Raw genomic sequence first — 286,726 nt, 5'->3', positions numbered from 1 at the left:
CAATATTTTCTTCTTTTTCTACAAAAAGGAGCCGATTTCTCCGATATGCAAGATTCTGGATGATTAACATTTAAAAAGTGTAAATGGATGAAGAAATTCACAATAAATTAACTTCTGTTGAACAACAAACCATTTAAAAAGTTTTAGAGCTACAAAAACAGATTAAAGCCAACAAACAAATATTTTAGATTCATAGGAATTGTTTGCACATAAACTGTAACTTGTGTATTGCTGTTTAAAATCTAAAAACAGTAGGAGAAAGAACAGGTGATTTTACTTATTGTTCAACAGTATATATGGCCTATTTACAGAAGATAAATGCAGATAGATGTCTCAGAGACTAATATTGAAAAGTGTGTAAAAGATCTCCAGAAAACTTTAACACCTTGGAAATAGAAGTTATTTTGGCAAGAAAAAATTCTGACCTGAATAACGATAACAGCTAACACAAGAACCATTTCATAATTTCAGAAAAATAATCTTGTTGCCACTGATAATCAAAATGATCTTAAAGGAAGCAACAACAAAAATCAATTTAAAAAGAATCAGTTTGTATGAAACCACGATTGGATTATGAAAACAACTTAACATTTACAGATTTGAATGATAAAATTAAATTGATGAAGGTATTACATGCACTAAATTTTATGATGGATTACACGCTGAAGTTGAAAATATAAAACACACAAAATTGGTCAGTATTATTGGTGTGGTGCATGGACGTGCTGATGCCATATATAAATACTGAAATGAATAAAGGTTTATATGTAACAAACGGTTACAGTTGATTAAGATCCATTAAATTAAAGGCATTTTAGTCGTCTGCACAGTGAAATTAGAAAAATAAAAATAAAAAGATTGAGATATTCAAAATTGTGCCAAACACAGAAATTCGCATAAAAATATTGCAATATGAAATAGATTGGATTGATTAAAAACAAGATAAATAAAAAATAGAAAAGAACTTTGATGATGGAACTAAACGATTCCTAAAATGTGTTTTGATTTTTTAGTTTTGTTTTGGGTTGAGTCAGGAACATCACAGAGTTGTATTGATTTATGTGAGAATTTTCAAAATGAAACTTTATAGGCTATCATGTGACTTTGTTTTATATGTGAAATGGTTATGCACCTAAAGTTGGGGTTGTAACACCCCATAAATTGGTTAAGAGTTATGGATTCATTTATGCTCAATCATATTTTGTTGAATGCAAGTTAAATACCATAGATGATGTCATTCACATCAATAAGTCAGATTAAACAAAAAATGTATGAGTGTGAATATTGAAGAGTTTGTTTGTTTATATTTTTAAAGCTGTTTTTCAAGCTAATATGTTGATTTGTTCATCTGGTTAGTTGTATAAACAATTGTTTTCTATTCAGTAGAGAATAGAATGGAATTTGAACCCAATTTGCAGTGGAAAAGGAACAGGTTCATACTATCTGGAAGAAGCAATAATTTTTTGTTTGAATTGGAAGAAAAAACCCACTGAGACAGATTGTAAATGAAAACTGGCAGGAGTACCAAAATATGTTACTCAAATACAATAAATGGCCATGGGAGCAGTCATGTATGGAGATGCAATAGGTGACATTACAGAAAGCAATTATCTATTCAAGTTATTTGGTTCTAATGGAGGTGATGGAGAAAGAATAATATACAAAAGAAAATCGTTTAGTGCTTGAGAAAAAAAAAAGGGAGGATACCAGGGAGAAATGTAACAGTTTAGCACAGTAATGGTAATGTAGAATAATAACATTATTCCTGACAAACAATAAAACATAGCATAAGGAGGACATAATACATAGAAGGTGAAATCCAAGATGTAAACTGGAAGATATTTGCTTACATTTTGATACATTTACCTTTGATTCATTTGTGTATTCTTTTAATATGTACAGAAATGGGATTGCTTGCATCATCAACAACATCACAGTGACATGATATAGGAACCAGTCGAACCTGACACTTAATTTTCCCATGATGAGCTTAATGGCATTTGATACTGTGTAAAAAGAGTGAAGTGATCCAAAATCGTTATCCAAATCTACAATAAAATAAAATAAATTTTACTCGGTGCAGATATTTCCAGTGTTAGAATGTAGTCCTTATAATGATGATGGAGGTGCACCAGAATCTCAGAATCCACTTCTAATCAGACTTCGGTCCATCCATATGGGGCTTTATGTACTTAGTGAATAACCATGACCATTCATATGCATTAGCCACGTGGTCATGTGAGATTATCTGTTAATCCTATATCCATCATTCGTTCACAATTATTATTTTTCAACTTGTCAAGAAAAATCTCAACAGTCCTTGACCAAATTCAAAATAAAGCATGTGGCTATTTTAATGATGCTGATCTGCCATCAAATATGACCTACTGTACATAAAATAGAAAGCTCTTTTAACGAGCTCTCAAAAACTGCTGAGCAGAATTTTAGAAAATCTGACAGAAGGCACCATAGAATAAACCACTTTAACATTTGCTTAACGATGCCAGTCTGACATCAAGTATGGCTTCCATTACTATAAATAGGAAAACTTTTCAACATTTCTTGAAAACAGCTTCACAGAATTTGACCAAATTTGACAGCAAGCACACGGGTGTGAAGAGCTTTCAAATTTGTTCCGATTTTGCCAATCCACTATTAAATATGGCCACATAACATCAGTGTTATCTTTCTTCGCAGAGTAGTCTCCAAGGGCACCTAGTGTATGAAAGTGTGAGAACACATGTATATAATGACTATCTTCAGAGTTTTGGTGGATATGTAAAGTAATGAGCATAATTTTGTCCAGTTGTTTCATTAAATCTTTCAAAGCCATCTATGTATTTGTATGGGAAAACAGGAACTTGGATTTCATGTTACCAAAATGTTTCAGTAATATGTAAATTTATCATGGCTTCAATATTTTGGTCAGCAGGTCTTATGAAAACCAATAACTATCTAAACATAGAACTCTCCTTCTTCCATCCTTCCTGTCAGCAGGTCTTATGAAAACCAATAACTATCTAAACATAGAACTCTCCTTCTTCCATCCTTCCTGTCAACTACAAAGTTCATTCTAAATGGAATATATGTAGTGTCCTTATTCGGTAGTATTTTTCTTCATCTTTGTCATATCATACGAACGTATTGATTATAAAGTTTGGTTGTTGCAGTGTATGCTTCTGGTTAAGTTATAACAAACACCAGTAGATGTTTTACTATTTTATTTTATTGAATTTATGTTGGAATTCACTTGACCTGGAACAAATCCAAAATTTATAAAATGTTTATTTTCTGGTGGCCATGCTTGTCGTCGCCGTACTAGCTAACTAGCCTTGCTAGAGTAGATATTAAGTTCCTTGGGGTGAGAATATGGGACCCTGGGTGGCTGAATGGTCTAAAACGCATGCTTTTACCAATCACTGCCATCTTGCCTATGTCCATGTAGGTTCAAGGCTTGGGCTTGGTCAGTGTGGGTGAGTTTAACTGGCCACCATGGATGGCCTATCATGTGCTGAAAAATGGCGTTAAAACTAAAACAACAACAAAAGCGTGGTAATTTATTGTGAAGATCGTACTGTTTTAAATTAACAGTGCTTGTGATGTTCTTGGTGCAAGTGTTTTTACCCGTTGAGATGATTTAGACATTTGCACTTGTGTTCACATATTCTCATTGCACGTTCAGTGCAAGAGTTGTCATGAAGCAGCATCCTCGTACACTCCCCAAACCAGGTGGTCACAATTTAGGAATTTTACAAGTGTACTTGATGCAGGAGTTGTTACAAAACAGACACGAGATGGTGGTGATTAAGTAATTTACAAATGATTAATGCATTATGGTGGCCCTACACGAGATGGTAATAATTTTGAACTCTACAAATGTAAATATTCATAGAGTAAAACAGTTTAGTAATTCGAGTTACATTATGGCACCCATTGTTATGTTGTTGTTGTTTGTTGTTGTCGGGTTTCATGCCATTTTTCAGCACACGATAGGCTATACATGGTGGCCAGTATTAATGGTGGAGGAAGAACCCAGGAAAACCCCAGGAAGAACCACCAACCCACGAGAAACTACCGGCAAGCTTTCTCACATACCCACATTTGCCAAATCCTAGACTTGAACCCACGCTGACAGAGGTGAGATGGCAGTGATCTGTAACAGAGAGCGCTTTAGACCACTCGGCCACTCTGGCCCCCCCTCCATTGTTATAATCATAATCTACGGAAACATGGATCCTTAGAAATCATAGGAAATAACCCAAAGAAGGCTTACAAGGATGTGCTTTTTTTATCTGTAAAAATACACACTTTACGGGAGTAAAGGAAAAAATGTCACTTAGGAAGCGAGACTTAAACTTGGAAATTTACTGGGGAGTCACATGTATTTATGTCACATTGAACATGCTTATGGGTTCAAGGTTCTCATTTTTTAAAATCTGGTATTGTCTATTAATACATGGTCAAAGGGGATATCACACATATCTAAAAATATGTTTCTTGTTTTTAAAACAGTGCTGAAATAATAATGCAAATATATTCCACCAAAATTGCATGGTCTAATTGGATTGCATCTAGATTCATTGGCTTTTGAAATTATCATTCCAATTTGATGATGATGATGATGATAATTATTATTATTATTATTATTATTATTATTATTATTATTATTATTATTATTGTAGACAGTTGGAAAGGTCATCTGTATGTAGATGATTTTCGTGGATTTTTCCATTGTTAGATACTTATCGAATTTATCGATAGATTTTAACGTTTTAGTTTAAGTGGGAAGCGATCTGTTTATTGCGCAATCATAAACGTGTAATGTCCGCATCGGAGCTTTCTACAAACCGTTGAGATAATGTTTTAAGTAAATCGTGGACGGGTTGATTTATTTTACCTTTCTTATAATAGCAAGTGGCAGTGTACAATTCTAACAAGGTTAGCGTTAGCTCTGGGTAGTAGGTTTCATCTCCATTACCTGTGATGATTTTAGCATTATTGATTACGCATCTAATCAAAAAGTGAAAGAACATGTCTGTTGATGAAACTGTATTGCTGCCACCAGTGGTTGTGGCAGTATTGAAAGAATCGGGTTATGACAAGTATACCGCAACCTGGACCCTTGGCGGCGATGGACAAGGAAGAACAATGCTTACACTAAAATGGGCTGGCAACAGTTCCGTCAGCAATCTCGGCACGGAAGTACGGGCCTTGCCAGCACCCGCCTCCATCACCACTAACAATACTGGCATTCAAACTGACGTTAAGAAAGGTGTGACAGTAGCTACGCAGACCCCAATGGAATGGGTGGTCATTGCAAACATTAAGACGGAGCCTGCATCCAAGTCTTCACACTCGGGAAGACACATATCACCAAAGAAAACGACCAGAAAACGAGAGGAACAAGCGAGCGATGTTTGTAATAAAGGGACACAGAATGATTCTTTGATGGGACCAGGACCTAATAAAGTAAGCAAATTTGATGGAAGATTTCCTTCAAAGCCATCCTCTTCCAGTGATGGAGGTCAGAGATTTCACCGAGACAAGATGCCACATTCGAAAACTAGGTCTAATGCAACCAGATTATCTTCATTTCCAGATGATAGATATATGGTGCAAAGCCATGAAGGAATACATTCTGAAAGGGGAAATAGTTACCCAGAAGACATTAATCACCGCAATGGTCCTATGAATGCATTTAATAAACGCATTGTTTGTGAAGAGAACTTAATTACGTACAATAAAAAGATTCTCACACATGCAGAAATTCCCGGTGTTCCTGAGAGCAAGAGTATAATTTATTTAAAATTGCATGACCACTATGGGGCAGCACCAAAAGTAGCAAATAGCCATCGAGCTACTGACTTTTACAATGAACTGTACACAGGTTTCAAGTATGGACCCGATGCTACAGAGTACAAGAGACTGTTGCCTTTACTTATTGACCATGCAAATAGCTATTTGTTACGTTTTGCCAGTGAGATGGGCATTGATGCTCTGCCATGTCCAGTTCCCTATTTGGATCTTGAGATGTCGGAGAAAACTGGTCTGTATGTTGACATTAAATTGTAACAAAGTGATGGACCAACATAGGTCAAATGAGCAGACATTGTTTTTCCAAACAGTGGATGAGGTTATGTGTGGACAATTGAGTGCTTGTATTGAGATGACAATGCTTTTAAATGAAAAAGCTGCATGAAATAATATGTAAAAATTTCTAACTGAAGAAAGTGTGTATTGTGTTGTTATGATCATTAGGTGTGGTTTGAGGAGAAAATCCACATACTCAGCACACTACAGAATTTTGCCCAGTGAAATTGTTCATTCATACTATGTGGAGTGAACTGTACTCGACCGTTATCTGTGAACAGCAGGTTTTCATTGCTTAATTTTATCCTTGGATGTAAAGAAGAGATAAGAGATGTTAAAATTTGAAAGTGTAGCAGAAAAAAATAATTATTTCTCACTTAAAGATGGTATAGTACCAAAAACAAAAAAAAGAGAAAATCCAGGAAAAAGCAGTGTTTTCATGCATTTACACTTTTTATTCCTGTTTTTTTAATGAAATTTTATATCCATTTCTGACACAATTTTCTTTCATATTCTCCTTTTTACAACCCTAGGGGAAACAATGATAGAGCCCGTAAAATGATACCATATTTATAAGGATAAAGCTATGAAAGTTATGGTCATATTACCAACATTGAAAGTAAAATAAAGTTAAAATGGTGTACTTTGTTACCACAAACAACAGCATCCTCTTTAATAAAGATATTTGTATTCATATATTAAACATATATTTTCATTTAAATTGAATTTAAATAAAGATAAAGGAATTAAAAAACTAGACAAACATTCCATACCAGTTTGCATTGCAGAAATGGAAAAGGCAGTGTACCAGCTGTTCGCATCTGGTAGAATAAAACTGTTATGGTCACAAATACACTTATATTCAAGAATTTAAATGCATGCTATGATTGCATTGTGGATTTATTCATTTCTGAAATAAATATTAACTTTCCCAGAATCATTATTTTTTAATTGGATGTGGTAGTTAGACTAGAAATGTAATGCACACACACACACACCCATGTACTTCCTGTTGCAATCTTTAAAAATTTGGGTAGGTGGGTAGTTTGTTTTAAACATTATATATATTATAATTAGTATATATAAAGTACTAAGCACTTAAAGTACTAGGCTAAACCAGGTCAGTTAGATGGTTAAATCAATTTCAGGATTTTATTTTAAAATTCTTTTTTTTCACCCCAGGGGAAAAAAGTGCTTGGTTTGACAGCAAAAAACATGGATGGTCATCAACTGGAAACACGCATATTTTGTTTATCTAATTGTTTTTTTTTTTTCTTTATTATTTCCTTGTCCACTATAATGAGGCCAGCTAAAAGTAGTATGTGGTTCTGGTTACCAGAATCACCCTATTTTTTCCTGCCAACTAACGTATTTTCTGAAGAGAAAAAAATTTAAAAGGTGTGTAACAATGATCAAAGTTAAATGCAGGATGCAAATCACACTTTTTTTTTTATAGTTTATGCTGCAGTTAAATCTGCCCGGACCAACCAAAAAAGAAACCAAAAAACCCCCAAAGGAAATGTTTTTACCAACCATGCTTTTTGTTTCAATGCAACTTGAAACACTTATTTTGTTATCTGGCCTTGCCATTTCTGCTCTTTTGGTCATGAGTATTTTAGGTGAAAAGGAAATTGTAGCAAACTGCATTCATGTTGATTTAAAATATACAGTGCTGGAAAAGTAAATATTTTTTACAGAAATTAATAAATCCTTGACCTGAGCACTTGTGATCATTATCAGCAGCTATGTGCAAGAACGGTGGGGATAACTCCAATGTGCTTTTGAAAATTAACATTGGATCTGGAGATAAAAACAGGTCTTGCATTAATTTATTCCCTGTTTTAAAGTGATAATGTCTCATATAGAATTATTGGTATATATGTCAAGTAAAACACCAAATCTTGCATATCTGGCATTATTTTTATTGTGAATTTTAATCTGAGTAAAGGCACGACAATATGTTTAAATTGCATTTTCTCCTCTTATTTGCTGAGTACACACTCTACACATAAATTGTTAGAAGTTGCAAATTTTTTACTATTTTAAAGATATTTTTGAAAATTTTAGCTGATGTGCATTGCCTGAAATTGAATTTTGAATGAAGTGGGTCACTTATGTAATCCAAACTGGAAGATGCATTGTCAGCATGACGGAAGTAGTACATATACTTAGAGACATTCATTCTAAACGATCAAAAATATGTTCAGCTATGAAGATATCTTAACCTTTTCACCAAAATGGGCACACAACAAATTCATTACTTTTCAAATGCTAGATATGTAATTTTAATAGGATTGATCACCAGCTTAGGATGTATAAACTTCTGAACTGCTACTTTGGAAATTTTCATTTCCAGCTTTCTCTGTCATAGATACAACCTAACCCATAGCCTCTTGACGAAGTGTTGTTAATTATAGTCTCAATGTTGAATTTACTACTCTGTTTTTAAGAACAAATGTGCATGAAATTGAAACACTGGGTAGGATCATGCATTTTGCATTTTTGATTCACCCAGATTGTGCTTCTGCTTGGAGTAAATCAAAGTGATGTGAATCATAATGCACAATAAAGAAAATTTACTCCATATTAAAGGAAAAAATTTGAATACATGTTTTAAATGTTTTTATTTATTTGTACACCTTGAATTTTTTTATTGTAAGGTATTATAAAAATGTTTCCATTTTTTATACATTTTGGTAAATTCCCCATTGTTGAAGGAAATACTGGTGATCTCCAAAAATCTGACATTTTGATAACCCATTATTTTTAGATTTCAATTTTTTGGACAGCTCCTGGTGTAATATCTTTGGGTTTATTAGGAAAACCCTAAAGTTAATATTCTTTTATCAAAATACCTTGAGCATAGCTGTTATCAGGCTTTCCTGTTGCAAGCATTCCATACTGCGATTTGAATTCCTTATTCTCTATAAAGCATTTCCCCTGACAATTTATTTTGGACACTCAGATCTGTATATTTACTATTACACACGTGTACCCATCTTCAGTAATAAATGCAACAGTGTATTTGCAGAAGAGTTTATCTTTTCTCATTTACATTTTCTGTCAATTATCGAGGATTATATATTATTTATCGGTGCCAAGCTAATCAAAATCAGATATTTCCATAAATTTGCTCATATTGTGTTTCCCATTAAAATGATTAAACTTGATAACCTTGCGATGCACTTGGTTCAGTCTAAAATCAACTCTAACAATCATTAATTGTTAATTTTCTTGTGTCTTGTTTGCTCAACAGGCTGTTCTTGCACTAAATATGAAAAATAAGGCTCATATGCTTGCAGATTCAATAGAAAAATCCTTCTGTTTATGCTTTTAAGCAAATACACTACTAAGGTAAATCAAAAAGAGGACCATGTCTTAAAAAATGGACGTCAATAATCAATATGTAACTTGTATCTGATTTGAAGGTAAACAGGAACAAATATAATATCACAAAGTCCACGTCACCTAGATTGTGTGCCATATGCATGTGTGCATGCGTGTATGTTTTCTTTTTCTGCAGATAATATTTATTATCCCTAAATTATCTGATAACCAGAAATGTTTGATTGTAAGGGTACCTTGGGATGGTTCCACGACTCAGTGGTCATCCTATTATGGGGATAATAAAAATTTTTAAAAAAGATAAGAAAAATAAGGCTCATTGGCACAGAAGGGCAAACTCTGCTGTATTTTCCATAAGTGTCATTAGGTTATTGTATGTAAATTAAATGGGAACTTGAATAAAAACTTCAATTTCATTATCTCCACCGCTCCGCTGGCCTAGTGGTTAGAGTGTCCTCCTGGGATGCAGGAGGTTGTGGGTTCAATCCCTGGCTGAGTCATACCAAAGACTTATAAAAATGGTACATACAGCTGCCTCGCTTGGCACTCAGCATTAAGAGGTTAGTGTTAGGACTAGTCAGCCTGGTGTCAGGATAATGTGACTGGGTGGGACATCATGCTACATGTCTGTGGCATGATGCCCCAGTGCTAGACATCACTTTAAACTGCCACACTGCAGACATTGTAGTGATATGACTGGAAAATTGTTAAAGCTACCCGGTACGTTAAAAAACCCTATCACACACATATACATTATCTGCATTAGAACAGACACATCTAAAGCACACGTTCATTTTATAAACATTTGTTAATTGCTCTGTGCGAACAAGGCCACATGGCCAGGATATCTTACTGCATTTAGTTGTTTCTCTTAATATCTAGCTCACTGTATGTGATCTTGTGCTACTCTGCATGTGATTATGTTACATTTATATGCTAAGAAAAATGCGAGTAGATGTGTAAGATTGTTGACACGGTTTTGTAGTGCTGCACCTGGCTTGGTAGATTCCATAAAATTGTCAGCTTGGTTCTGTAGAAACATCACAGTATCATGGTCGGGGCTTGGAAAGTGTTATCAGTTCAGTCTACATCAGTTAAAATTTGCATTGTAATGTTTGATACAATCGTATTTGAATAATTCTGTTTCCATTGTTTTTAAAAAATGGGAGTATGAAAGCAGGTGCTAATTAATCAAAAACTTGTATTAACGGTCTTGCACTTTGCTAAACAGCATGCAGTTAGATCAGCTTTTAAGTTTACTTTGTTTCTCTATTCTTTCATCTGTTGCTATTTTGTGTTCTTCATCTTTTCATTTCCTGTTATCTAAAAGAATGTAAGGATGATATTTTTAAAAAATAGTCCTTCAAAAATAATGGGCATCATTCATGCCTGCAGCTGAACATCCAGTTTGATGGAATATGGGTTAAGACTGTTTTGGCAGACACACAATTGATCATTGAATTCTGCTTCCAGTTCCAAAGTTCAGAGTATCCTCTACTAAAATAATCATGTCCTTGGTGGCTGCATTTAAGCATGATTGAAAAACCTATCAAGTACTTTTCTTATAAATTTAGAGGCAAAACCTTTTGTATCATAATGCACACATAACCAACAATTCTCATCTTAGGAATAAACATTCCAGACATCGCCACAATTGAAAAGTTGCAGCTTCCAGAGTAGGCATGGCTATGTACACTTGGAAAGTGCTTTAACTCAGGTCAGGAAAGGAAAAAGGGAGAATTCTAGGGAGAAAATTAGCATTAATATAATTTTAATTTTGGAAGGGTATAAAGATAGTGTTTGCTATGATAACAGAAAAATATATTTACGCAAACTGCAACAAAATGTTCCACAGTTTTTTGATTTGAAGGTAACAAAACTGGACATCTGTTTTATTTATAATGTATTGCTGAAAGAAAAATGCCTATTGTTAAGAGTATGTTTCTGTTGCTAGTGAAGAATTGATGTTGTCAAAAAGTATTGAACATATCCTTTTAAGAATTTAAGAAAAAACTACTTCATAAAAATATTTTTTTATTTATGTGTTTGGTTGGTTGCCATTTTTTTTACAGGTATAATATCTGGAACCAATTTACACTGTTCATTTTAAACAAGAAAATAAAGGTGCCTCATTTGGCATATCTTACATGTTACCACACATACAACTTTTACACATTTGGCTATTCCTGCTGGTATCTCAGTGCCTGACTTTTGGGGGGAAAAAACAAAAAACATTTAAGGTACTTGGTAATCTTATAAATTTAATCATATATTGTCCAGTCACCATGGAACTGACTGGTAGGGCTAATATCATAGGTGCCAAACCATATGTTAATACAACTGTAGCTTTGTTATCAAATTGTGTCAAATAAAGATGTGAAACCAAATTACATTTCAAAATTTGTACATTTTTAGTAATATCTAAAAACCCATGAAACAAGGATCTGTCTTGTGTTAAGTTAATTCCCTTTTCCAGGTGTTATTATTGACTCAAATTTCTAATATAGTGGTTCTCAGCTATTTTTTGATCGCAATCCTAAAAATAGTTTTTTCGATTTTCATGACATATTTCCACATTTCGATAAGTTTTGCCATGTTAAAAAATTCCTGGTGACCTTGGAGTTGGGATCCACTGTTATAATTTAATGAATTTAGTGGGCTTTTTTCTTCAAATCAGGCCTCAAATATTGTTTTTTGTGAGAGTGGAGGTCCAGGACTTTAAAAAAAAAAAGAAGACAGTCATCCACCCCACCCCCAAAAAATTAAATGGTTCCTGTGCAACCTGAATGGAAAGTAGATGAGTACATGTGTATTACTGATCTTTAAATAAATGTTAATAACAAAATGAGAACCTTGTTCACATCATATTAAATTTGAACCAGAACTCGTTACCAGCCTGTGAATCATTGAATTAACGAGATGTTCATAGATGCAAATTTGTTTATCAGTTTCAGAATCATTTTGCTCTAAATGAACGGTTACAACACTTTTCCATCAAGTAGAGAAAGTACTTCTCTGCCATTGGAGATATTGTGACATGGTCCATCTGTTTGAACATACATGTGTAATTTCCTAGAAGTCCATGCTAAATTTTATATCACTTCTGAAAAGTCATCAAATCCATGTAATGGTTTTTGGTAAAAATATGAAGTTGTGAATATCATTGTGAATCCACCCATAGAAAGAACCTTGAACTATGTTGTCCTTATTAACTTAATATTTGAGGCACAATTGATTCATAAGGCATTTGGGTTTTTATTTTGGAAGTGAATTAAATGCTAGGTCAAGATGGGGATTAACACTATTCTTTTTCCAGTAAGTGTATGGCTTCACATGGAATGTACACTAAGAAGTTTTATTTACAGCAATTTACTCTTCTAATTAAACCTAAACATATCCACCATTTTGACAGGGAATTTAGGTCTCAGCGCATGTAATTTGTAAGTTATGTTATGCTTGTAATGTAAACCTGTGGTGCAGTGTTTCAGCAGTGAACTTTCTACAGCAGAATATGGCTTTCATTTTTCACAGTGCTTGATTTAAGACCAGAATGCATAGCAAAATGTTCCAATCCTTTTAATACTGCTTCAGTAGAACAGTACAGACCATCTAGAGTTAATGTTATGTCATCCACAAGTATGGATATAAAATACTCCTGGATCAGATTGGCTGAGCTTGGCAGTTAGGATTATATCATCAATAACTAGGAAATGAACAAGATACTCTATATTAAGTATGCCTTTATCATCAGAGTTTTATCAGATTATAGTAAAATACTGACTTTATCTTGCTGGTATGTGTCTAATGTCCTAAATACAGTAGAACCTGTCTTGAAAGACCTCCCCTTATGGTTTTTCAGGACCAATAGTCTCTCATGACATAACAATGTATAACCAATATATCGGTGCAAGATCTGGTCTCTCATAACTGGTTCTACTATCTATAAAAAAATTTGTATTGAAGATATAAGTTGTTGTGATTTGTCGTGTTGGGCTCAAGACCATTATTTGCTTCTCAGACATGATTTATAAAATTGTTCACTTGTTTTGGTAGTTTTTCCGATTTGGTCATACATAGTAGTGTTAAACTAATATTTTACATAAAAACCATGTTGGAAAATACTTGGCATGTCTGACTTGTCCACATTTGATGCCGATTCCATGAACATGGATTTCAGTGTTGGCATATTTATTGTCATGGTTAATGTTTTTATGATGCATGATAACATTCGTGCCTCTGTAACGACTTTAAAATCAGCTGTACAGGAAGAGGAGAATGAATATTCATGTCCCTTTGAACTTCATTGCAACCACTAAGATGAGGTAATCTTGCAGCTGATTGTCAGACCTTGCTACAACTGTGGAGATCTTAATAATAGTTTGCAAGGGAAGTAACCTATGATCATATCTGTTGACATGCACAAGTTTTGTGTTATGGAGAGTTTTCTTCCCTAGAAAACATTTATAAATTAACAAAATTAATATAGGATACATACATTTTAATAAAAAAATGTTTGAGGAACTAATAAACCTCGGGGATTCAATAGATTTATCTTTAATTTGAAGCTGAAGAAAATATATAAAATAAAAATGCAAAACCCTTATGTTAATGAACAATAATAGATGCCTTTCTGTAGCAAACGAAGTCATGACTCCAGAACTTTCGACCTTATCACAAGGCCATCATCAAAGGAATTGCATGGGACTGGAGTCACATGATCAACTTAATGTTGATCACATTACATATATTTCTCTACAAAGGCAGATACTGCTCCGGTGGCCTAGTGGTTAGAGTGTCTGCCTCGGATGCGGGAGGTCGTGGGTTTGATCCCTGGTGTCAGAATAATGTGACTGGGTGGGACATCATGCTACATGTCTGTGGCATGATGCCCCAGTGCTAGACATAACTATAAACTGCCACACAGCAGACATCGTAGCAATGTGACTGAAAAATTGTTAAAGCTATGTTAAAAATCCAAATCACATCACATCACAAAGGCAGAAGTTCCAATCTGGAATCACAGTTCACCACTTCTACATGAAACAATATCACTACAGTCCTCTCTTCTATCACTTGTCAGGTGATTGCCAATACTAAAACCAGAAAGAAAATAAGAAAAAAATTATTGTAAATTTGAAAGCATCGTAGCATAAAAGGTTGTTTAAATAATGTAACTCTGACATCAAATATGACCACAGCATATCATTACTAGAAAAATAAAAAAAAGTCTTTCATTGACTTTTTTTTCTTTTTCAAAAACCATTCAACAGAATTTGATAACAATTTTGCAGACAGTATCTTGGGTTATGTTTTGGTCTATTAAATCAAAAATTGCTTAACCTTTAATTTGTTTCAGGTGTTAAAGAAAGAAAAAGATTTCATTTGAGAATTTGGATGAACCAAGGTCACCTAATACCAAGATTTCTTTGCAGAGACTAAAAATAGAAATACAGATTTTTTCTTTTAATTTGATAAAAAAATAAATTTTAAAATTTGTTTTTAAAAAGGTTTAAAAAATATTTGGAGAAAAAGTTAAATATTTTGCAAAATTAAAAAGTTATTTGAAAAAAATAAAAATTAACAACAGAATTTAAACAGTAAAATTTACAATTAGAACAAATTTTAACCATTTTAACACATTTGCAGTTTACACAAAAGGAAAAAGTTGAAAAAATAAATACTTTTAAAATCTGTTTGGAAATTATGCATTGAATTAAGAATTAAAATATATTGTGTAAATAAATTAACAAATTCAAACATTTTGTTTTTTAAAAGATCTTTTACAAGTAAAAAAGTGTACAAATTAAAACAAAATTAATTTAGAAATATACCCCATAATTAAAAATGTTAAAATTCTAAAAGAAATTTAAAAAATTTAAATAGCAAAACAGTTAGCAAAATTAATATTTTTTTGTAAAAATTTACACTATAAAAAGTATTAAAGTAATTGTAGCAAATTTAAAAATCAAAAAATACTTTAGAATTTGTAAAAATGTGCAAACAAAATTAAAATGTAAATATTTTTTTAAAAATTACAATTGTCAAAAAAAATTTAAATGTACAAATTTTAATGAAATTATTAACTTGTAACAAAAATTTACCAGAAAATATAAATAACAAAAAACTTTTTAAAACTACATTCAGGAATGACAAAGTTGCCTAAACTGTATAATTACAAAATTTTAAAATGGGATCCTTGTCTTTGATATTGTGGGCCCAGTGCGCTGTCTTCCTCTCTCATATTGTGGGCTCAGTGCTCTTTCTCTCTCTCGCTAACTTGGATGCAGGAGGGGAGGTGTGAGTTCAAATCCCAACCTAGTCTTGTCAAAGACTTGTAAAAATGGTACTAACAGCTGCCTTGTTTGGTGCTCAGCATTAGTAGGTTATTGTTTGGACTGGTCAGCCTAGTGACAGTATAATGTGACTGGATGGGACATGATGCAGCATGTTTGCTGCATGATGCCACGCTGCAGACATCAAAGCAACATGACTAAAATTGTATAAGTTATGTTAAAAATCTAAATCACACACTCTCTCTCTCTTTAGACACTTATTTTGGGAGTAATGGTAGTATTTATTTCCCCCCATTGGTCTTGCTGGACAGCATATATTTTTGAATTGTATTCTGCAAGTCTCGCCAGGGAAGTGTGATCTTTTGTTCTTCCATCTTCACCTGTTGAGAGAGTAAATGAACTGACCAATAGCATCATCTTATCGGTATGTCAAGTCTCTATACAATGCAAAAAAGGAGTACAGTCAAATGATAGTTAGGACACCATGATCAGATGTTTTCATGAAAACAACACAAATAACTCAATTCTGAGACGTGAGAGAAGCTGTGCAAGTGATTATGTTGCTTGTTAAATCACATTATACTGTATGTACATCAATTAATCTGCATGCATTACTGCCATGAAATAGTTAAGATAGTTCAGGAGTTAAAGAAAGCAACATTGTATGGTCCCAACAAAAGAAGAAGAAAAAATACATGTGTACCTGGATTAAGATAAAAGAAAAGCATACTCATACACTGTATATGGTCATGATTTAAAAATGGAGGGAATCGCAGAAGATGGATATTTGCTTGCATATTGTGGAGAAGCAGAAGTTTAAAAAGTTAAGAAGAAAACAACAGAGTATCCATGTTGGAGAAACAAACAAACATGAATTGGGAAGATTTTGTTTTAAAAACAGACTTTTCAAACAATCTATTAAAGCTTATTTATTTATTTGCTTGCTTGACACAAAATTATATTTTACATGTACATTGTTGGAATCTTCCAGATAATTCTGCATTGGATAAATAGAACAGTGGATGGAGAGAAAGTCAACACTGTACTGAGTACAAATTTTATTAAGTTGGTATTGATGGCATATATAAACTGCTTTTTTTAACATCAGGATTTACAACTGCGACCAAAAAATTGACAATGATATAATTCAAATTTTAATATCAGATAATTTGTATTGGATTCTCAAGCTTTTCATGGGTTTAGCAAGATTGTTGTACTTTATTTAAAAAAATAGGTTACAAGAACCTAAATATGGCATAATGTTTCTTGTACTTTTATTTCAAAAAAGGGGTTAATTTTCAGTTTAAAACATGAAAGTCAAACTGAATGGCAAAGCAAAACGTTCTCAGGTGTTTCACTGCACTGAATATAGTGCACTTCTGCAAAGGAAACGATGATGCATTGCATCACTGCAAATTGTCCTATAAGAATGACTGCTCCAGTGGCCTATGTGTTAGAGCATCTGCCTCTGTCGCAGGTTCAAACCCCAGCCGAGTCATGCCAAAGACTTATAAAAATAGTACTAAATGGTGCCTCGCTAGGTGCTCAGCATTGTGAGGTTAATGTTAGGACTGGTTGGCCTTGTTTCAGGATAATGTGACTGGGTGGAACGCGATGCTACATGTCTGCAGCATGATGTCCCAGTGCTAGATATCACTCTAAACTGTTACACTGCAGAAATCGTAGCGATATGAATGAAAAATTGTCTATTCTATGTTAAAAATCCAAATCACACACACTAACTATAAAAATGATGAATGTGGTTCAGATTAGGAGGTGAAATGTGTGGTTAACCTGTAAAGTCAAGCACCTTAGACCACTTGGGGTCACACGGGTTATTGGTAAACTATCATAGAATATTTGTATTGAACCAGTATTTTTTAACAAGTTGGTTAGTTTTGGATGTAAAAATTGTAATACATGTATTGACCTTTTAATAAACTTTGTAAAAACTTAAATGAGGAATAACATTTTGAGCTGAGTTTGTACCTATACTGAGAAATTTGTGAAAGCCGGGCTTGATGAATGCGAAATGATTGTACTTTTCAGAACTTTGCAACGCCACCAGCAGCAGTAAATGTAGGAGAGCTGACCTGGAAACGGGGGGATCTTTGCCATGCCAAATACTGGGAGGATAACCGGGTAAAAGCTGCTTCATGTAAACTATGTTAATATAATGTTTCCATTTTAAAGCCAAATAAATGGTACATGTAAACATTGTATGCTACATAAATTGGAAATATTGTCTACAGTAAAATTTTGTTGATTGTTTTGAATTTAAAAGGCAAAAGGCCTTTAATTTTTTTAATATGCTGATTAGAAAATGCTGTATGTATAGATCCACAAAATCTTCGACCCACAAAATTTATGTTAAAGCATACAGGAGTATTAATTGTACTGCAGCAGAATATATTTTTTTTCTTCATTTGTCTGCACTGCAAACCTTTGGCAAGAGATGGTGATCACTTTCTGACAGCAATGCAGTCTGTGATAATATTGGAAATGGTGCATTAAGCATTATAGTTATGGGACTTATCATTGGGGTAATGGAAATATCATTCCTTTACATGTAAATATAGTTTTCATTTTTGTCTAAAAGAAAGAAAGAGAGAACAATATATTGTTACATTCATCTGTTATTCGATCTATTGTTCTCTCATGAATTATATTTTATACATTTCAAACAATATTATGTAGCCAGTCAATATGGGTCATGCATTTTCAACACAAATAGAACTTTATGTGTGTCTATGTCTGTATGTGTGTGTGTATTCCAGAGTGACAATGTAGAATCTGCATAGTCATTACAAAAAACTATTTCAATCCCTCAATAGGTCTCATCATGTGATAGCGGCAGACAATAAGTCTGTCCCAATGATCTGCTATGGATTTCCCCACAAAAGGTTCTTTTTGGGGGGTGGGGCTAAACAAAGTATATTTACACTGTTCATATAACCCATCACAATGTTGCCACATTTGTGTCATGGTCTCATTAGTTTGGTGAAGGAATTTGCATTAGGGTAAATCAATTAAAGTTCATTAGTTTGTTTTGTTAAAACAGATGTCTGTTTCATTTTCCCTTCCACTTCATGGCTGCTAGCATTGGACAAGAGTCTTTTATATCAACATCACAAGATTCATTCTCATAAATTTACAAAGAGTGTCAGTCCTTGGACTGGACTGCTACATTGTTTTAATTTTGGCACAAATATCCATGTTCTTACTACATGCTTGACTCCAGAAGTGCCTGTAAATGTCCATCAAATTAATCACAATCTCGTACTGTCCTTTCATTAAAACTAGTTTTCTCAGTAATTCAGCTGCTGACAGTCCTCTGCATTCATGCGTGATATTTCCCAAAATTTTAAACTCTGAAGATATTTATGCTCTGAATCTGGGAAATTACTAATGATCATGAATTTTCTTGAGCAAGGGGCAACAATTTCAGTTGCATGGCTAGGGGTGTTCATTTTTCCAAAAAATGTCACAAAGAAAGTACAGCAAATACAGGATTGTTATAATTTATCCAGTGAAAGACAATAATAATTGTGTCTGTTTTTCAGTTTTATAATGCTGTGATAGAAGCTGTGGCCCCAGGATTACCAACATGTTTTGTGACCTTTACTGATTATGGCAACACTGAGGAGGTGCTTTTGTCAGACATCAGACCTTTGCCCAAGCAAAGTGTAAAGCAGGTATAAATTGCATTGCAGCTATCTTCAGTATATACTCGTTTATAAGTGAAGTCCACCTGCAAAGTGTACAGATCAGTGTTAACATAATGTACCAGCAGAGTTGGGTCAATGCAATTTGTTAGAAGTAATCAGTAAAACAAACAACTTAGACCCAGATTTCCCAGCACTATATGGTCTTTGCTTATTGGTGTTGGACTCGGCTTATAAGCGAGTATGTACGGTAAATGATTTTATGATATACCTTGTGGCTAATATGGGTGCTGAATCCATGTTTCTGTATGGTGCAACCAGAATGAACAATATAAGTGATTTCACTGATGTCTTCATGTTGATATATTTTTATATACAGAAATCAAACTTTTTAAAATACCAATTTGATGGAATTTCAATCACTACTCAGTGGCTATAATATATGGGAAAAGTAAAAGAACGTGTTATGTACCAGTAATAAATACAAACCAGATTAATGTTTTCATTCTGAGTTGGGTTGGAGGAAGGGGGGGGGAGGGGCTAATAATTTGATGTGGTTTATAAAGGTATCCAACATCACAGTCTTGATGTATCCCTGTGCGTTATCAAACTTGTTCTTTATAATTACTTGTAACAAAATGTGCATGTAGCTCTTGTGTTTTATTTCACCTTGTTATTATGCCAAATGAGCATAGTGACCTGCATCTGTCATTGTCTACATATTACTAGCCTGGGGACTATATTTCTGAACAGCTGCATCTGTCATTGTATACATATTACCAGCCTGGGGGTGATATTTCTGAACAGCAGCATCTGTCATTGTGTACATGTTACCAGCCTGGGGGCTATATTTCTGAACAGCAGCATCTGTCATTGTCTACATATTACCAGCCTCGGGGCGATATTTCTGAACAGCAGCATCTGTCATTGTCTACATATTACCAGCCTGGGGGTGATATTTCTGAACAGCAGCATCTGTCATTGTGTACATGTTACCAGCCTGGGGGCGATATTTCTGAACAGCTGTATCTGTCATTGTCTACATATTACCAGCCTGGGGGCGATATTTCTGAACAGCAGCATCTGTCATTGTGTACATGTTACCAGCCTGGGGGCTATATTGCTAAAGATTTCTTAATCAAACTTCATATCAGGGTCTGTAGGGGACCTTAAAGAACTAGAAAAACCTTGAAAAATGAATTTGTAACTTAAGGCCTTGAAAACACTTTGAAAATTCAGAATATTGTCATGGTCCTTGAAAATTCTGGATTTTCTTGAAACCAAAAGGAATTTATAAATAGTTTTAGTTTTACAGATTTAAGTAAAATGAAAAGGAAAAAAATTAAAACAAAATTATATCTTGCTGAGTTTGTGCCAGAATAGAAATTTCCACAACTGGCCACTGCGCAGTTGTACATTTAGAATTTCCAGTTGTACAAAGCCCATATGTAGCAGTGGTTTAAATTTGAATCATTTGCACGCTTTGAAATGGCTGGCTGCCGATTCCAATTTGGATTATGTGATCTTTCTCAGAGAGCTTTGCAAAATGCAAATTATGCCAGAAGGATATTGATTTGCATGCAGTGGAAGAGAGTGCTCTATGGTCACATGCAGGTGGGGAAAAAAATACCGAGCTGTTATTATGGCGGCTAATACAGCAAAACAGGAAGCCTTCAGCATGAAATCGTTTTTGATGAAATTATGTCTGTGAACACAGAGATTCAAGTTTTAAAATAGTAACTTTATATAGTTTTAATTATGAAGTTCAATCTGGTTCTGTTTTTTGATTGAGTGGAAATAAGAGACAATAATTACAATGAACATAATAAATCTAAAAATGTAGAATACAGCTAAGCTGAGAGAAATATTGATATATTTAATATGAAAATGTTTAAAATATCCATATACTCTTTTTAAATAAGTGATAATATAAAAAACGTGGGTGTGTGAAGAAGAAAGGCAGGTACTGAAAAAGACATTGACACAATGACAGCTGCTGCTGCTGACTTTGCATTGATTGCAGAGACCAGTTGAAAAATTTCCTTTATCATGACATCAAGTAGTTTGAGGAAAAGTATTAAGCACAAAATTACAGAACTTGGAGCTCTTGAAAAATAGCTTGATGACAAGCAACAAGAACTGAAAAATTCACTCTAAAATATTTTGGACTTTGTAAATAGTGTAGTGTATACAGTAAAATTAACGTAGTTCAGTGACTGTACATTATTCTAATGCCCAGATGTAGGAAGTTCAGTATTAATGGGAATGATATCAATGATCATAATCTTGACTTCATGTTTTTTTTTTTTTTTTTTAATTTGCGAGAAATGTAACTTGTATGAAGTAATAGTAACTATTAACTTGTGTTTGCATACAGTTTCATTGATGTATCCTTTCAATTAAATGTAAGAATGCACCTTGAAAACCATGATTTTAAACCTTGAAAAAAACTTGAAATTTTGAATGAAATATGCTACTAAACCCAGGCATTTAAACTATAATTGACTTTTGAAGAGTGATAAACTATAATTGACATCTGAAGAGTGTTAAACTATAATTGACATCTGTAGAGTGATAAACTATAATTGACATCTGAAGAGTGATAAACTATAATTGACATCTGAAGAGTGTTAAACTATAATTGACATCTGAAGAGTGATAAACTATAATTGGCATCTGAAGAGTGATAAACTATAATTGACATCTGAAGAGTGATAAACTATAATTGACATCTGAAGAGTGTTAAACTATAATTGACATCTGAAGAGTGATAAACTATAATTGACATCTGGAGAGTGATAAACTATAATTGACATCTGAAGAGTGATAAACTATAATTGACATCTGAAGAGTGATAAACTATAATTGACTTCTGAAGAGTGATAAACTATAATTGACATCTGAAGAGTGATAAACTATAATTGACATCTGAAGAGTGATAAACTATAATTGACATCTGAAGAGTGATAAACTATAATTGACATCTGAAGAGTGTTAAACTATAATTGACATCTGAAGAGTGTTAAACTATAATTGACATCTAAACTATAATTGACTTCTGAAGAGTGATAAACTATAATTGACATCTGAAGAGTGATAAACTATAATTGACATCTGAAGAGTGATAAACTATAATTGGCATCTGAAGAGTGATAAACTATAATTGACATCTGAAGAGTGATAAACTATAATTGACATCTGAAGAGTGTTAAACTATAATTGACATCTGAAGAGTGATAAACTATAATTGACATCTGAAGAGTGTTAAACTATAATTGACTTCTGAAGAGTGATAAACTATAATTGACATCTGAAGAGTGATAAACTATAATTGACATCTGAAGAGTGATAAACTATAATTGACATCTGAAGAGTGATAAACTATAATTGACATCTGAAGAGTGATAAACTATAATTGACATCTGAAGAGTGATAAACTATAATTGACATCTGAAGAGTGATAAACTATAATTGACTTCTGAAGAGTGATAAACTATAATTGACATCTGAAGAGTGATAAGCTATAATTGACATCTGAAGAGTGATAAACTATAATTGACATCTGAAGAGTGATAAACTATAATTGACATCTGAAGAGTGATAAACTATAATTGACATCTGAAGAGTGATAAACTATAATTGACATCTGAAGAGTGATAAACTATAATTGACATCTGAAGAGTGATAAACTATAATTGACATCTGAAGAGTGATAAACTATAATTGACATCTGAAGAGTGTTAAACTATAATTGACATCTGAAGAGTGTTAAACTATAATTGACTTCTGAAGAGTGATAAACTATAATTGACATCTGGAGAGTGATAAACTATAATTGACATCTGAAGAGTGTTTATGACATGCCATTTTGACTTATCAGCTGAGCTTGTTGTCACCCCAGAGACTGAATTTCTTTAAAGAATTTGATGAGTTCTAGTGGGATCAGTTGCATGTTAATGAGTTGACCTGGAATCTGATTGGCTGAATCTCTTTATCACTCCGTAGTCTCAGCATTCTTGAGTTCCAGATATGTTTAAGGATAAATAAGCATGCATGCCTCTCATTATTATGGGATGGACCTGTTGTCCAGCATCCCTTGATCCATTAGCACAAGTTTGTTATTGCTACTTGCCCTAAACAAACTTGGAGGATTGCCATGAAACTCTACACACATTTATCCCATGCTCTGGTTGGTCCACAGCAGCCAACTTGAAAATCTAGTTATTGCTTTTCTGAATGGATGGTCAGATCAACATGGGGTTTTCACTAAAAGACTTCTTATGATGTCTGGTTGTTCCAGAATGAATGTGGTGCTGAGTTGACATTCTTTATGGCCACCATATCAAAACCATCTTGAAAATCTTGTTATGGCTACTTCTCATGAACGGAAAGTCTTATTGACATGGTGTTTTTACCAGATGACTAATTATAATGTCTAGCTGCCACTACTTGAATATGGTATTAACCCAATTTCAGATATGATTGCCGCAGTGGAGAGCTTAAAAATATTGTTATTGCTATTTCTTCTGAATGGATAGTAGTATGAGCATGGGGGTTTTGACTAAAAGACCTCCAACAATGTTTAGTTGGTCCAAAATGAAAATGATGCTGATCTGATATCCAATATGATGGCCACAGCAGCAGTCTTAAAAGTTTTGTTATCTCTACTTCTTTTAAATGGAATATCAGAGTGACAGAAGATGTTTGCCAGAAGACATTTTATGAAATGATAATGGTGCTGGAGTGATGTCCATAGAGGACATCTTGAAAACCCTGAATAGATGGTCATATCAATATGGGTTTTCACTGAAAAGCTTCTCATGTCAGCTGGGTCCTACATGAAAATGGTGCCAGTCTGATGTCCATAGCAACCATCTTGAAAATTTAAAAAGTATTATTGACATTTGGTTCTCACCAGAAAATATCTTATGATGTCTAATTGGTCCTAAACAAAAATGTGGTCACCACTGCAGCCATCTTAAACACCTTGCTATCATTACTCTTCCAAACAGAAACTCATATCGGCATGGGGTTTCCACCAGAAAACCTTTTTTGATCCCTTGTTGATCCTAATTGATGTCTTGTTCTTTGTAAATGAAAATTCGGGCAACCAGTATGTATATCCACCACAGCAGCTACTTTACAAATCATGTTATTGCTGATTACTATCAGAGTTGGTTTCAAACTCAGCATTGAAAATGCAGAAATGGTCTTATCTTAGATTCCTGTAGTTCTTTTGGCCAGTAAAGCATTGGTACCTGAAAGATTTGTTTTTGTTTTTCTGGATTATGATAGATCTTGTGACCAGTTGGCTGCAGTTGGTCCAGTTATTTACCAACCTGTACCCAGAATAGTTCAAGTGATCATACATTTGAACAGCTTCTATGGACAAATTGTAAATATTACTAAATGGTTTACACAGTGATGTGTAAACTACACAAGTTTTGCATAGTAACATGGTCAGTTGCAGACACTTAATGATGGTGAGTAATATCAGTCTGTTGGTATGATGTGACCATGTGCTAGGTCATAAAACATCAAATTAATTAATTACAATTAGCAAGGAGCATCCTATTATGACGACCTTTTAAATTTTGAATGTCTCATCTATTATCACATATGGCTGCCATGAATGAAAATATGTTTGTTACAAACTAGACTTTGCTACTTATATACTGGTAAAACATTGCTGCTAATAGAGGGGCTCCCAGGTGGCAGTTTTATTGCATCAGGCACTCTTCTTTAAAGATCTCTTGCAACTCACTTCTTTCCTCATGAGTTTGAGTCTCCACTCAACCAGCATGGGTATGTGAGAAAGCTTGCCAGTAACTTCCTGTGAGTCAGTGATTCTTTCTTTCCAGGTCCTTCCTTCACGTAATATGCTGGTTGTCATGTATAGCTATTATGTGTTGGAAAGTGATGTTAACCCCAAAAAACAACAATAGCTGCTAATACAGTGGTATAAATTTGCTGCTAATATGATGGTGTAACTTTGCTGCTAATATACAATGAAATAACTTTGCTGCTAATATACAATGGAATAACTTTGCTGCTAATATACAATGGAATAACATTGCTGCTAATATATAACTTTACTGCTAATATACAGTGGAATAACTTTGCTGCTAATATACAATGGAATAACTTTGCTGCTAATATACAATGGAATAACTTTGCTGCTAATGCAATGGTATAACTTTGCTGCTAATATAATGGTATAACTTTGTTGCTAATATACAATGGAATAACTTTGCTGCTAATATATAACGTTACTGCTAATATACAGTGGAATAACTTTGCTGCTAATATACAATGGAATAACTTTGCTGCTAATACAATGGTATAACTTTGCTGCTAATATAATGGTATAACTTTGTTGCTAATATACAATGGAATAACTTTGCTGCTAATATTTGATGGTATAACTTTGCTGCTAATGTAATGGTAGAATGTTAATACAGCTCTCCCTCAATAGTTTGTGCAGGACAATGTCCAAAAACATAGACTATACTATAAAGGAGGGCATGAGTTACAGAAGGACCTCTGAAAAATGAATAAGCATATGCCATCCCTACTAAACATTGACTCAATGTATGATTGAGAAAACCATGGAGGGGGGTAGCAGTGCTGTTTAATGGCTGAATACTCATTTCGTAAACCTAGTTCTTAATATTTGTCAATAGGCAGATTTTTTCCAATTAAATTGTTTGCTTTTGGTATAATTTACCTTTATTTTCATGATAACCAATTTCTAAAAGATCATGAAAAACATAACTCTAAGAAGTTTTACACATGTACATGTGTGCCTCATTGTGTACCTGCAAAACATTGTCCCTTATATATTCTTTCTGCAAAACAAAACAAGATTCCTTTTGTTTAAAAAAGTAAACATTTGTTTAGTGAAAAAACTGTGAACATTGAAACACAATTTAAAAAAAAATATTAATGAATTATTGATGCTGTGCTTTCATTGCAAGTAATAGCGAAACTTCTGCTCATCCTTGAGCAAATCAAGTGGCAATCGACTGAGTGCCAATTCAGGAATTGTAAGATCACTACAAACTTTGGAACTTGCTTCTCCATAACGAACAGCATCAATCAAATAAAGATATGAATTCACTTTGTTCTCCTTTTGCTTGGTTGCATTGCTATTTATTATCATACATGTAAATGACTAGGATAATTTAAGGTAGTTTAATTGTTACTTACACAATAATATTTATAACAGTGTTTGAGTGGTCAATTGAAATGAGTTGACCTGACACACGACAGTGACCACTAGCTCTTATGCAGGTAGGATTTGCATGCCATTTAAATTTTCCTTTTTTTCCATTCCATCCTTGATTTGATTTGATACAAAAGATGAAATTAAAGTGATAATACAGAGCAGGTCTGCCTTTAATGGAGTGTAACAATACAACAAATACATCAGCAAATTAGAGATCAAAACACCATTGGCAGTTCATTGAATTCTCACAGAAACACCTACAGACATAGCTGTGACAGTAGATTGATATTTTTCATGTTTGAATACAAGAGGGTATGTCACATTTGTGATGATTGCTCTTAAACCAAATTCAAATATATGACTAAAAAGTAAATTTCACTTGACAAAACTTATTTCATTGTTATTTATTACTTGAAGTGTTGCCATCATTAGGCATTAGCAACATTTTCACTGATCAAAATTTTATCTAAGATTGTTATTTACAGAGTACTGAGAACTTTTTTGTAAAGAAAATGTAACAAAATATAGGACTTCATATTATAAGTTGAGACTTTCATGATGTTAATTCAAATTTCTGACTGCCTTTTTCAGCAGGAAAGCAAGCAGTATATTAGGGTCTCATTTTCCAGTTATGATCATGATTTTCTTCATGTTCAGCAAATAAGGATGAATTCTTTTGGCAATTTTGTGGGCAAAATGTGGGATCCAGTCTGCCTCCACATTATTGATGAGTTATCTGGACACAAGTTATAGAGGGAGCAGTACATAATGATTTTTTTTTATGCCCATCTCATATCAGCATGTAGTGTTACCATTTTTGTTAGGTCCCCATATGCCATGTCCCATCATGTTTATTGTAGATTTCTTTTTTGCTCAGTAGTCTTTAAAATATTTCATGCATTTAAAACCGAATTGGTTTAATGCTGTAGTGTAAGAAGACCCAGTTTTGATTTTCACCTTTCTCAGATGGAATTTACAACAGTCATATCCATCATTGGACTTGGTACTTGGTCTCAAATTTGTTTCTGCTCATTAACGTTTGAAGCTCTTCATGGAATGAAATCAAATTTAGAAGGAGGCTTTACATAAAGATGTATATGTGGGTAAAGTTTGATTTCCGTCCAAGTCTTTATGGCCACCTGTTTTACCCACAATTTCCACTCAATAATTTTTGAAGAACATGGATTGAAGCCAAATTTTTATGAGGCTTTATATTTAAAATGATTGTTTCTTTTTTAATGTTTTCTGGCAATCTTGTATGAGTTATAGCCCTTGCTGGAATTGGTATTTGCCCTTTAATTGCATCATAATGGCAGGGGATTGTGGACACATTTTTGGTCTGTTGTAATTATTGGCAACATTGATGATGTCATATGCATGAATAAGTCATCTATTTTCACATTCAGTAGAATCATCCCACATGGCTTTCTGACACTTGCTTGATTATAATTTTTGATGTCTGAAGGCTGATATTCTTTTTATATGCAGAAGCCAACTTTTTAAAGCACCATCATTTCCTTCAAAGGACTCATTTTTGTTTTTCTGGATTATGATACATCTTGTGACCTGCTGGCTGCAGTTGGTCCAATTATTTATCAACCTGCAGCCGTTCTCCCAGAATAGTTCATGTGATCACACAGCCATAAAAAAAACAGAGAGCATTGTTCCCTGACCCACTGGTTGAAACGTAATTAACTAGAAAACATTTATAAAAGTACTTGCTTGATTAAAATTTTAGAAAGCCACAGAAAAGTTAAGATATGTATATTTAATAATGAATCACATGGACTATAGTCAGATGTAAATATTAAATATCATTCTTACATTGCAGCCATTTGAAATTCAGGCACCACCCCCAGTCCCACCCGCACAGCAGCCTGCAGTCAGCTTACCTCAATACCAGACAGTAGTCCCACCTGCAATCTTTTTTACAGCCCCACCCCAGTACCAGCTCCAGCCAGTTGACGTTTCTGGGGGAACAATCAATAGTATGGAGTTCCGGCGGGGTGGGGGAGGAAATATTTACAACAGCAACCGGAAATCGGGCCGTCCGCCACTACAACTGTATCAGCCTCCTCCACAAAGAAAATGAATGGACTTGCTGATAGAGAATGAAATTAATATGTTATTAGTGAAAAGTTTTGTATTGTACAAATATCCAACAAATCATTAACCTGACAGGAACCATCTTTAGCTACCGATCACATCGAAAGGGTCAACAGTCTCAGCATCATCCCCTTAAATACTATATAGATCATGATTTTATCAGGCAGAATGGAGGTCTCTGTAGATGTTTAAGTGATAACTTATAAAATTGAAAGTCTTCCAAAGGTGTTGTTTTTGGTGGTGGGGGGCAGAAGTATGAAATGTCCAAGAGTACTTTGCATGAGATGTAGTCCACTGTAGGTTAACTTCTTTTCAGACAAAGCAATAACTTTGAACAACTAATATTAAGCGTCTTGCTGTTGGGTGCCTAAAACATGAACACTGCCAAACCTGATGGCCACAAACTGTAGGACCATGCTGGTATCACACAAATCTGTACTGTGAAGGATCGTATAACCTTATAGGACACACAGTACTAATGGTATGGAAAAATGGGAACCAGCCTGGAAATGGGTGAACCTAAAATAGAGTATATATGGGTTAGGCTGACCAGGAGTGATTAATAATGTAAGTTATGTTGTAGGAAAAAAAAATCTTTTGAGAGCTTATCCTAAGTGAAAAAACAATAGAGACATTGTTTTATTGATGGAATTTCAGTCCCTTAACAGTCTTGAGTTTGGAACACTCATTACTAAAATTAGCAGCTGACTCATTGGTGCGGAATTGAAAGCACATGTTTCAAACATTTGCAGGTCAAGAAAATGCCGCGGCTCATATCCTTTCCTCTGCACAGAAGCTGACATCCAGGTTTCATCTATACTGATAAATAAAGGTTTGATCATGAGCACTCAAAAATTAAAAGTTATTGAATTTTTAATATCATGATCTTTGCATAGGTTTGCTATGGGAACTGAATTAGTACCATGAGTCCTATAGAATAGAACTTTAAGATTCTAGGTATTGTAGGTTTAACTCCAACTAGTCTGCAATGTCAGCTATGAATTCTATGTCAATAAGAATGCCATCTTTTCAGGCACTATAAATATTTTCTTCTTTAAATACGTTACCCAATCATAATACCTTAGGAGTCTACTACTATCTCACAAATCCAGAGTGATCTACCCTTGACAGGGATTGGTGGCAAAACCCATGACTATCTAAGTTACTACTAATGCATGAGGTATGCTTTCAGCATGGATGTAACTGCAGGGAGGCTGGGAGGGTGTATGTATATTATGATTGGTTAAGTATTCCCCAGAACCATATTATACTAGAGAAAAAAATTGTTTCTTCTTTAAATACATTACCCAATCATAATACCTTAGGAGAATAGGTAAAAGGTGGAGGGTGTGTGTGTGATTTGGATTTTTTGCGTAGCTTTATAAATTTTTCAGCTATATCACTATGATGTCTGCAGTGTGGCAGTTTATAGTGATGTCTAGCACTGGGGCATCATGCTGCAGACATAGAGCATCATGTCTCACCCAGTCACATTATCCTCACACCAGGCTGACCAGTCCTAACACTAACCTCTTAATGCTGAGCACCAAGTGAGGCAGCTGTTATTACGATTGATATAAGTCTTTGGTACAACTTGGCTGGGGTTCAAACCTGTAACCACCCGCATCTGAGGCAGTCACTCTAAACTCAGGTCCCCTAAGGTATATGTGACAGAGTCTAGTTAACTCCACAGGAGAAGACTCCATCTGTCAGGGAACAGCTTGGAATGTTAAAATTTACTTGTAAGGTATTATGATTGTATAATTATTCATGAATAAACATATTTTACTAGAAACAAATTGTTTCTTTAAACAATATTGTATGCATTCTAAGTTTGCTGAGAGTTGTGGATGCTACTTTTATCAATATTTGTAATTTCAAACACATTAAATTAGAACAGCTGTTGTTTGCTTGAAGAAATAGAAAAATAATTTGATTCAGTACAGTGCCAGGTACTTGAGAAACAAAATCTGTGGCAATGTATGCTGCCAGTGTTCACTGCCTTGCACTTATATCTTGTGGAATAATATCAGAAAATTATGATCTCCTAAAACCTTAGGTCATATATTGTAGTTTCATTCGTTTTAATATCAGTCACTGGATAAAAGAGAACTTATGTCCATTGCAGTAAGAAGTTTCATTTGGAAATTAAAACTTTCCCCATAGATAAGGAACAACGTTTGCTTTAAAAGAAAGATAAATTGATAAATATGGTATGCAGAAACTGAAATTATTAAAATCATTTAATTAGATGTGGGAAATCATGTGAAGCTGCCCAATGAAAGCAGTGTTGTGCCTTTTAAATTTGAGATGGTTGGTCTTGTGCAAGTCCAAGAATTGATGCCCCATATTAGTTGTAGAACATCTTGTAAGAAGCATACTGAAAGTAGTACCGTCCATTGTATGTCAAGTAAAGATTGAGGTATGGATGGAAGATAGGACGGATGAATAGATGGATAGACAACAGAACTATTAACTGGGTGGTGGGGGCAGTTAAACAAAGATGAAGATGTGTCTCTGACTTAGTTATCTTGATTATGAAACAACAATTCTGTACAATAAGTTACATTTCAGATTATACATTGCAGTATCGGTCAAGAAAATCACCAGAATAGACAATTCCTTTTCCTGGATTCCACACCATAATAAATTTTATCAATAGATAATGCAAGATTTAAGTGGTGTTTAATCAATGAAGCAAAATTATTCTCTGTACTTTATCCCTTATTGTTAAATCGATGAAGCAAAATTATTCTCTGTACTTCGTCCCTTATGAGCATGGCAACTACCCATTGTTTGCATCTCAAGTCAGATTAAAAAAATTCAAGGTATAAAGGAATTTGTCTACTTCACTTTTTCAGAATATCTATCAATATTCAATAAAAACTTTTGTATATCTAGTTCTTTCTCTTTTAAGATACTTTTGTATATCTAGTTCTTTCTCTTTCAAATCTTAATTTTCCATTTCTTGTGAATCCATTAAACTACATTTTCCTCAATTAGTTTTTAATATTTTTTAAAATAACTTTCCTCTTCTTTTCTTATCTGCATTGCCCATTTTATGTCAAATAGCCCAACGTTCCTCTTCCACATACACCCAGTAAGATTTGACAGTCTGACACAAATTAATGGAAACTAAATGCACGTGGTGTTTATACTGATGTCTTGTATGCTTACCATTTTGGGTGAACTTTACATAGACCTGTAACACAGACTAAAATGCTTGACATCACAACATAACAACTAAATATTATATATGTTTACTAAATCATCTGAATTAAACATCTTACTCTCATCAATTTAAGAGTGAATTCAAACTGATTAGTCTGAGTTAACAGTTCACTTAAACTACTTTTGTCCAGATTTCTAGCATACATTAGTATAATGTAGAATAAGGTATGATACTAAATGGGGTCTAAAAATATGAACAGATGTAACAACATGCTGCCGTGAAAGCTATACAGAGTACACTACTACTCAGAGATGATAACGTGAAGCAAATACATCAGTTCTGTATTTAAGAAAGTATAATGTGGTCCGACAGCTGCAAAAGGTGGGAGTCATATTTTTATTCAGTTATCAGTGACGTATCATAGGTGTTGAAATGCTGATTCACGAAGACAAGCTCTCCAATGCATATAAAATCATGGATAAATATTGATGTAACTGGTAAATATTATTGCATAATTCAGTCTCAACTGTTCATTCATGTTAGGCCCATCGATTGGAATAAATACAGATCAAGAAAAAAGTAAACAACATGAAGTGTGCTAAACAGCAATATATGGATAATATTGATACACATCTTTCAGATTCAGTGTATAAAGATCCTAAATCCATGTGGAAAATTAAAAAATCATTTTTGAGAGACAAATCTTTCAAATTCTATCCCAAGAAATAATGTTTCTTTTTTACATTTATAATCAAAAAGTAAATGCTAACATATTAAATTCATTACCTCTAATTGAAGACCAAAAGATAGAAACAGTAATAGAAAATAAATCTTAATCATATAATCTCTTTTCTCCAAGTCTAAAAAAAACCTAAGACTGATCGTTGGTAGCTAACTTGTCAGCTTCCATCATTCTGAATACTGGACCTTAGCCACTGATGCCTGGGCATTAGTCACCAAGTAAAAAGAAATGCATCAAGTTCCAGGATCTAGTCACTAGGCAATGGACATTGGTTACTGGGTAACATGATTAGTACCCCTCCTATCACTGGTCACTGGTTATTGAGGATTGGGCTTCAGTCACCAGATAATGGGTCCACACATTAGTAATCAGATCGGGAAGTGGGTCTTAACCACAGGCCTGGTGAAAGGGATCAGGTTGATACCACCCCCCCTTTAATATTTCCATTCAATCTCTACAGGGAATCAGGCCTCAGACTCTTTGTTAATTTCAACTCTTGTAGGGCAGGGGGAATCAACTACATCTTCCTTCCATTCCACGTATGTCAAATGTGGGTCAGTGGCATAATTATAAGATGAGAGTATGTGATCCATTTTCTCACCAAGTTGATGGTCCCAGGTTTATACAGTAGAATGAGAGGATATGATCCATTTTCTTACCAAGTCAGTGATTCCAGTATACCAGGTTTATACAGTAGAATGAGAGGATGTGATCCATTTTCTCGCCAAGTTAATGATTCCAGTATACCAGGTTTATACAGTAGAATGAGAGGATGTGATCCATTTTCTCACCAAGTTAATGATTCCAGTATACCAGGTTTATACAGTAGAATGAGATGATGTGATCCATTTTCTCGCCAAGTTAATGATTCCAGTATACCAGATTTATACAGTAGAATGAGAGGATGTGTTATTTTTTAATGTAGTTATGAGCTAAATGCAAAAACCCAAGCCAGTAAAATGTGAAAAGTAGGTCACAATAGCTTGTGTTGAAATTTGGTATTAATAGATTTGCATACAAGCATCTACTTTGACGACTATGGCATGAACAATGCTTAAGACTGGATCCAAGTCAGAAAGCACAAAATATGGGTTCTAGTTATCTTTTTTGGCTAGGGTGTGTGATTAGGATTTTTAACATAGCTTTAACAAGTTTTCAGTCATATCGCTACGATATCTGCAGTGTGGCAGTTTCTAGTGATGTCTAGCACGGGCATCATGCTGCAGACATGTAGCATGATGTCCCACTCAGTCACATTATCCTGACACAAGGCTGACCAGTCCTAACACTAACCTCTTAATGCTGAGCACCTAGCAAGGTAGCTGTTAGTACCATTTTTGTAAGTCTTTGGTATGACTAGGCTGGGGTTCGAACCCACGACCTCCTGCTTTCGAGGTGGACGCTCACTCGTAATACTCACCAAGATGCATCAACTCACCATGTTTCATGATTTTAGGTATAATAGTACTTAGTGTGCAAAACACCAGAGTTAAACACAAAATGATTACTAAGAATGTACAGCCTCCTCCGCATGAGTTTGGTGCTATGATGCTGACCTCAGAAGAAAGAATGGTTACAATTCATTGGAGGTTTTATCTGTGCAGAAGCCATTGCTACCATATATACTCACAAGTCAAGTCCAACTGCAAAATGCACAGACCCAGATCTACCATTGCATTGTGTGCTGTTAGATTTGGGTCTGTGCAGTTAGGACTAATCAGTAGAATAAACAACATAAACCATGATCAGCTGGTGCATTATTCTATGGTATATCAGGGTCTTTGTTGTTGGCAGTTTGACTTGTAAGCAAGTATATATGGTATGTCAGAGGCTTACTTCTGCTCCATTCATAAAGTAAAATAAACCGAATGTTTTGAGGTTATAATCAGGTTCACAACGGCCCTTAATAAGACAAGAAATCAACATACTTCGTATATTCTTTTTTTCTTTGGCCCGTTGCATACTAACTTGCAGTGCAAGCACTGTGGGATTTACATGTACAACATTCTGAACGGTTCATACCAATACTTCTCAGGAAATTCAAGCACTTTTTAGAGACTTGTCAAGGACAAAAAACAAAAAAAAATTTCAAGCCTCATGTATAATCTCTGGAAGAATGTTGTAGGTGTGTACATATAGTCAGTCCACATAATTTCAGAATTGGGTATTTCATTCTTAACAACAACTCAGGAATTGTTTAACTAGCCGTGAGAGATGACACTCAAGTTTAATGGAGGTACAGGAAAGCAGGGTCATTATCTCATTGATATATCGGTCATGGAGGTAACAACCTCATTAGCCAGTTTCAAAATGTGTTTTTGAAGTTCAATCCAAAAATATTCTAAATTCATTTATATTATCAGTATGTCATTCTTTTCACGCTTTACACTCTTGTCACAGGACTCTTTTCCCTCACCAATCTAGCCAAGGTTACCGTAGCTTTGTAGGTTCCTGGTTATGCAGGTGGCGAGTAATTTATAAAGTGAAATGTATATTTTCAAAAGAATTATCAAATCACAGTGATCAAAATTTTTGTGCAAGTTCTACTGTATTCCTTCATGAAAGTGTTAAGTGAATACTGTGATCCTTTTTCTACTTTCTACAGGTCACCATTTTGAGACTTTTTGGACTTGCACTTCCCAAGTTTTCTAACGACTTTTGTTTATCAGCCATAATGGCAGATGAAAAACAGGATCAGTTCCTTTTTTTTAGAATGGAATGGTTTGAGTCTCAAACTAGATTAGATACTAAAGAGTCTGTATTAACTAGGTCACTGATCTCTCTTGGAAGTTATCTAACATAGCTAAGGCTAGTTCTTAGCTAGACCTAGCTACTAGGTCATTGTGATCTACTCATAGAATTTAAGAATTTGTGCAGTTTGGGTTGTATGATGTTTTGCAGAATGCCATCACACATACAGCAAGTTTGCATCTTGGAATGAACAAGACTGGTGCATCAAACAACTGCAATGTTTCACATGAAACATCACTACAAAATTATATAACGTCTTGATTATGTGTTGTGCATGAAAATCTGGTCACCAAAACCTACCTGTCCTGTTCAATTCAACATATTTTGTCACATATTTTGTATTTTTTTGCAAGGAGGGAATTATTTATTTATACTCAACACTGAAACAATTTTTGGGACATCTGATGCCAAATAACGAGGTGTCTTTTAAGAACCTCTTTCCTAAACTTTTTTTCTTCAATGAAATTCAGGGCAAACAAAATCAAAACAAACAGATGCAGATTTGTATCTTTTTTATATAAAATCACAGCTGCAATGAATATAGAAAACAAATGAACATTCTTGTATGATTCATGTTCAACAAATCTGAAACATAAAAATGATTTATGTCAAAGTGCAACAAAATTCAAACAGCAAACTTAATAAACACTGTCTATTGTTTGCATCATGTAGCAAAATGAAGTGAACTATACAGTACAGCTTTGTTTATCAAACCGGTAACTCCTTCAGGAGACAAAAAATATAAATAGATGAATATGAATTGTAGCAATGTCTGCCATTTATATAAGCTGGATCAACTACTAATTGCATAGACCCATATCTGGCATCACATGTTGGCAGACCTGGGTCAATACATTTCGTTATAACCAATTAGTATAACAGTATACATACAACTTTGCGTATCCAATGGGACTCTTTGGGGAGGCAAAAAGTAGAAATAGATACATAAATTTGAATTACAGCAGTATCTACCATCTATGCTCACATACAAGTCGGATCCAACTGCAAAACTCCAAGGTCCATATCTGCCTTCATATAATGTGATGGTAGATCTGGGTCTATGCAGTTTGGTAGGAATAATCAACAGAGCAAACAGACCCTGATCTGCAGGCACAAATTTGCCATTGCAACTCATAGTCTACGCATGCTGCTTGCAGTTGGACCCGACTTTTACTTGTTCATATATAGTATGCATTATGGAGATAACAGATGCGGTCAGCATTCAATGGAAGAGGGAGGTTCAACTATATTCATTATCCTTATTCAGTACCTTTCCAACTCATTTTCTTTTCATTTTTTTTTTGTAGACAGCAATCTTACCAAACAAAATTACTTGCACTAATTTGTAATTTCACAAATACTTTTAAAAAATCCAATGAATTTAAGTAATAAAGAAAATGGCAGACAGGACGAAATGATTGGATTTCAGATAGAAATTGAATGTTAATAATGGTAATTATAAAATGCGCATTCCTGTGGAGATCTGTATGGTTGGAATGAATATTTATGAAAATATATTTAAAGCTCTTGTGGTGAGAAAATTTTCAATATGAAAATTCTTCATGCCTTTCTTATGAATAGATTAAAAATCCATTACTCTTGTGAAATGTACTCCAACTGAATTCCTGAAATTGACAGTTAAAATTAATGAATAGTTTGACTGTCCAAAGTTACTGCATTAACCTCCCTCGACTAAAGCTCAGTTTGCCATCATTCTTGAACAAGCCAAAAATCACTAATGCATAAATGAATTGATTTCATGGCCATTTCAATTAAAAAGATGCTGTCAAAATTTATTTAAGCAGGAAACTAAACAAGAACTGTCTGTTAAACCAGAGTATAATCAACAATTACATAACTCACCTCCAGAAGCCATTGTAAACATTAATTAACATGCAGAAAATAAATTCATACTAATGATTAGAATATCCTGATAATGAAATGTTGACCCCTGTGATTGTGCATAAAAGATGAAGAAGTTTTATAGCTAATTAGAAGATACTATAATTAATTGTAAAATCAATGTTATTAAAATCTACTTCTGAAGTCAATATTATTGTCCTCTCCAAGAATCCTGATTTTACTGGGCCAAGATTACATGCTTTGGAGTGACAATCGATAACACTATTTGTAGCATTCTTCATGCATTAGTAGTTGTCTTGACCAGCTAATACAGCTGAGGCCTTACATGAAATGTACGCAATTCACTCGTCTAATTCCCACTCATTTACATGTGCAATAAGAATTCACCTGCTGAGAGTATATATATATATATATATATATATATTCGTGGGCTGAACACAAATACTGAACCAATATTAGTAAACTACAAAATGTAGGTCACAGTGACTATTGATTGTAAGGGTATTAACAGAGATTCACACAGTTGTCAAGTTATAATGTTCCAGCATAAACTGCATGGAAGAAATGACAAATATAACATTTTTAAAAAATGTCACTAAGCATGACATAGGGTCCTTTTTTGTAACAGGGTTCAGTATTGATCAAAATGCATACTCTTGCCAGGCTTCATGCTTCTAGGAAGGATTTAGGGATGCATGGATTGGGAAATGTTGCCAAGTCTAGGTACCTGGCCAGGCCAATTACTACTAGGTAGTGCAGAACCCAGCCAGGTACAGGTGGCCAGGCCATGTATTCATTATTCCCTTGAAGAATAGTATGCATATAGCAAGCCAAACATTCAAGTGGTCATGGGCTAAACAAACAAATACAAGCAGTCAATAAAAGGTTAAACAAGGTCATGATCAGCTTTGAACAGCTCCAGAGAAATGAACATCAAGCACAAAATTTAACCAAAGTCAGTAAGTATAACATATGGTCAGAACAGATTATTTCTGCAACTAAGTAGTGTTTGCTATGATGCATCCCCTCACCAAGTCTCACGAGGAGATAATGTACACTGCATGCAATAAACTTCTATGGTCATGGGCTAAAACTAAAATACTTAACCTCTGCAAATAAAACGTGAAATGTAGGTCACAATGACCTTTCCCATACCTGTGTTATACTAATATTTAATTCTAGCATGTACATTGCTTGAGAAAGAACCATGCAAATTAACACAAGCCAGTAAAATCTAGGAGTAATCTACTTTTGTAATTTGTGTGTAGTACTTACTGAAATGTTTATCCTCCAAAACTGCATGATTCCAGGTATCACAGTATATATGTAGGTTGCAAAATAAAAACACAAACATAACTCCAAAACAAAGGTATATGTGTCTGCTTTGGCCCTATAACTACAAATAAGCACAAAACTGAAATGCTTGTTCTAATGACAGGTGATTAAACAGGTTTACCTATCTGTAATCTACATACTAGTGTTAGGATTATTTACAATGCATAGTTTCTGTTGTATTCTTCTAATGTCACATAGCTAAAATAAAGAGTGCAATTGACAAAATGGGCACATATGGTAAACTGAACCTAAACCAGTAAAATCTGAAATGCATGTCACAGTGACTTTTTGCTTAAGGGTGTGGTAGTAAATGAGATGTATATCATCTAGTTTGATGACTACCAGAATAAACAGAGCTTGAGAAATAAACTTAGAATAAAAGGTAATTCAAGTCAGTCAGGTGTAATATACTACAAGTCAAAGTGACCTGCTTTTCTGATGAAGGAGTAATTATCAAAATAATTCACACAAAGTTTCATGATCCCATTTGTAAAAGTATTTATACATTGTGCTAAAAACCTGACCCAAGCACAAGAACTTTACCCAGCATGTACTATTCTGCATGTAGGCTCTATTAAACCTACTGCAAACTGTTCCCTAGTTCTTGGAAGGAAGCAAGCTTGAGATGCAGCGAGGCTGTACATATGCTTTTATACGTGCAGGTGCTGATGTTGTACAGTGGCTCTCCTTTACTTTGTAAAGGTGAGCCACAAATACATGGTACGCCCTTAAGACGAGCATAAGACTAGTTAGAAAGCACAATAATGGGCCAGTTACAAGACAAGACAATTATGGCACAGACTGGAGCAAGTTTTCCTTATGAGGAACTAATAATACAAACTCGGACAATGTCATAATTATTGATCCACACAACCTGCATACCAAATCATTTTCTAATTTTTTTTATATAAAAAAAACAAAACAAACATCTGTAAAGATCAGAGGAAGCCCACAGCTATCATGTTGTGTAAAAATTATAATGATGGAGGAAAAAAGATTTAGCTTACAATATAAGTTTGCTCCTCTGTTGTAATATCTATATTTTACCCTGTATTTGTTGATGTTATTCTGCATGGTACTGCAAGCTCCCTGTTACTGACAATTTAAATGACATGGTATGGAAGGTATGATCCAAAGTTCAACCAACTAAGTTACTGCAGCTCCATACAGATGGTTTAAAGGGCCAAAGTGAAAATAATATACATACAATCTGACAAGTTATTCCAGAGGTAATGCTATTTGCACTCATATTTACTATCAACATAATGTTCCAAATATATTCCCAAAATGATTGTGTCACAAGAGTGTTTATACTGACAAGCAAAGCATTTCTTGAAGAATTAATGACCATGATTTCCTGTCAAAATTATTTCAAGTACTATGGAGGAACAAAAGTCAAGGGAGATAAATGTTATAGGGTATAAAAATTTACCTAAATTTGAGTTGCCTTTATTTATTATACTTCGTTTATTATTTTTAGGTGGAGTATTCAATTTTGTTACTATTAAATATTTACTATATCTGGTTAGAAAGAAAGAAAAATAAAATAAAAAAAATGAATGGATACTATGCCATGAAGATGAAGGGATTTGAAATCCCTACATAACAAAACATGTCATGAAAGCTGCCAATGGACATAAAGATACACAGACAAAAGTACACTCTAAACACAAACTGCTCCCATTTGTGGGTACGAAAATGCATTTGTCGAGGAAGATATGAAATATTATTATATTATGTCAATACACCAATGTGGTTTTTTGAAACTATTTTAAGTCTTCACCTTGCAGACATAATGAATATTGAGAATGTACACATTTGCTTAGTATTAGAAATCTCCATTTTGCATAAAAGTTGGCCATCATAAGAAAATTTTAATCATTAACACAGAGGACTACATAAAATTGTCCCATCTAACTTCATATTTATTGAAAATAACATAAATTTTAATTATTTTAATTTTATAAATAAGATTTAACACAGATATGATTATTTTAAATGAAAATTATTGTGGTAGTGCATTTCCAAGTCAGATAAAGTACAGTCAGCTTTAATAATACAACTTTTCTACTTGAAATAACCATACAACAATCTCTCCTCTTATCACTACAACATAAATGAATACAATTGCAACTTTCCCTCATGCTGCCCTATTACTAGTGTAGTGATAAGAAAATGATGATGGGGGACTAAGACGTGTTTGGCAATTCAATTTAAGAGAGGTTAACTGCTGGATATGATTCTTTCATTATATCTGTGTTTCCAGTGGATCTGAATAGAGTAAGTGTACAAATAAATTAGGCAACGACTGTGTCAAAAATAAAAAGCCTGATTTTCTCCCTTTAGTTACTTTATTTTAACCTAACTGGCTTGGAGACACCACCTAATGAGTCAGTCATACAATTTGAAGCAAGCATCTGAACTGAGAGCTGACAAAGCAGTCTTGTCCACTTTTAGAGTGCAAAAAGACTTCCTTGAAGACCCCATCTACTGATAAAAAAAAATTTTTGTCATATCAATGAATCATGAGATAAAGTTTACTTATTTGGTGGACACATCATCTTTGTCCATACTAATATTTATGTTCAGGGCTAATGTTAAAAATACTAAGTCACACATCTTCTACACAAGTTTCTGTTCATTTGCAGCTCCAGGATATTAATATAGGTTTCAAGTTTGTACCCTGATACAAGTGGATTTAATGTCATTATTATACCATTCACAGAGAAGTCAGTGTGTTTCACAAAACACTCATTTTATCCAGTTCTAGAACATTGTGATAGAAAGTCAGTGATGAGCGTGTGTGTGTGTGTGTGTGTGTGTGTGTGATTTGGATTTTTAACATAGCTTTAACAATTTTTCAGTCATATCACTATGATGTCTGGAGTATGGCAGTTTATAGTGATATAGCATTATGTCCCACCCAGTCACATTATCCTGACACCAGGCTCACCAGTCCTAACATATACCTCTTAATGTTGAGCACCAAGCGAGGCAGCTGTTATTACAATTTTTATAGGTCTTTGGTATGCCTCAGCTGGGGTTTGAACCCGTGACCTCCCACATCTGAGGCAGATGTTCTCAGTCAGTGATGGAAGTCTTATGTCTAGCAGTGCACAATAACATAGAATATTAGTACATTATGGTATGAAGGTTGTAAATAAAATATCTGCAATATTAATTTATTATATTAATATAAAATAATATTTCATTTTTTCAAAGCAGTACTTATAAAACTCTTAATATTTTCATAAGTCAATGACAACGTTTTCCCACTTGACATACTTCCATCTGACTTGGCCTATTCCATAATGGTGAGTCTTTATCACTAAGTAGCTTCCATTATCTCAACACTAATGAATAAACACTTTGTTGATCCAAATCACTGACTGGCCTGGACTTTAAGCTAAAATGTAATTTTTTTTTATTAAGCATGGCCAAGTATGACCACATGGATCTGACGAAACTTTTTTTTGCATATCATTAGTCTATAAAATGCGTTCTGATTAAGCAAGTCATACCGGCAAGACAGGAAACCAAACCATATAAAATTTTAAACTGTTCTAATATTACACCAAAATATCAGTAAATGCAGCAACACTATTAAAAAATGTGCGACTTTCAAAGTTTTTAACACAAACATCAAAACTGTTCACGATGATAAACCAAGTTTTCTCACATTTGTATGTATGCATCTTCAGTGTAGAAGAATGATGTGAATATTTCTATTTTCCATCTCGTGACTACTCTCTTTCTTCTACTGTGATGACAGTACACAAGAACTCTCTGATTTCCATCACCATTTAGCATTCTTTTATAATAACTGAGGTAAACATTAATTGTAACAAGAATGTGCCGTGGATGAAGTTGGTAACCTACAAACAGGAACTTGTGCACTAATTTACCTCATAAAGATACAGATTTTGAAGTCAAGATTCAAGTAAAAAAAGGCTTTGTTGTAATTGTATTTTATGTTAAAATCCATCTTATTATATTATTATTATTCATGAAGTTAAATTTTAAAATGATGCTGTGTCAAAGACTATCATTTTGACTGTCTCATTTGTTCACAACAATAACAGTGATATTTTTTAACCTGTGCATATCTGTATCACTGCAAAAGCTACAGAGGGGGCCCCGAGTGGCCGAGTGGTCTAAAGCGTTCTTCGTTACGGATCACTGCCATCTCACCTCTGTCTACGTGGGTTCGAGTCTCGGATTCGGCTAATGTGGATATGTGAGAAAGCTTGCCAGTAGCTTCTCGTGGGTCGGTGGTTCTTCCCGGGTTCTTCCTCCACCATTAATACTGGCCGCCATGTATAGCCTTTCGTGTGCTGAAAAATGGCGTTAAACCCTACAACAACAACAACAGCAAAAGCTACAGATGCAATTTAGAATTTTCTTATAATTTTGTTAAGAACTCTATGAAATTCAAGTACCTGGCATATATTGTTAAAAAACTACCTTCCCTGGGTACCATGTATGTGTAAATGGAACAGCCCTTACCTCAATGGTTTCTACCACAGTTCACTTAACAATGATATGTGTTTAAATGTCATTGAAGGTTTTTCAGTGTAGATGTAACTTTTTATGCTTGATCTCTAGGTAAGGAAATTTTCAGCTGTTATTTTACTGTTTTCAAGGTGCATCAAAATAATGCTATTTATTACTTTGACTTTCTTCTTGTGCTCAGGAATGTGAGAAAAATACTTTCATTATGCATCTGTGCTGGAATAGAAATTCCATCCTCAAGATTTTGCATCAGATATCCAGTAAATCATCATGCCTGATGCACATTTATAAACCTAAGGTGAAATATTTCTGTTCTATACCAATCCATATGAAGGACTCTACCGTTCTGTTTAAAAAGGTAACACAAACAGGACAGGAACTCCTAGCAGTATATAAACTTTAGACCCAATGTAATACTATCCCAAAGTTCCAGTTGAATGTAGCCAGTGTTGAAGAAGATACGTGGCGTTCAAAATTTAATGCAAAACATCAACATATGATGGTTAAGCGGACAGGCAAGACAGGAAATCCTCCTAAATTATGGCATATACTGTAGTCCTATATTCTTAAAGTTTCATTTGAATGCAGCAAATGATATAGAAGATATGTGACTTTCAAAGACTTTGACACAAAACTTGAACATTGTAAATGACAATGATGACATCATTGCCACCAGAACAGTGAATACTGTATCTCACCATACTTAGGAAGGCAAGACAAAAATCACTAAAACTTTAACCTCAGACCCCTGTAGGTACAACCTACTGACAATTTTTACAGTCTGGTCATCATTATGAGTTGATCACAGGATAATGAAAATATACATATGATGGAAATCTCACTGAACCTATCTTGCAGAAAACAAGTACCATCTGCTTCATGTTGTTCATTTATTTTAATTATTTAATAGTCATTTAAATTCAGTAATAGATTGCAATATGATTTTTAATTTAATACCCACCCCAACTTACGTTTATGTTGAAGCAGGAGCTGACTCTAATGACATATTTGTAGATTATCAGATCAAGTCAACCCATCTTCATACAAATTACATACAAAGAAACAATTGCATAGATGCAATCTAAACTGATAGAATTGGGTAAGAAACAACCCTCAGCTGCGAATGAATCAAGATTCCATAAACAAGGAGTTCTGCTTATAGCAAAGTCACACAAACATACCATCCTATAAAGCTGCTATCTGCTGCCGATGACACAGGTGAAAAATTAGTCCTAGCATAACAGGGTACTAACTTCAGGCATGGAGCAACATTTTACCAGGATTTCAGTTGAAATGAGCACATTGATGAAGAATATGTATGATTCTTCAAAACCTTTAACTGCAAATCTTACTATTCCTGGCAACACCACCATTGCTATGACAAAGTCATATGTATGTCTTACCATCTCTCCTAAAGATAAAAACATTCTTGAAAACACATTATACTTAAACAATTTCAAGACAGGCAAACAGATGGAAGCAACTGGAAATTTGATTCGTCTAAGTAGAGCAGCATCTCCAACGTAAACTAAAACAATGTATCACAACTGAATGGTACTGAATTGCTCTCTTTTGTAGATTACTTCTGATATACATTTCTCCTCATTAGTTCTCCCATACCCCCCATACCAAAAAGAATACATGCTCATTCACAGGTATGAAATAGTTAGGTTGAATTGTTGTCTGAAAGTTCAATGATGAGGTCTGTCCTTTGGGTTTCTGATTTGGAAATCTGTTCAGCTAGGTCCTGAAATTTTTTCACATAGTCCATGGAACTTTCATTCATCATGCTCTGCAGAGTGGATTCAACCTGCTGGAAGAAAGAAAAGACATCTTTGGAACATCCTAGGCATATCCGGACAGAAGAATATGTACTGTATATACTCACAAGTACACTCCAAGAGTAAACTGCACAGACTCAGATCTGCCCTAACATTATCTACCAGCAGTCTGGGTGTATGCAATTTGTTAGAAAAATAGAGCAAACAATACAGACTATGATATGCTTGCATAGTACACAATTGCAGATCAGTGTCTGTGTTGTTTGCAGTTGGACTCAAGTATAAATGGCATATTTCCTGGGTTCTTCTTTTGATTCTGTACTTACAACCTATGGACTCTCAAAGTTGTTTCTTAAGTGTGGAGGTCATAAGCATTAATTTCTTACATTCATTATAATGGTTTTTACCTAACTGAAATAAATAAGGTTAAATACTTACAATATATGAAAATGATAGCAGTCACTTCAATAGGACTTTGTCAAACTCTAAACATTTTTAGACATAATGCCTACAGCCCAAGACTAAAATTCTGAAATAGGTTAAGTGAAGTAAAAAAGCTCTGCCAACCAGACTCCAGATCCTATCATTAAAATACCAAGACTGACACTCTAAAGGGCTTGTGTTTTAAGGATTGCTCTCGTACACCATCACACTCCTTAAATTGTTTCCAGGAGAGTGATCCATTGCTCTCCCCAATCTTATTTTTCATAATGATGATTTCCAGATGTTTTTGGAACAAACTTATCAATTTTTGCCCCAGATATCATGGCAGTTGCCTTTCACAAATTCTTAGATGTTTACAGGTTCTGCCATTTTCCAACATGATGTCATGTGCTGTAAAGGATGACGCACCGTAAACAACGATGTTGCAAATATTTGATAAGAGTAAATAACTCTTTTTTTTAAATACAAATCACAAGCCATGTAAATGAATTTTTAGGAATCCAAGGTAAATCCATTTCTTCTGTCTAGTTAAACCTTTGAACTGACAAGTATAAAAACCAAATGATATTGTTTACAAATTCCAATATCCCAAATACTAACTTTGATGAAATCTTTAACTATTGGCATCAATTTAAAATTATCCTCAGATACAAGCACAAACTGGGTTGATAAAGATCTACTCATATTTACATATTAAACTATATTTACATTCTACGGTCCTCCCTGGTATCCCATGACCTTGCATCAGATCACCTCTGCATTATATGCCATCTTGACTTATCAGTCCCTAACCCTCCACCTTTATCTGCTACTAAGAGAAACCTCCGTACGATAAATAGAACCAAATTAATGCACGACATCCAAGCTAACCTAACAACTTGGTTACCTCCTACTGCAGAACAACTCGATAACTGTCTGCGTTCATTACATGACAAACATGCCCCAGCTACCAAGTGCAGAGTATCAATTCAAAAGCGTTCTCCATGGTACACCGCTCCCTCGATAACTCGTGATCCCGCTTATAACGCGGTGTCTGTCTTGGCTCCCGATTTTTTCCAATGAAAATATATTTAAAATATCTTTAAAATATGCTAAACATGAAAAATTACGTTAAGAATTGATAAATTAAACCTTGATACATTGCTCGTTTTATCATCGAAAATGGTGATTAATGCCCGTAAAAATATAATCCATATTTTGAAATTTGCAAGTTCTAAATAAGAATTAATTTCAGAGATCTCGAAAACACTTAATTATGCGTATTTGGATGTCAATTTTTGATCTGGGACACAGAAAATCACTGAGGCGGGAGTTCTCCGTACGCATGTAATATGTGCGTGGGAAAATTCAAATATTTGCCGGTCCTGTTTCAGCCACCTGCTTTGTGGGAAAATGTGTTGATCAGTTAACTGTGCTAATATTTACAATGACAGAATTCAGTGACTGAAAGACTCTTTAATGTACATACATGTTGCCATTTTATAAGAGTACATAAAAAAAAGAACATGATGCAATAGCTAGGCGGCTAGCTCAAAGGCTTTGACTGGCGGCCGGGTGAGAAAATGTGCTGATATTTAGTGATTGAATTCAGAGGCAGAAAGACCCAGTTTTAAAATCCTAGCGAGACCTCTGTTTAAAGATATCATATATTATGTAAGTTTTTATGATAAATAGTTGTCAGTATACTGTAAATAAACAGTCTGGTGAAATAGCGATCAATGAAAATTTCTGGTAAATGCTAACAGGTGGCAACAGAGAATGAAATAAACACCAATTAAACGTCTTCCTGTGTGAAAGTTATGTTCTAATCCTTTAATTCCGTTTCAGTGTAAACATTATAATCACAACATATTCTGTTCATTGAAAACATGAAAAGAGTCAACTGACTGTCACATCGAAACCCGTGAATACTTCTGTGAGAACCTAATTACATGCCGGCTTTGTTTTGATCAACAACTTGGAGAAGTGTTTGTTGCATTAAAAAATCGATTACAAGAGACCTGGGGTGCTGGATTAAGGGTCTTGGAGCTGCCTTTGACGTAAAGCAAAACATTAACAGAGACAGCAACGATGATAGTGACTTCGAACGTTTCAGAGAAACTGATGTCATTAATGCCGAGGCTGTTTGGGAGAAATTCGTACAGACTCATGGTCCTGAGATGGGCGTTTCTCTTGATGATATGGAGGAGTGGATTTGTGCTGACAATGATTGCCCCACAGCTGAATACATGTCAGATGAAACAATAATTAATTCTATAACGAACAAATTTGCAGCAGAAGACGATTCTAACTGGAGTACCACAAGTGTTGAAAGTGATGCAGACGCAGATGGTGCACCACCTCCCCCCTCTGCACAGGAAGCAATCAAATATTTTGATATCGCCATAATGTGGCTGGAGACCCAAAATGTTGACTACGTAAAGCTCATGCAGTTGAGAAATCTGAAGGATTTTGCTCGGCGGCAGAGAAACCAAGGAGTAACACACACACAAAAAAATTAACTGATTTTTTTTCAAAAAAGTGAATTGATATTTGTCAAGCGTGGCACAAACGGCAAGTATTAACTTGTTCTAATTTACGTTGTTTTAAATTTGCAGACCAATTAAATATCTTAGTACTGAAGTACTGATTAACCCCTGTTTTTTTGTTTTCCATTTTACTTTTATCGCATTCAAATCTATCTATCATTCGATCGACACTGTTTCTCGAAAAGAGTCGATCTTTTGTATATAAAAAAACGTCTAATTTGGATCAAACAATAAAACTAGAATGTATCCAATTCAACATAAAAATTAGTGACGTAGTACACAATGTGTGAAGTGGTACACATGTTAAGCGAATGGAAACCACGTGGAATAATGTTTTTCATGATCGCCTCAATATACTGTAATTTATCCTGAAATTATGTTGCCCTATGAGGAAATAATAAATAAAGTACACCATCATGAAGAGATATTTATTCACAGTTAATCTCAGCACGATTATAAAGTGAGTATTTAACACTATAATCTGCCTACCCTCCCTCCTTATTTTTCCTTTATGTCGTCGATCACTTTATTGGATTTGGGCTTATTTTATAGGTCCCTCGATAACTCGCGCCTCACTTATAGTGCGGTCAATGTTTCAAGACCCCGATGTGCGTGAGTTATCGAGGCAGAGGTGTAAAGCAGTGTTAGCGACCAGCTTCGAACTGCTAAAAGAGACCGCCATAAAGCTGAGAGGCTCTGGCTTTCCACCAGACTCACTATTCATAAGCAAATCTATGAAGTCGCTAAGAAGAATGTCACAAATATAGTCCATGCAGCGAAATCAGCCCACTACACTACTAAGATCATGGAAAGTTCCAGCTGCAAAGAGCTCTTCGAGATTACTAACAAGCTAATGTCAAGGAACAAATCAACACCACTTTCAACTACCTTCTCTCCAGTCGACCTTCCGGACATGTTTGCAAATTTCTTCCATGACAAAGTACAAACCATTAGAGATAAGCTTGACACCACAATTTCAACTGACTTGTCGTCACCAAACAGTTGGGATACAGAATTTGAGCAGCAACCATTAGCAGCATTTGAACCTGTCTCTATGGATTTCGTACGTACAACCGTGATGAAGAGTGCACCAAAGTCATGTGAACTTGATCCAATTCCAGCATCACTGCTGCTTGAGTGCTTAGATCCAGTATTGCCTTCACTAACTGATGTTATTAATACCTCTCTCTCATTTGGGGAATTCCCATCATTTTTCAAAACTTGTCATTGTAAAGCTTCTGCTGAAGAAACCAACACTAGACCATAACGATTTAAAGAACTACTGCCCAGTTTCTAATCTTCCATTCATTTAAAAAATCTTAGAAAAGGTTGTTCTTTCCCAGCTTGTATCTCATCTAAATTCAAACAGTCTTTTTAGTGATGTACAATCTGCTTATCGCCCTTGCCACAGTACTGAAACTACTCTTATAAAAGTAGTTAATGACATTCTCTCTGCGTTGGATAGCGGAAAGATTACAGTCCTCACCCTCCTTGATTTGTCTGCAGTATTTGATACAATAGACCATGATATATTACTTCACTGTCTCCAGCATGTATTTGGCATTCATGATACAGCCTTACTGTGGTTCAAGTCCTACTTGGTCAACAGGACACAAATTGTATCTGCAAATGGAATACACTCCAGCCCAGTTGATCTATGTTGTGGTGTTCCACAGGGGTCTGTTCTTGGACCTGTTCTCTTCATTATGTACACTCAGTCGCTCTCAAGTGTCATAGATGATCATCCAGTGTCTCACCAATTGTATGCTGATGAAACCCAAATATACAAATCTAGCTACCCAACTGAAGTTGATGCTACCATCCAAGGTGTAGAGAGGTGCATTTCTGATGTGAAATCATGGATGACTTGTAACAAGCTGCAGATGAATGATGATAAAACTGAGGCCATTCTGATCACAACACAAAGACTTTCTCATTCACATCCTTTACCTCAAACAATAAATATCAGCAACGCCAACAATAAATTCACACAATCAGTATGCAACCTAGGTGTTACTCTGGACAGTACTCTCACATTGCACCAACATGTCATGAACATATGCAAGGCTGCATATCTTGAGCTGAGACGCATCAGCTCAATTCGCAAATATCTTTCAGTCGATGCCACTAAAACACTTGTGTGTTCATTAGTACTTTGAAGACTGGACTATTGTAACTCAATTCTGTCTGGTTCATCTTAATATCTACTCCAGAAACTTCAAAAAGTTCAAAACACAGTTGCTAGGATCATACTTAGAGTACCATGATCAGAGCACACCTCCCTGCTGCTCTGTACCCTACATTGGCTATCCATTCGATCCAGAATCAAACACAAAATTTGTTCTCTGTGCTACATTTCACTGTCGGACTCTAGACCATCATACCTATCTGACCTCACCCATGTGTACACACCAGCAAGATACTTACGCTCCTCTTCTGACAATTGTATACTTATTATTATTCCCACTATGAGAACAAAGTCATATGGACAGCGTTCTTTTGCATACCAGGGCCCAGCAACGTGGAATGAATTGCCCACTGAACTCAGACACAAAGACACAGTGATCACATTCAAGAGGGCTCTCAAAACTCACTTATTTCGACATCAAGAACAAACTTAAAGACCTAATAATGTTTCCTACCTGAAATATTCTGAGCATGTTTTTTTTTATATTTTTTAATGTTTTTCTAATTTTATGTTGTTTGTTTTCGTAATAATATTATTATGTTTCTTATCTTATAGGTGTTGTCTAATGTTGTAAAGCGCTTAGAGCTTCTAAAGATTAGGCGCTATACAAAGTCCTCATTATTATTATTTCTTTGTCTGACCCCACCCCCAATATGTTTCTGGTTGGCAAACCATCCCTGCATGTCACTGCCAGCCCTAGTTACCCCCTCCCAAGGTACCTCCCCCTTAACAAAAATACATTTTTCAAAATCATATATATATATATATATATATATATATATATATATATATATATATATAAAGATACCCTAATTTTAAAACCAGTGCAATAGGAAACACACCTACTTTTTTTCCTGGCCCAAAGCCTGGTTTAAAACTAAAAACCTGAGTCTACACCTTTGATAAGTATAATTATTGCTATTTTAAGTTTGCAAAACACTTAAATTTGGCGTAAAAAGAGTAATCTATATATTACATGCCAGAATTACAGCACATATGAAATAGATAATTTATTTTTGCTACTAATAACCAGTCTGCAGCTGGTCCAAAATTCTTGTCACAAAGGACAAAATCCATACGGATTTGAACCAGAATACAAACAGAAAATCTAATTAAAAATTATTTATATTCAGCACTCACATTAACTAGTCTACAAGTGTAACTTTTCGCTGAATGATCGTTAACAAGAATTCTGCAATGGATAATCATGTATTTCTTTCAAATGCTGTTTTACTCATTATTCTTCTTCTCAAGTTTGTAAAGGGGTACTGATTTGTCCTTTTTTCATGTTTGGAAAGATCCACCTGCACTAACATTATATGTCATATAACATATTCTTCTTACACCATAAAGCATTTCACTTAACATCATTTTCTTTAAAAGTATAGACGGGTCAGCTACCTAACTAGCTTATCAATATAATGAAACTGTGAGGCAAAGTTCATCTTTGAAGAAACCTGTTTTCTTAGAGTCAGATAAAGTTCCTATAAATAGCAAATCATTCAAGTATTCTTATGCAGCAGTCATCTTTTTAAGAATATTCTCAAATTTATATGAGTGGAATTAAAGAGATAATAACAAAATTGACAAAAACAACTTTTTATTGCTTTAGTTTTTAATGTACCAAACAAGCATAATCTATAAACAGGAAAGCATAAAACATAATTTGGTGAAAAAAAGTGTAATGATTACACCAAAAGTGTAATGGTTGGCATGCATGCCCAAGTAGTTCAGGAGGAACAGTGGTAATAAATATGATAACGGATGGTTGACTGACAAGAGTCCATTGCATAAGCTTTCTCAACTATGATAGGCAGAACCAAAAAGATGTCCCTCCTAATTCATGAACATGATATAGTTACATATCAGATTTTAATAAAGGTAACAATTTCAACCAATTAAGTGAAATTAAAGACGCACACAATGAACATACATAAAGTACATGTATTAGGACAGTGCATGAAAAACTCACCTCTAACTTTGTTCCTGTCATGGAGTCTCGCGAATTTTCACTGAACAGTGTGGCTGGTGGGAATGAACTGCTGGCATGTGAGATTGGCTGAAAATTCTGAGAATCTGTATCATTCTTCATGGGGGATTCCAGAAAACTTGTGAGAGAGAAATCTGTGGCCTGAAAAAAACAAAAAATGCAAAGAATAAAACCAACAAGAGCATCAGGAGGAAAATTTCTGTTGCAATCATGACTTATCAATAAGTAAGATTAGAGATTTAAGAAACCCTTTTCATCCTGAAACAGATTTTATCTCAAGTTTCAGAGTCTTCTTTTTGACAAGCTCATTCAAACCACAGCAATCTTATTATTATGAACATGTATAGAAAAAGAAATTCAGCATTTCAGATTACAGCAACTTCTTTCCTTAAGAAAAATATTGCTCCAAAACATCCTTCCAAGGAAGCTTACCATATACCTGCTTACAAGTTCAACTGGGGGTCCCGAGTGACCAAGTGGTCTAAAACGCTTACTGTTCTGGATCACTGCCATTTCACCTGTCTGCATGAGTTTGATTCTCAGGCTCAGCTAATGTGGGTATGTGAGAAAGCCTGCCAGTAGCTTCTCGTGGGTCGGGGCTCCGAGTGGCCGAGTGGTCTAAAGTGTTCACCGTTCCAGATCACTGCAATCTTACCTGTCTGCGTGAGTTCGAGTCCAAGGCTTGGCTAGCGTGGGTACATGGGAAAGCCTGCCAGTAACTTCTCATGGGAAGGTGGTTCTTCCCTGGGTTTTCCAGGGTTCTTCCTCCACCAGTTGTACTGGCCGCCATGTATAGCCTATCTTGTGCTGAAAAATGGCTTTAAACCGTACAACAACAACAACAACAACAACAACAAGTTCAATTACAAACTGCACAGACTCAAACCTGCTGTCACATTGAATCGAATATGATATCCAAATCCGAATCAAACATGGATGAACCAGTATCTGGATTTTATCACAAACAATCGTATTTCCAAAATGTGTACTTTTATTTTGTAAGTCCAGAATCTAAGGGTCATTTCTGTGAGATTTATGGCAAAATTATATGGGTTGGCAGGTCTGGCATAGATGCTCTCCCTTTAGTGCAACTATGATCAAAGGGAAAATGAGAAAAACATACAGGAAGATTGTCATTAAGTGGCTTTTATGACATCATCCAAAGACTGATTAAAAAAGGCCCATGATGTAACAAATGACCCTGACCTGATGAGCTCAGATTTTGATGAAAGAGAGATTAATGAGCTCTTTTAATAGTTTCAACAATCCACCTCAAGATGGAGGCTGCTGAAATAACAAAAGTACCTTTCAAAAGGTTAAAAGAATGGTTACCATCTTTATTCTTATCTTTTGGTTTGGACAGATGGAAATATAAAGCTCTAATTGTGCAAAAGGAGTCCATTCTTATCATCCCCGCACAGAACTGACTGAGAGTGGGGATTTCAATAGAAATGGAACTAATAAAAGTTACCTGCTTACCTGCCATTATTGCAGTGCTTTTCCCAACCCCAGTCCTAAGTCCAAGGTGAATAGTTTCTCCTCCAGTTAGCAACTGGAGGTCCAAAACTATACAAATGAAATATATGTAAGGTCTGGGGTAAAAAGATCTTAACACAAAAATTTGCACTATTTACCATCTACAAGCCAAAAAATTTAAATGATGAAAATTTTTGGGTGCCTAGAGAGACACTGGATGAAATCAAAGCAAAAGGACAATATTAAGAATGATGGAAGTTAACCAATATTTTATTTTAGACCTACAATTACTATTTGCAGGAACATTCATACTGCACTGGGGACTGGTGCCAGGTTTAAGTGTTTCTGTGTGTTTGTTTTGTAAGTTTAACGCCATTTTTCAGCAGATTATAGGCTATACATGGCAGTCAGGATATCTGGTTGCAAGAAAACCCAGGAAAATATCGGGAAGAATGTCAAACCATGAGTAGCTTTCTCACTTACCCACAACTGACCAAGCTGTGACCTGAATCCTTTCAGACACAAATCAGAAGTGGTGATCTGTAATGGCAAGCATCGTAGGACTTTTGGCCACCTGGGGCCCCATAGGGAAAGATATCACAATACAATAATAGCAGGTAATATATTACTGCTATTAAACTTAATTTTCTCATCTATTTTTCGGGGTGGGTCTGTTCCAGTCTGGTCTTATATGTCTATATTATTTTCTTCTATCCAGGTGTAGTGTTCCTTGGCACTGTGTTTATTAGTACAAATGACAGTTATTGACATCTGCAATCTATGAAGTGCAGACAATTAAAATTGCTATCTTGAGGAATTAACTAGTGCAACCAGAGTGATGCATTGGGTTCCTTTGATTACTGAGTGCAATTCTAGCTATGATACTTTAGTTCATGATGGATATTCATGGTATGACAATGAAAGGAGGCAACTAAAATATATATCAATGTGGTCATGTAGCCATATTTATACACCTTAACTTATTCTTCTAAACTTTAATACCAATATAGTTTAACCAAAGTCTATTCAATCAGATTACTGAATGCTCCGCTCTGTGATAAAAAACTTTAAAATGAAAATCATTGATCACAAATGACCTTTAAAATAGTGCCTAGGTACAAAACTGGGTCATGAAAAGAACATGTCTGGTTTAAGCAATAACAGTACAGGGTAAAATGAATTTTATTTAGCATGCATAGCTTTCATTTGAACATAACAGCACATGATATTCAATCCACTTTGTACTGGATCACACCTTTTGTGTGACCATGTCCAAAAATGTCCACAAACATTAACACTGATTTCACTGTATGTATTTCTTGAAGCATGTATATAAAAACCTTCCAAGGATTATGGTTGTTGTTGTTGTGGGGTTTAACACCATTTTTCAGCACACGATAGGCTATACATGGCGGCCAGGATTAATGGTGGAGGAAAAACCCAGGAAAAACCCGGAAAGAACCACCAACACACGAGAAGCTACTGGCAAGCTTTCTCACATACCCACAATGGCTGAATCCGAGACTCGAACCCACACCGACAGAGGTGAGATGGCAGTGATCCGTACTGGAGAGCGCTTTAGACCACTCTGCCACTCGGGGCCCCCCAAGGATTATGGATGTAGGAGGTTCTAAATAAAATAAATAACTGCCATTTAAAGGGATAAGTAACCATCAATTAAAAGAAATAATACCCATTAATTAAACAGTATTGCACACATACATGACCTGTACAACTCTGACTATAAAATTTTACTCCTGCATGAAAGCCTGTCTTTTATTAATTTTATCTGAATGTTTAAGATCCAACAACCATTAATATTAAAATCTATTATACAAATACCTGTGCTAAATCCAGGGTTCTTCCTCCACCAGTTATATTGGCCGCCATGTATAGCCTATCTTGTGCTGAAAAATGGCGTTAAACCCTAGAACAACAACAACAACAACAACAACCTGTGCTAAACACACACATACATATAAGCAACATTTCATGTCAACATGCAAGTTAATTGTCAGGTGCCATAACATAAGCAAAATGGAGTTAATGAGACAAACCTATAAAATACACTAAGCCTACGAGACACACCAAATTTCATCAGAATACGTTGAATGGGTTCATCGCAAATGTCTGGGTTCATGACAAATGTTAGTTACAAGCTACAATTCCTGAACAGGGTTCTTCCACCAAAATTTTTATTTTCAAATACAATTACAAATCTTGTTTTTTTCTTCAACAGACTGTGAAAGTGTGGACCCAGCCAAATTTACATATACATCTTATCTGATCTGCATCTCACTTTCTTAGTGATTTCACTGTCAGGAAACATATGCACAAACAGGTCTCCAATAATTGCACATCTATTAAAAGAATAATGTGCATAAACCACTTTTAGAGCCCAGAGAACATCTGCTCTTAGGGTGTCGTCAGTAGTGACATGCAGCTGATTCAAACTTTGACATGACGCAGGAAACAAAGCCAAAGAAGAGGTTAGATTGTGATAATGGCGCATATTCACTGACTTTTTTTATATATCAATATGTAGATATTGTCAAAAATGTACTCGGGTTTCGTTGCTGCATACCGTGTCACCTGAGGGTGGTATATTTTTTCGGCTCTAGTTATTTCAAAGTACTGAGCGAAACTCAGACCATGCTGCACATGCAAATTGCCTGCAGCGATAAACCTAAGTACCTAGCTGCACATATCTGTCACAGCTAGTATACATATAGAGCAAATTCTCTATAACCAAATTACATTACGACGAGTCTTGTCAGAAAGATTACCCCTTTACGGCAGCAAATCTCCATCTGTACAGGTAATGAAATTTAAGTATTCTTTATTACTATTCGTTTTTTATGACAGAAATGTTTCATACGTAAGATGTTTTAGAATTTATTCTAAATTCTAGAGAGAGTCAATACCTAGGTTATACAACGCCATATTAGAAATACTATAGTCTGGTTCGAGTTAGCTATTTGTTGTAACTGAACAGACAAATTGAATTTAATTATACGCTGTATGCATTAAACGATTAATCTAATGGGTAACGAATTCATGTGGGTGCATGCTCAACATATATCAATGCAGAAGTACTTAACCGTGTCATATGTACTACATTGTTTAGTTGTTATAATTTTAGCTGCCATTTACATGGTTTGATGTGGAGTCACAGAACTCTGTGTGGTTTCATGTGACGTATATGCTGTGTCTGGTGACGTTGGATCGGAAGAGTGTACTTGTTTTCTCGATGCGAAGGACCAGGGCTTTGCGACCATTGGGTCTGTGTTAAATGTGAGGGCTCTCGAGGGATCCTTCAACAGACTGAGAGGGGCGGACCATGCGTGGGCGCTTCTCTGGCCATTGACTAGAGCGAGTGGAACGGGAGTTACATCTTGGATGTCAAATAGGCGCCACGATAGTTATATGTATTATGTGCTCCATGTTGTTATTTTCACTACTGCTATCTGAGCAAATTTACATGCATTTCAATGTCGTTATATGAACGATACATTCAAATTCACATGCATTTCAATAACATTATATGAATGATACATTCAAATTCAAATGCACTTCACTATCGTTATATGAACAATACATTAAAATTTACATGCATTTCAATATTGTTATATGAACGATACATTAAAATTTACCTGCATTCCAATATCGTTATATGAACAATACATTCAAATTTACATGCATTTCAATATCGTTATATGAACGATACATTCAAGAATTTGTTTATATTGGGGTGTAGATCATATACTTTTATTTTGTTGATCCGTGATAGGACTTAATTCACGTTTGTTTGAAATTCCATTTGTTAAATGTTTGAGTTTTTTTCATTGAGTACTTGTTGTTGATAGTTCCATGTTAAGAACCTTATAATTTTCTATAATTTTCCTTATCTTTCTGTTTATAATGATGTCAGATTTTGTTAACATTTAATTGCGTTTATAAATAAATATCTTATTAACGCAGTTGCTTTGGGTGTCTTCCCTAATCCAATTGCAAACTGGCTTCATCTTGTGGAGGTCTAGTTTGAGTTGCAGGTGATGATGTTCATGCTGATGCCAATGCTGGATTTCTTTGACCAGATTTCATGTCTTGAAAAACGAAGGTACAGAGACACAGTTTGCTGCTCTATGCATGTTTCTCTTTTGCATCTCTGATTTCATGTGTGATGTCAAGGTGGACTCTCCCATGTTGGAAATGCTGATAAACTTTGAACACATTCCACCGAACGCTTTGAATTTCAAAAAAGTTACTTCTTCAAGCCATCCATGAAAACACATTATTGAACGATGTTTTATAGTTTGGAATTTTAAATCATTATAAAAAAGAAATTGAGGATGAAAGAATATTTAGTCTTGCCACTGCAGATGATACAAATCAAACTATGTGAATAAAAAAACCTCCAGTACCAAAAAAGTAAACTATGACTGTACATGCATACCAATGGTTAGGTATGTGTGTAAAAATCTTAGTAACCAGAATCAACCACGGCTACCAAAATAACAATCATGGCAAAATCATTCACTGCAAAAATTTTGTAGAAAAATAATGTATTTTCTCGAGAATTTTTTTTAGTTTAGCTTTTAATATCAAATTATGGGATATTCTATGACAAAAAGTAGTTTTCCTTAAAAATCAGGAGGGCACAGGAACCCTGCATGCAAATTAAGTTAATTGTCAAAAACCATAAATCTATCCAGAAAAGGAGTTGATGAGACAAAACCTATCAAAGACACATCTAGGTCAATGAAATCATTCATTTCTTTTAAATCAATAACATAACTGCCATACTGATGTAAATAACTTCCATACTGATAAATTTAACTGCAATGTCCCAGTCTGGAACTATCATGAACTAGATAACGAAAGTACAACAAAATACAGACCTGCCAACCCTGTAAAGTCCGTCTCAGTAAGGCAGGTGATTTTTTCTCCGTAAGACTGACCAGTTTTCAGTAAAGGTGAAAAAATATCAATAACTGCTATTGTAAGGCTGGAAAATGTAACTAAAAATTTGATGCAATGACGATAAACATTATGTTCAACTGAAAAAGTTTGTAAAGTACACGTATACTTTATTTACCACTAGTACAGTTGCACAAACTCTAGTTCCAAACCCTATGCAGCTCAATGGCTTGTTGCTTCTCTAAACTTGACATAATTCTTGGAAATTCTTTTCCATTTCACATGATGATAACAATCATACCTCCCGCCACGAGACATACTCAAATTGGCATGTGATGTCCAATAAATGTAAAATTGTGTCCTTTCCAGCTTTTATTCACAAGAATCTGAATACTCCTTTTTATTCTTCTGTGCCGATTATTAACACTTTTCTAGAAGCTTATTTTCCCTTTCATCTTAAACATGTATCGCTTTCTGGATGCCAACTGTAAAAATTCTATAATCAACAGTTTTGATCATGCAGATACTTTGCATGAACAAATAGGTGCAGTTTAAAGCCTCTGGGGTGCTGCTGTAAAGTTAGTCTGGTTCCCTGACTAATTTCACTAATTCTAAGATGTAACCCAGATCCAAATAAAACTTAGGATGAACCAATTATCCAAATTTTTCAGCAACAAAAGTTTCGTAATTTTTTCAAGTATGCTGTAAGTTCGGATTTTAAGGGTAATTTTCATAAGACGGCAAAATCGCAAGGGTTGGCAGGTCTGCAAAATATCTCTGAAATTATAAAACTTTCAAACTCACTTTGTAAGTCTGAATAGGTACATACCACATGGCTTCTTGCCAATTTTGACTAATGGGACTACAATATTGATGACACTGTAAGTGAAAAGTCATGTTGAAACGTCGGGTGATTTTCTGGTTTTAGCATGCATCAAGTTGTAGTATTCAATGTTCCATGACCTCACATTATTTCTGCCTGGGCACCATCATCTACTGCTATTATGCACTGCTGCAAATATTTCTTTCAAGAAAACACATTTCCAGAACTTGTGAAGATAAAGAAAAAGAATATTTACATCTGCACGTTACACTTACCACACCATTCAGCCATTGTGATTCAGGGCCAGGTGAACTCATCTTGAAAAGGGAACGTATTGGTGGACTTGAGGGTGGGGTAGACACCTGGTTATGACCAGAGTTACTTTGAAGTGGTGGAGTGGTCAGTCCTGTCTCAGATCCAACTGTAACTGGTCCTAACCCATTACATGATCCAATTTTAACTGGATCAATCAAGTCTTAAAAAGAAAAAATGAACATTATCATTTAAGAAATATGAACACCAGTACATAATATATAAAAATGCATGATTGGAATAAAACAAATATAAATGGTACTGACATGGACTCAGCAGTGATGAGAAGAAAAAGGTAAAGAAATTAGAGACATCTGTGGTAAATGGTAGAACATGCAGAAAGCAAGGTGTTCTGCAGTGGAACTGAAATGGTGTTATCTTCAGAATTAAGAAGAAATGGAATTCTTTTGTTTATTTATTATTATTTTTGACTGCATCTGTATTATAATGTACATTGGTTCCAAGGAAGTCATGTTTTTAGAGTAATATGGGGTATTATCAACACCATACCACAAAATGTATTCAGACATCTCTTTTTCAAATGTCACAATCACTCAACATGAAATATGTAAACACGTTATGATTGGTTGGCACTTATACATCAGAGTTGACTCCCCTTTCTCAAGGGAGACGCTGAATTTGTTCTGCTAACATTCTCATGGCTATTATCCACACACCTGAGCTATTGCTGACACACTGTTGGGCCATTACTGACACTATTTGTTTTCTTGTTCAATAAGTGAAACAAACCAGTTTATGAGGTCTGCTACTAAAATATGAAATTTATTTTGAACAATGATTTTACACTGTGTGTGAGAGCCTCTTGTGTGGAAGACAACTGTAATGAACAACAGCTTACTTTAATACATGGTTTACTAGCTTCTGTTTCTTTACAAAGGCAGAACTCACTATCTGAATCAGGCAATTCCCCACCATATTAAGTACAATCTCAGAAATCCTCCCCTCCACCGCCTGCCAAAGTGGGCAACCTACCAACTCGGGACATATCTCTCACTGAAGCTAGTGATTTCCCTTCATTGGGAAATCCCTTAGCCCATTCCTGGGAGCAGACTTGTTCCTTCAGAACAGAAGAATAAGTGGAAGGACCCTTTATCCAGACCCTGTAGGTCCAGAGACTTTCTGCAAAGTCCAAAAACTCACACAGGCCAAACAACAAATGGGGCAACTGTCCATGTATTCAAATACTGTGCATGCAATACAAGTGGTGTGAATGTCCAATGCTGCATTTTTATGCCAACATTTGACAACTTTGAGGCATTATTGAAGGCTGAAAGGGATATAAAAAAAATATAAAAAACAATGAACCAGACTAACAAATCGGAAGGAATTACTTACCCTGATAGCTGTTACCATTAGAAGTACAGCAACACATGCAATGTACCACAAATTCTCAAAATCAACAAAAAAGGACACTGCTATACAAAACATTGCAATCACTAGGGAGACAATAACAAATACCCCCCCCCCAGGATACAATTGACAGTAGAAATGCCAAAAGATGACTTAATTCATAAAGTGATGATGGACTCAGAAACATGTATAAAATGCACGAGTCCAAGGAAAGGAATTGTGTCATTCTGATGGTTGGAAATTGAATATAGTAAAAGACTGGGCTCATGTTGTGTCTTAATTCTAAATTTCTAATTACCCAGTGGAGGAGGGAATGATGTCCTTGGATTGGAGGCTAGCCCTAGGAAAAGTTATAACAGGTAGTGAGTTATTGCTATTTAAAGATTTAATAGCTATATATTTTTTACAGAAGGCAAATGTACAGCTCATAAAACATCAGTCTACTTAAATTTAGCTGGAAGGTGCAAAAAATGTATCCCAAGGAACTCTTGACATAAAATCATTTAACTTACCGCCAAACATATTGGAAGATGAAGTTTCAATGGAATAATCAATGAATTTATCCACATCTGCAGGAGCTGCAAGTTAAGATTAAACACAACTGAATGACATAAGATATATCAAATACACATGCAGAATAGCATGACAAAAAGATATCAAGTACATATACAGAACAGCATGACAGATATCATGTACACATACAGAATAGCATGACATAAAGATGTCACGTACATGTACAGAATAGCATGACAAAGATATCAAATGCCTGTACAGAATAGCACGACATAAAGATATCAAGTACACATACAGAATAGCATGACAGATATCATGTACACATACAGAACAGCATGACAGATATCATGTACACATACAGAATAACATGACATAAAGATGTCACGTACATCTACAGAATAGCATGACATTAAGAGATCAAGTATCTGTATAGAATATTATGAGATCAAGAGATCAAGTATATGTACAGAATACCATGACAAAGATATCAGGTATATTTGTATACAATAGCATGCATAAAGATATGTACAGAACAGCATGACATTAAGAGATCAAGTATCTGTATAGAATATTATGAGATCAAGAGATCAAGTATATGTACAGAATACCATGACAAAGATATCAGGTATATTTGTATACAATAGCATGCATAAAGATATGTACAGAATAGCATGACATCAACATATCAAATAAATGTGTACAGAATAGCATGGCATAAAGATATCAAATATATGTGTAAGAACCGCATGGCAGACTCAACAGATGCCAGATCTCTATATAAGAAGCATAGCTGTGCATCTGATGCAAAAACTGACTAAAACGAGTTCTTAACACAGTTAAATTACATATAACAAATGAAACTGAAGCATTTAGTCTTAAAGGTGACTGGCCATCTCTATTGTACAAAGGAGTGATATTATTAGTCATAAAAAACACATTTATTATGTATGCACACCATGTAAATGTCTATGTGATATATCTTACGATTGTGCTTTTGTACAGCAAATATGGTGCACTGTGTTGCATATGGATGTAACCAAAAGAGTGATGATGGGACAAAAGGTTTTTTCTTTTTCTGAAAGACTGTTTACCAGAAAAAAAGGGGATTGAAGCTATGGGATCAAATAGAGCGAGGGATGGTAAAATTGTACCATTTATGCCAAATTATAGTCAATTTGGCCCGGAGACAATTTGTCGCAACTCGAAAAACAATTCAGCCCAACTTAACAATAGTCTGAACAAGTTCTTTTTCTACATACAACAATTAGCTATTATGTAAGATATATATATACATACAAATAATACTATCATACAGGTTAGAGAATTTGAAATTCTATGGAGATTCAAACTTAGGTCCATGGGTAAACGACACCCATCACCTTGCCAGCACACACAAGCCCATATTAACTCACAACTAAGCACACATCACCAAAAACTGATGTTACTCAATTGGTGTTATATGCACTTGTGTGTAGCATACTCGCATGATGAACTAGAAATTAATTCTCATGTATCTACACAGTCACTCCGAATTCCTATGAAAGAAATCAAGGTGTATATATATATATATATATATATATATATATATATATATATATATATATATATATATGTATATAGATATATATATATATATATATATATATATATATATATATATATATATATATATATATATATATATATAGAATGGAACAGTTTTGAAAGGGACACAATCTAGTGTGTCGTGCATGCACATCGAGATAAAGCTGAACAGTAAATTAGTTTTCAATAGTTTAATCTAAATCTTCCCTATCCCTAGTTTATAGTGTTTTATATTTAGACAACAAGAAGCATGTACTTTGCCTTGTGGGGATAAATGTACATCATTTCCTGTTGGCGTCCTCTATAGGTGGGAAATCGTAGCTAAGGGGAAGTAACAGAGTTGTATACTTCTATTTCAAGTAACTAAATTATCATTTCTTTATACTTGATCATTTTTTCATTCTTTTTGTGAGAGTATAACTACTTTTAATAATGTAATGCAAATCTGATGTAAAAAGAAAAATGTTGGAGTATGGCCGGTGACCTTTAAGTGGACAGTGCACTGCTTCTCCCATAAGCAATGTCCATCTTTATGACTGTGCACTGGATCAACATATACTATGGCATGATGACGAGTTCCATATTAGTACCTTTTCACTGTGAGAACATACTCTCAAATACAGCCATACAATGAAATGCACATTGATCATGAATGATGAAGCTAAGAGAAATTACTCTGTTGAACCGAGTTTGTTAATGAGTTCGAAATGAACAAGAGTGGACCTCAGCCTTTCAAAACCAAAACAATCCGCTTCTTTCTTAAGCACAGTATGGGCCATCTACAAGGTATATTTACAAGAACTGAAACTGTTTTACAGAAACCATTTTTTTATACTGATAATCAGCTTGGCCTTTGACATTTTGATCTATTCATGCATTCTGTGATCAGCACCATAAGACTAAGGCCATATCTGAATTTGATTTGCTGTGTGTCTATTCATGCAGCGTGTGATCAGCACCACAAGATTAAGACCATATCTGAATTTGCTTTGCTCTGTCTATTCATGCAGTGTGTAATCAGCTCCACAAGACTAAGACCATATCTGAATTTGCTTTGCTCTGTCTATTTATGCAGTGTGTGATCAGCACCACAAGACTAAGACCATATCTGAATTTGCTTTGCTCTGTCTATTCATGCAGTGTGTGATCAGCTCCACAAGACTAAGACCATATCTGAATTTGCTTTGCTCTGTCTATTCATGCAGTGTGTGATCAGCACCACAAGACTAAGACCATATCTGAATTTGCTTTGCTGTGTCTATTCATGCAGTGTGTGATCAGCACCAGAAGACTAAGACCATATCTGAATTTGCTTTGCTGTGTCTATTCATGCAGTGTGTGATCAGCACCATAAGACTAAGACCATATCTGAATTTGCTTTGCTGTGTCTATTCATGCAGTGTGTGATAAGCACCATAAGACTAAGACCATATCTGAATTTGCTTTGCTGTGTCTATTCATGCAGTGTGTGATCAGCACCATAAGACTAAGACCATATCTGAATTTGCTTTGCTGTGTCTATTCATGCAGCGTGTAATCAGCACCACAAGACTAAGATCATATCTGAATTTGCTTTGCTGTGTCTATTCATGCAGCGTGTAATCAGCACCACAAGACTAAGACCATATCTGAATTTGCTTTGCTGTGTCTATTCATGCAGTATGTGATCAGCACCACAAGACTAAGACCATATCTGAATTTGCTTTGCTATTCATGCAGTGTGTGATCAGCACCACAAGGCTAAATCTGAATTCTCTTCATTAGGACTATTCATGCTGTATGTAACTGATTTTAAACATGATACTCTGTGTGTGTGCATATTTGAGATTTTTAATGCACCTTTAAAAAAAATTCAGCCATATTGCTACATTGTCTGCAGTGTGGCAGTTTACAGTGATGTCTAGCACTCATGCATCATGCGATATATGTAGCATTATGTCCCACCCAGTCATATTATCCTGTCACCAGGCCAACCAGTTCGTGCAGTTAACTCTTAATGCTGAGCGCCTGGGATTGCTGGGACATTATGGAAAACGGGGGAGAAACAAGTCACACAAAAAAGAAAGAAAAGTTGGAAAACCAGGGATGCTAGAAAGACTGCAATAAGTGTGCTTTCAAACTGGTGAAGTACTGTCATGTTCAAGATTACTGAAACTTTGTGTTGTTTCTTTAACCTAGTCTTTTTGTGTGCTTGGTAGCTTTACATTCAGTAACAATCATTCAAAACTGGGGCACCTTGTTTACCTAAATACATCAAACCATATTCATTACTAATCTAGTCCTGATTTCGGTCAGTGAAAGGTCTTTAGTGTTTATATTCATTAGAAAACATTACTTTTTCCATCTGTTTCTTTGCTTTAAAAATGGTGCTTGTGCAATGCAAAAATCACGTTAACATCTTGTGAAGTTAAAATGACTCAATATTTCTTGAATTTCATCAATGGAAATAATTCCATTCATGTGACACTGGTTCAACATTTTTATCAAAGAAATGCTATGCTAAGCTGACAACCTCACTACCCATTTTTCTTTAGTTTTGTTTTCAGTGGCATATTCTGAATGCTATTACAGGTAAATGCAATGTATGTAGCTACAAACAGCACACTTGCAGACCCAAATTACTGGTAGCCTTTATAGTGTATCAGCCACATGCAATGGCAGTCTGCATATAGAAGCAGTATTATGTTTAAAATCTTGCCCTAAACAACTGATGGATTTTATTTTTGGGGCTTTCTATGCATCTGAACATCTCGAAAATGACCATCACTTTCTGTACAATGACTGAATTTAACACTCTGATATGTTGGAAAGCTTTAATCAATGGTCTTTGCACATAATAATGGGTGGATGAGTGGTCTAAAGGGCTCGCCTTTACCGATCACTGTCATTTCATCTCTGTCCATGTGGGTTTGAGTCTCAGGCTTATCCAGTGTGGTTATGTGAGTAGCTTCCTGCGGAGTTGTTGGTTCTTACCAGGGTTTTCCTGGATTCTTCCTCCACCAATTATACTGACCACTATGTACAGCTTACTGTAAACTGAAAAATGGGGTCAAACCCAAAACAACATAACTAGGTAAATGCACTCACCTAATATGCAGTCATGATTGCCACATGGTCTGCTTTACATCACATGTTGTTGTTGTTGTTGTTGTGGGGTTTAACGCCATTTTTCAGCACATGATAGGCTATACATGGCGGCCAGTATTAATGGTGGAGGAAGAACCCAGGAAAACCCCGGAAAGAACCACCGACCCAAGAGAAGCTACTGGCAAGCTTTCTCACATACCCACATTGGCTGAATCCAAGACTCGAACCGGCGCAGACAGAGGTGAGATGGCAGTGATCCGTAACAGACAGCGCTTTAGACCACTCTGCCACTTGGGGCCCCCGCTTTACATCACATAGAGGTTTAACTAATGAATATTCAGAAATCCTGGTTTTATTTGTATATTATCAATTTATAGCTCTATTAGTTGGGCAGCAGATTTGGCAAATTTGCTATATGCTAAAGGCAATATTGACCTGACACCAAAACAGAAAGGAGGCCCTGAGTGGCTGAGTGGTCTAAAGCGCTCATCGCTCTGGATCATTGCCATCTCACCTCTGTGGGTTTGAGTCTCAGGCTCGGTTAATGTGGATACGTGAGAAAGCTTGCCAGTAGCTTCTCATGGGTTGATGGTTCTTCCCAGGGTTTTCCAGGGTTCTTCCTCCGCCAGTTATACTGGCTGCCATGTATAGCCTATCTTGTGCTGAAAAGCAACAACCAAAACAGATAGGCTTCTTCCTCATGTGAAGTGCAAGCCATCCACAAAGTTTGGTCCAGGTATGTTATGTAAAAAAAAAATTATTGTGCAGAAACTATTTGTTATTCTTTCAGTCACAATGACCTACACCTTTGACCATCATATCAACTGGATTTTTTCCTTACCTGAAGTGCAAACCATCTGCATAGTCTTATAAGTGTCAATTGTGGAAAACTTGAGTCATTACATGGAAACCATTTTTCTTCTTTCTGTCCCTAAGACCACTAGACCTTTTACCTATCTCAAGTGCAAGCCATCCAAAATGTTTAGTAACTGTAGATGGCGGAGAACTATAGTTATTATGTGGAAACCATTTGGTTTCTTTCAGTCCAATACAAGGCCAATGACCATGAACTTTGACCTCTTGACCCCTTTAATTGACAAATTATTTCATACAAGTGCAAGCTATTTACAAAGTCTGGTAAGTGTAAATGGCAGAAAATATACATTATAGTACAGAAACTAGTTTTCTTCTTCAGACACTGAACTTTGGTGATTCAATAAGGTTCTTAATTACACTAGGTATGTCATCTATCAAGTCTGATAACTACCGATGGTGGACAATATGAATTGTTGTGAGAAAAGGAAATTGGCAACAACAGATGATTGAATGGAAATACTTCATAAATAATATGCTTTGTCTTGTGGAAAGTATACAATGCTAGATTTTTGTTTTTAAAAGACATCTTCTCTTACTGCAACCAAAAAGATCCCAAAACTCTCTAAAAAATCCAAGGACATCTGTACAAACATTCAAACATGTAAACTAAACTCAATTTCAGAAGAAATGATAAATGGGACTAAATTCTTCTCAACGCAAAACCTTAAACCAAGTTTAATTTCAATGCATTGTCTTTCAAAAGTTTATGAACAGAAACAAAACTAAAGTGAAGAGCTCCAAGTCAAACAGGGGCCATAACTATGTACACACTAACAAAATCAGTTACAATCATTCTAACGTAGATTAAACTATTCCAACAAGTGCAACAACCTGTGCAAAAAGGATGTACTAAGAATCCAATTAAGAACCATGCCAAGATCTTAATCATATAAGCCCACACTTCAAATTGGATCAAAATAGGCTCTAAAATACAACCTCCAGAATGGCAACAAGCTCAACTAATCAGATGCAAGATCGTCTCAGTAGTATGCAAAGGATCTAACTAAATTTATTAACTAAAATGAAACCTCAATTATATAAGCAAATATTCCAAATCTGAAATCAGAAATATGACCTCCAGAGTGGCAACAAGATTAGTGAATCAAGTGCATGAATCTATCTTATTATCAAACTCATTCAAGGTTTGGTGATATAAACCCATATTCCAATTTTAATTGAAATCAGATCAGAAATATAGATGCCGGAGGGGTAACAAGCAATTGTTAATGAATGGACAATGCAAAATGAGTGACACATAATGGACACAGGGCCATTCCACAAACTCACGTAACTTTACTTAAAGGTGAGATAAAAATGGAATGCAAAAAAAAAAAAATGAAAAAAAAAAAAAAATGGAAACATCACATTTGTATCCACCAATATTTTTAAAGCATTAAATCTTACTCTCACCTCTGTCCACATGAGTTTGAGTCTTGGACTCAGCCAATGTGGGCATGTGAGAAAGCTTACCATTAACTTCCCATGAGTCGGTGGTTTTACCAGGGTTTTTCCCGGGTTCTTCCTCCAGCAGTTCTACTGGCCACCATATATGGCCTTTTGTGTGATGAAAAAACCCACAACAATATTAAGTCTTACTGATTTAAAGTGACTTCAGTTGAAATATAGTTCCTGCAGTCAGCTTTCTGAGAAAAGACAATATCCAATGTCAATGTCTTGTGTATTCTATTTAGAATGTCTGCAGCATATCTTTTATCAAATTATAATACTCGCTGACCACTTTTGGTTCGACAGTATTCTTGAACTTTCTCAGGTGAATCAGGGTGCTGTTTGATGAATTGCTTTTGAATAGAGCAAGTTAAGGTTTGCTTACTTAAAATTATATCTGGCCTGAAAACAGGAATAAAACCATGATCATAATGGCAAAATATAAGGTTACAAATAGGAGTTATTCTGGCATAAAAAGAACTGATCCCACTAGAATATCATGGTTAACACTTTATGCCACATCTGCAGATGTGACACAGGAATAAAAAGAACCTGATTCGACTAGACTGACATAGGAAAACTATATGCCACAACTACAGATATGACACAGGAAACACTATATGCCACATCTATGGATATGACAAAGGTAACACTTTATGTCACATCTATGGATATGACACATGGAAAACTATATGCCAGATCTATAAATTTGGTACAGGAATAAATATAGCTGATCCTAATATATGCCACATTCATAGATACCACAGAGGCATAAAAAGAATTTAAGTGGTATCCCAACAAAATGAATTACCTGCGGGTAGACTTGACATGGAAACATCTAACAATGATGAAATATTTGGTGGTGACACAGAGGACATGGTTGTTGATAGCCTTTGACAACTGGTTGCTGCAGTAGTAGTAATTGTAGCTGTTGTAATTACTGGCACTGTCACTGTAGAGGCAGACAGCAGGTCTATCTATAGAACAAAACCAGATAAAGTAAAGACATTTATCCATCTGACACAATAATATGTCTGTAGCAAGAAATCAAATATTTGTATGTAACAAAAGAAACACAGAAAGACATAGGTTAAGTTGTATTCTTACACTTTTATATACTGTTGGTCAATAAATCTTGGAGACATATTTTCAAGTTGGAGTCATTCTGTTAATTAAAAGGGGCAATATTTTCAAACATAACATCACTTCAAGACAGAGAGGTCTTGATGGTAGGATGATGTTTCTTGATCTGGCTTGTATTTAAAAAGTTTGATCTAAAATGCAAAAAGTACTGCTATCTAACTGATGGTGGATTGCAAATATGTACATATTCTTATAAGGCCTTGGTAACAGTATGTTCTATAAAAGTTATTTCAAGGTAGTAAACGGGGACTTGAGTGGCCGAGTGGTCTAAAGTGCTCTCCATTACGGAACACTGCCATCTCACCTCTCTCTGCATGGGTTTGAGTCTCGGATTCAGCCAATGTATGTGAGAAAGCTTGCCAGTAGCTTCTCGTGTGTTGGTGGTTCTTTCCTGGGTTCTTCCTCCACCATTAATACTGGCTGCCATGTATGGCCTATCGTGTGCTGAAAAGTGGCATCAAACCCCACAACAACAACAACATCAAGGTAGTAACATTGTTTTTCAAAGATAATTAAGAAGGTTTTTTTTCAATTTCTTTAATCATGGATATATTTCACTGAGGATAAGAATCATTTGTACAAGCTAAAATGTCTTTGTGTGATGACATGGTTTAAACAGCATTTAAGAGGTTTTTAACAGACTTTTTAAAAAGCTTTGAAGGACTTCTAAAAAATTTCAACATAAATCTTTTCTAATGAAAATTGATCTTTCTCAATATGTTGCTTTTGTTATGTATATTAAATCTATATTGTGTACCTGTCTTTTTTAATTATTATAAATTGTAAACAAGTTGTTTACTAGAAGTTGTTTTCAAGGGTTAGTGGAATTTTACATGGAAATGATTAGTTTTTCAGAACATTTTACTGCAATGCAGGTAAAGTGAAATATGTATAAACAGAGGTTTCATAAACAATTATTCATTCTGGTTTCATATCAGTCTTTGGGAATCCATTTGTTGCCAGTTTCTAGTTTGTGTCCAGATATTAACTGAGAACAATTATTTAAATTATTCACTGGAATTACAAACTGCACATTGACTTTTTGGACTAAATCACTACTTTGGGATTATTAAGAAATCATTCAAAGTGATTCCACATTGTATCATTATGGTACATCTGGGTGTTCAAGATCAACTGAACATTCCATACTTTTGGACATGCAAAAAGACAGGATTATTTGGGATTTAATTCATAATACTACTTCTCTTAAATTTTCACTTTGTAACCTAGTGAATAAATTTATTTGTTGACTTTATTAACCTGTTGGTTTCATTTGTATGTTATGTATTTTAAGATCTAGAGTTGTAGCACTTTGTTTATCACTGCATAAATATTTACAAAAGTAGAAAAACACATCACTACAGCAAAAGATGCTACTTTCTCTGGTAACTAACATTACATGTCTTTTGATACGTCTAATTTTATCCCATTTATATATTGATTTTGAAAATATGGTAAATAAAAAGGACACATTTTTATTCACTTTAAACTTGTTTTAAAAATGTATAATTTTTGGTAAAATTTAAGAGATTTTTCAACAAATGCAAGAACTTTTCAAGGAAAAATTCAAAAAGTTTTCAAGGCAACTCCTCAATTCAATTTTTTTTCTCAATGTTGTGCAAACCAGGCATGAAGCTCTGTCATATCAAGTTACAATTTGTAAATATGTTTATGGGAAGAATCAGTTAATATTATTTTGCAAGCATTTTTTAGTTTGGTCATCTTAGATGGATGTACAAGTCTGATGTGATGTGATGTGATTTGGATTTTTAATGCAGCTTTAACAATTGTTCAGTCATATCGCTACGATGTCTGCAATGTGGCAGTTTATAGTGATGTCTAGCTCATGCCACAGACATGTAGCATGATGTCCCACCCAGTCACATTATCCTGACACCAGGCCGACCAGTCCTAACACTAACCTGGTAATGCTGAGTGCTAAGTGAGGCAGCTGTTAGTACCATTTTTTTAAAGTCTTTGGTATGACTTGGCTGGGGATCGAACCCATGACCTTGTACAAGTCTGAAAGCAATTTATTGTAGAATCCTTTGGTCAAGCAACATTTGAGACGTAGCCACATGCTGGTGTTAGGTATGACAGCTGTTTTGATGATTCCCACATTCTGATCAGCCTGAATTAACTACCAAAATTCTTATGTTTGAGGGGTTTCTGTGCTCTTGCAATTGACAAAATGCAATATTTTCATAAAAACTTGAGCATAATGATTTCATTTCTAATGTTTAATTGCAATCATCTAGATCTACTTTTGAAAGCCAAGAATCGTTAATCAAACTTTTTAAAATTAAATTTACAACAGATGACTACTGCAACGGTGGCCTAGTGGTTACAGCATCCGTCTTAGATGTGGGAGGTCATGGCCTAGTGGTTACAGCATCTGTCTTAGATGTGGGAGGTCATGGCCTAGTGGTTACAGCATCTGTCTTAGATGTGGGAGGTCATGGCCTAGTGGTTACAACATCTGTCTTAGATGTGGGAGGTCATGGCCTAGTGGTTACAGCATCTGTCTTAGATGTGGGAGGTCATGGCCTAGTGGTTACAGCATCTGTCTTAGATGTGGGAGGTCATGGCCTAGTGGTTACAACATCTGTCTTAGATGTGGGAGGTCATGGCCTAGTGGTTACAGCATCTGTCTTAGATGTGGGAGGTCATGGGTTGCAGAAGTTACATCTGTCTTAGATGTGGGAGGTCATGGGTTGCAGAAGTAGCAATGTGATGAATGCCAGAATTACATGTTGAGCAAACATGTTTATACAGAATTATCTGTCTTAGCTTCATCAAGGGGTTTAGAAAATTTAAGCAAATGAAAACAATTCAACCAAAACCTGAATGCAAATTTTGTGACTGTGACCTTGATTCCATGGTCAAAATGGGTCATCTTGCATGTCACCAAATGATACATCTTAATTTTATAATCATATTTTGGAAACGCTTAATCACATGTATTTGGTCGCAATTTTTTCAGATCTGGGATGCAAAAATCACTTACACAGGAGTCCTCCATATGCATGCAATAGCTGGGCAGTAAATTCACTGGATTGCCAGACCAGTTTCATGCACCTGGGAAAATGTGTTGATCATGTGATCATATTAGCTGTGCTGATATCTACAATGACATAATTCAGTGGCTGAAAGGCCCTTCAGATGTACATATTTTCATTATAAGAGTACATCAAAGAACATGACCCAATAGCTGGGCAGCAAGTTCAAAGAATTCAACTTGCTGTTGGGTGGTTGGAAAATGTGCTGATATTTACAATGATTGAATTCCGAGGCAGGAAGACCTAGAGATATACATGTGGTCATTATAAGAGTAGATCAAGTGAACAATATTAGCTTATATTATCCTGTTCATTTCCAAGTGTAGCTGAATAAGTAGTGAATATGACCTTGAAATCAAGACTTAGACAAAATGACATTTGGAAATCTGGATACGTATTTTGGGGTTAAAGGGCAAATTGATGAAGATTGTAATGAGATTCAGAAGAGTGCTAAAGTTGCTAGAACTGATAGTTCAGATGGGACAGTAGCCAGATGTACAAAAGTGTGATGCCTAGCTTAGTGTTTGTTATGAAACCTTTCCATGAACTGACAAAATTCAATCTCACTCTGATGTACAAACATGAACTATATGTCAGTGGTGTAAAGAATTTGGAAAATTAAACTCATTGACAACCACTGGTTCTTTTCATCTGGACATTTAGCCACTTCAAGTATGATCAATATGCTTATCAGAGGGGACTGCAGCTTTTCCTAGTGGGACTACTATTTTTACAAAAATAGAACATTAAACAGTACACAACATCAAAGAATCATGTATTTTGTAAATATTCCTGAGGCCAAAGATTTTAAGTTGACAAAAAAACTTCAACTTGAAAAATATAGTTTTATTTTATTCACCAACATATTTAAATTCATTCTTTGTTTTGTAAAATGCTGATTAAATAAATTCTAGACATTTACCATAAATATTAAAAGCCTTTCTCCACAAGTAGTCAGCAAGACTGAAAAATAAAGTCCATCTAGATTGAAATCTTTCTTTGTGGAGTAAACTTTAAGAATTTCTCCATTCAAATACCTTCCAATCATAAGTAAATGTAGTCCATAAACCTTAAAGATTCCTAGAGACATGACTGCAAAGTACAAACTATTAAACATGGAGTGTGACAAGATATAAGTACCTGAGAAGGAATAGACAGAAGAGTCTGACTGCCTGCTGCCACACTATGGGGTGATAAACCCACGTCTGGTGACCCTAATGGATCCACTGCAAACACATATAAGGATAAGTAAGGAGTAAATATAACCAGATTCACTGTTAAGGCATCCAAATAGGCTATAATTTCATAATTTTAATTACAAATTTCAATATGTATATGTGGGCTATTTGCACATGCACTGAAATAGTTTTGAAGAACACATAGTTTCTTTTCATAGTACACCACTCCCTTGATAACTTACGCCCTGATAACTTGCGAACCCGCTTATAACGTGGTGTCAGGCATGGATCCCATTTTTTAAACCCGAAAATTCCCCAAAAATATATCCCTATTTGTTGAACTTGAAGAAAATCGCAATCAAAATTGGTAACGGAAACTTTGATGTATCGCTCGTTTTATCGTTGAAAACGGTAGATAGGACCTGCAAATTTTAATCAACACTATTAAACATCAAATTTAAAAATAGCTCATAAAATTGTTTAAATTTTCTTTCCAAACGACGTTCCTAGTACACCGCAATTAACGATATGTAAAAAAAAAATTGATAAATGAAAATGTCACTCACGCCGAGTGGAGGTAGTACTTTAATAAATAAATACAAATTAAATAACTTTTTTATCAACTGAAATTTGTGTTCCAGTTCCATCTTTTAGTTCCTTTTAAGTGTAATCATCATAAATGCAATGTGTTCTCTTGTAATTAAACATAAAATCCATCAATCTACCATAACAGCCATGTCTGCGAGTGTTTCTCTGAGAACCTAATTAAGTGCCGACTGTGTTTTGATAACTGACTTGTGGAAGTATCTGTTGTATTCTTGCACTGAATTAAAAGCTGGCTTCCTTTGTATTATCACGTTAATTATGTCTTTTGAATTTAAAAAAAGGAGGTGGAATAAAAGAAAAGTTAAAAGACACACAAATTGGACTAACTAAAAATCTAGCGGCCTCGGTCGTATGTCAGGTGAACTCACTTCATTTGATCAATCGAACACTGTAATAAACGTTATTGTGTATGTAACAGAAACTACCTTAAATTAACCGACTCTTTCATAACTGTGATCAAAGATAACAAGGCAGCCAAGCGAAATGAATACTTCATAAAATATAGAGCTTGATTTCACAGATACGGACCATTGTGGGTAAGCGACTTTCAGAGAATTCTTGAACTGGCATTTAGAGATATCCTCCGGGATGATAAGAAATTTCATTATTAATTCCACTGAAATCACGACATTAACATTGTACTAATTGAACAATAAAAAATTGGTGGTGTATCAACAGTTAGTTTAGTTCCCAAATTATGGATTACCTATTTGGCAAGATACTATTAAACACCACTACGTGAACCAGGCTCATCAAGAAAATAAAAAGCAGCGTCGTAATACACAGACTTTTTACGTACACGAGATGGATGTTCAAACCAGTTGGAACAATCTTTCATATGTTGAATATTTTGAGAAAAAATGTTATTTAAACAGAATAACGAACAACTTCATTATAAAAAAAGCGCATTATTAAAAATTATTATCGTGATTATAAAATGAGGATTCAGTCATTAAACAGCCCAGTTCCCTAACACCGCTCACCCCCTATGGTTTTCCCGATGTCAAAGCAATTTTTTTTTTCAATTTTTGGAGGTTCCTCGGTAACTCGCGCCTCGCTTATAATGCGGTCTATGTTTGTGGACCCGGTTGTGCATGAAATATTAAGGGAGAGGTGTATTTTGAATATTTATATGTAAATAATGTGCAATTCAACACACCTTGCAATTTTTATACTTTGATTCAAGAATAATACATATTTTCTACCAATGGAAAAGTCCATTATAATTTTAACAGTGCTTGTGTGCTTTTTAATTTCATCTAAATAAATTCTGAAATGTCATTGATGGGAAACAGAAGAATGTGGCACTGAATCACTACTGTTCATGCAGTTAAAAGAAACTTATAAACTTATCATTACCAACCAATGTGTTGGATAGTAAGAAAACAGCACACTTCCTCATTTAATCATTATAGGGCTTCCATGTGTTGAATAATTTATGCATAGAGAGCAATATGGGCATGGTCCAATCTGCCTGATGGGTCCTCACAATCTTAACTCTGACATTATAACCTGATAAACAACACGTTACTTCTGTAACCAAATGAACAATTAAGTATAAATTTGTTCCAAAATGTCAGTTTAGAACATCAGTTGTTATACTGAAATCAACTGTTTTAATTTGAATCATTGACCTTTAAACTGTCTAATCTTGCCACACTATTTTATTTCCTTCTCACATCATCAAGCTATCCTTAATATGTTGTGATGATGTGGTATGTAATGAAAATTGTTTGACAACATGTTTTGTACCGCTCTTTGTGTTAAAGCAACCTTGACCTTTGGAATCACCAAATCAATAGATTTCTTTCTTGCAAAATGACTAACTCATCAACCAAAAAACACGATACCAGGCTAAACTTAGTGGAAACCATTCTGTTCTCCATTTAATTCACTGTGACTTTCAACTCGGGCACTCAATCCCAAGGCACCAGTGTCTCTCAACAAGAAGTCATCCACAAAGTTTGGTCAGGGTACATGATCAACAATGCAAATTTGAAACCATTTTTCCTAGCACAAGTTTCTGTAACTTTGACCACTGATCTGTTTATACCACCAACACCCCACCCACCCACCCCTATGCAACAAAATCAATAGGTACTTTTTATACCTAAAGTACAAGTTATCCAAAACATTAGGTTCAGGTAAATGATAAAGACCTTAAGTCACTGTGTGGAAACTATTTTATTACTTTTAGTCACAATGACCTTGGTCTTTGACTTTGTGATAAAAGAACTACAGGAGACTTTAAAATAAAAAATGCAAACCTTACGAAAAGTTTAGTGAAGGCATATGTTTAGAAGAAAATTTGTTAAGTGCACCATCTATTTTTCAATCTTTGACTACCAAATCAATAAATTTATATCTTATTCCAAATGCAAGTCGCATATGAAAAAGACTGGTGAATGTATGTGCTCTATAAAAAAGTTACTGTTTGGAAACCATTTTTCTTCTTCAAGTCACAGTGACCTTGACAGATTACCTTTTACTCCCAAATACACAGGTGTTTTTCCACTTGTCCCCAGTTGTGAAAGGCATCTACAAACTTTGGTCAATGTAGAATTTTATTAATTTTATTTTGCCAAATGGAAATAAAAAATAAGCAGATGGACTAAAGCATGGCAGTAAGGGCAGTTGGACTAAAGCATGGCAGTAAGGGCAGTTGTATAAAAAGCACATCTGAATCAAGATGAATTCTCTGTACAAGATTTATCAACATAATTATCACCAAAATGGGCACATTTTTACCCTGTGTTTCGATATCACAAGTTACAGGATAATTCATAAAAAAGTTGCTTATCCAAGAGTTATCATTTACGCCATATTCAAGTTCTATAACTCTAGAAGAACTTCTTTGAACACCAAAAAAGACCAGTACACACATCTTCAGCTTTGTCACTCATGTCTTTTAAGTTACAACACTGTCCATGAAAAGATACACAAATGGCTGTATACACAATATATATGGGATGCACAGGCAAATGTACCTACAAGAAAGATATACATAGCCAACACTACATGCAGCTGCCATATCCATGGAGTGAGCAAATGAATATAAATAAATTTCTTTGTTTTACTATTATTTGAATTTAACTGAAGTTAACATTACACACCCTTAACTGATACTGTCTAATAAGAGCTACAAGAAATCTAACTGAAATTACCAACAGAGACACCTAATGGATACTGTAAATGTTGATTAGCTGCCATCTGCTCCACAGACTGGATGATACTTTGCCCTGAGGATGCTGTAATACTGCCTGTTGTAGTCAACCCCACCCTCATCGGATGTCCAATAAAGGTCTGATTTGGCTGAATGATTCCAGAAGGTATGTTGGTCCTGGTAACTGGATGACACTGACCTTGGTCTGAGACCAAGGGTAAAATTGTAACCATTTGACCTTTAGGCAGTATGGTTCTCTGCTGGAAGTTGTTTGGTCTTCTGGAAACACTTTTTAACCGCCTTGGACGCATGGGTTGTTTCTGTAAAAATGTAAAGATGAGAATTCCTTAATTTTTGTACAAATAAAGATTCTTTCATAGAAAAAACCCAAAACACACACACACACACATATATATATATATATATATATATATATATATATATATATATATATATATATATATATATATATAAATGCAATAAACTGACTATGAACAGTGCAAAACTAGTTCCTAACTAGCCAGAGCGCTTTTGACTCTTAGTCTTTTTCAAAGGAAAAATACAAAGATATTTATCTTCCAGCATCCGCAACAAGTCACAGTCATGTAAAGTTTTGTAAAAATCATAGTCATGTAAAGTTTTGCAAACACAAAGGCATTTTTGTTTCATTTGTTTGTCTTGTCTATGTTTTGTATTTGCCTTTGAAAAAGACTCATTAAGAGTCGAAAGTGCTCAGGCTAATTAGATACTAGTTTTGCACTGTTCATAGTCAGTTTATTGCATTTATCTTAACCCTTAAAGTTCTAGTCACAACATTAGTCATGCTGTCGGTCGATGTCTCGTAGTGGTTGTCAGGACTTAAGTCATTTTCCAGGTAAGCAACAATGTATGCATCCTATTACTTCAACTAGCCATGACTGCTTGTAAAACTTATGCATTTTAGTGAAGAAGTTTTACAAATACTTGCTTTTGAACAAGTGGTACTTGGAAAAAATTAAAATGGTTGACGCTGAATACGATGGTGATTTATTGCAACAAATGCTGGCCTCTGATAGTGATGATGATAATGATTTTGAAGGATTTGAGGATGAAATTATTGGAGCTGGCAAAGTGTTGATGGAAATACCCATGAGTGATTTTGAGCCAGGAATTGACATGGAACTGGAGTATGATGTACATGCTGGCTGGACAAAACAAGATGGCATGCCTGTCAACCCCGCATTCACTGGTAATTCAAAATAAATTAAATGTCGAGATGGCGAATACTGAACCTATCGACTATTTAGAACTTTTTTGATGATGAGTTATTGCATCTGATAGTAGATCAAACAAAACATGCAGATCAGAGAGTTCATGGGGCATACCTGAAGAAGAACAGTTGCATGAAACAGTGGCAGCCTGTCACACCTGAGCAGCTAAAACTCTTTTTTTGCATTGATTATAGCAATGGGTTTGGTACATAAATCTGATCTCGATTCCTACTGGGCTACTGATGATGTGATATCAACCCCATACTTAAGCAAACAAATGAGTATGGGATAGATTTCTAGCCATTCTAAGCAATTTACATATGGCAGACGAGAACAATCAAGGTGACCCTTTACACAAGATCTGCCCAATGATTGAAAAAAAAATTAAAGCATTTGCTGAGGTTTATTCTCCAGTTATGAACCTTAAAAAACAAACAACAATACAGATGAAATACAATCATAACATGTCATTTTACCTGTATTTGCACCTGAACATGCAAATATGTTAAACTTACACATGTACCTTGATGCTATCTTAAAGTTTACACATCCACCATCATTTTTCATACAGGGTTTGTGTATCTATTGTGTATATTTATTGAAATACATGCAATTTAAAAACTGTAGTTTTCTTTGTTTTTCTCTCAAACAATTCAGCACTGAAGTTAATCCTCTATAAAAAAAAAACCTGTAGTAGCTACCATAGACCCAAAAACTTCAAGGACATCTTAGTCAGGGTGAAGCGAATGCCAATCACTAATCAAAACCACCCTAGTAAATCTGGCCCCTGTGGAGAAAAAAGGTAAAAAACCTGTCAACACATGATAGAGACCAGGATATTTTCTAGCACAGTGACTAGAGAAATACAGTAAAACCTGTTATGAGAGACCGCCCCTTCTGCCAACCAAAAGCGGTCTCTCAAGACAGGTGGTCTCTCATAAGAGGTGTGTGAAAATGGACTGGTTTTCAGGGTCAATAGATAAATTGTTGAAAAATAAATAATACCCATACTCAATGTACATGTATCATATCCTTTATTCATAAATCTTGTTAAATATTGCATGCATATAATAAAATTTATATTTCAACATCACATTAATATATACAAAAAATGAACAGTTAGATATGATGTATATATCTTATTCTGTACACTTATTCACTTGTTTTTTAAGAAATCCATTATACTTCTTTGTTGACATGTTTTACTCAGCTGTTTGGTCTGAACATGTATCTCCATTTCTGAGCAAAGAAGCAAAATTTTGGGATCACCATGTTTTCAAGCATATTCTTTAATCTCTTTTAAATGTTCTCTGACTGTAGAATGTGAAATAACATGAGGCAGAATTTCACCAACAGATGACTCATTGTCACTATCACTGTCTGCAGTTGGAGAAGTACCAGAATTACCTCTCTGAAGAATATCCTTCTCCCAGTCAGGCCCTGGGAATACAATAGAAGTTTCTAGACTGTGATCCATATTGGCATATTCTTCCAATGTCATGCCATTGAGAAGAGGTTCCATTGATGGATGCACATCTTGTTCGCTCTCTTCACTCTCTGGCATTATGGCTTCAACACTTACAGAAAAGCCACACTTGGCAAAACACCTTTCAATGGTGTATGAAGACAGAGCATCCCACACAGACTTGATCCATAAAATGGCATCTAGAACAGTGACAGTCTTAGATATTTCAGTTGCTGTAGAGCACTCATCCGTTTTGGAAAGAATGTGTCGCAGCAGTTTCTTCCAATAATGAATTTTGACAGTCTGAATTATCCCTGCATCACAAGGCTGTAGTTAAGATGTTGTATTTGGGGGCTGAAAGACCAGTTTTACATTGCTAAACTGACAATCTGGGTGTGCACTGCAGTTGTCTACAATAATTAAAATGTTCCAATTTTTCCTTTTCATTTTATTGTTGACAGTTACAAGCCATTTACTAAAGATGTCTGATGTCATCCAAGCCTTTCTGTTGGATTCATAAGCAACACCCACAGATCTTAAATTAAATGACCTAAAACATCCTGGGTTGCGCGATTTGCCTATAATTAATGGGTCCAGTTTTTCTCCAGTTGCACTACATGCTAACAATAGTGTCAACCTCTCCTTTGCTTTTTTCCCTCCTTTGCGAACATCATCTTTCACCACTAGGGACCTGTCCTCTGTAAAAGAGTCCTGTTTCATCAGCATTAAAAATATCACATAGGTTATACCCTTCTGTGATGGTCGGTAGTCTTTTTTTCCAGTCATCAACTGTCTGTAAATTCACATCAGCTGATTCTCCACTGAACACACTTGCTGTGATATTGTATCTATTTTTGAAGCTCTCCAGCCATCCATTTGATGCAGCAAAGTCATCATAATTCAGTTCTGCTGAGACAATTATTGCCTTTCCCTGAATCAACTTTCCACTTACTGGTATGTTTTTACTCCTTGCAACACAAAACCACTCCCATACTTGCTCGTTCAGATCTCCGTAAATTGTCCGTCGTGCCGTGGCATATTTCCTCTGTGCTTGTGCACCTTTCTGCCATTCGTTTCTAATGGACTCCTTGTCTTTGATTACATTTTGAACTTGTGTTTTACTGACGCTTAGGCTGACTGCTATTTTGCGAGCGGTCTCCCCTTTTTCATTTCTTTCAATGACATCAATCCTTTCTTCCAGTGTTAAAATTTTTCTTTTTTTCAGCGGAGGTTCTGCCATTGTTATTAGTGTTGAGGTTATAAAGACTATCGGTTTTGATCAGGTTTTGGGGAAATGTGGAATAAATATATATTATGTACCAATGAATGAAACCAAAAGACATAATTAACTCATCAAGAAAGAATACATTTATTCTGAGACGAAGTTTAAATCAACAGCGTTACAGCTAGATAAACAAAGGTTGCGACCATCTGCACCCAGGTAAACAGATGGTGGCTTTGTGAAACACTAACAAAAGAAATAAAAAATAATTTTAAAAAAATCCGGAAATGATTCACACTTACTAGTATTAAAGACAATGAGCTCATTCACCCTCCAGGCATTATGGATTAACTGGAAGGACAAACGATGTACTCAAACCTACACTGAAGCCCTTTCAAACGATTTCTCACTGGGACATAAGGACTACCGGCGTTTTGTGAGTTTTCATAAAGATAAAGAAGAAATACAAACCTCTAAATTGACTGCGTATATCCATCATTACTCCCTTTGATGTTACTCTTACTGGCTATTCACATGACTTTGGCACTACAATAGCGGTTTTTGACATGTACTTTAGTCTGGTTTACTGCAGTTTACAAATGACACTGTACGCTGGAGTTGTAAATTTCACAAAACTGGTACTGTAGCAAGACAATTCTTTTTAAATAGAGCAATCTTTACTATTTTGGAGCAATCTTTACTATTTATGCAGTCTTTGTTACAAAGGATTAAATGATGGTTAGAGGTGTTTATCTCGATATATGGTTGTTCAACTGTAGTGTTATTTAATGTGCACTTTGTTTGCATACTACATTTATCCCAAGCTCTAGTGTTTACAAAGGATTAAGTTAAGGTCAGTGGTGTCAATGTGTTTATTTTTTTTGGCGATGCGGTCGTTCATAGCAGTGTCAAAATGCATATTTTGCCAAGAAATTGCGGTCACTGGTCGCGTTCAGCAGGTGGTCGTTCATAACAGAGCGTTTATATAGTAAAATCGATCCGTGCATTACGATTGTGGTCGGAAATGACAGGTGGTCGCTCATAGCAGAGGTTGCTCATGACAGGTTTTACTGTACTAAACGTACATGGTCCAAACAAAACGTGCAAAACAGAGAATGTCATTTATCTCATTACATGTACGATCTGTAGCCTTCAGTGTGTTGTAGAAATTGAAAAGATTCACAAAAGGATCAACCTTCAAAGGTATGATGGGATGACAAAGAAGCTGTACAGAAGCCCAGTCACAGAACACTTCTCCTCCCCATGCCACACTTTCAGTGATATAACACTTACTGCAATTGCTCACAACCCCAATTGGAGTTCCCAAACCAGGAAAGAAAAGGAATCTTACTGGATACTCCAATTTAGAACATTGAAACCAAGTGGTTTAAACCAAGAAGACTAGAAAAAGACCACCATGCGCAAATAAAATTATCTTTTGCAGCCGACACATTTTCTTTTAAATAATTCTCTAAATTTACTTAATAGCATTTGACTACTTCAAAAATGAAATATCTGGGATATAATTTGCACTTACATAAATTTCATAAAATAACTGATGTTGTTATGGCTCATCAATTTCTAGGTCAATATAAAAAATTTCCAGTAACAGCAACAAGAAGAAGATGAAACATAATAAAGTTAAAACGGTTGAATTCCTGTAGAAACATCTATGTAAAGTTGAGTCGAAAGTACTCAGGCTAGTTAGATACTAGTTTTGCACTGTTCGTTGTATTCTTATGTTATGTGTTTAGGCTCAAATAAACAGTAACACAAGAAAGCGTGAAAACAACAAGCTTTGAAAATTATATTAATTTATTTCCCTGGAAAAATACTGTAAAAATGAAGAAAAAACCTTATGGTTTCAAGAATCAAATCCAAAAATAATCCAAGAATAATCCACAAATAATATTTTATTAGTCCTAATTATTGAAATGTTCCAATGAATTCAAGTTTGAGTCCCGACGAAGACTCCAAGATGGAAGGCAATGACGTATGCTGTTACCTGTACTGTGTTGAAATCTACAGTTCTTTGTAGAAACACAATAATCAATCCTCTGGTTTTGAAAATCCAAAAAAAATTTTTAAGAAATGTCTTTGTTTAAGAATTCTGTATGAGCACAAAATATTTCCAGAAAAACAAATTCATCTTTTAGAATACAAAATATTCAAATAAAACTCAAAAACTAAAAAAATAAAACTCAATACTGGTCACGACAGAAGAACACAACTTGACATCAGGTGTTAAAAAGCCTCAAAACTCAGATCTCTCTCTAAACATTACTATTAATGCTAAGTATTCTGCAATTTTGGAAATGCCTAATTGTGAAATAGAGGATCACATGATCATGTTTACATATAAAAATCACGTAGCCCCTGTATGTCCTTGATAAGAACCAATCATTTTACTCCGAGAATAAAAGTTGATTACTTGACCCTCAAACAAGGCCAGGAACTAAGTAAAATTATAGAAACAGTGCTTCTATTATTAGATATTTATGGAAAGTTTCAAGTCAAACTGAATTTTCTGGAAAATATCAAATTTCTAGTAAACAAAATTACATTACATTGACATGTAAAGAAAAGAAAAAAAGATTCCAAAACCCACAAACAATCAAATCAAATCAAACACAAATTAAATCAAATATAAATTAAATCAAATATATGTAACAGTATATATGTTCCATTCAAATTCAATTAGCTATTATCTTGCTAATAAACTCACACCAACTTATAAAACACTACGTTTTCATAAATATGCTGTTTTCATAAATATGCTGGATGTGTCCAACGAGAGAAACTTTTGACCAATAATAAGAAAAGATAGACTGAGACAACTAGGCTGACAGATAAAAATAATAAATTGAGCAAGAAAAAGATGACAAAACACAGAATCCTTGATGTTTTAACCCACAATCATGTTCACACCCCTATCTGTTGCATCAAAAAACATTTGTTATGCCATGGAGATGACTGAAATCTAAACTTTCAAGTGATGAAATTTTAACATTATCGTTTTGTTTCTTGTTGCTGAATAAACATCCTCTACTGAACTTGATGGTCCAAAATTCTTGGTGGGGTGGAGGTATTCCTTTTTTCTTCTTCCAACACTTCTGTCTTCATCAATGATTTTTTTATACCTCAATCTTGTTCATCCTATTTATATTTCAAACTTGAATCTTTTTACTGAATAATACATTTTTAAAGATTAGCGATGTACATAGGATATGTTTTCAGAAGTTTTCATCATCAGAAAAATAATGCTTTTCTACAAGTATGGAACAAATATCACATTACACTGCTACTCTAGTGGAATAAATATCACATTACACTGTTACTGCCAGTTAATGTGATTGTTTTTGTTGTCGTTGTTATTACTGCTGCTTCTCTTTATGTCTCAACCTATAAAACCATATTAATTTTAACAGTCCATGTATTTTCATCTCTATATTATCAACCCAACCCAATCCCCAACCTTTACTGAACATGGGGGAGGGGAATGAATGATTCATCTAATTCATAGGGGAATAAATCATAATTAGCAAATACACCAGGTGAATATGTTGCCGAGTGAAAATGATGCCAAACTGAAAATAATGAACAGTGATCTTGACCTTAAAGATAAAACACCCAATGTGGGATCTGGCACACCTTCTAATCATGTTGTATAAATTTTTTAAGCTTTATTCTGTAATCTCACATACAGTGAAACCTTGCTATAACACAACAGCTGGGGTCAACAAAGTGCCACCATGTAATCTATCCCACAATATCAAGATTATGGGGAGAAGGTGGTGCAAACGAGGGTTTCACTTATGCACTACCCAACTTGTATTGATGCAGAAATACTTAAAACTGATTCTATATTTATTACTTACAGAATACTATGCATTTGGCATGTACATGTACAAGAGACTGATAGCAACTTATAATTGTAAATAGTACATATGTACTCACCAAATGAACTCATGATATCCACAATAGTAATTCTATCAAAAATGTGTACAAAAAAAGAATAATTTATAGGCATGTATGTTCCATTCAAATTCAATTAGCTATTATCTTGCTAATAAACTCACACCAATTTATAAAACACTTCATATTTTTTATAAATACACTGGCTGTGTCCATTGAGAGAAACTTTTGACCAATAATAAAATGTCCATATCTGATATTGGGAGTATCCAATAAAAAAAACTTACATTTAGGCTAACAGAAATAAATTAACTGACACTCGTCCAATCTCATAATGTACACAAGACAAACATAGCAACAGGTATGAAACTCCCTCAGAGATTCTCTGTAAATTAGGGTAGTATAAAGTGACCCCTAAACTAGCCTCAGTCAATTGTTTAAGTAACCATTCCACTTCATGGGTAAATAGTGATCTTCAAAAACCTATAAAATAAAGATGCAAGATAAATTGAAGTAAGCTCTATATGGTTTGAACCATGCTGATAATATGACTATTCACTAATGCAAAGTAAAACTAGGAGTAGCAAGTTTGCTTACAATACAAAATCCATCCACCCGTAAAACTTAAATGATTTGGTTCCAATCGGTGCCCAAGAACAGAAGTAGTACATGCAACTTTAAACAAAGCATTCACGAAAGACATATGGGGCAATATTTATATTTATGTAGTTAACTTTCAGAGGTGAGATGAAGGGTTATTGGCAGGGAGGCTACAATTATATGGTAACAATCAAATGCATTCCTGACTAATGACCAACAATAAATAATGAATTTTCCAGACCTCTGCAGTATATTCTTACAAAAAATATCTCATTCCATTTATTATGGGATAGACACTGGGAATAGTTTAATCTCTTTTTCAAAGAAATGATTCATTTTCAATCTATTTCAACAATGGCATTGTTTTGAGCACCAATGTGTTTGCTGGTTTACTGAGCATGCAGTTACTGTTGATTGTTTGATCTCGACTGAACAATCATTTACACAATGCAATCGGAAAAATCTGAGGAATTATTAGCTTTGACATTTACTAAATGAACAACTGTCACTCTTTGTAAGTGCTGATGTATTTAAAAAATAACAAGCTAACAATGAAGTGCAGTGATGGACAGATGACAGATTTGCAAAAAACATTCCCAGATAGGAACTTATCTTTATTTAAAAAAAGTAAAACCTTTATCTTCAAGAACAAAAAACATCTCACTAGATGAAATAATTAAGCTCACTTGGCAAAAAAAACTTTGCTAAAATTCAGAAATCAATCTGGACAAATTGGTCAGGAAGATGTAAAAAATTTGGAAGGCACATCAAGACTGCGTTATATCCAAATCTGTGTTATGAAGTGTGTTACAGCAGGCTTCACTGGCACTTCAGAGTTAAACAGAAGAAGTATAACGTAAAATTTTAAAAACTGTGCTGCAACAATGGCCTTGAAGAAGGATCCCAAATTAAGAAAATGATACAACTTCTAATGATGATGTACATGTATACCAAGTTTCATCCTTCATCTTAAAAGGCTTGAAGGTTACAATGCAAAAACAAGTGTCAACAATGGATGGACAAATGGATGGAAATGTGAATACTATGGCTTGTTGTGCAAACGGTGGAGGACAATAAAGCAGAAATTAAATAAAGAGAGGGAGAAAGTGATAGAGCTAAGACAAAAAGAAAAACAGACACACAGAGAAAAAGCTTACAGTGAATAACTTACAGTAAATTTGGGATTGATTTGCTGAACAAGCTGCTTGTCTGTCATAGTTTTGGAGAAGACTGCTCGCTGCTGCATTACAGAGGGACTAGAAATTGGGACTCTGAATACTGGATCATTCCAGACAGTGGAATTCTGAAATTTGTATGGAACAACTGTAACAAGCTGCATATATCTGCTGTAAATCAGAATATTTTATCACCATTATATCTCCACAAATTGCATATTATAACAAAAACTAAAAATTAGCTCATCAGCATTGCTTTTTGTACTAGTAATAATTAAATTGGGGCTCCAGTTATCTCTGTATTTCGAAACAAGAAGGTCAAGACCCAAGAACCTCAAGTTCAAAGAATGTTGCAGAATGAACTATCATACTTTTTAAATGATTTAGCCACAGTATAAAATTTAAAAAATCCATCAAGGAGTTTAAGAAATACAAGCACATAAATATACTTACACCACAACCATTACGAATATTTCCTATAACTGACCATGACCCCAGGGTCAAAGGAGCAAATGAACACATAGCACAATGGATTGTCTCATATTGATGATTAAAAAGCCAGTGATGGGTTTAGGAAATATAGCAACACATCAGGTTATTAGTGCCAATGCAGAAGGAGTAAAATGCCTTTCCCCCAGACACAATATGGTATATGACTCCAGCTGAACTGATGATTGGATTCAAAGCTGTAACCTTTTATTGGCAAGTCTGTATGGTAACCACCATGCCACAGGGTCCTTTCCTCCAGTAGTCACGGCTTACGACATGCAGAAGAGCATGTCACACCTATTCTGCCACATGGTCCTTTTCTACAGCAGTCACAGCTTACGACATGCAGAAGAGCATGTCACACCTATTCTGCCACATGGTTCTTTTCTCCAGCAGCCACTGCTTACGACATGCAGAAAAGCATGTCACACCTATTCTACATCTCTGAGCCCATAGGGGACAGAAACAACTTTAAACTAAACCTAAATCAAAATTGTTGATGACTGTACCCTTGATCCCAAGGTCAAAAGTAATAGTGAGTATGCTGTAGAATGAATTTTCTTAGTTTTATAATGACCATGGCATCTATGATGAAAATCAATCAAGTAATAGTGAGTATGCTGTAGAATAAATATTCTTAGTTTTATAATGACCCATGCCATCTATGATGAAAATCAATCAAGTAATCGTGAGTACGCTGTAGAATAAATATTCTTAGTTTTATAATGACCCATGCCATCTATGATGAAAAGCAATCAAGATGTTTAGGATATAGGTACAAATTAATAACATTAACAAATACCTCAACTGTTATCAACTATGCCAACATTACAAAAGTGACTGCTATGTCTCAATTTAAAATTCTGGCTTAAAAAAAAAAAAGAGTCCCTTGAAAAAATCTGCAACCCTTTAAAAGACTCTCTTTCTGGGATTATATAATTGCAGTATTGCTTTTGAAAATTTGCAGTCTTAAATACAATTTTTTTGGCAGGTGCATCAATGGCATAAAAAGTGGGTGTAAAATTATGACTTTGCATACATTTTAATTTTTTGGCAAGATTACAGAAGGCAAATGAGAGATATTTCCCGACTCTAAGGATCCCCAATATTTTGCTTCCAATCTTTAAATAGAATTCTCTTTATTATATATCTGCATACATTTGTAGTAAAATTTACATATACATATGGATAAATTATTAAACATTAAATCTGCTTGAACTAAAGATCGAGGTGACACTTACATCCTTATTGACGAGGACTGGTAAAGGTTTAGTCTGAGTACTGGCATCTTTGAGATTCTTTATAACTCCACTAACAGTCTTACATGTGGTTGGGCTCCTGCCAAGTCCTCTACACCCTCCTCGCTCTCTGGACTTTGTCCCTCCCATAGCCCCACAAACATGGCATGGGGAGTTAGCACTGGGAGTCTGAGAAATATAATGAAAACTGTTCTTTTTTTGTGTAATGACAATTATACAAATGGGTAACTGAAGGAAAAAACATGTTGAAATAAATAGCTTTAACTCATGTTAAATTTTATTAATCTAATATCTTCTGCATTTCACTTCATTTCTTCACCGGTAATGAGCTATCTAACCATTCACAAGTTGTCGTAATAAAATTTGGGTAGATTCTATTAATTCACAACTTGTGCTGCATATAAATTTTGTACATCAAGGCAATCTTGCTAATTGGTTTCTTAAGAGACTCCTGGTATAACCAACAACAAATAGCAAATATTTGAGGTGATGGAAGATGTAAAGTGCACAAGACAGAAAACATAACCACAAGGAAAGTATGCTTGCAAAGTACACTTGTGAAAGTAACCTACTTTCAAATTAACTATATTTCATCAGCATGATCCACAGCATAACCTGTACCAAAGAACTTTAGACACTATGAAGCAGGACATGTAAGTCACTAACCTGTTGTGGAACAAGAGGATTAATGATAACATGTTTACTGCTACAATCCAGAAATCTCCATATGTTGGGCAAATGACAATAGTAAAGAAATGCAAAGCTGAGAAAAACATTTGGAAATTTAAAATTTTATCGGCAAAGCAATTTTAAATGTTGCATTTAAGGTGAAACAAATGTCTATTGATTTTAAAATTAATCATATATGTGGCCAATTCCAATTTAAATTCTGTTTACCATACATATGCACATATTAGTCCAGTTCCACTGAAAAACAACAGAGGTGCATGGTATTACCAGTATACCAATTTACTGTGGTACATTTTCCTGGTTGTATGTATCACAGTACTTTTTCACTGTACCTGTGTATTGGTAGTTTCCATCAGTAAGGAATATACAGAAATTTCTGAGGAATCTAGTTATGATTTTAATTACACTAGCATCAAGTTTTCATTATTCATGACAAAAATAGTTCCAAAACATTTGATTTTACCATCACAAATTAAAGGTGAATATGACAAATTTTATTATGTGTATGACCCTTTAATCACATGTTTGACATGTGTCACATATGCCTATGCTGGTGCTAAATGGAATAATGTGAAATATAGGCCAAATCGAACTTTTGGAAAAAAAATTTGGAATAACAAAACACAAAAGAAACCCAAATTAAAACAGAAACACGTTTTATATTTTATTGGCATATGTGAATGCATTCCTTTTTAAGAACGTGAATCATCCCATTATTTTCAGGAGTGCACTCCTTTTCATTCTGAACTTGACGTAATTTCTCTTTTGATGAGAAAGTTTATTTTATGGTTATTTGCCCTCTCTGACATGACTTGCATGGGTGTTGGCACCCCACTAAAAATTCAACTGCTTTTTTATTATAACAATGGGATAGCTAGAAAACTGTCGGCTTTAGTATCGACGCTGCCTATTTTATTATCATTAGGCTCTCAACACAATGTCTTTCACATTATCAGCTTATAATGTAAATGTAATCATCCATCTTAAGTTACACTTTTTAGATTGCAACTTAAGCACAAATAACTGATTTTATTTTGAGTTAAAATATTTCCTTTTCTTTTATCTCAAAATAATAACTATCTTTTCCAAATAATATCGTGGACAAAATATGGTGTCATTTTGCTATACATCAGAACAAGATACTTTTTCCACGTATTGTAAAACAGAAATTAAACAAGCAAAAAATGTGCCTGGTACCTGCTTTTGAACAATAAATTCTTAGTCCCTGAATTAATTGTGGTATACCATGGTACATATCACAGTACATTCAGATATACCACAGTATACTGTGGTACAAAATTTGTGGTACCTGGCTCTAGTAAACATCAAAGACCTTAATCTAACATTGCATAACATGCCAACATGTTGTTCTGATTACTACTAATAAACTGCACTGACTCAGATCTGCCAGTGAATTATGTGATGACAGATCAGCCTTAAAGTTTGCAGATGGACAAGGCTTATATAGTACATGTATCTACTTTGAATTCATTTGTTTTGGTGGGTATCAATTTTAGTGGCTTTGAGAAAAACATTAAATTTGTTGGAACTTAAATTTGTCGATTGGGGACAAGGACCTCTTATTTTCACAAAATGACCGTTGATCATTTTGGTTTTATAATCCACAAAAACTGGCACTGTATATACTCATAAGTAAAGCCAAACTGCATACTGCACAGACCAATATCTGCTGCCAGATAATGCACCAGCTGATCTGGGTCTATGCAGTCTATTAAAGTAACATGTGAAACAAACAGCATAGACCGGATTTGATGACACATAATGCAGATCAGGGTCTATACTGCTTGCAGTTCAGCTTGACTTATAAGCGAGTACATACAGCACCCATTTAAAACTAGTGAATTCAGTGTTACATTTTCTAACTAAATTATCATGGCCATTTCATACCAAATGACACTGAATTTCATGCCTGTGGCATGGTCTATACTAAAGATATGAACCTGAGCCAACCTTCTAACCAAAACCATGGAAGCACTTAATAGTATTTGATTGGTGTTGGTGATTACAAACAAGGATGCGGTGATATTTACTCACAAAGATCCATCTCCTTACAAAGTTTAATGTGCTGTGGGGACAGCTATAGTTTTACACCTTTGTGTATTCATCCCACATCAAAACAACCTCAAGCCTCCATGGAACTGCTTGCCTTACAAACAAGGATACAGAAAAAGTAAATGCACATAAATTTATTCTAACACTGTGGCATATATTACCCTGTGAATCAATAAACTGCATTGTAATTCCTTTTCCAACTGCAATAAATAATGATTTGTTAATTAAGATGTGAAACAAAGCCAATTAATTATATACCTTGCTAAAGTCTGTGAATTCAATTGTAGCAAGGTTAACCAATCTACGGAGCATGTTGGTTAAATTTTTCAAAATATTGCACTCTTCCCCTGGGACAAGTCGTTTGTTGCACCATTCATACTCAAACCGAATGATGCCATCTTTCCCAAACAACATGTAAAGCTCAGCCACACTAATATTCTCTGCCATATTTTGGTTCCAACCATTTTTCATTATCTCTTCATAATACCTATCCCTGTCGTTTTGACTAGAATCAGTTGCTATAACGTTCCTGTCTTTCTCATTTGCAGAACAATCTGGTGATGCTTTTGGAACATTATCATCCGTTACATTCACAAAATCTTGATTGTCCATCACTGATTCCACTATACTGTTTCTAACTGAGGATGAAACAGATGGTACTGCTTCAATGGACAGAGGATTGTCAGGGAACATGGCATTTTCATCTTCATCCATTGCACTAACCTCACTTTTGAGTTCAGTTATAGAACTTGCTGCACAAGTAGGTGAACATGGTAGAGCAACACTGTCATGTATAATGGTAACACCATTTGTTACTGACTGCATCTTAGAATAAGGAATTGTGGATTCTGACAGATATTGTTCAATTTCAGCAGAAGTAGCATTTGACTTCAGACAGTCTACAGTAGATTTGACTACTGCTTTGTTTGGTATCACAGCCAAATCAGTAGCTGGTGGGGAATTCTCCAGACACGCAGTTTCTAGCTTGTCACCACATGTATTTCCTTTCTTACTTTTGGACGATGCAGGACCTGAAAAGTCAGAAAAGAGTTGTAAAAATTGGAAAATCCACAATTAAGAGTTCAGAGATTTTCCACCCCCACCCCTATCGGTGGGTTAAGTAAATCTAGCCAATGGAAATAAATGCTTGTGCTAAGGACAAGTCTTACAAAGTCTTGTCATCCTCCATTATTTGATATCTCTTTATATCAGAATCCTCCCCATGTCTGAGTGCAATAGGTAAATCTAGCCAATGTAAATGACACTTGAGATATGGATGAATCTTACCAAATCTCTGGCACAAATTTTCAACCCCAATGGCACATATGAGGAAGATACAATATCTCAAAGATTTACATTTTTACAAGCCACAAAAGGTCTGCATATGTCAAGCATGTAATATAGGCAGGAATGACATGAACATCATCTCATGTTCAGTATGTGTGTGTATGTGATTTGGATTTTTAATGCAGCTTTAACAATTTTCTAGTTATATCACTACAATGTCTAAAGTATGCCATTTTATAGTGATGTTTAGCACTGGGGCATGGTGCTGCAGACATGTAGCATGATGTCCCATCGAGTCACATATCCTAACACCAGGCTTACCAGTGCTGAGTGCCAAGCGAGGCAGCTCCTAGTGCATTTTTATAAGTCTTTGGTATGATTTGGCCAGAGTTCGAACCCACGGCCTCCCACATCTGAGGCAGATGCTCTAACCACTTAGATGACCGAGAGACAGAGAGAGAAGGAAGAAACACAAGAATATTTATTACCTCCCCTTGAACCTGCTATGTTGTTGTTGTTGTTGTAGGGTTTAACGCCATTTTTCAGCACACAATAGGCTATACATGGCGGCCAGTATTAATGGTGGAGGAAGAACCCGGGAAAACCCTGGAGAGAACCACCGACCCACGAGAGGCTACTGGCAAGCTTTCTCACATACCCACATTGGCTGAATCCGAGACTCGAACCCATGCAGACAGAGGTGAGATGGCTGTGATCCTTAATGGACAGCGCTTTAGACCACTTGGCCACTCGGGGCCCCTGAACCTGCTATGTATCTACCATATATCAAATGTACTTCAGTTTAAGCTTGAGCAAAAACCAACAGTGATGATGCTCACATTTATGGCAATGGTTTGGAGGGTTTCATTTCAATGTGATCAAGTAAAATTTCTGAAAGAAATGTAATTTACTTTATATTTATCTATTTTGTTCAATACATTATGCGATCATATTAACATTAGAAATATAGATAAGAAAAGGAAATTAAAGACACATCCAGAATCAGCCTTTCACCTTCAAGCAGCAATATGATTGCATCCTCAAAAAAAACAGATGAACACTGATACTAACATGAATCCAGCACATTTGGGTAAGCAGCGGGCTGTCTGTTCAAATTTCTTTCAATGTTGTCAGCTGCGTATTATGAAAACAATCATTTCAAGGTTTCCTTTGTTTTTGTATCTTCATCCATACTGGATGGCATATCAAAATCAATTGTTCAAAACTGAAAAGCCATATCCCAAGATGCTGTGTCAAAGTAGGTCAGATCTGTTGGGGGAGGTGAGTTTGGATCACATTGTGTAATTATTTTTCTACCATTAATAATGGCAGCCAAATTGGATTGCAGAAAAGCACAATCTGAATAAATCTGACATGCATTCAAGCTATGACACTGTCACATTATTATCAAAGTCTGTTTATTGATTTTTTTTAAGGTTTTCCTTATTTTAGTAACAGCAGCTATATCTGATGGCAGATTAGCGTCATATGCATCAATTTAAGATGCAAGAATAATTTCTGTAGAATTTAGTCATATTTGCTAAGTGGTTTCTGAAAAGTTGTTTATATGATTTTCCAATTTAGTGATGGCAGCCATATTTGATGGCAAGTCTGCATTCTTTCTCTCTTTTAAAGACATTGCCAGAATGGTTTCTGTCCAATCTGGTAAATTTCTGCTGAGCAGTTTCTGATAAGTCATTTTAGCAATGCCAGCTCCATTTGATGGTGGACTGGTATCATTTGTACAATTCTGAAAGCCATTTATTATGGATACTTTTTGTAAAGTTTAGTCAAATTCTGTTAAACAGCTGTCAGAAACGTTTTTCTATGTTTATCAACAGTGTTCACAATTGATGGCAGATCGGCATCGTTTGTATAAAACCAAAGACCCTCAGTTCCTGGACACAGACAAATTTGCTCAATTCTATAAACTGCTTTTCGTTAAGAAGTTGGGTTATTCTCTTTTTTACTACATAGGAAAAGTGACAAAAGTTGATGACAGATTAGCATCAACTTTAAAAGTGTGAATGCCCTCTAGGTCAGAATGCTTCCTGTCAACTTGTTTAAAGATTTTATTATTTGTAGAATGAATTGCAACATTTAATGGCAGAACATCTTTTGTATAAATTTGAAAGCGTATCATGCCAGGATGCTTCTATCAAGTTTGATCAAATTCCATGCAGTCTTTCTATCAAGGATGATCAAATTCCATACAGTCTTTCTATCAAGTTTGATCAAATTCCATAGTCTTTCTATCAAGCTTGATCAAATTCCAGTCTTTTTATCAAGTTTGATCAAATTCCATGCAGTCTTTCTATCAAGTATGATCAAATTCCAAAGTCTTTCTATCAAGTTTGATCAAGTTCCATAGTCTTTCTATCAAGCTTGATCAAATTCCAGTCTTTCTATCAAGTTTGATCAAACTCCATGCAGTCTTTCTATCAAGTATGACTAAATTCCATACAGTCTTTCTATCAAGTTTGATCAAGTTCCATAGTCTTTCTATCAAGCTTGATCAAATTCCAGTCTTTCTATCAAATTTGATCAAATTCCCTATAGTTTTTCTATCAAGTTTGATCAAATTCCCTAGTCTTTCTATCAAATTTGATCAAATTCCATAGTCTTTCCATCAAGTTTGATCAAATTCCATATAGTCTTTCTATCAAGTTTGATCAATTCTATTCAGTGCTTTGTGCAAGTCATTTAAAGGTTCTTCAATTTTTAAGTTGTTGTTGTTGTTGTTGTTGTTGTGGGGTTTAACGCCATTTTTCAGCACGATAGGCTATACATGGCGGCCAGTATTAATGGTGGAGGAAGAACCCGGAAAAACCCGGAAAGAACCACCGACCCACGAGAAGCTACTGGCAGGCTTTCTCACATGCCCACATTGGCTGAATCTTAGACTCGAACCGCCGCAGACAGAGGTGAGATGGCAGTGATCCGTAACGAAGAGCGCTTTAGACCACTCGGCCACTCGGGGCCCCTTTTTAAGTAATTATGGTCATATTTGTTGGTGGATTGGCACCATTTATATAAACCTGAAAGGCTTTCATGCCAGAATTCTTTTGTCCAGTACTGTCTAATCTAAAAGCCTGTCATCCAACAATACTTTCTTCCAAATTTGGTTCTGAGAAAATTAAAATAGCAATTACTTATGTACTCATGACATGGGACCAGGTGGGATAATAAAGCAATTAGTTTAAAAGAAAGTAGAGTTTATTTATTTATTTATTTTTATTAAATATTTATTAAATCCTTATCAAAAGTTTGGATCTATTAGTAATTTGATTATTATTACAATGAATTTCTACTTTTCCTATCAATTTTTATTTCCCATTTGAAGCTGAATATATATGCCTAGTGCTTCCTATAAATTTCAAAAAGTAAACAGTAAATTAGGTGCCAAGGTCATCTCCTTAAATTCACTTGACTAGGTTTGAAGGGAATCCTATTGCAATGTCAGAAAAGTACCTAACGGTTCTGCCCAGTCAAAAGGGCACATGCATTCATTTTCGTAGTCATAAGGACACATAATGCATGCTCTGTATGGCCAGAAAAGAAACTGAAATGTGCTTTGCCAGGTCAGAAGGTATCTGAAGCTCAATTTATTGTGTTAAAAGGGCACCTCAAACCAAGACATTAATAGCAGCAAACACTAGAATGTTCAGTTTGAAGATTTTAAATGGGGGCGGAGTGGGGTAGAAGAAACTTGCCTCTCATTTCCTCATCATGATATAGCCAGTTATGTGCTGAAAGTGCCCATAACCCAACCCATCCCAAATCTTTAAATTTTGGGATGTAAAATATTCATCAGTCTTAAAGAGCTGAAAGTTAAGTTTGAGTTTCTCCATTGCATCTACTGTTATGGAGGTGAAAATGGTGGAAAAGAGTGTAGGTTTCTTCATCTGTCTTACTTACTTTGCATTGTCATTGTCTCAATGAAGGAGTTAAGAGAAAAATTCATCTTGGGTTCTTCAGCTGCCTCCATTGTAATGGGGGTTATAACGGTGGCCCTGTGAGGGAACACTCTCAGCTCCTTAATTGGGTCCTCCTTAACATCCATCTTGTCCTTCTGAGGTCAGGTTAAGGTAATCAATAACATGGGGATCAGAGATGTGAAAATCCAATGTCTGACTTGTGAAATTCATTCTATCAAAATTAAATAATTTCAAAACAACACAATATACTGCAAAATGAGCTGCAATTTACACCAGTAATTACCTCTTGTTGACAGTAGTTGCATGATTCATAGTCTTGCGGTTTTTATTTAAGGCCCTATCAAGGATTTTCAAAGTTTTCATGTAAAAATTTTGTTACACAAAACTAATATTCTCCATTTATTACTTTACCGCTACACACATAAATGGGTACAAAGGTAGAGAAAAATATATATGCAATTTGAATTTCTTCAAGTTTCACTTTTTTGCATCAGACTCAGCAAATCATGTTATTATTTTATGCTTTTCACTTTCACACGTGACTTCAAAGTACTTTTTCCAATATGGTTTGGGGGAGGGGGTTTCCAAAACAGCATTCTTCTTTGTTAACTATTGACGTCCCAGCTCTGTCTGTTCATTTAAAATAAAAGAAGAAAAAAAGAAACTCTGCAACAGCAGTTAAAGGTCAGGTAGATATATGATCAATGCCATGTCCTAATGTACCCAAGTCAGACAATTTTCCACGTGACATTATAAACCTTGCAAACTGACTGCCATCTAGCCACAAGAATGCATTTGCAACCTTGCTTGAAAATTTGTTGCCTGATAATTTGATATGACCCAAGCATGATGCTGGAGAATCTGAGTGCTGTCCCCTGTGCTTTAACAACAGCAGTAATACACTGAAATCATGGACCAACAAGTTGAGATCACTGAACCACAATCGCAGGGGTCACAGGGGAGCTACCTGGTGGAGCTGTAATTTTGACATCTTGCCTAAAAGAGAGTTTCCAGACTTTCAAGCTGAAGAACATGGATGTCTCAGGTGGATTACATGTTGTTCATGGCAACAATGATGTATTGATGTCTTATGAAGTTTATGCATCCTTGAAGTACTACAAAAACAGGCTGCATGTCAATAATAAACAAACAAATAAAAGTTATCTACCAAAGTCTATACAACACGATATACACTAGCAATGTATTCATCAAATACAGATGTAACAGCATTGCCTGAAATGACCTAAACATGAAATTTAAAGGCAGGACAGACTGATGTATAGGGTAACAGTCGTGGTGGGGCATACAAAAGCACACAAGGATACAAGTTTTAATCTATGTGGTTGCCATTTCTTTTCTAAATAAGATATCACAGATCCAAGCCTCCTCTTGGTTTTGAGGACAATGCGTAGTCGTGGGTTCTGAGCCAAGTCCTGAACCTGCGCCCAAGCCATGTTAGTCTTGGGAAGAAGTTCAATTTGGACTGAGTCTGGCACTTTAGCTGTCTGGTCCTTCCTGGGCTCTAAAAAATAATGGGAATTACATTATATCTTGTACATATATGGGCTCTAAAAAATAAAGGGAATTACATTATATTGTGTAAATATGCGTTTACTCTCATTCCTGATTTTATCAAAAATGTCAAAGCAAAAAATTACATCTTCCTAGAATTTTTCTGGCTTGATTGGGAATAGGGCTGTGGTCCATCATTTTAGGAAACATCTGATCAGTTGGAAATAAAAAGTTGATGCTTAAATTGTTGAGATTATAAATTCTCTATTATTTCAAAACATTTAACACCTACGATGACTCCTACTATGCATAATAATCAAGTCCCTACTTCATCTAACCAGAAAAAGGAAAATCAATACCTTTCTACTTCAGGTATACCTTATTAACATTAGGAAAAGGATCTTACTGAGAACAGTGTTTACTGATATATTCCCCACATCAATTTGAATATTGCTTGCCCTCTTTTCTTATTCTCACAGCTATAAGAGGGCTATTCATTATTTTATTGGTATAAAATATACAATGGAAGAATGAACTGGAAATGAAACCATGAAACGTATTCCTGAACACAAATACCCAGCAAAACTTAACTGCAAGACAGTCTGAATGACAAAGGTAGCTCTATATGCCCCTTAGTTGGGGGAGGGGGGGCATAACAAGTATTCCTGATAAAATTCAGGTTACAATTCTGTGATCATCACAGGTCCCATTATTAATACAGTTAAGCTTGCTATGGTAACCACATAAATATAAAAACCACACATATATAAAGGTAGTGTTATAAATCCTATTATGCACAAATCCATACACATTTACCAGCATATAAAGACCAGATACAGCAGAATTCATAAATAATAAATTCTTAAAATCGTTTACATTATTTTCTGAGACAAAATATTAGTTAATACAATGGCTTTATATTAAATGAGAATAAAGATATCGATAACAAGTCAGAAGACTGGATTTTCCCTTTAACCATTTCTTCCTACATCATTCTCAATCATTCCACCAATGTTCATCAAACTGATAAACTGCCAGAACCAAGATTACTAGGTCCACTTGCAAGCACAGATATTCTGTAATACTGATTCTTTCTCGTTTATCACTTTATTCTGAGAAATTATTCAAAGAATATTTTCAGCTGATTACAGCATATTAAAACTGTCCAAGTATCTAAGTATTGGGGTATCACATCACCTCAGTTTCACAAGCAAAACATATGTAATTATGTAACAGTCTCCATGAGATTATCTACAAACATATAAATAACTGACAGCCAGTGGTAGATGCCTAAAGTTTGGGTATTCATCCATTCCTTCAGAGGGTTGTGGAACACACACACACACACACACATTTCTGCTATGTTTTTTTTGGGTAATAAAATGACTTCCCTTGAAAAAATGCTTAAAATGTCAAAATTACCTTCCAAATTATGCAGTCTTTTGAGTGCCTGGCACACTGGGGTCCTGATTCTAAAATGATGAAACCAAATTTCAGAGTAAAATATATTTCTCTGCAATATTTATATGAACATAATACATTTGGATTTCATCCACCAACCTACAGATTAGAAAAGATATTTGCCATGTCTTTTGGCTTGTTTCAGCAACAGGAGTGCTAAAAAGTCATCAACTAGCCAAGGTGGAAGTCAGACAAGACTGGCCTTTCTTTGGACTAAAGAACTTGTACCAGATCCTGTCAATCTGTAAACTAATACTGGAGGAGAAGTGCATTCTATTCCATGGGTGGGACTGCATGGAGAGCTTGTCTTTATTACAATCAGGTAAGTGACTCTTTCTTCAAATACATTACCCGATCATAATAAATTAAAAGAACAGGTATGAGAAGGAAAGAGTTACATTCCCTTACCCCAGTGTCAACCCTGTATCCAGTCTATGTGAAGAGGAGGAGATAGTTACATTCATTTACTCCAAAGTTGGCCCTGTATCCAGTCTATGTGATGAGGAGGAGATAGTTACATTCATTTACTCCAAAGTTGGCCCTGTATCCAGTCTATGTGAAGAGGAAGACGTAGTTACATTCACTTACTCCAAAGTTGGCCCTGTATCCAGTCTATGTGAAGAGGAAGACGTAGTTACATTCACTTACTCCAAAGTTGGCCCTGTATCCAGTCTGTGTAAAGCATCTTTTGAGTTGTAAGATAAGCTAGGGTTAGCATAATGCATGGATGCAGTTTGGAGAAAAAATGTTCACCCCATTGAATACAGTACAATAATAAGAAGCTGCTGAAAATAATTGTGCTACTGATGTTGATCAGACCGAACCCTTTGAAATGAAAGGTCTCTGCGAAAAAAAGTAGAGCCTGTCATCTCTGACCTTCATTACATGGCTTGGATTATGAGCTCAAATACTATGCTAGTGGTGACTGACCTAACCTCATAAGCCAATATGCATATCATCTGATAACTCAATGTATCCAGGTTGTCAGATCCTGTGCTGAAACATCCCTTCCTTCTTTGTATGGTAAGAATAAGCAATATCACCCTCTTCTGATTGGCTCAGTTTGCTTTAGGTACAAAAAAAGATCCCTAATGCGATTCTGTAGATGCCAGTTACAGAAAGTTTTGTGACAGGAGTAAGAGCCTGCCCTTTCCAATCACAAGTGAAACCAACACATCATGGGATAACCGCAAAGAGTTTTGATCAAGAAACAATACATGGACGTCACTACTGGCACAAAATTCTTCATTTCCCCTCATAGACTTTCAAAGTGGTGGGTTTTCCTGCCCAGACAATTTTGTCTACCAATGAGAACCAATTCCTTCTAAGGACTGTTCCATTTCAAACATACATGGGACCCAGGGAAGGCACTTTTAAAGTGGGGTACTAACCCCTTGATGCAATTCAGAATTTTCTTATTATCTGAATATGAATTCTGTTAAATCAAAGAACAGCTGGCATATATTTTTTTTAAACTGCCTCCCCATGGTATCATTTATGTTTAAATGGAACAACCCTAAGGTGTTTAATATGGGCCAGGTTCAGCATTTATGAGATCAGGTGGAAGACCTGCATTTAGTTGCATGACTTGGTGAGATGGTAGGGTTTTTCTGGAAATCTCTACTGCTAAATTTAACAGTATATGATTATTTTCTACATGAGGGGAGCAATCAGTATTGGATGGCACTCTGATTCATTGACAGGAAAAAGCATGTGCATTAATGTTGATAGTCTGGAACTGGTGCTGAGTGTCAATAGGAAAGGGGTGCTGCCATAATTGGTACTTGGTCATGATGGTGCTGGGACCAGTGACAGTCCCCAAAACTGTGTCTGGTACCTGGTATTTCACTGACGCTGGTGCTAGTTATACAAGGCATCTTAGTCTGAGTCAAGACTGAAACAGGCTTGTCTAGATGCTGAACTGGGAAAAATAGTGGTTAGAGTGTCCGCCTCTGATGTGGGAGGTCATGGGGTTCGATCCCCAGCCGAGTCATACCAAAGTCTTATAAAAATGGTACTAAAAGCTACCTTGCTTAGCACTCAGCATTAAAGTTTAGTGTTAGGATCAGTCCGCCTGGTGTCAGGATAATGTGACTGGGTGGGACATCATGTTACATGTCTACGGCATGATGCCACAGAGCTAGACATCACTATGAACTGCCACACTGCAGACATTGTAGTGATATGACTGAAAAATTGTTAAAGCTACGTTAAAATCCAAATCACACACACACAAGATCACTGAACTTGGTTCCAGAACTCAAAGATACAAGTCAAAGCTCTGCTGGAACTGGTGTGGTCTGTCAACATCTTCAGGGGCCCAGAGTGGCCGAGTGGTCTAAAGCGCTCTCCGTTACGGATCACTGCCATCTCACCTCTGTCTGCGTAGGTTCGAGTCTCGGATTCGGCCAATGTGGGTATGTGAGAAAGCTTGCCAGTAGCTTCTCGAGGGTCGGTGGTTCTTTCCGGGGATTTCCTGGGTTCTTCCTCTGCCATTAATACTGGCCGCCATGTATAGCCTATCTTGTGCTGAAAAATGGCGTTAAACCCTACAACAACAACAACAACAACAACTGTCAACATCTTCAAAATTTCCAGTGCTACCTTTGGAAAGATCACTTTACCCAATATCAGGGTGTGCATGCATTGCTAGTATGTCTACCACCAGTCAAGAAGGGCAATCGTAACAAGTCCTGGCCCCAAACGTAAAGCCACGAAGACTAATTCCGTCTACAGCAAGGAGGACAATGGCAAGGTCGGCCCTGTGTGCATGATGGCCTGGATCGCTAAATTTTATACTGAATGGACTAGGATTTTGTTTTCAGAGATTCAACAGCAAGGAAGTTGCAGCACCAGCAGCAATACAGGGGGTATCTGCATCCATAATTGTTAATGCTTAGCACTCTCATTTCCCCAATTTCGTATTTAAATGAATACGTACTATAGACCCTGGACTAGAATTCAACATGTTTATCATATCATGAGGTGTCAAATATTCATTGGCAATGAGGACTGATAAAGAAACATAACTGAATATACTTAACTGGAGAGAAAACTCCAAAGAATTGCTGAACTGATAATAACACACAAAACAATTTGGTCTTAGTGAGATTTCAAGAAAAAGTATGCTTTCTGTTTTTAGTTATAGTAACTGATGAAATGAATGGATTTGGTGCCACTTTTTCTAATCAATGGAAGAGCATTCTTGTTCAAGCAAATGTCTTTTTCACACTTCTGTTGCTAAATAGCCAAAAGACATGACAATTGTCTTTATTAGTTATGGATGGCTGGATTTGCAAGGTAGTGCACATATTCATAATAAATTATGATAATGAAATGTATTTGTGATGAAAAGGTAAAAAAAATATAATAGGCAATTCCCTGCCCATCAGTGTTCAGTGTTATGGAAAAAATGTTTCATGGAGAGGGTGTAATTTTTAGCATCTGTGCTAGCATTCTATTCCCTAATTGATCAGTAAATGAATCATCAATTTAAAAATAAAGGCTATCAGACAACCAGAACTATCTGATTCAACTAAATTACACATCTCATAGTGCTGTAATGTTTCAGTGTCACAGCATGACCATGCAGCATCTAATCAGCTGGGTTTTTAAAGGACACTAGGATCATATGGGCTTGGAACTTTTGTTCAAATGCATCAAAGTGGAAATTTTGGTCGATCATAGTCAGATTAATTAAAATCATATGTTCATAGCAAGTTTCTTTACTAATATACAGCATCTTCTACACAATTTCTTACCAACAGGTGCTTCATTAACAACAAACTTGCATGGAAATATATGTACAAGAGATTTATCTCAGTTATAGAACATTCCTTTCTAAATAATTAAAGAAATAAAACTAGGATTGAAGGAAACACACATATACAAACACATATAAATGAAATTATATGATGGTACCTTAAGTTCTTTCCTTGCACTTTTACTGTTGTGTATCTGAAAAGCAAACAAAGTTTTCATGAAAATCAAACTTTACAGATGAGTACCATAAAATCTGTCCAGAACTATGGTTCAAAGAAATGTGAAAAGCTACTTCAATCACATACCAGAACACCTCATTATGATATATGTGGATACCAAAATCCTTAAGATGTATGCTTATAATTCAAGTTCTGATCTAGCACTGACTCAATTTGGGTCCCCTCAAATTCATTAGAGTGCACTAGAACTAACAGTTCCTCATCCTGTCTCCAATCATATAGTACCAGCATTTGCATGTCAGATCATTAACAGCTGGATATATCCATCGAATGTGCCATTTAATCTTTGAAATGTCTGAAGAGTCATAAAAACACAATGATGCAAGCAGAAGTTGATCATTTGATAGTGACTGTTTGTGTCAAACATCAAAACATGGAGCAAGAGTCTAAGCCTGAGCTTAGTCAACTGAAGGCTTGTCATTTCTCAGCCTCAGATAAAACCAAATATCAACTAGGTTCAAGATGAGTTTGTTAGGTACAGAATTAATAATAGTCAGGGCTCCAATCTGCAAGTAAATTACTCTGAATTTTGACCAAAAGTTCTAATTGTTGAGTCAATTTTGCAGATCAGTCACCAAAAAGTGATACAAGCAACAAAAAAAAAAAAGGATTCTGTTGTTGCTTGCAGTTTACTTATCAAACATTTACCATTACAAAAACTACAAAGGAGAGCACTTCTCACACATCCTACTGAAGAACCAATGCTGATATTTCATTTACATTTCATATTTCTTTACATTTTGAGTAGTGTAATAAATTTGGTACAGATGTTTAGTTCAGGTATTTTACTTTCATGTCTATCCAAAGTTGGCTTAGTTTCATACCTTTAAGGAATGCCGGACAATTTTCCCATGCTGCCCCTTGACATAGCCATGATCACATGCCTACTTACTGTATTTACCAATAATGTTGGGACACCATTAACAATTAGGGACACCATAATTTTAAAAGTAATTTTTGGTGCACATTGTTCATGGAAAACATCATTCGAGTCATAAATTGTGGGACAGATTTAAATCATTCAAAAAATTATGTCTGAAAATGCACACAAACTGAAATTTTATTTAAAAAAATATAAAACTGTGTACTTGAGATAAAACTCTTCAATCCACTGCAGTATTATCTCATCAACAAAACCATTCTCCTGCATATGTACGATCCATTCTTTCGGTGCATGAACATTTTTTTATAGCTTTCTCATACAGTGAAAAAAATTGTTAGAGGCAACACATCACCTGAAGTGTAAACTGCAAAGACTGAAGTCAGTCTTGGTCAAATCTACACAAGTCTTGCTAATTCTCACACTTTTGACCCCCATCTTATCATCAGTCCATCCAGGAATGCGATCAAAGTACATTAAAATTTAAACCATGTTAATGGTCATATTATCAATGAAATCATCTGCTTCTCTTCTAACCTTCATGAATTCATCAAATGATTTTAATTTCTCCAAATCTTCTGCGTGATGCTGGGTCACTGATGTCCATGCATGAAGCACAATATTGTGTCACTTATAAATTTGTTCCATTGTTTCAATTTATTTTCAAAATTCACTTGAAAACTGGTGAAAAGAAACCAAAGTTAGCTTCCATATCTTGGCCATCTTTGTATATCCAAAAAAATGTCTATTTTAAAAAAATTTGCACACTTAAAAAAGAAACCAGTCGGATTTTGATGTCTGCATACTTTGCAATAAAATAACTTTGTATTGATATCCTTTAAAAAAAAAGTAACCAAGGTCAGCTTCTGAGGTCAGATTGCTTTGTAATTAAAAAAAAAAACAACTTTGTCTTTGATGTCCTGTCGGTAAGTTATTTTGCATCTTGTCATGAGTGAATGACAGTTGTCTTCAAGAAGAAAAATTATTATTTTATCCTGTCCCAATATATACGGTAAATACAGTAATATGCAGTACAACACACTGAATGGAATACTGCCCTCTCATTGGTCAAACAAAGTTACTAGCTGTGCCAACTGATTACCTTATTTTCAGTCAACCAATAAGGGTACAGTATTCCATTCAGTGGCCAGGGTTTTCATCTAGTAAAGTAAGGCGTTTTTTAAACACTATTTTTTAAATATGGCATTCAAGCAGCAAGTTTCTTTACAATCATTTGGTTTTGAAGGTGGTAGTAGCAAATAGAACAAAACACAATAACTGAGACTTTATGAGAATTTAATAAAATTTATAGTGTTTTGTTCTTGTCCACTATTTTTTCATAATTGGCAACAAATGTTTGCAAATGGCAACTTTATTTTTAAGTTGGTAGCCATTCTGTGACCAATACATTAGGCCTACTTGGAGCCATGATAGGCCAAAAGGGAATTTGTCTGCCACTACTGAAGTACCTATTGCACTGCAGGGAAGCAAACATTCCAGGTACAGGAAGGATGCCAACCACAATAATATTTTTAGAAAACATGACAACTGTGTATTTGTTGTTTGTTTCTTCCTGTGACAAGGTGAGAAGGATGTTGGCCCACTTTTCTGCTTGACCAATGGAAATTAAAAATAAAATAAGGCTACTCACTTTAAGTACAACATTTCCTAGCAAAGATTCAGATTTCTATTATAAAATATTGAAAATAAAATATGCTAAGCAAGTTCCTGAAAATCATAAATCATTCCTAACTCATTCGGCCCCAGAGGTTTTTGTCGTTTTTGCCTGAAATGTGCGTAGGAAAGACATGTGGGGGGCTATTTCTGGATACATCGTAATACATCAGCTTTCAACAGATTTTCCATGAGACTAATGCCTAGTTGTATTAGAAACATCATTTTCCATTGGCTAATTTGCTTGCACATGAGCAGAAGGGTAAAAGTTGGATTTTTTAAAAATTTTTTTTTTGTGTTGCTTAATGGACCCATCATTTTTGTATGGAGACTGCAATTTATTCCAAATGCCCACCTTATCTTAGTTTTTGCAAAGGTTCACTTGTCTGTGTGCAGTTAAGACCGGTATGCCTTAGATCTGAGGCCAAAAGGTCTAAAATCCAGACCCAAAATCGCATTCCGATCTCGAGCGAATTTTGGGTGAAAAAAACCCAGGTCCAAAAAATGAGGTTTTTCTCTCTGTATTTTGTAGTGCAACTAGAACTTCCAGATTATTTGATACCATTTTAGAGCTATATCTGTCTGCTTTTTTTTAATACCACCCACGTTGGTGTATCTTAAATAACCTTGATGCTGCAGAGCTTGGAAGTAGGGTACAGCCTCATCACACCTACAGACGGGATCGGGGCCGAATCGGTTAAGTGGAAATATATGTATTTTTAAGCAGATTTCTGAAAACCATAAATCATGGTAACTGTAAATACAATTTTTGTATTTATGGCATAAATTTGTTTAAATAACAAACAAATAATTTATGACTCAATAAGCAAAGATACGGATCCTTGAATTTTCAATTTCCATTAATTGTACTGTATATAACCAGTAGAACTAACAATGTTAAATTCAACTACAAATCTAGGTAATTTGATCAAAAAGGTGTTTATTTATGCATCATTTGCATTTAAAATACATTCAGAATTTTGCTTACATTCATCACACGATCACATTTGGCTATCATCTTGTTTTTCATTCAGTCTCAAAAAATGCATTATGATTTTATGTGTATTGCTCCCATTCATTGTTTCTATTATTTTTTGTTTGTTTGTTTGGGACAAACTAGAAATGCACTTACTGAGCATATGGTTTTTCTGCTTTGAGAGTGTTAAAGGTACAGAACTACTGATTCTGTACCTAAAATATTACCACAAATGCAATAATGCAAAATAGCTTAAAATTATTGTCAGCACTTTTGTTCCTTTTTTTAATTCATTCAAACAGGGTTCTACAAATACAACCACTGACCAATGGTGGTTGTTTTTTCTACCTTGATAAGATTAATGTTGATGTCAAGGCTTGTAAGGGGTGACAAACTTGTTATTTCAAATCAAACAATCTGATTTCTGGATTATATTGCAAAAGGACATTTGACTTAAAATATATGTTAAAGTCCATTAATGACATACATTTGCACTTCAATCCACATTCATTTTATCACTCAACATTCAGCATTTGTGCCATTTTTTCTTATAAATGCCATCATCATTTAAACCAAATTCACTCGGCATTTTGTTTGCATTCATTCTTCATTCAATCTGCATTCATTTAAAGTTTTTTTGATAATATCACCAATTTCTAGGTACATATATCTTGTTTATATCTTCATGTACTGAAACTGAAAACATCAAATATAATTTGCATGCTATGTATATTTGACTTACCCTGTATATACAAGACTGTTAAGTTTCTGCCAGTTCTTGTCTTGCATACCTGAAAAATTATTGGAATCCTTTTAAAACTACTGAAGCAAATTAACATTCTTTACATTTAAAACAAAGTTGTCTCGGTAAAAAGTGTACGATTAAATTGCAGGAATCCATCAATATATTACTCTAGGTGGGTAAAAAAACCGCTCATGTACAAATTAACAGCTGAGCCTGCAAGTGAATGATTTATTTACACGATATGTTGGTATAGTTACTAACATTTTACTAGTTTGTCACCATTCAAAATGCTGCAAGGCATATGTGTGTCTTTATCAATCAACATATACAGTATTATGCATAAAAATTATATGCATAACAAAAACATTTGATTCTTTCAGAAACCCCATTTCCAAGCCAATTAACTTTCTTCGCTAAACACTATCTCTGTTTACAATTTCCAACCTATAAACATTTCAAGCTGAATATAATAGATAGCAGATCATTAGCATCAATAATTGATATATGTAGTGGCCATGAACTTTTCAATTTTCTGACACAGGAAATTAAAAATGTTTGGGAAGGTGGTGATGCATCTGTAACTGACACCTTCAGCTGATCCTGATTGTCAATTTCACAGAACTCGGTCCATATGTACATGAGCAAAGGACAGCATATGTGTTCTGATATTGGAAACACCTGCAAATGAGCATTTTGAGTTATAAATAATTGAATACACGTTATTTAAATTACCTAAATGTTTTATTTATTGCAACTTAGAGTGCTATGACCATAATATGAGTATCATTACAGGATAATCGAAGCCAGTCCAGTGCTTAATAGACCTCTGTGAAGGCACTTGTAGAGCATGGTTGAATCTTAAGATTACGGACTGACAAGTCTCAATGAACTTGACCTTTGTTCAATGTATGCAATCTTGAAGTAAACTGAATGTGCAGAAACTGCTTTCTCATTAGACATACTAAGATCATGACCTTTCAAGCACGAAACTATAGGTTTCCTTCTTTGAATGTTAAGCAATTTTTGGCTTCACCGCCCATAGACCAGAACTTATAGGATGACCCATTGTTTGCTTGCCTTCCATCCATTCATTAGCACAAGTTTGCTATTACTCATCGTTATCAATTTCTTAGAAGATTAACATAAATTTTACATATATTCCATCATCCCAATGTCTAGTTGGTCCTGAATTAAAATGGTGTTGACACAGTTGCCATTATGAAAATCTTGTTATCACTACTCTTCCTCAACAGATGGAGGTGTCAACATGGGGTTTTCATGAAAAGTAATGTCTAGTTGATCCTAAATGATAATGGTGCTATATGACCTCAGATATTGCTATCATGATGTCAATCTTGGAAATCTCACCTTTCTTCTCGAAAATTCCCTCAAAACTTAAAAGTCACTCAAGCATGCAACAGAAAGTCAAACTGACCTAGTTTTGCTATGATGGAGTTACTATGGTGGATCTACATACCATATTTATTATTATTAATTAGGATTCGCAATATTTTTAGGATATAATAAATAAACAGATGAATATAAATGTCATTAAAGTATGAAAATTCAAATTTACCTGCTCTTGGAATCTTACTTCTGTCAAAATGTTACCTACTAATTTTCATGTACAAGTGAAATTGGGTCCAAGATATTGAGGATGCAATGACATGAGCAAATAAAAGTTTTTAAAAAAATCACTTATGTATGCAAATTAGGTCACGTAAACCTATCTTTGATGTGGCCAAATTACTCTCCTCCAACTATACATATTTAAATTTTGTGTTGATGAAACAGACTTATAGGTTACTGCATTTGTATGGGAAAATATGAGATGGAATACTGCACGACCTTGGGAGTGCAGTATATACATCTGAAAAAATGAGTTTCCCATACAAATGCAATAACCTTTTTATTATATGCTCATTTTCTTATTCTACCTCAGGCTTAATTATATAAACAAAATACACTATAAGACACAAGGTAAATGAATGCATGCCGTATTCCAAAATAAATACACAAGCACAGATTCATCATTACACAACAACATTATTGATGCGCACATAATTACGCCCAGATAAATTTGAACTTAGTAGCGTGCTCGATATAACTTTCAAAAGAAAATGGCATGACTAGGTTAAAATTGAAATTTGCAGTCATATTGTGAATGAATGCGCATTGCAACAACTTTTCCATTTGATCTGGAATGAATAGATTTTGGTATTTTTGTTTTGATTCTACGAAAATTTGTGATTTGCGACTGGATTCATCTGTGCAAATTGTACATGATATACATCGGACTGAAGCAGCGTGGGAGAAGCGTGTTCACATCTGGAAGTGTTTGTTGTGTCATTGACTATTTGAAATCATAATGTGGGAAAAGTGTTTCAACTGCAATTACCAAAAAGATGCTATTGAATATAATGTCTATTTCATTTTGAGTGCAGTAAGGAAGATGTAATTGCACTTGGAATATAGTCGAAATTACAGTACAATTTCGAAATGTGTAATCAAGCTTGAGAACTCATGACATGGCTCATGTAATTCGGATTTGCAGAACTAATAGAGTACATTTTGAGGAAATTCTGGATGTAAAACTGTAAGTACATTCTTTTGCCATTCTAATTACCAGCTAAAGGAGACAGTTCATGTCTTTATAGCTTGCATGTTATTTGTAGGTACCAAGCAATTTTATGAAATCTGATGTCTGTCGCAAAATCTGAAACAATGTATAAAAAAGTTAACGTGGAATGAAGCAAAGCAGCTAGTATGTTGCAGTCCACGAAACATCTGCTTTAGTTCATTCAGAAACAAATTTAATCAACCAAAACGTATTGCGTTTCTATGCAAATGTACATGATTTGTTTACAAAGTAGTTCCTAATACGCTACTGGGCACACGTCCTGTGCGTGGGTGCAATATCGTAAAATATTGAATGATTCTGATAATGTAAAGTTAATAGAGAAAAAATGAGCATATAATAATCCATGATATTGGACGTTTAATGAAGTATTCACATAAAACATGCAGTTGACATCTCAGTGACCTAGTTTTGATATGTAGTGTTACTGTTGTCAAGATGCGCCTACATACAAATTTACATAAGTGAAAGTGAAATAGGGTGGACAATTTTTAGACTAAGAAATAAATAAAAACCACCTAAAAAACCCAGCTGAAGATACAAGTCACTCAAATGTGCAAATTTGGCCCAGATTATCTGCATACCAATTTTCATGAGTGTAGGTGAAATAGAGTCCAAGATATTGGATGTGTAATGAACAGCTCAAAATACAACAAAAAAATCACTCATATGCAAAGTAGGTCAGTAAGTATGCCAGTAAGCAGGTTTTGGTATGGCTAAGCAAATCTTGAGATGCACTGACGTACTAATTTCATGACAGCAGATTAAACTGGTTCAAGATATTGTGGGGGGAAACAAAATATTGGAAGGGTAAAAAATGAACACACAAAGAAATGTACAAACAACACTGGCAAAAATACAAAGTAATGAATCTAAACTCTATCAAAACATGTCAACAACACACAAAAAAAAGACCACTGACAATCTTGGTATGAAGTCACCAAAATGGGAAGGGAAAAAAAAATCAGGTTATTTTCAAACAAATGGATAAAGCCAACATGTTGCAATCCTGTAATAATAAATTTTGGTCTATACTTTTGAATGTTTGATTAGCAAACCTCTGAAAATTGGTACAACGGGTTTGTTGTTGTTGTTGTAGGGTTTAACGCCATTTTTCAGCACACGATAGGCTATACATGGCGGCCAGTATTAATGGTGGAGGAAGAACCCGGAAAAACCCCGGAAAGAACCACCGACCCACGAGAAGCTACTGGCAAGCTTTCTCACATACCTACATTGGCTGAATCCGAGACTCGAACCTACGCAGACAGAGGTGAGATGGCAGTGATCCGTAACGGAGAGCGCTTTAGACCACTCGGCCACTCGGGGCCCCACAACGGGTTTGAATTCAATGACAATCTAAACAGGGAAAACAAGTTTGAAAGCTGAATTTACCCAATAATTTCTATTAAAATTTCATCTGCAAGTACTTTTGTAAATTCTAACTTATCTACTCACCTTGTTGAGTTTGTTCCATCACTATGCTCTGCTCTGGCAGGCAAGAGAAGTCACTCTGCAACAAAAAGTCCAGCACAGGCCCTGCATACTTTCTTATCACCCTATGTACTCGCTTAAAATCTATATTTAATTTGTATTGCTTGTTGGCTTTTCTTAATGATTACATGTTATGTATATCTGTATTTTGTACTGGACCATGTCAATAATCAAGTTAATATTGCACCTGACCAGAAAGACTTATCCTGTAAGCAACTAATACACAGTTAATATTTTTCTACATTGTAGATCAAATATTCAGATGATCATTATTAACTGTAAACACATTTACTTCAATTTGCATTAAAGATAGTCTCGATTCTGACCTTAGAAACTTCCAGATTGGAAATTACCTATTAGTTGACAGAGTACTTTCAGAAAATGGTACTTGCAACCTAGGTCAATAGAGGGGTATATCATCTTGTTTACTATGGGTTTATACATTCTTGTCATGATCAGTCTTACTGTTGTGTTCAGTTTTTAATTTGGTTGGAATAATTTATTTAAATTATTATTCACTAGAACTACAAAGTGCTCAACAATATTCTACTAAAGCATTAATTTGGAATATAGTGAATTCAGACAAGGACAATTTGGATTATATTACTGTGATACATCAAAGGCTGTTTGCATTATGCCACACCCCAGGCCATTGGCACTTTCAAGACGACAGACACATCAACTTGAGCTGTGAAAATTTTAGCAAACATCTACCATCTTAATGACTGGTTACTTGGGTATCCATCAAAGGGAAATTGTATTAAATGTGTACAAATTTAAACTGCTTTGTTGTAGGCTTACACTGTCATGAAAAACAAGCAAAAGTGTATTTCTTTGGTGGTCAAAGTGCCAATAAAAGAACTGCTTATTTTGTATTTGTTTGTATCAAATTATCAATCAAATAAAACAAACAAATGGTTGATAAAACTTGACTAGTAAACTGTTGTAGTTTAGTCATCATAAATATCTTATGACTCCCTCTCCTTGACCTCATTGTTATGTGGGTACTTATGTAGAGACTGAGCTATGGCTTCGAGCACACAGTTTGGGGAATCTATTAGAGGTGGCAACTGAACCTGTGTCAATTGTGCAGCAAGATTAAATAACCACCCTGTTACTTGCCACTGAACAGTATCACTCACAGCTCAAAAGCTGTCACATGGGAAAACAAGTTGATCGATTTAAAGCCACACATTTACTGGAAGAGGCAAAACTGTACTTGGTACTGAAGTACATGTATTATATTCATGGCTCCATCAAAAGGATTGCTGACGTGAAAACAATGTGAGTGCTGCTTTTACAAACCAAGGGCTCAAGAAGCCATGTGCACTGGTAGAAAACTTGCATACAGTAAACAGATACTCAGTGGCTAATTTGTATTACCCAGGTTATTATCAACGGGTGGGCACCCAAGAACACATTCACAGATCTAACATTAACATATTCAAAATTGGAATTTATTTGGAATACAGTTGGAATTCAATTGAAATTATATACATCTGGACTTGTGAAAGAACTTTTAGGACTGTTTGAGATTTAATTCACAATACTGTAAGTTCTTTTTAAATTTTCACTTTGTATTCAAGGGAGAAAAAAACTGTTGAATTTTACAAAACTTTTTGGTTTTTGCTCTTGTCTGTTGCTTAATTAAAGGCCAGAATTGTAACAATAAGACCAACTGCAAACTGCACAAAGATCTGCCATCACAATGGACAGGCAGATCTGAGTCTACGTAGTTTGTTAGGAGCAATAAGAAACTGATATGCCATCACATTATCTAACAGCAGATCAAGGTCTGTGTTGTTTGCAGTTAGACTCCACTATAAGCGAGTTTACATGGTAAATAAGAATAGCTGTGGATTTTTGTTTACTATTTTCAGAATTATACACAAGGATATTTGCAACAATCAAGTTTAACCAAGTCTGAGTGAAGAAAAGTCAAAGGATCACTTATTGCAAATCCATTATTTTGCATGAGGTACCAATTTTCATGGATGCTGCAGTTAAATTACTCCACGGAACACTAGCATTACCCTTCCACATGACATATTTTCAAACCTACCTCCGTGAATCTTTCTCCTCATGGCACCGTAGTTGATAAGCCCATACAACTCTATTGCATCCTTTTTTAACCCATTATCTGAAAATATCCAGTTATAATCAGCATTACATTAACCGTCCAAGCTAATTGAGTAAACTACTATATGTGTTAGGTCAAAAATACAGTTAAGGTGAGGAGTTGAGAAGGCTGATGGAACTAGTTTACAATATTGATCAATGAGGGTAATCTAGACCATTTTTAATTATGGGACGTTAATCTCGACTACTCTTTAATACGAATCCTTGGGGTTAATCTCAACTATTTTTTTCAGACGGATCATTGTGGGTAATCTTAACTATTTTTAATATGGGTCATTAGGGATAATGCAGACTATTTTGAGAGATTAATGCTGACCAGTCCAGATTAAAGTTTTAAAGTGGTGAGGGATTTTTTTAAATAAAAAAATATGCCTTCCGACAACAACCTCATGCCAACCAATATTCTTGAACTGCCATTAGTTAAGAAAAATTAAACAAGGACATATGTATTCACTGAAACCAATCTACTGCAGAAGTCCCAAGTGGCCAAGTGTCTAAAGCGCTCACTGTCACCTCCACATGGGTCTGAGTCACTGGTATGTGAGAAAGCTTGCCATTAGCTTCCCATGGGCTAGTGGTTCTTACCAGGCTTTCCCAGGTTCTTCATCCACAAGTTAAACTGGCCGCACTGTATAGAATATCTGGCACTAAGAAATGGCTTTAAACACCAAACAACAACAACAATCTACTGCACGGTGTTGGCATGGAATACATGCCATTACCATGTTTATACTTGTACACCATTCTGAACATGAACTTTGCATTTGTGAATGCTCATTTCTTTCTCCATTTATGAATTAAGTTCATCTTTCATTCATTTTTTGAGTGAACAATACTATCGACCAGACAGACAAAATGCCTGTAGGACACATGATTTATTCTTTATATAATTACTTTTAAATCACATGTTCAGCCCAACTGTTACCAAATGTCTACATGTCACTGAATATCCATAATTACAATGGCATTGTCATATGAATAAATTATACATATTCAATTGCCTTTCTAATTCTGGCTTCCATGAGAGTACAAGTCATTATCACTTCATCAAAAATCTTGCATTTCACATGAATTCCGATTTTGTTACATTTTTTTAAAAAAAATATTTGCCAATTTTTTCAACTAAAAAGAATTAACATTTATAGAGAACGTTATGTTGATAAGTAGTCAAGGATATTGTGGATACATTTATATCATCTGTGGACAAAATTTACTCTTTCAAGTATGGGTATTATTATTTTATCACATTTTATATGTTCATTTATTACATAATCTGCTAATAAAATCAACTTTTAAATGGCTCACAGTTACAGTACCTGGTAAAATCTGGATTGGTTCAATAAACTTAGAAATCTTGTGCCAGGTCCTGTAGTAAAAGTGCCGAACTTGCTCTTTGTTCTTTATAACTGTTTGAGAAGACCCTTTCTTCTTTGCTTTCACTACTAACAAACTGTGTATAGCATCAAAGTCCTTCCCATACTGAAAAAAGACAAATTAACTTGGAAATACATTACTTTCGAAATCACTTCCAGACTCACAATCAATAAGCGTTGATGAGAAAATGATAAAAGCCTTTCCTGTTGACTGACTAAAGACCAATCATGCATTTCTGGCAGTATTTTACCCCACACCACTAACCCAATTTGACCTCACATGCAACTAAACCAACTTTCAGATTATGTTTTTTTAAAGTTAGATTCTGTTCAACAACGCGATTAGTGTCTTGCCTAAGTTTGGGGAATCCAGTCTGGTACTTGTGCAATGAAGTCCAGCCATCACCACAAGATTCACTGATACCTGTCCATTTCTGATGATATGCATTATCAATGGTATACTAAAATAAAATTTCACAATATAAAGTATAAAACTGATTAAAATTTAATTTAAAAGAAATGATAAAAATAACAGAACTAAATGTTTACTATGCCGTGATTTATATATTAGTTATTTAGATTTTTCCTAAGTTTTATTATTTATTTAAATTTATGTTGAAGTTAACCTCCTTGCACAAAAAAATTAAATCACATTATTAAATATTTTCATTAGTTTGAGATCAGAAGAAACTTCAAAGTTAGATAGGAATGGATGTGTAACACTAGCAACAATGAGTATAAAAGGTCATATTAAGGCGATACTGACCCATACCGCAAGTTCCTGTAATAGGCCATGTTTGGGTACTGTAGTTACAAAATACAACATAAATTTCTGTCTTCATGTACGTATCATTTTAAAGAAACTTATGTGTATTTAATTTATATTATGTGCTTTACCTTTGTCTGTCATTGGGGATAGAGTTTTGGCCTACCTGACTATCAACTTGGCTAAGTTTTGTGTCTACATGACTTGTAATGTTTTTTTTAAATAAAGATATTTACTTGCATTTCACTTCAAGGCCTTATCTTGTTTATGAATTTGTGAAATTTTTCCATTATTATTAAAACTATTATCCTGGGTATTCTACTATGCCTATGGTTAAATCAAATTAGTATATAGAGAATGAGGTAAACAACTTATTCATTCCAACTGTTAGTCTTCAGATATAATTTGAGAGGAATCATTAAATTATTCATTGGAATTACAAACTGCGCGCTGACTTTTTGGACTAAAATAACTACTTTGGGATTTCTGTGAATTCATTCAGCAACATTCTGTCCTATATCACTGTGCTAGATCAAAACCAATAGTATATCAGCTCACTGGTACATCGACACACTCAAGAGTATTGGAATTTATTCTGAATATGCTATACTTTTTGGACTTGTGATGGAATATCTAGGATTTTTTGGGATTTAATTCACAATTCTGTTATGTTCCTCTTGAACTGTACTTTACAAGTTAGAAAAATAAATTGTTAATTTTAAGAAACTTGTTGTTTTCACAGACTTTCTGTTACATAGATTAAGATCAAAGTTGTATGAAAACAAGGAAGGACTTTTGTCTCCACACAATTACAAAAGTCACTCCATAAACATATTCATGCTTATTTGTATTATTATACCCACAGTAAATGACATCAAGTAGCACCTGCTGACCATCATAAAATGAAAATGTTTCATGGTATGCCAAATTTGTGACATTTTCAAGATTATGGTCATGGTTAAGAATTATAGTACAAGTCACATAGCTCAAGTACACGCTCTAAATCACTTTGTGCAGCAACGGGTGTCATACTGGAGAATATGATTACACACTAAATGGTGTTTATTCACTTTATTTCATGCCTTGACCATCAAAATTCCATTTAAGATTATTTCACAAATTCCTCAAAAAAAATGCTTAATGGCAACTTCAATGATAACGTACTTCAACATTTTTAGGCACAGTCAAGCAACAGGGGTGATCTCATTTAAACCAGTTTTGTCACGTGCTATGATGTAAGAGGGAACATGCCTGCAGTTGGGAAGAAGTTGCACAACAAAAACAAACAGACGCAACAATTTGGTCATTTATAAACAAAGCATCGGAAAACATTCACAGGAGAAAAAAGGGCACACAATTCCAATAAACAGGCAATTATGTTATTTCATATATATCTTCTGATTGGTATGTCATGTCTTTTATTTAAATTCTTACTTAAAACTTATGTTGCCCATATACGTAAAAGACAATCGAAACATGACTATCAATTCAGATTTATTTTAGTTACATTTTACATCATGCTAAATTATTATTCTGAAGAAATGTCGTATGAAAAAGTTAATAATAAAACTTATTGTATATTACTCCTATATCACATTCATGGTTGAACATCCATACAGGAGATGAATGAAACTGTGTGTGACTTCTTCACACGATTTTACGTTGATTCCAACTGCACAAGTAATAGTTCATTCCAATATAAACTTTCTTGACCCAGTCTAATGCCAAACTACCATCATAAAAATATGTAGTGGTCAACAATTTTCATCTGATAATTTTGTTATGACAATTAATGTGCAGATCACTCAAAATCACTACTGAACAAACTTTGTTATAACTATATTATGATTAAATTTAAATCTAAAATTAGTTTTTAAATTTATATCAGTAAATGTGATTATATGCTATGTGACTTTTACTTTAAGAGTGAAGTAAAACCATATGACCCGTAGCCGCTGTTTAAGAATAGATTTTGTAATATAATCTGATCAGAAACAGTACTACTGTACTGCAACCTCGTTTACTATTCTCAACAACACCAACACTCTACACTCAGGTATTCAGGGCTATAATTGAAAATGTTATCATCTATAGATCTAACTGCTGACGCCCTTCCAGACTCCTAGGAGACCCCATGTAAGAAAGAGCAAAAATTTATCTTTCTTTTGCAAATGGTTACCAAACAAGTAAATAACGACTGCCACTATTATAAATCTATGATTACTGTGTAGCTCAAGTGGGTGGATCTGATGATCTGCGGCTGTAAGTTTCCTAATAAAAATGACGACGTAAATAGCTGACAACTGACCTCAGCATTAACAAGCTGCATACCAGATTAGTTGAAATCCAATAATAATTAAGGGAGTTGTGTGGAAACAAATGTAGGAGGGATTCTGTTATTCTTGCAGACAAGAAAATTGCAGGAAATGTCCTGTAAAATTTACTATTTATTGCTGAAATGATAAAATCAATCATGCAAATTCACGTGATAATGTGTTGGAATTTCTTCAGTAAACAAGAAACAGGTAAAGGTATTTGCTGCAGTTTTTTTATAGTGATCCCCCTCCCCATTTTTGACTTGGTAAGGACTACTACAACTATTTTCAATTCTGGAATGCATAATTCACTCACGAACATTCACTTTCCTTGATGGATTTGACAAGGAGTCTATGATCTTCAACCTCTGTGGATTTTTATGAATTTTGAAATATTTATTCAACAATTATTTTATGAACAATAATTGACAGTGTAAAATTTCTAAGTAAAATCACTAACTTGGGGATTGATAGTTAACCAATTTTACAAATCTTTAATTAATTTTGAATTGTGTGGAACATTAACTATGTGAAAATGTAAATTTCCTACAAATTGAAATTTTCCAACATTTCACAAGTGATATTCATAAAGGAAGAAGTTTTCACCCAGAGTTTACAATGAGTCACACAGAACAATGGAGAGCATCACAACATTCTAATGCTAAAGTAGAGGGACAAATATACAATTTCTAAAAAGCATTATTCAGAGATCATTTAATAAAGTGAACAGTAACCTCCATTAAACCCTCAAAAAATGTGTTCTTGTCTTCAACACTCCATAACTCCCACTGTCTTTTCTGCTTTGTCTCTGGAGTTGTCACAACACCTGCAGATGTTTTGGAATTGCTGACTTTGCCTGTAATAAAGAGCAAGCAACATATGAGAAGGAAACAAGCAATAATGGACATGAGATAATTCACCTAGCAGAGCTTGGTAGAAAGTCCCTCTAATCAAAACCTGTTCATAACTAAAGCATCTACTGCATCCAAGTGGATAGCCAATCACTGTCCAAACCACCCCATTAAAATGTGTAGATTCTGCTGGTTATCAAATTTGTTGAAAGTGTTGTTTACATGCACCTACATTGCAAGTTTTGTCAAATTCTGATCATAAATAAAGACAACAGTAGGTCCAAAGGCTATTGTTAATGGATCTGTAGTGCATTATGGATCATGCCAAAACTCACTTGGTGTCCGGCCAAAAGTGAATCAAGTTATATAAAAAAAACATTAAGTCAGAACACAACATGGTTGCCTGTATGTTAACATTAACCAGCAACACTTGACCAAGACCAGATTGGTCTAAATTTCCAATTTTGCCCTAAAATCCTCTTCTACCTTAAATGCCTGCCTTTCTCAAACTTTGGTGAAGGTACATTATAACTGAATATTTTGTGCAAAACACTTTTTTTCTACACTCAGCAGGACACTGAACTTTAAGACTGCAAAATAATCAACAGACTGTTTCCTTACCCACCATAAAAGCCATCCACAAAGTTTGGTCCAGGTCTGTGATGTAGAACTAATTGATTTTACACCAAAAAAAATTATGTTTCAGTGACACTGACTTTGACCTCTTAAGCCCAAAATCAACAGACTTATTCCTTACCAACCATAAAAGCCATCCATAAAGTTTGGTCTGTGATGACTAAATTTTCCACTGATGTCTCCAAGTACCAATTTTTATTGGTGTGGGTTAAACTGGATCTGACATACACATATTAAATCAAGATCAAATGTCAACCAGCCAACATATTAACAAACAAATAAACAATTTAACAATTTGGCCACAGTGAACTAGGTTTGTTATGACCGGGTTAGTCTTCCTGAGATGCCTCCACATACAAATGTTCATGTGTAGGTAAAATAGAGTCTAAAATACATGTACTGAAAGCAAAATTAAATGAATGAATAATATAATGATGATTGACAGTTAAATGGATGTATCTATTTGTTTTTATATTTAATCTAACAAGAAGACTATTTACAATCACCTGGACAGTTGCATCCTTAGTAAAATTTGAAAACCATCCACACCAGGAAGTTTTATATCATATTTGGTCAAATTCTGTTCAGCTGTTCTGGAAGGGTCATTTCGTAACAGTGCCCATATCTAACTCTACATAATCATTAAAATAAATCTTAAAAGTCCTTCATGCCTGGATGTTTTCTGTTAAATTTGGTCAAACTCGCTTGGTGTGTTTGTTGAGAAAAACCAATTTAATGTTTTCTATATAATGTCTATTTCAAAATCTCTCTCCATCTGTGATGGTCAAATTGTATGTTACCAGAGTCTAAGTTGGACAATCATGAATGGAGCACTAATGCATAATATGAAAATAATATAAAAATTCCAGGAAACTCAAATGGGGAGATGTTCATTTAAAAACACAACTTTCTGCTCCATAAAGTAAATACTTGTCAAACATTTGGACTGGCATAGATAATCTAAGTCAAACTTAAAGATTTTAAAAACGCTGATGTTGGTTTTGTAGCCTGTAAATAGGACATTTTAATTTTAATATATGTTTATATATTAAAAAAACTACCCACCTACCCCAATTTTAAAACCAGTGTAATAGGAAACATGCATATTTTTGGGGCCTGATCAGATCTATACTTTACCTACAGTGTTTCCAAAGAACAGGTTAAGTTTCTATTTACAAAATACATTAAATTTGTGTTCTTGGAAAGAGGAAAGTGATGTTTTGTTTGAATATCTGCATGCAAATCAGTGCTGATGTCCAGAACCAAATAAATAGATTACAATTCAGTATCTTAAAATTACCATTGGGTTGTTATGGTTGGGATGGGGTGCTCCCAAGTTATATTTAAACTATTACAGAAGTCCCACCCAGGCTCAATTTTGGTTGGAAGTTAAATTTAGTGAAAGATAGATGAAACCTCTGAGCCCCCAGTCAGCAACGCCAACAGTTAGATGGTTAAATATACAAAAAGGCTGAAGTTCAATGAATAACAATTTAATAACAATTCAACAATCAAATGACTTAAATTTCCAACTACACTCCTTCTGTGCGACCCTTTAATTGCCTATTACATCACTTTATTAGCAGTGTGAGATTGATTTCCACCTGTCCTTGTATCCTACTCATCTGTGGTATCCTTCTCTCTCCAATTTCTCCCCTACTTTCTCCAAATTCCTTCTCCTCCTCCTTGCCTTCTCTATACTTCTTCTCCTCCTCCTCCACTTTCTCCTCCTTACTACTTTTCCTCCTCCTCCACCTTCTCTCCACTGACTAGACTTTCGTCAACTTCAACTGTGTTAGATAGTCTCACTTCTGTCTCCAACTTTTGAAGACTTGGGACTCAATCAAACCCAAAGTTCTGTGTCCCCTAAAACACTTCCTGTAAAAACACAAGGGCCACACAATCTTTTCTCTAAGCACTCTCATCTCACACTACACACAACCTATCTTCAGATTACGACTATTAAACTGCTTCGGTCACACATTCATTCACATCGTTACCCATACTTTCTTGTATAGTAAAACAAATTCATAATACAGCACAGCATCAATTACTTCTTATACACACATCAATAAATTCTGTCACATCAATACATATTCCTAATCCTGTTATACTACACAATATCACAATAATCAGATGCATTTCTTTAACTTACACTCATAAAAAGTACACAAATATTCAAATATCCATGCTCTGATATGTTCATACATCAATAGTAACTAATCTGACATACATTAACCATTCCAAATTCAAAAGTCAAGCATGTGTAAATTCTAACTTAATGCATTAATAAATGCACTTGTTTACTACAAAGTAACCTAATTACAAAATTAATTCTGACCACAAGCTAACAATCTACATAATAATGCATGGCATCTAACAATTCAGTATGTAGGCTCAAGCCCATTTCTCAAATATGCATGTAAATGAAACACTACAAAGGTAATTCTACATACTAAATGATGCCAGTAATTAAGTGTACATACTACAAATAATTACATTTATGATGCCGTAATATTCTGCAAAAATGGAGCAAACAGCTTACTGAACATTTTTGAAGCTTTCTCTTTCCTTAGAATATACTCAGTTTTGCCACCAAATTATGAGTGGCTCTCTCGGAGTAGCCCTATTGCTTAGAAATCTTCCCAGGAGAAACTAACTTTTCACTTACAAGTTTGGAAAGTTAGTCTTTGGATTGGAATTGTAATCACACCATCTATCTCAATTCCGATTGGATATCACTGTGAAAAGATCCAATCAAACATAGCAGACAATGTCCCTCTCGCTGTCTGACAACATGGGTATGGATAAGAACACATCTTGTTCACCCTGCAGGCTTCCCTCTCATCTTAGGACTAAGCTGTAAAACATAGGTGTGATACAGCAAGCCTTTGTCAAATGATGCGAGCGGTTGCCTTTGCCTATTCAAGATTCTGATCCGGCTGGTCATGGTAACCATGCATAAGAGATTAACACTAGCCTGTGGCAATCTTTAGACATCAAACACATGGCTGCAGGAATATTTCCAAGACAGTAGATAGCTTATACATGACTTTAGCTGGGCTTAGCAAATGTAACAAATACCATGAAATAAACATAGTTTCATACAAAACCAAACTTTAAAATCTTGCTCTTTGTCCAGTTATAAAACTTGCGAAAATAATAATAATAATAATAATAATAATAACAATAATAAAAAAAAGGAAATAATAATAATAATAAACTGCAATGTGCTAATAATAATAATAATAATAATGATGAAATTAATAAACAACTGCAATGTGCATAGGTTGCTATATGTCATTTACCTTTTCCCATTCTTTACTTGTATGTACCTCACAGCCATTCCTTCTACAGTCATGACAGTAGAATGGAAAATGTGCATTTCATTACAAATTGGAATATCATATTGATAGGGCAAATTGTTTAGCTAGAGCTTCTGTTATCAAAGTATAATAGGCATACAAAAATTTTAAAGACTTTGCTGATGTAATGATGTGTGTGGCTTTTAGTAATTTTGTTATAATGGATATAAATTTATGTTTTTACTATTATTTCAATCTAAGTCAAGAATATTCACTCCATTATACTGACAGTACACATCTCCCTCAATAACTCGATCACATTGGGTGGGTTGGCAGGTTATAGTGTTGAATTCTCAATTTATAATTCTACTGAGATTAACTGTGAATAAATATCTCTTCATAACGGTGTACTCTGTTTATTTTGTCCTCATAGAGCAACATTAATTTCAGGATAAATGACTATATTGAGATCATTAAAAACATTATTCCACATGGTTTCCGTTCACTTAACACGTGTACCACTTCACACATTGTGTACTATATCACTAATTTGTGTGTTGAATGGGATACATTCTAGTTTTATTGTTTGATCTAAATTAGACTGGTTTTTTAATACAAAAGATCGACACTCATTTTGAGAAACATTAATCGAACAAGATTAATAGATTTGATTGTGGTAGAAGTAAAATGAAAAATAATCACAAGGGTTAATCATTACCAACATGAATTTAATGGGTCTACAAACTTAAAACGTAAATTTGAACACGATAATACTTGCTGTTTGTGACACACTTCACAAATATAACTTCACATTTTGAAAATGTCAGTTAATTTTTGTGTTACTCCAAGCAAAATCCAGCAGATTTTTCATATGCATGATCTCTACATGATGTAATATATTCTTTAATGATGTTAAGTACATAAAAATGTGAAACCATTTTCAAGTGGTCAAATAAAATGAATTTTGATAACAGTAGTGACCACAAGAACTTATGCTCAGATTTGCATGCCTTTGAATTTTTTCTTTGTACCTCCAATCTTGATCTGATACAAAAGACATAATCAAAGTGATAAAACAACACCTACCCAAGTTGTTGATCAAAACAAAGCTGGCATGTAATAAGGTTCTCACAGAAGTACTCATCGGTTTCAATGTGACAGTCGATTGACTCTTTTCATGTTTTCACAGAACAGAATATGTTGCAATTATAATATTTAGACTGAAACGGAATTAAATTATTAGAACATGACTTTCACATAGCAAGACATTTAATTTGTGTTTATTTCATTCTCTGTTGCCACCTGTTAGCATTTACCAGAAGTTTTCATTGAGCGCTATTTCACCAGACTGTTTATTTACAGTGTATTGACAACTATTTATCTTTAAAAAAACTGACATAATATGTCTTATTTAGAACTTGCAGATTTCACAGTATGGATTCCATCTTTATGGGCATTAATCACCATTTTCATGATAAAACGAGTGATGTATCAAGGTTTAATTTACCAATTCTTATTGTAATTTTTTCACATTCAGCATATTTTGAAGATATTTAAAATATATTTTCTTTGGAAAAAAATCGAGAGCCATGCTGGACACCGTGTTATAAGCGGGATCGCAAGTTATCCGGGCGCAAGTCATCAAGGGAGTGGTGTATATGGGATTTACTTTCTCCATCTGTCAGTGAATCCATCACACATGATAAAACTACTCTAAAGTTTCGCTGATTAACATTCACCATGCACTGAATTTGGGAGGAGTATGATGGTGTACCATATAAATAAACAGAGAGGACTCATCCTTCTATTATTTTATTTTACACTGGAAAGGTTACAACTTGCACCTTCTATCTGTAACACTTTGATGACCCCTATGATCCCATCACACAACAAACTACCATCCAATGCTATTAAATTGCGTGATAAAACTGCTATTCTTAAAGGATTTGTCACATGATCACATCTACACAGTCAAACTACTCTTAGATTAAGAAACCCCAATGTACGTTGAAGTTTGGCCATCTTTAATGTGATTTGTAGTCTTATTAAATTGAAAATGACCTTAATTAAAAACATAATTCTATGTTTCAAATCAAACAGAAAAGGCAAGCAAAGTTAATTTTATGGGAAGAGCCCTTTTAATATATGATACTAATACTAATGATAATAACAACTGCTACTTTAACTACATGTGATTTAAACTAGGGCACTAGTTTGCAGATGGTAAAGTGCGTATAAAGCTTTGGGGAGTTAATAAATATAATGTCTCTCTTATTAGTCTTTCGTAACTTGTGCAGCTCAGAATTCAATCCTATGTATCAAAATAATGATCATGTACTTTTTCCTTTTTATCCTTTTGAAAGTGAAGGGTTCACATGTTTATGCCAGGGACTCTCATGACTAGGCTAGGGACTCCTGAGTTCCATGAGTAAAGATTCCAGGAACTCCTCATCCTGAAAACCCTGTTGAGAGCCCTGTAGCTAGTTGATGAACTGAAAATAAATAGGTTCACTATTCAGGAAGCCCCTACCTCATTAGCACTAATATTCCATTTAACAACAATTAATACAGATACTGCAGCTTTAATAAAGTGACACACATGTAACTTATGTTATGGATCATTTCGTTTTCAGAGGTGGGAGCTGGGATTTTCTTTTGAATTGGGATGTGGTTTTATTTACAAAGCGATACATTTTTTCAAATAATATAATGGACACAAAAAACAATTACTAATCAGACCAAATTTTTTTCTTCAAACTATTTGAAGGCCAAAGATGTCTTCACTGAAAAATTACAATCCTACCTCCAGAAAATTGAATGATTCATTGATTCTTCTCCATGTCAAACACAACAAAATTTTGTTATTACCCGACTTTTTGACAGGTGATTCAGGAGGACTAAAATCCCTTTTTGGTCTTTTGACTACTCTGCTGCTGGAACGTATGGGTGCGGTTCCAGGGTCCCTCCCCTCTGCAACACTCGCTTGAGATGCAAGGGCCTCCTGTCGCGAGGCCTGACGGGCTGTCAGGCGCCTTTCACTTGCAGTCGGAGTTGTTGGCAAACTTCCTGCAGCCGCTTTCATCCCCTTATCGCTACCCGCGGGGATATCATGGACATGTGTCGTTCTGAAATATTAGATAATATGTTTCTTCAGTGAAAAAAATTGAATCAATTGTCAACTATTAAAATCTGCTTTTACTAGATCATATTCAATATGGCTGCCGATATTTCTTGCGGAAAGCAAACCTGCTTTTTGGCCGCACATTTCTCCTTCATACCATCACAACTTAACAGTAAATTTAGTTGCACACATAAGCAGTTTACACTTATAAACTTTACAATGGCTCTATGTGTAGATATTTTAAATAATTCATTAAAATTACAATTGCCTGTTCATATAAAGCGAATCAGATTTCAAAATGGCGCGAGCTCAACAGCTGGGAATCTACTAAGTTTTTTCCGACTTACCTTTCTTTACTCTCCTTTGAATCCTCGTCACCATGATAACTAATGCGCCTTTTTCTCGGCGGCATTGATATGGATTAACATTATCCTATTATAAGATTTTTATAGTGTCATTTTATCCACTTAAGTTAAGGCCGGTCTTTCGGTCGTTGTTCGATGTTTTGTTGAACAAGTCAAGAGCTTGAATCACTTTAGCAAACATCCACTGTCGATTTTTGTTTTTCAAGTTGCGCTTCATTAAAGCCTTTGTGTATTTCTTTTTCAGAATGTGATAATTAAAACACAAATAGTGTGAAAAGGATTACTAATCCTGCAATCAAAACAACGCCACAAAAAACATGAGTATCCCATCCAAATCCCTCATTTTACTTGGTCATGTGACAAATGGTGGCCAGTAATATTGCATAAATTGACAAATTTATTTGGTCTGAAAAAATATTACGTTTGCGTTTTAAAAAAATTATAACTAAATTAGTGATATCGTTATTAAAAGAAGCGTGTTCAAATTTAAACGCGATCAGACAATACTGGTTTGATTTATATTTGAACGAAGAAACCTACATACTATTAACAGACGTGTATAATCAAGACAGGATAGAAACTGCACTTTTTAAAGCTAAAATAAAACGTAGGTCGTAATTTTTTATTTTTTTACAAATAAAATAAATACAAATGTAAAAAGTTTCATTAAAATGCAATGCAGGGTATAAACATTCTCACTAGTATACACGCATTTACTGCATATGTTGATCCTTAATTGCAAAATTTAAGAACAATAAAAATAAAACACTAATAAAAATGTAAAGTGTTGTTGACAAAAGAAGTAGTAAAACCTGTGCTGATATCAATATATTCATGCAGAAATGAATTAAATACAGTACATATTACTTAGATCTAACCACTCAATGTAAGACTCGGGGTCTATCATTTCAATTTCTATTTTGATGCTACTTCTACTGGTTTAAACATATTTTATTCTTGCAAATATGATACAGTGGGATTGGGCACACGTTTTAACAATTTAAAATTAGCTCTGTCCGTACATGATACAAGCATTGCAACATATTTCAACATGACAACAATGACTAATAATGAAAAATGATGATGATGATAAGAGAGAGAGAGAGAGAGAGAGAGAGAGAGAGAGAGAGAGAATGCGAATTCTGACTATATATTAAAGCATAGTTATAACTCTGAAGACACTTTTCCTCTTGTTTCGAATTTTTTCACTCATTTTCAATCAAATTCGGAACAGAAAACACAGCCCAATATTCTGAAACCATGTCAGCCCTATATCGGCTACGACAGATCTGACATGCCATTGAATAGGCATGAACTAACTATACGCATGATACTTGAATGGATATGTTGTTTTTATACATATTTTACCTATATTATGATGTCAAAGAAAAGTGGACTCTTAATAATTTAAAGAAACTTACATGCCATTTCGTCCCACCATAAGCAAAATCGCTTGCGTTGGAAAATCATGCTCCAATACACTGCCATACACATACATGTACAATTGTTTTGATCAATATAGGCCGGCGGGAACCAAATAGGGGAATCCCACCCTTTAGTCACGTGCACGGAAAAAACTCCGTTACTTGTTCGGTATTCGTTACTTCGACCTTTTGAATGACAATTGGTTCTTTTTTAAAAATGTAAATTTATCTTAAGGCAATTAATGTGCCTCGTAAGGATAATTTTGAATAAATATATTTGAAACAAACTTCACGATAATAAAATAATACAATTATTTGTATCTCTATTTCAATTGGATGTTGTTACTGCCGCAATGCAATCTACGACAATGTCGTACACGGACCTCGCAGCATATATTTATAAACAATTTGAAAAATCTTATTTTTCTCTAAAGGTTTATGTGATTTCGACATTTGTAAATCAATTCAAAGTTCAGTTTTTGACTTGGATGCACTTAATTTGTTCAGGCGCCAGCACTGCGTTCCATAGATGACGTCATCAGGTGCGTGAAATTCAAAGAGCACGGAAGGACGAGCAACCGGTGAGAGAATATTTGTCCAGTTTGAGGTTATTCAGCATATCAAGATTTGAAAGATGACCACTACAAATACCTTTCAAGGGTATGACGGAAATATAAAAAAACCTACGTCAAGGTTTGTAAAAATTTTGTGTAAAGCATGTTTAAGACTTGTTTTAATGGCTCAAACGGCAATCACGTTCTGTCACGCTACTGACCCATTGAATGAATGGAATGTGAACAGGGATTGTTCACTTGTCATCAAAATGCTGTATTGATAGTTGCGAATGCTGTTTAATTTGATCTCTGTTGTATTTTGAATTTCATTTATGAGAAAACTGCGTCTTCTCAACTTATTGAACAGATAGAAGGAATGGATTTCATTATCAGATTTATGAACATACATTCTGGTGTCACAAATCCTTCTCCAAAATGGCCGACAAAAAAGGAGTTTGGTTTATTTATTTATTCTTGTATTTAATTAACTGCAAATTTTTCCAAGCCAATATTATACAGTTTTCATTACTTTGTAATCGTCCCAAGTGCAAGGATGGTCCGGGCTTTTAAAAAGTTGTCGCTAAAAAATCGCCCATGTCAATATTTTGTCGCCAATTTTCAAAAAAATGTCACCAGAACAAGTAGTGAATATTTTTCCAAGCCTATTAATCTAATAGGCAAAAAATATTGAAAAAGATGGGACAGTTATTACTTTGTTGACAACCAGCAATACAGCCATACTTTTACAAAATAAATCATTACATGACTGTTTTGCACTTCATGCATAGTCTTTGCATTCTGCATAACCGTACGTGCATAGGTATGGCTGTTGTCACCTGAAATAAATACATTATCAAATGTAAAATATCTACTTTCCTGACATCTACAGTCTCTCTCAATAGAAGCATCAGGTATTAAGCAAATCTATATTATGTATATTATTACCCACTGAATAGTTTTGTATGGCACTTTCGTTAATGACATTTTAATACTAAAACCCTATGATCATACTTTTCAATGTAAGATAAGTGACATATAATGCAACCATCTTTCATGCATTTGGGAATTAAGCCACCCATGGCTAGCTTTGCAAAATACATCTCTGTCAACCAGGAACACAGAAATTTATTTTTGCAGCGCTTTACATGCTTTGCTTGTAATGAACTGCATCATAAATCCCAAGAATGATCACTGAAAGCAGTTGATATTTCTCTACAAGCAAACTAGGATCTCCATTCCCACCAATGAAACTCGAGTCAACACCTAGCATTAATGTACCATGTATATAAGCATTAATTACCATCATTAAATTAAAAGAAAGAATAAAGAAACACATTACAGAGCATATGTGCCCCCCAAAAAACTAATTCGGAATAAATGTTATTTACTAAGCAGTGTACTATGCATATACGAGTTAACAATAAGGAAATAAGATATAAAATGTGGGAAATAGTTCTCACATGTATGGTAGCTTGAGACCACATTTGAACTGTTTACATAAATTCACATCCATTTTAGGCATTGTTATAACAAAAAAGGGCATTGTCCATAGTCCAAACCACACATACTGGAGCAAAAGTCAGTCCATTTTTTCTGCCTATACCGCCCTCCTCCTTGTAGAAAAAACAAGCTGCCTGACTCTCTTTTTGGAGCAGTTTCTGAATCTCCTGGACTGTGGAAATTCGATAGGTGGCAACCTGATTATTCTTGGAGATTTCAGCTTTCACTTCCGGAAACTCAAATACATCAAAACTCATAGATTCTATTGTTTTCAACCTCAAACAGTCAGTTAACCAACCCACCCATAAACATGGTCACATTTTAGACCTGATGATAACATTCTACGGTCCTTCCTGGTATCCCATGACCTTGCATCAGATCACCTATGCATTATATGCCATCTGGACGTACCAGTCCCTAACCCTCCACCTTTATCTGCTACTAAGAGAAACCTCCGTATGATGAATAGAACCAAATAAATGCACGACATCCAAGCTAACCTAACAACTTGCTTACTTCCTACCGCAGAACAACTCGATAACTGCGTTCGTTGCTTGACAAACATGCCCCAGCTACCAAGTGCAGAGTATCAATTCAAAAGTGTTCTCCATGGTATAGCAGTTAGGGACCAGCTTCGCACTGCTAAAAGAGACCGCCATAAAGCTGAGAGGCTCAGGCTTTCCACCAGACTCACTATTCATAAGCAAATCTATGAAGTTGCTAAGAACAATGTCACAAATATAGTCCATGCAACAAAATCAGCCCACTACACTACTAAGATCATGGAAAGTTCCAGCTGCAAAGAGCTCTTCGAGGTTACTAACAAGCTAATGTCAAGGAACAAATCTATACCACTTCCAACTACCTTCTCTCCAGTCAACCTTTCGGACATGTTTGCAAATTTCTTCTGTGACAAAGTACAAACCATTAGAGATAAGCTTGACACCACAATTTCAATTGACTCGTCATCACCATACAGTTGGGATGCAGAATTTGAGCTGCAACCATTAGCAGCATTTGAACCTGTCTCTATGGATTTTGTATGTACAATCCTGGCGAAGTGTGCACCAAAGTCATGTGAACTTGATCCAATTCCAACATCACTGCTGCTTGGGTGCTTAGATCCAGTATTGCCTTCACTAACTAATGTTATTAATACCTCTCTTATCCGAGGAATTCCCATCATTTTTCAAAACTGCCATTGTAAAGCCTCTGCTGAAGAAACCAACACTAGATCATAACAATTTAAAGAACTACCGCCCAGTTTCTAATCTCCCATTCATATAAAAAATCATAGAAAAAGTTGTTCTATCCTAGCTTGTATCTCATCTGAATTCAAAGTTTTTTTAGCAATATACAATCTACTTATCGCCCTTGCCACAGTACTGAAACTACTCTTTTAAAAGTAGTTAATGACATTCTCTGTGCGTTGGATAGTGGAAAGATTACAATCCTCACCCTCCTTGATTTGTCTGCAGCATTTGACACAACAGACCATGATATATTACTTCACCATCTCCAGCATGTATCTGGCATTCATGATACAGCCTTAATGTGGTTCAAGTCCTACATGGTCAACAGGACACAAATTGTATCTGCAAATGGAATACACTCCAGCCCAGTTGAACTATGTTGTGGTGTTCCACAGGGGTCTGTTTTTGGACCTGTTCTCTTCATTCTATACACTCAGCTGCTCTCAAGTGTCCTGGATCATCATCCAGTGTCTCACCAATTGTAGGGCCCCAAGTGGTCTAAAGAGCCTTCCGTTACGGATCATTGCCATCTCACCACTGCATGGGTTTGAGTCCAGGATCCGGCCAGTGTGGGTATGTGAGAAAGCTTGCCAGTAGCTTCTCGTGGGTCTGTGGTTCTTCCTCCACCATTAATACTGTCCACCATGCATAGCCTATCGTGTGCTGAAAAAATGGCGTTAAACCCCAAAACAACAACTCCCCAATTGTATGCTGATGACACCCAAATATACAAATCTAGCCACCCAACTGAAGTTTATGCTATCATCCAAGGTGTAGAGAGGTGCATTTCTAATGTGAAATCATGGATGACATGTAACAAGCTGCGGATGAATGATGATAAAACAGGCCATTCTGATCACAGCACAAAGACTTTCTCATTCACATCCTTTACCTCAAACAATAAATATCAGCAACGCCAACATTAAATTCACACAATCAGTATGCAAGCTAGGTGTTACTCTGGACAGTACTCTCACATTGCACCAACATGTCATGAACATATGCAGAGCTGCATATCTTGAGCTGAGACGCATCAGCTCAATTCGCAAATATCTTTTAGTTGATGCCACTAAAACTTGTGTGTTCATTAGTTCTTTCAAGACTGGACTATTGTAACTCAATTCTGTCTGGTTCATCTCAATATCTACTCTAGAAACTTCAAAAAGTTCAAAACACAGCTGCTCGGATCATACTTAGAGTACCACGATCAGAGCACACCTCCCTGCTGCTCTGTACCCTACACTGGCTATCCATTCTATCCAGAATCAAACACAAAATTTGTTCTCTGTGCTACATTTCACTGTCGGACTCCGGTCCAACATACCTATCCGATCTCGCCCATGTGTACATACCTCTGACAATCGTATACTCATTATTCCCACTATGAAAATGAAGTCATATGGACAGCGTTCTTTTGCATACCAAGGCCCAGCAGCGTGGAATGAATTGCCCACTGAACTTAGACACAAAGACACAGTGATCACATTCAAGAGGGCTCTCAAAACTCACTTATTTTGACTGCAAGAACAAACTTAAAGACCTAATAATGTTTCCTACCTGAAATATTCTCAGCATGTTTTTTTTTTTTTAATGTTTTTCTAATTTCATGGTGTTTGTTTTTGTAATAATATTATTATATTTTTTTTTATCTTATAGGTGTTGTCTAATGTTGTAGAGCACTTAGAGCTTCTAAAGATTAGGCGCTATACAAAGTCCTCATTATTATTATGATTGTGGAGCTATATCTGTCTGCTTTTTTGTAATACCACCCACTTTGGTGTATCTTAAATGACCTCATTATTATTATTATTATTATTATTTGTCATTCAATTGCTAGTGCTTTCAGTCACTTAAACAGGCAGTTTCTTTTGAAGTATGTCAAAGAGGCTTGAGTATAACCTTTAGCTATTGTGCCGTTTGGGTACAGCTGACCAGAATATGAATTGGGGGCACATGGGGTAGGGGATAACATACTTCACAGGGAGAAATGTCATGTCATTTGAGAATTTCATGTGTATTGGACCTGAAAAATCAGTGAATATTTAGTGAAAATGATGCTTAAATATGCCACTAAAAATGGTAGGTCCCAATTTGCATGACTTCCGATTCAATCTCCAAACTAAATTTGTTCAACGCATATTTGAATTCTTTGGAAATCTTTCTGTACATTTGAAACTTCAACACAGAAGGGGCATTTTTTGTTTGAATATATTCAGATTTCTTGGAAATTTTGGAATTAAAAAGACTTTTAAGAAATAAGAATTCATTCACCATGCTATAAGTTAATTTAATTCTTTCACTCCTGTATTTTGAGAAATAAATTATTTTCAGTTATGCATAACTTGTTTGCTTTGCTATTTCTTGTTGTTTATTTTAACCCATTTTATCTTGAATATGACTGCGGTCATAATACCTCATTCTATCCTGAATACACCTGCAGTTGTAGTATCCCATTTTATCCTGAATACAACTACAGTCGTACTCTACTACGTATGTGTGTAGCGTCTCTAGAAACACGTGTTATACATCACATATATATGTGTACTTCTTCACATACACAGGAAATGGTTAAAGCACGCATGCGCAGTGAAATTTTAAAGAAAAAACATGGTTGGAAAAGAAATTGTTGACTTGAGAATCGATTGATAAAATGATGGATGACAACTCTGATGTAAACATGGATGTGGGTTGACGATTTGGATGATTCCGATGATAATATTTACTTAAATGATGGGTTAGAATTTAATAAAGTTGATGAAAGAGATGATGCATGGCTTCATGCACTTTTCGACAGTGATTCGGAGAATGGAGCTGACTTTAAAAGCTTTCAAGAAAAATGGGCCCGGGATGATTTTTCACTTCGGTTGCAGCCAAGATTTAAATTGATAGTAGGAGCAACACACAGGAGAAGCCGATGCAAAACATTATTTTGAGTTACTTTGGGATGATTTAATCTGGGAAAAAACTTGTTGATGAAACAAATCGTTACATTGAAAGATTTCTAGTATTAATTTGTGACAAGTTTTCATGAGAAACTGCATGCTGAAGTACATGTTCCAGAATGTGAAGTAAACAAATTGTTCCTTGTGTCATGTTGTCCAATTTTAGTAAAATTATTATAACTTTTGAACTAACAGTGCTAGAAACTTCAAATTTGGACCAAAATACTAGAAATTGAATTATCTTTATTTTATTCGCATAATATTAGGAGCATTTCATTAATTTTCATGGACAAAAGATTCACTGAACATCTTGGTAAGTTTTTTAATTTGTTTTTTTTTTTTCTTTCAAGTCATCTTTCAAAATACAGTTGTGAGCATGTACATTGGTAAATGATAACAAAACATATATCACTGTGTTGCAAATTGTATTACCTTTTAAGAAATATATAGTTTTATATACTTTATAAAAGAAATAACATTGTTACATTTTTAGTACCATATTTACCGTATATGTTGGGACACCATAAATTAATTTTAAAAGTCATTTTTTTGTGCACTGTATGTTCTGGGACACATCGGTTTTTTTTAGTCGTAAGTTGTGGGACACCATTTAAATCATTCGAAAATTACATGTCGGAAATTGCACTCCAACTGAAATTTTATTTTAAAAAAATATAAAACTGTATATTTGACATAAACCTCTTCAATCCACTGCAGCAGCATCTCATCAACACAACCCTTCTCCTGCACACGTACGATCTATTCTTTTGGTACATGAATATATTTTTAGCTTTCTCATACCGTGAAAAAATGTTAGAGACGACACACCACCTGAAGCGGAAACTGCAAGGACAAAAGTCAGATGTTTTCAAATCTGCACTAGTCTTGCTAATTCTCACACTTTTGATGCCCATCTTATAGTCAGTCCATCCAGGAATGCGATCAAAGTACACTCGAGTTTTATCCATGTTAATGATCATATTGTCAGCGAAATGATCTATTCATCACGTGATTTTATTTTGCTCCAAATCTTCTGGATGATGTTGGGTCATCGATGTTCGCGCACGAAGCATTATATTGTAAACTTTAAAAACTGTTCCATTGTTTCACTTTATTTTAAAAAAATGTCGTGAATACTGGTGAAAAGAAACCCAAGTTAGCTTCCATATCTCGGCCGTCTTTGTTTATTCGAAGCTAAAATATAAAATATCGGCACACGTAAAAGAATCCAAGTGGGCTTCTGAGGTCAGCTTGCTTTGCAATAAAATAATCTTTGTATTGATATCCTTTTTAAAAAATCGTCTTCCGAGTCCAAAGTTGGCTTCCGACGTCGGCTTGCTTTGTGATAAAAATAACCTTTGTTTTTGATGTCCTGTCAGTAAGTTCAAAGAAGTTTACTGTTGGCTGCCAGCTGTGTTTATTTACCACCAAGGCTTCTGTGTGCTTGGCATTTTTTGTAGTAATTATTACAAAGGTGCACTGATATCTGCAGATAAATAGTAATGATACTTTTGTAACCCGCGCTGGCGAAAAGATTTTCACTTGCACTCAAGTGAATGTGTTTTTAAATAATGATTTTTTTGGCGAGATACTGTCATACAGTAGACCTGGATGAAAATTATTCTTGGCTATTTTGAACCTAACACTGTGCCATGCGTGAATAGCAGTTTTCTTCAATATATTGGTTGATTAGTTCCCTCTTGTTTGCGAATTCATCGACATCTGTGCACAAAGCACTATATTGCGTCAAAATTTGTTCCATTGTTTCAGTTTATTTTCAAAATTCCCGTGAATATAATTGAAAAGGAACCCAATTTTGCTTCCATATCTCGGCCGTCTTTGTATATTAAAAAAAAAGAATATTAAAATATCGGCTCACTTCACAAAATCTAGTCAGCTTCCGATGTCGGCTTGCTTTGCAATAAAATAACCTTTGTATTGATATCCTTTACCCAAAAAAAAAAAGTAACCAAAGTCAGCTTCTGAGATCGGCTTGCTTTGTAATAAAAATCACCTTTTGTCTTTGATGTCCTGTCGGTAGGTTCAAAGAAGGAGTTAACTGATTGCTGCCAGTCGTGTTTATTCACCACCAGGGCTTCTATGTTCTTTGTGTTTGGCATCTATGGTTACAATTAATACAAAGTATCATTGACTTCTGCAGGTAAATAGTAAGGATAATTTTGTAAGCCAAGCTGGTGAAAAGATTGTCAATTACACTTAAGTGAATGTGTTTTAAAATGATCATTTTTGTTTGCGACATACTGTCATAGAGTAGACCTGGATATAATTCAATCTTGATTATTTTGCACCCAACACCATGTCATGCGTGAATGGCGTCTTCAATATATCGGTTGACTGTTTCCCTCTAGTTTGCGATCTTGTTGGCTCCAGTTTTCAGTCGGATAACATGTTCAAACTTTGGAGCACAACCACACACAATTGCTTCTCAATGTTCATGTGAACAACGTGGTGTGTGGTATCGGACATAATTGATACACGCTACAGTATGGAATCCTACGCTTACGGATTTCGTGGAAATATTTTATTCTTAAATGCTCATGTTGAAAAAAGGAATAAATGATAACAACACAAGGTTAGTTTCTTTCTTTTTATTATCAATTCAACGTTTTATTTATCTATTTTATTGCAACGTGCAGTGGGGTTTGGGGAAGCACACATGCAATACAATTTTATTTCGTTTCTTAAGTCTTGGGACATATGACCAAAGTGAAAAAAAATGTTTCACCATAAGTTCTGGGACAGGAAAAAAAATAATTATTTTATTGTGTCCCAACATATACGGTAAATACGGTAAACATGGGGAAGGTAGTCACTGTTTCAGCAGCTGCTGCTGTATGATGCTCCATTTTACCCCAATGTATTTAGAATTGCTTCTCAGGAATCAGGAACTGCAGTTGAAATTGGTAAACAGGATAAAATGGGTTAGGTCCCTGCAGTCATAACACAGGATTGATGGTAAAATTAAAATATCAATGAGCAAAATTAACATATCTTACTTTCCCCACCTGGATTCATGTTTGGTGACACACTCCTTCAAAATATCACAACCAGTTGTAAATGAATTGATGACTTGTGCCTTGATACATATATCACAGAACAAGACTTCTTTAACTTTATATCATATCTCAGCCATGGATGCCCAAGTCTCCAGCTGTCCAGAAATTTTTGGGAACTTTTGACCCATTCATCAAAATGTGATGTTGCACTTGAAGCCTTACTACCATCACTACATGTAGATGATGTTGGACTGTCTGGTATAACATCAGATTCAGTGACTGTTGTCTGATGAATTTGCACTAAATCCAAATGCTGTTAATTTTGTTAACTTACTCTTAGGATGAGACAATAAACAAGCAGTGTGTAACTTCACCCATAATAATGTTGCACTGTTGACAATTTATAATTCTAATTGCAGTTTTTCACATTTACTTTGTATATATACACAGCAGCTGATACTTCAAAGGTAATCAGTTTTCTCTGAAGATGCAGCAATACAATTTTACTGGTACATACAAAAAAGATAAAAGAACAGTAGGATTAGCCGTTTAATTAATTGTAGCCGTTTCTGTTTGTGTCTTAATAGGTCATTCGATTGTAGGTATAGTCCGGTAGCATGACTGAGTGTATCACAGTATACAGTACTCGGACCAGATGTCAACATAAGCGGATTATGATGTAACAATGCACTATTAATCTGGGTTTGTCATTACGAACAAAGGATTTATTTATGTAACAGATTCCAGTGCATTATGTATCCAAGTTTGTGGCTTACTTTCCTGGTCCATTTGAATTTCTCCTCTCCAAATTCATGATTGTATGTACATATTAAATAGCCAGAAAGGTTGTCGCCAGAAAAATCGCTAGATATATTTTGTTGCCAATAAGGAAAAGTTATCACAATTTGCAACATTGGTAAAGCCCAAAATGTTCAAGTGTAGACTACCATTTCACATATTACTTAATTGGTTAATAAGAACTACTGTGTTTGAAGACTGCATTGGGTGAATCCATTCTGCTAATTTGCACCCCAAAATTATTCTTTGAGTATTGTTTTGTATTGCACAATAATTACATCAGGCAATTAAAACACATGAATTCTGTTAAAAATTAACATTCGTTTTATATCCTTTGTTGATTATCAACAGAGTGACTCAGCCACCAGGAGGTATTAGCCAAGTCTTCTCAGGTTATAATGAGGAACCAGAGGAAAGTAAGAACAGACGAACAAATAAGTCATCTGCACCTGTCAACTCTGCACCACAACAGGCAGCAGAAAGAGCCACAGCAGTAAAACAGGATGTGAACTCCAGAAGCAGGGTGTTTGGTGATGCCTATGATCCCAGTACAGATAAGAAAAGACTTCCACAAAAAGGAAGTCAAGCAACTACTGCTGAACTTTATAAAGATGTTCGACCAAAGCCAAAGAAACATGGTATTTAATTTTATATATATATATGTAAAAATTGCATTTTTCTAATTATTAGTGTTATTTGGAGCAGCTTATTGACTATGCAGTTCATACTGCCTGCATCATGCAATTTTCACCAGGAGATGTGGTTTATCTCTGTGAAGGAAAGTAGCCAACAGTTCCATTCTTTAGAGAATGCATAGACTTTGGCATGAATCTAATATCATTCCTGTTGTAAGCATGCTGATTATCTTTTATACTAGGAAACTTGTTGATTGTTTTTCTGCTTTCAGCTCACCTGCACCAGCCTTGTCATGATTCTTTTAGAATGCATCCTTAAACAGCAAACATAGAACTGACCTATGCTTAACAATTACACTGTGTATCAGATGATACTTATAAAGTTAAAATATGAAAATGTTCACACTAGTCTACCTTTTAGACAAGATGGTTTATTTTTATTACATGTTATGATGTCTTGTTACCTATGCATAGCTTTGTTTGGGGTTTTCTTTGTCTTTACTGTGAATGGTGAGAGGTAGGTATAACTTTTCTGGTGGAACTTCACTCAGCAGATTGAAGGTGCTTTAAAAAGTTTTGAAAGTGACATCTTTGGTTGTATTCAGCTGCAGTTTACATTAAATATCACAATGTCTAAAGTTTTTTCCCTGTTATGTTATGGTTACCTGCTTTATGATTGTATTATTTGCAGGTGGGACACTGCTTTATGCAGAACACTCATCCTAAATCCAAATATTCTTTGTATGATTGATATGGGGAAGCATGTGTCTTACATTACCATTGTTTAGTTACAAATTGTATGATGTTTGTTGAAAATGAATTGGATAAATCCATTGCATTGTGGCTTCACATATAATTTTTGATATTATATAGTCTGTTTGATGCATCTTGACTGACCATACAAAATTAAAAACCTGAAAAGTACAGGACAAATTGAAACATCTTTGTTTCTATGTTAAATCCACAGAGTACACTCCATATGGTAATTCATCCAAAGTGCTTGTTTGTGAAATATTGAAACATAGGTTTTTAAAAAAAAAATCCCTAAAAATTCATGAAAATATTTAAATTAATGAATAAATAAAGTCTTGTGTCAAATTGTAGTTGTCTGACAATACTTTGGAGAACACTGAAATTTATGGCCTGTCAAGGGACAGTAAATGGACTATACCTGTCTTTATTCTGTCATGTTCATAGTATTCTGGGATATCTTAACCATTCATTATTGCATCTGTTGATACTGTTGCTAACATCTGATATGGCTTGCATGTTTAATGCCTTGTATCCATTTTTTACTAACCAGGTTATAAAATGCATTTATACATCCAGTTTCTACATATAATCCTATAACCTGTGAGGCCTACCCTGGGTTTGAAAATCATCGTGAACCAGAAATCAAGAGGAAATTTCAAAATCAGAGAGGTATTTTCACTTCTAGATGTGTGCCCAGTTTTATAGTCTCTAAGTTTTCCTCAATAAGGCAAATTTGTTGTGGATTTGCAAAGGCATGTGTGGCACATCTTTAAAGACACCAAAAGTCTCTAAACTGTATTAGTGATTGCTGTGAGGTTTTCAGATAAATGGCTTATTCTTAGGTTCCATTTTGTGCTGAATAATCAATTTCATTGACTACTGGTCATATTAGCTTTGCTGTTGATCAACCAGAAGAGTTATGTGATGGGCCTGCATCTGGCCATTGTCCAGTGGCAGTGTGACATTATTTCATCCTGTGGTGTAGTTGGTCCTAATGAAAATGGCACTCATCTGACATCCAGTATGGTCACGTATTCATCTCTACTCCTGAATATCAACATTGGCTTTTCATTGCTAGACATGTGGCTGTAAGCTGCTCCTAAATGAAAATAGCAAATACCTGACATCACACATGACCACCATGGTGTTTTGAAAATCTTGTTTCTAATCCTTCAAAATAAATGGTCCTTGGATGAAATATGTGGCGCTGTGCCAGACTCGCAGCGGGAATGGGTTTGAATCTTACCACTAGATCAGCCCTGGTTGGCTACCTGCAAGGCATAATACTCCTGTTGACTCGGCTCCACATAATCTGCTTTTGTTGCTGTGCCATAAAACACGATAAAATTGTACTTATCTTTCATCATGGTAACCATATTCAATACTTTGTAAACATTACTAAATGAAAATGGTGGTTATCATGAAAATCTTGTTGCTTTCTCCTGAACTGATTGTCATTTTGAAGTGGGAGCTTTGCTAAATGAATTCTTGATATATGTAGAGGGTCCGTAATAAAAATATGTTAGTGTGACATCCAGACATGGTGGCCATCATCAAAATCTTTTTTATTTTTATTGTTCTGCTCGGATGGTCAGAACAATCTGGATTTTTTTCTTCAGTTATGACTTATTATGATATATGGATAATCTGAAATGACAGCAGTGCTGTTCTGATGACCAACATGGCTACCATACAGAGCTTGCAAATCTTGTGATTAGTAATTGTTCTGAATGGATTGTCATTTAGACATAGTGTTTTCACTGAAAGACTTTGGTGATGTGCAGTGATCCTAAATAAAAAATGGTATGGATATAACCTCAGAATATGTCGCATTGCTTGAATGAAATTGTTCTACAGGACAACAATACTGACACCTAAAAGATTTGTTTTACAACTATAGAATGAATTTTGGTATTGACATATGTTTTTACTAAACACCTTGCAATATGTAGTTGGTCCAGAATGAACTATGATGCAGATCTGATCACATATCGGTACTAGTGTATTAAAAAAAAAAGAAGTGAGAACCAGACCTACTTGACCTTGGGGTAGAGTCAAAGATAATTGCTTGTAGATTTGGTACTTCTAATGAATTCTGTGAATTGAATATATACAAATGAATTTTGATCCAGTTTTTTTAAATTTTATTCTTCAGTAAACAAGATTATAGTCGGCTATCTGATAATAATTTCAGGATCAAAGATATTTTGGTTTTCATCCTTGATGGCTTGTAAGCATGATCATATTAATAAATGTAAATTAATTTTTATTATGATACTGAAAGATACCAGAATGATTGCCTGATCCTTTGCTTGGTGGAACCTCTGTGGCAAACAAAAAATCGTGATCAGTTGGCTGGTGGTATTTTTGTTGTTTTGGTGGGGGGGTAATCTAGCATCAGACGTCCCATTAAAATCATGGTTATTGGGGTTGAGAACTTTTTCTTACATCTTATGGTTATGTCTGTTTTGTTTTTAAACTATTTTAGGTATACTACTAACTGGAGGAGAGTTAATTTGGTGGAGGTGGCATTTTTATAAAAAGACCTAAATCCATTTAAATTTCAGTTGCATAACATTCTGAAAGTATTGACTACTTGATCCAGATTATAAAACATTTAGAGTCGAACACTGTGAATTAATTTCCTGTTTATGAAAATTTTTTTGATTGAGCAAAAATGATAATGTCTTCAAACAAGTGGATTAGGGTAATGGGGCTTACAGTTTCCACAAAAGGGCCCTTATTCATGTTTTTTTTTTTTTTAATCGTGGTTTGTGGCATTGCAGAATTTATAATAAGATGTTCACAGTCTTAATGGGCCTTAAAAGTTATAATGCAGTTTAAGAACACAATTCTTGAGATTGTTATATATATTCATTAATAAGAGTGGTAACATACAAGTGCAAACTGACTTTTAAGAGGAAGTGGGCAGCATTTGATCCTTTTATATAAATATTTAAATAGATAGAGGAATAGGCAGGTAAGGAAGCACAAGAAAAAGCAGAACCAAAAGAAACTGTTCAGACAGTCAAGGGTTTTGGTAAAAGTAATACAATTTTAATGGCAGTATCAATATAATTGGTTTTATCAGATTAATGTCTAGTTTTCTGGCACTACTCCCAGTCCAAGGTGAATACTACCATCCCATTCTTGTTCCAGTCGATTATTTATTTTTGGGTTTTTCTTTCAGTCTTTAATATGGCTTGGGCTACTGTAAATGTAATATTAAAATTAATGGGCTGCTTGGAACCAGAGTGGTGTGTTTGTGTTAATTGTCAGATATCTGTTGGTTGTCTTTGGTCTGATGTGGTATGAGACTTGGTAGAAATTTGCCATGCCTATAGCACCAGGAGGAAGGAATGAGCTTCTTTCTCTTCAATTTTGGAAGACTCTTCATTGCCTAGGAGGTATCTCGGGCACTTGCCTATGTTGTTCAGTTGCCAGTGCCTGTAAGCAATGGGTCTATGGTTCTTTCCCAGGGTATGGAAATCTGCTCAGGTTAAGGTGGAATCAAATAGAAGGAAGTTGTTGGCTGTCATGAGAGAGGAATGGGCAGCACTTCCCAATGGAAGTTGGTCAAAATCACTCTGGTTAGTTTCATCCACCTTCTAAAGAGTGACAGATCCCTCACAATGGCAAATCATAGGACTTTGTGCATCAACCAGTAGTTGAAATCACTGATGAGAACCCATAACAATCCCAAGTGAATCTATTTAATACCCATCATCCTAGTAAAAGCTCTAGGGAGTAGAGGTGAGAAAGTAAGGAAGAGTCCAATATTTGAAAGATCTCCCATTTCATTTAGCAATAATTAATGCAAAAACTTAAATCACTTAAGCCAATTGTGAGTAGTACTCTTCGGTGTCATGACAAGAGAACCTGAAACTGGTAAGGGTATGGTTCACAAATGGCTCTGAATGACTGACTGTTGGTCACGTATGTGGTTTAGAATTAGAATTATTAAGCAGATACCATTACTTACTTATTTGACTTGCCATGACCATAACCCCTGAAATGCATACTTCCAAATCAATAGGCATCTTTAGTAAAGACTGTTCATTACAAATACAGTATAATAGTAATTATTTAATTACACCAGTTACATTATAACTGAACCCAACTCTGTGCTCTACTGACTGCTATGCCAGATTTATTGTTCCATAATGCTGTATTAGTCCATTAATGATGTAGTCTACTTGTTCATGAGTATTTTGATCAAATAAATTCATAACTTCTTAATTTCATTTTTAGATTCTTATTTATTACTTTTATTTTAACCTTTGTGCCAAGGCTATATGGTTTTGTAGCATGATCTTGCAGGGATAAATTCTAATGAGAAAAGAAATGATAAGTACACTCACAGGATGTGAATATAGGCATCCTGAAGAACTATGGTCAATGCAGCATTATGGAACAATAAATCTGGCATAGCAGTCAGTATTGTGCCCACTTGAGTTCAGTTATAATGTAACTGGTATAATTAAATAATTACAATTATACTGTATTTGTAATTGAACGGTCTTTACTAAAGAAGCCTATTGATTTGGAGGTATGCATTTCAGGGGTTATGGTCATGGCAAGTCAAATAAGTAAGTAATGGTATCTGCTTAATAATTCTAATTCTAAACAACATACGTGACCAACATTCAGACATTCAGAGCCATTTGTGAACCATGCCCTTACCAGTTTCAGGTTCTCTTGTCATGACACCGAAGAGTACTACTCACAATCGGCTTAAGTGATTTAAGTTTATGTATTTGCTGGGTTTCTCTTAGACATAATGGGAATGTTTGTCTGGTAGGGTGCTACATTGTGCAAGCAAATATTGGTCACAGTGACCCACATTTCTTGCTGTAGCAAACTTGCAGGGTTTTTTAATGCTCATCATAAGGCAATTGCCATTTCCTGTACTCTTTGACTATGCCACAGCACAGCGGATAAGATACAGCAAAATTATTGCATGAATAACAAAGCTAAAATCCTGTGTAAATGCCATTGCCAAGATGTTTTCTTTTTTGTTCTGGTATCTTTAAAATATGATGGCAATGACTTTTGTTTTAGACAACAAGCTTTCTTTGCATCACAGCAAAGCCACATAAAAGTTGTCTTTGTTTTGACCTTGATAGTGATAGCTTGCCTGTCATGTAGCATAATTGTTAACATTAGTAACTTTAATTCCTATTTGTATCTGTAGTTGCTGTAAACTTGTATATATATATGTATGAAGCACTGTGCATAATGCAATCTAAATTATTTTGTTGCATACTTTCATAACCACTCTCCAAATTGGTATCTTATTTATAAACATTGAAATAATGTACAACATTTATAAACCATGAAATAATGTACCAATTTTGCTAATGTGTTGATTTTCATATAGTTCTGTTGCAACATTTACAATCCATCATAGATGTTTCCTGTGTGATTGTGCATTGTAGGATTAGTAAGTACAAGATGTAATGTTATGTATATATGTTGTTGTAGCTTAGCTAGTGCTTATATCAATATAAAGGTACATGAAAGTATGCAAAGTTTACATGCACGTGTGCTATAGTTGTGAGTTTTAACTGAAAATTGATCAGGCAATCAAGCTTTGTACTTTCAGTTGTCAGCTTGTCATGGTTCCCAAGTTACAGCTGCAACCTGATTGCTTAAAATTATGTAATCACAGCTGCAACTTGATTGCTTAAAACTATGTAATCAAGTCAAAGCTGAACTGATCGAGTTCATTTTATTGAATTCTTACCAGTAATTTGTGGAGGTTTGCAGAACTTGTTCAGCCCCAATCCTACCTGTAGGCATGATGAGGCTGTACCCTACTTCCGAGCTTTGCAGCATCAAGGTCATTTAAGATACACCAAAGTGGGTGATATTACAAAAAAGCAGACAGATATAGCTCCACAATAATAATAATAATAATGAGGACTTTGTATAGCACCTAATCTTTACAAGCTCTAAGCGCTTTACAACATTAGACAACACCTATAAGATAAAATACATATTATTACAAAAACAAACACCATGAAATTAGAAAAACATTAAAAAATGTATATAAAAACATGCTGAGAATATTTCAGGTAGGAAACATTATTAGGTCTTTAAGTTTGTTCTTGCAGTCAAAAAAAGCGAGTTTTAAGAGCACTTATGAATGAGATCACCGTGTCTTTGTGTCTAGATTCAGTGGGCAATTCATTCCACGTTGCTGGGCCCTGGTATGCAAAAGAACGCTGTCCATATGACTTCATTTTCATAGTGGGAATAATGAGTATACGATTGTCAGAAGAGGGGCGTAAGTATATTGCGCATGTACACGTGGGTTAGGTCTGATAGTTATGTTGGACTGGAGTCCGTCAGTGAAACGTAGCACAGAGAACAAATTCTGTGTTTGATTCTGGATCGAATGGATAGCCAGTGTAGGGTACAGAGCAGCGGGGAGGTGTGTTCTGATCATGGTACTCTAAGTATGATCCAAGCAGCTGTGTTTTGAAGTTTCTGGAGTAGATATTGAGATGAACCAGACAGAATTGATGTTACAATAGTCCAGTCTTGAAAGTACTAACGAACACGCAAGTGTTATACTGGCATCAACTGAAAGATATTTGCAAATTGAGCTGATGCGTCTCAGCTCAAGATATGCAGCCTTGCATATGTTCATGACATGTTGGTGCAATGTGAAAGTACTGTCCAGAGTAACACCTAGGTTTCGTACTGATTGTGTGAATTTAATGTTCGCGTTGCTGATATTTATTGTTTGAGGTAAAGGATGTGAATGAGAAAGTCTGTGTTGTGATCAGAATGGCCTCAGTTTTATCATCATTCATCTGCAGCTTGTTGCACGTCATCCATGATTTCACATTAGAAATGCACCTCTCTACACCTTGGATGATAGCATGAACTTCAGTTGGGTGGCTAGATTTGTATATTTGGGTGTCATCAGCATACAATTGGGGAGTTGTTGTTGTTTTGGGGTTTAACGCCATTTATCAGCACACGATAGGCTATGCATGGTGGACAGTATTAATGGTGGAGGAAGAACCACAGACCCACGAGAAGCTACTGGCAAACTTTCTCACATACCCACATTGGCTGGATCCTAGACTCGAACCCACGCAGTGGTGAGATGGCAGTGATCCGTAACTGAAGGCTCTTTAGACCACTTGGGGCCCCACAATTGGTGAGACACTGGATGATGATCTAGGACACTTGAGAGCAGCTGAGTGTATAGAATGAAAAGAACAGACCCCTGTGGAACACCACAACATAGTTCAACTGGGCTGGAGTGTATTCCATTTGCAGATACAATTTGTGTCCTGTTGACCAAGTAGGACTTGAACCACAGTAAGGCTGTATCATGAATGCCAAATACATGCTGGAGGCGGTGAAGTAATATATCATGGTCTATTGTGTCATATGCTGCAGACAAATCAAGGAGGATGAGGATTGTAATCTTTCCGCTATCCAACGCAGAGAGAATGTCATTAACTACTTTTAAAATAGTTTCAGTACTGTGGCAAGAGCGATATGCAGATTGTATATTGCTAAAAAGACTTTGAATTTAGATGAGATACAAGCTGGGATAGAACAACCTTTTCTAAGATTTTTGATATGAATGGGAGATTAGAAACTGTACGGTAGTTCTTTAAATCGTTATGATCTAGTGTTGATTTCTTCAGCAGAGGCTTTACAATGGCAGTTTTGAAAAATGATGGGAATTCCTCGGATGAGAGAGGTATTAATAACATTAGTTAGTGAAGGCAATACTGGATCTAAGCACCCAAGCAGCAGTGATGTTGGAATTGGATCAAGTTCACATGACTTTGGTGCACACTTCGCCAGGATTGTACTTACAAAATCCATAGAGACAGGTTCAAATGCTGCTAATGGTTGCAGCTCAAATTCTGTATCCCAACTGTATGGTGATGACGAGTCAATTGAAATTGTGGTGTCAAGCTTATCTCTAATGGTTTGTACTTTGTCACAGAAGAAATTTGCAAACATGTCCGAAAGGTTGACTGGAGAGAAGGTAGTTGGAAGTGGTATAGATTTGTTCCTTGACATTATCTTGTTAGGAACCTCGAAGAGCTCTTTGCAGCTGGAACTTTCCATGATCTTAGTAGTGTAGTGGGCTGATTTCATTGCATGGACTATATTTGTGACATTCTTCTTAGCTGTTTCATAGATTTGCTTATGAATAGTGAGTCTGGTGGAAAGCCAAAGCCTTTCAGCTTTATGGCGGTCTCTTTTAGCAGTGCGAAGCTGGTCCCTAACACTGCTATATCATGGAGAACACTTTTGAATTGATATAGAGTGCTCATGGTACTTGGGTATGACATACTTTAGTAAGTGGTTATGGATCCCGACTAACACATTATAACAAGGGAGTGCTGTAATTAAAGCTTATCTTTCCTTATTACCCCATTTGTTATGTTAATATTGTTATAAATCATGCATATTATTTGGCTGTTAGCACTGGGAACAGTGTTAAACGTTATCATCAATACCTTAACCACCACTGATTCACCTTTGTGTGGAATTTTACTATCAGACCTTATTAAATATGCAATAATCGAATGAATCTTGGAGCAATTCTCAGTGCAAAACCCCATTCCCAGGGATTAATTGACAACAAATGTAATAAAAATATACTTAGGTTGCATTGATGTTCAGCACCAACTTGATTTATTTTCATTTTAACCAGCAAAAAATTGTCCTCCTTCTCCAGAGGTATTGTCAGAAAACTTAAAACAACCCTTTTCAATTTTTATTCATCACATTTCAGTGAGTTACGTGGAAATTTGTATCAATTTCCAATGTCATATTTGTTTCTAGTGGTACTTCGTGTGGTTTATTTCATGTGTTAAGAGTTTCTAAAATAAAAAAAATTTGATTTATAAAATGTATCTTTTCAAGGCCATAATGCTGATTCTGTTAGGTAAAGATCATAAATGAACCTTGACAACAATTTCATCCAGAAAAAGAAGCTTGAAGAGACCTGGAAATATTTGTGTGAAAAAGTGTGGCTACACTAGTTTGTACACTTAACTCATTTGGCCCCGATCCCGCCTGTAGTAGTGAATTGTTTACTGCATTCAATGGCCAATCCTGTCTCCAGGCGTGATGAATGTGTGTTAGATACATTAAGTTTATTCCAAGAACTAAACAACTGTTAAACCAATCAGAAATGATTTTACTTTCATTTGTGGAAATTTGAATTGTTCAGAAGCCAAGGGCTCCTGTTCGAGAGCGGTTTAACTACACGTGTTCTGTTCATGAAAAACCGTAAATGATGACAGATGTAAGAGTGATTTTTGATGAGAGCACAAATGAGGACTTTCTCGGGTTAGGTCTTGAAAATATTGAGCAAGCTGATGAAAGATATGTTCGGCAGTTGGATGTTTTGTGAGATTTAGATTCAGACATAGAAGTTTCTGAGATTTAATAGTCCGAAGATGAGGATGCTGACAGCGGTGATGATAGAGTTCTTGCTGATAAATGTTGCACATAATTTTGTAAATACTGTATAAATAAGTTGTGAAATACATCACTGTGTAGACAAATTCATTTGGATAAAATGGTGAAAATGTCATTGATTTTAATTGGATATAAGAAGAGAAATTAAGGTAAGAGTGAATGCATGTGCACGATGTTTTCAAAAAATTTCAAACGGGTAAAAACTCTGGGGCACAAGCAGCTAGACACAGCTTTGTGCTTCTGAGGCATAGCAGCAGAGATACTGATAACAGTGCTGGGGCCGAATGAGTTAAACATTCAAATTTTGCTTCGTGCTTGGTTAAAGAGCAGAAATATACCTAGACAGCCAGTTAATTAGCATACCATTACATCTTAATTTAGTGAGTAATTGCTGATAGATAACCAATTGTTTCAGTGAGAATCTTGCATCTCAGTTCTCATTGTATATTTACTTCCATGGTTGTTTGCGGCATAGAAGTGCAGTGCAAGTTGTAATATTACATGCTTGTAAATGATATAAACACTGTAGGAAAGTACATCAGTATTATTATGCCAAAACATTGCTCCAAGTAAGAAGCCCTAGAGTGACAAGTTTGAAATTTGAGTGAACATTTTAACTCATTACCTTCTGCAAGTATGAAGTACACTCCAACGAAGTCCGTCTAGCTTTCTGCCTTCTAGCAACTGTTTGTAGGCTAATCCCCAAAGCATTATAATGACTACCTGAGTGAGAGTAACTTTTTTAAAAAAATCAATCTCTTCCATTGCATACATTGTAATCTGATGACAAATGCAATTTCAAACAGGATTTATACTAATGTCTTTCATCTTGAATCTGATTGTGATGTAATTTAAAATGTCATCACTTTCATATCCTTGAAAACTTTAGTCAGAACTGGCTATATACATGTTGCCGTTTTATTTCACTTCCACAACTGACCCAGTTTTCAGTGGAAATTCTCGCTTATAGGCTATAAAACTACTAGTAGAACACTTTCATTATTTTATGCAAGTTCTGTTCTTATGGGTGAAAATGACTGGATGTTTGCATTCTATCCAATGCAAAGCTTTAACAGGAAATGTTTTTATGCCTCACTGAGGTTTCCTAACTCTTGGCTGGAAATGCATGTACAAGTCAACAGGGACAGAGCTCATATTTTTAGCATCGCATATATGCATTAGCAGAAGGTATCAATTTAAGATGTATAAATTTATAGTTGTTGAAAAACCAGTGTCTGCTGGGAAGTATCCTCATTTGACTAGCCCAAAACTCAAGTCCAAATGCCCATTGGTCAGATAGTACTTTTACCTCTATAGTAGTAATTTAGCCCAAACTATTTCTCATATCAGTTTCTGCTTTAGAGAAGTTTTACTGAATTTGTTTTTTTCTGGATCTGTACTGTCAGTAAGGTTACCTCATATGCATGCCAATAACTAACACTTTTAGCTCTGCTCTTGTAGTAGAGCATGCACACACATAAAAAGGCATGTAGCATGTACAGCCTCACTGCATCCTATTTATTCTTCCTATGTCACATGCAGAAGTTTGGAGTGGTTTTCACAGCACCAGCCCCCTGGAGCAGGGACTAACTTTGTATATGTACCTTATTTGCAGGAGTTTCAATTGAAAAAATTAAGTTGCAGCAGAAGTTGGAAAAGCAGCAGGAGGGAAAGTGGGGAGTATGTTCCCTGGTGGTCTGTCTATTTGGCATTACCGGAGGGGGGGGTATTGTAAGCTTAAACCAGGGGTGCACAGCTGATTTTGGCCAAAGACTGGATTGCATTTTGTAAGACCACTCGAGAGCTGCAAACACATTTCTTTAATATAATTACTGTTCGCAGGCCAGATTTCTGTGTTATTTTAATTTGCCCATATAGCTGGACAGAACAGGTTTGTTGGCCAGATTCAGACCACAGGTTGTGCACCCCTGGCTTGTGCTATCTTTGCACTAGCAAACTGTTTTTTTTTTTTTTTTTTTAAATCTTTGGTGCAGGAAAGGTAATTCTGCGGCACCTCATTGGTGCATAAAATAAAGACCCAAGAAAAGATAAAAGATCATTCCAGTTGATTTTAGACTGACTGAATTGAGCACATCCTAAAATTGATTCATTTAGAACTGATAATTAATGCAATAGTCCTATCTGCTCTTTGTTCTGTAGATGTTAGGTTTTGTCACTTTGATATATATATATATATATATATATATATATATATATATATATATATATATATATATATATATATTTTGCTACGGGGTAGTGTTGGCCATTAAACTTCTGGTGACCACTCAATGACTCCCTATGTTCTCTATGGCTGATAAGCTCTCATTAGAGTAAAGGCCCAGTTGAACTTAGACCGTAACTCCAAGAGGTCTCTGATTCTTTGATGAAGTGGGGAATCCTTACAATAAGAATGGGACTAGTGATGAAATGCAGACTCAGATTTTAGTTTCATATGATTTATCAAGTCACAGACTTGCATGGTATTAAAAGTTTATGACTCGAACATCAGGTACATCACTTCGAATAATAACTAATTAATTTTTACATCACAGTGGTAGTGTGCAGTATGACAAATATAATTAAATTAAGCAACAGCTTTCGTGACAGATGTTGATATTAACATTTATCGTTGTCAAAGTTTAGTGTTCAGATGTTATTTTAAAATGATGGTTTACTTATAGACTTTGAAACATTGTCTAACTTTTCACTAAATTCATATAGGTTAATTTCAAACAGAGCCTTGAGAAACACTTAGTGGCTGTAACAAAATAACTAACAGCATATGTACAAAGCCTTGAGAAACACTCTGCAGCTTTACAATTTAACAAATAGCTATTAGAGAGAGCTTTGAGAAATACTCGTTTGCTCTCTTTTCAAACATGCACTTATTATTATTATTATTATATCCTATTCCTATTGAATTGTCATAAACATCATTATTCAAACAAGGTCTGCAAGAAACCCTTGACTTGACCTCACAGGATCATAAAAATACTGTCTGAATACTATTTAACTGATAAGCAGATATGTAAGCTGAAGTTGCTGATTCAAAATATGACAGTGAATGAATAAATATCCATAAAGGTATTTTGTACACAGATTTCAAAACTTAGTTTTAGATCTATCCAAAATGTTCTATAAAAGAATAATTATTTTCTTTGCATTTATTTTGTTAGATATTGTGAAATAACTATGAATTGTGATTTGCAGAAAATAATAAACAAAAGAGTTACCTTATCTTTGTATACTTCCTTATATGGTATTCATAGTAAAAAAATAGTGAAAGATTTGCCCACGCTCTTTCTGAACATACAGAGCTCGTAACGTGACCGTTAGAAACCCGAACAGGTCCTATTGGAGACACTGACAAGCCTTTTATACCTCCTTGGCAGGGAAAATTCTGCTGTTCACTGGGTAGCAACCGCTAGGAAAACTTCTGCGAGAGTGCGCTTGCATGGGCAACCGTAGTCTGCTACCTATAGCAACAAAACTACGCCTAAATTAAAAATTGTAATTGAAAACCTATAGAACCCAGAGTGTTAGTAAAGTGTGCATACAACTAATTTATTCCTCTGTGGTCGAAATTTGGAGTACAAATAAATGTTTTAGCTTTAAACATTAGTGATGTCATAAGCAACCCTAACTATTATGCGAGATAACGATGGTAGTATTCCAAATGTGCCAAAATTGGAAACGAGGCTAATACCTAGGAAAGTTATACATGCATTCCTGGCATAATAACATCGTGAAATGAAAGAGTTAAATGGATGATTTATTAACAATTTATATGGGAATATGAAATATACCAGAGAATCATAGCAATCATCGTTTGGTATTGAATAACAGTAGGTATTAATGAATAAATTAATATTGTCCATCAATGTTGACAACACCCATGCACCTAGCTTTGATGTTGTAACCCCATCTACGAAGTAGAGGCATTAGTATTAGTACTACCACTCATGCTGCTTTACCACTGAAAGCTTTATGACAAATGAAATTTATTTGTAACTGTTTTAAACAAAAATTAGAGGCTAGATTTTCTGCCCATTACAATATAAAGGCTGTTATGACCACTGATAATTATCAAAATGATGAAACAAGCTAAGAAGTACAATATAGTTATCCTCACGTCTGTGTGGAATCCATTTGCCATAAACAACAAAAGCTAAGTAACCGACCATGGCTTCTTTTGTAAATATTAAATGTATTTGAAAGGGTACCAGACTAAAACTACAAGCTTACATCCTTTATGTAATAGCTTAAATTAATTCAACTGGTATAGTTACCAATAAAGGAATAAGTAATGTGCACTGATTACGTACATGGCTGTTGGTGATGTAGGAACAACCTGTTAATTGGGATGTATTGGCTCTGCTGGCCATACATCTGAAGAGCTTATGGTATGGTCTGTCATCCAATGGCCAGCTGTCAAATAGCACAAGTTTATTATTGCAACTTCTTCTAAATTACTTGTAGGATTGTAAGGTATTGTAAACTCTACTTTTCCCCAAGTGGATGGATATGTCAACATTGGGTTCTACCAGTAGACATGATGCCTAGTTGATCCTTGGTGAAAGTGTTGACAGTTGTATATTCATTATGGCTGCCATGATGACTCTCAAAAGTTTTGTCACTACTGCGCCAGAATGGATGATCATTAAGGTTTCACCGAAAGACTTGTAATGTCCACTGTCTAAAATCAATTCCACACCCCCCCCCCCCATAGAAGCCCATCTTAACATGTGGCTAAAGTGGCTAGAGTTTCTGTCTCAGATATGAGAAGTCGCAGGTTCAAACCCCAGCTGAGTCGTACCAGAGACTTAAACAATGGTACTAGCAGCTGCCTTACTTGGCGCTCAATATTAAGAGGTTAGTTTTTGGACTTGTCAGCCTGGTGTCAGGATAATGTGACTGTGTGGGACATCATACTACAAGTGAGCAGTATTAAGCCCCACTATAAACTGTGACACAGCGGACATCTTAGTGATATGACTGATTTTTTTTAAAAGTTACATTAAAAATCCAAAGCACACATGCAATTATAGCAGCCGCTTCCTGTTTATCAGTCGCAGGTGCGGATCATTTGAATAAACATTCTTTTGTCTATCAATTGATTTTAAATTTACTGTCAGGTTCAAAGAAACGAAGGTTACAACTAATATAAAGAACTATTAAAATAGACCTCATACATGTGACACGTTTTCTCAGAAACTGATGAGAACGATAGTGTATATTTACTATACACCATTCTCCTTATTTAAAAAATAAAGACTACTAAGCACACTGTTCTATTTTTTGCCAACAACTCAAATCTATTTAAATTGCTGATTTGTTCATCTGTCAAGTTTCCAAATTTAAAGGCAAAAGTGATTATAAAAAAGCTTAATTATTTGAAGATTTTGAGTTAAACTTGTTTTATGTTGATGGAGATCAATTTTGGTGCAGATACAACTTCAGTACAGTGTCCTCTTTCAGTCAACATGAGACATACTGCGAAACTGTATCAGACTTTGTGGATAGCTTGCAGTTAGTGTAAGGAATAACCCTACTGATTTAAGAGTGAAAAGATCAAAGGTCAGTTCACTGTAAAAATATGAAAATGGTTTCTACACAATAACAGTAGTTTACTGCATGACAGACCTGGTGCAAACATTGTGAATGACTTGCACTTCATAAAGACACCAATTGATTTTGGTATCAAAAGGGCAAAGGTCATGGTCACTTTCAGAAAAGTTGTTTTTCATAACTCAAGTTATCATGCATCTCCAGTTACCAAACTTTGGATGTCTTGCACTTGGGGTAAAAAATACCTATTAATTTTGGAGTCAAAAGTTCTTAAGGTCATTGTCACCTAGCTTAAGATAAAAGAACCAGTGTAATTCAAACAAAAATAATGCTTTTTTGCACAAAATTATGCATAGGGCAGGCATATAATGTGCCATTTGCAGTTCTCATGTATAAAGATTGGCTTGAATACAAAATAAAGCATTTTAATGTAAAGAACAAGAAGTCACACGTTGGATGGGGTTTATCAGTTAAGCCAACAATATAACATTAATGAAATTATGTCAGTAGTTGCATAAACAGCTATAAATATTTAGGAATCAAAACTGAGTTTAAAGGTGCTAAAACAAACTATTCGTTGATAATTAATGTCATTTCCCCAGTTTAAAAACTGCCAGTACACATACTTCCAATTGATCATTGATGAGGCACAAGCCATTAAGTTAACACAGAGCAGCTGACTTCCAAGTAAGAATGACACCACTTTGCTGGTGCATGATGATAGATTCATGAAAAAATTGAACAAAGTCACCTTTTCATGACAATCGCTTTAATAATGACCTTAACAGTTAATGATACAGGGCAATTACAAATTAGTGACCATTACAAGAAGCACATTTATGGAATATTACTTATTGAAAAAGTTCAACAAAACTACTGCTTGATGGAAAACAATACATTTCAGCATGTGTGTCATAAAACCCAATTGGTAGACATCTATCTGACATAGCGAACATCCACTTTTTATTGTGGACACTTCACATAAGTGTGTACTATACTTAAAACAAGCTGTTTGTAACTTGATTTTTGTTGACAAGGTTTTCAAATGACATTGCACCACATTTGATGATTATTCATAATTTGTTTGAAATAATATTAATCTACATTTTATCAGACTGATTACAAAAGGTGCTTGTGATTTCAGATTTTGTTACTTATGTGTCTTTATTACTCACATCTATGATCCCCCTGTAAAAGAGCCACCCCTTCTTATAAAGCCACTTTCCAGCTGCAAAAGGGATGTCCTTATATACACATAAGAAGAGACCAGTGTACAGATTGTAAATAAATTAAAAATTAATTTTAAAAAGAAGGAAGGAAGAAGACTCATAATAAATGTTTATACATGTCACAATGTGTTGTGTTCACGATGTTTGTTCATCATGTGATTTTATCAGTTGTATTTAGGTCAGACTGTAAGCAAAATATTAGATATGTCAGATGTCATTGGTATCATATTTTGCATCAGTAAACATTAACTAGCAGGTCTGTTTTAGGATGTCTGTTTGTTTAGAACTACTGACAATTTGTTTAAAACCATTTTTTATTTTATTTTATTTAGCCACAGATCAGGTGTGTGCTTTACCCATTATTAACATGTAGTCAACACTCCTGACAGTGATTGGTTGGGTTAGAAGGGAAGGAAACCATGATTTTGTAGTTCTTTGTGACACATATTGAATTGAGTGCTAGGCAGGTGCTTTCAGTGCCAATAAATTAAAGAAAGTCAAGCATCTTCTTTTGTTAGACCATTTTGTAGGAAATGAAAGTAGATGCTAACCATTTTTGAGGGGTCAGTTCCATATCATTGTGATGAAGTGTTATGAAAACATTCATTCAGTTGTAGTTGGCACATGTACTAATACACTATGAAGAATCACGAGCTACTGACTTTGATAGGAAACTCTGTTTGTACATTCTTTGTTAAGTTTATGCATTTATCTCATCTATTTTTCACACTAAACGTTAGAACTGGAGTCAAGAAACATTTTGATGGATTGCTTCTTAATACTTTACTCTTGTCACCAACTTAACTCAATGTGATCAAGATTTCATGTTTGGTTACATTTTTCTGTTTTAACTGTCTTGCACTCTGTTCATTTTAGAATCATCACAGTTGAAGAGTGTATGCATCCAAATTGGAACCACATACTCTAAAACAAATGGTCATTGTGACCTACAATTTACATTTTACTGGCTTGGGTTTGTGTTTTGCATAATGTGTATGTATGTTTATATCTTTATTATTGGTAAAGTGATGCATCTTGATGAGTACTACACCTCCAATAAAATCAGGTAGCTTTAACCAATATATTATGCATCATTAACTTGGCTTGGCTTTAATGTTTTAAGCTTTTTCTCAAGTTGTATTCATGCTGGAATCTTCAAAGATTACTTTCACCAGGTTAACTGGGTACTGTACAGACATATGTAGATGAATTAGATGTATACATGTTTGTTATTGGAGGCCTGATCTTTTGAAGCAAATTAAAGTAATTGTTGCATAAACTAGGCTTGTAATAATTGCTGACATTAAAAGGTTTCTTAAATTTTTTGACTTGCAGCATCCAATAAAATCCAGTTTTTGTTGGAGTGACAATGGATAATAGCCATTGATGGAGATTTTAAGAATGATTCTTTTAATATAAAAAGAACATTAATCTCAGAAAAGAAGAAAAGAATGCTCTTTTTTAATTGCTTTATTTCTTTTTATCCTATATAATATATGTATTCAGTGAAGATTGATTATTACGTTCTTGTATAGACCATTTTCTCAGAACGTTTGAGTTTCATTTCCCCTTCCAAATTTGTAAGTACTAGGTATTCTAAAAGCTTTGTTACATTTAATTGGCTGTAGCATTTGATTTGTGTGGTCCACCTGAGAAAGTTGCTAAATCGATAAGAATTTGAACAAAAATCTTATCTTTAGTTTTTAAATTGACAATTTCATAACTGAATAACATGAAATTAAAATAAATGGTCTAAGTCAGTGCAAGAACATGAAGAAAAATGTTTGTTGTAACAATAGATGATTATAATAGGGTCAAAATATTGAACAGTAAAAGGTTTAGCTATCTGCCGGCAAGTAATGAAAAGTTTATATGTATATTGTTAAACAACACGAAACACAATACTGACTATATTATATATAGTGCTGATAAAATATAATAAAGTGAGGTTTAAACAAAATAACAAACAGAAACTTTAGTAAAGGGACCATAATTTCATTGTGATTTATTTTCTGCTTGATTATGTTTACAATAGCTCTTCTTAAATAAGGTGGGATTGGGAGCATTTAGTTTACCTCAGTCCACTGTACTGATCAAGATATAGGGATATGTTTAGTTAAGATCGAGGTTAGAGCAGATGCAGGAAGTTGCGGGTTCAAACCCTGGCCAAGTCATACCAAAAACTTATAAAAGTGGTACTAACAGCTGCCTCGCTAGGCGCTCAGCATTAAGCGGTAGTGTTAGGGCTAGTCTGCCTAGTGTCAGGATAATGTGACTGAGTGACTGCCACGCTGCAGAAATCAAAGTGATATGACTGAAAAATTGTTAAAGATGCATTATAAATCTAAATCACACACACAAACTCAGTTTAGAGGGACAGTAGCAGTTTGGGTGGAAGAAGGCCCTATGGGCTTGCTGAAGGTGCAATACTGATGCCTGATGGAGAGGATTAAAAGCTTTGAAGAGGTGAGCTGTGTAATTCTTGAGTATTTTCAGTTCCAGAAGTTGGCAGTGATCATTCTTAACAAAACATTTGTCGTGTGCCATTTATTATCAGATTACAGATGAAAAAGTTCATAAAGATACATATAAAAATATATTTAGAGTTTATATTTGTACTGTATAGATAGCTGATCTCTGCCTTTAGGCAGGTGTATGTAACAAGTGATATACTTAGTAATAATAATGTTTTATGCTACATGAATAATTGGGATAAAAAAAACAACACAAATGCTATCTGAATAAGAAATAGACCAAAGTGAATATTGTAGAGATGATTGCCAGCAGCACAGTTTGCTTTCTGTCAAGTATACAGATGAATAATTACCCTGATAACAGTAATGGAAATATAAAATTAACAGTTTGAGATGTTTATCATGTGTTTGCATTGTATTTTATGCCCATCCATCTATTCCTTAGTTCATCTGGAGTTCTTCAACATCCACCATTACCAAACTTTGTAAATGGCTTGCACTTGCCAATTGATTTGTGGCCATGGTCACTGAGGGAGAAAAAAAATGGTTTCCAGTAATTTAAGTTTAATGTGACAGATAAGTCTGTAGTGCCCGTGGATGGTTCAACTTGACTGTAAAGCACACATGCCAAACCTTTTACTCTAAAGTACACTTAAATATGCCTAAAATTACAGTCTTGTTGAACAACATCAAAAATTTTGAAAATGTCATTGCAATCAAATCCATATATTGGCTTCTCGCCTGGGTTGGTTCTGGATCCAGATTGTAGACTTTGTGGAATCAGTCAAGGAACCAGACTATCTTTTTTTACAGAGAACCAGACTATTGTTACATAGGATGCCTCAAACCTGACAACAGGTCAACTGTCCCCATTTATCCTAGATCTTCCCTGATTCACATGGCAAAAAAATTTTGCTAAAAAAATGCATCCTTGCACATTCTTTATTTGGTGAGTAAATTTTGGTGAAATTCTGGTTTTTGGACATATCTGGTGTCAATAGCTGCCATTGTGAAGTTGATTTGAAACAAGTTGGGTTTACTATGTGTTCATCATACCAAAGATGGTACTAACAGGTGCCTTGCTTGGTGCTCAGCATTGAGGATAGTGTTAGGACTGGTCGGCAAGGTGTCTGGTTCCTGGTTCCTTTTTTCTTCACCTCAAATGTTGTCCCCAATTTGGTTTTCATTGAGTCTTCAGGTCTGGTTGGTTTTTCTTGGCACTTTCAACACATTATTGCATATATCATATCAGGGAAATGGGAGTTGGATATCTTTGCCCACTGATACGCCAAGGTAGTTGTTCTGGGCACGTAGTGTACCTTTGACCTAAGGATTACAACTCTGAAGCTTGAAAAACCAAGATACCACATTCCCATCAAAATATTACCTCACAGATATTTCTGATTCTACAGTATATCTGGAAAAATTTGTTTTAGATCAAAATTACCATTGAACAAGGGAAGGAAAAAAACCCACAAAGTTATGTATGTTCATTTAGTTTTGCCGAAGGACTAATATGTATTTGCTCTGTTCATTTCAGGTGCTTACAACCCCATAACTGGAGAGGCCTATGATGAGGAGGAGGATGAGAAGGAGAAAGAGGAGGAGGAGAGAGCGAAGCAAGTATGTCATTTTTTTGCAAATATTTGAATATTTGAGAGGAGGATATCAGAAATTTCATACATCTATCCCTCGATAACTTATGCACAGTGGGGTCCACAAACATAGACTGCACTATAAACAAGGACTCGAGTTATCGAGGGACCTCCAAAAATTGAAATAATCTGCTTATACAGAGAAAACAGTGGGGGTTAGGGAAATGGGCTGTTTAATGACTTAACCCTCATTTTACATTTGCATCGATAATAACTGTTAATAATGCGCATTTTCTAATAAAGTTATTATTCTGTATAAATAATATTTATTTTCAAAGTTTCCAACATGTGAAAGATACTTCCAACTGGTTTCAACAACCATGGCTTTTACACACAACCATACGTATTGCGTCACTGCTTTTTTGTTTTGTTGATTAGTCTGGTTCCCAGAGTGGTATTAAATAGTGTACTAGCAAGTCAGGAGTCCAACTAGACTATCAGTTGATATACCACTAAAGATAATTCCTTGTTTTCAATAACTAGCGACATTTTATTTTGTGAGACAGTCACCTACGTCAAAACTCATTTTCCGTATTGTTCAATTAGTACAGTACATGTATTGATGTTGTGATTTCATTGCAAGTAATAGTACAACTTCTTATCATCCTTGAGGATATCTCTAAGTGCCAGTATATCTCTGCAAGTCAGTTATCAAAACACGGTCGGCACTTAATTAGGTCCTCAGAGAAATGCTTGCATAGTTGTTACGGTAGATTGGCACATTTTACATTTAAATACATATTGCATTTATGATGATTACATTTAAGGGAACTGAAAGATAGAATTAAAACACAAATTTCACTCAAAAGTTTTTCAATTGGTATTTAAATATTAATATAATGGCTGCACTAGGCATAAATGAAATTTTCATCGATAGAAATTTCCTTGAATATCTTTAATTACTGTGTACTAAAACTGTCTAATGGAGAAAATGTAACCAGTTATATGATTTCTTATTAACACATTAACCCCTACTGACGACTTTACGGGGCAGGGGGTAGTAGCCTACTGCCAAGTTCTGTAGCGTCATGTTCATGCATGATACACTAAAGTGGGTGATATTATAGAAAAGTAGACAGATGTAGCTCTACAACGATACCAAATAATATGGAATATCTGGTTGCACTACAAAATACAGATAGAAAAACCTCATTTTTTGGATCCAACCTTTTTAACCCAAACTTCGCATGTGGTCGGAATCCGATTTTGAGTCTGGATTTTAGACTTTTTGGTCTCAGATCAAAGGCAAACTGGTATGAACTGCAAACAGACCGATGAGCCTTTGCAAAAAGTAGGATAAGATGGGCATTTGGAATACAGAGTGGTCTCCATACAAAAATAATGGCTCCATTTAGCAACAAAAAAAATGTCCCTCTTTTACCCTTCTGCTCATGCGCAAGTCAAATAGCCAACGAAAAACGATGTTTCTAGCACAACTAGTCAATATGTTATTGAAAGATGACCGGGAATTTTGTGTTTTCGAGTCTATTCAGAAATAGCTTTCAGAATGTGTTTGTGTTTCCTAATCGATTTTCAGGCAAAAATGACAAAAAGCTCCAGGGGTTAATGTGTTAAAAGTTGATAATTTCAAAATGGTAGTTTAAGTTTTCAGGTCAATTCTGCTGTTCTAGACCATAAAACGAGCTATATGTCAGTATTTCAGTTCCAAATTTTGATCGCAATTTTTTGTAAAGTTCAAGAAATAGTGATCAATTTTTGGGGGTATTTCTGGTTTTAAAACAAATGGGATCCACTCCTGACCCCGCATTAAAAGTAGGTTTGCGAGTTATCGAGGGAGTAGTGTACATTGTTGTGTTGTGGAATTCAAGAAGTGCAGTAAGATAAAGGTCATTTTTCTAAACTCATTTTTGTAAAAGTATGGAGAAAAAAGGCAAGAAAGTAAATAATATCTAAGATATACAGGGCATTATTATGAGTAAAATTGACAAACATTTTAGCCATAAATTTCATATGCAGGGATGTGGAATATTGCAGTCAGGATGAAAATGTAAAATAGTCACCTCAAGAAAATCTGTTTCTAATATCAGATGCACCCACATGGCATGTGTGGTGCCATTTTCATTGGAAAGAAATACCTGGTTCCTTTATTTATGAACTTGAAATGCTTCATTTTATCTTCCATAAATAGTTCAGATAATGTTTTGTCAGTAAGAATGAAAGTAATCGTCAGAGTTTTGATGATATCTATTTAAAGCATGGATATATTCACATTTGGAAAGGTAGAATACAATTTAATGAAAGTACATGTGCAGCTACAAAACAGTATGTTTGTTGACAGTGCCATTATTATCCACATGTCAGTGTATATATTTCAAGACATGAATGTTTTATTTTATGCTTTGGAAGATAGCCACAATAATACAGTACAAACAAGTTTGAGAATTCAGCATTAAAAATGAGCAAGTTCAATTTTGATGGCTGTTTAAAAAATTTAGTACAAACCGTTGAACACGCATTGAAATTGAGAAGTCTATAAAATTTGGTCCAGTAATCTTTGTATGAGCTTGATGATTGGATGCATTTTCGCCCTTGCATGAAAAGAAGGTGATGGTGACTTACATATACAATTTTACAAGCCTTTTCTATTTAGCTGAACCAAGTAGGTTTTCAGCATGCTGTGTATTAACTCTTTATCTCGTGTAAACGCCTTTGGATGCCACTACTCCATTCGCATGGAAGCGCCTTTTGACGCCTGCTGTAAAACATCAGCCATTTCAGGGATGGTCCTGGCTTTTAAAAAGCTGTCGCCAAAAAAATCGCCAACCTCAATATTTTGTCGCCAATTTTCAAAAAGTGTCGCCAAAAAAAGTAGTGTACATTTTTCCAAGTGTTAATTTAGTCTATTAATGTAACAGGCAATCAAAATTACAAAAGATGGATTAGTTAATACTTTAATTACAACAAGCATTAACAAAATGTTACAAAGTGTTACATGAAGATCCGTCGCGATTTTAGGGCTGCCCACTTGTTGAATGCAGTTTCAAAGTCTAATTTTTCACATCTGTACATGCTAATTCTCATTAAATTCTCGAGAGATGAGATGCAGAGCTTATTTCTGATGTCAGTTTTTATGAGGTTCATCTTACTGAATCCACGTTCACAGTCCTCAGTGCTGACACGTGACACCAGTAGCCTCTCAGCAGCCCCCCCCCCCCCCCTTTTATGGCTAGCTTCACAAAGCTTGTAGCGAATTGCTTCCTAAATCCCAAGAATGATCACTGAATGCTGTATAAATTTTCTCGACAAGAAAAAAAGGATCTCCATTCCCACGAATGAAACTTACACGAGTCAACACCTGGCAATATTGGACCGTATATATAAGCGTAAATTCACACCCAATTTAGGGATTCTTTCACTCTTGTATTTTGAGAAATAAATAATTATTATTAATTATGCAAAACTGTTTTTTTGTTTTTGCTATTTCTTGTTGCGGAGTTTAAGTCTCTGCAGCCGTAACACGGGACTGATGACAAAAGGAAAAGATCAATGAGCAAAATGCTGCACTGGCGACAGATGTAATTGTGATTGAGATTTTTTCCATTTGCTTTGTATTTATACACAGTAGTCGGTACTTCAAAGGTTATCAGTTTTCTATGAAGGTTCAGCAAAACTATTGTATTGGTATATGTATAAAAAAAAACAGAAGGATTAACCATACAATTAATTGTATCTCTCGCGTCTTCAGAAGTCGGTCAGTTGTAGGTATAGTGCGGTAGCATGATTGACTGTATCGCAGCATACAGTACTCAGCCCAGATGTCAGCATAAGCAGATTATGATGTAACAATGCACTGTAAAGATAGGGTTGTCAATAAGAACAAAGGATCGTTTGTGTAACAGATTGATTCCAATGCATTGCTTAGTCAAGTTTGTGGCTTCCTTTCGTTCTGGCTTTAAATTTATTCAGTCCAAATCCATGATTGTATGTACAAATTAAATAACCAAACAGTATGTCGCCAAAAAAATCGCCAGATGGGATATTTTTGTCGCCGATAAGGAAAAAAAAATCGCAATTTGCGACATTGGCGAAGCCCAGGACGATCCCTGCATTTTAAGCGGGTTTTCGTAGCGCCACCTTCTGGGAAAACCCCCTATTAGATACTACTTTCATTTCTGTGAATGATCATTACATCAAATCACGTGGTCACTGTTTATGCTCTGGTCAAAATCTGCTATTTAAAGTAACTGGGTCGTATTCTCCACTCTCCAAAAAGGTCACAAATTTCATTCAGTACTTACAAAGTTTCATGATTAGAATCACAACTATGAAAGATTCAGTAACTTAGGTAATGGCTCTGATATTGAAGTAGGCAGCAGTTAGTTTTTATAAATTATCAAATTCAGATGACTTAGTGATGCAGACACGGACAAAAAAAACTTGTAAATTTTGAGTATGAGAAATGGCAGCTACGGTCACGTGGCTTCACTGACTTGACAGTAAACAAGTTCTCTCAAGATTTTAAAGCACATACAAAATTCTTCCATGAAAAATAATTACACAGCTATAACAATCAGACTTCATTCTTAATTTTTTCCATACATAATAGATGTGTACCAAAATGTAAAATGGTTAAAATTGCTGTTAAACATAATGTACACTACATTGCTTAGCAGTTAGCAGGCAGGCCTATGTGTATGGAGTCGAATAGGGAACATGTGTTCTATTTATAACGCACTGCACTGGACTTTGCGGTAAAGGGTTAATTTTATACTTAATGAAACTTGGTGAGGGGGTGTAACTTGATGATTACTATACATTCACTGCAATATTAGGTCACTTGGGTTACATTTTTGTGCTCAAGCTTATGTATATGTATCTGTTTTAGTACCACACCCAAACAACAGTCATGGTTACCTTCATTTCACATTTTACTGGCTTAAGTTTTGCAACTGGCTCATAACCAGATAGGATTGTAGGACCCTGTAAATGTTACAAAAGATGTAACTGCAGGATCTGTTCTATGACTGGAAGAATTTGTGCTTATAGCTATAAATTGTAATGAAAGAAAGGATGCACGAGTAATGTGCATTGTATTTTCGTTCCACTCCTTTATTTTTTCATTAAATCCCTTCTGTGTTAAGAGAATTGCCCTTTTGCAATGGAATGGATAATTGCCCTCCCCTTCGTTATCGGTCTTTGCTTGGTTCCATTTGATATTCCTACTGTTCATGCTTTAACCAGTAAACTTCATAAATATATACATCTGTTGGCACTTCATTGATGCCAGAATGATCACTACAACTTGCATTTCACATCATACAGGTTTATGTTACATTTCTACATTTAGCTCATGACTGCTTAGGATTTTGGCATGTTATATGCATGCTAACCTTTCTGGAATCGTGAAACTTGGGGGTGCATCTTGATGACCAACACTCATTCCTCATTTCACATTTAGGTCATTATGGTCCATATATTATGATATGCTTAAGTGCCTGGTTTTAATTTGGTTTTGATCATTTCTTAGTTGCTTCATGCTATAAATTATTAAATTAATGATATGCTACTTCTATGCCCTAACAACAAAAGAATTGGGTGAGTTGACTGCATACTCTTTTATGTGAAGCCTAATCCATATAGATTAATCAAGGTAATTATTGCTGCATGAACTGTTTGTATTGATGTCACTTCTTAGTTACTAGAAGCCAGTGATTATCACCCACTAATATTTGGATTCTGGGGTTGGACAATGATAATGACTTTTCAAGCATATATTTAGGACTGTTTGAAGTGTACAATTCATTACCATTGGTAGTTGGCAGATATTATGTTCTCTTCATGAAATTGTTCTGTACAACTTAGTGAATTTGTGAAATTTGCAGATAGTTCTTTTTCCTCAAGTGTAAAACACCAAATGTTTAACAAAAGGGACATAAGTCTGACTCTTCTGGTAGATGTTGAACCTTTTATTCTTTTTTGATATTACAGGATGGAAGTGGCGAAGCAGTCCAGCAGCATCAGAAACAACAGCAACAACAGGGTAACTTCCCAACACGTGTCAAACAACCACCTGGTGGAAAATCAACTGCACTGTGGTGATAGATGAATAGTCAAAATTTCTTGTAAATCAGCACGAAAAAGTGTTTCTTATGCAACTGTTTTTACATATTGAAAACATACTGGCATCAGATGTGTTAATTATAGTTGAAGTTTATGTGTTAAAAATTAACAATAGCTGTTTTGTACATCTGTATATCCTTCTGTTGTTCCTAATTTCTTCCTGTGATATTTGCATGACATCGTTAAATTGATGGCAGAAATCATCTTAAATACTTAAATAATCCAGATCACCTTGTTTTGTAAATAAATTCATTACATATTCCTTTTTGATTGCAGGCCCTTGTAGTTGGATATAGATCTAGTAATGTGTAATAGGAATCAAGAACAAAGTTTTAGTTGTGATTGTTGGGCAGTATTCATTTTAGTGCAAGTACCATCATCTTTTAGATGAAATCAGAAATGATGGATAAATGTTCGTAATCTATGCATATTGCTGTAAGAAACATCAGTCTTTCAGAAACTAGTGTATTTATCAAGTATTCGTGCGAAGTATTTATAGTGAAAGGTGCCTTGATCAAGTAATTAAATATCAACATCATTGCAGGGGTGTCATTAGAAGCCAGAGATTGGGATTTTTTCCTTTCAATCCCAGCTCTCTTATCGGCCTCCAAGCTATCCCAGTATTTTATATAAATAGATATAAACATATTTTTTCCCAATAGCTATTTTTTGAAGTCTTTTCAGTACCCTTTTATTTTAGCGGGAGAAGCATGTGACAAGTTTTGTTTTAAAAATGGACATATAGTGATTCATCATGATAGGTATGCTCAGTTCATGTGTCTTCTCGAGTTTCTATTGATATGTAGTATGTTTCCATTAATATCCCAAGGCATTATGTTATTAATATTGATTCATTTACTGTTCTAATTCTTTGAAATGCTAGATTAAGTTAGTGATATGTGTATTCGCATGTGATTATCCCTATATTTTTATGGAGCTGCAATGGCTCTTGTACCAGACTGTTAAACGAAAGCAGTTTTTCTGAGCCTTATGACCCTGTTTCAACATTTGGATAAGTTTTGCCCGTTAAACAAATGCTGGTGACGCTACAGAATGTCCTTGAGACTCAGTTTTGGGTCACAACCTTAGGGTTGGAACGACTGACCAAACGGTGCCATTTTGATTCCTATAAATCAGCCCATGTTGGTCACTATCGTGTGTCCATGGGCAAAGCCATTTACACCAATTGTACAATATTGCCAATGTCTTCTGCTGTACCATACAACACCAAATCAAGTGTTTTTTTTTAATTTTCCTTTAAAATCCCTATTATTTTCCTTCTATTATCAAGATACATTGCCAAAAAAAACTCGATTTTTAAAAAGTAATAGCTAGGAAGCCTAATTTAGTTGGAGCAGCTGGTTCTGAAAATAGTCTAAATTCCCTTCTTTCCTTGGTTCACCTTCAACTTCAACAAATAATGACACCCCTGTGATTTTGTGAAATATAAAATTCATTTTGAGTATAAATGTCCACATTTATTTGGAATCTTTTGCATATTCTGTAAAATTTCATGTTTGTATAAAGTACATCCAACCAAAATAGAACAGTAGCTTACTAAACTTGATTTTTTTCTAATTGTAAGCAGAAGGATATCTGCAGCATATTTTTTTATGTAATCTAGGACAGTTAACATGCTGTTGTAAGAAACATTAGATATCTCACTTTGAACTAAGATCTGTTACTTGTGTAGCTTTTGTAATATTGTATGTATGTGGCTATGTGTAAAATAAATACAGTATTTAAACATTTTATTTTACATGGTTCGTACAAACTTGAAACTCTTTGAATTTGTGGAGTTATCTTGAAAAGTCCTTGAATTTGTTGTAACTTTTCAGTTATCTGAGGTAATACAAAACATTCAGTCTTGATAAAATTCAAAAATATTGTTATTGACATGTTTTCCAAAATAATAAATATAAAGAATAAAATTTGGTGGATCAATTGATGCAAGACAGTTGTTACCAGATGAAGTAGGATCTCTGATGTATTGGCATGCTACTTATTTTTTTGGGGGGGGGGGCGATAAACAAAGTAACATTTGGTGAACATGTAATTTATATAAGAGGAAAACACTCATTCAAAACATAGGAAATCCTTGAAAAATAAATCCAGGGATGTATGAACCATGTTCTACTATATGGATGTAAGGTTTCGGGATGCATTTCATTTTTATGAGACATAAACAGTACTTGTTAAATCTATTTCTTGTACCAAATGATAGTAAGATTTTATTATGCAGCATGCTAGTTTATTTCTTGTAAATATTGTATCATTTATACTGTATTGGTCCATTTCATCAGCTGACAAGTTCTTGGATAGTCACTTATCCTGAGTGGGGCAAAGAATACATATCCAATATGAATAAGTCTTGCTGCCATTTTAACATTCATTGTGCTCTTCTGTCTGATATGCACTGGTTTTGAAAGGAACAAAAAAAAAACTAACCAGTAATGCATTTAGTCAAATTTAATCTTGTTTTCTTAGAGTTTTGGTGTTTAAATACAGGTAACTTTGTTATGTATATTTTGATTTATTTAGATTTTTCCAACTTGACACATTCCTTCTACGTTGTTATTTTCCATTACATGGGGACCATTTGTTTAAAAATGCTCATATGCTTAAAACAAAGCTAAAGACTTATTCATATCTTTTGTTTGTTAAGGAACAGTAATTCTTGTCAACATCTGCAACAATGTTTGATGTGCACAAAAAGGTTTTGTTTTTTTACTATTATTATTTTGTTGTGTATTTTTGGTAGATCTTGTCACATCACTCTCTTTCATCTTTTTTTCAACATTGATGTTACAATAGCATCACTTAATCTGAACAATTGAACAGTCCTTTTGGAAATTATATCAGAAAATCTAAAGAAAGCATAGATGTTTACTGCAAAAGATAACTGAACCATTTCGTTTAGTAAGAATGCACTGCCTGTGGTTTAATATTGCCTTTTATCCAGTGAAATTGCAATCTGTATTTTTATATTTTTTTCTTCTTTTTTTATATATATTTTTTTAATTTGAATTCTTTGAAGGAGCATTATGGGCATTTGTGTTTGCATCTTTTGCCAACTCATCTAAATAGGTCTGGAAATTGTTGTGGAGGGTGGTGTGTATGGGCCACGATGAATGTGAAAAAAGAGGAGTCTTGAAGCAAGCTTTGGCAATGTGCTGATCACCAGAGAAGATCAGAAAGCAAAGAAACTAACAGGCAACATAATATTTGAATTTCTTCTTCAGTATGAATGCTCATTAGCTGTTTCCTTGTAAACTTTGTAATTTTTTTGACCATGGACAAATATAGTTTTTAAAATAAAATAAATGTTATTTCTACACTTGTGGCATTCAAAAATCTTTGAAAAGAGAGTATGTAGTCAAGATATTGAATGGTTTGGTTTTGTGGGGTTTAATGCCAATTTTTCAGCACATGACAGGCTATTCATGGTCATCAGCATATTTGGTTGAGCAAGACCCTGGGAAGACCTTCAGGATATTTAAGCAAATATAAGCAGACAGATTTAATGTTTGGTGGACTTTTAAGTCATAATTAGCATGAGTTTTAAGAAGTGTTTTCCTTAACCTAGATGCATGTACCTAATGTTAATATTTTTTCTTCAGATTATTTTTGCCATAATACATCATTGTACTCGACAAAAACAAATCAGGTGTTGAATTGTTACTAAATTTGTATGAAACATAAATGTTTAAACTGGAAAGTGTTTATTTGCAATATATGAAGGAATAATCAGAGACGCAGATCACTATAACAGGGCTCACATTTAAGTTGTCTGCTAGCCGGAGGATAGTGAATTTCATATTCGAGTATTTTTCGTAATTTTAGTAATTCGATGACAAGATTCAGTTGTCATTATTCAGTGTTTGTGGGAAGGGTTAGTAAAGATTTTGCAAGGCTAGTGAATTTCTTGATCTACAATGCATTTTGGCCAGAAAGAAAGTTGTGTTAAATTCTAGCTGTGTATAGGTCATAGATGACTTAAATAGATTTTTTAACAGCCAAAGAAATAATGACTATGGTGCAGATGAGTGTTCGGCAAACATAACTTGGATCTTCGTTATTGATATACTGGGTATTTTTGCTAAATATTTTTCATGTAGATGAATTCATTTTGGTGTGAATAAGAGCTTCACATTCTCTTCTAATTTTCATCTTCAAAAAAAAAACTGCTGAAAATTAAGATAATCTTGAGTTAGTGACAGCAGTGTGTAATTTTAAAAAAAAGTAAATGCATCATATTGACACATAATGAATCTTCATAAAAGTCCCAGGACAAAGATGTTTCCGGAATACTTTAATTTCATGGCCTTGATCTTAAGGTTCAAGGGACCAGAAATTATAATTTTGTCAAAATGGAAGGCCTGTTTATGTGCTTCCAGATAAGTGTTGCAAATAAAATTTCTCGTGTGTTCATTCATTTGTCTCCTTCCACTTTTACCCGTACTTGAAGCAGATAGGTGCATATTTTGGACAACTGAATGTTCTAAATGTAGGTCACAAGCAGAAATGCTATACATAATACATGTATATCCAATTCTTCTGATGCGTCCAGTAATCTCTCTCCTGAATGTTAAGACTGATTCATATGAATGTTTAACTTTACCCTTCCTAGTAAATAGGCTAAACTATCTCCAGTCACATCTGGAAGTTTCAGAATAATATCTGTCATAAGAATATTGCTCGTCTTTAATCATCGTTGTTTATCATGAAAAACAACGACTTCATTTTGGTCCGTATTTGTGAGACTCAAAAGATCAGCATGTTTATTTTTGACCTCGTTAAGGATTGCATATTTGGATAAGTCACCTTACTGAGTTTTACTCAGACGAGAAGATCTTCCATAGATATATACCATAGTATAATAACTAAGAACTGTTTGAATTGTTGGACAATGTTGTATACTTGTGCACGACTTTATGAGGTGGTATTAGGGACCTTGACACAACGTCAAGTACAGCAATTACTTCACGGCCACATATTGGTGAATCGGTTATTGTATGTGTTGGTAATGTTGAATACCAGCTGCAAGAAGTGGAAATATACCCCCTGGCTTAGCATGCCTTTAATGGCGCCTGCAGAAAGATTAAGTCACACACCGGTCTTTGATCGTTGGGTTTCATTGAAGTGCCTGAGTTGACGTTTCTGGCTGATAGTTTGTTCGGACCACCTGTGATCTGTTCAGCAGCATTGTTTTATCTGAGAGTATATCAATTATTGCTCTATAACCACCAGTGGGCAGTCGAGCTACACGAGCTCGGAAGTGTATATCAGCGACAGATTTTCTGAATAAATCTAATTGTTCCAACGAAAAGTAATAGATTGGATACAGCATTGTGCAATCCCGCTCAGATATCTGCAAAGAAGAATCCACATTCTGATCATGCCTCATAAATGTCATCAACCAATGATAAGCACGTGCAACATGATTTTGATCAAAATGTAGCAAAACTTCTTCAGAAGGTTCTTGATGACCATTTATCCTCAAACAAACTTCAATGACCCAAGCGTGTGAAACACAATGAAAATATTTTGTGGTACTTGCACTCCCTGCTTTGATGTATGCCATGTGAATAACCCAGCAGCGTTACTTTTAATACTGTCTGTGGGCATTGTCAACCATGATAATGTTGATTTACCATCATGATCCATGAAAGAAAGCAACCGTTCTTCGTCGATCGATGGAGGCATTACTGGCATCTACAGTGAAAGTTTTAGTATTACTTTACCTATATCAACTGCGTTGGGTCACCAGATTTCATCATTGTCAGTGGCTTTTCTTACAATTACCACAGTGTGTTTAGCGCCAAATATAACTTTTCTAACATTTCCACAGAATCCAAATATAGTTGATGGTGGAATCACACACGAAACATTTTCTTCTCCATTTAACATTGATTTACGTGCGGAAGATTCTACATTGAAATTGTGATTCATTGATGCAACTGTGTCCCCAGCTGCATTCAGTTTCACATTGCTGCTGTCATGGTGATCAGTGGTATCCTTTGCAAATGTCACTTACGGACCAGCTGACCTTGATTAATCATAGGAATATCCTTCTCAAACCCAGTGTTGTCGTGGCAACATCAACATTTTCGAGACCCTATTTAATATTTTTCCCTCAGTCGTGTATGTGGCGCTAATAAATACATGTAACGCCATACCAGTATTGTTAACAAAACCAGGTCGATCAAAAAGTCCGTACGCTGTATCATCTACCTTGAGAAGTCTACCTTCGATCTCAATGAATGCCTCAGCAGGTAACAAATATCTACTTGTATCCTGAACTTGCAACTCAATTCTTCCTCGTGCGTAAGGTACACGTGCATTATAAGAATAATAATGATAATCGCGCACAGATTCATCTTTGAGAACAGGCGCATCCATATCAAATGCGCGATCATACACGTTTGAACATCTTTATTATACTTGCTAGCGTCTAACACGAAGACCACTTCCTGCTATCAGACTGCTATATTTTTTCTTTTTCTGACATGAGTACACCAGCCAATTCTGCTAGTTTTTTATTTACAGCTCGATTTATTATTTTACTAACACTTGCAGGCATACTTTCAGTGAAGGGTAATTTTACTGATTGCGGTTTTCATCCTATTAATCGTGCTAGTCTGTCATTGATTGCTGAGAATGTTTTGCTAGGAAAATCACCGACAGCACCAATACCTCTATCACGAACAGCGTCAATAACTTTCATTCCCAGTTGGGCTTTTTTGTGTTTGGGGCTATCCTTCTGAATAGACCCTGAACAACATTACAGAGTCTATCCCCGTAGAGATCGTTTTTTATGTTGGTAATCGCGAATTTATTACCCCGACCATTATAGGACCACGTTGAGCATTATGTATGATCATCTTATTTTAGTCATTGTATATAATTGCATACCTCAATCACTGTGGTAATCATCAACGATTTCATCAATGAGGGACCGATAAACATTAATGTTCATGATACTACATGTAAATAATCTCTGAAAAATAGCGGCTGCTTCATTGATTTCTGGGGAATTATTACCGGCTAGTTTTCCGCCAATCAGAATTTCTAATCGTTCAGCATCGCCAAGGACGTTGCTGGGACACGTAGTAATAAGACCACTTCCTCGAGTAACAAGATCATTTCCATTTGTTTCTTTTGCTTCTTTCTTACATGGTGAACATAATTCCTTCCTTTGTCTAATTTCTTCAAATTCCAACTCTTCTTTTTGTTTCCTTATCGTGCAACCTCTTTATGTTTCGAGTTTATTTCTTCTTCCTTTCGTTTCCTTGCTGCTTTTTCAAGTTTTTGTTCCATTTCTTCGTATATTTGTCCCCTTTAATGCCTTGATTATCTAATATACTCATCTACTGCCTGTTCAAAAATGTCAAACTGATTAACAGCTTTCTCAGATCTGATTTGTGGCGTATCAGTAGCGATGCGATATACTTCCCTAATCCAATCGGCAGATTTCATCGTTTTAACAAACTTATCTCTATTACGATATCCAAACGCGGCAATATTAAATAATTGGTCTGGGTCATAGATAGGGGCAATACCATCGGGTGTAAATTTATCTGTAATGTTAATTCTATCTCTGTGCAGAGGTTGTGGTTGAGCTGCTTGAAACGGCCAGCTATATCAACAGGCAATGTTTCAAGAGGTTTTTGAGCCACCTCAGTTGCTGTAACAATTTTCATTGTTGGTTCGACAATTGATTTTAATTGTTCTGTAAATTCCACCCGAGACTCCTGTCGCGCTTGTAATTGTTTGACAGAATCGCGGACTGGAAGACATTTCCTAATTGCCTGTATTCGCTGTCGAGCTAGTTAGCTGTGTGAGATTCCTTTCTTGATATAATAATGATTTAATTACACCACACTGGAGCAGCAGGGAGTATGACGAAAAAGAAAATGAGTGTCCGGGTGGGTAAACGAACACGCATCAAAATTTGAAATAACAAATGTCAAAAATAAAATAACAAAATGAGCTAACCCATTAGAGAAAATCTCGGTCAGTTAGAGGCTTCTGTTTGGCGTTATTGACCTTGTATTTTTATTTTTCGAAGGAAGCTTTATTTTCGCGAACGGACCCATCTTTTAAAAAAATGGTCTGTTCACCCTCCCTGCTGCTTCACATGAGAAGTCCACAGTTGGATTTTCACAAGCTCCTGAATCCATCACTATGAATTGCAGGGAACTATAGTTGATTGAAATATTATCAGTTCATTATGAACTTTTAAATTTGTTACCAATATTCTGCCAGTTTTGTTTGCATGATATAAAAGGGTAGACAATTCACTGAGCATATTTACTCGGTAGGAATAAAGTTCCCCAGTGTCATTGATTTCTGGTAGTGTTCTTTTGAGATGAAGATTGCTGACAATAAAAATCGATTTTGTCTTTTCATTGCATACCATACCAGCGCTTTTGTTTTGGGTTTATTTGATCATTGAAATTTTGTACACATATAATCCTTTTACAAAAGAGCTATCGACTTGGTGATTGGTGGCTTGAAGTTCAAATCCCCATGAGCGAAGACTGACGCAGGCACACTGTTGCAGCCTTGTCTATACATATTTTCACATGTTTTCAAAATATGCTGCAGACAAAGCTTCCATCTATGAATCAGATTTTGGTAGATTATCGTGTGCTATTTACGTTATTGGTGTTATGTCCGTCATCTCTGATTTTGCTGTTGGATTATGAATGGAAGGTCGCTGATGACCTTCATAGCAGTGATCACTTTCCAATCTACCTTGGAAATATCAACTCTACTATTGATGATGCAATTCCACAATGGAATTTAAAGAAGGCAGACTGTGATAAGCTTAAAACACTGTAAAACTAGACTGAATGAGGATACAGTCTTCATCGTTAATAACCATATTCAACATTTTACTTCTACTTTAATAGAGATTGCAGAAGAATTCATTCCCAAGTCCTCACCGAACTGTAAAAGAACCCAAAAACCTGTTTACTAAGGAATTTAAGGAAGCCATTAGACAACGCTGAGAAGCATTGAAAAAATTTAACTATCATATGACGCCCGAAAATTTAAGTAAATACCGTATTCTCCGTGCCAAAGCTCGCCGCACAATCAAAGAAAGTCGACGAGCATCATGGAATAAATATGTTTCTTTTTTTAAACTCTCGTTCCTCTATTAAGAAAGTCTGGGACACTATCAGCAAAATAAACGGAAAGAGAAAATTCTCTCCGACATCTGAAGCTAAACAATAACATTTTTTGTTGAAAACGCGACATAGCAAATATTCTTGCTGACAGTTGCTCTAAAACTTCCTCATCATCTAACTATTCAGAAGCCTTCCAAAGATTAAAAAATCAAAAAGAAAAGTCACGTATAAAGTTCACATCCAACAACTCGAAAAGTTAAATCAACTATTCTCACTATTGGAGCTTATGGAGGCTTTAGACAGGGCCCATAATGCATCCCCTGGGCCTGACGAAATACATTAACGGTTTTTGAAACGCCTTCCAGAATCATCATTAACATCTCTTTTGAAAATCTTCAATAAGATTTGGAAAGAAACAACAGTAATACCAGTTCCCAAACCAGGTAAAGATGGCGCAGATCCTGCCAACTATCGACATATTGCACTCACAAGCTGTGTGTGCAAAAAACAATGGAGCGAATGATCAGTTCTCGGCTTGTATGATAACTGGAAACTAACAATTTAATATATCCTTTCCAATGTGGCTTGCGATATGGCCGGATCACCAATGATCATCTGGTTAGACTGGAAACATTTATTCGCGATGCATTTATCAAGAAAGAACGTTTAGTAGCGGTTTTCTTTTAGAAAAGGCCTATGACACGACATGGAAGTACGATATACTAAATGACCTGCACGATCTGCTCATGGAGTGGATTGCTCGTTATACGTTGATGATTTTCTAATATCAAAGCACATGCATACAAGTAAAAGACAACTACAGCCAAATATAAACAAGTTTCGAAATTGGGCCAGTACTAACGGTTTCAAATTCTCGAAATCAAAAACGGTATGTATGAATTTCTGTCAGTTACAAAGACATCATGATGAACCTAAACTCACGCTGGACGAAACCTCTATTCCAGTTGTTGAGGAAACAAAGTTTTTAGGTATTATCTTAGACAGAAAACTGACTTTTATTCCACACCTAAAGAACTTGAAAGCTAAATGCTTAAAATCTCTAGATCTACTTAAAGTAGTAGCATACACTGACTGGGGTGCTGATAGAAAATTCATCCTCAATTTATATAGAACGTTTATTCGCTGCAAACTGGACTATGGTTGCGTTGTTTATGGTTCAGCCAGTAAGTCATGTTTGAAAATGCTTGATCATATTCATCATCAGGGAATAGGACTCGCTCTGGGAGCATTTAAGACATCCCCGTGTGAAAGCCTCCTCGCTGAAGCGAACGAACCACCATTATCACATCGTAGAGAAATGCTTTCCGCACAGTATGCTCTCAAATTTAGATCAAACCCTCAGAACCCCGCCTTTTCGGCTGTTTTTCAACCCAAATACAAAACCTTATATGAGAATAAACCAAACGCCATACATTCCTTTGGCATTAGAATATCATCCAGCCTTGACAGTACAAAAATTGATCTTTTAAAATTCAAAACAAAACGTCCATCTCCAAAACACCTCCCAGGTTGCTTAAACAACCAAAGGTACTTTTTACACCACACGATGGGGAAAAATCCTAGACAAACCCTTTCATCTTCCACAACTCTTATCATGAACTCCTCACCAAATTTAAACACTACACAAGAATTTATAGCGACGGATCAAAGGAAGAGGAAAAAGCTGTTGCAGCCTTCCTTAGTGGAAATCACACACCACACGTTCGCTTAGCAAATGGCACATCAATTTTTTCTGCTGAAATCAGAGCAATAGACCTTGCTCTGCAATATATCGAAAACAAACGTATTTTAAACAGCATCATCTTCTCCGACTCCATATCAGTACTTCAGTCACTACACAATAGAAAACTGGAGAACCCATTGATGACCAATGTTCTCGTCAAAAATATTGAGTACCTCCCACAGTATGTATCGTATACTGCTGGTTACCTAGCCATGTTGGTATTAAAGGTAACGAGAAAGAAGATTGCATTGCTACAATGGCCCTATCTCATGAACCATCTGATCTTAAAAAGCCGTATCATGATTTTAAATCTAGAATCAAAGAGACTTTACGTCAGAAGTGGCAGCATCATGGAATGATGCAGTGAATAATAAACTTCACGCCATCAAACCAACCCTAGGAGAATGGACTCCTTCCTACAGAGCCATGCGTAGGGAGGAGGTAGTCATGCAAGAATTTCGAAGTGGTCATACTTATATAACCCACTCCCACATACTAATAGGTGAAGACCCACCAGAGTGCGTTTCTTGCAATTAACCATTCGCTGTCAAACACTTTATGATAGTGTGTTTCGACATGCAACCTACGCGCTATCTGTATTGCTTGACATGAAGAAATTTTTTGATACAATCACCATCACTTGTATTATAGAATTCATGAGAGCAGTGAACATTTGTTCTAAGCTATAACTTTTATACCATCACCTTGAGCATTTTCATGTAATGTTTTTACCGTCCCTTATTTTCAACGACTTTTCATCTGTCTTTATTAACATTAACCATTTGCATTCCCCGTTGATCGGGAAGCTGTATATATCGTCCTTATCCATCTTACCGTTTTACTTTCAACTATTTGGTTTTAATATTGCTGGTCGATATAAAACCTTTTGTCATTTTTAAATGATCCTACATACAATCTTTAGTATGGCGCTATATAGCATAAAAGTGCTGGTGCGTCTTAAAAATAGCAATCAATAAATCAAGTACCCATTTTTATTATAGTCTAGCAATTGCTGTTCAAAAGAGTGTTGTTGTTGTTCTGATTAAATATAGTTATTAGTTGCATCATCAAACTCGTTCATCCCAAAAGTGTTACTCTTGTCTGCAAGGCATTAGGAGAGTAATTAGGATATCAAGTTCATAGTTCACCTTACCGTTTGGCAAATTGGCGAGCTGATGGTTTGGCCATGTGTTAATCCATGTCATGCATCTATCAACATTTATTTGTTAGAACTCGGGAGGCTTTTCTTTTTCATCCTTCTGATCACAACTGGAATACCGGTTTATATCATCAGAATCTTAGACAGGTTAAATGCTTGTTATCACTCAGGAGGCCATATTTCTTGTCAGATTTTGACAATGCTTATAATATGTTTGCATCGTCAGGATCTCCAGACGAGGTAAATAATAAGCAAGATTTATAAATAATAATGAGGTGAACTCCGCATCTGATTGACTGAACTTGTTACTATTTTTCTGACTGGAGTTTAATCGAACATGGAATATAGACTCGTAAAGATCTAGAACAGGTTTAATAATCAAAATAGATTCATATGTATTTATGAGATCTTGCATCTGATTGGCTGAGCTTGTGACCGTTTGGGAGGATATGTTTCTGATCTTGAAGATGTTGGCCAAGTTTGATTGTAAATATTCAGCACAAGTTTGCTGTTACTGCTCGAAGACAAACAAGAGCGATTGACATCAAATTTTACATACACATTCATCCAAGTTCTTGTTGGTCTGAAATAAAAATGACGATCTCATAATTACTACTACCCCTGCACGTACGGTCATATCAGCATGTGGTTTTCGATAAAATATTTCTTGTTTCTAGCTGGTTCTACATAACAATTGTACTCATCTTGCATTACAAATGGCTGCAGTAGTGGCAAATCTTGACAATCTTCCTGCTTTTCCTACAGAAAGGATGGTCATATTTGACAGTGGGGTTTTCACTAAAGACTTCTTGCGATATCTTGTTGATTTGAAATGAAAATGGTACTACTCATACAAGAATTATTGCAGTCATATTGAAAATCATATTGCTCATTGTGAAGGGAGTATCATATCATTTTGGACAAAATGACCGCTTAGAATGTCTAGTTGGTACTAGACGAATATTGTACCAATCTGACGTCTCATATGGCCACCACAGCAGCCATTTTGAAAGTCTTTCTGTTACTACTGCTGCTGAAGAAATTGTTACATTGACATAGTGTTTTCATTAAAAGACTAGTCTAGTTGGTTTAAGCGCCAGTTTTCGGCACATTATAGCTCATTTCTCAGCACATTGCCTGCATATTTGGTAAACGAAGAAGCTGGAAATAATGACTTTCAACGGAAAGTTATATCAACGAGGTGTTTTCACCAGAAATTCATCTGAAATTAAAACGATGCCGATCTGACGTTTTGAAAATATTGTTATGGCTACTTCTGAACTGGAAAGTCATGAGTCATTTTGACATGGGGGACGTCCATTAATTATGTCAACAATTTTTAGGCAATTTTTTACCCCCCTTCCCCCACCCCTTGTCAACAACTGTCAAACTTTCAGTGACCCCCTAAAAAAATTGTCAAAATTTTTTTACCCCCCTCCCCCCCCACAAACTAACAATATTTTATACGGCTGGATTTTATGCTAAAAATAAAATTATGGAAATTAAAAGGTCTACAAATAAATTTTAATACATTTTTTTTACTTGTTTAACAGATTTCAAATTGTCTATAACACTTTGAATTCATGAAAAAAATCGAGACTTTATATTCTAGCTTCTATCATCTTCCCATGGGGAAGCCAAATGTTCCTCAATTGTTATAATGGGCATAGTGGCTGATTCATTAATTTCTTCAGATTAATACCATATGTGGTTAATCTGTCTACAGTCTACAATCTACAATGAATAAAAACAAAATATGATGATGCAAGACTATGACTTCCTTGGCAAGAGCTTAACCGGTTTAGGATTAAACTGGTGGGCTGTTGACGGGCGAGTGAGTGTGTGCCATACCAACGCACCGACTAATTTCCTATTTTTTGATTTATTAAATTTATTGTAAAAAAATAACATTGTTGACGTCAATTTATCTTGAACTCCCCCCTCCCCCATGTCAACAATTGTAAAACATCTTCAAACCCCCTCCCCCATTTTGTTGACATAATTAATGGACGACCCCATGGGAATTTTATCACAGTTCTTATGCTGTTTTGTTGGTCCTAAGTAAATGATGCAGACTAACCCCTGATATGTCCACTGTAGTGGCCAGCTTGGGTTTTTACCAATATACTTATGATACCTAGTTGGGCCTAAATGAGAATGGTGCCTGTCGTACCCCCAGTATGTCTGGCATGATCACTGTCTTTAAAGTTTTCTGTCGATGCTGTCCGGTACAGAAGGTCTTAATGAAATTGGATTTTCACCAAAAGACAGAGCTAGGTACCATGAACAATTTTGTACAGTGGTATACCGCTGTATTTCTGAACATTTGTTATAGGAACCACGGTATGCCACAGTTATATTTGATACCAAAAATTTAATATTCTGGGTCAGAATTCTGACACCGTTTTGTTTAATTTCCCTCGGTCAATAGCTGGACAAATATCTTGCTCTGATTTATAGCAAGTAACAGCATATTATATCCAGGATTTTATTTTTAATTGAGAGAAAATAAAATATTTTAGCCGACAAGAAAAAAAACAAACCACCATCAGAAAATTAAAGGATAGTACCTTATAGTATATAAATTTGCTATGTGTATGTTAATTGTTGTATAAGTTACAATTCAAAAGCTGTAACTAAGGTGGGATAATCAAGCTGATACTATAGGTGGGATAATCAAGCTAATACTATAGGTGGGATAATTAAGCTGATACTATAGGTGGGATAATCAAGCTGTAACTAAGGTGGGATAATCAAGCTGATACTATAGGTGGAATAATCAAGCTGATACTATAGGTGGGATAATTAAGCAGATACTATAGGTGGGATAATTAAGCTGATACTATAGGTGGGATAATTAAGCTGATACTATAGGTGGGATAATTAAGCTGATACTAAAGTGGGATAATCAAGATGTAACTAAGGTGGGATAATCAAGCTGATACTATAGGTGGGATACTCAAGCTGTAACTAAGGTGGGATAATCAAGCTGATAATATAGGTGGGATAATCAAGCTGATACTATAGGTGGGATAATTAAACTGATACTATAGGTGGGATAATTAAGCTGATACTATAGGTGGGATAATTAAGCTGATACTATAGGTGGGATAATTAAGCTGATACTAAAGTGGGATAATCAAGATGTAACTAAGGTGGGATAATCAAGCTGATACTATAGGTGGGATAATTAAGCTGATACTATAGGTGGGATAATCAAGCTGTAACTAAGGTGGGATAATCAAGCTGATACTATAGGTGGGATAATTAAGTTGATACTAAGGTGGGATAATTAAGCTCATACTATAGGTGGGATAATTAAGCTCATACTATAGGTGGGATAATTAAGCTGATACTAAAGTGGGATAATCAAGATGTAACTAAGGTGGGATAATCAAGCTGATACTATAGGTGATACTGTGAAACAGAGTAATCCTGCTGGCATTAGAGAGCCGTGTAACACAAATAGGAAGTGTTGATATTCGAATCTACATTTTTCAAGTTTTAGACTAGGCGGGAAAGTATTGAGTGGGATAACAATACCCGAGGAAGATATTTGTCAGAGAGGGCCAGTAAACATGAAATACTTTCTCAACAAACGGGAAAATATTTAATGCACATGAGAAATTACATATAAAAACCAGAAAACAGGTGTGCTCCTGAAAATCGTCAGGTGATTAGCAGTCTTACGATGGAATATATGAACTTAACACATTAACACGCACTCTTACATAACTCAAACAGGACATTTTATTAGTTTTATTACTTTGTTTTTGTTGGGAGCGGGAGTAACCTCCTTTGTCGATCATTGCTATCTCACCTGTTCGCATGGGTTCTAGTTTCAGGCTGGACCAATGCGAGAAAGAATGCCAGTAGCTACCCGTGGGTCGGTGGTTCTTACCCGGATTTTTTCTTCACGAGTTATTGGTTATATTGAAATATGGAATGCCCAAACAAGCCCATATCATTTACCTTATAAAGATTTAAAAGACAACTAAGTAAACAACGAGAGTTTTTAAGAGATTTGCAAATAACTTAAATATTGAAACCCCGAATGGGTTGAGGCCAAGGCCACCACACTCGCCCCCACCATATATATATATATATATATCTACGAACGTGTTTAGAAAATATTTGCTAATGACAAATATTCACTAAAACATAAAGAAACTGTTGACGTCCCTGTCATCAAAAAGTGACTACTGTCTCACTTTCCACTAACGAATTATTCCAAGCTTGAATAAAACCCAGCATTACATGGCGAGCTTGACCGTAAATGTGAACGGGTCTAGCAAGTTTATAACAGAATGAATTGTCGTATGTTCATATTGATTAGAAACAATTATGAAGAAAATCCATTGCGGGCTTTAGGAAATATAAACAAATAATAAAAAAAAAAAACTTTAACGACAACCTTAACGCGAATTTTCCATGATTGTGACCTATACCATACGGTAATAGGGACAAAACAGCAGTTTTGTTAAATGAATTCTCTTGACCTCATGTTTTATCCCATGTATTATGAAAATCTAAAAAGAGTTTTAGGAAATACTTGCAAAAGAAAATTTTTTTGTAACCAAAGCCTAAATCCAAATTTTCAATGTTTATGACCATGACACCGACATATAAGAAGCGCCTCAAAATGAACTTAGTTTATTATGATTGATGATTCATGTCAGACATGATGAGAAATATCCAAAACTATAGGAGATATATGAAAATAAAAAGAAAAAACTTTAATCAAACCTCTAATACAAATTCTATATGAACGAGGCATTGTATCTAAAGTAAAAATACATGAACACAGTGTATCACGGAGCTTGAAAAAGACAAGTAAAAGAAAAAAGACACATTAATTTTAATGCAAATTTGCTATGAGTTTTACCTTAATCTGAAAAGTTTGGGGCAAGTGAACCTGTCATGGCTTATCATGAATTCGAAAATAAATCCTATCAAATTTGGTCTCCTCACCGACAGGAATAATGAAATAGCTCAAGATAGTGTTTTGGGCTTATCGTGAATTTGATGTAATTGTCAAAAGTGAATCTAGTTTCAGATTTCAAGAATTTGAACCAGTTTTCTTCTGTTCTTCTAACTAAACTATATCTAAACTTATCAGTAGCTGAAGTTTAATTGCGTGAATACTCATGCTATACCTCTAGCAAATAGAAGAGTCGTCAACTTATAACGAACAGCAAATTCCTGGATTAAGGTATTTCACTTTGCTGTTAATTTTTACGTTTAATAAGGGTGACTGACAATATACTGTCCTGAAGTAAACTGTTATGCATACTTAATTTAATTTGTATTTCATTTAATTTAATATTTTGTAAGTTTTAAAATCTTTTTATTTTTATTTCATCACATGTTAATTTTGTTTACTGGAATTTGTTACTTTCCTGAAATTAGTTTGACCTGACTGTTTAGTCGAAAACACCTAAAAATAGAACTGTGTATCTTTTTGCTGACCTGGTTCCTGGCCTTGATTGAGAATCACGTAGGCAACTTTTTATATTTATTTTTGTTGAGGATACATAGAGTGAGATTGAGACTGTACTGGAATACGTGACTTTAGACATGTAAATAGCTTCTAAACTGTTATGGAAGGTGGTCACGTGACCCTTACACGGTTGTTTATTTTGCGTCTTACTTGACTGTATAACCTTTGTCTATAGAGAAATTAGTCAGTTGGGCTTTTTACCTTGGAATTAGAAAGTGTTTCTTTGTGACCAGGTGAGTCTAAATTTTATTTTGGGAATTATTATTTCTTTTTCCTGGAAATATTTGAGTGCTCATACAGAATTCTTGGACAAAGACATTTCTTGAAATTTTCTTCGGAAATTCAAACACTGGAATATTGTTTGTGGATCAACAAAGAACTGTAGACACATCCGTACTATAAAGGATATACGTCTTCGTCTTCCATTTTGGATTTTTCGTCGGGACTCGAACTTGAATTCATTAGAACATTTCATAACTAGGACTTCTAAACTTTAATTCGTGGATTATTCCTGGATTTGATTTCTTAAAACCTAAGTTCTTATTTTTTCATTTTTACATTGTTTTTCCAGGGAAATAAATTATTTGTTAAATTTTTCAAAGCTTGTTGTTTTCACTCTTACTTTGTTACTGTTTATTAGAACCTAAACACGTAACAACACCGATGTCCAAATGATAGCTTTCAGAAAGGGTGGCAACTGTCTTAACTTGGAACGTTAGGTAGATCGCCTCTTTGACCTAGGTTTAATGGGTCATACTTCCATGTGGTGTTATAAGCTTTGTCCGGGTTAATACATTTTTTATATATAAAAAACCCCACGGCAATTATATGCTTTCTATTTACGACTGTTTCTCTAATAAATGTTTCGAATACGACAAAATGGCACATTGTGCTTCTTTGACATACAGGGGCGTATTAACCATTAAGCAGACTAAGCACGTGCTTAGGGCACCAGGGCCAAAGGGGGCACCACAAAGTTGAAAAAAGGGTGAAAAGAAAAAAAACGAATGAAGATTTGTAAAACAAATTGATAAAACTAGTGCAAATTGATCATAATGTTTTGTTTCTTGATCATGGTGCACCCTAGGGTTATCTTCCCAGGTGTACGTGGAAAGGAGGGGGGCACCAAGATTTGTCAGTGCTTAGGGCTGTTTTCCCATTTGTTGTTTGTTGTTTTTTGTGTCCCGACGAGGTTTCTGACTTTGTCGATAGTTGCCAGGCATATAGGGCCATGAAGAATGGCCGCTCTTTGTCCTTTTATTTTAAGAAGGGCACCCTCTGTTCAATTATGGCACTTTCTTGTATACAGAAGTCGCCTGACTCAGTGAAAGAAATTGCTAAGGTACTTACTGGTGTTTGCAGGACCGGCGCCAGACTACCTAGGCAAGGTTAGATTCTGGCGCCCGCCAACCCCCCCCCCCGAAAATAATCAATTTCAAAATTTATAAACAATAAATCCCAGGAAATGTTCTCGTATGATGACTTCAGGCTCAGGTATCCCATTATCTGATGTTCTGATTACACCAACAAAACGGACAATCATTGTCATTTGCTCAATATGACTTACATCAGGTGTGCAATCCAGAATTATGGAATAGTATTTAGCAGAGTTTACACGAGTTAAAATTTGCTTTTTTATAGCATTGGCTAGAAGCTGTATAAGCTCATTTTGGATATCTTTTCCAAGATAGTGAACCAGTGTTTCGGGATTCTTAACTCTACGCAAATGTTCATTCATGATAGGATCAAAAAGGGCTAGATATTCTACAAACTTCAAAAAAATTTCCGTTACCAGAGCAATACAACTTTTAATTTCTACCACAGAATGCCAAGCTTTGCATGCCAAGAACTCGTACCAAAGCAATTAAGCGTTGCAAAATTTGATGCCAATAACGTTCCTCTTGCTGAATTTTCTGTTGGTCGATATCATCAGTTGTTTTTCCTTTAGTTAAGCGCAGTTCAAGTTCACGCCAGGATTGATAGTTTTCTAAATGGTCAGCAGTCCTCCCATGTAAAGAAAGAATTGACCCAACGTTCTTCCAGTCTGTTGAATCTGTTTGTTGGAGAGATGATGCACCATTTCTTTTGCTGACTAACTTACAGCAAAAACAAAATACCACATTTTTTGAGGTTGAATATATCAACCATTGACGGCGCACTTCTTCATTATTTGTCAGTCTCCTCTTGTAGTGTATAGGAGAAAATCTTCTGTTTTTTTAGTCTTTGGGAAAATCGTCTAATACAACCTGCTGTGGACCATGTTGTACTAAAAGCTGTCGCAAATTATCATTAGAACAAAAGGGCCATGTTACAGGATCACTGTAATCCAAGCTTGGTGCTATAACATCTTTTTGGGGGTACTTTGCAGGACTCAAACTTTTCTTGCTGTCCTCTTCCTCCTCCTCCTCCTTAAGACTTCCAGAAATATCCCCAGCTTGAGCAACTTTTAGAGTTTTGATCATGTGTAGTAGGTTCACAACATTCGGTGCCCCCAGTGCTAATTTCAGCAAGAGTATACTCATCGTGTTCTTTTTTTTTTGCTTTCTCTGGACGATGGTATTTCAGGAAGAACCCCTCTTGCTTTGCTAGCCCCTCAATTTGTTCTGCTTTTCGTTTGCGGTACTGGGCTCCAGAGGGTTTTTTCTTTTTCCCCGCCATGGCACGCTGGAAAATATCTATATATGTTACGGCCAATCTGTCTAATTGCCCAGTTGATGAAATGGGCAAATTTGTCTGCCCAATTCTTTCCCTGTTTATACCATTAAAATAAGGAGTTACCCCCCTCAATTTGGTTTCCGAGGCAAACTGAAGGGTTCGTATACGCGTGATTCCACGGAAAAACTCGTGGCCTATAAAAACACGCGAACGTAATTACGTCCTTCCTAAAAGTTTCGTATACGCGCGATTTTCACTCACTCATTTTGCTTGTTCCGATCAGCCTGGTGTTTCGGTCAGACTGAATCTACCCGATTATTTTTCCCTGTATGAAATAAACCAGGATAAAAAAACGACCCTCAATAAAACTGAAATTTATTTATTTATTTTTCAAAACTGTTGTTTGTTTGAAGAAATGCGCCCCCTGAAAGCAGCGCCCTAGGAGGCTGCCTAGTTTGCCTACATGGTAGCACCGGCCCTGGTTGTTTGTCATTCGCCTGTTTTAATATCAGCACTTACCAGTGTAAGGAAGTCGCTCGAGTCCGAAGTCAGAAAGTCGCCCGCATCCTCTATTGGGAAAGTATCTGAGGGAGTGATGGTACATCCTGGCGTAAGAAAATCTCCAGTCCCCAAAGCAAGACCCCCGACCCACATACACATCTCCACCAAAACTGGTAAGCGTGATCATCGTCTCGCGCTAACAGATAACGAATGAAGCAACATTCCCTTTGATAAATCAGCCCTTCACCCGTGATGATATTGATTTTCGGGCGAGGGGATGATATTACATATTCATTAAAAGCTGAAATTATTTGCATCCAAATCTGGCTCCACACATCGGTGTACATGCTATACACAAATTTTATACATGACAAACTAGATACTACAAGAAGTCTTCTGCGACATTTCTCGTGGCTGTGCAGCCACCGTCGGCTGAAGGGCTCTTTTGGTGACATGTAGATTATATTGCCTGAGCAAATCATGTTTGGTGACCTGTAAATCCACATGGAATAGCACAACCATCTGTCCTGTGGCCATTTTGAATTTCGCGCTTGATATGGCTGTTACCAATTACAGGTATGTATCTAAAGTGTAAGCGGGTTTGTTCCGGAATCATTTGCATGCAGCAAAATTTCACACTTTAATGATCAAGTGACATCATACCCACACCATCGTCCATCAGTATCAACACAGATTTGTGGGGTTGATTTATAAGACTATTTAGCTTCACACCGGTTAATCGCTGGTGTGAAGAAAATCAATCAACTGGTTCAAGAAGTGTAAGCATTTCAAAAACTCTATTCAAATCCTTACTGCAAATTTTATGACTGTGAGCTTGACCCCAAGCATAATAGAAGCGGCAAGCCAGCGTGTTGTAGAATTAATTGGCTACAGTAAGTGGTTTGGGAAATATAAGTAAATGAAACAAATTTAAAACTTCAATACAAAGTTTGTATGACTGACTTTGATCAAAGGGGTAAGAGTGTGTTACAGAATAAATTGTCTTTGCTTCATAGCAATGCATCCCAAACATGAGGAAAATCCATCAAATGTTGGATGACCGTAACCTTGGCTCAAAAGGAAAAAGGGTAAGCAAGAGTTTTGTAGCACAATTAATTCGAAGCATGAAAAAAAAAGACTTCAAAGGGATGGAAATAAATGCAAAAGAAAAACTTATAACCTTAATGCCAATTTTTCTGTGACCTTGACCTCAGAGTTCGAGCAAACCCGTAGTTAACTTTTGCCACCACCACCACTGGAAAGATTTATAAACCTTAAATGAATGACTAAAAGTTGTCATATTCTCTAAAGCCAGTGTCAGATGCATTTGAAGTGGGCATTCTGTAAGCATCTGCTTATTTGCGCATTGTCTTGATCCCCAGTAATAATCTCCCCTGATGACCATGGATTATGAATGAGTGATTATGGAATGGTATCTAGAACAGACATTTTCTATTTCCACTGAAAAACGTCGTGGCTTACTGATAATTGAGCTTGTTTAAGAGAACAAATAAAATTTTCTTCGTGCATTTTTTAAAGTAGACAATGACTGGTTGAGTGAGTGATTTACTAGTGCTCAATGACAAATCAGCATATGATAGAGTATCTTGTGCTAGGGTGATGGGATCTACTGCCTTGTCCAGTAACACATAACAGGTGCTAAGGCCAAAGTAAAACTATGTGACTGGTAATGTGGCCTACCACATTTTAATGGCCCCAGCTCTATAACATTTTATCAAGTACACAAAAATCAGTAATGTGTCCAATTTTCCCATTTCAATCAGTAACTTTTGATTGGCAACTGTGACATCAACCAACATGAGCTGGATAAAAAAGATTTTAAAAAGACAGTCACTTGAAGGGACTCACTTCAATGGTCAAGTTCTTGAGCAAAAAGGCTTTTTAACTTAGCTATTATGACAGCCATATTGGCCCAAGATCATCACCAGTTTCATTTAGGCCTAACTAGACACCATATGAAGATTTCTGGTGAAAAAAGTTAATAGGACTTTCCATTTAGGAGAATTAGTAAAGCTTTTCAACATGCTTTTTGTGTTAGACATACTTAATGTCAGATTGGCAACATTTTTATTCAGACCAACTCGATACCATATTTAGTGTTATGTGAAAAACCCATGTCGATTTCCAATTAGGAGTAGCAATAATAAGATTGTCAATTTTGCTGACATGGTTGCCATATTGAATATCATTTAGGACCAAGTAGAAATAAGTCTTGTGGTCAGAGCCCATTGTTGATATGACATTCCATCTACGAAGAGCAGCAATAAGATTTTCAAGATGGCTGCTATGGCAGCCATATTGGATATCAGACAGCACAAATTTTATAAATGACAAACTAGATAATACAAGAAGTCTTCTGCTGAAAACTTCATTGCAATAAAATTGTCCATTCATCAGGAGTAGCAATAACAATTTCAAGATGCTTGCTGTGGTGACCAAATCTGCATCATTTTCGTTAAGGACAAACTAAACATCAAAAGAACACATTTCATGAAAACCCCATGCTGATATGACCATTCATTGAGGAGGGGTAGAGATAAGATTTTCAAGTTGGCAACCATGACAGTCATACTGGACTTCTTGAGCAGCAGCCTTTTTCATCTAGTATCAATAAGACCATGTGATTAATGTGTGTAAAGTTTCATGGCAATTCTCCAAGTAGTTTAGGAGGAGTAGTGATAACTTCGGCTAACAGATGGATTTACATCAAACAACAGATTAACCCATAAACTCTTCAAGTCTATGAACAGTAGAGCTAAAATTCAGTACCAGTCTTCCTGTTCTATTTTTTAAACAGTGTTATGATATCGAAATATTTTTTCTGGGCCTGACCTAAGTGGATCTGGCCAGGATTCAAACCTGTAACCTGCTGATTGTGAGTCCAGCACACTTACCACTGAGGCCTTGTTACAGATAAGCAGATGAACCTTTACACCAGGAATAAATAAGAATATAACATTTCCATAAGTTTTTCATGCTTTATTTGATTTTTTTCACATATTTTATATCATTTCATTTTTGACAATTCATAAAAAATAATCTTTCAACATGTACTTCAGTGTACATAATGTACAGATCTTTAAAAATATTGCAACTGAATGAATGACTCTGGTAGACAAAATGCCAAGACATTCTATGAACAGGAATATAACTTCAAACACAGCCTGATCTAGCAAAGGTCACAAACTGCGAATTTGAAGAAAAAAGGAACAAAAATCTTTTCATTAAAAAAGATGACTTTTTAGTAGCTTACCTACGAAATGCCAGGTAAAAGAACATTAATTCCTAAAGTATGCAATATTACATGCAAATATCTCTTAACTGGAACAAACCTATATCAATCCTTCTAATTACCATAAAAACCAACCCTGTTTTTCTGACTGTATTCCAAACATTTTTGCCCTGAGTGACACTGTATTCAATTTAAAATCAGGTTGTGTTTTACTGAGCTGTTGTGAGTATCATATCTTCCTTTAGTACAAAATAATGAAACCTATCTATTTTAACATCCAAACCTGGAAGATTCTTCACTGGCAGTGAGTCCAAGCTAGTAAATAATTGCTGGCATTCACATATTTTATAATGTTTGGCAAGAGTTCAGACTGGACAGTTTTGACACTATCAGAACATCACTACGAACCAAACACTGAATTCCAAAATGTAAAAATTTAGGTCAATCAGAAATGAAAGTGACTGTGTTAGTGACTGAAAAAGTCCCTGTAGCTCAAAATAGTGATGGAAAAATTATGAGCCAACAACTTTGGGCTGTTCCACTGAAACATACATGGGACCCCGGTAATGCACTTTTAAAGTGGGGTATTCACCCACAGATGCAGGTTGGAATTTTCTTATCATTTTAATATGAACTCTATGAACCCTGGTATATATTCGTTTTAAACTGCCTTCCCTGGGTACCAAGTATGTTTAAATGGAACAGCCCTTAGTAGAAAATAAATCGTCTTTTTTGTTTTTCCTTCACAGTTCACTCATCTCAATCCTACATGCACAAAATAGGTTCAAGAATACAGAAAAGTGGGATGGAATTAACTATCTTTGATGGGTTGGGGTTTTAAAAAAGTCTTGTGGCAGCCAAAGATTGTCAACTCCATGGCTGGATTTTCTCAGCCAATATAAATGCCTATGATTGGCGATTTTTGTATTTTTATTGGAGAAAAAGTAATTGATGAGCAATCTGGATATGGCACTGATGAAGCTAAACTTCTTGGAAAGGACATAAAACATCTGATCCATTACTATGTTCAGTGATAGAGTGCATACATGTGAGATGCCTCACTTAGTTTCATCATCTGGACAAACTGTTAAAAAGAAATAAAATACAATTTCTCCCTTACACACACAAGCATACACATTATCTGTACTAGCTGTTGCCTTGTAACAAATTTTCAAATGCACATAATGGATTGAATCATCCTGTCCTTTCAATTTTTGCTACCTCAATGTCCTGTATATAGTGGTCACTTGTTCAATGCACCCTGTGGTCACCAAAAATAACCCCAAATACATATAAGTTTTGTACATTATGGTCAGGCTGGCATAAATCCCTGTATCTTAATTTTTAAAAAAAGGATTTTACTTCAGGGATGTTACTTCATTGCTTTGGTAAAATAATGAGCACAATTAGGTGTATACATTTCTATTCTAGTCCGATTCCTCAATCTCACAATTTGTCGATTTCCAAAGTGACTGCTATACATATATTGTCTGTATTTGCATCAAATATCCATTACTGGTAATCAAAGTAAACAAAACTTCACCACTCATAGTTTTCGTGACACCATCAAGCATATCAAATGAAAAGAAACTGAAAGAAATTATTGCACAAACTATGATGTATAAATCAAAGTATAGCATCTCCCAAGGAAAACAATACACCATTATGTATGATTTGCATGGTAGATACAAAGTTTTGTTGAAATGTATGAAGCTGCATTGTACATTTTAAACACATCTGAAAAAATCCAGTAACTCAACATCACCAGTGAAACCTGTTTTGCCTGGGGCACCACATATATTTGTTTTCAAGCTGGATCCAACTGCAAACACCCAGAGCTACCATCACATAATGCACCAGCAGATCTGGATCTATTCAGTTAGAACTAATCAGTGGAACAAAAAACACTGACACTGACCTACCAGTGCATTATGCAACAGCAGATCAAGGTCCATCACATTATAGCTACACTCAATTTGTAAGCGATTACACACAATAAATGTATGTTGTAAAAAGGATCATACATCAAAAGTATCCTGCACGTGAATGTCAATTAATTTTAAAGTATTGAAGAATTCATTTTTAGGTCAAACTGAAATTATTGTGTTTTTCTGTGTTTTCTTTTCTCCGTTTCATCCTTTAGTTTATTCCCGTATGCCTGAAATGACTACCCTAAACATAACTACAAGCTTCAGCAGTGTTGCACCATGACTTAGCTATCAAGAAGACATTTTATATATTTCTGTTCTCCATAATGATCAAGATATAGGGATTTGCTCAATGGTTGGTGATGGGGTGGGGTGCACCAACAGCTTGTGGCAGTTGTAATAAAGTACTATCCTTTGCAATAAAATCTTAATCCTGACCTTGAGACTTCAGTATGCATTTCCTCCCGAAAATCAATATTTAAACGAAATGTTATGTTTAGTTTCTATATTCAAAAGACCCGTAACATCCAAGATTGTTCCATATGAGATGCATTTTCAAGATGGGAAGAAAAAAGGCATATTGTTCAAAAGAAATAATGCTGATTATGACATTCACATTGTTTGTGAGATGCAAAATACGTGTTAACTTCTGGATAAGCAATGTTCTACTGTATTTTAAAATAGTTATGTATGTTGAGATTGTCTCAAAACAACGTCAATATTTAATATAAATGTAATTTTGTGCTACAGTAATATTATTGCATTCCAATCATTTCCTTACACATATCTACTGACGGTGTTAAGGGTTTACACAGAGTATCCCCTATGGGGTATAAGACTGAGAGTAAAAAATCCCCATGGTGTCAGAATTGGGGTTCAGTACAAGTAAAAAACAAATAAACCATGGTGTCAAAACTGGGGGTCAAATTAAAAATTTGTGGTGTCTCTGATGCACAAATGATGGTAAAGGGAAACAATTAATTATTCTTGAGATGTAAAATCCAAGTTTCCTCATGAAGACAAGAATATGTTTGTGCCTTTGTCCAAAATGGAGTACATGAGACTAAGCCCATAAAAGGTACCTGTAAATGTATGAGACAACATTTGTACCAAATTTTATTTGAATACATTGAATGGTTCTTATGCTATGCTAGTTAAAAGTGACACCACAAATGTGAATGTGTGATGTCAAGGGCAATAGGCGTCTCACATGGGCTGGTGACTGTTCAACAGCTAACATCTACCTTGTAGCCAAATGCAAAACTAGATAGCCAAGTACTCAAGGTCAGCTGGATGTTTTGTGAAGAAACTTATTCCAATGCTCTTGATTGTACATGTAATGAAAACAATGGAATCCTCTAATTTTTGTATATCCATCCATATCCGACGGCACAACAGCCTAATTTGTCCCATGTTGATAGGCTTTTGTGCCAGGTTGTATTCTGTCAAATCAGGTCAATTTCTTTATAAAAATTTTTTTTACAAGACATCTGTGGGCAATTAATGTTTACAAACAGTGGCCATATTTGATGCTAAAGTAACATCATTTGCACAAGGTTGCAAGCCCTTAATGTCAGGATGCTTTCTTTCAAACTGGGTCTAATTTTTTTAAGAGATTTTTTGAAAACAAATAATCTATTAAAACAAGTTTACAGTTTGTAGATCAGCCATGTTTAATTACAGATTTTCAGCATTTTGTGAAACATATGAACACCTTTCATGCCAGGATGCCAGCAGTCACATTTGGTCAAATGCTGATAAGCATTTTTGACAAGTCAAGGGTTTTTCTATTTTTAGCAATGGTGGCCATATTTGATAGTGGATCAGTAACATCTGTACAAATATGAGGGCCTCAAGGTAGATTAGTTCTTGGCTAATTGTGTTACCCTCTTTAAATAAAGTCATTATTATTATTATTATTATTATTACTATCATTATATCTTTTCAACCCAGTATGCTTTCAGTCAAATTTGGTCAAATTGTTTGGCATTTTTTCCTTCTTTTCTGTTTTTAGTAACAGTGGATGACCATTATATGTACAAAATTAAAATTTCTTTGTAAAAAGATGCTATATATATTTTGACCTGGTGGGCAAAACATCAATAAAAGGCACTCCAGGTTTATGAGACAATGTTCATACCAAATTACATAAGAATACATAGAATGGTTCTTGAGCTGCGCAAATTGCCACAATAATTCTTGTCAAGATAATTAAACAGTCAAGGGCTATAACCCTCTTGTCAAGATAATTAAACAGTCAAGGGCTATAACCCTCTCCAAACTTAAGTGGACATGATAAAACCCATAAAAGGCACATCTAGGTTAACAAGAAAGTGTACATGCCAAAATGCATGAGAATATTCTTGCCATGGGATAAGGGCATTTATTCAGCACATGACAGGCTATACATGGTGGCCAGTTTATCTTTTACAGGAAAATCCTGGGAGGAACTAGTGCCCCATAGCAACTAATGGCAAGCTTTCATACATATCCATGTTCGCTAAGTCCAAGACCTGAACCGATGCCAACAGGTGTAGGATATCAGTGATCTGTAATGGCTAGTGCCTTAGATCACTAACACCCAGTCCCACATCAGAATGTATTGAGTAGTTACTGAAATGTGCAAGCAGCATCCTATGTGACAATGTGAAGCTAACTGTTACGGGCCAAAACTAAACTATAACGGTCAAAAGGATCTGCTAAAGCAAAGATGTAAAATTAATTGGACCCCCCCCCCCCCAAACAAACAGTAACTTCATCAAAACTTGTCAACAAACCTTTGAATGACACATCTAGGTGTCACAGGCATTTCACCTATCAAATAGCATCATCATTAATATACAGTCACTTAGAAGTCGAATCCTTCAGCAAACTGCACAGACCCATAATACACAAGCAGATATGGGTCTATGCAGCTTGTTAGAAGTAATTGGCAGAACAAACAAAATAACCTCTGATCTGTCTGTGCATTTTGTGATGGTAGATCTGGGTCTATACTGTTCGCAACTAGACCAAACTTTTAAGCGAGCATATCGTATTTACAAGAAGGAATGGATGGACAGAGTAAAATAGGGAAAGAAAAGACAATTACTAAAGTGCTCCAACATCTCAATGCAGGGATCTATTAAACACAACATATGTAAAACACCTACTTTAACAAACTAACTTTTAACAATTCAACATAAAGGAATGAAATAGATAATGTGAAGAAAATACAGACATAATGTCTTGGCATTGTGTACCCTCTCTTTGGTGACATTCATTCCTGAGGAATTGTATGTCATGATTTTTATATAAATAAAAAAAAAAATGGCATATCATCAAATTGTATTTTTTTTTTACAAATTAACCAGCAACAAAATGTCATGCAGAAATAGGTATCTTTTATGACCTCTTCCTTTACATAACAAACCTTTCTGTCTCTCTCTCCTTTATCAGAATCGCTCACGTACAATATACATATTTATTAACAAAGCCCTACAAGTTCATGTCTTTTTCCATTCAAAGTACTCCTCAAAGCATCAAATACATTTGAAAACTGCTGATCAGAGATGATAAAAATGTGCAAGGGAAAAATAGTCCCCAAATAAATAATATTAATGTACATGAACATCGTTAAAAATATATATATATATATCTCATGGAAAGGCCAAACCTTTCATGAACAGCAGCCTCAGATATGAATTATTCCATAAAAATGTGATATTTTGTGACTGACCATGTCTCAGAATAATATTTTAAGCTGCCTTTCTGTCAATCCATGAGAGATCGGGACAAGTCCATGTCATACTATCATGACATACAGCTTTCCACTTGAATTTATTTTTATGCAAGAGGACCAAGTGAGCCTGATATCACTTACCTAGCTTGCATAGCTTATCCATTGACCACTCCACTAATCAGACTCAGGATTAGTGCAAAAACACAACCTATGCAACAATGCCCCAAACTTTACATCAACTTCAATTTACCAATAAAGTCATCTCAAAATTCTTTCCAATGATAAAAGCTTAATTAAAATGCACATCTTCTTCCCCATGATAAAAGATCTTTAAAAGTTTTAAGTTTAAAGATGAAGTATTAATTTTGAGTCAACAAAGTCTAAGTTTAAATTCCAAATATTGTGAGCAACAAAAATGAACATATGAAATGCCATAAAATAATGCCCAAAATATGTGATAACATGGAAATGGCATGTTTTAGGCACTTCAACATGGAAATACCAGCAAATGTCAAACTTTATTATACCAAGTACCTCAAACTAGCTTCCCAATGTTTAAAAATTAAAAAAGAAATCTGCAAATAAATTATAAACATAGACATGATTTCTACATGAACTATGTTCTTATTGGGGCAAAATCAATATTCTTAAAAAAAACCCAGCAACTACTTGCAAATATCTATAATTCTGATCCTTAATGACAACACTGCACATAATTTATGCTAGCTGACAACTGTACCTTTTCTTAAACAATATTTCTTCTCTCTTCTTTTTCTTTAGTTAGAAATTACTATTTAATTCCTCCAGATTGGCCAATCACTTTATTAACATGCACTGATCTCACTCAAAATAAAACTCATCCAAGAGCCCAATGACACCAGCCTTTATTCCTAAGTTTTTAATCAAAATCAGATCAGAAATATGACATCCAACTCAGCTAAAAAGAGTACATGATCAAGGCAGTATTATGAGTTGTTCATTATCAAAGTTGTAAGATCTTGATGATATAAATACATATTCCATATTTTATCAGATCAGAAACATGGACTCCACAGTGGTAACAAGCTCAGCCAATTCAATTAATGAGAACCTCATTAATATGCATGGATATCACTCATTATCAAACTGATCCAAGATCTTCATGATTGGTAACAAGCTCAGCCAATTCAATTAATGAGAACCTCATTAATATGCATGGATATCACTCATTATCAAACTGATCCAAGATCTTCATGAGTGGAAACAAGCTCAACCAATCAGAAGCAAGAAAACCCGATTAATATGCATGGATATCACTCGTTATCAAACTGATCCAAGATCTTCATGAGTGGAAACAAGCTCAACCAATCAGAAGCAAGAAAACCCGATTAATATGCATGGATATCACTCGTTATCAAACTGATGCAAGATCTTCAAGAGTGGAAACAAGCTCAATCAATCAGAAGCAAGAAAACCCGATTAATATGCATGGATATCACTCATTATCAAACTGATCCAAGATCTTCATGATTGGTAACAAGCTCAGCCAATTCAATTAATGAGAACCTCATTAATATGCATGGATATCACTCATTATCGAACTGATCCAAGATCTTCGAGAGTGGAAACAAGCTCAATCAATCACATGCAAGATAACCTCATTAATATGTATGGATATCACTCATCATCAAACTGATCCAAGATCTTCATGAGTGGAAACAAGCTCAACCAATCACATGCAAGATAACCTCATTAATATGCATGGATATCACTCATCATCAAACTGATCCAAGATCTTCATGAGTGGAAACAAGCTCAACCAATTAGAAGCAAGAAAACCCGATTAATATGCATGGATATCACTCGTTATCAAACTGATCCAAGATCTTCAAGAGTGGAAACAAGCTCAATCAATCAGAAGCAAGAAAACCCGATTAATCTGCATGGATATCACTCATTATCAAACTGATCCAAGATCTTCATGATTGGTAACAAGCTCAGCCAATTCAATTAATGAGAACCTCATTAATATGCATGGATATCACTCATTATCAAACTGATCCAAGATCTTCAAGAGTGGAAACAAGCTCAATCAATCACATGCAAGATAACCTCATTAATATGTATGGATATCACTCATCATCAAACTGATCCAAGATCTTCATGAGTGGAAACAAGCTCAACCAATCACATGCAAGATAACCTCATTAATATGCATGGATATCACTCATCATCAAACTGATCCAAGATCTTCATGATATCATGTTCTGAGTTTAATCAGCTCAGATATACAGACACCCGAGTGGAAACAAGCTCAACCATTCAGATGCAAGATACCTCATTAATATGCACGGTATCACTCATGTCTAAGATCTTGATGTTATAAGAATCAGTTCCAAATGTAAATAAATCTTTATTTGAAATATGGTCTCTTGAATGGAAACACTCAACCAATCAGATGCAAGATAACCTCATTAATGTGTATAGACCTCACTCATATTCAGACTCGTCTAATATAATGAGGATATGAGGCTAGATTCCAAATATTGTTTAAATCAGAAAAAGTGGGGTAACAAACAAATGTTGCTGGACAAATGTCAGATCATGGGCACATGGCTACACCTTAAGCTCACCTTAATCTTGGTATGCCATACAGTAAGGTAAATTAAAAATAAAACACTTTATCAAGTGGCAGTTTACTGTCAATACAGCCAGTGGTTTTACTACTGAAAGGATCTTAAGGCAAGTCCTTTTCATTTCAACTGGACACATGCTACATAATAATTTGTTGGCATTATTATATTCAAGCTTCATTCTTATAGGTTAACTGTCATGTTTTTCCAATTCACATCAAATCAATTCCACCCTACTCATTCTTGAAATACTCCCTGTATACAGGACCAAAAAGCAGTTATCAAACAATGACTTTTGAGAAAGAAAAAGAAAGAAAAAAAACAGAGAAAATTTCCACCTCAGAATAAATAACTCATTCTCCGAATAATAACTCCAAATTTAGTTCAATCCACTATGGTGGCCATTACTCAATATTTCACTGAAAGCAGTCTCAAAACTCTGCTTCAGTTCAGCATAGGAGACCACCAAAACATTCTGTTCATCTCTTGACATCAGACTGATTTTTTCAGGAACACCTGCATCCAGCTAAAAAAATAAAAAAAGGGTATTACATTGAGCTATAATACGGCATGGCTGGTCAAAGCTGGTCTGTAGTATATGATTTAGCAACAACGAACTGTTCGAAAATTTTGGGCTTTCATGTATTCCTTGAACCAGCTCATGCTTTTTCCATGCTGCCTGAAGCAAGTAACAAGACCAGTCTAGGTAATAGAGTACATGATAGCAGTGCATGAGAAATAAGTCCAGGTACCAGTGCATAAGAGATAAGTCAAGATTGCAGTGAATATGAGACAAGTCTAGGTACCACTGCATGAGACACATTCCGATACCATTTAATAAGAGACAAGTCAAGATACCAGTGAATAAGAGGTAATTTTATGTACCAATGCATAAGAGATAAATACAGGCACCAGTGTATACGAGATTAAGTCAAGGTAGAAATAGCACTGCATAAGAAATAAGCCCAGGTACCAGTGACTAAGAGATAATTCCAGGTACCAGTGAAAAAAGAAAATATGAGATAGCAGTGCATAAGAGATAAGCCTAGGCACCAGTGAATAAAAGACAAGTCCAGGTATCAGTGCATATGAGACAAGTTGAGCTACCAGTGCATATGAAATAAGTCCAGGTACCAGTGCATAAGTGACAAGTGTAGGTACCAGAGCATAAGAGACAAGATGAGGTACCAGTGCATGAGATATTTCTAGGTACCATGCATTCAAAAAACAAGTCGAGGTACCAGAGCATAAGAGACAAGTCTAGGTACTAGTACGTGAAATATGTCCAGGTACCAGTGCACAAGAGCCAAGTCTAGGTACCAATGCATGAGATATTTCTAGGTACCAGTGCATTCAAAACACAAGTCTAGGTATCAGTGCATAAGAGACAAGTCTAGGTACCAGTGCATAAGAAATAAGTCAAGGTGCCAGTTCATGAGTTAAGTCTAGACAGCCATGCATAACATATCAGTGTATGCGAGTCAAGCCTAGGTATCAGTGTATGCGAGACAAGTCTAGGTATCAGTGTATGTGAGGCAAGTCTAGGTATCAGTGTATGCAAGTCAAGTCTAGGTATCAGTGTATGCGAGACAAGTCTAGGTATCAGTGTATAAGAGACAAGTCTAGGTATCAGTGTATGAGACAAGTCTAGGTATCAGTGTATGCGAGACGAGTCTTGGTATCAGTGTATGCAAGACAAGTCTAGGTATCAGTATGCGAGACAAGTCTAGGTATCAGTGTATGCGAGACAAGTCTAGGTATCAGTGTACAAGAGACAAATATAGGTATCAGTGTATAAGAGACAAGTATAGGTATCAGTGTATAAGAGACAAGTATAGGTATCAGTGTATAAGAGACAAGTATAGTGGTTGTTTATTTACTGTGCATGATACTGAACTTTAAAATTTTCCATATTTACAATCCACATCAAAACTGCTAAAAATGTCAGACTTGGTATGGATTTTTAAAAAACTTAATTAATATGATGATAATGATCACACATCATTTGTGATCATCCATTTATTCAAAATCATGTAGCTAATAATATTTAAAGCGCCATTAACGAAACAACCAACCAACCACAAATGTCTGCCAGAACATACTGGAAAAAATATAAATTCCAAGGCATTAGGTGCAAAACCTTACTTTATCTTCTGGCAACTTTTGAACTTCAACAAACCACGTCTGATATTCATGGAATTATCATCCCAATGGGTTAAGATTCTTTGCAGCCCTTCTCCAGTATACAAGTCAACTAAACTATTACATGTATGTAAATCTAATCTTTTCAAACTATTTTTCCTATATGCAGCACGCATCAAAATTTGACATCAAGCAATACGATTGAAATTTTATTAAATTAAAACTGACTCGGGATTTTAAAAAAGTAGCTTTGACATCATTCTTATTCTATCAATAAACACCAATGGGACAAAAGTGTGAAATTCACATCCTCAAATTTTATACCATATCTTGTTCTTAATTATACATTTATTTGGAAGGCTTTATTTTCCTCAGTTTTTATGCAATCCAGTTGTACACTTTTTGAGCTTACACTTTTGTTGGCACTACATAGCTACTTTTGTGGTGGGGCCCATAAAACACTACTACATACATTCTGTATATGGATATCTGTACCTTGGTCAACATTTCATACTTTTATTTGTAATCCTCTTATGAAAATAATATAAGAAGTTGTACAAAACATGCATACTCTTTAATTATATATGTATAATCGATATCAAGACATGAAATTACTAATCACCACCACCATCATGACAATCTTACCTTGTTCAAACACTGTACAACATGAGCCATATCTATCCATGGTGCACCAGTTTCATCCACTTGATGAAAGAGATAATCTCGAAACAGTTTGATCATGTACCGGTCCCCTGTTTCTGACCACTGAGGATCCATGTTGAACCTGAAACATTTTTCATTAATGTCGAATGCATCTTGCAGTAACTACACTAATCTACAGACAAAAGAAAAAAGTTTTCCTTGTGAAATGTGTGCAGTTTTTTTTAAATAAAACAAAGATATACCTATTGACTAAGCTTTCTCCAGTAGTACCAAGACTGGGGCATTTTGCGAACATTACCTAACAATATGATGGTATATACATACATATAGCAATAAAAAATACATATTACTGGCAGTTACTTTCAGAATTTTCTATTATTTGTATTATTCACATATATAATTATATCCTATGTGATGCTGAGAGAAAAAGAAACATTACAATAAATAATTCAAACATGTGTATGGTACAATGTCGTTTGAACTAAAACTCAGTCAAATTTGATTCAATACATTCTTAAATAAATACACGCTCTTTCCTCAAAGTTATCCCAGTGATACTGAATAAAGACAAGTTATTTTTTTAACACAAAATTAAACTTAAAACCATATACTGTTTAGTTATTTGTTATTTAATTTGGACAACTTCTTATAAATTCAGATTGTACACGTAATGCTTCAAAATGTAAATTTTGTAAAAATGAATTAAAGTTTTCATGTGATTTCTATTTTCGCAAACAAATTTCTTATGCGGACTGATACAGTGAACACTGCTGAGGTGCGTGTCCAACAGCATCATCACAGAGCATCCCAAGACACTTTAAAGTAGAGTCGGGTGCCACAAATAATTTTGCACTGCATTATTTATGAACATAGTGTGATATGAACCACACTATATCACAATCATATTAGGGACCAACAATTCAATATTCTGAGGCTGGGGCATACCAATTTTACCTTATAGTAGGTGAATTTGGTAATTCTTGTATAAGCTAATCTAAAAGCTGTTAACTAATGTCAGATGATTAAGCTTACACTATGGCAGATAATGTGAAAGACATCATGCTGACATTAGAGAGCCTACTGATAAAAACAGGAAATGTTGATACTGAAGCTTATAATTTTGCAGCTACATGATGGGAAACTTCAAGTAGGATACAAACACCTAGGCAATATATTTATCAGAGAGGGATGTTAAAGATAAAACAAACTCACTCAACAAACGAGAAAATATTTAGTAGAATTGAGAAATGACAAAGTTCTGAAAGAAAACGTGCTCCTGAAATTTCTAGCATGATACAGTCTTATAAAGGACTAAGCATAATTAACACGTTCAGAATTTTCAAACATTTCATTAGAGACTGCATTGGCATATGTGATGCTTGTCAAAGATGTAATTTATGGATCATAAATATAATTATATCTGTAATATTCACCAATAAATTGTGGCAGATACAAACATTTTGTTAAAAAAAGATAATTTTGAACTATTTTCTCATGAACAATGAAAACACACTGTTAATCTCACTGAAGTACAATGGTATATACATGCCAACCCATGGCAAGGAAAAATTGTAATCCAAGTGGACAAAAAGTAGTGAGTACTCTGAGCAGAAAAAGAGTAATCCACATATAACAAGATACAAATTCAATGAGCATATGTACAAAATGAATTATTTATCCCTCTCAACTTTTAACATCAATTACTGCTTAAAATTTTCATATATACCACTTTGAGCTTTAAAAAACAACAGACTCTCATATTCCATTTCAAAACACTTTTTACCAGCTGAGACTATGAATGTTTTGCAAACCAGTAGAGCACTGAGTGCTAGGTTAAAGAGCCTGGATCTGAATTCAGTTTTACTTTTGTTAACAATGCTGAAGATTCTCTCACAGACAGCATTTGATTGGTAAAGAACCAATATTCCTTTCATAAGCAGACAAAGAAGAGGAAACATATCTTTCAGTTATTGGGTCTTTTAGCTGGGAAATAAGATGAAAAAAAAATCAACTCTGTCCGCATGAAGTACATTGTCAGGTAGAGTGCCAACTTGATACTTCAGGAGTTCTCCTAATTTATCAGCAGCCTTTCCTGCAGCATGATGCATCATATGAGACATTTTTCAAAATACTGAATGCAACTCCTTTATGAATTCCAATCATCACTGATGCAGCATCAGCTGAAAACCCCATACAGTTCTGCCAACATATTTTTATTCAAAGCATTATCAAGTAAATAAAAAATTGTTTTCTCCAGTGGAATCTACTGTTAATTCTGGTAATGAAAGAAGAGCACTCTGACTTTGTCCTTTTCATTGTCAACATCTCTTACACAGACTGGCTACAACTTTTTGTCATCATAATCACTACTCCTGTCTGTTGCAATACTAAATGGTCCAATTTTCATGGCTTCTGCAATTTTAAGTGAAGTATCTTCTGCTAAACACCTAACAATTAGATTTTGTTCTTGCACATGCATATTTTCTGCAATTCTGGAATCAGGAAACATCCACTGAACAAAGGGCCACTGTAGTCTTCTACCACTAGGGGTAGTCCGTGTTCTATTAAGAACTCGATATATAACGCCTCTGCATTTATAAAATTCATGTCCACAATTTACTTCTGCTATAAAAAAGAAGTTACCTTAGTACTGGAGTTAGTAAAACAAGCTAATTAAATGTTTCTTTGTTTTCCTGCCATGACCAATATTAAAATCCTTTCCACACAGCCTGCAGGGGCATGAAGCTGCCCTAGAATGGAACGCTGTAATATGTATTTTATGTATTCATCTCTGAAAAGATTTTTGGTCTTTTCTAATCCATCTGTGAAATTATTTGAAAAACATTTTTGCTCTAACACACGCATCAAATAGAATAAATTCAACTTGACTTTTAGATCCAGATATGAATTTGAACAAAGAATCTGCAAGCAAAGATAACAAGTTAGAAAACCAGTCTGTTCTCTCCAAGGTCAAAAGTTTGAAAGTATAAGCATACTCTTATGTTGTAGTTATACAGAAGCCATCTTTTCTAGAATACGGTCGGTGGGATTAAGGGAATGTTAATATAAATAAGAAAACAAATTATTACGCAAAAATCCAAATACATTTATGTGTAAGGCATAATTTAGTGGAAAAAGTGTAACGATTATGCCAAAAGCATAATGGTTGGCATTTATCCATGGTACATACTGCCAGAAAAAAAACCTTGCCATAAACCAGTAATACTGCACACCTCAACTTAGAGCATTTGATCATTAAACAACAGATTTTAATGATCATGAAATTACTGGTAATTAATTGGCTTCAAATTTTTTAATTCTTGCATTCAGACATAAATTTTGTGATGGTAGGCTTGCAGTATGTTTTATAAACAGACAATGCACCCAAATTTTTTAATGTCCCTTAATTTTGGTTTGCAATTGTCACTAATCAATGCCTGATTTCTCCATTGTTTTCAGATATGTTTATGTCGTTCAGTGTTGTTGTTTTGGGTTTAGTGCCATTTTTTTCAGCAAAAGATGGGCTATACATAACGGTCAGTATAACTGCTGGAGAAAGAACCTGATAATTTAAGATCTATTCATCCTGATGGGGAGTGAGATAGAGGAGAAAGGTAGGTGAGTGAGAGAAGTAAAAGAACAAATGAACAAACAGGTCTAAATTCGGAAGCACATGTTCTGAAGATAAATAAGGACATATATACTTCCTCAATGGAGAAAGAAATAAAAAATTAGTTCAAGAAGTGATAGAGACTATGGCAATAAAAGTGGTTTTGGTGAAATATAACAAAGTCCATAATATATATGGCATATTGTAGGTCACTGTAACTTTAATTGTTAATTGTGCACTTTAGTAGAATCCTAAATCACCAACAGTATAAAATATTCATCGGTTAAGAAAAATTATTCACAAGACTTCTGAAATCCAAATCCATCAGCAAAATCACGATGAAGTGATACCCTAACTATTTCTTGTACAGAACACTTCTTTTTTAATTTTTACAGCAGAAACAAGCTAAGTAAAACTGTAATAAATAATTTTCACTGGAAATATCAACTGTATTGAACAGCTCTAAAGACACCAAAAAGAGCTAAACAGAAGCACAATAAAATCATGACTATCTAAAGAAATAACATTTTTACCAGAAAATAAATATTGTATCTTCTTATCTATGTCTAATTAATTCATTTATGCAATTATGTAAAATAACCATTTTTACACCTTTATCATCTTTAATAACAAGCTGCTTTATTTTAGCTCTTGATTCATTTCAAAGAAAATTACTTCTACTTATAATCCTCTATGACGGGTTCAGAAGTGCAATAAATAATTATCAATTTCTGACAGTACCAAGGTTATGATTTTAAAAAATCCGTATCGAGTAAGTGATCTTTTTTAAATACCAAGCGACTATTTATAATTCTGGATTCATAATCAAAAGAGACATCACTTTCTACTAATGTATTGAAAATACCATTCTTAAAACTGTGAGATCAGTACATCTCCAAGTTATAATTATGACAATTTAGTTTTCATGCCCATTTTGCTAACCAACAGACATTTTGTCTTTTCAATACCAATGGTTAAAGCCAAAATTTTTATCTACTGATAGTGTTTTATCTACCCATGTGTCATACATCAAATATACAGACTTTTCCGATCTGACGCACAAAAGTCGTCAACGGTACATAAATTGATGCATACCAATGTTATGTTTTGCTGATTAACACCAAACAAAGGTTTAGTCTAAAAATCGTAGCTGGTACATAAATTGACGCACCCCAATATTATGTTTTGCTGATTAACACAAAATAAAGGTTTGCTCTAACTACTTAACTGGCTAGATTACAACTCTCCCAAACAGCGAAAACATGCGCTTGTCAGTTTCTTATGCTGATGCTATCATAATACATAGGGTTACAAGTGAGTGTGGAGCCTGGAGCTGATCTTACATGACCTGTAACTGTCACATCATTTGTAGCAACAGGATGTTAGAACCGTATAATGACCACACACAATAAAGAGGCAGAAAAAAAGCGTGATTTTAAAGTGATTCTCACGAGAAACTATTATTTTATGCGCATCCTTATCACGCAACGAAGCAACAATTTCCATTCGCTCAAGTGTATGCCTTGTGTTGTTCCAAGATAGTCAGCGTTCAACTGAAAATGGCATCCAAGGCAAAAAAATTAAAATAAATCCGAAACAAATGAAATTATCATTGGACCGCATTTGTACAATCGACCATGATAATAGTACTGTTATCGAACCAGTGGAGCCTTCATCACCTAAAGGCGAGATACTGGTTACTCGTAAGACAAAATGTAAAATTTTGTGCAGCAATAGTTGAAAACATATGTTGGCAACATTTTCAAAAAGTTGAGTTTAGAATGTGGCAGTGAAAACATTGTTTTGCTATATATCTATAGAGGCTTAAAAAAAACTCCATGACCAAATGTGCAAAAAAAATAATTTCAGAACAGTAAACTGGTAAGGCATACTTGGTAACCAGAACGCAAACTGCTGATTGAAGGTCCACAACACCTGGCAGATTTGAATGTAAGTTTACAAACAAGACATAGCAGTGAAAGTGCTACTTAAATGTGTACATTGGCTGAGTGTAGAAGACATTTCTTTTTTTAAATACAAATCTCTTCCTAATTTAATACACGATTTAACAGCTGCAGAAATTGATGCCATTGGCATTTTGAAGAATTCTGCCGTTCATTATGACTTGGCTACTACCAGTTCAGAGGTACTGGAGAGCCTATCAAATGTTGTTGAGGACAGCCTTATATGTGACCTGAACATTTTTTTCATTTGTGACAGCAATGGCAGATGAAAGTACTGACATATCCAATAATAAACGGCTTGTCATATGAGCTCAGATTATTTCTGATGATATGAAACCATCAACATGATTTTTAACAAATACAGAATGTTCAGATGCTTCTGGCAAGGGAATTGCCTTATTGGCTTTAATCACATTATATAACTAATATTTTCGTTGTGTATTTAAACAATGTAATTACTTTTAAAAACTACTACAGACTGATCATTGGCTTGAATAGGTTTGGATTCTGACTCACAGTTTTTTTGCCTTGATGAGTCAAATGACTTACATGAAGCCATTTGTAGATAAAACACTGCTGATATGACACAGCATCATAATCAGAGAAAGGAATTTTTCACATCATGTGAGGAACAATTCATACACACAGTAAAACCGTAAGTGAGAAGATTCCCATCTTTATCATTATTCATTTCTCAACCATGCAGACAGCCATGGTAATTCAGTTTGTAGGGCATCAGACTGGTAATCCAAGGGTCATGGGTTCAATACCTGCCCACTGGCTTGGTGTTTCATTGGACAAGGCACCTAACTTCCCCTTTTCGTCAGCTTGATATAGCCAATAATGTGTTTAAAAGTGCTGTTAAAAAAACAAACAGAAGCAAAACCATTCTCAACCACTTCAAACCATTTGCAACAATGCGTAATTTTATATCATTATAAAACAGATGGATCCATTTCTTAAAACTAGCCTGATTTGGATGAAATGTACAAGTTTATGTTTAGAGAAAACCTGCCAAAGAATACCAACCAGAAAAAAAGTCTGTACAGTGTACATAAGCAAGATTATTACTGGCAATGCATTGATTCTATATCCACATTCCTGATGAAGATTTTTGGCCAGTTATTGCAAGAGTTTCCAAATAAGAAATAGTTCAACTAGGTTGGTAACTATCCCATCCATGTTTCTAAGGACAGAGCTGCAAAAAAAATGATACAAGGAATCCTGAAGGTGCCATTACAATTCCATGACTACAATATTACAAAGAATGGCTGGCAAACAATTAAATCCAACCCTGATAAAGGAAACCCAAGGCAAACAATTCAATCCGAGCTTGAAAAAAAACCCCAACTAAAATCAAATCTAGGACTATCTCATTTATGTTACTCTTGTGCTCCCAATCCATCTTGCATCAAAGGAATAGCGGACTTCATACCATAGCAATTAAAAGCACTGATAGGAGCCAAGAGATCAGTTACAAACTATTCTCTTTCATATTTTAGTGACTTTGTAGAAATAACAGTGACATTAATGTTTCCACTGACATGAAAGTGGCTACTCTTGTCTGATCCAGAACTTACCACATATACTCGCTTACAAGTTGAGACCAAGTGCAAATAATAAAAAATCTGATATGCTGATCTGTCTACTAATTCCTGCTAACAAACTGCACAGACCCAGATCTGTCAGTGCATTTTGCCACAGACCCAGATCCGTCAATGCATTTTGCCACAGCAGATCTCAGTTTGTAAATTCTGCAGTTGGACTTGTCTTGTAAATAAAAACTTGTAACACTGTTAACCACAAGGATGAAGACTAAAGTGACTATAGAAAAGCTATTACAGGTGAGACCCGAACTCCAAGCATATCTTGGTACAAAATTTAGAAATATAGCAATATTTTAGCAACATTTTAGTTGCAAGCAACAAAAATGATGTAGCAGCTTGATGACTTTCCAAAACTAACAAAGTGCCACTAATAATGAAGCACCTGTTGTTGTCACCACCAGGAAACAAGTGAAACCTATGTCCCACCATTCACAGACTGCCACTTGCTAACAAAATATGTTACTGTTAGGTCATATACTCTAATATTTCTGCTACTTGTAATTTGTTTTTCATATTTTAAATAAAAATGCTACCAAACTAACTGATCATGTGTTCTTAAATAATCAAATCTAGTTTGAAAGAAATCTCTTCTCCCAACAATTTCCTTTGAGAGGAACGCTTTTATAAATTCAGGAGTAAAGTCAATATTACCACAGTCAGTCCATTAAATCATACTTACTCAGGCCTTTCACTGATTGTACCAAGTTTGGTAAGCAATCGAAAAAGTCTTCCATTTTCTACCTCCTGAAAAACAAAGATGAAAATTTCAAATTTCATGCTTGTGCATGACATTTATGTTACTAACGATAAATCGAACAGAAGCTGAAATATGATGTCCCAGCAATTTAGATCAAATTAGCCTAATTGATGACAATCTTCGAATCTAAATTATTTCTTAATCTGATCCGATCCAAGTGGTATAATTAATGTGATGATTATTAAAGTACTATAAACTATGAAAATGTTGTTGTTGTAGGGTTTAATGCCATTTTTCAGTGCACATGGCAGCCAGTAATAATGGTGGAGGAAGAACCCGGGATAACCTCTGGAAAGAACCACTGACCCACAAGAAGCTACTGGCAAGCTTTCTCGCATACCCACATTGGCTGAATCTGATACTCGAACCCACGCAGACAGAGGTGAGATGGCAGTGATCTGTAACGGAGAGCGCTTTAGACCACTCGACCACTCTGGGCCCCTATGAAAATGTAACATGTCACTTGAAAATGAATATCAAGTCATCATTTATCATCAACTATGTGACAAAGTTTAGCAATGACCGTCGCAATCTTGCTAACAATCATGCCAGGATGGATAGCTTGATAACTTGACAGATGGTCAGGACCAACTCACAATGCACCTGCTACAAACAATGGGGGCATAAAAATACGTTTTCTGTTACATTAATATAAAACAACAGTGACTTCTAGGAGGGACCTTCTTAGCTTTGGTCCTCTTTACACAACAGATATGTATGCATGCCATCTCACCTTGGACAACTCATTCTCCAGGACATCGCTTCTCAACTGGGCAGTATCAAGCTGTGTGTAGAACCTAGCACCGATCATAGGCATAATATCATTTACACTGCGTGGCCGATTCTGGTTACTAAGAAGATACCTACAAGAATTAGATCACACTGTGAATATACAATGAACCATGTCATCACAATACATGTCACCAATGGTGCTTGGCTGTTTTCTAAGGCATATTTTATTTTAAGGCATGCATGTATTAAGGTTTAATGACAAACAAACACTATACTAGCTATAAGATGACAATTAAAAATGTAAATTAGAATTAAAAAAAAAATTAGGAAGATAAACTATCTCAAGTCCTTACAATACTGGCTCAAAATTTCTTTTACAAGCTAAAGAAAAAGAAAAGAAAAGATTTCCTCAGGTAGTACCTAATCAAAAAATGTCTTAATTAACTCAGTGGACACAAGGTGGGGAATACACTCATAATTTTGTTTTTAGTAAAATAAGTTTCACTGTGTACAATGAAAGCCTGCATAGGGTTTTATGTGCACATCAGCACAATAAAATACAAATTAAAAGTTAAGTTAAAACAAGAGTCCATTGATGGTACTGGCTGAAAAGGCTTTCTGAGAATCAAAGATAAGCTCATTTCTTGTCCTTTTATTATTTGTAACTTCAAAGTATAAAAACCATCACCGATTTTCTTAACAAATTCCAACATACCAAAGATGGCAACAAAAATATTTTCTTACATGTTGGAGTTAACATGTTCACAATATATCTACAAAACTCTTTGCAAAGGCCCTTGACTTTTAACCTTATGTCTTGGAAAGAAAATTAATGAATTCAAATATATCCACATTCTACATCTGCTTAAATCTATAATATTTTTAAAGGAAAAAAAACCCCACTTTATTTAGTAGCATTTGCATTACCCCATAGAAGCCTGAACAAAAGATAATGCCCGAAATCAGCTAACCACCCATGTGGTCCAAAGCAGCAGTTATTTTCAGGTGGCTCCATGAAACTTTTATGCTATTTAGGGCTATGAACTTGCTTGTTTTTGTGTGTTAATACAATTCAGTCTGGTTTTTGTTCATTCATATGATTTCTGAATGCCAATTCTCCCAAACTAGTAATGTCAACTTTTTTTGGACAAAGCCTGTATCATGCCTTATTTTTCAATTGTGGATCAAGAATGAGCAATCTTTGTACCAAACATTTGCCATCCAGCTGTTGTGAATTATCTTAGCAAATTTATGACCAATTAATTCACATCAACACTACACACAATCCAGTGAAAATTCATGGAAAAGAAAGGATTTTAATAATATTATGGTAAGGCATACAAACTGACTAGATGAATTTTTAAGTTTAAGTAAAAATTAGAGAGAATATAAAAAAATTGTTACAAGATGAGATTTTTCAGATCAGCTGAGTAGTTTCGAGCCACCAGTTCCATGGATGTCTGCAGATTATCTCTCTGAATGGCCACCACATTGTTACAAGCCAGTGCCAACACCACCTTCCCCAGTGAGATCAAATCCTCCTGCTGCAATTGAGTGACACGGAATTTTAACATTTTTCTTTACTGAAAACAGAAGGATATACTCGTGTGACAATTTAAAGAAACACAAGCTGAAGAATGAAAATCAAGTCAATGCTTTGAAGTGTCAAAAGAAAGAATGTGTGCAATCCATCTGGTGCATACAAAACAAGGACCACACCTAACTCTAGATGTGTATTCTAGGGCCATCTGTACCAATGCCCCTGACCCAATGAGTAAAACTAATTTTAATTAGGTAATACTTCCCTGCTTTTGCTGCAATGAATTGCTATCTATTTTCCTGGTATTAGCACCCAGCTCAGAGAATAGAGTCCTTCCTCCAATTTTTAATTGAAGAACTAGAACAACAGCAAGATACCAGCCTGATTCCTAAGTTATTACCATAATCTGGAATATCATTCATATTTGACAATATTTTTTAACTTTTCAATGACATACACAAACAATATAGAAAAAGCTAACCTGAAGCTTTCATCCTCACATTAAAAACTTCATCACCAGACTGATTTAATCTCTACTGAGATGGAATGGCGAGCAATGTTAACAGATTGTCCCAGATATGTGGCAGGTTGTACTGGCCCCCAGCCCTGTTCAGCACTGGTTCATGCACAGGAATGTAGATTGAATCCTTAACCCCCCATTAAAACCAGGCTTGTTCTGGATCTAGGATTTTAACTGAGTTCCAAATTACAGTATGGCCAGGGCAAACATGTGGAATGTGCTGTGATAATTTCAGAAGAGCTTGAAATAATAAGAGCATATATTGTGTGTATCAACAAGTAAAAAATACTGCAAGATGGGAATCTATAAAGACCTCAAGTGAACCACTATTACACACAGTACCATATTTAGTCAAAAAAATACTGCAAGTTGTTGTTGTTGTTGTGGGGTTTAACGCCATTTTTCAGCACACGATAGGCTATACATGGCGGCCAGTACTATTGGTGGAGGAAGAACCTGGGAAGACCCGAAAAGAACCACCGACCCACGAGAAGCTATTGGCAAGCTTTCTCACATACCCACATTGGCTGAATCCGAGACTCGAACCGGCGCAGACAGAGGTGAGATGGCAGTGATCCGTAACGGAGAGCGCTTTAGACCAAATACTGCAAGATGGGAATCTATAAAGACCTCAAGTGAACCACTATTACACACAGTACCGTATTTACCATATAATTGGGACATGATAAAAAAATAATTTTTTCCTGTCCAAGAAAGTATGGTAAAACCTTTTTTCCCCCCAGATCATATGTCCCAAGATTTATGAAATAGATTTGGATTGCATTTGTGCCCCCCCCCCGCATGTTGCAATAAAATAAACAAAATGCTTATTCGATAATAAAAAGAAACAAAACAACATTGTATTGAATTATCATTTATTCTTTTCTTCAACATGAGCATTAAAGAATAAAATATATCCACGAAATCCATATATGTAGCGTAGGCTTCCATACTGTAGCATGCATTGTGTATGTCCGATAACACATGTTGCTTATTGACATGAACATTGAGAAACAAATTGTGTTTGGTTGTGCTCAAAAGTTTGAATATCTTATCCGACTGAAAACCGGATCCAACAAAATCGCAAACAAGAGGGAAATAATTAACCAATATCTTCAAGACAACTGTCTATCACGCATAACACGGTGTTAGGTGCAAAATAATCAAAACTGAATTATATCCAGGTCTTCTGTATGACAGTATCTTGCAAATAAAAATCATTATTTGAATACATTCCCTTGAGTGTAAGTGACAATCATTTTGCACAGGTTACAAAAGTATCATTACTATTTCCCCGCAGACATCAATGCTCCTTTGTATTAATTATTACTACAGATGCCAAGCACATAGAAGCCCTGGTGGTGAATAAATAACTGGCAGCAAGCAGTAAACTCCTTCTTTGAAAGACAAAGGTTATATTTTACTACAAACCAAGCCGACCTCAAAAGCCAACTTTAGTTACTTTTTCTTTTTTAAAGGATATCATAACAAAGGTTGTTTTATTGCAATGCAAGCCGACATCAGAAACAGACTATGGATTCTTTTAAGGGTGCCAATTTTTGCTTCTTAGTATTAATTGTAACTTTAGATGCCAAGCACACAGAAGCCCCGGTGGTGAATAAACATAACTGGCAGCGAGCACTGAACTCCTTCTTTGAACTTACCAACTGGATATCAAACACAAAGGTTATGTTTATTACAAAGTAAGCTGACTTCGGAAACTCTGAAGCCATTTTTTAAAAAAGGATATCAAAGCAAATTCTTTTAAGGGTGCCGATTGTTTTTTAATATTTTATTTGAATATACAAAGACATCCGAGATATGGAAGCCATCTTTGGTTCCTTTTCACCAGTAATCATGAAAATTTTGAAAATAAATTGAAACAATGAAACAATGTTTAAAGTGACACAATATAATGCCTCATGCACGGACATCGATGACCCAACACCACCCAGAATATCAGAATATTTGGAGAAAATAAAATCTTTTGATAAATTTGTGAATGCCAGAAGAGAAGCAGATAATTTCACAGACAATATGATCATTAACATCACGGACTGATGATAAGATCAGGGTCAAGAGTGTGAGAATAAGCAAGACTGGTGCAGATTTGAAAAAAAAGTCAGACTTTAGTCCTTGCAGTTTCTGCTTCAGGTGATGTGTTGCCTCTAAAAAAAATTTCACGGTAAGAGAATGCTAAAAAATATATTCATGCACTGAAAGAATGGATCGTATGTGTGCAGGAGAAGGGTTGTGTTGATGGGATGCTGCTGTAGTGGATTAAAGAGTTTTCTCATGTACACAGATTTATATTTTTAAAAATAAAATTTCAGTTGCAGTGCATTTTCCGATGTGTAATTTTTGAATGATTCAAAATTTGTCCCACAACTTAAGACTCGAAAAAAAAAACTGTCCCAGAACATAGTGCGCAATTTTTTAATAAAAATTAATGGTGTCCCAACATATACAGTATCCTTAAAAGGGCCCCGAGGGTTGAGGCATAGCCAGTGGGAAGGGCCCCAAATTTAAATATTTCATGTCTGAGAAAAAAATGCAGGAATTTCATGTGGGAAGGGAAGAAATGGATGTGAAGGTGGGCATCCTAGGGATTTTTGGAGACCACCCAGTTATTTTAGCTGATGGCATTCCTGACATCATGAAACACTTCCATGTGTGACTTGTTTCAAGAAAAAAGATTGATAAAGAGTTTCAACTTTTACCCTCCCGTATTTTTAAACTAGAAAGAGATGGTTATAAAATCTAAGACTTTGCATCTTTCTCAACCTCTCTAATATGCCCTTTCTTACAAGGATGTAAGCCTCTTCTCTTAAGGATACCAGCTGGGACTGGTGGACCCAAACAATTGGGGGGTGGAGTGTTTTTAAAAGAGGTTGGGAGTCAAAGAAGTGAAGTAAGGAACCCTCCTTCTTTACGGAAATGACCCATGCATGATTTGTGAAGGCTGGCCAAGCCTCTGAAAACAGTCAGTCATGCATTTACTGTGATGTCAAGAAGAAAGGGGCTTGGTAGGATCAGGTTTGACTCCCTAAAGCCAACTTCCTGCCTCCTTATGGAAGGGGGTGTGATCAGTGATGTCCTCCCTTTCCCTGTCCAGCCACTTCTTTGTGTAAAAGATGGGTGGCAAAGTTTTAAAATGGGTCTGACAGTTTTACTGAGGTACCTGATTGAAATGTTTGGAAAGAGGACCCATTGACCTTGCTGGAATGGGTGATTTTTGTACAACAGAATGAACCAACGACCCCTCTTATATATCTGGCAACTTTCCAACAATGAGAAGGTGCTAGAACCTGCCTAGATTTCAATTACTGCAGGGAGGATTTCATTAAGGGAGAAACATGTTAAACACATTTACAAAAAGTGAACGGTTTTTAAATAAACATATACTAATTCATTTCTAAAATGGTTTATTTTTAGATAATAAATAACAATATATAAATAACAGACTGAACAAAACTGAACAGTGAAGAACATCAAATAACACTACTCCTGGAGAGACATGGTTGTTGCTCCTTTGCATCTTTAAAGCATAACTCTGTCAAACTGTCTCTCTGAGTAAACAATACCTTCTTGTTTAACAACAGGAAGACTTTCTAGTGTCTCAGTTTTCATAATGCTCCTGAAGTCAGTCCTATTCTTCCTCACAAAACTAAATATTTTTTCACAGGATGCATTGCTGTGAGGGATGGCAATGTGGCTCATCACTTTGGCAAGAAGTCCAAATTTTGCTTGACTCATGCTATCTCTGATCTCATGAATCTTCACCCAAGATTGGTCCTTGGCAGCTGATGAATTGGGCTTCAGCATTCCAGGGTGTTTCTCTTTGTCTGTGCAGATGTTAAGTGACTGTGAAATAAAGTACATGAAATTTAAAATACTGACTCAGAAACAAAAGATAACAAAATATAAATTGCATTCATTCACAAAAATGAATTGCATTTAATGTTTCTTACTTTTGTTTTAACTTCAGGCACAGTTAAATATTTGTTTCTCTTCCCTATCTTACTACATATCTTAGGAAAGTAGATGTAGTTCTTATGAAAGAGCTGATAAACCTAAACTGTTAAAGTACATTTTCGGGTATACGGCTAAATTAGAAATATAATAATAATGAAGTCTTAGTAATTGTATTATCTGCATATGTATCGATTCAATTGTCGTTTATTCAACTGTACCTGATTTAACTGATCTATTTGTGTATCCTAATTTTGCTAAAGATAATCATAATTTTGATGCCGACACTCAAATTACAATTGGCAGCATACAATTAAGGCCATAAAAATAAGCAGTAAGATTAAAAAACTTACTTTTGTGACTGGAGATGTCGACGACAATCATCACGCCCGCCACTGGCAACACAGCAACATCAATTGCCTGGCTTGCAAAATGCTGTATGTTTATCACTTCCTTTGAGCCAGGCAAGGAAATTCCAGGCTATAAAAAGCTTGGAAAGAATTTTTTTATTTTTTTTTTTACTTTCCAAATCTCCCTTTCTTTTAGACATTGTAGAAGAGATCACCAAATATGTGGATTTAAGTTTGCATGTTTTTCAAAGAACTTCTGCACACTTTTGGTCTTATATGCTGGGGAATTTCCAGAACATTTTTTGTTAAATGAAACAAATTTTTCCTGATTTTTCTTTGGAGAAAGAAATTACAGTGCGGGAGGTGCAGTTGAATTCAGGGAGTCTCCCACAAAAACAGGAGGGTTGGCATGTCTGAAATTGTGATTTTGGATTGGGGACTAGTGCCAGGAAAAGAGACATGGAAAATATTTAGGAAGCAATAATTACTGGTAAATGTGTAACTGCAATTAAAATGCATAATTTAAATTAAATACTACTTTGGGCAAGGGGGTTAAAAAATGAGTTTTGAGCAATGTACTTATATAAATATACCCCCACCTCTCATACATAAAATCCATACAACCTGATATAGATAAAATCATAGTAAAAAAAGGGCATCATTATACTCACAACTAGCAGAAGAATTATGGACCTTTTTTGACAATGACCTTACTATGAATTGTTACACAGCAATCCATAAAAAACTAAAAGAGCTGCAATCAAAATATCATATTCTGCATCCAGTTGTAATTAAAAAAAGAGCATAACTCTTTCAAAAATCAACCAAGTTTGGCACCTACAGGTGGAGTAGAACTAAAATTATTGTGCAGAACCCATTTTTCTCCTTTCAGTCAGTGACAGTGCTTGGACCTCAAAATTAATAGAGTTCTACCTAACTCTACGTGTAAACAATCCCACAAAGTTGGGTAACTGTTGATGGTAAACTCTAGTAATTGTGCTAAAGCCATTTTTCTTGTTTCAATCAGTGACCTTGACCTTTGCCTTTTTCTTAAACTTGGCAAGAAAGTTTGATAATTTTCGATGTGAATAACTCAAGATATTGTGTAGAAATGAAACTGGTAACAGAGTTAGATGGAGAGATGCATGGCCAAAAAATATACTATTATTCATTCATTATGGCAGGCTACTGGGGCAGTAATTGGTTGACAATTACACTCAAAGTTTTAAAAAGCAGTAACTCTAACAATAAAAGTATTGAAAATACTAACAGCTTTTCAAGTTAAACTTGTTTTCGCTTTTTTGTGATATACAGCACAAGAACACAAGTAGGTTACTGGAGTAAAGTGCCTTGTCCATGAACACACCATGGTGGTCAACCGAGGCAGATCTGATGGTAGGATTTGAACCCACACTGCTTCCATCACAGATCAGGCACGCCTACCACTAAGCCACCACAGCTTCAGGGTTGAAATGATACTAAATTACATATCATCAAGTCGAAGAACTCCCAAAATATTGCTATTCATGGTCATATTAACTATCATAATGTTTTAAATAATATTATAAATAATTATTAGTATTAAAATCCAAACAGTTAACTAGCATATGCATGCCAACATGATTACTTAATTTCATTATCTACCTGAGGCATTTCTTATAATGTTTCATCATGTAAACAAGATTTGGGTCAAAACAATCCAAATCAAAAGGCTTCAAATTATGTTTAAAGAAACAAAACTATTGCTGTAATGGCCAAAATATCTAAAAAGGTCTTCCATACAAGTTTACAAATATGCCTGCCTAATCTAATTTGTCTTAATTTAGTGGGTTTTGTGCAGTCTTGATAACAAGCTTCTCAGGACAGACAGATGCATGGAAAGACAGGTCCAATTCAAGATGAGGTTTCCAACAGAGAGGAAAGGTAAAATCTGTCTGAAATCAAACAGTATTTATTTTCAAAACTCAATCATATTTTACATTTGAACTATTGAGAATTCAGAACATATTTTATTATTTTAGCTACAGTTATTAGTAAGAGACCCAACTGGATCTGACATCACTCACTTGGCCATATCTCCTTTACAGCCAAATTCAAGAGCAGCTGGCCCAGCAGATATCTGGGTTGGTTGGATGCTTTTAAAATTGATTACAGATGTTAGGAAGACAACTGTTTTAAGGTTTCTCAAGTACTGTTTCTTCATCCATAGTGACTGGCACCTCAGCATTATTATTCCCATATTAAAAGGCCAGGACATTTGTATCAAAGTTGGTCCGATTCTGTTTATTTTAGATAAAAATATTGCAAATGCTTTTCTAAATCAAATAATGGCAACATTATCTGATGGTTACACTGCATCACCTGTATAAATCTGAAAGGAGTTCAAGCAAAGATGCCAAATATGATTCAAGTCTGTTTAAATATTTTTTATAGCAGTTATTGGTATCATTTGTATAAAACAGAAAACCCTCTATGCCAGGATTCTTTTGGTCATATTCTGTTGAGTGGTTTTAATGAAGTCATTTTTTTTCTTCAATTTTTAGCAGTAATTGTCATACAAGGGAGTAATCATTTTAATTATTAAAAAAACCTGAACTACCAGTGTATTATTGAATGGCAAATCAAGGTTAACATTGTTTGCAGTTGGGCTTGATTTAGGAGTATATACAGTAAAGTTTCAAATTCTGGTAATTATCTCACCTGATAGTGATATGTCAATTATTTCACCTGATAGTGATGTATCAATAATCTCACCTGATAGTGATGTGTCAATGCCATTGGATTGTTCTGATTGCTGTCAAACATTAATACATCAAATATTCCAACACAGTTGAGTCGTAATCTGAAGAAGAAAAAAATCTTGTATTAGCAAATATTTTCAAAATTATGAATGAAAAACTTTAAGTATAATGCATAAAGACATGATAATTACAAAATTGTTGACTCTGCCACATGTCAGTCAATTACTAATATATTGCTAATTCCAATGGGTTGCTGACTATTCTGTTTCTGACCAATACTATTTCTGGCCAAGTAAAAGTCATTATACAATTGTAGCTACACCAAAGGCTCTAGTGATGGAGTTATCTAGGGTCTAGTGATGGGATTATCCAGGATCTAGTGATGGGATTATCCAGGTTCTATTGATGGGATTATCTAGGCTCTAGTGATGGGGTTATCTAGGCTCTAGTGATGGGGTTATCAAGGCTCTAGTGATGGGGTTATCAAGGCTCTAGTGATGGGGTCATCTAGGCTCTAGTGATGGGGTCATCTAGGCTCTAGTGATGGGGTTATCTAGGCTCTAGTGATGGGATTATCCAGGATCTAGTGATGGGATTATCCAGGATCTAGTGATCGGATTATCTAGGCTCTAGTGATGGGGTTATCTAGGCTCTAGTGATGGGGTTATCAACACTCTAGTGATGGGGTCATCTAGGCTCTAGTGATGGGGTTATCTAGGCTCTAGTGATGGGATTATCCAGGCTCTAGTGATGGGATCATCTAGGGTCCAGTGATGGGGTTATCTAGGCTCTAGTGATGGGATTATCCAGGCTCTAGTGATGGGGTTATCTAGGCTCTAGTGATGGGGTCATCTAGGCTCTAGTGATGGGGTCATCTAGGCTCTAGTGATGGCGTTATCTAGGCTCTAGTGATGGGATTATCCAGGATCTAGTGATGGGATTATCCAGGCTCTAGTGATGGGATTATCTAGGCTCTAGTGATGGGGTTATCTAGGCTCTAGTGATGGGGTTATCAACGCTCTAGTGATGGGGTCATCTAGGCTCTAGTGATGGGGTTATCTAGGCTCTAGTGATGGGATTATCCAGGCTCTAGTGATGGGATTATCCAGGCTCTAGTGATGGGATCATCTAGGGTCCAGTGATGGGGTTATCTAGGCTCTAGTGATGGGATTATCCAGGCTCTAGTGATGGGATTATCCAGGCTCTAGTGATGGGATTATCTAGGCTCTAGTGATGGGGTCATCTAGGCTCTAGTGATGGGGTTATCTAGGCTCTAGTGATGGGGTGTGGTTATACAGGCTTTAGTGACATGGTTATTTAGGCTCTAGTGACAGGTTAATTCTTTTGCAAATACAGCTGGGAAAGGAAGAACAAATCTGTCATAAAGTTGCTAAGTTTACATCACTGCTATTCAAAACACCATAAGCAACCTCCCTTACACTTTCCACTTTTTCAAAGTTTATCTTGTGCAAGAAGCAAGACTCAGACAATAAAGAACAGTCCAGACTGGCTCCTATTCTATTTTGTCCTTTGCATTAACAGTCATCTTTAATTGCTAACATACCTTTAAACAACAAACCAGACTGTAAGCACTGATCACATGGCTTACCTTTCTGACACATTTTGTAGTCCATAGCAACCATTTTAAACAGGAATTTTAATGCAGAAATTATTAAAGATAAATTATGAAGAAAATCTTGAACCTGTATATTTTTCATCTTTGTTTGTAGGACATTATTAAAAATAAATGTATCTGTTAAAATTTATTCCGAATCATGAAGTCTTAAAATTGACCATTAAAAAGTAATGAAGAGGAATTTAGTTCAAAATTACCCACTGCATTACCTCCCTTGACCAACACTAGGCTTAATGTTTGCTTTACATCACACTAAAATGAGCCGACTAGTCACTAATGTGGAAATGTATTGATTACACAGTCATTTCAAGTAAAATAATAGAATTTGACAATCTACATAATGCAAACATGGGATGTACAAAACTGAGATTTGTTAAAAACTTCATGCAAATGCAGACAAAAAAGTTCTGTGATGGGTGATGACTGGATTCTTATCTGACCCAATTCACAAGAAAACAGATGATTCAAATGGGATAAAAGATAGCTTTTGACCTTGAGAACAGAACTTACCATGTTTTTGTAGGAGATTGTCGAGTTACCCCCTGTTGCCACAGATAAAGTAACACAGAACAGTGTGTGACGCAGTCCATAAATGGCAAACTTTGTCGCTGTAAGCAAACTGAAGAAACATTCACGACACCAGGTGAATTGGACATGCAAGTAGACATCTGTGAAATCTAGACTGATGGCATACTCATCCCTTTTGGTGGAGAGTCATATAGATCTTGCCATCTCTATCTTGACCTCAGTGGAAGAATGAATCTGTTGAGGTAACTGAAGTCTATGATTGGCCTCAACTTGCTGTTGACCTTTTTTGTTATGGAACAGCCAAGAATAGAACCCCAGTCTTTGTGCTCAATGTACAATCTCCACCACCCATTTGTTGATAAGCGACTGCATACCCTACTGAAGAATTTTGTCCTTTTAATCTGATGGCATATCCATTAGAAAGGGAGTGGAAGAAAGATGTCGAGGTTGGATAAATGAAATTCAAAGCCCAACTGAACTAATCTGGATCACCCATTTATTTTGTGGCTATAGGATGATCCCACAAAATCAGAATTTTGAGAGTCTGACCACCCAACCCCAGAAGACTGTCCATACGCTGTGTGAGCATTAAGATGTGAACAGCATTTAGGAAAAAAAGATCCCTTCTGCTTGGTTCATCTACTGACCCTCTGCTGTGGCAGGGTTGGCTGGATTTTAAAGTGAGAATATAGCTAGCATGGCAAGTTGCAGGGGTAGTTCTTGAATTACCTGCAACCTCCAATCTTCTTCAAAATTTTCCCACAAACAACAAAGGTGAGCCAAATGGAAAAGCTAGATTATATCAAGTCAGGATTGGCATACACAATCAACATATTCACCACGTAACTGTGAGCTGCTCTGTAAAAAAACAAGTAATTCAGGATTATTTGGGGTGTCAACTCACAGGCATGTTAACTGACCAAATCTTCCCCAGTAAGAAAATTGTTCAGGAGGCCAAATCGAGCAAGGACATGGTGACAAAATTCCAAACCCACTCCTAGGTCGCAAGAATCACTTTCATTTAAAATAAACTTTTAAAAATGTGGGCAGACAAGTTATACGCCCCATATATTTTTATCTAAATTCGAGAGTTCAGTATGATAGGTGATGAAATGTGTAAAGAACCAGACAGCCTATCATTAATATCGTTGATTTTTGTTGACTGGGGAAGCAGCTGGTAGGATGGAGATTTCCTCAGTGCCGATATCAACCAATGCTTTAACATTTTAATCATGCATGATAGTAGGGGTCAGAGGCAATTCTAAGTCCAAGAACATCTAATATATATCCCTGATGGCAGCCTTAAGACTAAATGCTGACCTCTCCAAGGATGGATCATAGTGGGGATGCTGTTCAGGAGTATCTCCACACTCACTAAATTACATCTCCTGTTCAAGGTATGCTTCCATTTAGGGATATAGGAGAAGATATATCCCTATATATATGTGGGCATCGCTGGATGGACAGATCAATCACCAAAATCCCTGTCATAATGTGCTGGTGTAGGCTTACACCTGACACGACAGATAAAATCTATCACTAAGATCCCTGTAACTGTAACTGTAGCCATGGGACAGATAAATCTATCATTATGATCTCTGTAATTTTTGACAGATGAAACTGTAGGCTGGGCAAGATGGATGGATCTTTCAGTATGAGCCACTGATTGAGATGGTCGGAGGAAAGGACAGCTAAATTACTTGGATGATTGTTGACAGCTCTGGATGGCAATTTGGTAGTAAAAAATGGGTAAACTGGAGCTATTAAAAACCACTTGTGCCCATACTTGCAGGTCCAAAGGCAGAGCTCAGACATGCTTGGGGTGGGGGGTGGGGGGTGTACATTACCAGTGCTGTCTGTAAATTAGTGTAATTCATCATGTGTCATAATTACTTGTAAGAATTTGAACATTTTGGGTCCTCATCATCCCTTTTTCTTTGCCTTTGCCAGCTTTTGCCAGTCTAACATTCTCTGACCATAAGGTGCACACACTGCATGTTACTGACAAAGTATATTCTGTACATGCAAGGCATGACTCGACTCGTGTGTGCTTCCTTAGCCTTTAACTTATTGCTTTAATTACAATTTGTCGGCAGGTTTCACTAAAGCTACAAGATAAAACAAAACACACAAAAAATGTATAAACTAATGGTGCAACATGTTAAAAGTAGCTAAAACAACACCCGTTACTAGTAGGATGACTGAGAAATAAGCAGTGTGCATGAAACCATGAATAACAACATGCATGAGGTCAAGAAAGAGGAAGTTTTGTTTACAAAATCATTTGAAAATTCAACCAATATTTCCACCTATTTAGGAAAGAATATTAATCCAAATAAATCCAAACTTCTGAAAGGGCAGTTTGAATTTAACCCAAATTTGGCTTGGATTGATGGGAGGTATCTTTTACAAGGCTGTTATATGGAAGCAAGCTTAAAACTTGCAACACCCAATGGTGACAAATGGCAAAAGTTATTGCCCTCTGTCTATATGAGGGCTTATATCCTTATATTATTGTGATTGGGGAATGCATCTGAAGAAGAAAATGAATTTACAATAAAGAAATCTGCATGCTGGGGTCAAACTTGTAATCTGGATGAAGCAACAACCCAAATGAATGAAGTCGTACTGAAAACATACCTTGCTTTACTGTATATGATAATCTTGGAGGGATCAAGAGTTCTGCATGATAGGCCAGCAGCATGAATAGCCCTCAGTGCTGAGCTCAACTGAACCACATATGCCCATATCAGACTCTCTGCAAGCAGTCCTGCATGCTGCCGTGGACCATTTTGACCTGTACAGACAAACAAGAGGCACAAGTGGGTATGACATCACTTGTCCAGCCTACCTAATTTACCAGCTGACCATTTCAATAAACATACATATGTAATATTGTAAGAACACAGCGTATATAAACTATCTCCTAAAGTTCAGATAATGTCAATTCTACCTATTATAGGACTGTCTAATAAAATATTCTTTCAAAAGATACAGGTACAATTAATATAAATAGTCCCTTACTCACAAATTAAGTCATTCAAGATCAGAACACAAGATCTTACTGATAAAAGCCCATATTGCAAGTCTGACAAAAATAACATCAGAAATGCTGCCTACAGAGTGGTAATAAGATCAGCCAGTCTGATGCAAGATTACCTCATCAATATGTGAGAAGCTCCCTTATTACTGAACCCATCTGAGATCGTAAATGATACAAGCATACATTCCAGGTCTGATCAAAATCAGATAAAAAATATGGTCTCCATAGTAGTAAAAAGGTTAACCAATCAGAGGCAAGTTTATCTCATTAGTTTGTGTGGATCTTGCTCATTACTGAATTCATCTGAGATTTTGATGATACAAGCCCTTATTCCAAGTTTAATTGAAATCATATGAGAAAATATGGAGTGTGTAGTGGTAACAAGACACTGTTGATGCAGGGCCTTATGGCCAGGTGAGCTAAAAAAGGGCATATATAGTACTGAATTCTGTCTTATCCAAACCCTTGCTAATACAAATTCTTGGCAAATCCAAACAAAGAATTTTGTGCCTGTTACCCTTAACATTCTATAACCATTTTAAATATAAAATGATTTGATTAAACAGGTATATGAGTATAACCATCATGTTTATGCAAATGTATGGACAAACCTATGTCTAGTGTTGTCTTACATATTTGTCTTGAAGAAACAAAAAAAAAACAAAATAAAAAAATTTTTCCAAATGCAATAGATTATGTTTTTCATGATTTGAAGATAAACTGGTGCAGTTGCCTCTTTTTAATAATTTGTCATGATGATATTTTATTTGTGTTTAGTGAATTTGGGCTGCAGATTTGATCCTCGTCCAGAATTTGCTTGCTTTGGCATGTCCTTGGGAAAGGCACATAGCTCATATTTCCTCAGCATGACATAGCCAAATAAAGTGCTGCTCAAAAACCAACCAAGAATTTTAGTTAAGCAAGACCGACTTGCAACTCTTTCGTTGATTTGAAAAACAAAAACTAGAAACAGGCCCCAACAATAAACATCACATATTTGGGTTTACTGGTGAGGAACCCTACCTAATCTCATATCACATTTTCCATTATATGCCATTTCATCTTCTAAAATATACTGTATATAAGCAATAATAATAATAATAAACAATTAATCTGTACTCATTGCCATATTCTGTTTCCATTTCGTCTCAACATGCGGTCAGGGTACTGGTTTCATTGCAAAATAATGGCAGAACTCATCATGCTCAAGCCATGAAACAAAATGGGGGATACAGCAGTGGATGTACACTTTCTAAATTGTGTGCCAATCAAAGACAGAACCCTGGTATATGACATATGAAGTTTCCAGATGAGTATCAAGACCATTCTGTCAGTGACTCTGGTTACTTTCTGCCACATACACAACCATTCAACAAAGAGAGAAAGACATAACTATACTTATAAAACCTATATCCACACACCATTTATCAGACTTTGCAGCTGAACTATATATATATATATATATATATATATATATATATATATATATATATATACACACTCACTTGGAAGTCAAGTCCAACTACAAACAACACAGATCCTGATTATTCAGAGATAAGATCTACTAGCCCATTATGCAATGACATATCTGGGTCTGTAAAGTTTGCAGTTGTTCTGCACTTATAATCTAGTTTATATTGTCAATGGAGATATAGCACTCTGAAATAACTTTCTTTCAATTATAACACCATGCAAATTTGTCTCTGTAACAACCAGGTCATGGATACCATTCACCATGGAAACCGCTTTACAAAATAAACAAGAAGTTTCCATTATCATGGTCATTGCTCCCCCACTACAAAAAAATAATTTAATTAAAATTAAAATACTGTATTCTTCATGCACTACAGAGGTGTACTAAATTAATCAAAGGCAAAAGCTTTGTAAAATATGGCCAAAGTATTTCTTGACATTGGTATCTATGGCAATCAAAGGTCAGAACATTGTAAAATAAGGTCAAAATCTGATAATAAAACTAAATCTGTTATAAGCCAGTAAAATGTCTATTCCAAGTTGATCATGTGCCATAAACTTCATACAATAACACAAAAATCACTAACCCAAGGCCTTGCTAAAAGATTTTTAATAGCCAATCTGCTTGAAATCAAATAAAATGTGTAAATACTACAAGCAAGTAAAATGCTTTTCTAAACTGTTCAAGGGCTATAACTCATTACAATATTGTCAACATGTTAATTATTATTTAACACATCTGAGACCTAGTTAGGCAATTTGCTTTAATTTAAAGTGAGTACACATAAGCCATGAATCTGTAACATCTGGTCTTTCAATGCCTTGTTTAAGAGAAGCTTCACTGCTAGTCTGGCTGGAATCCAACATTAAATGGGACTGCAAGAGTGTTCAAAAGTCACCAACATGTTTATTCAGAGCTGATCATGGGCAATAGTTAGTTGCAAAGATAGGGTCCACACCAAACCATGGCCAATAGTTAGTTCCAAAAGATAGGGTCCACACTAACCCATGGGCAATAGTTAGTTCCAAAAGATAGGGTCCACACCAAACCATGGGCAATAGTTAGTTCCAAAAGATAGGGTCCACACTAACCCATGGGCAATAGTTAGTTCCAAAAGATAGGGTCCACACTAACCCATGGGCAACAGTTAGTTCCAAAAGATAACGTCCACACTAACCCATGTCAAGAAGAAAGGTCACAAAAAATTTGTATTTCAAGAAAATTAATCTAAACATGGGAATGCTATGGTGTTTAAAAGCTATTAAGATGCCTATTTTAAGTCTGAAAAGGGCAATAACTCTTAGAAAGAAAGTCAAATGTGCCCATAATCATTTCAATCTTTTGAGCCTTTAATGGATAAAGCTTCACAGCAAAGTTGTTTAAAATCAAATTAAAAATGTTGGAAGTGGAGCATTCAAAAGCATGTGCATAAACTGATGATCAGATGAAGGAATGGACTGACAACAGAATGTTTTTTTTTTAATGGTACTTTTATGTCCCCTCGCTTTTGTAGCAGAGCATATATTTATCAAACCTAACCAACTCACATGGTAAGTTCATGCTTATTTCAGGAAAGATTTTCAAAATTAACTGGGTTATTTCAAAGTAACAAAGTTTAGGACTGAAACCAAAATTCTAAATTCTAATCAAGGCATGAAACTTTATGCTAAACAGAATTAAAAATTGTAATTTAAACATACCTTTTCCTGCACTGAATGGTCGTGCTGAACCCTCCATCTGATAGGAGCTGTTATAGCCATTCATCTGTGGACCTTGTTGATTAAAGTGACGGGACAGCAGTGTCTCAGCACCAGGGAAGAAATCATACACAAATACTATTGCTATAAAAGGGAAGAAATCATACACAAATACTATTGCTATAAAAGGAAAGCATAACAGTACTGTTTAAATTTTATGATTCCCAGAGTCTACTCTAGGATTCATACCAAAGTCATGCCAAACAATAAAATAAGTACACAATCAAAGTTTTGATGTAAAATGTGACCGTTACTAAGGTCAAAAGACTAAGTGAACATATCACATAGTCAACTTTCTAATGATTTATTCAATATATGAACAAAATCCATTAAAGTTTTGAAAATCTAAGCTTATGAAAGAAAAAAAAAATACCTAAGACAGTGACCTTGACCTCAATCGGTTGAGAATGCAGGTTACATAATGAACAAGTCTTAGTTTCATCATGATTCATCCAAATGTGAAGCAAAACAATTTTAGGAATTATAAGCAAATGAAAAGCAAACTGTAGGGCAAATTTTCTGACTGTAACCTTCAGTCAAAAGTCATACAGCTAATATGTCATACACTGAATTGTCTTTGCTTCACAATGTTTAATGCCATGAATGATCATAATGTATCAACATGTTCAGGAATTGTCAGCCAATGCAAAAACTTCAACCCAATGCTGAATGTAAAGTTTTTATGACTGGGACCCTGACCCCAAGGTAATTGTCTAAGCTTCACAATGTTTCATGCCAAGTATGATAAGACTCTATCCGGGGGTCTATGAAATATATAAAAATGAAAAACTTGAATTAAAACCATACAATCTTGATGGCACCATTGGCAGCCAAAATAGATTGCTCGTATCTATCGTTTCCAGATAATGTGCTTCTACAAAAAAAGAATCCCTCAAAAGAACTAATAATCGGCTGGCCAATAAGAATTGGTCTGAATTTATGAGAAGTGTCTTTCTTATTTTTATTCTTTTAACTGCAGAGCACTGAAACCAAACCTGGTATTCTTAAGAAAAACCAGCATACTGAATTTAACAAAAATATTTTCCTACATGTTGGAATTAACATGTACACAGATAAATGCTGCCTACACATCTTTATAATGGACTCTCCTTTGATACTGTCAAATATATATCCACACATTAAGATTGGTTTAAAAAGTTACATTCTGACCAATGGATTTTTTCCATACATTTATCACCAGAAGCAACAGCAATTATGATTGGTTAAATCCATTAAAAAAGTTATGTTCTAACCAATGGAAATCTTTCATACATTTATCAACTGAAGCAACCACAAATATGATTGGTTAAAGCCATAAAAGTTATTATCCTTCAAGGAATTCTTTAGATACACCCACAAATTGGGTTTGATAAAATTGGAAATCTCCACTCTTTTTGAAACAAATACCCAAGGTTTTTTCCCCGTTTTCTTTTCTATAATTTTTTTCATGGATCATCAATTAGCAAAACTGAATCAGCAATAATGTTTTCCAAAATCTGTGATAATCCTCAACAGAACATATAATTTCTAGACATTAAACATGTTTCTTAGCCAAAAGAAAAAAAAATATTACCCATTTAAAAAATGTGTAAAATAACAGATGGCTGCTGGATTCTGAAACTGCTTAGAGAATCCTAATAATAGTTCAAGTTCCTCTGGCACTCCCAGCCTTTTCTTAATTGTTTACCAGACATTTTTATTTCTGTGAGAGGTCAATATATTCTCCTCACTCTATCTGCCTTATCATTAAAATTTCTAGTCATGAACTATTAAACAGCATTTTCTTTCAATACAAGCTACATTAAGAATTAAACTATTCTTTCTTTCCTATGTAAAGGCCACTACTAAATTTACGTACTCTATGTTGTTTTCATAATTTCTGAAAATCTATTGGTAATTAAAAAAAAAAAAAAAAAGACGTTTGTACATCTAAACAGATAGAATTTTAAATAACCCGCAAGAAACTGTCGAAATCATTGTCCCAAACATTGTTTAAGCTCAAGAGAACTCAGACTGGTGATAGAAAACTGTACAAAGAGCTGCAAAGCAACTACTCCATATAATAGACACCTGTCCTTTGACTGTCCATTAGACAGGTTTTATTGTGCTGTGCTTTCCTTACAGTGATCTCCAAAAGCCTTTGTTGTGAAGACCTCTCTCAGCTGAACAACATTTGGGTGATAGAGCTTCTTCCACATATCCACCAGGGTCATGCATTTTGTGTTCACCAGGCGGAAACCTATACAAGGGAAAAAATGACAGTAAACACAGTAAATCAGGTGCACTTAATCCCAGATAATGTGAAAACTTTACAATAATAATGACATTTTTAGTGTGTGTGTGTGTGTGTGTGTGTGTGTGTATATGTGTGCATGCACACATGCATACAAATACCTGAATTCAGAAGAGGGGTATTTTTTAAAAATGACCCTGCAGACAGATACCCCTGGGTGGTGCATGATAAACCAAAATTTGTTGCTGTTTTAGCCTTTAATTTCAAATGACTCTAAAATCAGAGTGGAAGGGTAAGTGTGATGGAGAACTTGAAATACTGAGCTGTGATAATAAATTTTGTGACAGGATTCCAATGTGTCATGTGACACACCTTCTAATGATGAGGTATAAATAAATCAAGTTTCATTCCTTAATCACGTACAGCGCGAAAGTTATATCATGGAAATGAAATTATAATGGTTGGATTGACATGCAAATGCTACGTCCCAAACTTTTCATAAAAAAAAATGCGGGGGACAATAAACATAACTTCGGCATGGTCTTAATTACAGGAGAAGACTATCCCTAAAACTATAAATCTGAATAAAGCAGAACAGGCATAGACACTGTGGACCTGCTAATGTACCAGACAGTGTTTGAGTATTCTTGAGACTCAAACAGCATGTTTTGTGGTGCCAAAGGGGATGCTACTATCATTGACCAAATAAGCAACACTGTACAACTGAGAACAAGAAATAATTACATTTTCTGTTTTATAAGCCTATGAAATATAGCTGGAAATTCAAATTTAAATAATAAAAATGTTTTTAATGCATTTAAAAAAATTCTAAATAAAAAATCAGTTCGCCAACTGAGCTTTTTTCATATGAATGTTCCATCACCACACACACACACATGTGCACATAATTTAAAAAAAACCCACAAAGTTTCTGTCTTTAAAATTCATTGGACAGTGGAATTCAGTATAACCTTCTAGTTGCTGACCTTGCTGCTTTCAATAATTTGATGAGTTCAAGGTGATACAAACATCATTAATCTTCAACTCTGCATCAACTTAAGACTGGACAGTGCTGTTGTTCAAACTTCACAAAGATCTTGTTCAATTTTAACTGCACTGAAATTGATCACCCGAAATGCAGGAATAAATGATGTCAACATACATCATATGCACAATAATGATGAAGACTGATATGGTACTCAAGCCAGTGCAAAATATAAATGCTCCCTGTTCAGTTTGACTTCATTATGGCAAGATAAACTTTGTCATCCCTGAGTTGACATTTTTTGTGCCAAGATTTACTTACTTCAGATGGTTTATCCTTCCATTACATGTGATTCCACATTTTGCCTTTAAAAATAAATCACACCTGTACACACTGCTCGTAAACAGAAATAATTACATTTTCCGTTTTATACAAAATCAGAAAGAAACTTTGCTGCTCATTAAAGAACATGTCAATAATATTTTGATGGCTTCACAATCTTATTCAAATAAATTAAGTACGATAACCCATTTCATCAACACCCATATGTGATTTACATAACTTCAATGAATTGGGTTGTACTACTAGTGTTCTTTACCTAGGCAAATTAGCCTATTGGACTCTCCCACAGCAATGCTGAAAGGACAAGCAAATACAAAGTCACTTGAGCTACTGTCAGTCAGAGAAGTAATCTTTGGAATGATGGTTGTTTATCACTGACCGCCTTTATCCTTTAATCGCCTCTACAAAAATTAACTGTATAAACTGCCCCATTTTCTATTAGCATTAAATGTGGAGCTATACATATCATGGCTGTTCACTATGTCAAAGGTTATATTGCAGTGTCAAGAAAAAAAAGTCTCTCATTTCACAAGATTAACTGGGATTCATGTTTTTATAAACATAACTATGCAGGCGGTGGTGGTAGTGGTGGAGTAAATAATCACATTTTTCATGTTAGCATTTTTGCGGACATTCTCCCAGGGTATATGTCAAAATGATTTCTGAACATGTGTTCATGTTATGTATCCAATATGCCAATATTTTGACAGACATGACTTGTTGAAAAGCTACAATGATTGGTAGCCAATATTTTGACAGACATGACTTGTTGAAAAGCTACAATGATTGGTTGCCAATATTTTGACAGACATGACTTGTTGAAAAGCTACAATGATTGGTTGCCAATATTTTGACAGACATGACTTGTTGAAAAGCTACAATGATTGGTTGCCAATATTTTGACAGACATGACTTGTTGAAAAGCTACAATGATTGGTTGCCAATATTTTGACAGACATGACTTGTTGAAAAGCTACAATGATTGGTTGCCAATATTTTGACAGACATGACTTGTTGAAAAGCTACAATGATTGGTTGCCAATATTTTGACAGACATGACTTGTTGAAAAGCTACAATAATTGGTTGCCAATATTTTGACAGACATGACTTGTTGAAAAGCTACAATGATTGGTTGCCAATATTTTGACAGACATGACTTGTTGAAAAGCTACAATGATTGGTTGCCAATATTTTGACGGACATGACTTGTTGAAAAGCTACAATGATTGGTTGGTAACTCGGCCCATAATTATTCCATGCTATTTTTCAGTGATTATGTTTTTCTAACACATTACAGACATAAGGAATACGACAATGCAGGTGTTAAAGTCCATTTCGTAATCACCCAATTTTAAAATCATACACATAAAAAACAGCCCTAGGTTATTTACTTTGGTGATATTAGTCCTAGTCTTTATACTGTGTTGTTTGACTGCGCCAGCTCTTACAAGACCTTACTGCAATGTATCCGGAGCTTAGGCCTTCATTAAAATCAATGAAAAGACAAGTCCCTGCAATGTATCCGTAGCTTAGGCCTTCGTTAAAATCAATGAAAAGACAAGTCCCTGCAATGTATCCATAGCTTAGGCCTTCATTATAATCAATGAAAAGACAAGTCCCTCAAAAGGACTGATGCTCTACTGGTAGAAAAGAAATTTCCAGGAAGTAAAGATAAGACCATTTCTTCCTTTTAAATACAGAGTGTTGAAACCATCTTTGATTTCTACATGTATTTAGTATCAACATCATAACAAACGTTTTGGTGAAGGAATAATGTTCAGCTATCCAAGGTGAGAAAGCCTGCCAGTAGCTTCTCATGGGTTGGTGGTTCTTCCTGGGTTTTTTCCAGGGTTCTTCCTCTACCAGTTATACTGGCCGCCATGTGTAGCTTATTATGTGCTGAAAAATGGTATTAAACCCTACAACAACAACTAACTAATAGTAGTATTTGTAACAAGTCTTTCAAGATGGCCATTATGGCAGTTATATTAGAAGTTATATAAGACCATATAGACATCATAGGAAGTTTTTCAGTGAAAACTGATCTGACCATTCATTCAGGACTAATAGTGACAAGATTTGAAACAATTTTTACATGGCCTCTGTGTCTCATGGCAACATTAGGACACAGTGGACATCATAAGAAGTTGTTGAGTAAATATATGTGTTGACAAGGCCATCCATTTAGGAGTGATGATAACAATATTTTAAAACTGGCCACTTTGGTGGCCATATTGAACATCAGATCAACACCATTTTCATTTTGGACCAAGTATACACCATAAGAAGTCTTCTAGTAAAAAACACATGGCAAAAGACCACTCCAGTGGCCTAAGTGGTTAGAGCATCGTTTTTGGATGTAGAAGGTTGCAGGATTTGAACTCCCACCGAGTAATATCAAATACATAAAAATGGTACTAGCAGCTGCCTCGCTTGGCTTTCAGCATTAAGAAGTTAGTGTTTGGCCATATGTCAGAATAATGTGACTAGGTTGGACACGATGCTACGTGTCAGCAGCATGATGCCTTAGTGCTAGACCATGCTATAAACCGACACTGCAGACATCGTAGCATAGCAATATGAATGAAGAATTGTTAAAGCTAGATTAAAAATCAAAATCACACACACACACCCATGGCAATATTACTTTTCACATCTGGTGTTGGTTATGCCTATATAAATGTTGTAGTGAACTGAAAGAAATATACACAGCAATCATAAGAGCAAATTCAAATTAGGCTAATTTGCACAGGTAAAATGCAAGTTGTGGAACAACCCAATTCATATGAAATGTGGCAAATTGGAGACATTTGCTATAGAAACAAAAGTTGTTTCACTTCATTGCCTTGAATAAGAATGTTTAAGCCATCCTTACTGAAGATTACTGGCTAGCTCGTGATCAGCGGTAACAGCTCTGAAGTCAGATTTCATTCCAAACACAAGATGCAGATGTGATTATTTCGGTAGTTGGAATGGTAAAAGCTGGTGTCCAGCTGTGATTTATTATGGCAAAATGTTGGAATGCAGTTTGGTTTTAAGGAAGGATAAACCATCTAAAGCCATCTAAAGCAAGCAAAAGTCAGTAAATATAAAGTCTTTAGTTCCTTGCTGACACAGAACTTCACTTTGTGAAGCTCAGCTGCAAAGTGGAGCATCTTATACTTTCCACATTGTGTCATATCAACATTAGTTGTTCTGGAGTGTATGACAGACATTAAAAAAAAGCAACACCACCCAACACAGGGACAGATGCTGAAAGGGAATTTTCAATGGAAAGAAAAATTCAACAAAGTCTTCAGGGAAGTCACATATTATTTCAAAGACACTTGCAATACCATCAAATCCTTCATGAACTGCTTCCACCCACCCATGACATATTTCTGATTTCCCATGACTAAGCTGTTTAATGTTAATGAGCAAATGGTCAGAAAATTGGATTTGTACACAGGAAATAAAAATAATACTTATGAACAGGATAGGAAAGATATCCAAATAATCAGTTTTTTGTCATGATGGCCTCCTCTTATCCCTACAGCCATCTGATTCACCCACTGTAACACAACAGACTGATAAGCACTGATGGATGATTTTCAATTACTTGCCATTACTTTCTATGACAAAAAATTCAATGATATTTCCATTAATTTCCAAAACATTTTTTCCATCACAACCCAGTATAAAGAGCATCAAAGTGAGGAACTACCAATTAATACCATATTACAGTCCAATGGATTTTAAAGAAACAAACTTTGTGTATTCTTTTACTTAATGTATGCATGGTTGTAATTATGTGTCTGTGTAAATGTCTGTGTGTGTGTTGATTCTATATGACAACACTAAGTCCACCAGCAATTTGGAAGCGTACTAAATTAGATCACAGTTAACTCCTTTTGGTATGGCCAAGTTACCTCGAGACACATCTACATATCAATCTTCAAGTGCAGGTGAAATAGGGTCCAAGAACTTGAGGTATAACAAGCAGAAAAATTAAAAAGTCACTCAAGCAAGAAAATTAGCTGAAGCAAACTAGTTTTAGCGTGGTTTCAATTTGCATAATTGCAGGTGAAACAGGGTCTAAGACGGGCAAGATCAGCTTCCACCTGGGCGGAGGCCAGATAAGTGAATATTAAAGCCACATTCCATGATGTAAATTAATGGATAATAGCTTTGGGCTTTTGAACAGGTTGCTCCTAATCCCAAGTGCAAGCCATTCAGGAAGGTTGGCAACTATAAATGGCAGACAAGTAAAATTGCTGTACTGAAACCTAACTGGAACAGGATGACAAGTAGACAACATATGAAAACTGCATGGTCACTAGATCAAGCCAAGTAGGTCACTTTCACTGAAATGATTTATATTCCTAGTATAAACACAACCAACAAATTTCATGATAGGTGACACATAAGTGCCCAATGAACAAGGCCAAATGTAAATAACTTGACGTAAATTGCTGAGTATTAAAACTAGGGGTCCATGACATACCTTTACATATGGCAAGTAACAGCCTCCATGTGGAAAAACTTAAAAGTTTTACAACTGTACATAGACAGAAACCTCACGTCAAATTCACATGACCTGAGGTGAAATATTAGAAAATTGAGGGGTTGCATTTCTTAGGCCTCACATTTATGACATCAATGGTACCCCAAAAAACACCTTTTTCAGTCAATACTTTATTGCGTTACCCCAACAAATAAGTAAATATATTGATTCAGTTACATTATAAGAAATGCACAATCAATCAATACATCAATGGGGAGCCAAATCTTCATCCCAGTCCAATTTTTTCTCTCCATTTCTATTTATTAATTCGCATAAGCGCAAGACTTGAGTAAATCGAATATACATAAGTGAGGATTTTACTGTAAATGCAATAAGAATACTGTGAACAGCCACGATGTTTTCAGTAGTATGTACTGCATGATTGATTGCAGATTACTGTGCAAGGGATATCAATGACCTTGACCTTGGGTAAAAGCATGCAGTCGTGAACTAAACTTAATATGCAGGAAACTTTTTTCTTTCGTAGAATTAGTGTGACCATGATCTCAAACCTTTTGATCCCAAACTCTACAGGTTCCTTTTCTTCCCAAAGTGCAAGCCAGCCACGAAGTTACTCTAGAGATCCAGTTATTTTGCAAAAGCAATTTTTTCCTGCCAAAATGGCTTTAACCTTTAACCCCTATATCAACTGTTCTCTTCCATACTTTAAAATCAAGCCACCTTCAAAAAGAGAATGAGGAATCTAAGGGGGAACGAAAACCATTCACAATCATTAGCAAAGCAGTATCGATGAAGCCCAAGTATTGCCATAAAAATGTAACCATTTTATATGAAAGTATCATTTTGGCTGTAAATGGAAGTGAAATGAAGTTATTTTGTAGAAATAAATTTTCTTCTTTTAGTAACCTTGACCTTTGACACAGTTTCCTTGAAATAGATAAAGTTCTTTACTCAAAGTGCAAACCATCCACAAAGTTTGGTGACCATAGATGGTGGGCAACTCATGGTCAGATGAGCTAAAAAACAAGATGATCTATTGATCTCATTACATGAAACAGACATCAACACTTGTATGAAACTTTGATATTTCCAGTTCAACATATTTGAATACTGCATGTAAAATTAATGGGTGTCTACAAGCAATGTGTTATTATCCGTGCAGATTTACGAAATGTTTACCAAAATTTCTAAACACATACACGGTTTATAATAACTGAAACGTTGCTGTTTCATCATAATGATTGGCAACTCAACCTTCCCTCAACATATTCGATAGGCTGAATGAACAGTGAACAAATATTATACTGCTCATAACCATAATTGTTCCATTTGCTTTATGTCTTGTACTTTTCATTTTGTATGACATGTCTTTGTTCAATATTTCTGAACATGTCTGTTAAAAATCACTAGGATCACTGTGATATTGTTTCCAGCAACTACTTATATGAACAAAATGAAAAAGATGAATGAAGTATACTGCCTTAACATGACCATGGTTGCAGATCAACAAAGACTAAGTAACGATGCCATAGCTGACAAACTTGAAACTTGAAATGAGGTTTCTTTAAAGTGTTACTAATCCAAGGTTCTGGTAATAAATTTGTGTTTCAACGGTAAAAAATGTAGATTAAAGAACTTTGTAATTTGTAATTTATCAGTCAATCATCTTATCAGTACAACTTTTATTTTTTTCAATATGAAAAACATAAGCAGATGTGGAAATATATAATTTAATTGGAATGGGTAGTTCCTGCATAACTGCAAGGCATGGTCAATTACACTTTTACCGTTTTGCAAATGTTACAAAAACAAGCCATTTACAATCTGAAAATGATGAAGCCTATGCGTTGAGTGGTCTACTTCACCCACTGAGGCCCTGTGGGGACATGAGCCAATCATAGTGACCTGCAAGTTGCATTAGCTCTGGTGCCTACCATGTACAGGCATGGTTGTGCTGCTTTAATGCATGGATGAAGTGCTTTAATGAAGTGTGTGGATTTTTTTATGCAGCTTTAAAAAAAATTAAGTCATATCACTACCATATCTGCAGTGTGGCAGTTTACATTGATGTCTAGCATTGGGGCATCATGCCGCAGACACCTAGCATCACGTCCCAACCAGAAACATTATCCTGACACCTGGCTTACCACTCCTAACAACTGGCTGGGGGTTCAAACCCGCAAGCTCAAGCACCCATGGTGGACACTCTAACCACTCAGACCACTGGAGCTGTCCGCATGGATGAAGTAAGAATACCACATAAAACTGCACATCATTCTTATCCTGGAAAACCAGTTTGAGCTTACCAATTATCAGCAGCCCAATTAATGGGAAAAAGCTTGAAAAGATCATTTTTAAAACATCTCAAGGTTATGCTTGATTGTAATACCTCTGACCTTGATCTTTATGTTTCTGATCTGGACTGTCAAAAGTTGGAAGGCAAGCAGACACTGTTAATCTTTTTCCACATAAGGCTCAAATAGTTTTGATTTTGTGCATGATACAAACCAAGCATTTACAGAAACAAGGAACTATAAATTTTATGTGGAAATAGCAGGTTGTCTTTCCCAATGAAAGAAATTTAAAGACACAAGTGACAATAGAGTCAAGGATATTGAGGGTGTAACTTAACATTTAGAGGGTAGCAAAGAAACACACATGAAACAGCTATGTGATTTATCCCTCCCAACTTTGATGGGGAGTGGATAATAATCCAAAAACACGAACCTTGTACATTTATTAATAAAATATATCAATATTTTCTTATTATTAACACCTTCTTTTAATATAGTAAGTTCACAAACCTTAACACACAGGACATGTAAGATTATTTAATGTCAACACTTTCAGTTCAACACTAATGCCAATGAAGTTTCCCATAAAATACTAGCATAAGACCATGTTTCTTGCTCTAGAAGGAGCATGCCCTCATGTCAAATCAAAGGCTTTTAAAGTGCTTTATTGGAAAATCATGTAAAACTCAATCATATAGTGCTGCTGTAATGAAAAGGATTGAACGAAGATTCTGGCATTCACAAGTGTGAGTTAAATATATATATATATATATATATATATATATATATATATATATATATATATATACCATTTATCCGCCTCAAACAATAAGCCATTCCATCTTTGGTGTTGGTGGCCTTATAACAAGTGGTGGGATAGCCAAAAGTTTTGGACTTTGGCTGTGGGTTGCTGACCTCATGTCAAATCAAAGGCTTTTAAAGTGCTTTATTGGAAAATCATGTAAAACTCAATCATATAGTGCTGCTGTAATGAAAAGGATTGAACGAAGATTCTGGCATTCACAAGTGTGAGTTAAATATATATATATATATATATATATATATATATATATACCATTTATCCGCCTCAAACAATAAGCCATTCCATCTTTGGTGTTGGTGGCCTTATAACAAGTGGTGGGATAGCCAAAAGTTTTGGACTTTGGCTGTGGGTTGCTGACAGTAGACTCAAGAGGCACCAAGTTGTGATATGTGTCTACCTCTTCAGGAATATCTGTAACAAATAGGAAAAATTACAGCGTTTCTCTAACAAATATAATGTGACAAATTGCTATATGTATCAGTAAAAATTATTATACAAGTTACTACATGTATTGGTATGAAATGAAATGACAAATTACAAGATGTGATTGTAACAAATATAATATTAAAAATTACTACATCTCTCGGGAACAAATACCAGTAGAAAATATAATATGCATGTGTATGTGATTTGGATTTTTAACATAACTTTAAGAATTTTTCAGTCATATCACTACAATGTCTGCAGTGTGGCATTTATAGTGATGTCTAGCACTATTGCATCATGCTGCAGACATAACATGATGTCCCACCCAGTCAAATTATCCAGACACCAGGCCGACCAGTCCTAACATAATATGACAAATTACTACATGTATTTGCACCAAATATATGACATATACTGGTATGAAATATACAAATTACTACGTGTATTTGCACCAAATATGACATATTGGTATGAAATATACAAATTACTACACGTATTTGCACCAAATATATGACATATACTGGTATGCAATATACGGACAAATTACTACATGCAATTGTAAGAAATTACATTAAATAAATTATTGACCAAATATTTAGGGCCATCAGACTTTGCTGTATACAAAATTTGTAACATTTTATTTCTGTGATGTAAAATCTTTGGTGAAAATATTCCATATTTGTGAGAATACATTTATACCACTGATCCATCTTTTTCTAAATCTATTTCTAATGAAGAAATCATAGAAAAACAATCACAAGTGTTGGTGTAGGATGGAAAATGCTCTCATTCCTCTGCAGGTGTGACAATGTCTGCTCATGTCCGAAAGACCAGAGTGATATGCCTTTCTCACAGGTGTATGATCATGCTTCTAGTGTAGAACAATGAGAATGAATATATCTTTTTACATCACATGACTGCTGTCTTTCATCACATGACTGCCGTCTTTCATCAAATGACTAGTCTTTCATCATATGACTGCTGTCTTTCATCACCTGACTGCTGTTTTTTGTCACATCTCTGCTGTCTTTTATCAAATGACTACTGTTTTTCATCAAATGTGTCCTGTCTTTCATCATAAGATAATAAAGTGCACATAAAGCTGGCAAAACTCTTTTCTTCCATCATTACTGGAACATTCTTTTAAACAGTAACAATAATACATTTACATCCTAAAATATGATGTGGTTTAAGTTAGTTATAAAATGAACACTAATATGTAAGTACAGAATATTATGTCTGCAAGGCAAACATAAATCACATTTTTGTAACTTAATAATGGAAGAGTCTTTGTTTTGTAATATATGAAAACACTAACCTGATGTGCTAGGATTGATTTGTGCCATAGTCAAAGCTTGTCTATTCAAAATTTCCTAGAGGAAAAAAAGAATGTGTCATTAGTTCTTTGAGTTCATGAACTTTCTTAAGACCGAAAGCATGAAACATACACAACTTGTGTACAGGTAAGCAATAACTGATTTTCAAGGTTACCTGAAGCTATGCGCAAAATGTGATGAAAAAAAATTCCCACATAAATACTTTCTTTTTTTTTGGACAATATACATGAATCCAATAATGACATACTCAACATATGGAACATCCTTACATAATGACCCACACTGACACCTTGCTTATGTATTGGAAACCAACATTTTTCTGTTAATGATGCCATACGACTACTTATAAATGCAGAAATACAATTCAATTATAAATAATCCATTGTACCTCACCAATTCTAATCACATCAAAATATTGTTCTTCTTTAATATTTGTTCGATAAATTATGCAGGCATTGGTGTTTTAAAGCAACTCACCATTTTGAGCTCATCAGGCATGAAGAACTGAGGCATGTTAGATTTGATTTTCATGTGAGCAACATGGGAAGGAATGCCTGGATACATGGCAAAGTTTGGAAAACTCTGTAAAAGACAAAGTGATATCTACATTGATGCCAACATGTGAAAGAAAACATATTAAAGAAATAAACTAACTTGTAAATACTGTTTATTTCATCAAGCAACTTTCTGAAACTGTTTAGATCCATCGGAAACCTTGAAAATTATTTGTAGAACACCTGTGAAAAAAATCGTAATGAATCTAACTCAACATCACCTTGAACACGCAGATCAATGATAACAAAGAGGTTATAACTGGCACTTGATGAGGAGCAGAAATGTACAAGTCATTAAAGCTGTCAAAATTTTAGAAAACTTCTACTAGGTACCTGTTGATCCCGAAGATCAGTTACCCAGGCACCCAATCAAAGGGACATTGTATTATAATGTGTACAAAATGAAGTAATGTCAACATTGTTTTAATTTAGTCTCCTATAAATATCACCACCTAATGTCATCTTTTTCAAAGTCCAAGAATTCATCCTCATTTTCTGATTGAAGTTCTGAAATCCTCCATCATCGTCTAGTATATTGTTGTAGTCATCATAAATATGATCTGGCTTCCTTTCCACAGCCTCATTTTCATATGCAGATGCTTATTTAGAGGCTGAGCTTGGGCTCTGTTAAGTAACACTTTGATTATACAATTTGTGAAATACTGTATGTAAATCAAGATCAAATAACCACCCCATTATTTGCCACTGTACCACACTTGTGGCTCAATCAAAGAGTTATCACATGAAAAAACAAGCTACAGGATGAAAGTAAATTGTTTACAAGAGGCAGGCTTCTGTTTGGCACTGATAAAGTACATGTATTTGCAGCTCAATCAAAAGGCTCATCGGCTTGAAAACAAAGTGAGTGCTGCCTTTACAAACACTGGCAGAAAACATGTATATGGTCAACAGGTACCCTATGACTAATTTATTATCCCAATTTTTATCAATTGATGGGTACCAGAGTACCTGAATACCCATTGCTATCTTTATTAGTTATGTATTTTAATGATACAAAGGCAGAAAAATACATATATACTTATAAAAATACATATATACTTATCAACACTTTTCGGGGATATATACATGGCAGGAACATCCATACTTACAATGCCCTCATTTCGATATTGAAACTCTTCAGGTGTGTAAAAGTAAGTTGTACCACCAACATTTTCCTGAAACAAGACACTAGCATGAAAAATCAATATTGCTATGTAATATTGAAATTAACAAAGACAACATATAATCATCATTTTAAACTGTAACTCACTCAAAAATGTCAAATAGTTTTCAATGTTGAAGGCAAGTCAGACTTGTGTCAATGCATTACAATGGTAAACATGCAGGCTAACCGTACAGTAACAGAAAAAAAATTAAACAGCAAATAAATGTATACAAGTATGAAGATCTGTAGCTATTCATTTATCTTCTTTAAAGGCATATGCCTAGCAGGCTTTTCTCTGAACTGTTAATTATGTAACCTGATATACAGGTAAAACCGGTTATAACGTGATTTGTTATACAGCTTATCACGCAATGGTAGCATGGCTTCCACTTTTTAATTGAAGGTGACCTTTCTTTTAACATCCTAAATACATGCTCTTGGAAAAGCCGATTATTCTTATCCCTAGCAGATTTTTAATCCCAGCACTGCGTTTCATGTTGCCTTAACTTCATCGTGCACCTTTTCCACCATACTGGCATGTATACAATTCAAAACTGAAGTATATTCTATGTTGCATGACACCTGGCAAACAAAACAAATGATACATGATCAACAGGTTAGTTAAAACTGATGACATTTAAATTTCAATGCACATTTTCTATGGGGAAGTTTATTGGACATTTTTTAAAACACGATCACGATGTTATACTTGGGACCCCGAGCATCGCATTATAATGGGTTTTACCTGTATACTTAAATACCTCAAAAGACACAATCTGTAAAAGCAAGCAAAGATCAACTGTATGAAAAATATGAGGAAAACAATTGGGTCACAGTGACCATAACCACCCTTTATAAACATCCCTGTACACAAAATGTGCAGGATAGTCTAATAGAAATGTAAAACACGAGTATATAAGTCATTAAATGTAGGCAATTTAGCAAGTTTGCATTGTAATGACAGAGATGAATCCAACAGGTGTGCATCCCTGTAGTTAAAAATGCCTTAGAAACTGACCTAAGCACAAAGTCAATGAAGTATGAAATACAAGTCAGTGACCAACTCCTGGTAAGGAGTTGTATTCACTGAAACACATATAGACACAGACAAATAATTTAATTCCCAGAGACTGTAATCTTAATGTTTTGCAAAAGAAATGGTACGACTATCAAACCTGAATTTAAATCCATATAGAAAGCTTTTAAAACCCAGACAATGACATGATAAGCAGCCTATTTTATAGAAAAAGCTTCCCCCACTTTTTCAAACAAAACTGTTCAGGTCTTGTCCATGTCTTTTACCAGTAAATATGATTTTTTTTTGAAGGTTCACTTATGACCTTGCTAAATGGAATCAAGAACATTTTGGCTTTTAAAGAATGCATTTTTAAAATCAATATCTGTTTCTATTTTGAGAATCTCCCACAAAATCTAAATTGTACATAGGAACATGTACTAAACCACATGACATCACTAGAAACAAGTGTAACTACTGACATTCACATAAAAAAATGTACAAGATTCATTTTAATTTATTGAATTAAAACATTAATTTCATTCTGCTTAAATATACATGTTGATTTGAATTTATTTATTAAAAAAGTGTCGAGAAAATTTTGACAAAAAGCCTGTAAAATGATATACAGTAGAACCTGTCTTAAAAGACCACCCCTTCTGCCAAAAATTATTGGTCTCTCAAGACAGGCGTTCTTTCATGACAGGTAACAATCCTAATAAAACCAATCAATCTGTGCAATGATACCTGGTCTCTCAAGACAGGTGGTCTTTTATAGCAGTGGTCTCACAAGACAGGTTTTACTGTATCTTCATATAAAAAGTTTTTTTCCCCCCTTAAAAACTCGCAATATGGTTGGAGCCCTACCATCAACTTTCAATGTACTCTGATTAAAGCATGTATATATAATGCAATTATTGTTTGTCAATTACGTTGACAGCATGGGATTCTGCATTGAAAATTGGGACAGTCTGTTAGTAAAATTCACTGCATGGTGGCGAATGCTTCTAATGACAATAATATTTTAAAGTGTGAACTACCAAATAATAAGCAAAGGTTTATCATAATGCATCTTCATTAACTTTACATATCAAAAGTGAAACTAGGAAAGATAAGCTTTATTATTTATCCCTAATACTTGCTGTCACAGACAACATGTTGGCACATTGTGATACAGAGCGGAATATGGAGTAACCAGTCTACTTCACCAATCCAGTTGCCTGAGAACTTGGATCAAATATACAATTATGTTTCAGAGAAGCACCCCAATGATCCATACAGCATTTGCACCTTTACTGACTGAAGAGTTCCACAACATGCAATAGTTTCAGTGAGAATTCAATAATCAGTTAAATTATAACCAATTTAAGTTTTCTTTTCTGCCAAAATTCCTGGCCTGTAGTGACTATATTTAATATTGGCAAAATTAAAGGACTTCTCTCAGTCACGAATAATCCCATTCTTACTATGGACATTTATTCAATTTCCTGGCAGTGAGGGCACTCAGGAAATAAAATCTTTTCTGTACGCCTGGTAACCCTATACATTAACAGCAATGAAATGAAAATAGTATTAGTTTCAAGCTTGCTACTGTCTACAAATATTACATGTGTGCTTTTCTAGAAAAGATCTCAAATGTATTGCACATATTTATTTTCAGCCTACCAGCAACCTTTCATTCCCTTAAAATGGGTATTTTAGTATTCACCTTGTTCCATAGTTCACTGAATGACGTCATTCTTAACAATTATTCAGAGCCACCTTCTGTAACTGTTACAGCAGTTTAGTTATTGCACAATTACTGTTTTGAAGATGCACCAATTAGGATTCTACAGCAATGATTAAATCAGTTTTACTATAAATAATAAAATTTCCTCTTTCAAACTGCCTGAAGCATATAAAATGTTGTAATCAGTTTCCTATGCGGATGTGCAGTCTATAACCCATAGGTAAATTAACTATGATATTACAACAGGGCTCTTACAAAGGGAAGTAATCTTTACATATCCTCTTAGTCAATAAAAAAAAATCATGTGCTTTACATCAAAATTGAAGTACAAGGCCCTTCTACTTTTGTTATGTATACTTAACTTTTATACATGATTGAGGGTTGTGGAGTTAATGGCAACCTGACTTTTGTCATCATTCAAAGGTGTTTACTTGAATGTGTGTTTATGAGTTAGTGAAAATTTTTTGTGTGTGCACAGCATATCTATTACATTGTAGGTCAAGGGATGATATTTTATGTAAAGAGATTTAGTAAACAATTATTCATACTTTTTTAATAACAGTATTTGGGAATCTGTGACCAAAGTTTATTGTGTGTTCAGATTTAATTTGAGAGGAAGCATTTATTTAAATTATTCACTGAAATTACAAATACACATAGACTTTTTGGACTAAAAAGTGCCACTTTGGGATTATTGAGAATTCCAGCAAAGACATTCTGGATTATATCAGAACATTCAAGACTTCATTCAGAACATTCTCTACTTTTGGACTTGTGACGGGACATTTACGATTGTTTGGAATTTAATTCACAATACAATACTGTATGTGTCTTTTGAATTTTCACTTTCTGTTCTAAGAAAATAGATTATTTGTTGAATTTTACTTAAATTGCTGGTTTCACTTCCTTCTGTCACATAATTTAAAACCAAAGATTTATAACCACTTTAGATAAAAATATCTGGCAAATGTTTATATATGAGATACGCGGTAACTGACAGTGAGAAAGGAGATAAATATTATGTCACAGATTACAGTTACAAGGTTTGATAAACCAAGTGGTATGGTCTAGTGTTGATGAAGTCTAAAGTTTAAAATTCTATCAATTATGAAAGATGAAGTTATTTTAACCAATTTCATTATTACACACCCAAGCACAGAGCGAGATCCACTCATAATAAAAAACAGGAATAAATTCAAGAAAACATGTGAAAATGAGAAGAAATTCACAAATCAATAGTGAAGTTAAATGAACAAGATATCAGTCTTTATAGTAACAATCTAACCTCATTTTATGGCCTGTTTTTTTTCTTCTAGATTTGAAAAGTGAGAATTGTTAGTCATACATTTGCAACCTCTAATTGATGATGGATTCTGAAGGGGCACAAGCATTTATTAATGGTGCAACCTAAATCATGCAAATACACATCAGTTTAAAAAGCTAGCCTATAATATAAATTTTAAATGTCACACCTGATCAAAGTTTTGGTACTATAAATAAAGGTACCTAACAGCTAAAAAAAAATGAAAACAATGTACCATAAATGGCTGAGGAAACATCAGAAAACATTTGGATATATTTTATCCAGGTCTTTTTAAACAGGGTATATTTGCTGTTATATGGCTCTAATTCAATTCTCATGAATCATAATGTTCAAGTTTCTTAAAATTATTATACTTTTGGATTAAGTAATGCAAAACGAATAAGTTATCCAAGAATAATATTTTAAAATGAAGAAAAGAAGCATGGTATGTAGGTTGCAGTGACCTACTTTTTAGTAAGATGATGTTGACCTCATCTGGATCTAAATGCCAATTTGCAAGATGTCTCTTGACAGGCAATACCTAAGAAACTGACCTTAACTCGAAACTTAACTAAAGTAGGACAGATTTCGTGATAGGTAATAAAATTCACAAATTATTCTTACTGTTTTGATGGTTCTTCATTATTGCTCAAAGATAAAAATCAAAACGTATTGTTTATTTATTTTTATATCAAAACAAAGGTCATGAATAAGTTTGTTTCTTTTTGATAATTGTCCCTAGGTCTTATTTAGGAATATTATAATAAATTTTGTGGATATATACTTCGTCAAGCATGATCCTAGGCATTCTCAAGCAGTCAACCAATTTGGCTCCACTGTCACAATGACAAGCATAAGCATTACCTTTATGAGCTGTAATAACCGAAAGTTTCCATTACAGATCATGCTCTGATTTAATTCTAGTGGATCTACCTATTTTTATATTACACATTGCTTTTCACTAAATTTTGATTGAACTGAACTGAAAAAAGTTGATTACTATTTGCAATTTTTGCAATCAAAGTACAAATCTAGCATATTTTAACAAATGACATTTGGTTAACCTTGGACATCACCTTCCAACACCATAGTCTTAAGTTTCTAACATGGCAGGAAAAGCTAATGTTTTTTAAGAAGAAATAAATAGGAGGTACTGATATTAAGTGTTTACTCCTTGAGCTATTTCCCTCTAAAATCACACGTGCCACCCCCACCCCTAGATAAAAGCATAATTATTGCCAATGTAAGTGACAAAAAAGTGTGTGATTTGTAGTTTAGATTTTTTTAAACGTAGCTTTAACAATTTTTCAGTCATATCGCTACGATGTCTGCAATGTCAGTTTAAAATGATGTCTAGCACTGCGGAATCATGCTGCACACATACAGCATGATGTCCCACCCAGTCACATTATCCTGACACCAGGCCAACCAGTCCTAACACTAACCTCTTAATGCTAAGTACCTAGCGAGGCAGCTGTTAGTACCATTTTTAGAAGTCTTTGGTATGACTTGGCCGGGGTTTGAACCCAAGACCTCCTGCATCCAGTTGGATGTGCTAAGCACTAGGCCACCGGTGCAGTCTATAATAAAGTACGACTTGGGTGTAAAAAGTGTAATCTATATATTACATGCCAGAATTACAGCACTTATGTACTTTAAAACTAACCTGGTCATGCAGCCAGTCAAAATTCTTCTTACAAAGGGCAAAATCCAAATAGATTTGAACCAGAATACGAACACAAAATATACTGAAAAACTGTTTATATTTAGCAATCACTTCAACTAGTCTACATGTGTAACTTTTGCTGAATGCTTGTGAGCTGGAATTCTGCAATGATTATGGTCACGTGCTCAGAATTCTGTATTACATTACTCTCACATTCATCTTTTAAAGTTTGTAAAGTGGTGTTGATTTGTCACTGATCTGACATTCATTGAAGTTTGAAAAGATCCATCTGCTCTAACATTTTCTGTTATATAACATCCACAACTCACACCATAGAGCATTTCACTTAACATCTGGCAACATTTTCTTTGAAAAACATAAACTGGTTCACTAACTGACTAGCTCATGAATAAAATGAATCTGTTACGCAAAGTTCACTTTTGAAGAAACCGGTCTGTTTTCTTCTAAATAGGTCATATACAGTTGCTATAACAAAACTGAGGAAAGTACTCTTAAATTTCTGCATGCAGCAGTCATCTTTTTAAGAATATTCTTAAACTGATATGAGTGGAATTAAAGAGATGAAAATAAAATGACAAAACCAACTTTTATTGCTTTACTTTTGTTTTTAATGTAGCAAAAAAGCTACATTCAGTCTCCTGGAAAATGTAATTTGGTGGAAAACAAGCGTAATGATTATGCAAAAATCATAATGGATGGCATGCATGTAAAATGTCCATCACAATTTCTGTGGAATAAATCACTGGTCTGTACTGCATCAGTTGGCTCAGAGAAACAATTCTTTAAAAAAGACATAAATCTATCACACACAAGTCACTGAAAAAATATTGAACTAATAACAGTTTATTTTACTCAGTTTGAGACCTTGGGCTTGAAGAATGGATGACCCTTGAAAAGTGTGCCTCGTTAATTCAGTGCGTAAACCCACACAGGCAGACCGACTTTACAATTTTAGTGGCCATTTCAAATTTTAACTCCCCAAATGATAATAATCTGAACACCAACATAACTGAGAACATAAATCAATGGAATGGGAAATAATTGGCAGAATTCAACAAACAGTGATAGTTTTCAATGGAGCCAATAAAAAGTAACAAAAAAACATATGGCTATTTTTAACTGCACATCCAACAGATCTGTCAGCAACAGTTATCATCTACTTAAACCTCAGGGCAGCCACTGAAATTCAGAGTTTTGTGTTGTATAAAGCCATCTTACTAAACATATATCCTGCCCGGTCTGAATTCACTGAAAAGGGACTTTCTTCTGATTGTTCACATTAATATAACAAGATAGTTCAAATTAATAAAGCCTTTGTCATATCTCTGAACAATAGTTCAACCAACACCAATTTAAGTGTCAAGTTAATTTTCCATACATGTTTCTGTGTCTGCATTTTTCCAGATCCATTTTTATGTTGATTGCACAGGTCATGTTTTAGACTGGTACAGTGGTCCACCTCATGAATGCATCCCCAGTTCAGTGGCCACCCAGTCTTTGTGGCCAGAATCCCTTGGCACCGAAGAGTTTGTATTCATAGGTATCCCTCAATAAAGGCTACCCCTCTAACACAACCAGCGGCCAACATATTAGTGCACAAATGTAAAATTTACCACTCACAAGTGACCACATTTTATAATTAATGTGTCCAGAACCAATATTTAAATGCAGTAAAGTAAGAAATATGATTATCTTTTCCGATATGATTCCAGATGTCAGGTTTTCATTACTGAAAGAAGTATTGGTATACATGTACTATTAAGGTTATATAATTAACGCTGACGTTGCAGGAAATGGGGTCAGCAGTGTTTTGATAGAGCTCTGGCGGTCACAAAGCGTTTTTTGGTTGTTTATTTTTAAATTGCCAAATATGACTAGATGTAATTGTCAAGTTCATAACATGGTCAGATAGAAATGGGGTCAGCGATGTTTTGATAGAACTTTGGGCTTCACACAGTGTTTTTTTTTAAATTATAAATTGACAATTATGACCAATGTAATTGTCAAGATCATAACATGGTCAGATAGGCTACAAAAATATTTTGTGAATTAACACACACACACACACAAAGAAACAATTAACCTTGAACAAAACAGGTTACCAGACAAAAACCTAAAAAGCATGTGACAGTACATGTATCACTTCCTTTATCACAAGGATTTTTGTTTACCAAAGTTTCATCTGCAAAATTAAATTGCAGTACTGTACAATTAGCAAATCATTACAAAACTTTAACCTGTCATCACGTAAACAAATAAATAATACTTTAGAAGGAAAAGTAAAAGCTATTTGACTTCACGACAATGGGGAGAGTTCACTTGCCAAAAGATTTTATGTTGGTAAGATTCAAACAAATAAGATCGTAAAAGATTAGAAGAATATTCTGTAGCAGTGGGAAAATGGAGTAAATAGAAAGAGAATTATTTTAAATACGAAACAACGTATGTACCAAGATTTAAATAACATTTTTGAATGGTTTTGTAATGCTCATGCCATCATTATCCAACTCTCATTCCATGCCTAAGAATAAGAACTATTAATTTTACGTTACCTTGAAAAAATGCTTGTTTTAAAGGCAAGAAGAACATCTTAATAATTAATGCTACTTTTAAATGAAGATATTAACTGGTTCAAGTTACATGTAGCTTTCCTACTATACACACTTATACATACACATCTCATATATAAAGTCCCCCTCTGGAAAGGCCACCTGTCTTATAAGGCCACTTTCCTGGTGCAGAAGGGGTAGCTGTATAAAAGGGGGACCATTGTATAGGGTGTGAACCAGACTAGTTACAATTTAACTAGTTTAATTTACAAATGAAAAAGGAATTGCGATGTGAATTAAATTCATATGCCAGCTGTTTCAGTGTAAAATGTGACAGATACTTATTTTCTAGTTGCTGCATTAGGATTCATATAGTTACCACTGAGCAATCAGCTGTCAATTTTCACTCTTCAATTCTAAATTTTCAGTCACAACCAATTTACTCACAACTGGAAAAGCTGTAATTAAGTTTAAAAAAAGCACATCAAAGTGATCAGCTAGAGCGTTAACTTTGTTAAATTTAAAGCTACAAAGCATGAAAGTAGTCACAGGGACCTGGTTTAGGTATAGATGGATGCCGAGATCAGATTTCATGAAGGGAACAACATCAGTGTAAGAAACATTTATCAGAATGCATGTAAATCAATGGCTTGAAAGCAGACCACAAGCACAATGATGCCAACAAGTATGCTACTGGGGGCAAAGCAAACGCTTTCTTGCACACACATTTAAGAAAAGTAATTCTAAAATAAAATAATTACTTGAATTGTAGCACTCCCAGACTTAGCTGGAATGGTAGTCTGTCGGAGGGGTGCAAGTGGGGACCCTGTCCGGCGCATCATGAGGGGGGAATTATTGGGAGACAATCGTGGACTTTGATTTGGACTAGCACCCGACGGTACTGATGACAGATTCATACCTGCAATGACAGACAATAAACATCAACTGCAATCATTAAGCAATGTTCAAAATAATTTAATGAATTACAACTTTTTATTTTATGCTAGGCAGTGAATTACTGGATTTTCCAAGTGAAATAAATGTGCTATTCACTGGAGTGAAACACGATAAATATTTTCACTGCTGAGCCGATAACATTATAACCAAGAAATCTGAGTAATTGTTAGAGGTAGCTATGGCTGACTAACGTACAAATAACTAAATTAAAATCCTGAGATAAGCATATGCTTTCTACTTCATTTTTTTGTTGTTGTTGTTTGAATGGGCTGTTCTACCTTCAATTAAGAAGGAAAATTATGTAACTCATGATATTTTCTATGTGAATAAACACAAAACGCAGCAGAACATAAACAATAAACTGCTGACATTATTGCATGGGATACTGCAATAAATCTTGTTTTAATATTCTGTTTTGCTTTAAATTAAGGAAAAGTATGTTACGACTGATATTTTCTATTTGAACATGCATGAAATACAGCATAACATAAACAGTGAGCCACTAACATCACTGTATGGTATACTGTAATAAATCAGCTATCAATCCGTTATACACATTGCTAGCCAATATAGTTGAGCATAAGATAAAAAGAAAATCTGAGTCCTCTGACTGAATAATACATTTCGTCTTGTGGATAGAGAAAAACTACAGTAAAATACAGAACTTTTTGGCCAATCGATGATAACAGAACCTGTCTTGAAAGACCACCTCTTCTGCCAAAAAAATAATTTTGTCTCTCAAGACAATTGTCTCTCATAACAGGTCATGAAACTATATAATCAATAAATTTTTGCATGGAAATTCTGGTCTCAAAACAGGTTTTACTGTATATCCATTACTGACACATTTCAAGCAAAAAGCCACTCTGCAATAAACTGCTGTAATGATATACGTGTTGCAAGAATGCTATTTCAATTCAAATGAAACTCTGATGATTATCATTTCTACATGTTTGCTACAATACCAAAAATATATAAATCATTTGATCACTATGACTATATGACCATAGGTTTAGAACACTACAGGAGATTTTTTTAAACTGCCCAAAAATGGACAATTTTTTGTTTCACTCATTCAACCGCACTTTAAAGTTTACATTTACCCTCTTTGCCTGACATCATCTCATGAATCCAGTTTGCGACAAGGGGTTTGAAAAAAATGTTATCATTTACCTAGAATTTGAAGATAAAACCATGACACCATGACCATGGTATGCAAACTGTCCATGACCCCTTGACATGATAGGCAAAATGTCAAAAGACTGAGACCATAAATATACCACTCATTATGCATGTGCCTCAAATGTTTTATAATTTAACATAGAAACAAATGAAACCTACAAATATTGACCTGTCACCTTGACCATCAGGATAAGACCTCAAACATGCAATGCACGAAAATATACAAGCTTGCCAACCTTCATCCATTAATCTTACACAGCTACTAGGTTTAAATAAACAGGACAAATATGACATAAATCCAAAATATCGATCTGTGACTTTGTTTTTGGAGATGGGACCCCCAATAAGGCACATGAGATGTGTTATTGATGATAAAGCTGTACCAAAAAAATATAGTGAAAAGGAAAGCATGATAGAAACATATAATACTAATACATTCATGTTGAAAATGAGATACCCAATGTGGTAAACAACACACCTGCTAATTATGACATGCATGTATACCAAGATGGACCTCTTTAATTTAAAAAACCCACTAAAGCTATAGAGAAAAGGTGTAATGGAAAACATATCAAACTGAGCTATGACTCTGACCACATGATGATATTTCCATTCATTTGGAGAGTAGTTTCGATAACAATATTTTCAAGCTATGACTTTCCATTCTGGAGGATTGGCAATAAGACGTTTTTAAAGATAGTTATTGTAGTTGTCATATTGGAAGTCAGATTGACACCATTTTCAATTATGACCAACTGGGCATCATAAGAAGTCTTCTGGTGACAACAACACATCAATATGACTTTCTGTTCATGCAGATATGTAATAACAAGATGGCTGCCATGGTGGCCATATTGGACATCAAATCAACTGCAGTTCTGTTTAGAACCCAATCTTATGATCATATTACCAGCCATTCAGGAGAAATAGCAACAAGATTTCATGATAGTTGCTGTAGCAGCCACATTAGAACTCACATCAACCCCAATTTCATTTAGAATCACCCCCACCCCCATAAGAAGCAATTTAGCAAAACCCCATGTTGATATGACCATCCATTCATGAGAAATAAAGATAACAAGATTTTCAATTAGGTCACTGTGATGGCCATCAAAGCAGAACCATTTCTATTTAAGACCAACTAGACAATGAGATGAAAGTGTATATACAAGATTTTCAAGATGGTCATAGTTGTAGCTATATTTGATATCAGATATCACCATTTTCAATTAGGACCATCCAGACATCACAAGATGTCTTTTTGTGAAAACCTTATGTTCATATGACCATCCATTCAAAAGAAGTATTGAAATCAAGATTTTCAAGATGGCCACTGGTGGCAATATTGGATATATGAGCAAACCATTTGACCATTGAATGAATGTGTGTGTGTGTACAAGATCTTCATGAATGCATTACTGTGACCATACTGCATGTCAGACTGGAAGCAATTTTAATAAGCACCAGCTAGGCTATTATAACCCTCCAGACATCAAAAGATGTCTTTTTGTGAAAACCTCATTTTTATATGACCATCCATCCATTCAGGAGGATTAACAATAATATCTGCAACCAACCTGACCATGCAATGTGTGAAAAGTTTCATGACAACAGTCCAAGTAGTTTCAGACGACTAGCAATAACAAACGTGTTCTAGCAGCAAGATGGACAGACAACAGGTCATCCCAGAAGCTCTTCTGGTCTATGACCAGTAGTTCTAAATTTTTAATATCTGAGAAGAAGTCAGTTCAAGTTTTGTTTTTATTTTTAGTCATATCATTTATATTTGATGATGATGACATAATCTGAACAAAAGTGAAAGAGAGATGTGCCAGATGTTTTCTGTCAAATTGTTTTTTTCAGGTCATTTGAAGGCTTTTCTATTTTTCGTAATGGTGGCCATATTTGTTTATGGACTGGCATCATTTGAACAAATTTGGTAGAACTTTCATGCCATAATTTTTATTGTTAAATCTTGTCAAATTCTTATTAGGCCTTATGAGAAGTTTTAATTTTTATTTTATTTTTGCATCACTTGAACAAATTTTAAATAGCTTCATGCCAGGATGCTTTCTGTCAAATTTGGTCAAATTCTGTCAAACAGTTCTTGACTGAAAGTCATTAAAAGTTTGTACCTATTTTAGTTACAGTGGAATATTTGAGTGTTGATTTTGTTTGAATGTAATGCATTAACAATCAAAGTAGCTTTTGTGTAAATTTTTCCTTCAAAGAGAAAGGTGGAAAGTAGAAAAGAAGTTTCACATTTTATGGCCAATTTTGGTGCTAATTTGATAGTCATAAATGCAAGAAATTACATTACAAATTACATTACAGTCTGAAGAAATCAAGCCACAAATCTGTCCATAATCCTTGAAAAGATCAGTGAAAAATTTCATTTTTGTAGCCCAATTTGCGGTGAATTACTCAGTGGATGCACCCAGCTAAAATAACAAGAAAATTTATCATATTATTCTATACTGTAACCAATCCTACTTAGGGTGTCAGAAAATTTGGGTCCAAAATAAAATTACTGATCAAGGCTGTCCAAAATAAAGTTTGTATTAAAAAAAAAAACTAGTCAGAGAAAAAAATTAAGGAAGACCAATTTAAAAGAATAAAACAAATGTGGTACAGTGTTGTTATAGCAATAAACATTTCTATCATTAAATTACATATAAAAATCACCAACAGAACCAGTCTTTGAATTTCTGTGTGTTGAACAAAAATCACATAGGTCTCATATGAGCTAAGCTAATATTTCTCCTGATTGCCACTTCTCCTTTTAAAACTACTCTGCCATTTCCATCATTTATATTTCCAAGGCCCCAGGCACCCAAATGGTCTAAGGCACTCTACAGATCACTCACACGTTTCACCTCTGCATATGTGGGTTCAAGCCTTGGCTCAACCAGTGATGTAAGAAAGTTTGCCCATTGCTTTCAGAGGTCAGTGGTTCTTCCTGCATCAAGTATACTGGCTGCCATTTACAGCCTATCTCATGCTCAAAATGGTGTTAAACCCCACAAAACCAAACATAATTTTTTCCTCAGCATATTAAACTGAACACCATATACTGCCCTACTCTGGGTGCAAAGACATGCCGAAAGATCATGGTGCATTTATTCTAGTCCAAATCAAACATTTTAAACAGAAATCTTATTTTGTGATAAATAAACTAGACTACAAATTACCTCCAATGTGGCTAGATGACCCTGAAGAACTGGAACTGGTCTGTGATAGAGACTGTGACAGGCTAAAGGTTGAAAAGTTCGGGGAACTGGAGCTGTGGGACAAAGTAACACTTTTGGGAATGAACTCGTTCACATTGGGGTTGGTCCCCTGAAAATCAAGACACAAATTTCCTAGAATAACAGGTCTCGTACAAAAAAAATGAAAACCAACTAGGACATATTTTCTAGTCATCTCAACCATCTCTTACAGATGTGTGCAAGATGCAGACTTTTATATTCATAGCTGGGCATTCAGAAGAAAAAAAACAACAAATGACTGAATTTGAGATAAATGTTTGCTGCATATGAATAAAACAGGTTTTGAAGAATTTCCTATTCTTTTTTTAACTTGTGAAAAATCCGGGATATAAAATATTTCCATCATATTAAATAACAGTAGATAAATATATCAGCCACAGAAAAAAACACATCATTAACAGACAGTATGTATTCTCTGTTTAAAAACATATTATTATCAATTCAACACAAGTAAAAAAAACTTTGGACGTCTATTACTAATAACATTTCAGTTTCTATCTGTAGTGGATACCTTACTATAGGGTGTCCTATGCAAATGTAAAATGTTTACCAGTAACTTAGGAAATATACTCATAAATACACTAGTAACCACAGCCATGTCAGCTTGATGCATACTCCCTTTTGCTAAGAAACATACCATATATACCTGCTTAACAATCGAGTCCAACTGCAAACAGAACAGACCCTGACCTGCCAGTGCATTATGTGACTGCAGATAGGTCTGTGCAGTTTTTGCAGTTGGGCTCAACTTATCAGTGAATATACACAGTAGCTCACCTTTCCACTAGATGACAGATTCATTGCTGCGATGTTGTTGGTTAACTGGTCAAATCCACTGTTATCTGATGGGAAAAATGGCTTAATATTGTTCATTAAGGAGTTCTGTTGCTGCTGCTGTGAAACTGGACCATTGATAGAAGACATGACAGAAACTGGAGGTAAGGGTGGGGATGAGGAAATGTTTGGGGGCATCTTTGGGGGCATCTGTGTGCTAGTAAAAGGGACATAACTGTTCTGGGACATTGGGTTGCTCTGTGAAATGGGGCCACCAGGCATCATGGGATTTCCCATGACACGTTGTGATCTTGATACTGGTACTGGTCTCTGTCGCTGAAATAAAGTGAAGAAGGCTTTAATGTGATACAGAGATGCCATAAAGATTCTTATCAGAAATCCTACTGTGATCATACTTCACCTTGTACATATCTGCAATCAGAAAAGAAAGAATTCCACTAAAAACAAATGGTGTTCCATTCCTTCAATTTCAGAAACCTGAATACACTATATACTGTTTATCAAACAATCAACGTTATCATATCATGGTCCCTTTTCATTCCTGTTCAATTTTTTTACCTATCTGAAGTCTCACTAGCTGTTTTTTTTTGTTGTTGTCCAGTGCATTATGTCTATTACATTGATTAACTCTAATCCATATACCAGACCAGTCATATAGGTGCACTGGTACTTTTCTGTCCACCTGCATCCACATAAAATTCACATGCTATCCAATAAATCCTAATTTATGAGTACAAATTTTTAAGTTCAGAATAATAATTCAGAATGTGGAATTTTAAAAAATACCAATACTTCTGGAAAATTGTGAATGATTGGTACCTTGGTGGCACACTGATCAAACTGAGCACCAGAAGACTTTCAAGTCCAACAAATACTAATGGACAGCTACTGAAGACAAGCTGGACAATTCATTACTTGCACTTGCAAATACTTACAGAAAATGGCTGGAATTCCCCACCTGGGTTATCCCCAAGAGAGTATGGGGTGTTGTAGAACTGGTCACTCATACCACATCCAGAGATGTCCCCCATTCCTAAGAAAAATTATAAAATTAAACAAAGTTAATGTTCTCAAAGAAAACTGGTTTGTTTCCTGTACCATATATATATATATATATATATATATATATATATATATATAACTTGCTTCTAAGTTGAGGCAAACCATAAACAACAAAGATATTGATCTTCTAAAGCATAATGCACCTGCAGATCAGGGTCTATGTTGTTTGTTTTACTCGTTGCTCCTTACAAACTGCACAGACCCAAATCTATCTCCTCCATCTACCTATATATATATATATATATATATATATATATATATATTGTAAAATATTTTTTTCACTGATTATTTAATATTTACTAAGTCATAATGATCAGTACAGACCTTCAATACACTGCATATTAAGGACAAAAAGACATCAACTGGAGATTTGTTTTAGCAAGGTGCACTCTTCCAGAGATGTGCCCATTTTCCCAGGGATTTAACTGAATGGAGGGCTCAGGATTTTGTACCTATAGCTGTTTTTAATCCAAAAATTGGTTTCTTCCTCAAATACAGTATCCAACCACAATATATCAGGAAAATATGACATATGCAGAGGGAGTTGCATCCCTTTACCCATAAGTTGATTCTAGCTAATGTCTCATAATGTATCTAAAGCAGCTTCAAGTGCAGTACAAGATTTGAACTCAGTTTAGCACAAAACAATGAACTGGCGTAGCATTGAGAACATTTTTTGCCCCTGTAAATAAAGCAGAAGCTACAGTAACCAGATTTGTTATGAAGCTGCTATGTGACCTGGGAAGGTAGTCTGCTGATACATGTACCATCAAGTGATTTTCACCCCTTTTGGATGAATGGTCTCTGAAGTAACAGCTGGACAACATTGTTTCCAAGGTTTCAATGATGTTAGCTACAGAACACTGTGCTGGTTGTAATTGGCTTTACCTTATGCTGGGGACTCTTATTTCGTTTCTATCTCCAGATAGAACTGGATAAATTTGTCAAACATTTGGACCAAAAGTGAGTGTATAAAGTTAAAAATATACAAGTACAATTTTATAAGTTCTGAATAGTAACTTTAACTCTTGTTTTTTCATATTTTCCTGACATGATTGCTGATGAAATACTATTAAAAACTACTTATAAAATTTTTTTAAAAATATTTTTTATTTACCCTAACTGTTGTATAGCATATGATTGCAGAAACTGCAACATCGAAAATAGCTTAAAGTAACAAATTGGTATCTGTTTCCAGCGTAAAAGTTTTTTCTAACTTCACACATCCTCTTTGTAGTGAATACTGACTCAAATGTCAGCACCTTCAGTTTATCAGTGCAATAATTTGAAACTAAATGGGGCAGTACATGGCACCAAGGCAGGATGAAGCGACTTTCACTTTTTGGTGTGTTTGGTGAAATGACTGACTCAAAGACAACTTTTTCACTCAAACCATGTGTAGTCAAAGCCTCAGGAGTTAAATGCAAAAGAAATTCATCTGGTCCTGAGTTAGATCAACACACATTGAGTACATGAATGCAAGACTACAGGGCCTGAAATATTACCATTTCCGTTTTTGAAAGGTAAGAATAAGTGAGCTCTATCAGGTCAGTCTGCTTCTGGTACCACTTAACTGCCCTGATGCAGTCCTGCAGTCTGCTTCTGGTACCACTTCACTGCCCTGATGCAGTCCTGCATTCTGCTTCTGGTACCACTTCATTGCCCTGATGCAGTCCTGCAGTCTGCCCTGATGCAGTCCTGCATTCTGCTTCTGGTACCACTTCAATGCCTTGATGCAGTCCTGCAGTCTGCTTCTGGTACCACTTCAATGCACTGATGCAGTCCTTCAGTCTATGTCTGGTACCACTTCACTGCCCTAATGTAGTCCTTCAGTCTGCTTCAGAAACTACGAAACTTTATTTTTGTGGGTACCTAATTAAGTGGATCTATCATTTACAAACAAGAAAAAACAATGTGTATGTCTCAATGTAAGATCATACCAACATTAATTTCCATTCACCTGACTGAAATGGACTTTGAGAAAGCAGAACTAATCTGCTGATTGTTAGGGAATATGTAAATGCAGAAAGGCGACTTGACTTGGAGTTACATGAAACTGAGAATATCTGGAAAGAAATTTCTCAAAATAATGCAGAATCATTCCTAGTTGGTTTCATTTATAGGCCATCTTCCTCCAAAGCAAATTGGAATGATAACTTTATGAAACAAATGGAAAATGTTCTTGCACACAATAAAGAAACGTATACTTGGCGATATAAATAAGGACCTTCTCAATATTCAAATAAGGAACAACAGGATGAAATTTATTGAATCATTAGGCCTAGTCCAGCTGGTAAATGAACCCACAAGGGTAACAGAAAAATAAAGCACTCTTATTGATCACATTTACAACAACCTACCCGATAATGTGGCTTGTGTTAAGGTAATGCATGTTGGTCATAGTGACCACTATCCTACTTTTATGACAAGAAAGGTTAAATGCAAGAGAAATAAGAAAAATTTACACAAAACTATCACTTAGAAATCGTTCAAATTTTTTAATGAAGAACAATTTCACAGTGACCTATATAAAGTTCCATGGATCATGATCCATAATTTGGATGACATAGATGAAGCTCTGAGGGTGTGGACTGACATATTTATGGATGTAGTCCCTAAGCATGCACCACTGAAAGTACAACAAGAATGAAATCCAACCTAATTGGCTTACTGCTGAAATCCAAGATGCTATGAAAACACGAGACAAATTCAAAGCTATGGAAAACCATGCACAATATAAAGTATGGAGAAATAAAATAACAAGTATGATTACAAAAACTAAAAAAACTTATTATCAATCATTGCTTGAATAGAAAACAAACAACACAAACTCCATTTGGAAAGTCTTCAATGAACTCACTGGAGGAACACACAAAGATCAGACAAATAAAATTAACTCACTTCTGGCAAATGGCACCATAGTCACTGACAATGCAAATGTTTCAACGATTTTTTCACCAACATTACCATAAAGTTAAAAGAACCAGTGATAGAAAACAACTTTAATGAACTGAAAAAGTTCTGCAGCAGCGAAATCTCTAAGGAGGTATGTTTCTCTATCCCACAAGTATAAAAAAACTTCAAAAATGTCTCATTGAACTTGATACCAAGAAAGCTACAGGACTTGATCAGATTGGTCCACGACTCATTAAATCTTCTACCTCTGCTATTGTAGATAGCATAATATTCATAATCAATTTAAGTATTGCAACCTCATCTAACCCCAAAATAAGGAAAAGTGCAAAAGTAACTCCTATTCACAAATCTGGTTCCAAGGATGATGCTGATAACTACCGACTATTCTCAATACTACCAAACTTGTCAAAATCGACTGAAAAACATGCCCATGACTCATTCATGTCATATTTAACCAAACACTTGCTGTTATACCCTAATAAATCAGGCTTTAGGCAAACATTCATGTGAGACTGCCTTGATCTCCCTAACTGATAAATGGCTTCAAGCACTTGACCAAGGTAGAATAATAATATCTGTATTTGTAGATTTCAAGAAAGCTTTTAACACGGTGGATCATGAAATCCTTTGGAAGAAGCTGAAAATCTACCAATGTGAGGAAAGAACAGTTGGATGGTTTATTTCATACTGAAGTGAGAGAACACAAGATGTTTTATATAAATAATGTTCTGTCTGAACCTGGAACAATTGGATATGGAGTACCACAGGGCTCAATTCTGGGTCCATTACTATTTATTTTATTTATTAATGACCTCCCACTTTTACTAAGAGACTCAATATCATCTACAGATCTCTATGCAGATGACACAACAGTCAGACATCCAAATCACAAAGCATGAACTCGAAATTTCTTTATAGAATGCCCTAAACAAACTGGAAAACTGGTGCACATACAATGGCATGGTGGTAAATACAGGTAAAACTAAAATATTAAGTATCTCAACATGGCAAAAAAGGACAAATCTTGATACTGATGAACTATGACATGGAAGGATAAAAATTTGCAAATGGTCTGTCACGATAAACTACATGTACTTGGTGTTCTGGTAGATAATAACTTATTATGGACTGAACATATCAAACATATCAGTAAAAAAAGTCAATTCAAGTTTATGGCTTCTCAGTAGGGTAAGACATTTTCTCCCTGAAAGGCACAGAAAACTATCTTATAACAGTTGCATACAACCCTATTTAGACTACTGTAATACAGCATGGGGTAATTCATGTGATAAAAACATAGCAAAGCTGGCACATCTTCAAAAAATAGCATTTGGGCTAATACCAATCCAGAAAGAAAGCAACTTAAAAATATTACCTATCAAAGACTGAATATGTTTGAGAAAAGCCAAATTAATGTACTGGTTATCCAATAATAGTGCTCCTGAATATTTACAATTACTATTCCATTATATGCTACCTGGTAATACTCCCCACCTGCGATCCATGTCTACCAAACAGTATAAAATTCCCAAACCAAATAAGGAATTATTTTTAAAAAGTTTCCAATACTCTGGAATTTTGCTCTGGAATAGTATTCCATGTGAGATTAGAAATGTCCATTATATTTCCTTCTTCCAAACCCAATATATCCAGTGGCTTCAGAGATGCAGCTAAAATAAATAAATTCCTTTGTATGAGGGCCTCAAGGTAGATTAGTTCTTTGCTAATTGTGTTACCCTCTTTAAATAAGGTCATAATTATTTATTTATTTAGCATTTTGTTGAAAAGAACAAAAATAAGCAAAGTGCAACTCTGACTCACTGAAGCCAAGTCAACCCCTCAGATGGATCTGACTTGCAAAACACATCCCCAACTTATGGGAGGGTCTAAGAGATTATATTTTGTAGCCCTAAAATGAGGGTTTGTTGGTTGGTCACAAGTACATGCTGTATTCACAGTAGGAATATAAGACATGCTTTAAGATATAAAGGACACAGACCACGAGTAAATCTGCATTATATTTATTACAATACATGATGTAGTGATTACAATCTTGCACAAGTTTTCACATTCCTCAAATGATGCATTCAGATTAAAGTGTCATTTATCTATGTCAATGTTCCTCATCATTCATGTCTTTATTCTAATTTACATTTCACATTCCTAGCACAATAGAGAGGTGTGGTACATCTATTAAAACAAAGAAAGCAACAGGTGATGCCTCTCCACTGCATATGGTTGGGGGCGTGGGGATGAAGGTCAGTTTGGTTGATATTTTATGGTGACTTAACATTCAGTCTTACTTACACATGAAAATTGAAACCCCACAAATTTAAAGTATTTCACAGTAGCATTTCATTACCCTAACCCAGTCCTGCAGTGTGCATCATGTACCACTTCAATGTCTTGATGCAGTCCTGCAGTCAGCTTCATGCACCACCTCCATACCCTCATGCAGTCTTTGACATTTCACTGGGAGGAGGAGTCCAAACAAGGAAGTGGTTTCAGGACAAAGGTCCGATTTCCCAAATGCAGAAGTATGTTCTTAGCAATGAGACAAAGCCATCACAATTACCGGTGAGCAGCATGTAAACAAGTCTTTAAAAAAATAGAGTTACTAAAGTGGGATGATTAATATTACACTATGGTGGACACATGAAAGATAGTGTGTTGACATTGTTCATAAAAATAGAAAGTACTGACAATGAAGCCTACAATTCACAAGCTACACTATTGATCCAATAGCAATGGAAACTGAGCAGAATGCCGACACACAGGCAATATATTTAACAGAGACAGTAAACATAAAAAATACTCAACATGTGAGAAAATATATACTGGACTTTTCCTAATATTCACACAAAAACAACCACTATCCCAAAAATCTTGGGATGATTCAAACTCATACAAAGGATAACACATACTTCACACATTGACATCTGCTAGTAAAAAAAAAAAAAAAAAAAACCAAAAAACCCCCAACAAATTAGCTTTTCTTTTCTAAATCTAAAAGTTGCATCTGGCCCAAATATCTTTCAAAACATCCTTTTTGGTCATGTTTCCATATGTTAAATGTGTCAAACATATGATTAAAGGATCATACACATAAACATAATTATAAATACAACTGGTTTGTAAATTAAATATTTTTTAAATAATTTGTCATGAAAAATGAAAACATGCTATTAATATCATTATAACATGATTACTGGACAATTTCCGAACATTCCTTACTGATGAAAACTACCAATGTACTGGTACAGTGAAAAAGTACCCTGGTATGCATCACTGGAAACAATTACTGTGCTAAACCTGTAATACTGTGCCCCTTTACTTTACACACTTTATTTCTCTGAATATTCAGCAGAAAGTACTCAACATCACATTCTCTCATGGGTCATACTTCTGCAATATGAGTTCATCTTACCAGCATTTCTGGTCGTTTCTAAGATCTCTTCTCTTGTTCACATTTGCAACTGCCATTACGCTCATAGTTACAACTGTTACCACACAATGCACTTACTCTTTATGAACAATGATATATGGATCAGTGAATGACTTCCATAAATAAATGCCAGTTTCATGTGTGCATTGGTAGCTTTGATACTAATCACACTAATTTACTTGACCAGTGGATAAAATGTTTAACACTTTTCCATCGTGCCATGTGCATTTACTGTACAACATGAAAGTGCAAGATCCTGGTAGGTACTCAATTAACACAACAGAGGAAAACTTTTTTAAAAAATTTTAATGGAAAACATTGACCAATTTTTACTTCCATGTGAGAAGTTTGAAGGTTAAGTGTTAACGTTTTAAAACTCGACTTGGGTTGGAGTAGTGGAGAATAAATTGAAAATTTGTGTACATGTGCATTCATAAACAGTATGTCTGTTCTTAGATTAGTTATCTGGTTTCACCCTGTGGACATGATGGAGAGATTTTAAACTTTGTATAAAAGACAAGAAAACCACCAATGGCTCGGCTGCAAAGTCTTTTGTTGATTCAAATTTAATGTTTCTTATGATGCATGATGTATGTATCAAATAACATCAGTCTGCTAAAACAGTGTAAACAAAACAACACAAGTGCTTGTCTTTTATAGTCCTCTATTTCATTAACTGAAAATTACTGCAGAGAAACAATATTCCTGCTTTCAGTGAACTGTACCTTCTGACCCCCAAATCAATAGTCTTCTTTGTTACTTAACTGAAAGCCATCAGAAACCTTTTGGCCAGGTCTGTCAAGTAAAACAAATGTAATTGTGCAGAATTCATTTTTTGCTGCAACCATTGAAACTGACCTTCTGGTAGCAATATCCATACACTAATTGCATGCCTTCCACAAGTTTCATTGAAGCATATCATATAGAACAAATATTATTGTGTATGTGAAGGGATCATTGTTCTTCTTTCAGTCAAAGAGCAGCTACAGAGGTCTCACTAGGGTTTTAAAACTAGGAGTTCAGCACTCCCATTTTGGTAAAAATAGGAGTCCCACTATTAAAAGTTGCAGTCCCTTCTTTCCTACAGAATCAACACAGATGTGAGTGCATCTATTTTTAGATGGAGAGGTTTTCGTAATGTAATCACTCACTTTAATGTAGTTTCATTACAACAGTCCACTGATAGGATTGCAAATTTATGGTTTATTTATTTGTCTATGTCCTTGTGGTAATTTTAGGCAATGGTTAAATAGTATCTAATCTGCTGTTCCCCCCCCCCGTATTTTCGCAAATACGCTCAAGTTGGAAAACAGCTTAGACCGTAAAGCACATCTCACGAATTCCACAACAGCATTGTCCCATACATTTCTGACCTACATAATTTGCATTTTAATTTTAAATCTTTAATAAAATAATGCCTTGTCTTTGCTTTCAATGATTTGTATATTTTTCTGAAAATATCTGCCCGACGATTTACGAAAACAGACAATCTAATAAACTGGTACATCCCAAACTTAGCGAAGTCCGCCATTATTTCATGTTAGGCCTACTGGTTCACTTAGTTTCAAACTAATTTTATGACGAAATAGTGTACAAGAGGCAGTTAATATATATTCAGATCATCGATTCTGATCTTAAAACACATGTTTGTATGTTTTATCATCAAAGGATATCATGCAGGAAATTGATAGTTGCTACCTTACTCGGAAAAGGGTTAATGGTCAGTCAGCTATCAAAACATGCTTGTGAATGGGCAAGAGTTTGTTTGTTTGTTAACGTAATTGATATCAAAACTAGGCTTAGCTACTGATGTCTTGATGAGTACATTTCGCTACAACACTAGAACTAACCCGGCTAAGGCAAGGGGCATTTTAAAAAAGTATGGTCAGTCAATGTACCTTTTAAATAGCTCTTGTTCGTCCATCAGAGTGATACTGAATTTTGTCAATCCAAGTAAGGACTTATTCCAAACACTAAGTTAGGCACCACACACTTTCTTACACTTAGCTACTGTCCTATGGCATTTTGTTTATGTCTCAAAATGTCTTGATTCTGAGGTTGTGTGCACTACTTATTCCAATACATTTGGAAAGAAATCTAAAGTTGTTTATTTGATGTATTTTTATAAATGACCGCATTTACATCTCTGGGTCTTTCTGACTCTGAATTCAATCACTGTAAATATCAGTACATTTTCCCACCCGGCCGCCAGTCAAAGCCTTTAAACTTGCCACCAGCTATTGCATCAGATTCTTTTTTATGTACTCTTATAATGGCAACATGTATGTACATCAAGGGGTCTTTCAGTCACTGAATGCTGTCATTGTAAATATCAGCACAGCTAATTGATCAACACATTTTCCCACAAAGCAGGTGGCTGAAGCAGGACTGGCAAGTCTTTGAATTTTGCCGCACACCTATTACATGCGTACAGAGGACTCCCGCCTCAATGATTTTCTGCGTCCCAGATCAAAAATTGGCGTCCAAATACGCATAATTAAGCGTTTCCAAGATCTCTGGCAGCAGCTATTAATTATAACTTTTTGCTGGACTCTCGAGTGTGGGTTCAAACGATATTCAATAACAAGAGTTATCCTTGATTCAAATCCTACCAGTGGATCAGCAAATGTCAGCAACCATGATGCATCCTTGACAAAACTGTTCCAATTACCTTGGCATTAAACAACCTACTTATGTTGCTGTGCTGTAAAACACCAAATCAAACTAAATCTTTCAGACACAATAACCTCGATCTCTGGACTCTAAAACAATTAGGGTTTTCTTTTACTCTAATGTACAAGTTTGCTAAACATACATGACAGGGAACTACTGTAAGCAAACCGTTCTTATTTCAAGCAAAATGCCCTGATATTTTTGGTAACCCTGATTTGACCTGGTTCTTCCTTGAAAGAAATGGAAGTTATTCACAAAGTTTAGCAACTGTAGATAGTGGAGAACTCAAGTTGTATGGAAACCATTTTCCTTCTTTCAGTCACAGTGACCATGACCAGTTATCTTTTCAACTTGAAATTCAAGTATCCACAAAGTTCACTAACTGTAGATGGTGGAAAACTCAAGATTTTGTGCTGAAACCAAACTGCAAGATGTTCCATCTTATGGCTGGCATATAAGCAAATGATCCAAATACAAAGAAAGGTTAACCTATATCAATTGAGCATGAAATATAGGTTACAGTAACCAATTTTTGATTTAAGTGTGTGGTACTTCTCATAATCAGCAGCATACCAAGTTACATAACTCTGCAGCCATCAGTGTCTTTGAAACTGAACTAAGCTAAAACACTGAAAAGCAGGTCTTCATAAACAGATGCCAGGTTCACCAAGCTGAGAGGAAATCTGAACACAGTAGTACAATATCTTGATATAAAAAAAAACATCATTTACTTGTGCACTTGACTTTCTCCAAGCTGCTTGATAGCGACAGGTTCCTGGTCACTGTTCTTGGAATAAATATGTTGAGAACTGTATGTCCTTTCATTCTTTTACATAAAGAATGTGACTTTCATTTAACATTTTTGAATTTTTTTGTACAACAACATTGAAAAGGAATTTATTATTGATATTACATAACTATTAGACCTCTGATATCATAGGCTGTATGACTAACAATGCAACTGGCAAGTACCAGGTCAAATTTCATCAACGCTGTAGTTTCATCTCATCTGTCATCAGATTAAAAACACAACAATTATAATAAAAAAAATTTCTCAAAAATAACTCATTTTCCTATTTATTTTATAAAGGTACTGTATGACTCAGTATGTGTGTGTGATTTGAATTTCTAATGCAATTTTAAAAAAATTCAGCCATATCGCTAGTGTCTGCAGTTTATAGTGATGTCAACTACAGTAGGGCAATCATGCCACAGACACTTAGCATCACGTTACACCCAGTCACATTATCTGGACATTAGGCCAACAAGTCCTAATATTAACCTCTTAATGTTGAGCATCAAGCGAGCAGCTGCTAGTACCATATTTGTAAGTCTTTGGTATGACTCAGCTGGGGTTTGAATCTGTGACCTCACTCATCAAAGATAGAAACTAACCACTTAGGCCACTGGAATGGACGAGTCAACTGGGGGGGGGGGATGAAAGGCATGACATCTTTTTTGCCATTTCAGTATATACAAATCTCCCTCAACAAGTGCACAATGGGTTATAAAAAAAAGCACTATAAATGATGGCACGAGTTACCGAGGGACCTCCAAATAAATAAGTGACATTGGCCTTTCAGTGGATGAATACTCATTTTATAATCACAATGGGAATAACTGTCAATAAAATGTTTTCTTTTTTAATAAAGTTGTTTGTTTTTCTGTACAAGTTATCTTTATTTTCAAGATGCCCAACCTCTGAAAGATTGTTACAATTATTCCAACTGGTTTCAACAACCTTCATCAGCATGTGAAAACACTTGCGTATAACAACAGTGCTTTATGTTCTTGTACACTTGCAACCAAACAAGAATACATTTTCCAAAATTTAGCAATCTTTTCTTTCATTAATCAACCATCAATATTGAATTTTTTAAAATTGTTCTGTAAATAAAATACCGTGAAATTCATCCTTAAGGAATTCTGAGTGTCAATTCATGACTTATAAGTTAACTACAAGCTCTGAAACTTGCTTCTTCACAATGAACAATTGAACAGCATTTGTGAAATGAAGCTATTTATTTCACTATGTATTCATTTTGCTTGATTGCCTTGCTATTACATTTGAAAAATGAGTAGGCTAATTTATAACAAAGTCTGACTGATCAATTAAAATGACTTGCCCTGTTACACGATCAGGGCAGCATTCTCTCTTACATAGAGAGGATTTGCATGCCTTTTAACTTACATTTTATTCCTCCTTCTTAATTTTATTGGATTTAAAAGATGTTATTAACATCATAATACAAAGCTGGTATGGTTTTAATTCAGTGCAACAATACACACTTCTGCAAGTCAGACATCCAAACAGTTTGCACTTAATTAGGGTCTCATAGTAACACTCATAAACACAGCAGAATGACATAAGTCACATTTGAATAAAAGATGGCACACTGCATTTATGATGATTACGCTGTGTAAATGGTTACCTGCCTGCAAAATGACACATTTTGACAAGCACTTTAAGGGTTAACAGCTAAATAAAAAATTGTATACTGCCATGAGTATAATTTTATTCGTATGACATTGAAAAAATGTATATTCCCTCCATTCACTACTTTTCAACCGCACAAGCTTGTCCAAACTCTGCAATTTGTGCCGGGGCCCCGAGTGGCCGAGTGGTCTAAAGCGTTCGCCGTTACAGATCACTGCCATCTCACCTCTGTCTGCGCCGGTTCGAGTCTTAGATTCAGCCAATGTAGATATGTGAGAAAGCATGCCAATAGCTTCTCGTGGGTTGGTGGTTCTTTCCTGTGTTTTCCCGGGTTCTTCCTCCACCATTAATACTGGCCGCCATATATAGCCTATCGTGTGCTGAAAAATGGCGTTAAACCCCATAACAACAACAACAATAACAACAGCAATTTGTGCCCTTTCAGAATCTCTGCACAGGTCCCTCATAAGTAGAATGAGATCAGCAGAATTTTTCGTTCTTAAAAGATAAGCTATTGGATACTTACAAATGCTATATAAAAACTGATACAAGTGTCAAATGATATGTTCATCATTCCAAAAAGCAAGATAAAGGCATGTGATAAATATAAAATACAACAGTTACGTTGTAAAATACAATGGTTGTGTTGGGACATACATAAAACAATTACTGAAAGTGAGTCTACAACACTCAATTCTTTGAGAAACAAATCCTTATTTCAGCACATATACAGAATTATGGACCAGGCTTATAGTATTTCTGCAGAGGACAATGCCCAACACAATATATCCTCTTCAAGTTGGTTATTTCTATTATGTATTATCATAAAACCTAAATTCTGCTTATTTTCCTTATTGTACTATCACCTGTTAACTTGTATTTACCCACGCCTTTTCTCTAATACTTTTTTATATTAATTTCTTTTATCAGCAAGGTATTTATAGGATATTAATTTCATTCATAAAACTATGAACATATTGCAATGGTTTAATAACAATAGACACAATATTTTTGTCCATATTAAAGGAGCACTACTGCATACATTTTCAACATTTTTACTTTGCTTACTCCCCCCCCCATGTAGAAAAATACTGAAATTAATCTTGTGTTCAATCTAAAAAGGCTGAAAACTGTATTTAAAGACAAATTTACACATAGAGCTTGTGGATATGTAATATGGTGATATGACATCAAACTAGTAACCTAAGGCACAAACAGTGTGACTAGATCTTTATGCTTTCACTTTAATAGATGTGATAATAAAAAGAGAATCTGCTTTCAGCCACAGGATGAAAGCGTTTAAGCAAAGTATTCTCTTGACTCTAGAGCAGTTTTTCTATAGTTTTAAAGCAGTGGATAAGCAAATTTCTCATCTAAATAGATCGTGGGAGTCTTCTCACGGTGTTACCAACTGAAAGTTTGTGTTATTATGTCTCCCTCTCATAAAACAATAAAAGCACGAGACTTCCATCTGTTGATCAAACTAATCCAATGTTCACACTTAGTGAAAGTTGAATGCTAATATGTGTATAGGAGTTTCAACATGGACATGAAAGACAGATTAACCCACACACATAAATGGACTAAGTAAATCCCATACACTGCCAGCTTACTGACATAAAAGTATGAAAGGAAATAGTTTGAACATGTCACAACTCTCAACACTTTTCAAGAAATTACATTAATTTTAAACAGACTATAAAAGTAAAAAGCATGGCTAACATTGAAATAAAGGTAAAAATAAAAATACATATAAAAAATATACACAGAATCCTTCACAAAGTTAAACTTCTCTAAAACAAGTAAAAGGGTTGTGGATTCTAATATATGAGTATTACTGCAAGCCATGCTTGCTCGAATGCCTCTGTTACACAGTGGTTTTAAAGGTCCTTTATTTGATATGATACCCCGAAGAAAAAAAATCAATAAATAATAAAAATTAAAAGAAATGAAGTATGATGCACTGCTCAATGCCTCTGCAGTATATGTAATATGTTATGAAGAAACATCAAGTTAAGCAACTGAATTCTTTAATAGTAACAGGTTTCTCATATTAGATATTAGAAACAGTCTGATTATGTACTACTTAATTCAAGGTCAAACGGATGGTCTACTCTCCACATTAATTTCCAGTAATTATAGCTTTTTCTTAATACTGAATGCATACTCATTTCTGTATCAACAATTTACGTAAATTTGCTGCAAACATCGATTCAAAATCACGGTATCAACTTGATTATTAAAACTGAGTGATTGTAGTTTTGAGAAGCCCTTGATTTTCTCGTATCAACTTACTTCAAGTCATTTTCCATAGGTTGGAAGCTTGTTGCTCCATTTTATAAATGTACTTTCTGTTTTTTTATTCTTACTCCATCTCTTCATGAAAACTAATTTTATCTGTACACACAAAACACTTTTCTTCTGGGATGTGGATCTTTACTAATGCTAATATTTTAATGGTAAAAGCCACAGCTGTTTGAATAAATATGCCTTATTCATGTGTGCTCTTTATAACTCAAAAATGCCATCACCGCTTTCAAAATAGGAAAGTTTTACTTTGATTATCTATGTTTGAAAGTACTTTACAGGTCAGAAAATTGTTTTACAAGGACTATACATTCATAAAATTTGCTTGAATTTTGTATTTTTCATATTATGCATTTGTGCTCCTATCATAGGATGCTTATGTCACCCAGAAATATAAATTATAAATGTTTATTTTATACAGCAGCCTTTTATGATACAGAAAGAAATATTTTCGACCCAAAAATTTCACTTTTCTCTTTCAAGGAAAGATGGTCCAACTTGCCCTGAACCAACACCATTTTATATTATAAAGGCAAAGCCCTATTACCCCCCCCCCCCACTGCCTCTAGACCAAATAGCATTTTTGGAAAGTGCCCTCCTGCAACATGTATACATATTTTTTTTTAAGTGGCTACTGTGTCTAAAACCAAGTAATTTTTCATTGATAGGTACTAGGTACTGATTAAGCCATTTCTGACCAACCTCAATTCTGAAGACTAAATGCATAAATAAATAAAAATTATGTCACCCCCCATGTACAACCACCAGTATAAGCAAATAATGGGCATGTATTGCAGCACCTGCATTAACAGAAACAAGTATGCTTGTGAAATGAAAAGCTGAAAGATCCAATCCTTAAGTTATTTACCACTATTGTCAGCAATGTCATAACAACAAAAAAAAAACATCCACAAACATTTGAAAGTGACAAACATTCATACAGGTCTTGTAGATGTGTTATTGTGACTATATGATCAATAGGCATAATAATTAGACCTGGTGCCCTTTTTATTCAACCTGGTTTAGTACCCAACTTTCATTGTAAACACTCATTTTGATTGATAATACTCGAGTTTTGTGATGATAATTCAGGTACACATAATTCAAAATCAGAAATGAACAGGATTTGGTAGAACTATACAAATATGACAGTTCTGAAGAACAATTAATAGTTTATTCAAGATCAATACAACCTGACGAACAATTTCGAGTTTGCAATTTGAGAGATTTAAAACATTTGTCTGAGGCCGCCTACTTGACACAAATGTCACGCTGTGCCTCACAATTCTGCAGTTTGGCAACAATCAAAGAGTGTCATCAACCTTCTCGATTTGTTTATCATTGATTACATGACCCAGTTTTCGATTCTATTTTTGTCGTGTCGTTATCCCTTACTCAACAGCCTAAATTGTACTTTTTTTTTGCGGGAAAATTATTCCCTAATAAAGTCCTCACCTAGGCTGTCTTGGCCGTTGACAGGACCATTTGAAGGGCTGATACCAGATCCATTCATGAAAGCGTTTGGAAAATTTGGTTGTTGTTGAATTGCCACGGCATTTTGGTGTAGAAATTGACAATCGTCCCCGTACGCACACAAGCTCGGGTTCGAGAAGAATCGGCATTGTACGGGCTTTCTTGCGGCTGCGCCCGCACTAGTCATGGTATAAACCACTTTGATAAATGTATCATTCAGAGCACAATGTCTCAATATTCCTGATATTCTCAGGAAATCCTTCAAGCTGCACGATAAATTCACGTCTTTATTTTGAACAGGTACTCTTAAACATCCAACAGTGCGCCTGCGTAGTAAAGAATTGTGGGAAACTAAAATCCCAGCAAGGTCGCTTATATAGTTCAAAATAATAATTTAGGTCAAGATAACACACCACTAATACCAGAATCTTCAGACCACGTGTAGGCGACATCAAATTGGGAAGGAGGGAAGATATTTTAGTCTTATAGAGAATAACAGTTTAGCGTCTTCAGTTGAGAGCAAAAGAAATGGTAAGTGAAATGCCATCGATTTCCATAAATACTGTGTTTGTTTTTATTGGTTTTAATGGCATTCGTAACACAATATTGTTTATATCGTGTTGAGGAAATAGGATCGAAATGCCTTTCTCAAAGTCACTGTCAAATAGACAATCCGGGATAGCATGGGTGAGTAATGAACCAGCAACCTTGCCATAACGATTCTGACACTTTGCCAACTGAGCTACCGCGTCTCCAGAATAATAAAGGATGACAGTAATGTCGTTGACTTCAGTTCTCATTTTCGATCCCATTTCAGTACTTTTCTATTGTACACTATTACAAAAAATATATAAAAAAAATATGTTGAAAGGAGACAAAAATAAAAAATTAAAGGTTTGAGTGATGACTTTAATACATTGAGGAATTAACGTAATGAAGGATTAGTGTGATCGCCACCGTACACCATCAACAGCAGCAGCGTCACAAAACTTTAAATATAAGGTAGCGATTATGCGATCCTATCCGACAGGATGTGGGTGCATGTATGTTATCTCAGTCAGGTTAGGCATTTTCTGCTAACAGAGGACACTTCTACCTGTGACTGTTGACTCAGAGTGAACAGCTACACCTACCTTCCTCTGGTAAATCCTTTTTGGTGGATAAGGCCATCGAACCGATATGGCTAATTCCGAATTTGAAGGCGGACGGCGAGATGTGTGTGGATAGCGCATGGCGTCAGCTCAGGTGCAGTAGGAACTGATAGTCATACACAGTGTCCGGAATTACCAGAAGTTTCTACACTGTTGTGCCACCGGATTGAGATAGAACTAGACGAGAGACAGAGAGAAGGCGAATCTACGCACCTTTCACTCACTTAAATCCACCTCACGCAAAAGTCATGGCACTACTTGTCTCTTTCAAGTCCACTGTGGATTCAATGAGAGATCATAAGACATGGCCAGGCAAAAATGGTGTTCCCCATGCAACAATAAAGGACTCCTACTACTGATGAAACGCGCTTAACCTCCTAATCACCAAGTCTTCCGCCCGCCAAACCGCAAGAACACGTCTTTATCTTGGATGCACCCACTTGCCTGCTACTGTCATCTTATTGAATACGTTATCGTCAGAAGAAGAGACAGGCAGAATTTCAGACTGATGAAGGCCATGAGAAGTGCAGAATAATGGATTGGCCACAGACTAATAATCTCCAAACTCAGTTTTCCGATTCAGACTAGCAGATGACCTCAAGTCAAAAAGTACCCAAAAGCTTCATGTTGCCAAATTGAAAGACGAGAAAGTGTAATGGGCATTTGTCGAAGAACTGTGCAGCCAACTTGATACAATCGATAAAAACTATGACAATGTCATGGAAAACTGGGCATCCTTCAGAGACTCTGTATACTCAACTGCATCCCAGGCCCTTTGTACCACCATCTGTAAACATTAAAACTGGTTTGATGAGAAATATGCTGCCATATAGAGACTTCTATATGAGAAACGTCAGCTGCAGATGGCCTGTCAGAAGACAGCAAATCATCATATAAGAAGACATTCTTCAGCAGCATCAAGAGGCCCGTCCAATGCAAAATCAAAGATTAGTAAGTCTCATGGCTGAGCAGTCAGGCAGATGAGATTCACTCATACGCAGGCATGAATGACATGAAGAATTTTTTTGATTCTTTGAATACATTAGAAACATTTCCAATATTTAGCGGTGACAGCAGCACAATGTTCACTGACGAAGAAAAGATTCTTAAAAGATGGGCAAAACACATCAACATCATCCTCAGTCAACAGCTATCTATCAGCGAAGAGGCAACTGATCAACATAACAGTTGCTGATCCTCTAACGCTGTCTGAAACCGTGAAAGCAACTGACCTGTTGTTATGGCAAAGCACATGGAGCAGATGTTTGCAAATCCTGAAGTTGGCACATGGCACATAAGCTTACTGAACTCTTCGAATATATTTGGACTCAGGGAACGATACGCCAGAAGTGCAAGTATGCACCGATCGTCCAGTTGTACAAGCAAACATAAAATCGTGCGACAAGCATCCTGGTATCTCCTTGCTGCCAATAGCCGGCAAAATACTTGCCAGAATTGTACTGAATCGTCTCGTGCGTCTTATTTATCAAGGGCTTCTGCCAGAAAGTCCGTGTTTCTTTAGGAAATCACAGATATGGCGTTTGCAGTTCGTCTATGCCAGGGGAAATTCCAGGAGCAGAACTCCAACCAGTACATGACATTCATCGATCTAGCAAATCCTTTGACATGTTCACCCCTGGAGGCATTTGGAAAATAATGGAAAACCTTAGTTGCCCAAAGAAATTCGTCATGATGGTTCGGCAGTTCCATGATGGAATGCTGGCTTGTGTCATAGACGACGGTGAGTCATCATAATTATTCTTGCTGAAAGTTGGTGGGAATTGGCTAATTACGAAATGAGTGTTATATTTAAAATACTATTTTCGTAAAACAATTGGCAATATATTATTTGGTGAAAAGAAATTACATGTTTATAAAACATCTGCTGACATTTTTCCTTTGGCATAAGAATGGATAAATAAAGCTTCAGTCTTGAAGAAAACGGTGGCCTGCAGTAACTGTAACATTTTACCTGGCCAGATGTGTGTGTGTGTGTGTGTGTGTGTGTGTGTGTCAGTGTGTGTGTGTTTAATTTGGATTTTTGACGTAGCTTTAAAAAAAAGATATTTATGTAAACACGGACAGGTAGGCCTACAAGAAAAGTGCTTATTTATCAGTCCATTCAAGATGTGTTCTCCCCTTGTCTCGATCACGTAGGAACACTGTTCAAATTTGAACAACTTAATTTTGATTGGATGCGGTGGCTTGCCGCCGCATCAAATGAAACTCACAGACCCGAAGCACAGAAATATCTGCTCGAAATGGAAAGATATAAATAGGGATATCGGAACCTTGGCTAGCGAAGATGTGGGGCATCATGCCGCAGACATGTAGCATGATATCCCACCCAGTCACATTATCTTGACACCAGGCCGACCAGTCCTAACACTAACCTCTTAATGCTGAGTGCCAAGCGAGGCTGCTGTTTGTACCATATTAATAAGTCTTTGTTATGATTCGGCCCGAGTTCGAACCTGCGACCTCTAGTGTAAATGCAAACACTGTTAAGAAATAGAGGGCTAAGTGCGAAACTGCAACTTACTATGTCCTTGTTACTGACACATTATAAATTGAAGTTTACATCAAGCACCCTTGAAAAGAAATACGAAGTCGTTTTCTTTTCAGAATGTTACAAACTGACGACAAGAAGATAGACATGTCATAGGCTATTCATATAAGATATATTGAACTTCAGCGTTTGGTAAGGGTAGAAAATGCATTCAGATTTTTTTCTCAAGGTGCGATTCTATATCTACTCCGGCACGGTTGATAATGTGGTAACATTTTACTCGGCTCAGTCAATATTTATCCGGTCAGGACGAGTGTTTTTCCCGACCCATGGTCAGTGATCAATGTCTTCTCAAAAAAGTATTCGGCTGGAAACGTTAATTGCAAAAGGAGATAAAATTCACGATGTTTTCAGAATATTGTTTGAATACAGGAAGCCTAAAAAAATACAGTTGACAAATGAACACGAATTTCACAACACAACGTTATGGATTTGCTAGAATAGATATCCGCCGCACACTTTTATTCTTATTCAGACAAAACCGTTTAAACATCTTAAAGTCTAGAATGTCGAATAATTTTATTTAAAATTAAACAAGACAATGAGCCGACGTCTCATTAAGACTAACATATGAACGCAATAACACTAATCACAAGTCAATATGCAGGACTCCGGCTGAAACAAAGAAGGAAGAAAACAAATCAAACTTGTATCGATTCGTTTATTTAGTTATGCATCTGGAATTCTTCAAATTTAAATTGATTAAAGGATCGTGATTTCGAAATACGAACCGACATACCTTCCCTATATTACTACGGAACTATACAGTGTCAGAAGAGTAATTTTAGGATCTGGTTGTTTACAAATTTGGAAACTCAAAGGGAGCGTAAAGTGAAGGCACGTTAGACGAACGAAAAAAGTTATTGTATACGACCCAAAAATAAAGGACTATGCAGACTTTAACAGATTCAGAAGACCACAATAATGAAAGGTAAAGGTATGTTCTTGTGAAATGAAAAAATATATTATGAGCTTTAACATTTGATATTTTCGCTTCATTTAAGAAAGGATTTCACGCACATTCTCAATTTTGCTTTTTCATGCATTGAAACGAATTCATGATTGAAAGTTCCTGACACTGTATCAAATCTGCTTTCGTTGAATTCAGTTTATGTTTATGACAAGTCGTTGTAGACAGACTTATCAGAAAATGCTACGTAGTGAAGTTGCAATTTAAAGTCGGTGTAGACAGGCTTGGTAGAACCTACAACGTATTGAAACTGTTATAAAAAGACAGCCGAAAAAGAAAATAGAATTTAAACAATGTTCATTGTGAATATAATACCTGTCTTGTATCTCCCATTTTGACATATTGCTTTGTACACTGTGAATAATAAAGGAGCTAGTAATGTTATGTCGCTATCACTGAACGTTATGTGCAATTCTCCATTTAAATATGAAGAATTCAAAAGAATAGAAAGGATTATTATCGGTTTCAATGCCAGTGATGAACATATCATGTATATTCTCAGATACGAGGATGCGTCGTCATCAGATGAAGTACATATTCTTATTGTTGACAACGTAAATAAAACGATTACTACAAAAGGCTAGTTGGTTTATAAAATATCACGTAAATGTCCACGGTTCGTAGACGAATTTAAAACACTATTATGGTAATGCAAAATAGGTGATCGATTCGCTCCGTGAGAAAGTATTAATTTCGTTCATTTTTCTTTCTTTGACTGCTCGTGCACGCTTTTACATTTGATCTCTTACCATATGCCAACGCGTGTCTTAACAAACTTATAGGTATATTTTTTATTTGCATTATTCAATTTACCATATCACGATATAGTTTTATTTGCATTATTCAATTTACCATATCACGATATAGTTTATTCCGCCTCTGTATTGGTTATCGCTGGTATATTTAAGGAAGAATTATATTAGTCTTGGGATTCCGTTCTAAATCCTTGATTTCTCATTTTGTACTGACTATATAAATTATTTATACAAATTAAGAAGTAAATATGTGTGAGCACAAACACCAAAGACAAGAATGCTCTAATTTTTCTTTTATTTTGTAAAACTTTGGAGCAAAACAGCATCTTTCAATATTAAACGACACCTTTGTTCAGATAAATGATTTATAACAACCGATAACTATTCATACTGGCGTACCGTATTCTCGTCATAAGCAAGAAAATCACAAATAGAAGTCAGTAATTGATCTGCATAGTTGCACATTTTTTCAATAAACAACGTTCAATAGAATATGCTGTATGTACCGCAATATAACATGAGATTCTCGTGTTCTCGCAGCAAATAATGTAATCGCTGTGCTGGGGTCCGAACACGGTATGAAACAAACACGATGTCGGCAATAACATACCACCACAGCGTTGAGCGTACCAAAATACTTTAAATTAACAGTTTTTAAACATTAAATATTTACGATCGTTATGAGTGTATACAATTATATATTCAATTAGTTTCTGAAGAGGTTGTGCGAACACTAGTCCGATAAATCAACCCTCCCCAAATCTGTGTTGAGACTGATGGACGATATGTGGGTCTAGTGTGACCTTTTCATTAAAATGTGCAGCCTCTCACCCGAAAATCAACATCATCATGGGTGAAGGGCTGATTTATCGACCTAGTGCGGACACCCGAAAAAAAGTTTTCTCCGCCAAATTCGAAATGTATGAATGACGAATCGACGACATTTGTTCTACTATCAACAGCGTTTCGTGATAGGCGTTCTTTCTTTCAGACCTGTGTTCTCATACACAATGCTACTGCGTTTGTCAAATGTCACATTCTGTTCTAAAGATGACTTTTGGGGGAGGGAGAAGTGGGGTTTTTGTTTTTTGGAATTACTTTGCAAAATTTCATCACCGCTTCGGTGTATGGTCACTTCTACGTCTTTGATGGGCATGCTATTAGTGAAACGAACATGCACTTTCTAGAGGTAGCTGTGATGTTTTCTGGCAACATCACTCTTTTTTTTAATTCCTTTAGTTCCCTCTGTATTAAATATAATATTTAATACCATATTATGTGTTCATTGCAGGCTTTTTCGTAATGTAGTATGTATTACTGTATAATTTCATTTACATATTTTGGGATATCATCAAATATATCTATAGAGTCAACACGATTGCATCATTCCGGGCGGTAGGCAACGTTTCATTAGAACGAACCTTAATCTCAACCTTGTTTGTTGGCAGTGAGCGCTACGTGATATATAAACAAGGTCAGTCATGTGACTATACTTGTATTGAGAGTAAACATCAAGTCGATGACCTGATTCAACCAAGCGGGGCATGATTCGGCTTTCTGCATATATTTAGGAGACTTGCATTGCGATTGGGTCAGTGGGAAAGTAGATCTTTGATACGTTTTTTTTATTATTGATTAATTTTTTATATATATATAAATATATTTATATATAGAAAAAGGAAACATTGTTGAAATAATTTCTTATTAGTTATGATCAAAAATACTTCTATGGCGCAAGTGTCTATTTCAGCATTAAGAGGTTAGTGTTAGGCCTGGTCGGCCTAGTGTTAGGATAATGTGACTGGGTGGGACATCATGCTACATATCTGCGGCATGATGTCCGAGTGCTTGACATCACTATAAACTGTCACACTGCAGACATCGTAGTGATATGACTGAAAACTTGTTAAAGCTACGTTAAAACTCCAAATCACACACACACACACACACACACACACACGCGTGTCTATTAAGAACAGAACTAGCCAATACCGCGAGATTATGGAACATGCGAGAATACGAGAAACCACTATATTTGTGTAAAACAGTTTCTTTTTAAACGTAACATTAAACGTCCTCCGTGGCTAATGACCGACAAATAACGTGATGAATGGCTAACTAGATATATTTAAAGAACAAATGTATCGTTTAAGACTCGTATCCCACACATGAATCATTTAAGACCTTTAACCCGGAAAGGAAGCATTTAAGACTCGTAACCCACATGCATAATTTAAGACTCGTATCCCGCAAATGTAATTCAAAACTTTCACTAATGATTATTGGACAGGGAATTCGAATGTCTATGTTTTGAAGTATCTACATATTTATTTTTGCTTGGTCAAATCCATCTTTAATGACTGAACTTATGTAAACTTTTGAATCAGAGTGTAGTAAAGATATCGTGCATCTTTGCTTCACTAACCATTGTACAAACCTTTTTAAGTTTATATTCGATTAAAGCTGAATTATGTATTATCTTTCCTTATTCAGGAAAATGTTAATATTTCATCGTCGTGTAACACACAGACCGTAACTATGTCTTCACATATTGGCAGTACTGTATTAATGGGGTTGGGGGAGGGCGGTTGTCACGGGCGCCAGAGGTCTTGGGGCACTAAAAAACAAGGGTACCATATCTCTTGGGTTCCAAAATTACTTTGGGCCATCATCGCCTCGGACGCCATTTACCCTTAGTATGTCACTTGTTATGTGTTTAGCCTCGAATAAACAGTAACAAAAGAAAGAGTGAAAACAAGAAGCTTTGAAAAATATATCAAATAATTTATTTCCCTGGAACAAAACACTGTAAAAATGAAAAGGTAAGAACTTAAGGTTTTTAAGAATCAGATCCCCAAAAAAATCCAAGAATAGTCCACAAATTAAATTTTAGAAGTCCTAGTAATGAAATGTTTTAAAGAATGCAAGTTCGAGTATGGTGTTGTAAGGTCTACAGTTCTGTGTTATTCACAAGCAATAATTCGGTATTTGAATTTCCGAATAAAGTTTTCTGAAATATATTAGCCAAAATTTATATATCCCAAGGACGACAACCCCATTTTCTTTGTTACATTTAGGCTCTTACAAAACGCAACAAAAAAAGAGCGAAGACAACAAGCTTGATAAAATTTAACAAATAATTTATTTCCATAGAAAAACAAGGCAAAAAAGAGAAGAAGAACTTACGGTTTTACGAATCAAATCCAAAAATAATCCAAGACTTAAAAAATAAAAGTCCTAGTAATAAAAAGTCCTAATGAAACTAGTTTGAATCCCGATGAAATCTGTGAATTTCTAAGTGACTTACTGTTATGCGTTGGGTGGGGTGCTCCCAATATTTATTTGAATTACTGTGGAATTCCCACCCTGGCTCGTTTTTGTAGGAAGTGAAAAAAGTGATAGAGAGAGGTATACCTCCGAGCCCCCAGTCAGCAATACCGACAATTAAATTATTAAGAACACAAAGGTGAAATCCAAAAGAATAACAATTTAATACAAATTAAACAATATTCAGTTCTCAACCAATCTGCTTCCTCTCGACCATGTGACAACCTATTTCATCACGTGATTTTAGTGTGAGATGGCTTTCCCCTGTACTTGGTTTCTACTCATCTGTGTTTACTACGCCAATTGCTTTCCTCCTTCCGGCGTTCTCCGATTCTTCCTGTCCTCTTCCTCTTTTGTCTTCTTTTCTCCTCCTCCTTTTCTTTCTCTCCTTCTACTTCAACGAGGCTTGTTCCCCGCCTACTTCTATTCTCTATTTCTCCTTCAACGAAGCTTGTTCTCCGCCTACTTCTATCTTGTCTCTCTGAGACTCGGGACTTGACTATTCTGTCCCCAAAAGCTTCCTACGAAAATCACAAGGACGTTAGCATTTGTGTTAGCCATCTCGCTCACGCTAAATCAACAATCAATCAATCATCAGATCAAGGTTATCTACATCTTTGGTCACGCATTCGTGCACATCGAAAAACACACGTTCTTATAAAAACAACCTTGCAATTAGAGCGGTATCCTACTTATCATACATAAATCACTAAATTGCGTCACATCAATATATATATATATATATATATATATATATATATATATATATATATATATATATATATATATATATATATATATATATATATATATATTCTTAATCTCATTATTCTCAACAATATCACAATAATCCGACGCATTTCTGTACATTACAGTCCCACAAGTGTACACAAATATTCAAATATTCATATCATTTAAATTTACACACTGCAACTATTTCTAAAGTTACAATTTAATTCAACAATTGCAAAATCTAGAATATCACATGAATAAATACACTAGTTTACTACGAAGTAACTAAATAGCGTATTACAATATCAATTCTGACGAGCGAGCAGTCTACATAATCGTAGCTCATTTCTCAAGTACGCATGTAAATTAAACAATACAAGGGTAGTTCTATGTACTAACGATTCTAGTAAGTAAATATACATACTGCACTTAATTACAATTACAATGCCGTAACATTCTGCAACAATCGAGCAAATAACTCACTGACCTTTACGAAGCTTTCTGTCCTTAGAATGTTCTAAGAGTTTTCCCGCCAAATCACGAGTGGCTCCCTCGGAGTGAGTATATTCTGCTTTACCAGTACGACGGCTTACAAATCACTAATTCGTTATCAGTCCGAATGACTATTAAGTTCTGGGTCGAACTGATGGCTCCACCCTTCCTCAGTTCTGATTGGATATCAATTCTACCCCCAGTCGGTCCAGATTAACAGACGAGCCTCAGGCCATCTGTCAAAGCGGGGAGATTTACAATAGCGTTGAGGGTCCTTTGTTGTCAGAACAAAGCTTCTAACATCTATATGCTAGTGTTAACACCTAACGGGGGGTTCTTGTACAAACAAAATCGCCGTAACAGTGCAGGGTCGACATACTCACTGCGCTAACCCATTCCTTTGTTCCTGACTTACGTAATCGCGGGCAGGCAAACGTGACAAAATCCTACAATGGAAGGCGATGACGTATGATGTGGCCAGCGTCGTACTGATGTTTCAACAGTTCTTTGTTGAATCACAGAAAATAATATTCCAGTGTTTGAATTCTGTGTAAATTTCGATTACTGTCCTTGTCCAAAAATTAATTTAGAGCACAAGTATTTCCAGAAAAATATGGTCTCTTGGAATCAAAATAATGTGAAGAAAAATAAAACAATTAGCCCCACCACCACCACCACCACCACCACCCTCCCAACTGGTCACAACATAAAACTCTTTAACTTCTCATGTGTCAAGGCAAGTAATGACTTCTTTCTCAAAACATCAATAATAAATCTAGCCACAACGCTAAACAGATGCTCGGATAAGGGTTATATGGTGATGTTTCTAGATCAAGATAGAAGCTTTTTACATGCCTAACATCCAGTACTCACATTATGGCATCGATTTCACTTTTTGAATCTTACTCTGAGAAAGAATTTTAAAAAAATAATAAAAAGTTGTTTACTTCAACTCTTACTGTTTCTTAATGAAGGTCAGGAACTAGGTCAGTATTAGAAACAAAGTTTCCATTATTAGTTGTTTATATACACAGAGTCAGGTCAAACTGAATTGAATTTCTGGAAAATGTTAAATCCAGTAAATAAAGCTACATTATAATAGCATGTAATGAAATACATTTATAAAAAAAAAACTATGAAACAAACAAATTAAATCAAATATACATAACAGGTAAGTATTATGGAGGAAATATAATTTACTAAAATATTTGCTTTTTCTTCGCCAAATACATTACTTGGTCACATTACATTAGAAGAATAGGTAAGAGGATGAGAAAATGATGAGCATCTACCTGTATCTGTTTCTCTCCGTAGGAGAATGGTTGCTTTACTAAACGAATGAATTCATCTTAACGTTAGTTTAGCTCAGCAAGAGACAATTTATTTATTCACGTGCAAGGGAGTTCACTTTGGGATTCTTTGTTCTTAATTATTTGTCTCACTATCAAAAGTTTCCCCAGGCGAATCCAGTCATAGCGGAAGATTCATGTCTCGGTTAAAAGCTGTGTTTTCCTGAATTGGGTATGGTTACTGCTTGTGCAGGTTCTACTGGTCCAAAGAGATTCATTTCTACCCTTAGCTAGGCAATGTCACGCAAATGAAAGCACGAGAAGGACTTCAGCTGTTGCTATCTTAGCCTTGAACTGAAAAGAACCAATCATAATGGAGGAATTTTTTTCTGGAGTGGATGTAATAGTGGCGATTTTGAATGCTTGAGATGAGTGGAGGGTGCTATGATTTTTCTGGGTCCGTTTCTAGCTAGATTGAGAAGACCGTTGCTCCAGAATGATTGATATTATTGGGGCAATCGAACAATTCGTGGAATGTGCCTCTTGTTTGTTAATTATGTTCATAATCAAAACTGATTATACTTACCGTGTATACTTACCGTATACAAAACCATAATAATTACCGTGAGGAAAAAGGTCCGGTGATAATCTCCCCTCCCTCCTCACACCTTTACCGAGGTACGTCACCTCAACCGAATTGTCCGACATTTTTTGGACCGTGTTTGCATGGATGCGATCCATCCAGACGTGGAAGGCATCGAGAATGGAGTTCATTCCCAAGAGGGTAATCTGAAGAGCCTTCTCTTACCAGTGACTATCGCAAAGCCCATTAGTATGTTCCACAACCCAATAAACTGGCGACGTGTCCACTACCGTATAGAGCAGGACAAGGAGCTGTTAGAAACTTCATCTCCTAAACAACGCCTTGTTTGAGGCCTTCTTCAGCACATGAGGTATATTTTCGATGCATTTAGGAGAACGACTCAAAGTTAATAAGCGCTAAGAGTTCCATATTTAGATTGACAAAATTTTGAGAAGGGATTTTTACATTATCCACTCTGAATCAGGAATGATATAAATTAGATTGTTTATGTCGTGAACCGAAAACCAGACTTACTGAACGTTTATGTAGTATGTTGTCCTGGAACGCAGTCTTCCCTCCTCGAAAGGCTTCCTGAACTGGAATATGACGTTGTCTAGTCTTTTATTGAAGGTCCACCGTCAGCGTCTTCATTGATGCCTTCTCCGACATATGAAAGATAAAACTGCGTTTGGGAGGAAGACGCCAAGTTGATATGTGTTATGGGATCCGTGTCTAGGTGGACAAAGTGTTTAGGAGGTACAAATTCCGACTTCTGTACACTGAGTATCCACCGCATAATGAGGGAAGTAAGGTTGCTTATGGTATGATAACCTAAGGGTTTAGACTGGGTCTGAATGGCAAGGCGTGGAAATGATATACTAAAACCACATGCTAAGTTAAGTTATATGCGTGATGCCGTATAAATTGGTATATAGAAGTACGCGTTGGACATTTCAAGACTGATCGCATGCTTATCGCGTCGTACTGTAAGACGAACGTTATTTCCATCTTCATGAGGAAACGAATCAGAATAAATTTACTTAGGTAATGATAGCATTATAGGTCTGGGTCGGTCGGTTTAGTTTGGTGAGATAGCTCAATCAGTAGTGCCTGTTTCATATGAATTTTATAAGAATGGTCCGTTCGTCCTTTCGAACGGTCGGCCGCTTGGCTAAATATGTAGTCTACTCGGCGTAAGACACCGTTGCTGTTGGAAGACGTTAACGGCCAGACGACTTGTCATTCGGAAATAACAGACTACTGACCAGTGTAAGAGTATATAGCTCGTTCATATGGGCTGGGCCGGTTGGTTGCATTCGAAACGAAAGGCGACATAGCATTGTGGTCCGTCCGGCTGTTGCTGTTTGGTAAGTTCGACGGCTCTATCCGTTAAATTGCAAATCTTTACGTCTGGCTTCGTTTTTTTAATATTTTCATGTACAGAGAGTTAAATTATATTTTTGTACACGCTCACTCCTCACGGGCGGGGAACAAATTTTATTGCGAACTTTCATGGCTCTGAGGTTTGGTGATATTTGATTGTAAGCACTCATGCATCACGCGAGTAGTCCTCGGCATATCGAAGAC

The 286,726-nt window shown here is 35.2% G+C and overlaps 4 protein-coding genes across 7 annotated transcripts in view; 2 read left to right on the top strand and 2 right to left on the bottom strand.

Annotated features, from left to right (window-relative positions):
* Nucleotides 1-31,726, top strand: part of LOC149797907 (tudor domain-containing protein 3-like) — a 76,384-nt gene extending 44,658 nt beyond the window's left edge. For both annotated transcript variants that reach the window (XM_089962952.1, XM_089962953.1), the window contains 3 exons: nucleotides 17,778-17,870; nucleotides 19,292-19,423; nucleotides 28,453-31,726. In XM_089962952.1, the coding sequence (XP_089819078.1) occupies nucleotides 17,778-17,870; nucleotides 19,292-19,423; nucleotides 28,453-28,713 (486 nt within the window). In that variant the 3' untranslated portion in view covers nucleotides 28,714-31,726. The remainder of the gene's footprint in view (nucleotides 1-17,777; nucleotides 17,871-19,291; nucleotides 19,424-28,452) is intronic.
* Nucleotides 31,727-43,982: 12,256 nt separating this feature from the next.
* LOC149797906 (protein cramped-like) lies at nucleotides 43,983-128,734 on the bottom strand. Of its 2 annotated transcripts, none has more exons than XM_089962950.1 (20): nucleotides 128,627-128,734; nucleotides 126,588-126,844; nucleotides 119,662-119,783; nucleotides 115,790-115,952; nucleotides 114,397-114,474; nucleotides 108,200-108,248; nucleotides 103,848-103,883; nucleotides 99,888-99,937; nucleotides 98,279-98,475; nucleotides 96,934-97,087; nucleotides 91,987-92,759; nucleotides 88,948-89,133; nucleotides 87,214-87,345; nucleotides 77,592-77,910; nucleotides 73,784-73,869; nucleotides 69,253-69,418; nucleotides 61,448-61,513; nucleotides 59,528-59,727; nucleotides 52,016-52,174; nucleotides 43,983-44,915 (listed from the first exon to the last, which is right to left on the bottom strand). In XM_089962950.1, the coding sequence occupies exons 1-20, from the start codon at nucleotides 128,701-128,703 to the stop codon at nucleotides 44,769-44,771; spliced, it is 3,417 nt and encodes a 1,138-aa protein (XP_089819076.1). In that variant the 5' UTR covers nucleotides 128,704-128,734; the 3' UTR covers nucleotides 43,983-44,768. The 2 variants fall into 2 exon arrangements, with proteins under 2 accessions (XP_089819076.1, XP_089819077.1); XM_089962951.1 differs by lacking the exon at nucleotides 128,627-128,734 and adding an exon at nucleotides 127,188-127,547.
* A 416-nt stretch (nucleotides 128,735-129,150) lies between these two features.
* LOC149797905 (uncharacterized) lies at nucleotides 129,151-170,993 on the top strand. 2 transcript variants are annotated; one of them, XM_089962948.1, is made up of 5 exons: nucleotides 129,151-129,322; nucleotides 139,045-139,331; nucleotides 140,658-140,750; nucleotides 160,367-160,449; nucleotides 166,431-170,993. In XM_089962948.1, exons 1-5 carry the CDS (start codon nucleotides 129,264-129,266, stop codon nucleotides 166,539-166,541), a joined length of 633 nt encoding a protein of 210 aa, XP_089819074.1. In that variant the 5' UTR covers nucleotides 129,151-129,263; the 3' UTR covers nucleotides 166,542-170,993. The 2 variants fall into 2 exon arrangements, with proteins under 2 accessions (XP_089819074.1, XP_089819075.1); XM_089962949.1 differs by lacking the exon at nucleotides 140,658-140,750 and having other exon boundaries at nucleotides 129,154-129,322.
* A 19,250-nt stretch (nucleotides 170,994-190,243) lies between these two features.
* Nucleotides 190,244-273,591, bottom strand: LOC149797904 (PAN2-PAN3 deadenylation complex subunit pan3-like). The gene is made up of 18 exons (XM_089962946.1): nucleotides 273,254-273,591; nucleotides 257,894-257,991; nucleotides 256,941-257,273; nucleotides 256,086-256,233; nucleotides 251,517-251,674; nucleotides 242,417-242,482; nucleotides 241,231-241,335; nucleotides 240,735-240,789; nucleotides 239,243-239,401; nucleotides 229,931-230,047; nucleotides 227,752-227,892; nucleotides 224,175-224,331; nucleotides 219,384-219,471; nucleotides 211,652-211,791; nucleotides 210,249-210,378; nucleotides 209,438-209,502; nucleotides 201,560-201,698; nucleotides 190,244-199,298 (listed from the first exon to the last, which is right to left on the bottom strand). Exons 1-18 carry the CDS (start codon nucleotides 273,456-273,458, stop codon nucleotides 199,152-199,154), a joined length of 2,451 nt encoding a protein of 816 aa, XP_089819072.1. The 5' UTR covers nucleotides 273,459-273,591; the 3' UTR covers nucleotides 190,244-199,151.
* Between the last annotated feature and the right edge of the window lie 13,135 nt (nucleotides 273,592-286,726).

Source organism: Sinohyriopsis cumingii, chromosome 6, assembly GCF_028554795.1.
Source record: "Sinohyriopsis cumingii isolate HCF-2022 chromosome 6, ASM2855479v2, whole genome shotgun sequence".
NCBI classification, from domain to species: domain Eukaryota; kingdom Metazoa; phylum Mollusca; class Bivalvia; order Unionida; family Unionidae; genus Sinohyriopsis; species Sinohyriopsis cumingii.
This window is presented reverse-complemented; position numbering and strand designations above follow the sequence as displayed.

What these genes read in the sequence shown, in the direction of transcription:
- LOC149797905 (XM_089962948.1), top strand. Translation starts at nt 129,264, where the DNA reads ATGACCACTACAAATACCTTTCAAGGGTATGACGGAAATATAAAAAAA. An exon ending in ACCAAAGCCAAAGAAACATG is followed by an intron (nt 139,332 to 140,657) that starts GTATTTAATTTT and finishes TTATACATCCAG; the next exon opens with TTTCTACATATAATCCTATA. An exon ending in AGGAGGAGAGAGCGAAGCAA is followed by an intron (nt 160,450 to 166,430) that starts GTATGTCATTTT and finishes TTGATATTACAG; the next exon opens with GATGGAAGTGGCGAAGCAGT.
- LOC149797904 (XM_089962946.1), bottom strand. Translation starts at nt 273,458, where the DNA reads ATGACTAGTGCGGGCGCAGCCGCAAGAAAGCCCGTACAATGCCGATTC. An exon ending in AATATCGAAATGAGGGCATT is followed by an intron (nt 241,336 to 242,416) that starts GTAAGTATGGAT and finishes TGTCTTTTACAG; the next exon opens with AGTTTTCCAAACTTTGCCAT. An exon ending in ACCATTCAGTGCAGGAAAAG is followed by an intron (nt 224,332 to 227,751) that starts GTATGTTTAAAT and finishes TTGTCTGTACAG; the next exon opens with GTCAAAATGGTCCACGGCAG.
- LOC149797906 (XM_089962950.1), bottom strand. Translation starts at nt 128,703, where the DNA reads ATGTATGTGTATGGCAGTGTATTGGAGCATGATTTTCCAACGCAAGCG. An exon ending in ATGGTGGGACGAAATGGCAT is followed by an intron (nt 126,845 to 128,626) that starts GTAAGTTTCTTT and finishes CTAATATTTCAG; the next exon opens with AACGACACATGTCCATGATA. An exon ending in AATTCACAGACTTTAGCAAG is followed by an intron (nt 89,134 to 91,986) that starts GTATATAATTAA and finishes TATATTTCTCAG; the next exon opens with ACTCCCAGTGCTAACTCCCC.